This window comes from Cheilinus undulatus, linkage group 4, assembly GCF_018320785.1.
Source record: "Cheilinus undulatus linkage group 4, ASM1832078v1, whole genome shotgun sequence".
Lineage (NCBI taxonomy): Eukaryota > Metazoa > Chordata > Actinopteri > Labriformes > Labridae > Cheilinus > Cheilinus undulatus.
The window spans coordinates 223707-512064 of NC_054868.1; the positions used below are offsets into that span (position 1 = coordinate 223707).

The 288358-nt window shown below is 42.3% G+C and overlaps 12 protein-coding genes across 17 annotated transcripts; 8 read left to right on the forward strand and 4 right to left on the reverse strand.

Annotated features, from left to right (window-relative positions):
• The first annotated feature begins 369 nt into the window (after positions 1-369).
• tomm20b (translocase of outer mitochondrial membrane 20b) lies at positions 370-5636 on the forward strand. The gene is made up of 5 exons (XM_041784064.1): positions 370-621; positions 4350-4396; positions 4540-4621; positions 4785-4927; positions 5085-5636. Exons 1-5 carry the CDS (start codon positions 498-500, stop codon positions 5127-5129), a joined length of 441 nt encoding a protein of 146 aa, XP_041639998.1. The 5' UTR covers positions 370-497; the 3' UTR covers positions 5130-5636.
• A 3223-nt stretch (positions 5637-8859) lies between these two features.
• On the reverse strand, positions 8860-24040 carry rbm34 (RNA binding motif protein 34). The gene is made up of 11 exons (XM_041784258.1): positions 23864-24040; positions 21443-21602; positions 21155-21291; positions 20858-21074; positions 20620-20679; positions 18883-18926; positions 14970-15053; positions 14827-14890; positions 11041-11083; positions 10839-10957; positions 8860-9599 (listed from the first exon to the last, which is right to left on the reverse strand). The coding sequence occupies exons 1-11, from the start codon at positions 23884-23886 to the stop codon at positions 9237-9239; spliced, it is 1314 nt and encodes a 437-aa protein (XP_041640192.1). The 5' UTR covers positions 23887-24040; the 3' UTR covers positions 8860-9236.
• A 208-nt stretch (positions 24041-24248) lies between these two features.
• Positions 24249-37742, forward strand: tbce (tubulin folding cofactor E). Of its 2 annotated transcripts, none has more exons than XM_041786094.1 (17): positions 24249-24373; positions 24780-24903; positions 26611-26695; positions 26775-26912; positions 28013-28098; positions 28226-28325; positions 28404-28506; positions 28616-28692; positions 28775-28867; positions 30143-30207; positions 30283-30347; positions 30436-30588; positions 30668-30806; positions 30883-30951; positions 33312-33371; positions 33463-33554; positions 37238-37742. In XM_041786094.1, exons 2-17 carry the CDS (start codon positions 24789-24791, stop codon positions 37331-37333), a joined length of 1536 nt encoding a protein of 511 aa, XP_041642028.1. In that variant the 5' UTR covers positions 24249-24373; positions 24780-24788; the 3' UTR covers positions 37334-37742. The 2 variants fall into 2 exon arrangements, with proteins under 2 accessions (XP_041642028.1, XP_041642029.1); XM_041786095.1 differs by lacking the exon at positions 24249-24373 and adding an exon at positions 25769-25913 and having other exon boundaries at positions 24790-24903.
• Positions 37743-43594: 5852 nt separating this feature from the next.
• On the reverse strand, positions 43595-113768 carry LOC121508520 (nidogen-1-like). The gene is made up of 20 exons (XM_041785441.1): positions 113460-113768; positions 89249-89551; positions 83896-84125; positions 81043-81599; positions 80804-80944; positions 78188-78439; positions 77735-77935; positions 77326-77559; positions 74360-74497; positions 74140-74268; positions 72378-72521; positions 68328-68456; positions 59348-59587; positions 59094-59266; positions 53993-54119; positions 53362-53533; positions 50912-51069; positions 49534-49657; positions 49119-49231; positions 43595-46845 (listed from the first exon to the last, which is right to left on the reverse strand). The coding sequence occupies exons 1-20, from the start codon at positions 113661-113663 to the stop codon at positions 46727-46729; spliced, it is 3888 nt and encodes a 1295-aa protein (XP_041641375.1). The 5' UTR covers positions 113664-113768; the 3' UTR covers positions 43595-46726.
• Positions 113769-121017: 7249 nt separating this feature from the next.
• Positions 121018-127322, forward strand: gpr137bb (G protein-coupled receptor 137Bb). Of its 2 annotated transcripts, XM_041785907.1 has the most exons (7): positions 121018-121527; positions 125548-125597; positions 125751-125973; positions 126089-126238; positions 126317-126445; positions 126521-126642; positions 126719-127322. In XM_041785907.1, the coding sequence occupies exons 1-7, from the start codon at positions 121120-121122 to the stop codon at positions 126837-126839; spliced, it is 1203 nt and encodes a 400-aa protein (XP_041641841.1). In that variant the 5' UTR covers positions 121018-121119; the 3' UTR covers positions 126840-127322. The 2 variants fall into 2 exon arrangements, with proteins under 2 accessions (XP_041641841.1, XP_041641840.1); XM_041785906.1 differs by having other exon boundaries at positions 126317-126642.
• On the forward strand, positions 127018-128738 carry LOC121508349 (circumsporozoite protein). Its single transcript, XM_041785140.1, has 3 exons — positions 127018-127215; positions 127427-127593; positions 128108-128738. Exons 1-3 carry the CDS (start codon positions 127018-127020, stop codon positions 128736-128738), a joined length of 996 nt encoding a protein of 331 aa, XP_041641074.1.
• Positions 128739-140321: 11583 nt separating this feature from the next.
• On the reverse strand, positions 140322-178924 carry ero1b (endoplasmic reticulum oxidoreductase 1 beta). Of its 2 annotated transcripts, XM_041784776.1 has the most exons (17): positions 178826-178924; positions 174228-174676; positions 168390-168509; positions 162268-162351; positions 161980-162021; positions 160693-160775; positions 158091-158164; positions 156717-156837; positions 156281-156327; positions 145204-145215; positions 145096-145122; positions 144894-144986; positions 143224-143470; positions 143078-143147; positions 142556-142642; positions 142310-142443; positions 140322-142224 (listed from the first exon to the last, which is right to left on the reverse strand). In XM_041784776.1, the coding sequence occupies exons 2-17, from the start codon at positions 174417-174419 to the stop codon at positions 142164-142166; spliced, it is 1494 nt and encodes a 497-aa protein (XP_041640710.1). In that variant the 5' UTR covers positions 174420-174676; positions 178826-178924; the 3' UTR covers positions 140322-142163. The 2 variants fall into 2 exon arrangements, with proteins under 2 accessions (XP_041640710.1, XP_041640711.1); XM_041784777.1 differs by lacking the exon at positions 178826-178924 and having other exon boundaries at positions 172625-174366.
• On the forward strand, positions 178882-193206 carry LOC121508169 (E3 ubiquitin-protein ligase TRIM21-like). Its single transcript, XM_041784775.1, has 2 exons — positions 178882-178984; positions 190400-193206. Exons 1-2 carry the CDS (start codon positions 178979-178981, stop codon positions 192005-192007), a joined length of 1614 nt encoding a protein of 537 aa, XP_041640709.1. The 5' UTR covers positions 178882-178978; the 3' UTR covers positions 192008-193206.
• A 10020-nt stretch (positions 193207-203226) lies between these two features.
• On the forward strand, positions 203227-205545 carry LOC121508168 (E3 ubiquitin-protein ligase TRIM39-like). The gene is made up of 2 exons (XM_041784774.1): positions 203227-203241; positions 203417-205545. The coding sequence occupies exon 2, from the start codon at positions 203419-203421 to the stop codon at positions 205078-205080; it is 1662 nt and encodes a 553-aa protein (XP_041640708.1). The 5' UTR covers positions 203227-203241; positions 203417-203418; the 3' UTR covers positions 205081-205545.
• A 1963-nt stretch (positions 205546-207508) lies between these two features.
• Positions 207509-224196, forward strand: gtpbp2b (GTP binding protein 2b). Of its 2 annotated transcripts, none has more exons than XM_041784440.1 (12): positions 207509-207872; positions 213602-213628; positions 213830-214014; positions 214096-214207; positions 214546-214743; positions 216008-216182; positions 219784-220003; positions 220843-220978; positions 221600-221658; positions 221997-222168; positions 222546-222710; positions 222796-224196. In XM_041784440.1, exons 1-12 carry the CDS (start codon positions 207687-207689, stop codon positions 222994-222996), a joined length of 1836 nt encoding a protein of 611 aa, XP_041640374.1. In that variant the 5' UTR covers positions 207509-207686; the 3' UTR covers positions 222997-224196. The 2 variants fall into 2 exon arrangements, with proteins under 2 accessions (XP_041640374.1, XP_041640375.1); XM_041784441.1 differs by having other exon boundaries at positions 220870-220978.
• A 1735-nt stretch (positions 224197-225931) lies between these two features.
• Positions 225932-267145, reverse strand: LOC121508697 (apoptosis-stimulating of p53 protein 2-like). 2 transcript variants are annotated; one of them, XM_041785714.1, is made up of 18 exons: positions 266764-267145; positions 248284-248431; positions 248091-248204; positions 245555-245631; positions 243351-243452; positions 242772-242949; positions 238703-238905; positions 238389-238553; positions 238086-238305; positions 236068-236181; positions 235685-235791; positions 235193-235583; positions 232115-232842; positions 231793-231930; positions 231426-231559; positions 228615-228781; positions 228267-228466; positions 225932-227886 (listed from the first exon to the last, which is right to left on the reverse strand). In XM_041785714.1, exons 1-18 carry the CDS (start codon positions 266770-266772, stop codon positions 227845-227847), a joined length of 3237 nt encoding a protein of 1078 aa, XP_041641648.1. In that variant the 5' UTR covers positions 266773-267145; the 3' UTR covers positions 225932-227844. The 2 variants fall into 2 exon arrangements, with proteins under 2 accessions (XP_041641648.1, XP_041641647.1); XM_041785713.1 differs by having other exon boundaries at positions 248091-248219.
• A 2579-nt stretch (positions 267146-269724) lies between these two features.
• rrp36 (ribosomal RNA processing 36) lies at positions 269725-277283 on the forward strand. The gene is made up of 8 exons (XM_041785524.1): positions 269725-269827; positions 271611-271987; positions 272225-272357; positions 272607-272673; positions 272756-272860; positions 274223-274300; positions 276324-276441; positions 276534-277283. The coding sequence occupies exons 2-8, from the start codon at positions 271636-271638 to the stop codon at positions 276677-276679; spliced, it is 999 nt and encodes a 332-aa protein (XP_041641458.1). The 5' UTR covers positions 269725-269827; positions 271611-271635; the 3' UTR covers positions 276680-277283.
• The last annotated feature ends 11075 nt before the right edge of the window (positions 277284-288358 follow it).

Genomic DNA, 288358 nt, shown 5'->3' on the forward strand with positions numbered 1-288358 from the left:
GCGGATCCTCTCTTCAGGTGTTTGTTTGCTTTTGTCATTCATTATTTATTTATTTATTTATTTATTTTATTTTTGCAGTTTCTCTTGTCGGCCACCGTAGAAACACATATAGGTGTAGGTGTTTTGTGTTTGTTTGATTTTTAAAAAGAAATGAATATTTGACATTTATGTAGTGAACTAAATAAAGGTGAATGAACTTTTATTTTGAAATGAGTAAATCTGATGGTATTATTATCAGAGCTGCAGCATTAGCAGATATAAGGCCAGGATTATTCAGAGTCTGTAGAAAATGCCGGCTTGTTTTTCTGTTTGATGATTATTTTTAGGATTTTTAGTCAGGCACTCCGCGGGCGCCCCCTAGCTGTCGGACTCCGGGGTCCTGGCGGGTCCTTCAGCCCTGAGCTGCTCCGTCAGTCTCCTTCCGCTAGCCGATCATCGGTCCAATAATCGATCGATTCGCCGTAAATCCTGATCTCACGGACCGGGTCCCGGGAGTTATGATGGGCGGAAGGACCAGCGCGTTGGCCGCGGGAGTCTGCGGGGCTCTGTTCGTCGGTTACTGCATTTATTTCGACCGGAAGAGACGGAGTGACCCCAACTTCAAGAACAGACTGCGGGAACGTGAGTGCTCTCCTCTTCCTCCTCCTCCTCCTCCTCCTCCTCAGGCCTCAGACCGGGACCGGGACCGGGACAGTCCGGCGCGGTTCGGTTCCGTTTGATGATTAACGCCGTGGTTCTGTTGAATGTTTGAACCGCCCTGTGGTTCCGGCAAAAACCCGGACGTCCCGGTAAAGGAGGTCCAATGACAGGATCCCTGTGGACCTCAGGCTCAGACTCTGAGTCCTGAAGGAGTCCTTTAGCTCTAGACCACAACATAAAGCCCGGGGCCTTCAGGTTAGTCTGGTTTAAGGTAAACCGGATAAAAAACGACAAACTTTGTTTGACTTTTTATTTTATTCTTTAGTTTTTATTGAGAGTGGCTGCTGTCTGATGGGGGCCTGTAGGGGGGGGTGGGGGGGCCTTTAGGGGGGTCCCTACTGTCACTGCATATTTTGCACACGAGCACTGCTGTGGTCTTACAGGTCCTGAGTCGTCTCTTTACACTGAAATGTGCCCAGTAAATGAAAATGCCCACACGCCTGTTAGATCAGACCCAGTCCTGCCGTCACTCAGACATTAACCACAGTTTCCTCGGCCGGAGGAATCCTTGGTTTTCAGGGCGGTAACAGGACGGAACGGCACCAGACTGCGGACGCCGGACGTCTGTGAGCACGTCAGCGTGGATTTCTGTTGAATCATCTTAACCATCGCCTCTGGAAGAGGAACGACGGCCAGAGTGAGAGAATCGTTAATAAAAGACTCAGACGTGAGCAGAGCGTAGCCTTAACTCTTCCGTATCTGATAACCCAGACATTCCCTGGAACACTGCAGGGATGAGCGGGAATTCTAAATAGAACTCAGATCAACCTGGAAATGACCATTTTATCAGATTTGTAGTTTTTTGGTTTAAATCTCCAAATAAATGTATTCTATCCAAAAACCTCTGAACTCTTAGAACGTGTGGAACAGACGCTGAGGAGAACCTTCAGTTTACGATCAGCTGACATCTAAACAGGCGTGTGCTTATCCACACGTCATCTACACACACACGTACCGACGCCTGCAGCCAGGCTCTCATGACGGGAGGAGGTCGTCCTCCGTAGACACGGCTTTATCACGCCAAAGACTGCTACACAGGAAGCTGCCGCTCTGTTGCTGTACCTCTTTCCTGTTTGTGCTGCTGATGGTGAAGGACCACCGTTGGTTTGGGTTGCCGGTCCTTGGAGGGGCCCCCATCTGGCCTGGGGCTAGAACAGTTACCTGCCTAGCCTGTTGACCAGCAGCCCCTCTGGTAGTCCAGCCGGTTTTCGATGAAGCTCTCCTCAGCTTCGGACCAGTTTGACTGCGGGCCGTGTAACATACATGTAACATACATGTAACTAGCATGGGCTCGTGGATGTCCTTCAGAAGGTTCAACCATTCAGCTCCTTTCAGCTCGTGTAAAAATGCCGTCATTTGGCTGATTTATTGAGCTTATTTATACGTATTTAAATGTGCGTGCAGGCCCTCTCTCTGCCCCGTCTTCTATCAGGAGCATTTAAGTGTTGATTGGAAGAGTGGCTCATCACCAGAGGTCAGAGGTCAGACGGCTACAGCTGATCTGTGCTGGATATCTAACGATGCTCCTCTCTCTCTGATCAGCTGCAGATTCACACTGGAGACTGACGCCTCCTCCAGGACAGGTTTCTGTGGTGTATCAGCCACAGACGGGACTACAGATCAGCCCAGAGTTACTCCACCCCGCTCACAGCCGAACTGTTGAAAAACACCTTTACAAGAGCCACAGTCTAAGAGGTGAAAGGTGACAAAACAGCTAGAACAAGCAATAAGAATGAGTTTAAAAATGAGTTACAGGTGGCAAAAAATGCTCCAAAAGTGGCAAAAATGTGGCAAAAAATGAGTGAAAGGTGACTAGAATGGGCAAAAACAGCCAAGAGTCACAAAAATGGGCAGAAATGAGTGGTATGAAATGTAAAAGGTAGCCTAAATGTGGCAGAAAATTGTGAAAAAGGGAAACATCGGCAAAAAGAAGAGGCAAAAATTTTGGGAAAAAGTTTCACAAGTGGTATTGAAAAGCAAAAGGAAGCTTATTTGGAGGAAAAGTGGCCAAAAATGGTAAAAAAAAAAAAAAAAAGTGGGAAAAAATGAGTGAAAAGTGAATAAAATGGGCCAAAAATAGGAAACAAGTGGTATTTAGTGGCAAAAGGTAGCTTATATGGGCAAAATGTGGCAAAAATTGTGAAATAGGGCAAAACTGGGTAAAAAAGTGGCAAAAAGAAAAGGAAAATATTTGGGGGAAAAGGACTCAAGTGGTATTGAATAGCAAAAGGAAGCTTATTTAGATGACAAGTGGCAAAAATGGTGAAAAGTGACTAAAGAAGTTGCAAAAAAAAGGACAAAAATGTATATTTAGTGGCAAAGGGTAGCTTAAATGGGTGAAAAGCAAAAAAAAATGTGAAAATGGGCAAAAAGTGGCAAAAAGAAGAGGCAAAAATTTGGGAAAAAAGGACACAAGTGGTATTGAATAGCAAAAGGAAGCTTATTAGGACAAAAAGTGACAAAAAATGGTTAAAAAAAAAAAAAAGAAAGAAAGAAAGACAGAAAGGGGCAAAAATGGGATAATACAACTTTATTAATCCCCAAAGGGAAATTCATGTGTTTATGGTAGAATTATGTAGTCACAGGGGTAAAAAGAAGAGGGTGTTTAATGGCAACAGGCAGCTCAAATTCTCGTCGCTGCAGGACAGAAAGATATAGAAGATCTTTGATACCGTCAGCAATAAGACTTTATAATTCTGCTCTAAACAGAAGAGGCTCCAGACAGAGGAATTTCCCTTCAGGGAGAAATAAAGTTATTATCATTATTATTATTATTAAATAGGTGAAAAGTGGCAAGAATTGTAAAATTGGCCAAAAGTTTTTCTTTCTAAGGTTTTCTGAGGGAATAATATTTCAGAGGAATAATGAGCCACACGCTGAGTTTCCCTGGATTAGAGAGGAAAACTGTCTAGGAAGGAAACGCCACCTGCAGACACGATGGGCACAACGGTGAATTTTTTAATGACTTTTAGAAACAAAAGCTGACGGTGCGTTTTCATGTTCCATGTTCTCCTGCACATGTGAGAACATTCCAGACCTCGCTGACGTCAGGGCTAACTCATGAAGGATCAGCGGTCCCAGGGTCTCCTGTCCTGTGGTGTTTTTTAAACGCTGGCACTCTTCAGTTTTGATGATCTTTAAATGATGGCTATCAGATCTACAGACACACAAACTTCCTGTTCCTTTAACCTGCAGGTGAACCCAAAGACTCCAGAGAAACCAGCAGCCCTGGGGGGTCCACCTTTTTAGGTCCAGGGTTTGGGGAGGACTGAACCTTGGAGGGTGATTGGATGAATGCTCTGATCTTTTCGTTACGGCCAGTCAGAGCGAGCAAACGTGGCGCCGTGAGAAGAGCAGGCACGTCTAACAGCTGGGATCCGGTCTAACTGCTGCTTCAGCTGCAACCACGCTGATGTTGTTCAACTAAACCACACCCGTAGCTCCGCCTCTTTATCCTCAAATGACTCTGATTGGCCCGTATGTCCTCTGACCAGAAACAAGCCAATCATCTCGAAGCGCTGTGAGCCTGATAACAGCCGTGAAACCTGGACGATTCAGACTCAGATCTAAACCGTGTTTGTGATTCTAAATCAGCGTTTAGCTTCAGTGGCGTGTTTCTGAGATTGAGCGTGTTTGTGTTTGTGTTGCAGGGAGGAGAAAGCAGAAGGCCGCCAAGGAGAGGGCGGGCCTGGCGAAGGTGAGTGCTCTGATGGTGCTGCAGTTCCATATGCACCAGTTAAATCTGTGTGGAGCTACTGGAGTCCACTGACCTGACATCAGACTTTAAACAGGGAGTGGCTGTAGGATCCTGATCTTGGTGTCTGAATGATGTTTCTGCAGCTCCCAGACCTGAAGGACGCTGAGGCGGTGCAGAAGTTCTTCCTGGAGGAGATCCAGCTGGGGGAGGAGCTTCTGGCTCAGGGTAACTCCTCCTCCATGATTTCATTTAGGCTGCATCATAAATGAAACCTGTACCTGCGTGCTTATTGGCTGGCAGTATTTCAGAGTGACTACAGAACCACCAGCTAATAATTTCCTGGTCTGAATCACAACCTAAAACAACCACCCTGTTCTGAAATCCACAGGAGACTATGAGAAAGGCGTGGACCACCTGACCAACGCCATCGCGGTGTGCGGTCAGCCTCAGCAGCTGCTGCAGGTTCTTCAGCAGACTCTGCCGCCGCCCGTCTTCCAGATGCTGCTCACCAAACTGCCCACCATCAGCCAGGTGAGTCAGGACTCCTCAGTCCTGGTGCTTCATGGGTAATTTGGAGCTTCAGCACCTCACTCAGAAGTCCTGGGCCAGACGTGTTTAGAGGCCACGCCCCTTTTTATCTGAATGAAACCACAGATCCCTGATTGGCTGTTTCTGCTTGTTTCCTCAGCGTATCGTGAGTGCACAGAGTCTGAGTGAGGACGATATAGAATAAGGAGAGGATCAAACCCCTTCCGTTCGCCCTCCTCTTCCTCACGTGGACTCCTCCTCTCATTCTGACCTGCCAACGCCTCGGTCGCCATCACTCCGGCCGACGTCTCCCACTCCCTGTCAAGGCGTCCTTAAGGAAATTCATTTTTTTATTCCTGGTAACTCCGCGACGCTAGAGTTTGTTTTTTTACTTCAGTGACCCGTTTTTGGGGTATTTCAGGGTCATCCTCCATCTTTAGTAGAACCAACAGGACCGGGTGGTGTTGAAGTCATTGGTCAGCTTCTTCCTTCAGGTGATGTAGCTCACATCCCTACAGCGCCATGTACCGGGTTTACAGCTCTGGTTCTAATATCACAGGTACACCAACAGGAATCTTCAGCGTATTTATTCTTTTGTTATCAGTCTTTCTGTTTGTTTAGAAACACTTTTTAAAAAGTGATGAAATGTTTCGTTCATCGTAAGAGGAAAATCCTCTTTGGGGAAAAAACAAATAAAAAGTGAACAACTACAGCTGTCGTGTGTTCTTTCAGCTGTTTTCATGTTGTAGCAGGTGTTTCAGAGCTGTTAGAAAAAAAAGAAAACTTTATTAACACCAGAAAAACCGACGCCTTCTGGAAGATTCCACGCTGCTCACAAGAAAGTTTCAGTCCTGTGGGAACTTTTCTACATCAGAGGATGACGGCCGCTCAGTTTCTATTTCTAAACTTAAACTTTTTATCATTCTGAGATCAAAGTCAGGATTCTGAGATCAAAGTCAGGATTCTGTGATCAAAGTCAGGATTCTGAGATCAAAGTCAGGATTCTGTGATCAAAGTCAGGATTCTGAGATCGAAGTCAGGATTCTGAGATCGAAGTCAGGATTCTGAGATCGAAGTCAGGATTCTGAGATCAAAGTCAGGATTCTGAGATCGAAGTCAGGATTCTGTGATCGAAGTCAGGATTCTGAGATCGAAGTCAGGATTCTGAGATCGAAGTCAGGATTCTGAGATCAAAGTCAGGATTCTGAGATCAAAGTCAGGATTCTGAGATCAAAGTCAGGATTCTGTGATCGAAGTCAGGATTCTGTGATCGAAGTCAGGATTCTGAGATCAAAGTCAGGATTCTGAGATCAAAGTCAGGATTCTGAGATCAAAGTCAGGATTCTGTGATCAAAGTCAGGATTCTGAGATCAAAGTCAGGATTCTGAGATCAAAGTCAGGATTCTGAGATCAAAGTCAGGATTCTGAGATCGAAGTCAGGATTCTGAGATCGAAGTCAGGATTCTGAGATCGAAGTCAGGATTCTGAGATCAAAGTCAGGATTCTGAGATCGAAGTCAGGATTCTGAGATCAAAGTCAGGATTCTGTGATCGAAGTCAGGATTCTGAGATCGAAGTCAGGATTCTGAGATCGAAGTCAGGATTCTGAGATCAAAGTCAGGATTCTGTGCTCAAAGTCAGGATTCTGAGATCAAAGTCAGGATTCTGTGCTCAAAGTCAGGATTCTGAGATCAAAGTCAGGATTCTGAGATCAAAGTCAGGATTCTGTGATCAAAGTCAGGATTCTGAGATCAAAGTCAGGATTCTGTGATCAAAGTCAGGATTCTGAGATCGAAGTCAGGATTCTGAGATCGAAGTCAGGATTCTGAGATCGAAGTCAGGATTCTGAGATCAAAGTCAGGATTCTGAGATCGAAGTCAGGATTCTGTGATCGAAGTCAGGATTCTGAGATCAAAGTCAGGATTCTGAGATCAAAGTCAGGATTCTGAGATCAAAGTCAGGATTCTGAGATCAAAGTCAGGATTCTGTGATCGAAGTCAGGATTCTGTGATCGAAGTCAGGATTCTGAGATCAAAGTCAGGATTCTGAGATCAAAGTCAGGATTCTGAGATCAAAGTCAGGATTCTGTGATCAAAGTCATGATTCTGAGATCAAAGTCAGGATTCTGAGATCAAAGTCAGGATTCTGAGATCAAAGTCAGGATTCTGAGATCGAAGTCAGGATTCTGAGATCGAAGTCAGGATTCTGAGATCAAAGTCAGGATTCTGAGATCAAAGTCAGGATTCTGAGATCGAAGTCAGGATTCTGAGATCAAAGTCAGGATTCTGTGCTCAAAGTCAGGATTCTGAGATCAAAGTCAGGATTCTGAGATCGAAGTCAGGATTCTGAGATCAAAGTCAGGATTCTGTGATCAAAGTCAGGATTCTGAGATCAAAGTCAGGATTCTGAGATCGAAGTCAGGATTCTGAGATCGAAGTCAGGATTCTGAGATCGAAGTCAGGATTCTGAGATCGAAGTCAGGATTCTGAGATCAAAGTCAGGATTCTGTGATCAAAGTCAGGATTCTGTGATCAAAGTCAGGATTCTGTGATCAAAGTCATGATTCTGAGATCAAAGTCAGGATTCTGAGATCAAAGTCAGGATTCTGTGCTCAAAGTCAGGATTCTGAGATCAAAGTCAGGATTCTGTGATCAAAGTCAGGATTCGGAGATCAAAGTCAGGATTCTGTGATCAAAGTCAGGATTCTGTGATCAAAGTCAGGATTCTGAGATCGAAGTCAGGATTCTGTGATCGAAGTTAGGATTCTGAGATCAAAGTCAGGATTCTGAGATCGAAGTCAGGATTCTGAGATCGAAGTCAGGATTCTGTGATCGAAGTCAGGATTCTGAGATCGAAGTCAGGATTCTGAGATCAAAGTCAGGATTCTGTGATCAAAGTCAGGATTCTGAGATCAAAGTCAGGATTCTGAGATCAAAGTCAGGATTCTGTGATCAAAGTCAGGATTCTGAGATCAAAGTCAGGATTCTGAGATCAAAGTCAGGATTCTGAGATCGAAGTCAGGATTCTGAGATCGAAGTCAGGATTCTGAGATCGAAGTCAGGATTCTGAGATCAAAGTCAGGATTCTGTGATCAAAGTCAGGATTCTGTGATCAAAGTCAGGATTCTGAGATCAAAGTCAGGATTCTGAGATCAAAGTCAGGATTCTGTGATCAAAGTCATGATTCTGAGATCAAAGTCAGGATTCTGAGATCAAAGTCAGGATTCTGTGCTCAAAGTCAGGATTCTGAGATCAAAGTCAGGATTCTGTGATCAAAGTCAGGATTCTGAGATCAAAGTCAGGATTCTGTGATCAAAGTCAGGATTCTGTGATCAAAGTCAGGATTCTGAGATCGAAGTCAGGATTCTGAGATCAAAGTCAGGATTCTGTGATCGAAGTCAGGATTCTGAGATCGAAGTCAGGATTCTGAGATCGAAGTCAGGATTCTGAGATCAAAGTCAGGATTCTGAGATCAAAGTCAGGATTCTCTGATCAGTCAGAATTCTTTCTTTTTTCTAAGACTTTCAAAAAAATCTGTATCATGGCAAAAAAGTGCTCCCAATTCTTTTCTCCACATTTCACATGCTGGATATATTACAATGTTCCCTCTGAGCTATATGTACTCATTAGAAAGTTGTTTGAGATCACAGTACCAGAATTCTGAACCTTTATGATTCTAGAAAATATGAAATAGGACCAGGACCTCTTTCATACCAAGACATGGAGAAAGAATTCCTAGAAGATCAGTTTACAGAAATTTAAATCAAACTAAAAGGAATTTGAAGCTTCAATGATCCGGGGACTGGGTGAGCTGTTAAAGGACTACTTTGTGTTTATCTGCTGCTGCCCCCTGCTGGACATTAGAGAGAACACAGGCTCACTGTCAGACATTTAGCTTCCACCCTCAGATTAGAGCCCTGGAGATATTTTACATGTCATTGCTGTATGTGAGGTTTTATTTGATTCATTATCTACTTCAATAAAAACAGAATTACACGTTTTGCAGGTTGAATTTTATTTTTTAGTACAAAACTACAGACAAACATGAATGAAGACATCAGGAGCAGCAGATGAAAAATCCTTTTAGGACTGCATGAATCCTGTTAGAGAGGAGCACGCTCTAAGTGTTGAGCTTTTTTATTAAATGAAAAGTTAAAACCTTCTTAGAAACAAATAAAGGACATCTGAAAGTCTCTGAACCTCCTCAGAACAGAGAGGATGGCCCGACACTTCTTTAAACAGTCCGGGTCTGTTCTTCTGTTGGGTTTTCAGAGTAAATCCAGCCTCACCAGTCCTCCACACGTTTCTCTCCTCTCAGATGTGAACGGCCTTATTACTCTTCTTCTGTCCTTTCTTCTTAACCTTTCTGTTCGGATCCGTCATCTCTCCCTTGAAGGAGCCCGAGCTTTTGGTCGATTTCTGTTTGTTTCCAGAGAATTTCTTTGGAGACTTGATTCCTCCTCGTCCGCCTCCTCTCTCCCTGCCCGGGCCCCTAAAAGAACCTTTCTGTGGGCCCTTTGTGGGACCCTTGGAGGGGCCCCTGCCAGCCTTCCCCTTGGGTTCTTTACTGTCACTTTTCTTCAGCTTCTCCTTCTTCACTGACCTCTTCACCCGGATAGACCTGCCCTCCAGTTTGGAGCCGTCCAGCTCCAACGCCAGCTGCACTGAGTCAGCGCTCTGTGGGGGGAAATACACGACCAGAAATGTGCAATCAGAAATATGAAATCAGAAATATGAAATCAGAAACATGAAATCAGAAATATGAAATCAGAAACATGAAATCAGAAACATGAAATCAGAAACATGAAATCAGAAACATGAAATCAGAAATATGAAATCAGAAACATGAAATCAGAAACATGAAATCAGAAACATGAAATCAGAAATATGAAATCAGAAACATGAAATCAGAAACATGAAATCAGAAACATGAAATCAGAAATATGAAATCAGAAACATGAAATCAGAAACATGAAATCAGAAACATGAAATCAGAAATATGAAATCAGAAACATGAAATCAGAAATATGAAATCAGAAACATGAAATCAGAAATATGAAATCAGAAACATGAAATCAGAAACATGAAATCAGAAACATGAAATCAGAAACATGAAATCAGAAACATGCATATGTGGATGTTACATCCTGAAACTCTCTATATGACCTTTCTCGGGTGTCTCCTTTACTTTAGACCAAAGTGTTGAAAAATACCTTTGCAAGAGCCACAATCTAAGCAGTGAAAACAAGAACAATAACAGCTAGAAGGAGCAATAAAAATAAGTAAATCTGGCAAAAAATGGCCCAAAAGCAGCAAAAATGAATGACAGGGGGCGACAATGAGGATAAAAAGTGGAAAAAAAGACCAAAAGTAGCAAAAATGAGTGAGAAGTTACAAAAACTGAATTACAGATAGCAAAAAAAAAAATGAAAAGTGATTAAAATGGGCAAAAAACAGTCAAGATTGGCAAAAATGGGCAAAAAATAGATAACAAGTGGTATTAAATGGCAAAATGTATCTTAATTGGGCGAAAAATGGTGAAAAAGGGGCAAAAACTGGGAAAAAAAGTAGCAAAAAAAGTTTCAAAAGTGGGCAAAATATTTGAAAAAATGTTTTTTTAATAGCAATAGGTAACTTAATTGTGTGAAAAATAGCAACAAATGTGGAAAAAGGGCAAAAATGGTGAGAAAAAATTGGTATTTAAAAACAAAAGGAAGCTTAAATGGGTGAAAAGTGGCCAAAAATGTTGGAAAGGGGCAAAAGTTTCCTTTTTTAAGGCTTTCTGGGGAATATTTAAAATGAAGACATAGAAGAGTTACAAGTTGAGTATCACTGCTTTAGATTATAAACACTTAGGATCTGAAATGTTTAAATGAAGACCTCCAGAAGAGGAGCCCAGGACTGGAGCAGTCCTACCTCAAAGAGGACGTAGCCAAATCCTTTCCCCAGTCCAGAGGTCGGGTCTCGTACCAACCGCACAGCCTCCACTGAACCGCACTCCTCGAAGTGACGGCGAAAAGCAGACTCATTTATCTCTGCAGAAACATTCACAGGAAGTAAGTTCACTTCAAAATAGAAGACCCACATTCAATCTGAATCACTCAGTCTGCAGACTCACCGAACGACAGATTCCCCACGAACACGGAGCGTTTGTGGTCGTGCTGCGGGGACAGAGAGAACCAGAAACAGGTTTATTATCTAGAAATGGTTTATTATTTAGAGCAGGTTTTATCATTAAAGCAGGTTTTTAATATAATAAAGTAGGGCTGGGCGATATATCCAGTATACTCCATATATCCCAGCTTTTGCCTCCATGATATACAGTATAAAATGACTATACTGCGAATATCGGAGTATAAATTATGTGGAAGTTTTGAGCCGTCAGCGTTCATTTCTTGCTGGAGTTTCACTTCTCCCATTGTCCCTGAATGCAACTCTCACAGCAGAGAGCGCACTCTCTCTCCTCCACCAATCCAGAAAACTCCTCTGCACATGTGCACCAGCGGCGAGAAGCAAGGGAGAGGAAGGTAAACACAGCAGCGTGGCTAGTTAGCGGGGAGTGAGCTGACTTTAGAGACAGAAACAGCGCTGGATCTGCAGCGGCGAGCAGCCGTTCAACTTTGAAAAGGAAGAGGTCGAACTCACGCGGTATTCGATGTAATACGCCGCAAGATGACTCCGAGATAACGGCGGCAGTGACACAGCACGTCACTAACGACATGAGCCCAGCGTTGTTGAAAAGACACTTAACCCAGAATAGGAGAGTTACCTGGCTGCCAGCATTTTGCTGTCCCATTGTTGCTGTGGTTTTTTTTGTTTGTTCTGTAAAGCGTCTTTGAGTTTCCTAGAAAAGCGCTACATGAGTCTGATGAATTATTATTGTTATTATTCAAACTCCCTGCCAGAGTGCTACATGTCAGAGAAGACGGCCCAGCAGCAGACAAATGTGATCCACATCTACAGAGCCTTATCTCAGCCTTCCCGTTCAAAACACGACAACAAGGAGAGGAAATGTTCCCGCCTCCAGACGAGCTTCCCCCTGATCCCACAGGACAGTTTACTGAAAAAGGACTAAAGACGCTGTCCTGTTATGAACCCGCCAGAAACTGGTCCAGCATTCAACCGCACAGGTACCGGACTAATAGAATCACAGCTATGAGCCTGAACGGTGGACTAGACTGCAGGGTTCTGGTCTGAATGGAGGACTAGACTGCAGAGTTCTGGTCTGAATGGAGGACTAGACTGCAGAGTTCTGGTCTGAATGGAGGACTAGACTGCAGGGTTCTGGTCTGAATGGAGGACTAGACTGCAGGGTTCTGGTCTGAATGGAGGACTAGACTGCAGGGTTCTGGTCTGAATGGAGGACTAGACTGCAGGGTTCTGGTCTGAATGGAGGACTAGACTGCAGGGTTCTGGTCTGAATGGAGGACTAGACTGCAGGGTTCTGGTCTGAATGGAGGACTAGACTGCAGGGTTCTGGTCTGAATGGAGGACTAGACTGCAGGGTTCTGGTCTGAATGGAGGACTAGACTGCAGGGTTCTGGTCTGAATGGAGGACTAGACTGCAGGGTTCTGGTCTGAATGGAGGACTAGACTGCAGGGTTCTGGTCTGAATGGAGGACTAGACTGCAGAGTTCTGGTCTGAATGGAGGACTAGACTGCAGGGTTCTGGTCTGAATGGAGGACTAGACTGCAGGGTTCTGGTCTGAATGGAGGACTAGACTGCAGGGTTCTGGTCTGAATGGAGGACTAGACTGCAGGGTTCTGGTCTGAATGGAGGACTAGACTGCAGGGTTCTGGTCTGAATGGAGGACTAGACTGCAGGGTTCTGGTCTGAATGGAGGACTAGACTGCAGGGTTCTGGTCTGAATGGAGGACTAGACTGCAGGGTTCTGGTCTGAATGGAGGACTAGACTGCAGGGTTCTGGTCTGAATGGAGGACTAGACTGCAGGGTTCTGGTCTGAATGGAGGACTAGACTGCAGGGTTCTGGTCTGAATGGAGGACTAGACTGCAGGGTTCTGGTCTGAATGGAGGACTAGACTGCAGGGTTCTGGTCTGAATGGAGGACTAGACTGCAGGGTTCTGGTCTGAATGGAGGACTAGACTGCAGGGTTCTGGTCTGAATGGAGGACTAGACTGCAGGGTTCTGGTCTGAATGGAGGACTAGACTGCAGGGTTCTGGTCTGAATGGAGGACTAGACTGCAGGGTTCTGGTCTGAATGGAGGACTAGACTGCAGGGTTCTGGTCTGAATGGAGGACTAGACTGCAGAGTTCTGGTCTGAATGGAGGACTAGACTGCAGGGTTCTGGTCTGAATGGAGGACTAGACTGCAGGGTTCTGGTCTGAATGGAGGACTAGACTGCAGAGTTCTGGTCTGAATGGAGGACTAGACTGCAGGGTTCTGGTCTGAATGGAGGACTAGACTGCAGGGTTCTGGTCTGAATGGAGGACTAGACTGCAGGGTTCTGGTCTGAATGGAGGACTAGACTGCAGGGTTCTGGTCTGAATGGAGGACTAGACTGCAGGGTTCTGGTCTGAATGGAGGACTAGACTGCAGGGTTCTGGTCTGAATGGAGGACTAGACTGCAGGGTTCTGGTCTGAATGGAGGACTAGACTGCAGGGTTCTGGTCTGAATGGAGGACTAGACTGCAGGGTTCTGGTCTGAATGGAGGACTAGACTGCAGGGTTCTGGTCTGAATGGAGGACTAGACTGCTGAGTTCTGGTCTGAATGGAGGACTAGACTGCAGGGTTCTGGTCTGAATGGAGGACTAGACTGCAGGGTTCTGGTCTGAATGGAGGACTAGACTGCAGGGTTCTGGTCTGAATGGAGGACTAGACTGCAGGGTTCTGGTCTGAATGGAGGACTAGACTGCAGGGTTCTGGTCTGAATGGAGGACTAGACTGCAGAGTTCTGGTCTGAATGGAGGACTAGACTGCAGGGTTCTGGTCTGAATGGAGGACTAGACTGCAGGGTTCTGGTCTGAATGGAGGACTAGACTGCAGGGTTCTGGTCTGAATGGAGGACTAGACTGCAGGGTTCTGGTCTGAATGGTGGACTAGACTGCAGGGTTCTGGTCTGAATGGAGGACTAGACTGCAGGGTTCTGGTCTGAATGGAGGACTAGACTGCAGGGTTCTGGTCTGAATGGAGGACTAGACTGCAGAGTTCTGGTCTGAATGGAGGACTAGACTGCAGGGTCTGGTCTGAATGGTGGACTAGACTGCAGGGTTCTGGTCTGAATGGAGGACTAGACTGCAGGGTTCTGGTCTGAATGGAGGACTAGACTGCAGGGTTCTGGTCTGAATGGAGGACTAGACTGCAGGGTTCTGGTCTGAATGGAGGACTAGACTGCAGGGTTCTGGTCTGAATGGAGGACTAGACTGCAGGGTTCTGGTCTGAATGGAGGACTAGACTGCAGGGTTCTGGTCTGAATGGAGGACTAGACTGCAGGGTTCTGGTCTTCATGCAGGACTGGTGAGTTTTGTAGGTTTTCTTCCTCCTTCGTTCTATAATCAGCAATAATAAACGTAACAGAGAAAAATTTCAGGACTTTCCATCGGGGCTAAAAACGAGTATTTCATGGTTTATGAATTTTTGATTTATTAGTAAAATTGACTGAAGTCGTTTTCACACTAAAACTGCTAAATTTGACTTTATATTGATTTTTACTTTCTCCAAACAACGTTATTAAAAACCCAATAGGACAGTCTATTTTATCACCAAACTCGTGTCATTTGGGGCTGAATTAAAAACAGCTGCTGAGAGGACATTTCAGTATATCGTGATATATATCGTGTATCAGGATATAGCAAAAATAAATGGGGACATCAATTTTAGGCCGTATCGCCCAGCCCTAAAGCAAAGGTTTTAACGTTGTAAAATGAACCCTGCAGACTCACGGAGGAGTTGTCGGCCACTCGGTCCACTCGGATGTGAAAGTCTTTCTGGATCTCCATGCCGTTCCTGTCAGAGAGGAGAATCGTGTTCATTCAAACGTTGACGGCGTTTCTGTGTGTCTGTCATCGCTGAGTCAGCGTCTCACCTCTCCAACGCCTTCATCACTCCTTCTTCATCTTTAAAAACCACGTAGGCGTTCATGCTCTGCTTCTTAGGATGAACTTTACGTCTGAAGGAAAAAAGAAGCTTTTACTACTTTTAACCCTTTATTGAATCGTGATTGTCCCGCTAAGACCAGGAGACCTGGTTAGGACGTCCCAGACCAGAGACACTCAGTCTCCTGCTTGTTCAGCTCCGCCCACCTCTGTTGCTTCCTAGTTTTTTCTGATTGAGGAGTTTCTTCACTAAAATTTACTGAACAGTCAATCATGATCATTTCATGGATAACATGAGGGAGAAAAGCGGCTAAAAAGTGGCAACACCATCCAGTTTCTCATCACTAGCTACTCCCAAAGCATTCTGGGAACGCCTGCAGCCCAAAGCCTGAAGGCGTCACCACTTTAACAGCTTTTCTCCCTCAGCCTACATGTGGATCACACTGTTCTTCCTCTGTAACAGAGCTCAAACTGATGTTGACGCACATTCAGCCCTAAACTAACCTGAGATGGCTGAACATCAGTCTCTCTGTCTAGTTTAGTTTCACTTCTCTCCTGCTGCAAAGCTGCTGCTGACACATTTCCTGATGTGGGCCTTCACAATAAAAGCACTTTAAAAAGACCACTTTTATTCTGAAGACCTTGGAAAGAGCATGTTTGTCATTGATGTAGCCTAGCAGAGACTGTGGTGAGTGCCTGAGCTACTGTAGCTACTGTAGCTGCTGCTCTGACCGCGTTTAAGGCCACGGCTCGCTTCTTAAATCCCCACGGACTAAAAACAAGAGTGGTGAGTTAAAACATCTTTAAACACGTTTAAGAGCATCAGCTGGAATAAAGACAAACCCAGCTGATCCGTTGTGTCTGCTCTGCAGAGAGGGCACACTCTGCTGAAGGTGTGCTTACACCGACGTCTCACCTGTGGCTGTATTCAGGTTCACAGGGGCTAACGTCTATAACAGCAGGTCTACCTGCTGAAGGTGTGCTTACACCGACGTCTCACCTGTGGCTGTATTCAGGTTCACAGGGGCTAACGTCTATAACAGCAGGTCTACCTGCTGAAGGTGTGCTTACACCGACGTCTCACCTGTGGCTGTATTCAGGTTCACAGGGGCTAACGTCTATAACAGCAGGTCTACCTGCTGAAGGTGTGCTTACACCGTCGTCTCACCCAGAGCAGTTGAGAGAGTTACGTCAACTCCATAGACGCCAGTGGGCCAATAATTTTACAGCAGTGGTGGATCATGGGAGCCCCCGATAGTTCCAAACAATGCGACCGGTTCAACAGGATTCCTATGGCGAAGGCGTGTTTCTCGCATTTATGGAAGGTGAATTTACAGGTGGGAAGCTACAGTTGACATTTTAATGATGACTATTTAACAAACACATTTGAATCAACTTAACGATGTAATTTAAAGCGTGATAGCTCATCAATTTTAAATAATATTAGTTTGAATGTTACGGTAGCAAAGACTCGTGGCTAACGCAGACAGTTAACTAGCTTACCTTTGCTATCGGTGAACTGTGATTGAAATTATCCTCAGTAGCTTAGCTAGGAGGACACTGCAGGACGTTAACTATGGACATTAGCTAATGTAATGATTTTCTAACAGTGGGTGCTAATATGCTAACACTAATGTTAGTGTTTGTTTTGTCTGAAGCGAAGTGTTAGCTTCTTAGTTTGATGGGTGTTCGTGGTTATTCAGCAGTTTTAACCACCAAATATGAAGCCCACTCTGATGATGTTGATAGTAATTGCCTTGATAATTGCCATAATAATAGTCATAGTTTGCTGCAGTTCAAGCTGATTTAAATGTTAGGTATGAGGTTGTGTAAGATGATGTCATACCTTGTTTAGCTATTATTATCAGGTGCAGCAGTAGTCTAACGTTACCTTAAAGGTGTCGTCTTTTGCAGCTTCTCAGTGTTCATCCAGAAGCTTCAGCCTGCACACAGGAGATACTGCCCCGGAGGACCTACACAATATTCAAAATACTGCTTTTTCCAGTTACTGTTAAACTGCCAACGCTGGATTTCTGTTGATATTTTACTGACTAGACTTCTTCTGACTTTGCAAGATCCAAAGCAGTTAGCCAGCCTTTACTTCTCTCCTGCTCTTGGAAGACTGGAAGCAACTAGAGGCTCCACAGCAGCTGTGAAGATAGTCTGCTCTGAGTGGAACACATCGCTTTGTTATTGATAGGTCCACATTTTAATGGTTTTTGTTTTTCCTTTTTAAATCAGAGGGTGCCATGTTAAATTCCCACTGTGACGTCCTGGGTGCCTACGCAGGTGTTGAACACGGGTCTGCTTCTTGTTACAGCTCACATCTCTGATGAACACTCTTTAGCATTAGGCCTGTGTGGTTAATCTGGAAACAACGGGACTGAATAAAATGTTTTTAGGAAATCGTGTAAGCCATTGTTTTACTGCTAGAACATTTAATTTTTGTTGAATATCATGGATAACTAGTAACACAACACTGTGGGTTGGTTTCAGTCACGAGCTGTCACTTTCATATTTTTATATACAGCGCTTAACAAATTAATCTTCTTTTTAGACCCAAATGTGAGCCGGCTCACTGGGCTTCTCTGAGAAGTCAGAAATGAATCAAGCATAACATTCAACCACTAAAACTCATTTTTCTCTTCAGGAATGACAGTAAATAACTATAATCTGACATATTAATCAGAAATATTCATGTGCTTTACTATTTTTTCAGTTTTTTGTAAATCAGTACATTTGAAAATTCATGGGTAACAATAATAATTCTATTTTAGTGTTAAAAATATCATTTGGGTTAGAGAGCTTCGACATATTGGTGTATTAACCATTGCAGAAACATGAAAAATGACGTTGGTAATTACCAATGTTGTTAATTTAGGGCAGCTGTGGCAGAAACCTGACTTTGGGTGGTGGTCTCATAAATTTGTTAAGCACTGTATACATACAGTAGATGGATACGATTCTGAGTTTCTTCCCCTCCACCACAGCATATTGCAGCTTGGAGTATCTTACAACAGCCATTGTGTATGGACTACAGATTGATCACTTAGATATTTTATACTTCACAGAGCTTCCTACATGCTTTAAGTTAATGAAGCTAAGTTACAACATAGACATCGTCCTTGAAACATCTGAACATGTTTTCCTGCTCAGGAGTATCACACAGGCTTCTTTCTTTGTCTGAAATGTTAAAACAAAACAAGTCAGTAATTTTCAAAATCACCAACGTTGATGTTTTGAACAAGGTAATTTAGTAACGTTACTGTGTCAAGCAATGTTTGCTCGTCAAGAACGTAAGTGAAGCCAGCTAGTTTACTGTCTACATTCTTCCTTTTCAGAGGAAATTTCGTCGATTTTAAAAGCATTATCACAATAATAATGTTCCTACACATGCGCATGGACTATGTGTCACGCTGGAATATATCTATATCTATATATGAATGTAAAAAAATGAAAATATTGGTAAGTAGTTACCAGAAATCACAGCTAAGCAGTTCATTTAAATGGCCCGCCAAGCTTTGTTTGGAACTATTTGGCTGCTACATGAACCACGTGACCCTCTAACTTCCAGACCTCTCAATGACGCAACTCTCTCTCTCAGTGGCTCTGGTCTCACCTGTCTAAAGTCTGTGATGATTAAAGCAGAGAGCTGTGGCTGTATTCAGGTTTACAGGGGCTAACGTCTCTATAACAGCAGGTCTACCTGCTGAAGCTGTGCTTAAACCGACGTCCCACCTGTCTAAGGCAGAGAGCTGTGGCTGAGAATGGTGGTCGAAGAAGCAGCTGTAAATACCGTCATCCTCTACTGACTGGTAGAAAATCACCTGCTGAGGCTAACTCAGAGATTTTCACAATAAAAGCACCCAGTTCATACGTGGTGTGGACTAAATATGGACTTACTTTATGACTGCAACTTTACGGGACATGGACGGATCCTCTCTGACCTGCAGGGAAAAACACGTGACTGATTCAGGAGAGGATTCCACGCCACAGCGGCTTTCCTAGCCGTCTGAATCCTGAACAGGCGGTTTAAATGACGGACATGATGTGCAATTTTTTTCTGAACCTCCTGATTTGTGTTTTTGTAAATTGGATATGAAATGTTGTATTAAAGGGAGTCAGAATTTTATGTCATTCTCATATTTAGGAAGAAAACTGTACAAAAAAGTAGGATTTTTGTCAACTATTCTAGAAAAACTGCCACTTGGATGACTGCATGATAAGTAATTTATAACATCTCTGCAGCAAATAAAGTTTTAAAATGTGGATTTTGACACAAATATATAAATGTATCTTGATGTTGCTAGATCAGTATGTGTTTTATGTGTTTTTGTGGGTCATTTATTGTGCTTTTACTGTTATGTCAAACCCTGTAAAGCACTTGGGTCAACTGTTTTTAATGTTCCATTGATTGCCCCGCCCTTCTCTGCAGTACCATTTATTATTTTCTATGATTTTATTTATTTCTGTTGGTTTTGTGGTCGATGAGTGTATTTGACTTTTTACTGCCTCAGACAAATAAAACGGATTGAAATGAGGGCTTGAAATAAATAAATATTATAATAAATACAATTGTATAATATACATTCTATAATTTTCTTTCTTATCAATAAATATAAATAATAAAATTATATTAATAATAATAAAACGGATTGAAATGAGAGCTTGAAATAAAAATAAATATTATAATAAATACAATTGTATAATATACATTCTATAATTTTATTAATATCAATAAATATAAATAATAAAATTATATTTATAATAATAAAACGGATTGAAATGAGCTTAAAATAAATAAATAAAATAATAAATAAATAATACATTAATATAATAAGAAAAACATTAGATGTATATATTTATATTCATATTAATTAATCTAAATATTAATAATATCAGTGTAATAATAAATAAAACTGATTTAAATGAGAGCTTAAAAAAAATAAATAATTAACAAATAAATAATAAATATAAAATAATTCAAATTTTATGTAATATTTATTATATTTACCTGTTCACCAATGCATACGACTCCTAACATTCATATTTTTCTCCTGTCCCATTGTTGCTGTGTTTTTTGTTTTTGTTTGTTCTGTAAAGCGTCTCTGAGTTTTCCTAGAAAAACGCTATATAAGTCTGATGAATTATTATTATTATTGTTATTATTAATACATATAAATATTATATATAATAATATTATTAATATATAATAATATATAAAACTAATTGAAATGAGAGCCTAAAATAAATAAATCAATAAAGAAATAATTAATAAAATAATAAAGAAATAATAAATATTATAATAAACTTTTATAATATGTATATATATTAATATTAATAAATATAATATTAATAATATAGTTATATTAATAATAATTAAAACTGATTGAAATGAGAGCTTAAAATGAATAAATAAAATAAAACGATAAATATAACAAATATTTTTTATTATTTATATATATTAATATTAATAAATATTAATATAAACATTTATATTTATTTCTAATAATAACAAATGAAACTGACTGAAGTGAGAGCCTTTGGCGGCTGTCTTGTTTTTCCCGTTTTAACAGAAGTGATGAGACAGTCTGCCTTTAAACCAAAGAAGAAGAACCAAACTGTGTCTGTGTTATTTACCACAGAGCGAAACCGGATGGACTCGATGGCTCCTTTCTCCCTGAAGAGAGTCTGCAGAGTCTGAAAGAGACAAACACACCAAAATAAAGTTCTCCTTCTCTGCTGACCAGGAACACGCCTGCAGAAACCTCATCTCTAGAAACGACATCAACGTGAAGCAGTCCAGATCAACACACGCCAAGATCTGCAGCAGACGGAGAAATAAGAACTAAAGAACAGGAGCAGAGTTCCTCTCTACCTTCTTGGTGCAGCCAATGGGAAGGTTTCCCACAAACACCGTCCTCTTGCTCTTCATCGCCTCCTCCTGCTTCCTGGCTCTCACTTTCTGCCTCTTCATCACCATCTGCTCCACATCGATCTCCCCGCCCGGCTCCGGAGCTTTCCTCTTCTTACTCTTCCTCACTGACGTCTGCTGCTCTCGCTCGTCCTCGTCTGCGTTCTGTAGACCGCTCTCTCTGAAACACAGTATGAAAATGAGCGGGATGGAGAACTGGCTCCAGGATATGACAGAGAGGAAGCTCTGTGGCGTCCTGACCTGTGCTCCAGCGTCTCCTCTGCCTCTGATTTCTCCTTCTTCTTCTTCTTCTTCTTGTTCTGCTCCTGCTGACCTGGACGTTTCCCTTCTGGAGCTTCTTTCTGCTGCTCTTTTTCCTCTGAGCTCTTTCTGACAGGCTGCCACAAAACAACAAAACATTCTCACCAATCATCAAACAGTTATCCATCCGCCGCTGTAAATAGTCCCTAGTAAGGCCCCTTCAGCTGGTAGTGACAGATCTGTGCTGGAATAAAGCGTTGGGCTGTGTTTTCATGGATGCTCATTCACCTGAGGGGCAGCTGCGAACAGCACGGGTGCAGCTGGTGCAGCGCTGCTGAATAAAGCCGACAGCGACGATCCCGAGTCTGCAGGGTTCTTCTGGAACAAACTTCCCGAAACCTGGCCGACCACGTAGTCGGACGACCGTTGATCTGCCGCCGCCGCTTCGCTGTGGACGGAGACGGTGAGGTTAAAACGATACAGCAAACTCAGACCTCCTAAAATACACTGACCAGAACGTTTCTCCACAGAACCACGGGCTCTTGACCTTTTTAGTCTCCTACACCACATGGACAAAAGTATTCGGCCACACCTGTTAATTGTTGAACTCAGGTGTTCCAGTCAGACCCACAGGTGTATAAATGGCACGGCAACAGCTGCATCACCAAGGCCAGCATCGACCCTGGACTGTGGAGTGACCAATCATCTTCTCTGTTTACAGTCAGATGGTGAGCCTGGGTGTGGAGGATGCTGGGAGAACGTTACCTGTCTGACTGAGGAGGGGTAATGGTCTGGTTTTCAGGGTCTGGTCCAGACCCCTTATCTCCAGTGAAGGACCATCTTAAAGGGGACATATTATGCAAAAAACACTTTTTCAGGCTTTTCTGGGAGGGTTGATGGTTCGAATCCCAGTCTAAACTTTGGAAAAAAGTTTTGGTAATTTCACGAGTGCTGCATCCGTTTCCTGAGAGGGGTGTGGTCAGGGGCGGAGTCAGACAGCTCATTAACATTTAAAGCCACAGACACAGAAACAGCTGGTTCTGATCAGGGCTGAAACAGAGGAGGGTTTTAGAGCTGCAGAGAGTTTTTACAGAAATAAGCTTCACAGGACCTCTGAGACGATATAAACTGGTCTTAAAGGGGTAAAATCTGTGACCTTTAATGCCTCAGCTGACCAGGACATTCTGGACAATGCTGTGCCAATACAGTCCCTGCTGGTGGCTGAATACTTTTGTCCATATAGTGTACGTTTTATGACACCGAAATTCAGACTGGAACGTCTGTGTGAGAACATCTCAGCATCACAAATGTTAATCCCAATAAAATCAGATAAACTCTGAGTCTCAGTCCTTCCAGGATGATAAAGAATATTTAACCATGTGGCGGTACGTGTATCTGAGTCCTGAATTAGACCAGCGCCACTCAACCAAACAGCCAAACTGATGAAAAATACATTTACAAGAGCCACAGTCTAAGAGGGGAAAAGCTGCAAAAACAGCTTGAGGAAGCAAAAACACCAAGTTAAAGGTGGCAAAAACGGTCAAAAAAGCTGTAAAAAGGTGGGAAAATGGGGAAAAGCTGGCATTTAATGGCAAAAGGCAGCTGGAGTGGGTGAAATATTGCAAAGAAGCAGGATAAAAGTGGCTAAAACTGACGAAAAACAGGCTACAAGGGAAAAATGTAGCAAAATGGTCAAAAAGTGGCTAAAAGAAGCAGAAAAATGGAGTAAAAGCAGCAGAAATGTATAAAAAGTGGCAAAAAAAAGGGGGGGGGGGCAAAATGGGCATGCAATGGAGAAAACTGGGTGAAAAGCTGCAAAAACAGCTTGAAGAAGCAACAACAATAATTATTAAAGGTGGCAAAAATGGTCAAAAAAGCAGCAAAACGGGGTTAAGAGCTGGAGAGAAAACGTGGAACAGGGTCAGAAGGTAGCAAAAAAATGGGGGAGTAGGGACAGAAATGAGTTGCAGGCGACAAAGAATGGTCGAAAATGGTCAAAACTGGTCAAAACTGGTTGAAAATGGTCAAAACTGGTCAAAACTGGTCGAAAATGGTCAAAACTGGTCAAAAATGGTCAAAACTGGTCAAAAATGGTCAAAAATGGTCAAAAATTGGCAAAAAATGGTCAAAAATGGTCAAAAATTGGCAAGAAATGGTCAAAAATGGTCAAAACTGGTCACAAATGGTCAAAACTGGTCAAAACTGGTTGAAAATGGTCAAAACTGGTCAAAAATGGTCAAAAATGGTCGAAAATGGTCAAAACTGGTCAAAAATGGTCAAAACTGGTCAAAAATGGTCAAAAATGGTCAAAAATGGTCAAAAATTGGCAAAAAATGGTCAAAACTGGTCGAAAATGGTCAAAAATGGTCAAAAATGGTCAAAACTGGTCACAAATGGTCAAAACTGGTCAAAACTGGTCAAATATGTGGCAAAAAATGGTCAAAAATGGTCAAAAATTGTCAAAACTGGTCAAAAATGGTCAAAAATGGGCAAAAAATGAGCGAAAAGTGACTAAAACAGGCAAAAGCAGTCGAGAGTGGCTACAGTCACTGCCACACTTTGAAAAGCCCTGACGTAGAGTGTGTGCTGCAGTTAAATGCTTCCCCGCCATGTCTAGCTGTAAAAGGATAATACATGTTGAAGTCCCGGTAAAGACCCGGCTCTGGTGCTGTTATATGGATGAATGTGAACCTGAGAGTGTAAACAAACCTCTGTTTAAGTTTCTTCTTCATGGTTTCTTCTAGAAGATTCCGGAAGTCAGACTCCGTCCCTCCCTAATAACAAACCAAAACAAATGTCTGGTAAACGGCGGCGTTTATTTTATTTTTCTATACTCTATTAACATGATCGATACAGCACAGACACGCGTTTTTAACAGCAGCACAGCTGTACTACTGTGGACTAAATCCTACGGGAACACGGTCACAGCATCACAAAGGTTCCTCTTAATGTTTTCTCATACACATTAATTTAACGACATAACATCCGGTTAAGCCTACGCCATTAAAATAGCTCAGACATGGTCACCGTGGGTTTAAGTTAACTATAATTATAAATAATGTGTTTTAAGCATTATGTATATTACTGTAAAATATCTCTGACATGGAGGTCCTACATCTAAATGTGTCCGTTCCGGTGGTGTAAAGGTGTGTAGTGTTTTGGAGTGGACGCTAACGTTAGCTGAGCCCTGAACCAAGATTTAAAATCGACAGATTAGCGGTAAATATGGACATTTATTTCATCACATATTATATTTATCTACTTGAACACACCCTATACATATTTAGAAAACAGCAGCTAAACGTCTGGAGTTTTAATTTTTCATAATTAACTTCTATAAGAGGAGTTTAGTTTCCAGCCGGTGTACTGGTTTCTAGAGTTACCGTGTTATCTGAGGACTTTCAGCTGAATGCCTCCGTGATTACTAGTTAGTTAGGAGAGATGTTTAAAAGGAAAAGGCCCCTTAGCTTTTCATTTTAGTTTAATTTATTATGATGTTGACGTGTTTAAAAAACCTCCATGAAGAACCACACAGGAGGATGTTCAACGACAGACACCAGTTAGCACGGAGGCTAATTTAACCGCTACACCGATGACTCTTCATGTCTACCGGTGTCTTCGGCAGGAGGCCCTGATGGGAGTGGACCACACGGAGCCGGAGGTCCCGGCTGACACGGTGGGAAGGCGGGTGTCCTGCGACGGGGAGCGGGCCACGGTGCGGTACGTGGGCTCGGTGCCTCCGACATCAGGTAAACACACCTGAGATTATCTCTGCTCCTCACATCAGGTAAACACACCTGAGATTATCTCTGCTCCTCACATCAGGTAAACACACCTGAGATTATCTCTGCTCCTCACATCAGGTAAACACACCTGAGATTATCTCTGCTCCTCACATCAGGTAAACACACCTGAGATTATCTCTGCTCCTCACATCAGGTAAACACACCTGAGATTATCTCTGCTCCTCACATCAGGTAAACACACCTGAGATTATCTCTGCTCCTGAGTTATCTTACTTTATGATGATTATGCAGGTAAACACAGCAGCCATAAATCAACAGTTCTTCATTCTCATCATGAACTGTTTCGACAGGACTCTTCTGGTCTACAGCTGCAGACCTCTCTGGTCACATGTTTGACCTTTAGATTAGTTTTTGTTGTTCTCAGAGGTCCTTAAACATGCCTGTGAAGTTTGTAGCTGTAAAAACACTCCAGTATTGATTTCTGTGTGTCACTGTTACACTGGTTATATTTTATATCAGGGTTATCCAAACAACGGCTCCTGGGCCAACGGTGGCCCTTTTTCCAAAGCATTTAGGGTAATTTCTATTTAATTAGTGAACATTTGATTCATTTACATAAACAGCACGCTCTTTTTTTCTAGTAAAATTAGTGGAAAGGTTAAAAAACTGAATTCCAAAAAACATTAAAATGGAAAAAAACAGATTTTGGCAAAAACAAAACAAAAAAAAAAAAACAGATTTCATAGGGCCCTACATCTGCTTTGCAAGTAATTCTGAGCCTCCGATTTCCCCTCGTCTGTTTTACCTTTTTGCCAGTATGGATGTGAAATGGTATTTATTATTAAATTTGACTTGTTGAAACGTGCAGAGACCCTGACCTGTTCCAATGCTGCCACAGAACCACTGCATATAGCCACTCTGCTCAGCCCAGCCTACGGCCACAGCAAACAGCTCAGCAGCAAACACACTAATGTGGTCGGATGTCCTCCTCCTGCACCCAGAATTAACAGCAGGTACTGCACCTGTGAGGGGCTCCTTTGACCCGTCAGTAAGAACTTGGACCCAGTCCTTATATCTGTGATGATAAAATTGGAGACTAAATCTGTGTTTTTATTGCTTTGCTGAACTTGCAGTAGCTCAAAGTCTACTGTTGGCTTCAGCCACAGAGGTCTTTCAGGCCGTAGTGAAGTCTCTGGAAACTCTCACACACCTTCTTCTTCCTTCTCCCAACACGCCTGCAGCACACTCATCACCTCAGAGCCAGCTGTTTCTGTGGCTTTAAATGTTACTGAGCTGTCTGACTCCACCCCTGCCAGGAAATGGATGTGGCTCTCCTGATCCTCCTCTCAGCTGCATAAAGATATTTTTATATTAAGATCCTGTTATTTTCAGATATTTATTTAGTTGTGTTGTTCTATTTTTTATATTGTGTTTAATTTTTTTAGATTTATTTTGGACTTTTCGCCTTCGTTCTGATTTTAACAGGACAGTTGACGGTGTAGGGAATCATGAGGAGAAAGTCAGGAATACTGGGAGTATGAACCACTATTACTGAGTCTAACAGGGATGGCTGTCTTAGATCTGGGTCTTCTGTCTGTGGTTTTACTGCAGTCCTGTGTATCCTGGTACCAGGACAGTCCCAGCAGACTGACTCAAGCTGATTCTAATGTCGTGATCTCAAACACTAACCACGTGTGTGATGTGGTCCAGGGCTGTGGCTCGGTGTGGAGTGGGATAACCCAGAGAGAGGGAAACACGACGGCAGCCATGATGGAGTCCAGTTCTTCACATGCAGGTAGATGTGAGTGAGATCCGGCTTCTTCTGCTCCGTGAACGCTAAAAAAGTCTGACCGAGTTTCTGACCAATGTTTCAGACACCCTAAGGGAGGCTCCTTTGTGCGTCCAGGTAAGGTGAGCTTCGGCGTGGATTACCTGACGGCGGTGGAGCAGAAGTACGTCTACGACACGGAGAAGAACTACATCGAGTGGGAGGGGTGGAGCTCGAAGCTCAGGTAGGACCGTGGTACCTCAGCGTGGTTTGATAATGACCGAGGACGCCGTGGATCATATTTTAATCATCCTCATTTCAGAATAAAAGTCCTGGATGTGGGGAACAAGCGTTGAATATCTGACTCATGCGTGCTCTCAGACTCATGAGACTGAGATTATCAGTGGGTCGGTGCTGCAGATTAAACACTTCTATATTTCCTGTCTCCAGGGCTGAACCATTTGGGAAAATAATCGAATTGCGATTTTTTTCACCCAACATTGCGATTACAATTTAACGTATGATTATTCTTCAGGTTCCTCATCTGATAAACCATTCTATGTTATCACACACAAAGCTATTCCCCCCAGAAATTTATATCCAGTCTCCCAAAATCTACGAATAAATGTTTCTAAAAAAATAACTAAGAATTATGAAAGTGCCAAATAAACTTCTGAAAAATTTACATTTCTCAAATTTTCATGAAATTACTTAAAAGTCTCAAAGTTATTTCCCCCAGAAATTTGAATCAAACTCCCCAAAACTTACAAATAAAAATGTTCAAAATTTACCAGAAATTTTCTGAACAAATTTCTGAAGAAATTCAAATCAGATTCCCCAAATTTTACAAATGTATAAAATTTTCAAGAAGATACTGTAATTTTCTAAGCAACCCCCCCACCCCAATTCAAATCAAATTCCTTAAAATGTCAAAATACATTTCTCACATTTCCACAAAAATATTTTCAAATTTCATGAGCAAATTTCCCCCCAAATTCAAATCGCTCAAACAAAAATCTCTTACTGCCATTATTTTGTCCTGTGGTATGAATTTTGATGCAAGGAGTGATGATTTTATGGATTTTTTATTTTGAAGAAGACAAAAATATACAAAAACAAGTAAAGTAGGAACTTTTGTCAATTACTCTAGAAAATACTGGCCCTTGAATGTTTGCTTTATGTGTAGAGCAAAACTCCTCTGCCTACAAAAATGTAGTAAACTGCTATTTAAAACACGTCAGGTCAAAGAAGTATTGCAGCCTGAGCGGTTTGAAAATTGCAGTAGGTCACATTGTGATTTCATCTACATGTTGATGAGCTGCCCAGCCCTACCTGTCTCCACAGTATTCAGATGCTGACGTCAGTGCTGCTGGGGGGCTGTGAAGTCCATGGACCTGGACTGGATGGACAAATCCGGAAAACTACACCCCGTATCTTTTTATGAAGGCGTCCCAGCTTTTCTGAGTGTAATAAGCGGCTGTTTTTGGTTTTAGTGGTTGTTAGAGACGTGTTGAGGCTGATGACGGTGTAGTGTGACTCCTTAACAGCGGAGGTCAGAGGTGAAGTGGTTGGATCTGTCTAAGACTCTGATGTCTCGCTGGGAGGACGTGGCGTCCGTCACCAGACAGCTGGATCACCTGGAAGGACTCCAGCTCAGGTGTGCTCTCCTGATCACCTGGACGTTTGTGTAGTCCTCTCCTTCCTTCGTTTCCTCTAAACTTCCTGTTATTTTCAGCTCAAACAGGCTGCGGTTGTCCTCAGAGCCGAGCGCTCACGGCGAGGCGTTTCTCCGACTGAAGACCCTCGCCCTCAACAGCTGTGACCTCACCTGGCCTCAGGTACGCCTCTCATTGCTGTGACCCCCTGACTCTTCTGCTGGTGAAGGAGAGCTGCTCAGATAAGTCCATCAGTCATGATGGTGCCTCGTCTTTGTCTCTGTCCACTCAGATCCTGGAGTGCGCCCCCATGTGGCCACAGCTGGAGGTCCTGAGTGTGGAGGGGAACAACATCACAGAGCTGCAGAGGTGGCGCTGCTGTTTGTCCACATGTCTGTGATGTTTTCAGAGCGTGTCGACTTTATTTAACCGTGTGTGTGATGTTTTAAAGGCCGGAGGGAGTCCTGCAGACCCTGAAGACCCTCAGTCTGTGTGAGAACCCTTTAAACCAGGACACGCTGCTCCAGATCGCTGCTCTGCCCAGGTACAGATCTAACTAACACTCTAACAGGAGCCTGTCATCACTCTGCAGTCTGCTCTCAGCACCATCACCACAGAGTCAAACCTGAATTTAGACATTTTTACTGCTTTATTAGAATAAATAAAACCCTCAGGCTGACAGCAGAGTTCAGATCCTCTCCTCAGGTCTTAGTTGAAGCTCTGTAGTTCAGATCCTCTCCTCAGGTCTTAGTTGAAGCTCTGTAGTTCAGATCCTCTCCTCAGGTCTTAGTTGAAGCTCTGTAGTTCAGATCCTCTCCTCAGGTCTTAGTTGAAGCTCTGTAGTTCAGATCCTCTCCTCAGGTCTTAGTTGAAGCTCTGTAGTTCAGATCCTCTCCTCAGGTCTTAGTTGAAGCTCTGTAGTTCAGATCCTCTCCTCAGGTCTTAGTTGAAGCTCTGTAGTTCAGATCCTCTCCTCAGGTCTTAGCTGAAGCTCTGTAGTTCAGATCCTCTCCTCAGGTCTTAGTTGAAGCTCTGTAGTTCAGATCCTCTCCTCAGGTCTTAGTTGAAGCTCTGTAGTTCAGATCCTCTCAGTAAAAATTCTCCAGCTCAGTCAGGGTGGATGGGGACCGTGGACAGGTGGACAGACGTTTTCAGGTCTCTCCAGAGATGTTGAGAGGGTTCAGGTCAGGGTTCTGGTCCCTCTAGGACATTCAGAGTCTCTTATCCACTTCTGTGGGGTCCTGGCTGTGGTCTTTGGGTCACTGTCTTGGTGGAAGGAGACCCTTTGGTCCAGTCTGAGGTCCTGAGCCTGTGGATCAGGTTTTAATTGAGGATATCTCTCAGAGACCCTGACCAGCCTCCCAGTCCCTGCTGCTGAGAAACACCCCCACAGCATGATGCTGCCACCACCATGCTTCACTGTTGGGATGGTGATCAGAGTCCTGGTTGGTCCAGACTTCATCATGTGAGGATTCTGGAGGCCACTGTTCTCTCTGGAACCTTCAGAGCAGCAGAAATGTTTCTGTAGTCTTCTCCAGATCTGTTTCTGCAGCTCCTCTGACCTTTGACCCTTGGTTTCAGCTCTGATGTCATTGTAAGCTGTGAGGTCTTCTATAGAGAGGGGCGTGGCTTTGTAATCATGTCCAGTCAGGTTCATTTAGCACAGGTGGACTCCAGTCAGGTGTAGAAACATCTCAGCAGAGACATGGAGGAACCTGAGCTAGGGTTCCTGAAGACTCTGAATCAGCTGTTTATAGGTGGATAGAAGTCTCATTCACACAGACTGGAGCTGCTTTAATAATCTGTCCTGTTCTTTCAGATTAGAAGAGTTAAATCTGTCGAAGACCGGGCTGACTGAGCTTCGGTTTGAAGATGCTGCTCCTGGTAAAAACCTCTAAAGAACAGACCTGTCCGTTAGGTGTTCACATCCAGGTGTATCTAAATGATTTCCCTCTCTAGGATCTGTGACAGCCATGTTCCCCGCCCTGAGGAATCTGTACCTGGACCACAACAGCATCAGTGAGGTCTGTGTTCCTAAGCTCAAGTCTGGTCTGCTGGTTCTGGTCTCAGTATCTCTCCGTAGCGAGGTTAAATCTCCTCCTCTGTCCTCAGTGGTCCGTGGTGGACGAGCTGGCCAAGCTGCCCAGTTTGTTGAAGTTGTCGTGTCTGAGTAACCGCCTGGCGAGCAAAGACGGAAACCCGCAGACAGCAACGCAGCTGCTCATCGCCAAAATGGGACGGCTGGTCGTCCTCAACCGCTGCGAGGTAGGCGGAGCCTCTCTGAGTGTGTTTATGTGGCTGTGATTGCGTGTTTATGCTGATCTGTTGCCGTGGTTTCCGTCAGATCCACCCTGATGAGAGGAGGGGGGCGGAGCTTGATTACCTGAAGATGTTTGGGGAGGAGTGGCTTAAAGCCGGAGGGGGCCGTCAGCCAGACAGCCAGTTCACCCATCAGCATCCTCGCTACCTGACCCTCATCGACAGTAAGTCTTCCTGTTTCATTCTCCTAAGCAGGACTGTTGGACTGAAGACCCTGACCCGGTCTGCTCGGTTTTTCAGAGTATGGCGCTCCAGAAGAAGGCGAGCTGAAGAAGCCGGAGGAATTTGCTCTGAAAAACGAGCTGTTAAGTAAGTCCCGCCTCCTTTTCTCATTGGCCGATCACTGGGGGTCATCATTTAGACCCTGGTAGTTCTAAAGGGGGTCATCATTTAGATCCTGGTAGTTCTAAAGGGGGTCATCATTTAGACCCTGGTAGTTCTAAAGGGGGTCATCATTTAGATCCTGGTAGTTCTAAAGGGGGTCATCATTTAGACCCTGGTAGTTCTAAAGGGGGTCATCATTTAGACCCTGGTAGTTCTAAAGGGGGTCATCATTTAGACCCTGGTAGTTCTAAAGGGGGTCATCATTTAGACCCTGGTAGTTCTAAAGGGGGTCATCATTTAGACCCTGGTAGTTCTAAAGGTGGTCATCATTTAGATCCTGGTAGTTCTAAAGGGGGTCATCATTTAGACCCTGGTAGTTCTAAAGGGGGTCATCATTTAGACCCTGGTAGTTCTAAAGGGGGTCATCATTTAGACCCTGGTAGTTCTAAAGGGGGTCATCATTTAGACCCTGGGAATTCTAAAGGGGGTCATCATTTAGACCCTGGGAGTTCGAAAGGGGTCTGTATTTAGACCCTGGTAGTTCTAAATGGGGTCATCATTTAGCTCCGGGAAGTTCTAAAGGGGGTCTACATTAAGACCCTGGTAGTTCTAAAGGGAGTCATCATTTAGACCCTGTAAGTTCTAAAGGGGGTCATCATTTAGGCCCTGGTAGTTCTAAAAGGGGTCATCATTTAGACAGTGGTAGGTCTAAAAGGGGGTCATCATTTAGACCCTAGTAGTCCTAAAGGGGGTCATCATTTAGATCCTGGTAGTTCTAAAGGGGGTCATCATTTAGACCCTGGTAGTTCTAAAGGGGGTCATCATTTAGACCCTGGTAGTCCTAAAGGGGGTCATCATTTAGACCCTGGTAGTTCGAAGGGGGTCATCATTTAGACCCTGGTAGTTTTAAAGGGGGTCATCATTTAGACCCTGGTAGTTCTAAAGGGGGTCATCATTTAGACCCTGGTAGTTTTAAAGGGGGTCATCATTTAGACCCTGGTAGTTCTAAAGGGGGTCATCATTTAGACCCTGGTAGTTCTGAAGGGGGTCATCATTTAGACCCTAGTAGTTCTAAAGGGGGGTCATCATTTAGACCCTGGTAGTTCTAAAAGGGGTCATCATTTAGACCCTGGTAGTTCTAAAAGGGGGTCATCATTTAGACCCTAGTAGTCCTAAAGGGGGTCATCTTTTAGACCCTGGTAGTTCTAAAGGGGGTCATCATTTAGACCCTGGTAGTTCTAAAGGGGGTCATCATTTAGACCCTGGTAGTCCTAAAGGGGGTCATCATTTAGACCCTGGTAGTTCGAAGGGGGTCATCATTTAGACCCTGGTAGTTTTAAAGGGGGTCATCATTTAGACCCTGGTAGTTCTAAAGGGGGTCATCATTTAGACCCTGGTAGTTTTAAAGGGGGTCATCATTTAGACCCTGGTAGTTCTAAAGGGGGTCATCATTTAGACCCTGGTAGTTCTGAAGGGGGTCATCATTTAGACCCTAGTAGTTCTAAAGGGGGGTCATCATTTAGACCCTGGTAGTTCTAAAAGGGGTCATCATTTAGACCCTGGTAGTTCTAAAAGGGTGTCATCATTTAGACCCTGGTAGTTCTAAAAGGGGTCATCATTTAGACCCTGGTAGTTCTAAAAGGGGGTCATCATTTAGACCCTGGTAGTTCTGAAGGGGGTCATCATTTAGACCCTAGTAGTTCTAAAGGGGGGTCATCATTTAGACCCTGGTAGTTCTAAAGGGGGTCTTCATTTAGACCCTGGTAGTTCTAAAGGGGGTCATCATTTAGACCCTAGTAGTTCTAAAGGGGGTCATCATTTAGACCCTGGTAGTTCTAAAGGAGGTCATCTGTTAGACCCTGGTAGTTCTGAAGGGGGTCATCATTTAGACCCTGGTAGTCCTAAAGGGGGTCATCATTTAGACCCTGGTAGTTCTAAAGGGGGTCATCATTTAGACCCTGGTAGTTCTAAAGGGGTCATCATTTAGACCCTGGTAGTTCTAAAGGGGGGTCATTATTTAGACCCTGGTAGTTCTAAAGGGGGTCATCATTTAGACCCTAGTAGTTCTAAAGGGGGTCATCATTTAGACCCTAGTTCTAAAGGGGGTCATTTTTTAGACCTGGGGATCAGCTGTGACCCGGAGAAAGAAGAGAAAACTTTATTTATCTTCTGGTCTTAGAGAGTCTGGCTTTACCAGAGGACAGTCCAGATCCACAGTCCAGATTCTTCAGTGGGGCTGTGGTCTTAGTGGGACTGTTCCAAAGTCTAGTCCTTTATCTGCATCAGTGGTGTTCAGAGTTAGACCAGATGAATGTGATCTGATCAGATCTCTTCCTTTCCACCAGAGATCCTGTTCGTGTTCCCTGAAGATGCTGACAGGAAGTCGATAGAGAAGAAACTTCCAGGTAAAACAGAAGAGACCTGACAGGATCAGACATGTGATGTTTAATGTAGACCACATAGGAGAGAACTAACCCTACCTCTGTTGTGGTCCAGCCTCCATGGTGATCCAGAAGGTGAAGGGCCTCCTCTACAGGCTGCTGAAGATCCCTGCAGTAGAACTGAAGCTCACCTACACCAGTCCAAAGGTAGTCCAGATCTGCTTTAGTCACCAGTCCAAAGGTAGTCCAGATCTGCTTCAGTCACCAGTCCAAAGGTAGTCCAGATCTGCTTTAGTCACCAGTCCAAAGGTAGTCCTGATCTGCTGTAGTCACCAGTCCAAAGGTAGTCCAGATCTGCTTCAGTCACCAGTCCAAAGGTAGTCCAGATCTGCTGTAGTCACCAGTCCAAAGGTAGTCCAGATCTGCTTCAGTCACCAGTCCAAAGGTAGTCCAGATCTGCTTCAGTCACCAGTCCAAAGGTAGTCCAGATCTGCTGTAGTCACCAGTCCAAAGGTAGTCCAGATCTGCTTTAGTCACCAGTCCAAAGGTAGTCCAGATCTGCTTCAGTCACCATTCCAAAGGTAGTCCACATCTGCTGTAGACACCAGTCCAAAAGTAGTCCAGATCTGCTTCAGTCACCAGTCCAAAGGTAGTCCAGATCTGCTTCAGTCACCAGTCCAAAGGTAGTCCAGATCTGCTGTAGTCACCAGTCCAAAGGTAGTCCAGATCTGCTTCAGTCACCATTCCAAAGGTAGTCCAGATCTGCTGTAGTCACCAGTCCAAAGGTAGTCTAGATCTGCTGTAGTCACCAGTCCAAAGGTAGTCCAGATCTGCTGTAGTCACCAGTCCAAAGGTAGTCCAGATCTGCTGTAGTCACCAGTCCAAAGGTAGTCCAGATCTGCTGTAGTCACCAGTCCAAAGGTAGTCCAGATCTGCTGTAGTCACCAGTCCAAAGGTAGTCCAGATCTGCTGTAGTCACCAGTCCAAAGGTAGTCTAGATCTGCTGTAGTCACCAGTCCAAAGGTAGTCCAGATCTGCTTCAGTCACCAGTCCAAAGGTAGTCCAGATCTGCTGTAGTCACCAGTCCAAAGGTCGTTCTAATGCCTGTTAGACTTTAAAGGATGACATCATCAAAGACAGGATATAGAAGGTTGGAGAAGCTGGGGATGTTGGGAACCTGAACCCTCAGAGGATCCTTTAGAATCCAACTCCATCTGAAATCAGCCACATCCTCAAAACTGCTGTAAAAATGATACTTTAATATTATTTCCACCTTAAAGAGTCAGTCTTGTCAAACTACTTCAGCCTGAAATATGTGAATCAAATAATAATGATATGTAGAAATTTAAACCCTTGAAGGGCCAGTTTGGTTCCATAACCCCACTGTTTTTTTAATGAAAACACTTAAACTGCTGTAACTTGATTTTATTATTAGATACACACAGAGTGTGTGTGAAGCTGGACATTAAAGAGACACACACACCCACACACACCCCATTATCCATCACCTACAGTGGCACACACTAACATTTCAGCTGCAGGATTCCTTTAAGAAAACTGTAGAAAGTGAGATTTTGTTGCACGCTTAGAGCGGGGAAAAGTAGCAGCATGTGGTTGACCAATATAAAAATTAAAAACTGAAGGCCAGTAGTACAAAATTACATCCTGACATCAAGGAATGCATTAGTTTAAGTTCAGATAAATGTGGGATCAAAAATGGCATTTTCAGTGGTTTTTAATGGGGCCGTTTCTGTCTGAAGGAGCAAATGTGTCATTCTTTTCATAGTTTAGCCATTTTAGGCTAATTTAACCAACTGATACAACTGTCCAAAAATGTGTTCAAGATGAATATCCTCTGGTATATTTGAGCTTCATTCATTCTACACAGCCAACATGGCATGAAAATAAAACAGAATGTACAGAAAAAGGTCCCAGGATCCTCTGAGGGTAAAAATTGCTGTGCAGCCTGAGCAGTTATCATCTATTGTGGGAAACAAATGTATGATAGAACTTTTTTCTAGGGATGCGTGGTTAAACTTGTTGATCAAATAAGCTGGTGTGAGATTTACAGGTCAGTTAAAACGATCACCAATCATTTTTATAAACTGCTCTTTGATACTGAACCTCCTTCCACTAGAGGCCGCTGTAGCTTCAGTCAATGGCTGCTGCCCCCCCCCCGTCTGAGCTTTCCCATGGCGGGGGTTGCCAGGTCCACGGTTTTCCTGTGTGCTAAGCAGACACTGACGTGTATTTAATATCCAGAGTAGGGCTGAACGATGTAGATAAACAATCTAACTGCTGTTATTTTTCCAATTTATTTTTCCACAAGCAATAAATCAGTTTTTATTAACAAGAGTACCATATTAGATAAAACTAGGAATACATAACTTTAAAAAAGAAAAGACATTTTCTTTCATATCTTTTCTTGTTATTCTTGTTTTGAATAAGAAACGCACACACACGAGGGAGGAAAATAAGATTTTTGTAAAAAAAAAAAAAAAAATCCACAACAGAAACTCTGTTTGCATAGAGTGTAGAGCAGTGATACTCAACATGTGGCTCTTTAATGTCTTAATCTGAAATATTATTCCCCCAGAAAACCTTTAAAAAAACTTTTTTTTTAATTTGCCATGTTCACCATTTTTGCCACTTTTTCCCCATTTATTCCACTGTAATCCAATTTTCTTACCCTTTTTCACCATTTTTGGCCCATTTAAGCAACATTTGCCGTTAAATATCACTTTTCAAATTTTTCCCTAAATTTTTCCTTCTTCTTTTTTTGCCACTTTTCCCCTTTTTTTTGCCTCTTTTCGTCTAAATAAGCTTCCTTTTGCCACTACATACCACTTGGTTCATATTGTCTTGCTCATTTTTGCTACTCATGACTGCTTTTTGCCCATTTTAGTCACTTTTTACTCTTTTTTTTGCCACTTCTGAACCATTGTTGCTACTTTCTGACTTTTTTCCACATTTTCTCCCAATGTTCGCCCCCCTTTCATCCATTTTTGCCACCTTTAACTTATTTTGATTGTACTTATGCCGTTTTTGTCACTTTACACCTCTCAGATTGTGGCTCTTGTAAAGGTATTTTTCTGCAGGTTGAGTAACTCTGCTGTAGAGCATAAAACATCTACTCTAAAAACTCTATCTGGTATTCTGACACATTTCAGGTTGCAGAAATATTACACTGTCTGTGATTAGAATATTACAGCAGGCCAGATTCTGATTTAATCCAGAGTGGAATAAACGGCCTCATTTACCCCAGATAGAACCAAATCAACCAGCAGAGAACAGAGATCTGCGGTGCCACACTGGCACATAGACACACACACGCCACACACAGAAGCAGCACACCTGCACACACACACGTGAAAAACACGAGGTGTGGCAGAGGTTTGACTGGCGTGTGTTAAATTTCAGCGTTGGGCTGGTTTTTATCGGCCGCTGGGGTGGATTTGTCACCCAGACCTGGCAACCCTGAAGTATGAGGAGCTCAGCGCTAGCTTAGCGGTTAGCGTGTAGCAGGAACAGCACGGTCTGACAGGTTTTTAACTAGTAAATGGAATAAAGTGGTATGCAGGCTAACTACTACCCAGAGTGAAAAGAGGAAACACAGCTGATAGTGAGATTGATCTACAGAGGAACGAAGGCTGGGGGAGCTAGCTGCTAACGTTAGCCTCGCTGTAGAGAGGATACCAGGCTCACACGGCCGCTGACACAGGGACTGTTTCTGAGGATTTTCTCCTCTTTAGACCCGTCAGGTAAACACAGTTTGACTCTGAACGGAGAAACAGGCGTTTAGGAACACCCCTACCTGCCTCCCTTTATTTATTTATCTCTAAGTAGGCTGAAAAGAGCCAGCCGTACTAACGTCAGCCTTCTTATTCCAGATGGAGGGGACAGAGTTTGAGATCGACAACGACCTGAAGTCTCTGCGGTTTTACTCCATCGAGGACGGGGACCGTGTCCTGGTCCGCTGGTCCTGATCCAGATTCAGGAGGTGAAAAACAAGGACTTATCGGACTAAACGCTCTCTGCTTTGGGGTCAGACCCAGATGCAGGAGCAGACTGGATGCTTTCTATGTGTGGCACTGAGACGTGGATTTACTTTATGAGGACTCAGTCAGGATCTTTCATGGTAATCTGTTGGCTCCACCTCCTTCAGGACAGCTTTAGAGCTTTGCAGCAATCACAGCAGCCTTCACTAACACCTGAGTACAATAAACAAGCAGCAGAGCTGTCAGCAGATCCTCTCTGAATTATTCTGTTTATTATTGAACTACTAGCTCTGTGAATGAGCGAGAGGTTTATGAGGCAGGACAGCCTCCTGAACGAGGAGGGACAAACTAAACCAGGAGGCCAACATCTGAAAATAAAGGAAAAAATTACACTGTTGCCACTTTTCACCAATTTTACCAAATTTGAATCACTTTTCATCACTTTATGACACAAATTTTAGCACATTTTAGCACATTTTTGCCACTTAAAACCCATTTGTGTCAATTTTATACCCTTTCCACCACTTTTACGCCTGTTTTTGTCACTTCTTAACCAGTTCATGCCATTTTTTGCCCATTGTTGCCTCACTATTGCCACTATTAACCCCTTTTTACGTCCCTTTATGCCATAGTTATCCCAATTTTACCAGTTTATATCAATTTCTCATCCCAATCCACCTAATTTTCCCCGAATTTTTGCACTTTAAAGCCATTTCAGCTACTTCTTAATCCCCTTTTACCACTTGTTGTGCCTGTTTTGCCAATTTAATGCATTGTTGCTTATTTTTTGCCACTTTTAACCCATTTATGTTCTTTAAAATTCCAATTTCATCACCTTTTCTACCATTTTTTGCCATTATAAACTATTAACTAAGCAATTTTTTCGTCCATTTTAAAAATGTTTTTAACAAAATTTCTTTTCATTTTAAGAAGGCTATTTACTACACATGAACAGATAGAGGTATTAGTTTTTCCTTGATAAGAGTGGTCATTATGTAGGTCAAATATGAAATATGGTTTCCACAGCTTAGCTTCACAATTAATCATGATTTTCCTGACCTCCATCGGCCCCCAGTTTGGCTGGGTCCCAGAAACCTTCCTCTTTATCCCTCCTCATAGACGGCCTTGTCTCCACACTAAGAATGTTCCTGGCTGTTCAACCAGCTTCAGGTACAGTGGGGGTCCCCAGTCTCTGGCACCTTTATTCTGGGGGTCCCCGGTCTCTGGCACCTTTATTCTGGGGGTCCCTGGTCTCTGGCACCTTTATTCTGGGGGTCCCTGGTCTCTGGCACCTTTATTCTGGGGGTCCCCGGTCTCTGGCACCTTTATTCTGGGGGTCCCCGGTCTCTGGCACCTTTATTCTGGGGGTCCCCGGTCTCTGGCACCTTTATTCTGGGGGTCCCCGGTCTCTGGCACCTTTATTCTGGGGGTCCCCGGTCTCTGGCACCTTTATTCTGGGGGTCCCCGGTCTCTGGCACCTTTATTCTGGGGTACCCCGGTCTCTGGCACCTTTATTATGGGGGTCCCCGGTCTCTGGCACCTTTATTCTGGGGGTCCCCGGTCTCTGGCACCTTTATTCTGGGGGTTCCTGGTCTCTGGCACCTTTATTCTGGGGGTCCCTGGTCTCTGGCACCTTTATTCTGGGGGTCCCTGGTCTCTGGCACCTTTATTCTGGGGGTCCCCGGTCTCTGGCACCTTTATTCTGGGGGTCCCGGTATCTGGCACCTTTATTCTGGGGGTCCCCGGTCTCTGGGACCTTTATTCTGGGGGTCCCCGGTCTCTGGGACCTTTATTCTGGGGTCCCCGGTCTCTGGTACCTTTATTCTGGGGGTCCCCGGTCTCTGGGACCTTTATTCTGGGGGTCCCTGGTCTCTGGCACCTTTATTCTGGGGGTCCCCGGTCTCTGGCACCTTTATTCTGGGGGTCCCCGGTATCTGGCACCTTTATTCTGGGGGTCCCCCGTCTCTGGTACCTTTATTCTGGGGGTCCCGGTCTCTGGTACCTTTATTTTGGGGGTCCCCGGTCTCTGGCACCTTTATTCTGGGGGTCCCGGTATCTGGCACCTTTATTTTGGGGGTCCCCGGTCTCTGGCACCTTTATTTTTGGGGTCCCTGGTCTCTGGCACCTTTATTATGGGGTTGCGGGCTGAAAAGGTTGAGAACCCCAGCTCTAATGTGCTGACCTGGGGTCATCAGGTGTTTTCTTCAGACACCCAGGTGAACCAGCCTGGGTAGACCAGGCCCCTCTCTGCCTCCCAGCAGAGATCTCCCACAGGTCTGCCCTCTCTGGCTTTCTCTGAGGCTGGTTCAGGGATCAGCTCTCTTCTCTGCTGCACCTGAGATGTCCAGGTGGTCCAGGAATAAAGAAATCAAAGAGGCTGGAGACCCCAGACAACAAAAGATTAATGCTATAGAAAAGTATGTCCTCCTTCCTGATGTTTGTCACACTTCAGTGTTTCAGATCAAACTACTGTTAAATCATGAATCAACTATCCACACCCAGACCTGATCCCTGCCAGACCTGATGGATCCAGAACCCCTTAACTAGAACCGGTCTGACAGTGAAGTAGAAGATCTCCAACACATCGTGGAACCATCTAGAGAAGAACAGATGAGGAACTAAGTCACTAAGACATTTCTAAGGCTTTGGGACTCTGAGAGCCATTACCCACAAATGGAGAAAACTGTGAACAGTGGTGGACCTTCCCAGGAGTGGCTGGCCTACCAACATGACTCCAAGAGAACATGGACGACTCATCCAGGAGGTCCCAGAAGAACCCAGAACCACATCTAAAGACCTGCAGGCCTCACTGACTCAGCTAAGGTCAGAGGTCATGATTCAACCATCAGAGACTGGACAACAACGGCATCATGGGAGAGTTCCAAGACCAGAACCACTGCTGAGCAAGAAGACTGAAGTTCTGGAAGGTGTGCGTCCCGTTCCATCTGGTCTAGAGCTGACCCAGCATTTCATCAGGAGAACATCAGACCAGCAGTCAGACGTGGTGGTGGTAGTGTGATGGTCTAGACCAGGACCTGGACCACTAGAACCATGAACTCTGCTCTCTAGCAGGAGAATGTCATTGAAGTTTGACAAATAAAAAAGGGAGAAATCAGGAAGGGGGTAATTCCTTTTCACAGCCTTGTAAATACAGTTTAAAGAAGAGTCTGAGAGAAGCAGGTCAGATGTTTCCTCCTAGGACTGAACCACAGGCGTGATGAGATGAAGGAGAACGCTCCTCAGTCTTCCTAGCATTCCTAGCATTCACCACTAGAGGGCAGCAGACAGAGCTCTGTGACTGCACATGCCCAGACTCATTCAATGACTTACACTGTGATAGTGGATCAGTTTTTAAGAGGACCTGTTTGAGGTCTTAAACCTTCAGAGCAGAGACCTTCTAACAGCACCAGGACACTCTGGCTCCTGTTTCCCTCAGCTCAGTTAAGCCCTCATGTTGGTCTAGAGCAGGGGTTCTCAACACTGGGGGGTCCTGAGACACTGATAGGAGGTCTGTTATTTTAGGAGGTCAGATGCTTTAAAAAAAATAACATTTTCAAATTACACTTTACACCCATTTAGCCTAATTTTAACACTTTTTTATTACCTTTTCCCACAAATTTTGCCAATTTAAACACATTTGGCCACTGAAAACCCATTTTTGTCCATTTTAAACCCTTTCCACCACTTTTTCTGCCTGTTTTTGCCACTTCTAAACCAAATCTGGCCACTCTCTGCCTATTGTTGGCTCTGCTGACACATTATTGACACTATTAACCTCTTTTGCAATTTCATATGCCCATTTGTGCCAGTTTCTGACTATTTCTGCCTCAGCTGTCCCTTTTTTGCCAGTTTGTATCAATTTTCATCCTTTTCACCAAATTTAAAACCATTTCAGCCACTTTAGAATCCTCTTTTACTACTTAATATGCACATTTTTGTCACTTAAACCCATTTTTGCCATTTCTTTGGTTAATTTTTGCCACTTCTATTTAATCTCTGGCACTTCTAACCCATTTCTGCTCCTTTTAAAATCTAATTTCACCACCTCTCCCACCATTTTTGCCATTACTAACCCATTTAAGTTATTTTTGACGTATTTTAATTCTGTTTTTAACAAAAGGATTTACTTTTAAAGAGGTGTACTTACTGCACAAATGAATTAAAATGTGTTTCTCTATTAAGAGTGGTTATTATTCAGGTTAAATATAAAATACCACAGCTTGACTTTACAGTGGACCAGGATTTTGCTGGCCTCCAGTTTGGCTGGGCCCCAGAAAGCTCCCCCCTTTATCCCCCCTCATAGACAGCCTTGTCTCCACGTGACTATTCTAGAATAATCCTGGCTGTGTTTAACCTCCTTCAGGTACAGTGGGGGTGCTGGGTCTCTCTGTATTTTGGGGGCTGAAAAGGTTGAGAACCCCAGACCTAAAGGAGCCTGAGGGTTTAGACCAGGGATGGGGGCTGAGGGGGGCCAGACTGTGACTTATTCTCAATAACACATTTAGAATTACTTTGAATTAAAAAACAATTAAAAGCTGAAAGCAGCATTGGACGGGTCCTCGGTATGTCGCACGTCCCTCATGCCCGTTTGACCTCCACTTTGAGGGTTTCATCACTCTTTGACCCTTTGACCTGCTCAAAGTTAGTCTGAGGTGTGTCCCTGCAGCTCTGTCAGGAGCCTCAGACATTATAATGGGTGTGTATTACACATTCCATTTTCCCGCCTTCAGTGAGTCACATGACCAGCTGCACGGTAAGCTTATTGTAATGTTCAAAAAACCTGCATCTGTAAGACACACAAACACACACTCATGCTCACTTCGCGCGCTAACACACACACAAATGCACCATCTCTCCCATTCACTTCATATGGGTTATATGTGTGGCTGTCTTTGGCGGCTGACGTTGCCAAAGACTTTATGGGGGACTGTATGTGGATGAGAAGCCACCCACAGTCCCACCATCCTGTTACAGCATTGTTTAAATGGGCTGCTTTATTGGAACAGCTCCATGTGTGTGCGTGATCAGAGCTCATTAAGGGGCTTCCCCTGGTTGCTATGGTAACTAATGCCTGCATTCCAGGTGCTTTCATCTGTCAATCAGTGGATGACATCATCCCTAACTGCTCTCTTGATCAGGAGTGAAATTAACTGAAATCTTTTTGAATCTCACCTCACAGATGCCACAATTTTAACCAAATCTCTGTAAAAATAAGATATTTTTGTAGTAAATTTTGTCAGGAATCCATCCATGTAATTGTTAAAGCTGTAGGACCTTTGGTTTTTTGTGTAGAAGCCCAGCTGCCACAGCTGATGCGTATCAGAATTTCCACCACTCCATTCATTTGAATGGGAGCAGCAGGGAGGGCTTCTTTGGGGTTGACCAATTTTGAGGGCTTGTAATTCGGAAACTGTTTGAGAAACAACAAATTCCTTCAGAGCTTTTGATCAGCATGGCCTAGTGTGTCTTCTCTGTGAGGTTCAAGCTGATACGATTTACGGCCTATGAGCCTTTACATTTTGTTCGGAGCCCTTTTTTCCTGGAAAATTTTATTTTGAAAGGCAAATTGCCGGCTTCCTGTTTGAGATAGGTTAGGGGTGTCAGCACGTGATTTGTGGGTCTCGATGAGACGAATGTTTCAAAGTTGGTTTGATCTCTCTACGACATTCCTTCTGGCCGTGAGGGCCGTTTTAGTGTGCCTAGGTGGCGCTAGAGAGCACATTTTGGCATTTTTGGGGTTAATTTTTTCATTTGATCAAATTTTTCGCCGAATCTGAGGTGTGTGCCAATTTTGGTGAGTTTTTGAGTGTGTTTAGGGGGTCAAATTAAGGTTCAAAGAGGCGTGGGAATAATAATAAGAAGAAAGAGACAGACCAGATACAATAGGGTCCTTGCCCGAACAGAAGGGGTCCTCGGACCCTAAATACAGTGCTGCCAGGATGCTAATGTAATGCTAACTTCCTTCAGTTTGGCCCAGAATTCAAACCAGGATAGTGTTTTTAAACTGCAATGACACGATAGTTTAGGGTTATTTTAGTGTTTCACTGCCATCTAAGCTTTTACACAAATGCATTTCATGTATACAGTTGTTTTACAGACAGTTAAGGCTGATTATATCTGTGATTAAACGTACTAGTAACCAAAAGTGTCATCATCATCATCGTCATCATCGTTGATGATCCAGTGGAGTCTGGAAGGTTAGAGAGAGGACACCAGACAGTCTGTTTTTATAAAATGTTTTATTGAGGCTGTACAGGTGGTTAATGTTCCTCTGTGGTCGCTACAGTTTTCCATGTTCACACAACAGTTCCTCTATCCTCAGAGCCTCTGCAGGACCCCCCGCTCTAGTCTAGGACCTTCATAGGAAACCAGAATCACTGATCTATTTCACAGTCGCTGATGAGTTACAGCCCTGCTGGACTGATCCGTGTCCTCCCTGAGGAGGTTTTATTTAAACCTGAGCTGGGTCTGCCAATGCCACACCCACCTACCTGTTCTCTACCTGCACACCTGAGCCCCGTCATGCCCCCGTCATGTAAACGCCTCCCTCATACATCAGCGTCATAGTCCACCAGACACCTGAGCCCCGTCATGTAAACGCCTCCCTCATACATGAGCGTCATAGTCCACCAGACACCTGAGCCCCGTCATGTCCCCGTCATGTAAACGCCTCCCTCATACATGAGTGCCTCCTTAGTTATTTGGCTAAACTTGAAGGAAATAGCCCCCAACATCCCCAGCTTCACAAATATTCCATCCTTGCCTCTCACATACATTCCAGTCTAACCAGTACTCCACCAGTTAGTGAGCTAGTGTATCAGCGTGTCCTTTAAAAGCATGTTTGTGACAACATGAAGGTGAAAAGCTGTTAAAAAGGCTCCGCTAGCCTCTAAACTGGAGGCCAACATTCATTCCCATCTCATACTTGCAGGCTGTACCGCAGACGTTTTGACCCTTGAACTCTAACCTTTCAGGCCCTCATAACCATTTCTGTTCAGGTGAAGCTGAAATGCTACCGAGGTCGTGGTCTCAGGCCCGGTCCAACCCTGGACCTTGACCACGTAGCCGACCTCTACATTTAGCACCTTCACATCCACGTCCCGGTACTTGTTAGAATAGAGGGGTAGGGTGAAGTCCTGGGACTATGTGGTCTAAAGACTTTCCAGAGGTACCCTTCGAATAGAGTGTGGTGGGAAATCTCCCAGAAAGCCTTGCAAACATCAGCAAGACTTGAACATTCGGACAACAATCTAATAACAAAGCTTCCTGGTCCCTTAGATGTCAAACAGGCCCTTTAGAAAACCCCCTGTAGTAGAAAGGTCCGGAATCATCGTCACATCCGCTAACATCAACGGCTAGCAGGAACAGGAAGGATCGTTCCATTTCACAGCTACAGAGGACAAGGGGGCGCCAAAAACAAGCAGTTAGAAATGGGACGGAGCCGCTGTCTTTGACATTTGTTCTGTTTTCTTTGCATTTAGTCGACGTTTACAACCAGGGTCCTAAATCTGGTTCTAGTTCTAGATGATTTACATGAAAGGTCATGGAGGGGCTTCATCACCTTTACCTCTAGAATACCACCACCTTCATCATCAGGTAGGTCTCAGGCTAACATTAGCAACTTTAAGACATCAGAACATCGTCTGCATAGAAGGAGATTATTTACACATTCATATAAAATACACTGAGTCAGAAACAACTGAATAAATCTCATTTAGCCCTTATTAAAACCAGGACGGCTGGTTCTGTTAGTGGTCCGACTAAAAACGTGAGGAAGAACACGCACCAGAGTCAAATCATCCAACACTATGGTATAAGATCACTAGAACCACAAATCAGATTAAAACTTCATTTATAAGATGAAAACATGAACACCAGCCTCATTCATCTTTGGTTTCAACGTTAGTCACATCATAAAAAACTCATACACATGAAGATCCCTGTATTTCACACAGAACCCAACAAGACTGAGCTATCGCTAAGCCCCGCCCTCCAAAACATCAGGCCAATCACATCTCTCACAGCTCAACACTCAGCCGGGCTGGAGACGGCAATAATCCTGAAAATGGTCGAACCGCGGTCGTTTCTGACACACATAAACTCTAAACTCTCCCCCAAAAGAAAACCACTAACATGAGCTTAGACAGCGTGCAGGCAGTCAGAGCTAAGGGGGCGGGGCTTAGCTGTAGATCAGTTCTACTAAAACTAACAGAATGTTTAAAGCACCGTCACAATGCCAGAATCTTAAACTTAGAAATTATTCTAGAGAAAATCAAACCATACTGGTTCCTGTTTGATACCACAGCCAGATAATGTCATTTCCTTTTTTAAACCTAGCTCCGCCCCCTCTGCTCTTTACTGCTGGTCGTTTTTCAAAAAAGGACCCCTAATTACCAAACAGAGAACCAACGTTTAGTTTTCATTTGGAACTTCTTAGAATGATGGAGAAATGCAACAAAAAGGCACCACAGGGTTCCCGCCTCCAGCCTGAATGTGGAAGTGCCCTTTTAGCAGCTTTTCTCCATCACGAGAAACCTATGAAAACTCAATGTTGGTTTTCTGTTTAGTAAATTTGCCTTATGAGAGGAAGGGGGCCGTCCTCAGCTCAAGACTAGGAGGAGTTTTAAGGAGGAGGCCATGGAGGTGGGCGGAGCTATATATATATATATATATATATATATATATATATTCATATATATATCTATCTATCTGAATCAGTATCGTATCGGCACATGTTTATTGGAATCAGATCAGAACTGAAAAGAAGTGGATCGGTGCATCCCTACTTTACCGCCAATGCTGTTATATCAAACAGGTTTTTTCTATGGTTATATTTTCACAGGATCAAATCAAAGTTTAAACCCGACACTGCTGATCTCAGGAATAGTGGTCCCTTATTCTAAACCTTGGCCAGGTTTAAAATCACCTGAATTTCCACCTTAAAGCATAAAAACGTTTAAACTTCTTTGTTCCCAGAGTGAGCCGACCATCAGAGTCGAGGGTTTCTGTCGCTGAATCTAAGACTCGGATTGTTTTCGCAGAAATCTGTCAGAGCAGAGCGGTAAAAACACTAAAAACAGTCAAAACTAACATAACGTTCATCATTTGGTACCTTTAAACCCTCAGCTGTCAGAAACACGACATCATCTATAAATGTGGCGTGAACAGGACGGCGTCCCTGTGTTTGTGCTGTAATGTGGCGTCGTAGACGAGGCGAGGTCTGAACAGCTTTTTAGGGCCAAAAATAAAAACATAAAACTCTAAAATGACCGTAGAAATGTTCAGTTCAAGTAAGAAAAGTAGAAAACACGTGGATTCAGTTAAGTGTGTTTCGTTTCTCTCGGCAGCAGCGGTGGCGGCGTTCTCGTCGCTCTGCAGACCTCACAGGTTTCTCTCCTCACAGCTGCCGGCGGCGGCGTCCGGGCAGCGACACGTGAAGCCGCCGAGCCGCGGCAGACAGAGGTGAGAGCAGCCGCCGTTGTTGGAGCAGTAGTTGTAGGCTGGAAGGAGAGAAAGACTGAGTCAGGAGGATTTTAGCGCCATCAGAGCGTTCAGAGACACGGAGACGGCTGGGGGCCGTACCAACATTTATGGAGGGTTAAATAATAAAATAATAATGCTTTGATGCTAACATGCTAAACAGGAACAAACCGCTAAGTCTGAGCGTGAAACAAACCAGAAGTAAAGAAAAGAGCTTTATTCTGTTAGAAATGTTCAAGAAACACTGAAATAACTGTTCCAGATTTCAAAACTGAAGTTTTTTATGTCTCTTCATCCCGGATTAAAAACAGCAGGTCTGGAGGTGAACGCTGGGACTGGGCTGTGTCCAGTTTTTATTCCCATTAAACCCTCCCAGTATACCCAGTATACAGGATTACAGGGCTCTAATAACCTTCAGTTGTTGTAGTAATCATGTGTGATAATTCCCACGACACCTAAATACACCATCTGATAAACAGTCTGACAGCGTGATGTCATACAAGAGGAAGGTCAGACCAAGCACCCCTTCCATAACTGAGGCGTGGCGTCCACATGGTACCGCCCACGTGTCTAACACGCACATGCTAACCCCGCCCACATCAACCATAATGGCAGACTACAGGCTGGTCTCTTTATAGACACGGACCATTTCTGCTCTCATTCCTGTCCTGATTGGTTGATCATTTCCAAACATTTCTTCAGTTTGTTGAGTGTTTCCAGAAGTTTTTGACGGTCACGGCCGCCATGGCGTTATCGGTGAAACGACGTCGTGTTTACAGACGACTTTTAAAAAAGGTAGAATAAATCAATCATTTTTGTCTCATGTGGACGAGGTCTTAGTTTAGGGGGTCTAAGGGGAGTCTAGGGGTCTTACCACAGCTGTGGGGGGTATGATTTAATCATGTGACTTTATCAGGCTCTAACTCTCCATAACTGAGCCTGCAGGCCTCCGTAGCTGTTTTCAACGACCTTAATTGTTTTTGATTGTTGGGTTTAGAAAATGCAGAAATGCAGTGGTTCTCAACTGGTGGGTCAGGACCCAAAAGGGGGTCATGGATCTGTATTAGCTGGGTGGTGATATTTATCCAAGTATCCTTTTAGTGTTTTAATTCCTTAAAGACAGAAATCAAATAAAACAGCTTTGCAGAATTCTTCAGTGAGTTTATCCAAACTCACAGATTTAACCCAAGATTTAAAAAATAATGAGGGCAATTTTCCCAGAAAGGGTAGGGATTATTCTAGATTTAAGAGTTTTTCTGGGGCCTTTCTTCAGAAACCTTTGGTACGCTTCTCTTTGGAAGAAAATTTCCCTAGGAATGAGGGACCTTCAGGACTTAATCCAGAACCCTGTCTTGGTTAATATTTTAGAAAGAGTTTGGATTTTATCTGCTATTTTTCCCAGAAACCTTCAGCCATCTTTGCTGGGAATGTTCTTCATATTCTGTCTCTGTGTCAAAGCTGTCCCATCTTTTATGGAATAAATCTGATGTCCTGAAAATAGATCAGAGATTTGCCATGATGGAACCTGTGGTTAGTCCCAAACCTAGACCACTTAAAACCAGTGCCCTAAGAGACTGGTTTTGACCCCCATATAAGGCCTGTCCCTTAAGTGGACTCTGTTAAAGAACTTTCACGTGTTCAGTTCCATCTTGAAGCATTTAAACTATCACACCCAGACCTGAGAGTCCTCTGGACCCAGATCCAGATTTAAACAGCAGCACTTTAACTTCTAAAGACCCTAGACCAGATTTACTCACAGATAGGACCCCCCCCCCCCCATACCATCTGCTGTAATGAGTCTGTTATCAGATCTTGAACGTTCACAAACTCTGAGTCGGTTTTTAAACGTGCTGCCAAGTCAAACAGAAACCCTGGACCAGGGCTGCAGGGCCGGAGCGGACCGTCCATCATCAGGAAGCAGCAGGTGGACTTCTGCTGTTCCGTTCAGGGCTCAGAGCCAGATGTGAGCCTCGTTATCCACAGCTGGCTCCCCCGAGCTCGCTCTGCCTGCAGTTCCCACGCTTATATCCAGCCATGAGCTATACGTGCCTGGAACCAATTACTGCGGTCAGCGAGTGCACAGAGGTGGTCCTGGTCCTGGTTTCTGCAGCCCTAAATCAGACTCAGTTTGGCTTTGTCAGTTTGACAAAAAGAAAGAAACAAAATTCCTCCAGACCTTGACCGTCCCTGCGGGGGATTTAGCCCTGAAGCAGCATCAAAATTACAAAACCTGCAAACGAGCCCAAACCCCGGCCCGGCCCGGTCCGTGATGTGAACTCAGGCTGAAGCGTACCTTGTGGACACTGCGTGGGCGTGGTGGTGATGCCGTACAGCCGGGAGCGTCTCTGCGGCAGGAACTCTTCTGTCTCTGTATCCGTCTGACTGTCCACGGCGATCACCGCCTCCCTGAAACCAAAGAGAGACGTTGAACCATCAGATCAACACGCCGTTAAACTTTGATGAGAGCGTTTCAGTCAAACAGCGAGCTCAGAGACCCAGGAGGCTGCTTCTTTAAAATCATGTTTTATTTTAGTTCTAGGATGAAGGGGGCGGGGCTTCACTGGGACTTTAAACACCTAAAACTAGCCCCGGTCTTACACACGGACCTTTAATCTAAACTATCTCTTTACATTTTTCACTGGAGCCACCTGAAACTGGCCCAAAGGCTGATGAGGATGATGATGATGAAGATGATGTGTGTGTGTTACCTCCTCCAGTCCGTGTAGTAAAGGTTCCTTCCAAAGGAGACGAGAGAGAATGGATACTGGATCCCTTCAACCACCTGCCTCCTCAGCCGGCGGTGAGGATCCATACACTCCACCTTACGGGTACCTGAGGACCAATCAAACGATAGATCAATAAACCAATCACACAATCAACCAAATCAGCCGACCAACCAATCTGTCAGTTAACAAACCAGACAATCAATCAATAAACCATCCAGCTGACCTTCCTACCGATCAACCATCCAACCACTGAACCATTAAAAATGACCTACAAATCAATAAACCATCCAACCATCGAACACACAATAAATGAATCAACCAACCACCCAGTCAACATCCATCCAATCAATCCATCAGTCAATTAATAAATCCACGTCAACCAACCAACCTGCCTATCATTTCACCAATCAACTATCTGTCCATCCAACCAACCCATCAACCAACCAACCAACCAGTCCACCAACCAACCAACAAACTAAACATCCAACCAGCCAACCCATCAACCAACCATTCCACCAATCCATCAACCAACCAACCATTCCACTAGTCCACCAACCAACCAACCAAACATCCAACCAGCCAACCCATCAACCAACCATTCCACCAATCCATCAACCAACCAACCATTCCACTAGTCCACCAACCAACCAACCAAACATCCAACCAGCCAACCCATCAACCAACCATTCCACCAATCCATCAACCAACCAACCATTCCACTAGTCCACCAACCAACCAACCAAACATCCAACCAGCCAACCCATCAACCAACCATTCCACCAATCCATCAACCAACCAACCATTCCACTAGTCCACCAACCAACCAACCAAACATCCAACCAGCCAACCCATCAACCAACCATTCCACCAATCCATCAACCAACCAACCATTCCACTAGTCCACCAACCAACCAACCAAACATCCAACCAGCCAACCCATCAACCAACCATTCCACCAATCCATCAACCAACCAACCATTCCACTAGTCCACCAACCAACCAACCAAACATCCAACCAGCCAACCCATCAACCAACCAACCAAACATCCAACCAGCCAACCAACCAACCAAACATCCAACCAGCCAACCCATCAACCAACCATTCCACCAATCCATCAACCAACCAACCATTCCACTAGTCCACCAACCAACCAACCAACCAACCAACCAGCCAATCCATCAACCAACCAACCAACCAACCAACCAACCAACCATTCCACTAGTCCACCAGCCATCCAACCAACCAGCTGTTCACCATCAGTGAGACACAAATAAACACGAGGACCAACAGCATCATGATGGTCTCTGGGTAGAGGATCTAACTGATTCTGTGGTGGGGGTTTGGGTCAAGGTGTCTCACCTGCATCTGCCCAGCACAGCTGCTGATTGTCAGGGTCAAAGGTCAGACCATTTGGAAGCCCCAGCTCATCCTTTACCAGCACGGTCCTGTCTGTCCCATCCATGTTGGACATCTCAATCTTTGGTCCGTCTCTGTTCCAGTCCGCCCAGAAGATCCGTCTGCAGCGCCATAACAAAACCAGTTAGACCAGCCTGAGACCATTATCACCAGTGAGACCAGTCTGAGACCATTATCACCAGTGAGACCAGTCTGAGACCATTATCACCAGTGAGACCAGTCTGAGACCATTATCACCAGTGAGACCAGTCTGAGACCATTATCACCAGTTAGACCAGCCTGAGACCATTATCACCAGTGAGACCAGTCTGAGACCATTATCACCAGTGAGACTAGTCTGAGACCATTATCACCAGTGAGACCAGTCTGAGACCATTATCACCAGTGAGACCAGTCTGAGACCATTATCACCAGTTAGACCAGCCTGAGACCATTATCACCAGTGAGACCAGTCTGAGACCATTATCACCAGTGAGACCAGTCTGAGACCATTATCACCAGTTAGACCAGCCTGAGACCATTATCACCAGTGAGACTAGTCTGAGACCATTATCACCAGTGAGACCAGTCTGAGACCATTATCACCAGTTAGACCAGCCTGAGACCATTATCACCAGTGAGACCAGTCTGAGACCATTATCACCAGTGAGACCAGTCTGAGACCATTATCACCAGTGAGACTAGTCTGAGACCATTATCACCAGTGAGACCAGTCTGAGACCATTATCACCAGTGAGACCAGTCTGAGACCATTATCACCAGTGAGACTAGTCTGAGACCATTATCACCAGTGAGACCAGTCTGAGACCATTATCACCAGTGAGACCAGTCTGAGACCATTATCACCAGTGAGACCAGTCTGAGACCATTATCACCAGTTAGACCAGCCTGAGACCATTATCACCAGTGAGACTAGTCTGAGACCATTATCACCAGTGAGACCAGTCTGAGACCATTATCACCAGTTAGACCAGCCTGAGACCATTATCACCAGTGAGACCAGTCTGAGACCATTATCACCAGTGAGACCAGTCTGAGACCATTATCACCAGTGAGACCAGTCTGAGACCATTATCACCAGTGAGACCAGTCTGAGACCATTATCACCAGTTAGACCAGCCTGAGACCATTATCACCAGTGAGACTAGTCTGAGACCATTATCACCAGTGAGACCAGTCTGAGACCATTATCACCAGTTAGACCAGCCTGAGACCATTATCACCAGTGAGACCAGTCTGAGACAATTATCACCAGTTAGACCAGCCTGAGACCATTATCACCAGTGAGACCAGTCTGAGACCATTATCACCAGTGAGACCAGTCTGAGACCATTATCACCAGTTAGACCAGCCTGAGACCATTATCACCAGTGAGACTAGTCTGAGACCATTATCACCAGTGAGACCAGTCTGAGACCATTATCACCAGTGAGACCAGTCTGAGACCATTATCACCAGTTAGACCAGCCTGAGACCATTATCACCAGTGAGACTAGTCTGAGACCATTATCACCAGTGAGACCAGTCTGAGACCATTATCACCAGTTAGACCAGCCTGAGACCATTATCACCAGTGAGACCAGTCTGAGACCATTATCACCAGTGAGACCAGTCTGAGACCATTATCACCAGTGAGACCAGTCTGAGACCATTATCACCAGTGAGACCAGTCTGAGACCATTATCACCAGTGAGACTAGTCTGAGACCATTATCACCAGTGAGACCAGTCTGAGACCATTATCACCAGTGAGACCAGTCTGAGACAATTATCACCAGTTAGACCAGCCTGAGACCATTATCACCAGTGAGACCAGTCTGAGACCATTATCACCAGTGAGACCAGTCTGAGACCATTATCACCAGTTAGACCAGCCTGAGACCATTATCACCAGTGAGACTAGTCTGAGACCATTATCACCAGTGAGACCAGTCTGAGACCATTATCACCAGTTAGACCAGCCTGAGACCATTATCACCAGTGAGACTAGTCTGAGACCATTATCACCAGTGAGACTAGCCTGAGACCATTATCACCAGTGAGACTAGTCTGAGACCATTATCACCAGTGAGACCAGTCTGAGACCATTATCACCAGTTAGACCAGCCTGAGACCATTATCACCAGTGAGACCAGTCTGAGACCATTATCACCAGTGAGACCAGTCTGAGACCATTATCACCAGTGAGACCAGTCTGAGACCATTATCACCAGTGAGACCAGTCTGAGACCATTATCACCAGTTAGACCAGTCTGAGACCATTATCACCAGTGAGACCAGTCTGAGACCATTATCACCAGTGAGACCAGTCTGAGACCATTATCACCAGTGAGACTAGTCTGAGACCATTATCACCAGTGACGCTGCTAGTGTGGTTTTTCAGGATTCACTCACCCGTACGCCGGGTTGGTAACGATGGGTCGAGGGTTGACCAGGTCGGTGTTGAACAGGACTCGTCGATCGCTGCCGTCCAGTTTGGAGACCTCCACGGTGTCTCGCATGGAGTCAGTCCAGAAGAGGAGGCGGGACACGTGGTCTATGGCGATGCCCTCAGGACTCTGGAGCTCTGAGGACCAACAGGAGAGACACAGTTCAGAAGAAAAGACAGGGTTTTTGGCCCAGCAGGATTTTATGAGACACCAGAACAGCCAAACTAAATTCTACATGGTGCTGGAGTTTCTGTGTCACTCTGAGTTCTTATCCCAAACTCTAGAGGGATTTTTATTCTAGTCAACGTTCCTGCTGCCATGTTCTCAGGAGACCCTGGAGACCAGAGCTAAGGGTTTTCTGTTGGAGTTCAGGAGACCCTGGAGACCAGAGCTAAGGGTTTTCTGTTGGAGTTCAGGAGACCCTGGAGACCAGAACTAAGGGTTTTCTGTTGGAGCTGATGATGACTGATCATAGATTCTGGACAGAATAAAAGGAGGAGACTTCAGAGGAGATAGAGGTTCAGAAAACTAGATTCATCCTGACCTTTTTTTGTCCTCTACCCCCTGCCGTAGTGCCTTCATGTCCCTGATGTTACCTGTAGTGATGACGGGGATGATGTCGCCCCCGCTCAGCCTGGCCCTGCTGATGGCCGGTCCGGTGATGTCGGTCCAGTAAACCATCTTGTCCACGCAGTCGTAAGCCAGGGCGATCACCACGCGGTCCTAGAGGGGAAACACAGGAGACAGACGCGCTCATTCACCAGAGCGCCGTTTCTAAGAGGCTTTTGTTCGAAGCCCACGAAGACGCCGACGCCATGGAGAACTTTGTGTGAACGCTGAGCTCCATGACAGAGATGAAAAGCTGCTTCCGATGCTGAAATGTGGTGGACAACAATCAGAGGATTGTTCAGGGCGACCAGAGACGCTCAGAAGTGATTTAGCTACAGTCATGACGAACACTGGAGGGCCAGGGAGAGTCCAGCAGAGTCCACATGTCAGAGCAACAACGCTGTAGATTCACATAAGGCAGAGGTTTACTGAAGTAACTCATGGGTCAGACAGTTGGCTCTAAGGTGCATGCTGTCCCTCAGCTCATAGCGGGTTTAAAGACATTTCTGCGAGACATTCCTCTTAAAGCCAGCATGGAGGCTTTTGAGCATGCTCAGAAAAGCCAGGGTCAGTCTGGGTCTGAGTAAAGCCCCATTATCCAGGAGAGTTTGGCTTTGAGGAGTCTGATCTGGTCTGGTTTCAGTGACTAACATGTCTACAGTAGTTGATCTGGTCTGGTTTCAGTGACTAACAGGTCCAGGTAGTCGATCTGGTCTGGTTTCAGTGACTAACATGTCTACAGTAGTTGATCTGGTCTGGTTTCAGTGACTAACAGGTCTAGGTAGTCGATCTGGTCTGGTTTCAGTGACTAACATGTCTACAGTAGTTGATCTGGTCTGGTTTCAGTGACTAACAGGTCTAGGTAGTTGATCTGGTCTGGTTTCAGTGACTAACATGTCTAGGTAGTTGATCTGGTCTGGTTTCAGTGACTAACATGTCTACAGTAGTTGATCTGGTCTGGTTTCAGTGACTAACAGGTCCAGGTAGTTGATCTGGTCTGGTTTCAGTGACTAACAGGTCTAGGTAGTTGATCTGGTCTGGTTTCAGTGACTAACATGTCTAGGTAGTTGATCTGGTCTGGTTTCAGTGACTAACATGTCTACAGTAGTTGATCTGGTCTGGTTTCAGTGACTAACAGGTCTAGGTAGTTGATCTGGTCTGGTTTCAGTGACTAACATGTCTAGGTAGTTGATCTGGTCTGGTTTCAGTGACTAACAGGTCTAGGTAGTTGATCTGGTCTGGTTTCAGTGACTAACATGTCTACAGTAGTTGATCTGGTCTGGTTTCAGTGACTAACAGGTCTACAGTAGTTGATCTGGTCTGGTTTCAGTGACTGACAGGTCTAGGTAGTTGATCTGGTCTGGTTTCAGTGACTGACAGGTCTAGGTAGTCGATCTGGTCTGGTTTCAGTGACTGACAGGTCTAGGTAGTCGATCTGGTCTGGTTTCAGTGACTGACAGGTCTAGGTAGTCGATCTGGTCCGGTTTCAGTGACTAACATGTCTAGGTAGTCGATCTGGTCCGGTTTCAGTGACTAACAGGTCTAGGTAGTCGATCTGGTCTGGTTTCAGTGACTAACATGTCTAGGTAGTCGATCTGGTCTGGTTTCAGTGACTAACAGGTCTAGGTAGTCGATCTGGTCCGGTTTCAGTGACTAACAGGTCTAGGTAGTCGATCTGGTCCGGTTTCAGTGACTAACAGGTCTAGGTAGTCGATCTGGTCCGGTTTCAGTGACTAACAGGTCTAGGTAGTCGATCTGGTCCGGTTTCAGTGACTAACAGGTCTAGGTAGTCGATCTGGTCCGGTTTCAGTGACTAACAGGTCTAGGTAGTCGATCTGGTCCGGTTTCAGTGACTAACAGGTCTAGGTAGTCGATCTGGTCTGGTTTCAGTGACTAACAGGTCTAGGTAGTCGATCTGGTCTGGTTTCAGTGACTAACAGGTCTAGGTAGTCGATCTGGTCTGGTTTCAGTGACTAACAGGTCTAGGTAGTCGATCTGGTCTGGTTTCAGTGACTAACAGGTCTAGGTAGTCGATCTGGTCCGGTTTCAGTGACTAACATGTCTAGGTAGTCGATCTGGTCCGGTTTCAGTGACTAACAGGTCTAGGTAGTCGATCTGGTCCGGTTTCAGTGACTAACAGGTCTAGGTAGTCGATCTGGTCCGGTTTCAGTGACTAACAGGTCTAGGTAGTCGATCTGGTCTGGTTTCAGTGACTAACAGGTCTAGGTAGTCGATCTGGTCTGGTTTCAGTGACTAACAGGTCTAGGTAGTTGATCTGGTCTGGTTTCAGTGACTAACAGGTCTAGGTAGTTGATCTGGTCTGGTTTCAGTGACTAACAGGTCTAGGTAGTTGATCTGGTCTGGTTTCAGTGACTAACATGTCTAGGTAGTTGATCTGGTCTGGTTTCAGTGACTAACAGGTCTAGGTAGTTGATCTGGTCTGGTTTCAGTGACTAACAGGTCTAGGTAGTTGATCTGGTCTGGTTTCAGTGACTAACAGGTCTAGGTAGTTGATCTGGTCTGGTTTCAGTGACTAACAGGTCTAGGTAGTTGATCTGGTCTGGTTTCAGTGACTAACAGGTCTAGGTAGTTGATCTGGTCTGGTTTCAGTGACTAACAGGTCTAGGTAGTTGATCTGGTCTGGTTTCAGTGACTAACAGGTCTAGGTAGTCGATCTGGTCTGGTTTCAGTGACTAACAGGTCTAGGTAGTCGATCTGGTCTGGTTTCAGTGACTAACATGTCTAGGTAGTTGATCTGGTCTGGTTTCAGTGACTAACAGGTCTAGGTAGTCGATCTGGTCTGGTTTCAGTGACTAACAGGTCTAGGTAGTCGATCTGGTCTGGTTTCAGTGACTAACAGGTCTAGGTAGTTGATCTGGTCCGGTTTCAGTGACTAACAGGTCTAGGTAGTTGATCTGGTCTGGTTTCAGTGACTAACAGGTCTACAGTAGTTGATCTGGTCTGGTTTCAGTGACTAACAGGTCTAGGTAGTTGATCTGGTCTGGTTTCAGTGACTAACAGGTCTAGGTAGTTGATCTGGTCTGGTTTCAGTGACTAACAGGTCTAGGTAGTTGATCTGGTCTGGTTTCAGTGACTAACAGGTCTAGGTAGTTGATCTGGTGTGGTTTCAGTGACTAACAGGTCTAGGTAGTTGATCTGGTGTGGTTTCAGTGACTAACAGGTCTAGGTAGTCGATCTGGTCTGGTTTCAGTGACTAACAGGTCTAGGTAGTTGATCTGGTCCGGTTTCAGTGACTAACAGGTCTAGGTAGTTGATCTGGTCTGGTTTCAGTGACTAACAGGTCTAGGTAGTTGATCTGGTCTGGTTTCAGTGACTAACAGGTCTAGGTAGTTGATCTGGTCTGGTTTCAGTGACTAACAGGTCTACAGTAGTTGATCTGGTCTGGTTTCAGTGACTAACATGTCTAGGTAGTTGATCTGGTCTGGTTTCAGTGACTAACAGGTCTAGGTAGTTGATCTGGTCCGGTTTCAGTGACTAACAGGTCTAGGTAGTCGATCTGGTCTGGTTTCAGTGACTAACAGGTCTAGGTAGTTGATCTGGTCTGGTTTCAGTGACTAACAGGTCTACAGTAGTTGATCTGGTCTGGTTTCAGTGACTAACAGGTCTAGGTAGTTGATCTGGTCTGGTTTCAGTGACTAACAGGTCTAGGTAGTTGATCTGGTCTGGTTTCAGTGACTAACAGGTCTAGGTAGTTGATCTGGTCTGGTTTCAGTGACTAACAGGTCTAGGTAGTCGATCTGGTCTGGTTTCAGTGACTAACAGGTCTAGGTAGTTGATCTGGTCTGGTTTCAGTGACTAACAGGTCTAGGTAGTTGATCTGGTCTGGTTTCAGTGACTAACAGGTCTAGGTAGTTGATCTGGTCTGGTTTCAGTGACTAACAGGTCTAGGTAGTTGATCTGGTCTGGTTTCAGTGACTAACAGGTCTAGGTAGTTGATCTGGTCTGGTTTCAGTGACTAACAGGTCTAGGTAGTTGATCTGGTCTGGTTTCAGTGACTAACAGGTCTAGGTAGTTGATCTGGTCTGGTTTCAGTGACTAACAGGTCTAGGTAGTTGATCTGGTCTGGTTTCAGTGACTAACAGGTCTAGGTAGTTGATCTGGTCTGGTTTCAGTGACTAACAGGTCTAGGTAGTTGATCTGGTCTGGTTTCAGTGACTAACAGGTCTAGGTAGTTGATCTGGTCTGGTTTCAGTGACTAACAGGTCTAGGTAGTCGATCTGGTCTGGTTTCAGTGACTAACAGGTCTAGGTAGTTGATCTGGTCTGGTTTCAGTGACTAACAGGTCTAGGTAGTTGATCTGGTCTGGTTTCAGTGACTAACGGGTCTAGGTAGTCGATCTGGTCTGGTTTCAGTGACTAACGGGTCTAGGTAGTCGATCTGGTCTGGTTTCAGTGACTAACGGGTCTAGGTAGTCGATCTGGTCTGGTTTCAGTGACTAACGGGTCTAGGTAGTCGATCTGGTCTGGTTTCAGTGACTAACGGGTCAAGGTAGTGGATCTGGTCTGGTTTCAGTGACTAACGGTCTAGGTAGTCGATCTGGTCTGGTTTCAGTGACTAACGGGTCTAGGTAGTCGATCTGGTCTGGTTTCAGTGACTAACGGGTCTAGGTAGTTGATCTGGTCTGGTTTCAGTGACTAACAGGTCTAGGTAGTTGATCTGGTCTGGTTTCAGTGACTAACAGGTCTAGGTAGTCGATCTGGTCTGGTTTCAGTGACTAACAGGTCTAGGTAGTCGATCTGGTCTGGTTTCAGTGACTAACAGGTCTAGGTAGTCGATCTGGTCTGGTTTCAGTGACTAACAGGTCTAGGTAGTCGATCTGGTCTGGTTTCAGTGACTAACAGGTCTAGGTAGTCGATCTGGTCTGGTTTCAGTGACTAACAGGTCTAGGTAGTTGATCTGGTCTGGTTTCAGTGACTAACAGGTCTAGGTAGTTGATCTGGTCTGGTTTCAGTGACTAACAGGTCTAGGTAGTTGATCTGGTCTGGTTTCAGTGACTAACAGGTCTAGGTATTGAGACTAACTCAGTGATTTGCTGAAGTTGAGCTTAAATAGCGAGTCTGTTCTTACGGGGACGTGCAGCAGAGGTTTGGCGTCGTCTTTTCTGAACCTGTATCCGTCCAGAGGAATGTGCTCGATCCTCCCGCTCTGAGCGAACAGCAGGTGTGTTCCTGGGGCGACGGGGTGAACGTCGGGGCGAGGAGTCGGACCGACTGGAGCGGGAGTCACCACCTGATCGATACCTGTGCAGGAGAGGAAGTTAGACGAGAGCAGTAACCCACCATAAAACCTTCAGAGTAATCACTCCAGTCGCGGTTACTCACACAGGGGGACGCTGCCGGGACCCGTGCGGGTGTTGGGGATCTCCTGACCGTTGGCGTCCACGCACCAGCACTGCTGGATGCTGCTGTGACACTGTGTGGGCTCGTAGGCGCCGTGTTGGTCGCACTGAGGGACGTACTGACCGACGGCGGGACGGGGACGGAAGAAAGAGAAGATCCCTGAGCCGGAGGTGGCGGCCTGAGCGCTCTCTCTGTGACGCTCACACCGTGTCTTCTCGCGCTCTGTGGAAACAGAAAAACAGACAGAGTGAGATGTCTGATCTTACTCTTAGAGGCATTCGAAATATCTAAGAGTATGTTAATCAGACCAAAAGTCACTTAATTTAAGTTTATGTGAAAGTCCAGCCCCCAAAGCGTCCATCTAGGAATGAGTTGATGACCTCTTTCCTAAACCTTTACTGACGTCACAGAGCCTTCCTCTAACCCTGGTACGTTCCTCCTCTGCAGCTCCAGCCCCGTCAGCTGTAGTTACAGTCCTCGTCCTGGGAACGTTTGTGTTTTAGGACGTGGCAGCAGCAGAGGAGCCGTGAAAGAGGAGCAGCAGGCTCTTCATCTCTGCGGTCACATCCAGGGGCCACACTGACATCTGGAGCATCCTCCTCTCACTCTTATCCTCAAGGGTACCGGCGAGACGAACCACAGGGCAGCCATAACACTCAGACAGCGTCCTCACAGCGCCACGTCTGCTCCCACCAATCAGAGCCAGGGAAACCACAAACAGCACACAGACCCCTCAGAGACAAACCAGGGCGAGGATCAAAGAGACAAAAGGAAGCAGAGCGGCTTACAGTCGGAGACGCTGCGACAAGTTATGACAGGCGACATCAAGATTAGAGCTCTGAGGGCCAACGGGTCGTAAAATGGGACAAAAATATGAGAAAACTTTGGTTTGGAGCAGCGAGCTGTAATTAACGCTCCGCTCTGACACCTGGAAGTCCTGAAGGAGTCTGCCGGTTTGGGCCCACGCCAAACCTCCAACATAACAACAACAACAACAAACCATGGGGGAGCAGATGCCGGCTGTCAGCCAATCAGGAGAGAGAAGGAGACACAAAACCAGCCAGAGCAGGAGGGAGACATCCTTTAGTCATAAATCACATTTTAATCTAATATGAATAAAAACAAAGTCCAGATGTTTCTACAGAAGTAGACATCAGTACTTATAAATGTTTGTTATTAATGATCAAACACTACCACAGCTCTAACATCCTTCATCCTTAAACCTTCATACGGAGCAGCTCCATCTATGAACCTTCATACAGAGCAGCTCCATCCATGAACCTTCATACAGAACAGCTCCATCTATGAACCTTCATACGGAGAAGCAGCTCCATCTATGAACCTTCATACGGAGAAGCAGCTCCATCTATGAACCTTCATACGGAGAAGCAGCTCCATCTATGAACCTTCATATGGAGAAGCAGTTCCATCTATGAACCTTCATATGGAGAAGCAGCTCCATCTATGAACCTTCATACGGAGAAGCAGCTCCATCTATGAACCTTCATATGGAGCAGCAGCTCCATTTATGAACCTTCATACGGAGCAGCTCCATCTATGAACCTTCATACGGAGAAGCAGCTCCATCTATGAACCTTCATACGGAGAAGCAGCTCCATCTATGAACCTTCATACGGAGAAGCAGCTCCATCTATGAACCTTCATATGGAGCAGCAGCTCCATCTATGAACCTTCATACGGAGAAGCAGCTCCATCTATGAACCTTCATATGGAGCAGCAGCTCCATCTATGAACCTTCATATGGAGAAGCAGCTCCATCTATGAACCTTCATATGGAGAAGCAGCTCCATCTATGAACCTTCATACGGAGCAGCAGCTCCATTTATGAACCTTCATACGGAGCAGCAGCTCCATTTATGAACCTTCATACGGAGAAGCAGCTCCATCTATGAACCTTCATATGGAGCAGCAGCTCCATCTATGAACCTTCATACGGAGCAGCAGCTCCATTTATGAACCTTCATACGGAGCAGCAGCTCCATTTATGAACCTTCATACGGAGAAGCAGCTCCATTTATGAACCTTCATACGGAGCAGCAGCTCCATTTATGAACCTTCATACGGAGCAGCAGCTCCATCTATGAACCTTCATACGGAGCAGCAGCTCCATCTATGAACCTTCATACGGAGCAGCAGCTCCATCTATGAACCTTCATACGGAGCAGCAGCTCCATCTATGAACCTTCATATGGAGAAGCAGCTCCATCTATGAACCTTCATATGGAGAAGCAGCTCCATCTATGAACCTTCATACGGAGCAGCAGCTCCATTTATGAACCTTCATACGGAGCAGCAGCTCCATCTATGAACCTTCATACGGAGCAGCAGCTCCATTTATGAACCTTCATACGGAGAAGCAGCTCCATCTATGAACCTTCATACGGAGCAGCAGCTCCATTTATGAACCTTCATACGGAGCAGCAGCTCCATTTATGAACCTTCATACGGAGAAGCAGCTCCATCTATGAACCTTCATATGGAGAAGCAGCTCCATCTATGAACCTTCATACGGAGCAGCAGCTCCATTTATGAACCTTCATACGGAGAAGCAGCTCCATCTATGAACCTTCATACGGAGCAGCAGCTCCATCTATGAACCTTCATACGGAGCAGCAGCTCCATTTATGAACCTTCATACGGAGCAGCAGCTCCATTTATGAACCTTCATATGGAGAAGCAGCTCCATCTATGAAGCTTCATACGGAGAAGCAGCTCCATCTATGAACCTTCATATGGAGCAGCAGCTTCATCAATGGCTAAAAAATAAGTCCAAGGGGTCAAATAATGGTCAAACAGCAGCAAAAAATGGCAAGTAGGCATAAAATGACAAAAAGTGGGTGAAAAGTGGAAAAACAGGGAGAAATAGTGGCAGAATAGGGCAGTGAGTGGCAAAAATAGGTGAGAAGTTACCAAAAAATGAGTTAAAGCTGGCAAAAACTGGCCAAAAAGCAGCAAAGGCATGGCAAGAATGGTGAAAACGTGCCTTTCATGGCAAAAGCAGCTTAAATGGGCGAAAAGTGGCAAAAAATTGCCAATAGCAAAAGCAGGATAAAAGAGGCAAAAAAGAGGTGGCAAAAATGGGACAGAAGTAGTGAAAATGGATCAAAAGTAACAAAAATGTGAATAAAAGCAAAAAATGGCAAATAAGGGCAATGGAATTTTACAGAGAAAAATAAAGGCTGAAAATTAAAGCCAGCTGTATTCATGTGGGGATTCAACCTGATTAATGTGTCTTACAATTGATCATTTCTGAGGTCAGAGTTTCCTTTTTTAAGGTTTTCTGGGGGAATAATATTTCAAATTAAGACATACAAGAGCCACAAACCATCACTAAGAGCCACAAACCATCACTAAAGAGCCACAAACCATCACTAAGAGCCTCAAACCATCACTAAAGAGCCTCAAACCATCACTAAGAGCCTCAAACCATCACTAAAGAGCCTCAAACCATCACTAAGAGCCTCAAACCATCACTAAGAGCCTCAAACCATCACTTGAGAGCCACAAAACATCACTAAGAGCCTCAAACCATCACTAAAGAGCCTCAAACCATCACTAAAGAGCCTCAAACCATCACTAAAGAGCCTCAAAGCATCACTAAAGAGCCTCAAAACATCACTAAAGAGCCACAAACCATCACTAAGAGCCTCAAACCATCACTAAAGAGCCTCAAACCATCACTAAGAGCCTCAAACCATCACTAAAGAGCCTCAAACCATCACTAAAGAGCCTCAAAGCATCACTTAAGAGCCTCAAACCATCACTAAGAGCCTCAAACCATCACTTGAGAGCCACAAAACATCACTAAGAGCCTCAAACCATCACTAAAGAGCCTCAAACCATCACTAAAGAGCCTCAAACCATCACTAAAGAGCTTCAAACCATCAGTAAGAGCCACAAACCATCACTAAAGAGCCACAAAACATCACTAAAGAGCCACAAACCATCACTAAGAGCCTCAAACCATCACTAAAGAGCCTCAAACCATCACTAAAGAGCCTCAAACCATCACTAAAGAGCCTCAAACCATCACTAAGAGCCTCAAACCATCACTAAGAGCCTCAAACCATCACTAAAGAGCCTCAAAGCATCACTAAAGAGCCTCAAAGCATCACTAAAGAGCCTCAAAGCATCACTTAAGAGCCTCAAACCATCACTAAGAGCCTCAAACCATCACTAAAGAGCCACAAACCATCACTAAAGAGCCTCAAACCATCACTAAAGAGCCTCAAACCATCACTAAAGAGCCTCAAACCATCACTAAGAGCCTCAAACCATCACTAAAGAGCCTCAAACCATCACTAAAGAGCCTCAAAGCATCACTAAAGAGCCTCAAAGCATCACTTAAGAGCCTCAAACCATCACTAAGAGCCTCAAACCATCACTAAAGAGCCACAAACCATCACTAAAGAGCCTCAAACCATCACTAAAGAGCCTCAGAGCATCACTAAAGAGCCTCAAACCATCACGAAAGAAACTTAAACCATCACTTAAGAGCCACAAAACATCACTAAGAGCCTCAAACCATCACTAAAGAGCCACAAACCATCACTAAAGAGCCTCAAAGCATCACTAAAGAGCCTCAAACCATCACGAAAGGAACTTAAACCATCACTTAAGAGCCACAAAACATCACTAAGAGCCTCAAACCATCACTAAAGAGCCACAAAACATCACTAAGAGCCTCAAACCATCACTAAAGAGCCTCAAACCATCACTAAAGAGCCTCAAACCATCACTAAGAGCCTCAAACCATCACTAAAGAGCCTCAAAGCATCACTAAAGAGCCTCAAACCATCACTAAAGAGCCACAAAACATCACTAAGAGCCTCAAACCATCACTAAAGAGCCTCAAACCATCACTAAAGAGCCTCAAACCATCACTAAGAGCCTCAAACCATCACTAAAGAGCCTCAAAGCATCACTAAAGAGCCTCAAACCATCACTTAAGAGCCACAAAACATCACTAAGAGCCTCAAAGCATCACTAAAGAGCCTCAAAACATCACTAAGAGCCTCAAACCATCACTAAAGAGCCTCAAACCATCACTTAAGAGCCACAAAACATCACTAAGAGCCTCAAAGCATCACTAAAGAGCCTCAAAACATCACTAAGAGCCTCAAAACATCACTAAAGAGCCTCAAACCATCACCAAAGAGCCTCAAAGCATCACTAAAGAGCTTCAAACCATCACTAAAGAGCCTCAAACCACCACTAAAGAGCCTCAAACCATCACTAAAGAGCCACAAACCATCACTTAAGAGCCACAAAACATCACTAAGAGCCTCAAACCATCACTAAAGAGCCTCAAACCATCACTTAAGAGCCACAAAACATCACTAAGAGCCTCAAAGCATCACTAAAGAGCCTCAAAACATCACTAAGAGCCTCAAAACATCACTAAAGAGCCTCAAACCATCACCAAAGAGCCTCAAAGCATCACTAAAGAGCCTCAAACCATCACTAAGAGCCTCAAACCATCACTAAAGAGCCACAAACCATCACTAAGAGCCTCAAACCATCACTAAAGAGCCTCAAAGCATCACTAAAGAGCCTCAAACCATCACTAAAGAGCCTCAAACCATCACTAAAGAGCCTCAAAGCATCACTAAAGAGCCACAAAACATCACTAAGAGCCTCAAAGCATCACTAAAGAGCCTCAAAACATCACTAAGAGCCTCAAACCATCACTAAAGAGCCTCAAACCATCACTAAAGAGCCTCAAAGCATCACTAAAGAGCCTCAAAGCATCACTAAAGAGCCACAAAACATCACTAAGAGCCTCAAAGCATCACTAAAGAGCCTCAAAACATCACTAAGAGCCTCAAAACATCACTAAAGAGCCTCAAACCATCACCAAAGAGCCTCAAAGCATCACTAAAGAGCTTCAAACCATCACTAAAGAGCCTCAAACCACCACTAAAGAGCCTCAAACCATCACTAAAGAGCCTCAAACCATCACTAAGAGCCTCAAACCATCACTAAAGAGCCACAAACCATCACTAAGAGCCTCAAACCATCACTAAAGAGCCTCAAAGCATCACTAAAGAGCCTCAAACCATCACTTAAGAGCCTCAAACCATCACTAAAGAGCCTCAAACCGTCACTAAAGAGCCTCAAACCATCACTAAAGAGCCACAAACCATCACTAAAGAGCCTCAAACCATCACTAAAGAGCCTCAAAGCATCACTAAAGAGCCTCAAAGCATCACTAAAGAGCCACAAAACATCACTAAGAGCCTCAAACCATCACTAAGAGCCTCAAACCATCACTTAAGAGCCTCAAAGCATCACTAAAGAGCCTCAAACCATCACTAAAGAGCCTCAAACCATCACTAAAGAGCCATAAACCATCACTAAAGAGCCTCAAACCATCACTAAAGAGCCTCAAAGCATCACTAAAGAGCCACAAAACATCACTAAGAGCCTCAAACCATCACTAAAGAGCCACAAACCATCACTAAAGAGCCATAAACCATCACTAAAGAGCCTCAAACCATCACTAAAGAGCCTCAAAGCATCACTAAAGAGCCACAAAACATCACTAAGAGCCTCAAACCATCACTAAAGAGCCACAAACCATCACTAAAGAGCCATAAACCATCACTAAAGAGCCACAAACCATCACTAAAGAGCCATAAACCATCACTAAAGAGCCTCAAACCATCACTAAAGAGCCTCAAAGCATCACTAAAGAGCCACAAAACATCACTAAGAGCCTCAAACCATCACTAAAGAGCCTCAAACCATCACTTAAGAGCCACAAAACATCACTAAGAGCCTCAAAGCATCACTAAAGAGCCTCAAACCATCACTAAAGAGCCTCAAAGCATCACTAAAGAGCCTCAAAGCATCACTAAAGAGCCACAAACCATCACTTAAGAGCCACAAACCATCACTAAGAGCCTCAAACCATCACTAAAGAGCCTCAAAGCATCACTAAAGAGCCACAAACCATCACTAAAGAGCCTCAAAGCATCACTAAGAGCCTCAAACCATCACTAAAGAGCCTCAAAGCATCACTAAAGAGCCACAAAACATCACTAAGAGCCTCAAACCATCACTAAAGAGCCTCAAACCATCACTTAAGAGCCACAAAACATCACTAAGAGCCTCAAACCATCACTAAAGAGCCTCAAAGCATCACTAAAGAGCCTCAAACCATCACTAAAGAGCCTCAAAGCATCACTAAAGAGCCTCAAAGCATCACTAAAGAGCCACAAACCATCACTTAAGAGCCACAAACCATCACTAAGAGCCTCAAACCATCACTAAAGAGCCTCAAAGCATCACTAAAGAGCCACAAACCATCACTTAAGAGCCACAAAACATCACTAAGAGCCTCAAACCATCACTAAAGAGCCTCAAAGCATCACTAAAGAGCCTCAAACCATCACTAAAGAGCCTCAAAGCATCACTAAGAGCCTCAAAACATCACTAAGAGCCTCAAACCATCACTAAAGAGCCTCAAAGCATCACTAAAGAGCCTCAAACCATCACTAAAGAGCCTCAAAGCATCACTAAGAGCCTCAAAACATCACTAAGAGCCACAAAACATCACTAAGAGCCTCAAACCATCACTAAAGAGCCTCATGTGACTCTAGAGCCATGTGTTGAGTATGACTGGACTAGACTCTTTCAAAGCTATTTTCCAACAGTTTGGCTCTTTTGTTGAGCAGAGTTGAGTAACGCTGCCATAACCATAGCGGATGTACAAAACTTTCTCTGAGCGCGCTCAGAACGTTCATATTTCTGCCCCTGATTTTTATGGTGAACAGACCAATCGGAATCAAGGAGAGGATGGACCAATTGTTGTTGCTGTGCTCATTCTGTCTCATACACACTCATGGTAAAAGTCTGAGAGTTTAAAATCATCAGACTTTGACAGGAATGATTGAAACCGTGTCAGAGAGAGCAGCAAAGAGAACCCAGCATGAATATCTGAATAATGAGTCCACTTTACAGCCAGAATGAAGTCTGGAGGAGGAGCTGGGGTGGAGTTAGAGGGCTGGGATGATATACGTGTGGCACACAGGAGCCATGAAGAGCAGAGCGTGCAGGTGAGACATGAGGAGGAACGAGACGCCATGACCACGCCAGAGGAGGCGGGAGGAGAGAGGAAGCACGCCAGCGTCAGCCTGCAGGTAAAGTCCAGGGAGTCATGATGCACGCTGCAGGTTTGATTCTGGTGTCTGCTGAACAAAACAAAGGCGGCGTTTCCGTGTCCTTATGGCGAGTCACGTGTCCGGAGCGGCCAGGACGAATGACATAAGGCCGGCCGTTCCTCGCCATTTTGAACTGAGATGAGCAACTCTGGTAGTCCCATGGCTCCTGGCCCTCACCTGGCCCACTATTTTTTACTATTTCATTCAACATGGGGGGGCTCGTCTGGTCAGGAAGAGGTTTATGCCGACCTCGCCGTGCACGGCGGCTGCAGATTATTTCAGGATGTCATCAGTAAAACAAACTCAAGGCTGCTGGAATAAAACAACGATAACCAGGGTGGAGAGGCGTCCTCTGCAGACTCTTTATCTAGACGTTATTATGTTAACCTTGAAGCGACCAAAGGCTGCAGGGCGGACGCTGAGAATCGTCTGTGCGTCATGAAGCGTCTGTTGAGTCTAACGGGGCGTCTGTTTACCCCTATCCTCGTCCTTCAGCTGGTTTATTAGACTCAGAATAACATTTAGACGTCCCAGAGTTTACACAGCTCCCATTTATCTCGGAAATGTCTGACAACCAACCAAAACAGCCCCCATGTTTTCCTTTTAAAGATCTCTGCATGTGACGAGGCTTTTAGCAGGACCACACGGCTGCTTCCACGTCTGATTGAAGGTTCTGCACAAATGTTTATAGTCTGCTCTCCTTCACTGTTTTAAAATGTTCAAATAAAAACAAACAGGAAGGCAGATTTAAGGGTCTCATCCTCTGAGTCTCCTACCTGTGGATGTGGGGCTGCACTGGAAGCCGTCTCCATGGAAACCAGGCTTACACTGGCAGGAGAAGGAGCCCTCTGTGTTGGAGCAGGACGCGTCCCGGTGGCATCGATCGTGTTCACACTCATCGACGTCTGAAGAAAGAAAAGAAGGCAAATCAACGCCTCATAACAGGAAGTGACCATAAACAACAGTCTTTAAGGACTAAATCAATGCCTCATAACAGGAAGTGACCATAAACAACAGTCTTTACAGACAAAATCAACGCCTCGTAACAGGAAGTGACCATAAACAACAGTCTTTGAGGACTAAATCAACGCCTCGTAACAGGAAGTGACCATAAACAACAGTCTTTAGAGACAAAATCAACACCTCATAACAGGAAGTGACCATAAACAACAGTCTTTGAGGACTAAATCAACGCCTCGTAACAGGAAGTGACCATAAACAACAGTCTTTACAGACAAAATCAACACCTCATAACAGGAAGTGACCATAAACAACAGTCTTTAGAGACTAAATCAACGCCTCATAACAGGAAGTGACCATAAACAATGATCTTTAGAGACTAAATCAACGCCTTATAACAGGAAAGGACCATAAACAACAGTCTTTAGAGACTAAATTAACGCCTAATAACAGGAAGTGACCATAAACAAAGATCTTTAAGGACAAAATCAACGCCTCATAACAGGAAGTGACCATAAACAACAGTCTTTAGAGACTAAATTAACGCCTAATAACAGGAAGTGACCATAAACAATGATCTTTACAGACAAAATCAACACCTCATAACAGGAAGTGACCATAAACAACAGTCGTTGAGGACTAAATCAACGCCTCGTAACAGGAAGTGACCATAAACCACAGTCTTTAGAGACTAAATCAACACCTCATACCAGGAAGTGACCATAAACAATGATCTTTACGGACAAAATCAACGCCTCATAACAGGAAGTGACCATTAACAACAGTCTTTACAGACAAAATCAACACCTCATAACAGGAAGTGACCATAAACAACAGTCTTTACAGACAAAATCAACACCTCATAACAGGAAGTGACCATAAACAACAGTCTTTAGAGACTAAATCAACGCCTCATAACAGGAAGTGACCATAAACAACAGTCTTTACAGACAAAATCAACACCTCATAACAGGAAGTGACCATAAACAACAGTCTTTAGAGACTAAATCAACGCCTAATAACAGGAAGTGACCATAAACAGCAGTCTTTAGAGACGAAATTAACGCCTAATAACAGGAAGTGACCATAAACAAAGATCTTTAGAGACAAAATCAACGCCTCATAAAAGGAAGTGACCATAAACAACAGTTTTTAGAGACTAAATCAACACCTAATAACAGGAAGTGACCATAAACAACAGTCTTTAGAGACTAAATCAATGCCTCATAACAGGAAGTGACCATAAACAACAGTCTTTAGAGACTAAATTAACGCCTAATAACAGGAAGTGACCATAAACAAAGATCTTTAAGGACAAAATCAACGCCTCATAACAGGAAGTGACCATAAACAACAGTCTTTAGAGACTAAATTAACGCCTAATAACAGGAAGTGACCATAAACAAAGATCTTTACGGACAAAATCAACGCCTCATAACAGGAAGTGACCATAAACAACAGTCTTTGAGGACTAAATCAACGCCTCGTAACAGGAAGTGACCATAAACAACAGTCTTTACAGACAAAATCAACACCTCATAACAGGAAGTGACCATAAACAAGATCTTTAAGGACAAAATCAACGCCTCATAACAGGAAGTGACCATAAACAACAGTCTTTAGAGACTAAATCAACACCTAATAACAGGAAGTGACCATAAACAAAGACCTTTAGAGACAAAATCAACGCCTCATAACAGGAAGTGACCATAAACAAAGATCTTTAGAGACTAAATCAACGCCTCATAACAGGAAGTGACCATAAACAACAGTCTTTAGAGACTAAATCAACACCTAATAACAGGAAGTGACCATAAACAACAGTTTTTAGAGACTAAATCAACACCTCATAACAGGAAGTGAACATAAACAACAGTCTTTAGAGACAAAATCAACGCCTCATAACAGGAAGTGACCATAAACAACAGTCTTTGAGGACTAAATCAACGCCTCATAACAGGAAGTGACCATAAACAACAGTCTTTGAGGACTAAATCAACGTCTCATAACAGGAAGTGACCATAAACAACAGTCTTTAGAGACAAAATTTAGACCTCATAACAGGAAGTGACCATGGAAAACAATCTTTAGAGACAAAATTTAGCACTATATAACAGGAAGTAACTGTGGACAACCATCTTTAGATACAAAATCAATGCCTTGTAACAGGAAGTGACCCTAAAGAACAGTCTTTAGAGACAAATCAGCACCCTGTAACAGGAAGTGACTGTAAACTACAATCTTTAGATACAAAATCAATGCCTCGTAACAGGAAGTGACCGTAAACAACAATCTTCAGATGTTTCTAAAGGGCATTTTAAAAATCTGGGTCCTGTTTCACATACGGCCAAGACTTTAACTTTATAAATATGGTTAAGGGTTTGGACAGGACAGGATGGAGCGGGACAAGAGATGGGATGAAATGGGACCAGACATGATGGGATGGGATAGTAAAGAAGGGACAAGAAGAGCCAGACAGGATGGGACGAGACAGGGATGAGACAGTATGGGGACAAGACAGGACAGGACAAGAAGGGACAGGATGGGCAAGAAGAGATGATGTAAGGAAAAATGCAACATAGCATTAAAAAGTGGGACTGGATGGAACGGGACAAGACAAGAAAGGAAAAGACAGAGGACAGGATGGACAAGAAGAGATGAGAAAAGAATGGAGATGAGACAGGATGATACAAGACGGATGGGGTGTGGACAGGGGGACAGGACAGTCTGGGACAGGATGGGGGGGGGGGGGGGGAGACTGGTCTAGACAGGACTGGACTGGACAAGATGAGGCAGGACAGGATGGCACAGAGAGATGGTTTGGGACAGGACTGGATGGGATAGGACAATGAGATGAGATGAGACATCAGGGGATTGGGTGAAAGGACCAGTCGAGGTGGGAAGGGAAGACATTAGACAGGATGGGACAGGACTGACAGGATGGGATGGTACGGGTCAGAGTGTTTAGGAGGAGAAGAAACAGTTTGTTCCTGCCCCCGTATAGATCCAGTTTCAGGAACATTTTTCTCTCAGCGTCTCCACGGTGCAGAGGGGGGGGGGTATGAAGAGATGAGCTGCACAGCTGTAAGGCAGGGTCTGTATTTCCTGACCAGGTGGGAACATTTCCTGTCCCTGAGGCCCGCTGTGCTCTCTGACTGTTTAAAGAAAGTTAAAGTCTGCTTCTATATCGCTGCTGCTGCTGCTGCTGCTGATTTATGTCGTCACATGTGGTCTGGTCTCGGTCCAGCTTTAAGACAAACTACCCCGATGGTTGGCTCTGCAGCAGACCAGCAAACATTGGAGAAACTCAGCAGAACCAACGAGTTCATTCAGCTTCTCAGTTAACTCTAAAAACCACAGGCCAATACTCTAAGAGTTTACCCAGAATGCTTTTAACCACCACACTTTTAACAGCTTTTCTCTCTCACTGTGGGAAATGGACCCACAAAGCCAAACTCTTGTTTCTGGTTCCTGCCTAAAGGGATGGTCTCCTTCCATTAACAGGGCAGAACTTTTTTTTTACCATTTAAATGTGTTCAAGAGTTTCCCTTCAGTTATGATGATTAAACATTTAAAATGCCCAATTTTGATTTGTAGCAGAATAATACCACCATCCATATCAGCAGCCCTTCAGAGGCTCCAGTCAGCTGTCAGAGAGTTCACATGCTCTTAGTTTCTGAGCAGCAGATAAAGGAAAAGCCTTAAAGCTGGTAGAAAAACAGACCAACAGTTTCCTCTCTCGCTGCTCCAAACAGACAGAAACAAACACAGCGACCTTTAAACAACAGTGTGGAGATTATTCTTCATCCTCAGACCAGCTGGATCAGAAACCAGTCTGAACACAGATTTGCAGCTGATGAACTCACCCCGACACACCCGGCCATCGCCCACAAACCCCGGCAGGCAGGAGCAGATGTAGGCGGAGCCTCCGGTGTAGCTGCACATGGCTCGTCTGGGATCGTCGCAGTCGTGACTTCCTCTCCGACAATGATCGATGGGACCGCTGTGCTCTGAGGGACGACAGAGTTAGAGACGAGGGTCAGAGGACTGATCACAGTTAATTCCAAAAAAGTTGGGTCGCTGTGTATAATGTAAATAAAAACAGAAGTTAACCCCTCAGGGCCCCTCAGGGGCCACGTCATTAAAAACAGCCATGATTCTGTAGTGAAATCCCTGCATGGGCTCAGGAACATTCCAGAAATCATCGTCTGTCAACACAGTTGGCCGTGCCATCCACCAATGACAGTTAAAGCTGATCATGGAGAGAAGAAGCCAGATGTGAACAGGATCCAGAAACACCGTGGTCCGTCTCCTCTGGACCAAAGCTCATTTAACATGGACTGAGGAAACATGGAAAACTGTTCTGTGGTCAGAGGAAAACTGTTCTGTGGTCAGAGGAAACATGGAAAACTGTTCTGTGGTCAGAGGAAAACTGTTCTGTGGTCAGAGGAAACATGGAAAACTGTTCTGTGGTCAGAGGAAACATGGAAAACTGTTCTGTGGTCAGAGGAAACATGGAAAACTGTTCTGTGGTCAGAGGAAACATGGAAAACTGTTCTGTGGTCAGAGGAAAACTGTTCTGTGGTCAGAGGAAACATGGAAAACTGTTCTGTGGTCAGAGGAAACATGGAAAACTGTTCTGTGGTCAGAGGAAACATGGAAAACTGTTCTGTGGTCAGAGGAAAACTGTTCTGTAGTCAGAGGAAACATGGAAAACTGTTCTGTGGTCAGAGGAAACATGGAAAACTGTTCTGTGGTCAGAGGAAAACTGTTCTGTAGTCAGAGGAAACATGGAAAACTGTTCTGTGGTCAGAGGAAACATGGAAAACTGTTCTGTGGTCAGAGGAAAACTGTTCTGTAGTCAGAGGAAACATGGAAAACTGTTCTGTGGTCAGAGGAAAACTGTTCTGTAGTCAGAGGAAACATGGAAAACTGTTCTGTGGTCAGAGGAAAACTGTTCTGTGGTCAGAGGAAACATGGAAAACTGTTCTGTGGTCAGAGGAAAACTGTTCTGTGGTCAGATGAAATCACAGAGGCTGTCCCTGTGGACGTAAGAGCTTTTCCTTGGTATAGTTTACATTTTACCAAGTGTCCCAACTTTTGTGGTATCGGGGTTCCATAAGGAAAGCTTTCTGTTTGCTGTTTGTGAGGACTAGTAATGTTGAAAAAGGTCTACATGAATGAGTAAAACTGTTCTTTTTGTGTTATTTCCTGTGTTTTAAAGGTGTTCAAACATAATAACTGTATTTCTGGTTTTATCTTTAGAGATAACAGAGTTTGTGATCTCTCTCAGAGGTTTGGAGTCCTGGCATTTCTACTGATAAATGAAAGGTATAATTGGTCTGCATTTAAACCAAATAACCTAAATACTGCCTGGAGGACATTTTTAAACTGTACCAGAGTTTATATTCTTGCGAACTTCTCAGTCATCAGGTCTAAAACCGTAGATTTATCACTCTAAAGATCAGTGTGGGTCTGAACCTTTAAATCCTGTGGAATCGTTCGTTCACATTCACACTAAAATGTCTTTTTTGTCTTTTGTCTGATTTTAGAGAATCTGGAGGATCAATAAGAGTCTGACAGGAACGCTAACTCCGCCCACACATCTAAACTTCAACATCAGCGTACCGATGCAGGTCCGTCCGTCGCTGGCGAACACATAGCCGGTCACGCACTCACAGCGGAACGTTCCGGGCTGATTGGCACAGACGGCGTTGTTCCCACAGACGTTAAACGTCTCTCTGCACTCGTCGATATCTGACAGGAGAACACAAACATGGAGGTCAGCGGTCACAGAGAAGTCTGCAGCAGTGAAACAGTACCGCTATGACTGCAGAGGGGGCGTTACCGTTGCAATAGCGTCCGTCTCCAGTGAATCCAGCGGTGCACTCACAGCTGAACTGGAGGCCTTCGCCTGCTCTGCACACGGCGTTGATGTCACAGCCGTGTCTGCCAGTGAAACAGGGGTTCTGCTCTGGAAGACCGCCTGTCAGAAACATTAGAGACTCCTCAGATCAGACTCAGCGCGGTGAAACATCCTGTTATCACAGAAACTCTTCACCCATTTTTTACCCATTTTAAACCTTTAAAGCCTGAATACACAAATCACAGCCAGAAAATTCTCTTTTTTTGGAACTGAAATGTTTATTTCACTTTCTACTTAAATCCAAAAAATCCAAACTTCCATAAAATTTAACATATATATTTTGCATCTTATTTGATACATTTAGGTGTTTTTGGTAACTGATAATCCACTTGAGGGCATTTTTATAATTTATCAGATTGTATTCAGAAGTTTTTTTTAGTAATTTATGAACATATTGATTAGATAGAGGTATCATAAAGGTATGTATCAAATATGATACAACAGGCTTTAAAGGGTTAATTGTGTTTTTAACAAAAATTATTTCATTTAAAGAAGGCTAAAAGAATAAATAAAGATATTTGTTTCTTTGATAAGAGTGGAGGAGGTGGAGATTTAGTCTATAAAGGAGGAGGCTGGGGTGGAGGAGGGGAAGCTTTAGTCTAAAGGAGGAGGCTGGGGTGGAGGAGGGGAAGCTTTAGTCTAAAGGAGGAGGCTGGGGTGGAGGAGGGGAAGCTTTAGTCTAAAGGAGGAGGCTTGGGTGGAGGAGGGGAAGCTTTAGTCTAAAGGAGGAGGCTGGGGTGGAGGAGGGGAAGCTTTAGTCTAAAGGAGGAGGCTTGGGTGGAGGAGGGGAAGCTTTAGTCTAAAGGAGGAGGCTGGGGTGGAGGAGGGGAAGCTTTAGTCTAAAGGAGGAGGCTGGGGTGGAGGAGGGGAAGCTTTAGTCTAAAGGAGGAGGCTGGGGTGGAGGAGGGTAAGCTTTAGTCTAAAGGAGGAGGCTGGGGTGGAGGAGGGGAAGCTTTAGTCTAAAGGAGGAGGCTGGGGTGGAGGAGGGGAAGCTTTACTCTAAAGGAGGAGGCTGGGGTGGAGGAGGGGAAGCTTTGGTCCCTTTTCCCAGGAGTACTTGAACTTGACTTTTCAACATCTGGTTAATGATTATTGCACATTATATGGAATTGTCAGCAGTTTAGAAGAAGAAAAACACAAAAACAGATTTGTTATTTGTGGCTATTATGAGTAGAAATGTTGTTATTGCTCATGAAGTTTTGATTTGACATTTGAAATGTGAACCTACACATGTTTAGAACAATCAGCAGTCATTTTTGGAGTCTAGGACTCTGGGTGTGCAAAAGAGCACTATACTAAACCTCAGTTCAGAAGATGCATCCTCCTAATCCCTGTCCTCCTCTATGAACCGTAGCGGCTGTTTTACCGTTCTTGATTATCTCCCCGACATTATAAATGTGTGTAATAAAACACAGACACGCACTAATGCCACTATCTAACGCTATTTTTAGAAAACAAGACCCCACTCTCGCTTGCTCTCCTTTTACTATCCTCCTTCACTCTCCTTTCTCACTAGTCTTCTGCAAAGCTGACCTTGTCGCGGTGCTGTTTGACATTACTGTAATATATATACCACACATCATATATTGCCAGAAAGCACAGATTCTCAGCTCTCTGTCAGCGTTGGAATTCTTTAAATTGAGCAAACTTTTGAGTAGTTATGGTGCTTAGAATCTGTGTAGTTGTCTCTCCAAACTTCTGGTGTTTTGTTATGAATGCCCACATTCATAGTTGTGAGTACCGTAATGAACCATATATGTGTGCATGCCCACAATTCTCAGCTTTCCAACACCGTTGGAATTTTTTCAAATGGGACAAACTTTATACAAACAGAGTTATGGTAATAAAACTCCAGACATATAGAACAGATCACCGGCGCTCCCTCAGTAGGTAAAGGGATAACTACTGAGTCAAACTCGGGTGTCAGTACTGGACTGAACGTGGAAATTTCCCGGGCGAAGGCATGTCCAGCCAATCAGGGACATCACCTTGGCACTATAGGATTGTGGGTAATGTAGTACTGTTGGCTGAGATCATGAATAAACCATGTTTGTGTCTCCTCCGTGCCCATATATCCTGGTTTCTCTGACATTATGTCTAAATATCAGATCTACAGCAGCTCCTTCACACTGAGGGGTGGCTGATGAGGGACAGTAGGAAGGGAGCGTGTCTAATTCCCTCATTCCTGGGGGGGCATGAACATCTACGTACACGACCCACACCTTTCGTCTGGCCGTGATCGAGTCTCTCACTAGAGACACCATCGTCGTCCTTTCCCATCATGCAGCCGGGTGTCTGAGGTCCCTCCTCACAGGAAACTGGACCCAGATGTTGGTCCCTCTGCAGCTGAGTCCTGTTTGTTTGTGTAACTCTGAAACCCCCATCATCCCATCACCAGCCCCCACCTGCCCTTTTACCTTTAACCCCTCTGTATAGAAAAAAAGCTCTTCCTGATGCCCCTCCCCCGCTGTGGACTGGATGATGGTATCTGGCTGACCTTCACCCCCCGCCATGGCGCTCTCCGCCTCTCTGATTGCAGCTGAGGAAATACGGCCTGGCTCGGATTACTGTTTATCTTCCTCTGATGTTCCACGCCAAACACGGCCGGCCACCGCACTTAACTGTCGGAGGCGTGTTTCAGCGCATTCCTCTGGTTAATAACACACATCTTAGAGTCGGAGTGACCCTGACAGACAACCAGGAGACCCGGTCGTCTCTTTGAGGACCACGTGGGACCTGTTCTCAGACACCGCTGTCCTACTGAAGCAGCACACACTCCCGTCTGTTTAAAGGGGCTCAGAAAAATGTGCAGCCACATAAATCTGTCTGGTCTTAAAAAAAACGTATTTTCAGAAAAAGCTTCAGGATCATGAGAGGTCAGAACTCACTGTGGACCGATCCGATCTTGTTGCTCATGGCGTAGCGTATCAGGTCGTTGTCAGAATCAAACATCACAAAGATCTGGTCCACGCTGAGCTGCTGGGTCGACGGCGCCGCCCTGCTGGCCTCGTCGTGCTGGCAGCTCTGGAAGGTGATCGTCTGACGCCACTGGTAGCTTCTGGTCTGGGCCGAGCCGTCCGGAGAGGTGATGGTGTAGTCGCGGTTTGAGGAGGAAGTGATCACTGAGAAGAAAAACAACAGAAATCATGTTCAGGCATGGCCGCACTAACAGGCTAGCGGGGCCTCTTTAGCAGCTTTTCCCCCTCATGTTATCATAAACGTGCTAAATCTGATCTTAACACCAGTGAACCCCCAGATCTGTGCTGAGTTCTGGTTCCGGTTCTGTCTTGTTCTTACAGTTTCTGTCGTACTGGTAGATCTCTTTGTACGGGTTGATCTGGATCGAGGATCCCAGCGGGATAGCGGGCAGGCGTCCCTCTAGCTCGGTGCTCACCACCAGGTGGTCGTGTTCGTCGATGCCTTTAAACTGCTGCTTGATGCTCAGACGTTCATTACCGGGGTAGAAGATCACCTCGGCCTGGCGGGAGAACACGCCACCTGCAGGAGAAGTTAGGAAGCGTGTCTGAAAGAAGTCCTGTCAAGCTAAACTCATCGTCCCAGCTTTTACCGACTGACTGGAGCAGATGGTTGCCAACGTCAGCAGTTTAAAGCCTGGATCACAGCAGCAGTACAGTTAACTTTAAATCCTGTGAATTTGGTTCGTTTCAATACATTTTTACTACAAACGGACTTAAAGCATCCCAAACCCGGCGTGACTTTGACCAAGAGGAAACACAAACGTCCTCTTACCGACGAGGCTGAAGCCGTTCTGGTACCCGGGCTGCTCCAGAGCAAACGCCCAGCCGATGACTCCACCCAGCGAGGACAGCAGCTGCAGGGAGGGGCCCAGGCTCTTGGGGATGTTGCTGATGGCCACGTAGGCTCGACCATCGTTGGCGACCACGTATGAGTGCAGGTCGTTGTTTTGGAGCTCGATAGGAGACGGGGAGTTCCCAACGAACACTCGCCCGTTCACTTTCCCGTTCATTCTCTGAGGTTTTCCTGAAAAACGAGGATTATATTTGAGGCAGTTAGACCCTAAAAGAGTTCAGAGCAGAGCTTTTATTTTCCTCCAGATAGAAGCTGTAGTGTCACATGACTAACCTCCTGAGACCTGAGCTTTTGTTTGGAATGCATTCTTATTTTTCCCACTAATTTGGGATTATTTGGACCTCATACATTAAAAAAAGCTCAGCCTTTGACTATTTTTGTAAAGTTTCCCATAAAAAACACCAATAAATTGCTTTAAATAATCCTCTAACTTTTCAGTGAAATTTTATCATAAAGCCTAAATTTTAATAAAGATGCCCCCTAAATTCTATTTACAGTCCTGAAAAACTCTCAAAGTAAATTCCCCCAAATGTACAAATAAATTCCCCAATATTCCATGAAAAATGGTGGAAAATTCCCCCAAATATGACAAAAATTCCCTAAAATGTCAAAGGATACCCTGCTTCTCAATTCACAAACAAATTCCCAAAATTAAATAAGACATGTTTCAAGTTTCCACGAGCATACCGTAATATTTCAAAGGAAAGTTTCCCCAAATAAGTTAGATAAAATTTTCCAAAAAATACAAATAGATTTCCTAAATTAACAGAAAATGACTGAGAATTCAAAAAACAATCCCCCAACACTGAAAAAAACAATCCCATATTTTTCATGCAAATATTCAACAATTTCAACACAAAAACATTTCCAATGAAGCTCTCAAAAATATGCAAAAATCTCCCAAATTTTCAACTTTTCAAGATATATTCCCAACATTATCCATGCAAATTCCTCAAAACTTGATGGTAAATTCTCCCAGTACTTCAATTGAATAACTTAAACTTCAATGACATTACAGACATGTCCTAAAAATTTCTAATAGTAGAAATTACTTCTATGTTGTTGGAAAGCCAGGATGTAATGTCTTCATATGTGCATGCAGGGTCTTAGGAGGTTAATGTTGTTAAAATCTGCTGTTCTTTCTATATTTTAACAAACTTTTCAACACTGTTAGTTTTAAAATGAGCCATTCTCTGTGATTTTTATGACCAAAACTATGAAAAAGTGCCAGAAGACGAGGCGGGGGTCAGATCTGACAGTAGACGTAGTTCTTCTTTAGACAGTAGGGGAGAATGAATTCATCAGAGTCTATAAGAACCTTCTACCCGTCGTCTAAACTGCAAAAAAGAGCCGGATTATTTGTGCATTTTTAACAGAATTACATTTCTGATAACTGAAAGTCTGAACTCGCCCAGTGTTCAGTGCATTGTTGTTACCCGGTATCAATGCTTTTTGATTTTGTACCAGTATCATATCAAACTTTCTAGTATCACCACAACCCCACACGTATTTGCCAGTTCAACTCTGGGATGACTGGGATGCTACACCAGTGGCAGCCTTTTATATCAGCTTCCAGTACAACTAAACTCTGCCCAAAGGCACCGCCTCCCACTCCTCAAACAATGCCGATTGGTCCGTTCTGTTTTCAGACCTGGCCCAGTCGTCTCTGATTGGAGCTTTGCAGGATGGATCTGCCTGATGTCAGACTATCGTCTGAACAGTCTATCTGCATTACAAGCTTAGAGAACAACGAAGGCACTGAATTTTATTTATGTATTTATTCATTTTATCATTTATTTATTATTTTTATGTATCTATTTATTTTATTTATTTATTTATCTATCTTTTTATTTATTTATTATTTATTTATTATTTTTAATTTATTTATTGTATTTTTTATTTCAATTATTTTTTAGTCTTATTGTTTTATCTAATTAATCAGATTGATTTAATTACACATGGATTATTTGTGGAATTATTTAATATGAAAAATTATATTTTGTGTAAATATTAAAACCTTTTTATTTTTTACACTGCTTGGTCAGTAACTGATCTGTTCATGCCAATAAAGGAAATTGAAATTGAAATTGAATGACCAGGCCAGTCAGCATCATCTGAGGAGAAAGAGGCGGAGCTACAGGTGTGGTTTAGTTGAAGTGACTGCAAGCCTGTGGACGATGGCGGCCGGTGAAGAGATGGGCGTGGATGCAGCTACAGCAGCAGATTTATCAGACATTTCAAAGAAGCCCAGAAAGATTTCAGTGGTGTTGGAGATGTTTCCGAGTTTGAGCTCCACTGATAGTGAACAGTCCTGCACTGACTGATGAGCTCCCGTTGTGTAGTTTAGTCCTTCTACATCCTGTGTTTGCTGCTCTAATTAGCCCGTAATAAGTGTGATGGACAGAACGTCTATTCAATCACCCTCTGAGTTTTATTTTGAAAGGTTCAGTCCTTCCCTAACACCGTCTGTTACCCACACAGCTTTATCTCAGCTGATCTCTTCTTTTCAGAAACCAACACCAGAACTGTACTCACCCTCAGCCACACAGTCATGCCCGTTTCCATAGAAACCGGGACGACAGTGGCAGCAGTAGCCGTTGCTGTAGTCCCGACAGTCAGCAAAAGCCGAACACTTGTGCCTGTTGTGAGCGCACGTCTCCAGGTTGTACGCAAAGACTGCAAGAAAACAAGTGAAGAGAGAGAGAGCCAATCAGCTGTAGGTTTGAGACCATACAACTTTGAAACTAAAGCCAGACTGCTGAACCTGGATTTACCGTTTACATCCAGGTCCTCGTCTTCGTCTACCACCACGATCTGGGGCTGGTGGGGTCGGGCATAAGGCGGTCCTGGTTGGACTGGATCAGGGTTGGTGTATCTTGGTTCAGCTGGGACAGGGTCGGGGTACCTTGGCTGGACAGGGGTGTATCTGTGATCGGGGTACCCGGTCTTGGTTTCATCAGGGTACCTTGGCTCGTGCTGTCCTGGGTGCCTCGGTCCAGCCCTCTCAGGATGGGTGTACGCTGATGTGACAGATTCAGGCTCAAACTGGTCCGGGTCTCCGTAATCCTCCGTCTCTAGTTCGGGGTAACCAGGTGTGGTCGTACCGGCTCCTGGGTAACCGGGTTGGTACCGGGCAGGAGCGTCAGTGGGGGACTCAGGTACCTCGTTGGGTCTGTCGGTAGAGGAATGCCGGGGCAGCGTAGGCACAGGAGGCGTGGTGGGTTCCTCCTCTTGAGGCGGGCCAGAGACCATCCCGGGTGTGATGGATAAAAAGATGGGAGAGGAGCCGACCTCGTACACCCAGACTCCGTACTGGCCTGAGGTGGTTTTCCTGGGCAGGAATGAAACATGTCAGACTCAGTAGTCTACATTCTCACCATGGATTTAAAAATAATAACTTTATCTGAGTAGCGCCCCTGAAAATGTCTGAAACAAAGACAGGAACTCTGGGAATGACTGCATTCATCACACCATTGTTCAATATTTACTGTTTTTCAAAACCTCAACCATGCTGGAGGTTATGTGGAGACCAAGAAAGCAACCATACACACGTGTTCTGGAGCTGTTCTGTTTTAAAACCTTTCTGGAATTCTGTAAATACTACTGTGAATGCTATAATGGGCTATGATATTCCAAATAGTTGTGTTGTCATGTACCTTGGAAACATTGAAGAAACTGTAGGAAAAAATGATCGATACTTGTTCAAAATCCTAATGGTGGCTTGTAAAAAAGCTATAACTAGAAACTGGTACAAAGCTGAATCTCCAAAGAAAGAACACTGGATGGAAATTATGCAGGATATATATGCAATGGAAAAGTTGACACACCAACTAAAATTCAAAGGAAATGATCCTGAGCAGATCTGGAGGAAATGGACTATGTACACTGAAAGTGATGCCAAAGACTGATTTGTCTAAGTAGGATTGAGAAGATCACCTGTATTGTCCCTGAAAACTTTTGTGTTTATGTTGATATTTCTGGTGTTGTTTATAAAACGAGGAAAAAAATAAAGTTTAATATATATATATATATATATATATATATATATATGAAAATAAAATATTTACTGTTTTTCATTATGGAGGAGGACAGAGGTGGAGCGGGGGGAGAGAGCAGGGAGGGACATGTGGGATAGGTTATCAACGATTTAGACATTTAAAAGTTAAAAAGATCAGTTTAAAGGCTCACAACCTGAGAAAAGAACATTTATTAGTAAATAATGTTTTTAAAGGCAAATATGTTAGAAAGAAAGTGAAAATCACGAGTTTAAAAGGTCAAAATATGAAATAAAATTTATAATCATGGAATTAAAAGTGAAAATATCATTCAAAATTTAAATTATGAGCCTAAAAGGCCAAACTATGGGATTATAAAGTCAAAGTTTGGAGTTGAAAATATGAGATAAAATAATTGGTTAAAAAGGTCAAAATATTACTTAAAAATTAGAATTATGAACCTTAAAGCTCAAAATATTATATAAGAAGTCAAAATTATGAGTTAAAATGATCAAAGTATGAAATTAAAATTCAAAATCCTGAGTTTGAGTCCTGATTGTGAGATGCAAAATTGAAAATGTGAAATAAAACACAAATTAATTTATTTTCCCACATTCCTGACTCCTTATCTAAATATTTTTACTCCTTGCTTTTTCAGATTTTGTGACTTAACAGGGAAATCTTAAATCATCAGGATAAGTTCACATTTTTAAACTTGAGGAAATCTGCAGACCTCAGACTGATGGGACAGTTAGAGCAGAAATATCAGATCATCCTGTGGGCCGGATTTAACTGTTCCATGGGCCAGATTTGGCCCCTGGGCCTTGAGTTTGACACCCCTGCAGTATACAGTCTGAGGTCTCAAGCTGGGGTTTTTGGAGTATATACATATAATAAATATATATAGGTTTCTATGAGACAGGAAGTAGTCCTCAACTAGGCTCTATATACTTGAGTTGCTATGAATATTGGTAGAGTTTGACCAGGAGGAGGACTGATAGTGTCAGTGGGATTTTGTTGGTGGGCGGAGTCAAATGATTCAATAACACCATCAGCAAAATAAGTTTACAGGACCAGGTCCCAGGACCAGATTGTTTACAGAATTGTTGTTTACATCCCAAATTTGTCCCCATGCTACCTTGAGAAGCTCAGAGATCTGCAAATGAAGATATTGCCTTGATAAGCAATTATTCGCCATGAGACAGGAAGTAGTCATTCATGGGGTTAAATGCCTAGGGTGTCATGGATGTAGGTAGACTCTGACCAGGTGGAGGGATTGTTGTATGGCATCAGCCCCTAGAGCTTTACACCAACACTGGTGGATGTTGGCATGAATTTGCATCACGCCAAACCTAAAAAACCCATTCTATCTATAACCCCGCCCACTTTTACTAGCTGGATTAAAAAAGAGAAGCATTTTTAATACTAAGGTTTCCCATCTGAATTCTCTGAAAGGTGAATTTATTCACTTTAAATTTAAACAACATGGTTCAAACTTTAAAGCTGAAATGCATCCTGCCCTACACCTCATTAGAAAATAAATCAGTAAAATGGTTTATCTTTGGCCCAGCCTGACTCTGACATCACTCTAAACCACAGCTGCCATCCCCGTGGTTAAAGATAGATCCATACTCTGTTAGATCGCTGATGGAGCCTTCGTCCTCAGAGGGAATCTGGAAGTACGTTCCCTGTGTGGTTTTCCAGAACCATCCAGGCACCAGGCCTTCATTGAAGCCAGCCTCCAGGGGCTCACTCTCGCCCTCTACCAGGGTGGAGAGGAACTGCAGGTGGTCTCTGGGGTACAGGAGGATGGCGCAGGAGGACGACTCCATGGACGCCACAACCAGCTGGAAGGTGTTTCTCTGAAAGAAAGAAGAAAAGTTCATGAGCCAATAACGAGACCTCCATGATGAAAGTGTGTGATTGTTGGAGGAAGCTCCACTTTACGTTCTCCTGATTCTCCTAGGAACCTAACACAGGTCTTCAAGATGAGCTGCAGAAGACCGTTACCAGCTAGCAGAGTTCATAAACTCCCTGTTCTGTTCTCAGTAAGAGCTCCATCCAGTCACCAAGGCTAATGATAAACCAGACTTTTATGGTCACTAAATACCTCCACAGGCTGGGAGCTCGTACCTGAGGTCTAAGTTAGGGTCACTGAGAGGTCAGAAGAGGTTATTTTCTCACCTAAAGCAGCGCGTGATCTGGAAATAAATAGTCAACTCCTCTAACTGAGGTCAGTGGTGGGAACAGAGGATCAAGTAGTTGGCAAGTGAGTGACTTCCCTTCATTAATATCTAGTTCCTGAAATGTTAACGTGTCTCAGTTTAACTCTGACCTGTTGTTTTTGTTCTACTGTGAATCAAATACCAGATCTGACAGTCTGGTTTTATCTACATTTCACACAGCGTACCAGCTTTTTTGGCACTGAGGTTGTGAAACTGATGGTTCTCTAAAAGGCTGTAAACATGATTCCACAGGAACGTTATGTAAAGCAGAGGAACAGCTGCAGAGTGTGTACATTAAGATGAAGAACGAGCCGTCATCATCATCACGGTTCTGTACCACCGTGTTCTCTCATCGTTGCATAACTCTCAGAATGTTCAGCTGAAGAAAGCAAGAATGAACATCCATCCCACAGTCCTCGGCTTTATTTATGTTAGAGCAGCAGGCAGGGGCGTCTGTGACGGATGAGACGGAGTGATCTCAGAGAATCCCACATTTCTAACATCCTGTTCAGCTGCAGCTCCCCTCAGAAGCAGGATGGTCTGTTCCTCTCTGCTCTCTCTATCTATTCTATATCTATCTATTCTATATCTATAGCTGTGTCTCTCTCTATTCTATCTCTATCTATTCTATATCTATAGCTGTGTCTCTCTCTATTCTATCTCTATCTATTCTATATCTATATCTGTGTCTCTCTCTTCTATCTCTATCTATTCTATATCTATATCTGTGTCTCTCTCTATTCTATCTCTATCTATTCTATATCTATATCTGTGTCTCTCTCTTCTATCTCTATCTATTCTATATCTATATCTGTGTCTATCTCTATTCTATATCTATCTATTCTATATCTATATCTGTGTCTCTCTCTTCTATCTCTATCTATTCTATATCTATATCTGTGTCTGTCTCTATTCTATATCTATCTATTCTATATCTATATCTGTGTCTATCTCTATTCTATATCTATCTATTCTATATCTATAGCTGTGTCTCTCTCTATTCTATATCTATCTATTCTATATCTATAGCTGTGTCTCTCTCTATTCTATATCTATCTATTCTATATCTATAGCTGTGTCTCTCTCTAGTCTATATCTATAGCTGTGTCTCTCTCTATTCTATATCTATCTATTCTATATCTATAGCTGTGTCTCTCTCTATTCTATATCTATCTATTCTATATCTATAGCTGTGTCTCTCTCTATTCTATATCTATCTATTCTATATCTATAGCTGTGTCTCTCTCTAGTCTATATCTATAGCTGTGTCTCTCTCTATTCTATATCTATCTATTCTATATCTATAGCTGTGTCTCTCTCTAGTCTATATCTATAGCTGTGTCTCTCTCTATTCTATATCTATCTATTCTATATCTATAGCTGTGTCTCTCTCTAGTCTATATCTATAGCTGTGTCTCTCTCTATTCTATATCTATCTATTCTATATCTATAGCTGTGTCTCTCTCTATTCTATATCTATCTATTCTATATCTATAGCTGTGTCTCTCTCTATTCTATCTCTATCTATTCTATATCTATATCTGTGTCTCTCTCTATTCTATCTCTATCTATTCTATATCTATATCTGTGTCTCTCTCTCTTCTATCTCTATCTATTCTATATCTATATCTGTGTCTCTCTCTCTTCTATCTCTATCTATTCTATATCTATAGCTGTGTCTCTCTCTATTCTATATCTATAGCTGTGTCTCTCTCTATTCTATATCTATCTATTCTATATCTATATCTGTGTCTCTCTCTCTTCTATCTCTATCTATTCTATATCTATAGCTGTGTCTCTCTCTATTCTATCTCTATCTATTCTATATCTATAGCTGTGTCTCTCTCTCTTCTATCTCTATCTATTCTATATCTATAGCTGTGTCTCTCTCTCTTCTATCTCTATCTATTCTATATCTATAGCTGTGTCTCTCTCTATTCTATATCTATCTATTCTATATCTATATCTGTGTCTCTCTCTATTCTATCTCTATCTATTCTATATCTATATCTGTGTCTCTCTCTATTCTATCTCTATCTATTCTATATCTATAGCTGTGTCTCTCTCTATTCTATATCTATAGCTGTGTCTCTCTCTATTCTATATCTATCTATTCTATATCTATATCTGTGTCTCTCTCTCTTCTATCTCTATCTATTCTATATCTATAGCTGTGTCTCTCTCTATTCTATATCTATAGCTGTGTCTCTCTCTATTCTATATCTATCTATTCTATATCTATAGCTGTGTCTCTCTCTCTTCTATCTCTATCTATTCTATATCTATAGCTGTGTCTCTCTCTCTTCTATCTCTATCTATTCTATATCTATAGCTGTGTCTCTCTCTATTCTATATCTATAGCTGTGTCTCTCTCTATTCTATATCTATCTATTCTATATCTATATCTGTGTCTCTCTCTCTTCTATCTCTCTTATTATTACACATACTCATCACACAGAGTGAAATATTTCAGCCTTCATTTATTTTAATGTTGATGATCATGGCTGACAGATCAGAAAACCCAAAATTCAGCGTCTCAGAAAATGAAAAGATTGTTAAAAAGCTCAATATTGTAAAGTCATGGAGTCACAGCCTAACCAGCTGATGATAAAATCCCCATGGTCTTTTCCCTCCTGGACTCTGGAGGCTTTAATTCAGACCTTCAGGTTTTAGACAGTCTGAATTCAGACCTTCAGGTTTTAGACAGTCCTAATTCAGACCTTCAGGTTTTAGAGAGTCTGAATTCAGACCTTCAGGTTTTAGACAGTCTGAATTCGGACATTCAGGTTTTAGAGAGTCTGAATTCGGACCTTCAGGTCTTAGAGAGTCTGAATTCAGACCTTCAGGTTTTAGACAGTCTGAATCCGGGCCGTCAGGTTTTAGAGAGTCTGAATTCGGATCTTCAGGTTTTAGACAGTCTGAATTCAGACCTTCAGGTTTTAGACAGTCTGAATTCAGACCTTCAGGTTTTAGACAGTCCTAATTCAGACCTTCAGGTTTTAGAGAGTCTGAATTCAGACCTTCAGGTTTTAGACAGTCTGAATTCAGACCTTCAGGTTTTAGACAGTCCTAATTCAGACCTTCAGGTTTTAGAGAGTCTGAATTCAGACCTTCAGGTTTTAGACAGTCTGAATTCAGACCTTCAGGTTTTAGAGAGTCTGAATTCGGACCTTCAGGTTTTAGAGAGTCTGAATTCGGACCTTCAGGTTTTAGAGAGTCTGAATTCGGACCTTCAGGTTTTAGACAGTCTGAATTCGGACCTTCAGGTTTTAGACAGTCTGAATTCAGACCTTCAGGTTTTAGAGAGTCTGAATTCGGACCTTCAGGTTTTAGACAGTCTGAATTCAGACCTTCAGGTTTTAGACAGTCTGAATTCGGACATTCAGGTTTTAGAGAGTCTGAATTCGGACCTTCAGGTCTTAGAGAGTCTGAATTCAGACCTTCAGGTTTTAGACAGTCTGAATCCGGGCCGTCAGGTTTTAGAGAGTCTGAATTCGGATCTTCAGGCTTTAGACAGTCTGAATTCGGACCTTCAGGTTTTAGAGAGTCTGAAATCCGACCTTCAGGTTTTAGAGAGTCTGAATTCGGCCGTCAGGTTTTAGACAGTCTGAATTTGGACCCTCAGGTTTTAGAGAGTCTGAATTCAGACCTTCAGGTTTTAGACAGTCTGAATTCGGACCTTCAGGTTTTAGACAGTCTGAATTCGGACTTTCAGGTTTTAGAGAGTCTGAATTCAGACCTTCAGGTTTTAGAGAGTCTGAATTCGGACCTTCAGGTTTTAGACAGTCTGAATTCGGACCTTCAGGTTTTAGAGAGTCTGAATTCAGACCTTCAGGTTTTAGACAGTCTGAATTCGGACCTTCAGGTTTTAGACAGTCTGAATTCGGACTTTCAGGTTTTAGAGAGTCTGAATTCAGACCTTCAGGTTTTAGAGAGTCTGAATTCAGACCTTCAGGTTTTAGTCTGATCTGAACTCAGGTTTTAGAGAGTCTGAATTCGATCTTCAGGTTTTAGACAGTCTGAATTCGACCTTCAGGTTTTAGAGAGTCTGAAAACTTTTTTAGAGAGTCTGAATTCGTTTAGACAGTCTGACAGTCTGAATTGGACCTTCAGGTTTTAGACAGTCTGAATTCGGACCTTCAGGTTTTAGACAGTCTGAATTCGGACTTTCAGGTTTTAGAGAGTCTGAATTCAGACCTTCAGGTTTTAGAGAGTCTGAATTCAGACCTTCAGGTTTTAGACAGTCTGAATTCAGACCTTCAGGTTTTAGAGAGTCTGAATTCGGACCTTCAGGTTTTAGAGAGTCTGAATTCGGGGCCTTCAGGTTTTAGACAGTCTGAATTCAGACCTTCAGGTTTTAGAGAGTCTGAATTCGGACCTTCAGGTTTTAGAGAGTCTGAATTCGGACCTTCAGGTTTTAGAGAGTCTGAATTCAGGCCTTCAGGTTTTAGACAGTCTGAATTCGGACCGGCAGGTTTTAGACAGTCTGGTCTCTCAGCTCCTCAGTTTCTCTCTAACACCTCGGCCTCTCTGAGTCTGATCCGCTGACAGTGACAGATCCTCTGACTACAGTCTGACATTAATCATAAACCAGACGAGGGTCTTGATCGGCCTGTAGCGGTCCTCCAGCCTAGCTATGGGGGCACAGGAAGTCCTGCTGGATGGAGCTGGCTCATGTCTAGAGAGCTACGCTGTGAGGGGGGATGTTGGTGTTGGTAGGAAATATTCACTGATCCTCTGAACCCTGAGCCGTCTCTTACCTTCGCGTCCAGCCCGTCTCCTCGTCCTGACGTCCCCCTGGCGGCCATGTTCTCCCAGGTGACGATGAAGGTGCTGCTGGGGTTCACGCCGTCGTCTCTGGGGAAAGCCTGTCTGACGTGTTCGGCGGCTCGGCTCAGAACCTCCGGGCTGCTGTCGGTCCTGTAGTAGACCCTGCCCTGCCCGTCGCTGTTGTCCAGGTCTCCCAGCAGGGCCGCCATCATTTTAAAACTGGCGGGCATCTTCCCGAGGTACTGGTCCTCAGGCGGAGGGTCGACCATCGACACGAATCCGTTGGTGTTGATCTGGAGAGGAGGGTAGAGACATTTATGTGTTACAACAGCGGTCCAGTTAGGTCCTTAAAACGCTGAAATATCAACGTGAAAACTGCTGAAAACCTTAAAAACAGAAACTCTAACATCAGAAAGTTTCCCGCTCTTATACAGCTGGCTTTAATGTTGTTCTTTGTCTGTGTATTTCCATTCCCCTTGTTTGAATTTTTTTGCCCCTTTTTCCAGTTTTTGCCACTTTGAATCCATTTTTGCTGCTTTTAACCCCTTTTTCCACTTTTTGCTACTCTTCCCATTTTTGCCACGTATACTCTGCTTTTAACAATTTTATTTTCCCTTTTTTGCCAATTTTGCCCATTTAAGTTGCCTTTTGCCCATTTTCCCACCTTTTTGCTGCTATTTTCTGCTTTTTCCCAATTTTCATTCATTATCTGTTATATATTTGACGCTTTTTGACCATATTGCCACCTGTGACTAATGTTTTTGTCACATCTCACCCATTTTTGCTATTTTTTTTCCACTTTTGCCCATTTTTGCCACCTCTTACTTATTTTTATTGCCACTTTAACCCTTTATTGCCATTTTTACCACTTGGATTCTCAAAGATATATTTTTTAACAGCCGGCACCAGAAGTCTCAGGGGGGTTTGGAGTAACGTGGAGACAAGCTTCGGTTTATCTTTGAGTTTGTCTGTAGCTTCACATTCAGCAGATCCCTGCTGCTGTTAAAGAGCAGAATATTTACTGAGACATCCTGATAATCTCACTATAAATCCAACATAATGAAAGACAGCAGCTGCAGAGAACAAACAACTCTGTTATTACAGTTTATATCTGAGATCAGTTAAACCAGGATTATCGCCTTCAACCTAAAGGGCTGTGGGATAATCCGCCGCCAGCATCAGCGGATGTTTTCAGTCCTCCTGGGGTCCATTTAATAAAAGATTAGTGTGGAAGCTCACTGACATTATTTCTAACAACCCTGATAGGAAATAGACTCCAGATCTGGTGGAGGGTTTCTGTTGGCCCCTGTGAGCTTCTGTAGATCTGGATTATGAGGGAGAGCAGACAGAGAGGACGATGGCTGAAAGAGCAGAGCAGCTCCAGTTAAACCAGTCAAAGATTCTCCAGTCTTCTGTGTGGCTCTGCTCGCTTTGTCAGCCCACAGGAATTCTTCACAATAACTCCCCATTCAGTCTGAAGAAAAGGATCCTTTACCCTCATTAACTCAGACGCTCACAGTGAAGAGGAGCGAATGCCACAGTGACGTCTGAGCCCAGAACCAGGAGACCACAATGTTCTAGTTTAGGTGTTCATTTGGTGGTTTTTGAGAGATAACTGATGTTTAGGAGACGCCTCAGAGCCAGAGGAACAACCAGCAGCTAACTGATGAAGGTTGACGCCACGCCAAACTGGTTAAAGACGGGGAATACTGGGCGCCGACTGAATCTGAGGTCGACACGTGGAGCTCCTCAGGGTTCTATCCTCAGACCCCTATTCTTTGGATGTTTTCAGAACACCAACATCTACCCTGTTCCTCCATCCACCGCCAGTTCAGAGGATGTAGCGCTGCCATGCTCAGATACCAGGGTTTAGACTCTGCAGCTCTACTGTAGCTCAGAGGATGTAGCGCTGCCATGCTCAGATACCAGGGTTTAGACTCTACAGCTCTACTGTAGCTCAGAGGATGTAGCGCTGCCATGCTCAGATACCAGGGTTTAGACTCTACAGCTCTACTGTAGCTCAGAGGATGTAGCGCTGCCATGCTCAGATACCAGGGTTTAGACTCTACAGCTCTACTGTAGCTCAGAGGATGTAGCGCTGCCATGCTCAGATACCAGGATTTAGACTCTACAGCTCTACTGTAGCTCAGAGGATGTAGCGCTGCCATGCTCAGATACCAGGGTTTAGACTCTACAGCTCTACTGTAGCTCAGAGGATGTAGCGCTGCCATGCTCAGATACCAGGATTTAGACTCTACAGTTCTACTGTAGCTCAGAGGATGTAGCGCTGCCATGCTCAGATACCAGGGTTTAGACTCTACAGCTCTACTGTAGCTCAGAGGATGTAGCGCTGCCATGCTCAGATACCAGGGTTTAGACTCTACAGCTCTACTGTAGCTCAGAGGATGTAGCGCTGCCATGCTCAGATACCAGGGTTTAGACTCTACAGCTCTACTGTAGCTCAGAGGATGTAGCGCTGCCATGCTCAGATACCAGGGTTTAGACTCTACAGCTCTACTGTAGCTCAGAGGATGTAGCGCTGCCATGCTCAGATACCAGGGTTTAGACTCTACAGCTCTACTGTAGCTCAGAGGATGTAGCGCTGCCATGCTCAGATACCAGGGTTTAGACTCTACAGCTCTACTGTAGCTCAGAGGATGTAGCGCTGCCATGCTCAGATACCAGGGTTTAGACTCTACAGCTCTACTGTAGCTCAGAGGATGTAGCGCTGCCATGCTCAGATACCAGGGTTTAGACCTACTCAGCTCTACTGTAGCTCAGAGGATGTAGCGCTGCCATGCTCAGATACTAGGGTTTAGACGCTACAGCTCTACTGTAGCTCAGAGGATGTAGCGCTGCCATGCTCAGATACCAGGGTTTAGACTCTACAGCTCTACTGTAGCTCAGAGGATGTAGCGCTGCCATGCTCAGATACCAGGGTTTAGACCTACTCAGCTCTACTGTAGCTCAGAGGATGTAGCGCTGCCATGCTCAGATACCAGGGTTTAGACTCTACAGCTCTACTGTAGCTCAGAGGATGTAGCGCTGCCATGCTCAGATACCAGGGTTTAGACCTACTCAGCTCTACTGGCTGAGGAGTTCCCCTTACTCAGGTACTGGTGCACTCACAGCTTCCAGGTCTGAGTCCACATGAATCCTGTCTGAGACCACATTCAGTTTGGGATCCAGGGTGCTCAGATTTGGTCCCTTATGTGAGTTAAATTGTTGGATTACATAAAATCTCAAACACTGCTTATGCAGATGACACTCTACTCTTTGTTATGGTCCCACTGTGTGACTACAGCCCTTTATAATGTCCCGGTCTCTAAATATGAAACCACGATCAGATCCAGTCACCAACAAGACTGCTTACACGAGCCATGAGTGTCTCATTCAGACCTTAGAGGGGTCCACATTCTACATGGAGTCCCCTTTAACAGGACCACTCATTACACAACAGAGACGCCTCCCGGTCTGGTCTTCACCTTTATCTTTAAACTCCCTGTTATCGTTGGGAAACACAGAAGGAACAGAACAGAAGTTTGGCCTGGAGCCTGGAGCACATCAGCATCCTCAGACATGAACGCTGTTTCAGTTTCAGAGGGGAGGGCAGAGAGAGAGAGAGATGGGGGGGGGAGAGAGAGAAAGGGAGAGAGAGAGAGAGAGAGAGGGGGAAGACAGAGAGAGAGAGAGAGAGAGAGAGAGAGAGAGGAAGAAAATAGAGAGAGAAAGGGAGAGACAGAGATAGAGAGAGAGGGAGAGAGAGAGAGAGAGAGAGAGAGTGGGGTAAGAGAGAGAGAGAGAGAGAGAGAGAGAGAGAGGAAGAAAATAGAGAGAGAAAGGGAGAGACAGAGATAGAGAGAGAGGGAGAGAGAGAGAGAGAGAGAGAGAGGGGGGTGACAGAGAGAGAGAGAGAGAGAGAGAGAGAAAGGGAGAGACAGAGATAGAGAGAGAGGGAGAGAGAGAGAGAGAGAGAGAGAGAGGAAGAAAATAGAGAGAGAAAGGGAGAGACAGAGATAGAGAGAGAGGGAGAGAGAGAGAGGGGGGGAAGACAGAGAGAGAGAGAGAGAGGAAGAAAATAGAGAGAGAAAGGGAGAAACAGAGTGACAGAGAGGGGGGAAGACAGGAAGGGAGAGAGAGAGAGAGAGAGAGAGAGAAAGAGAGAGAGAGCAGACATCCTCCTGTCTTCACCTCATGATGGAGAAGGATGGACATTAATGTCTTTAATGTTGGAAAGAGGACTGTCAGTCACTACGCTGAAGGATTTAAAGGGCTATTCCAGAAAAGTTTGTTTTCACGTTTTCTGACCGTGGGAATGATGCTGTCTGGGAAAAACGGCACTCTTGGACTCAGGGTCTTTACTTGATCTGATTTGTCTAGTCCCACTCACTGATGGGCCTTTTCATCCGACCTGATCCTGTACAAACCAAACCATTACTAATCCTTAATATTCATAAATTTCAGCATGCATAAAAGAGTATAGTTGAGGAAAACCTCAGCATTTCTGGAACAAGTGTCTATTTTTCCTCACATTCTGCAGCTTTGACAGTTTCTAAAGATGCAAATCCTCCTGAGATTTAACTACATCATGCCAAAAAACCTCTGCTTCTTTGTTAAAAAGTCACAGCTATAAGAAGGTCGTGGTCTTATACTGAAGCAGAGACATCAACTACAACTCCCATGATGCTCTGGAGTAGGGTTGTTCCAATGCCGATACCAGCATCAGAAATACGTTTGGTTGGTATTGGCATCATGAGTACACGAGTTTATGCACCGATCAGATACTGTTTGGTTTAGCTTTATATTTAGCTTTGTTTAGCCATGCTAACTGTTAGCATCATAATCCGGATATCACCTTGGTATCGAGGACTAACTATGGACTAACAAAGAGCCAGTCACAGACTCAGATTTAGTTAAAAGCACTGCTGATGAAAATAGTCACTGATGATGTCAGTCCTTAGTGGTGATTCTAGAGCATGCTGGGTAGAATTTTACGGGGGCCCTCATGACTAATCTTTATCACCATATGTTCTAAAAATCTTACACCAACATGGTAAACGTGTTTGTTTGTTTTCTCAGTTCCACTTCAGGATGATGTGAACATGAAATTCACTTTAGAGAGAGAGTGCTGTCAGACAGGGCCCTTTAGGGGGGTCTCCTACTGTCATTTTCATCTAATGCTGTGGTCTTGAGTTTCTCAACCCTCGGGGCTCCAGTTGTCATTTTTTCTTCTAAATGGTTTAAAGTCGTCCCTTCAAACACGTCCAACAGAAATGTTGACGTCCTAACTTAAAGTAAATCTTAATCTAGCATGGAGGTTAAGAATGCCGATGCTCGGTGTGATCAAACTTCCACTTATCTCCACCCAACATTCAATGATCTGGTTGATCCTTTAGTGTATTTTTGAGACAGTCCTCTTTATTTCTCTTAAACCCCAGCAGTCCTTTGTCGATCGTCCTGTTATTGATCCAGGCTTGATTGATTTATCAGTTCAGTGCTCCTTTATAAAGACTTCAGATTCAATCACGCTGTCTTCTTTGTTACACCTGATTAGGTTTTCCTCTCAGTATCTATGCTAACACGTCACAAACTCAGGAATTAAAGCCCTAAGAGAATGTGTCTGTAAACACAATCAGACATTCTAGAAATGTCGTCCTAAACAAGTTTGTTCATGGTGATCATTATTCTGATACGGTGTCACTGAGCATGTCTGCAGGGCGTCCAGAAGATTGTAACTGTGCCCATGTTTGGCGATTTGTACCCCGAGCTTTAGGTTGATGTAGACGATCAGCAGAAAAGGATTGATTTATTTTTGAATAAAGAAAAAAACTCCAGAGGTTTGCGTCGACAGCGATGGGCCGGAGTTTTTGTGTAGAGCTGTGCAGAGATGAGCTTACCGAGCTCAGACAATAGCCGTCCTGTGAGCTCGGTGGCGGCGCTCCAGTGTCCCGCTCTCTGCAGGCGTCTCCTCTTAAGTCAGAAACCTGCTGGGAGCGTCCGGCCTCTCGCCCTCATGCTGCTGCTGTCATTCACGCGTCTCTCTGGAGGAAGTCTCTGCAGACTTTTCAGGGTCAGTCGAGCAGGACGCCGCTCCTCTTATTTCATCTCCTCTCTCATCTCGCTCACATGTTTACGTCTTTCCTGTTTGCACACGCTCTCTGAGATCTGCTGCTTTAAGAGCTCTGATACTCATCTGCTGGAGCTGACGGAGCTCTTCCTTTAAGACAGAATGACACGTTTGTTTTAAATTCACCTGTCTGAAGGTAATCTGATCAGAGCCAGCAGGTTGGATCAGGATGGATTATGGGAAAATGAAGGAAACTTATAAGAAACAAAACATTTCTGCAATGATGTTGAAAACTTAAAACTTCTTTTACATTTCCTCTGACCTGACCAGCTCAAACCTGGGCCGTTTTGGCATAAATGGAGGGAAAAGCCCCCAACATCCCCAGCTTCACCAGCATTCCGTCCTCTGATCTTTAAGGTGATGCGTATAAAACATTCCAGGCTGTCCTTTCACATCAGGGCCAGTCTAGATCTCCACTTGTAGTTCCAGTCTTACCAGGAGCCCAAAAGATTTATCAGCATAACAGGGAGGGAGAAAAGCTGTTAAAGAGGCACTGCCGGCCTCTTAGCTGCAAAAGTCAGCCCAGCTCATCTCTCTACCGTTACTAGGATACCTACATACCCACAATCTTCCCCTCATGTTGGCCGCGGTGTGGGAAAGTGGAACCAGAGAGGAGTAAGGGTTTCCCTCACTGCTCACCAGGACGGCATCTTCATGAAGCTGTGGGTGCCTTTTTCCCTCCATTTTGACAAAAAGTAGGCAATAGTTGGAAAAATGGGAATTTTTATAAGCGCTAAAGGATGGAATGAGGTTCTCCAGGCTGTCCTTTAAATCATGTCTATGACCACATGAGGGAGAAAAGCTGCTAAATAGGCCCGGGGCGTCTAAGCTTGTCTCTAACCAACCATTGGAAAAGTGGGTGGAGCTGGCGAGGAGCGAGGCTTTCCCTCCATCTTCTCCAGTTCCACACACTTTTCCAAAAGTTGCCATCGATGGCGAACTGTTTGGCAAAAATGGAGGGAAAAAGCTCCCACCAGGCTCATGAACATTCCAACCTCTGCTGTTGATGATGTCATCCTGGGAAGCCTTTGATAGGCTTGATAAAGATGATGTCATCAAAGCGTACAAACATTCCATCCTTGCCTTTAAAGAGGTTTACATTCATTATTTATGCTGACTCAGTGAACCTCACTACAGAGTTAAATCAGACTTTAGATCAGTGTTACTCAACCAAAGAGCCGAAGTGTTGAAAAACACCTTTGCAAGAGCCACAATCTAAGAGGGAACAAGTGGCAAAAACAGCTAGAAGTAGCAGAAAAACAAGTTAAAGGTGGCAAAAATGGTCAAAGAGCAACAAAAACAGGTGTAAAGTGAGAAAAAAATGAGTAACAAATGGCAAAAATGTGGCAAAAAAGGAGTGAAAAGTGACAAAAATGGGCAAAAAGCAGTCAAGGGTGGCAAAAAAGGGCAAAAAATAGGAAACAATTGGTATTCAATGGCAAAAGGTAGCTTAAATGGGTGAAAATGGGGACGAAAAATTGCGAAAACTGGATAAAAGCGGAAAAAAGTGTAAAAAGTTGGAAAAACAAGTGTCAAAAATGGGCAAAAAAGTAGGGAAAAACATGGAATTTAATGGCAAAATATAGATTAAATGGGCAAAAGTGGGATCAAAGTGGCAAAAATTAGAAAAAAGGGGCAAAAAATTGGGTAAAAAGTAGAAAAAAGTGGTATTTAATGGCAAAAGGTAGCTTAAATGGATGAAAAGTGGATAAAAATGGTGAAAAAGGGCATTTCCTTTTTTAAGTTTTTCTGGGGAATTATATTTCAAATGAAGACCTACAGGAGCCCCCTGTTGAGTATCACTGGTTTGGAGTTGTGATTGTGCGAGTGTGAGCTGAATGGACGCTGCGTGTGCGTCTGTAGGAGAACAGAGGCTGCTCTGTGAGGTCTGCATGTTCCCGCTGCATACTTGTGTAATAATACATGTTCTGTTCTCTTACATCACACATGTCGGACCCCTGAGATCATCGTTATCAGTGTGAGAACCTTCAGGGAGGAAACGTGCAGAGAGCCGCCATCTGGTTTAGGAGGACAGATGTCTCAAATCTATACGTTCCAGATGTGCCGACTCTGGGAGGACGCTCCGTTTCCGCAGACGGAGATCTCCACGGCGGCAGCTGGAGCCGAGCCAGAAGACGTGATTTTACGGTCCAAAGACAACGTCACTGAGTACAGGAGAGAGGAGGGCTTCTGGTAATTACTGAGCACGCTCACACCAACAGGATGCCACTTATTCTGGGGGGGGGGGTTGGAGACACTTTAAAGAGGGGGGCGGGTCCTTTACCAAAGCGACCAATTAGAGCTTCACACTGTGGGAAAATCCCTGAGAGGAGAGCGGACGGTGACAGCTGTTAGTGTGAAACAGCTGATGTTAGAGCAGCTCTAAACAGGCAGATCCTTCAGAAAGATCCAGAAGGTGAGAAAGACCAGAGCGCCTGCCTCCATATCTGTCCTGAAGGCTGGCGGGCTTTTCTAGAACCTCTGCCATGGAAAAGGCCAAACACCACCTCCAATCACTGCGGTCCTTTTCTGAGATTTCTAGAAAGTCTGCACTAATATGGGCAACACTATCAAAGAAAAACACATTTGAACAGACATTCAGGCGTTAAATCCTAAAACTGACCTCTGACGGCAGACTGAGCTCCGGGTTCGGAGGCCTCAGTCTCTCTAACTGCTCCTGGAGTTTGAGTTTCATTTCTCTCCTGCTGAGGTCTGTCAAGCTGCTGCTCACAACAACACAGTTCCTGCTGTGGGCCTTCACAATAAAAGCACTCAAACAACATAAAAACACACTTTTACTGTGAAGAACAGCTCATTTATCCTTCATTTAAACGAGCGTGTAGCCTCAGCTCGGCCACAGAGACAACCACTGCCGTTTAACTAAGATCAGCTGATAGCTAGCTGATTCACGCTATTGGCTAATCCAGTGGTTTTCAAATTTTTTCGCCCAAGGTCAAGCCAAAATATCAAGGCACACCATATTTAAATCAAAACAGACTTTTTAAACAATGTTACAGTCAAGGTGGCCTATAAGGGGGGATAAAGGGGAGAGCTTTCTGGGGCCCAGACAACTGGGGGATCATGGAGACGGCAAAAGGTGGCAAAAGTGGGTGAAAGGTGACAAAAAGTTCAAAAAAAGTTGCAAAAATGGGTCAAAAGTAGTGATAAGAAGTGGCAAAAAGCAGTCAGAAGAAGTGGCAGAAATGGGCAGAAAAACTGTTTAACTTGGTTGAAAATAGCATAAATTCATCACTTTAACACCAGTTTCAACCCAATAATGGCTGCCATGCTTTTCAGCTCTTAATGAGGAAACCGTTAGTCAGGGTGCTAGCACCAACGCTACTAATCCAACACACACACACTGATATCATCAATAAATCCCAACTGGGGAGGTCCCAGTCTCTGGGGTTTTTCAGGGGCCCAGATCTGTGGGCAGGCCTGGCTGCAGTACTCACCATAAAGTTGTAGAAATAACGTATGGGACACATTCCCACGGCACACCTGGACTTGCCCTAAGGCACACTAGTGAGCCTTGCCCCACCATTTGAGAACCACTGGGCTAATAGCACTCATGCTGCCATATTTAAACTGCTCCAGCCTGGCTCAGTGTTGCTGTTCCCTCTGCTAGCTGCTTCTTGCAACCCTCCCCCACCCCAGCTCCTCTTTCATGCTGTATCTGACCTCGTCAGTGTCATCCTGTTGTCATGACGCTGCGTCTCTCCCCGTCTCAGGCTTTCCTAGTCAGCACAGGAAAGGCAGGAACATGTGCTGTTCCTGCTCGATGCTTTTCAGACAGAAAAGGGAGGGAGGGGTGGGGGTGGGGGGGTCCCAGAACAGCCACACCACCAAATATAAAAAACAGCAATGCTAAGAAATAACGGCTAACAGAGAAAATGATTTCTAACCACAAACCATGTGTGTTTCTTCACAAAGTGGTCCTGACTGGATTTAGCTTTAGCTTTCCCACAGTTGTGGAGTTTCCAGCTGCTTCTCTGACCTCTGTTAACCCCACCGCCTCTTTGGCGGACTCAAACGAGTCATCGGTTAAAACATCTTGAAAGAACTGTTTAAGCCGTTATAGATGACGCTCTTCAGCGTTGGGCTAAAGATGAACCGTGTTGATCCGCTGCAGCTCACGGCTTGTGTGAAGACTCCAGACAGGGTTCTTAGAGACGTCTCACCTCTCCTCCAAAAGGTGTCTACAGTTCCAGGTCCAGTCGTCTACTTTAGACCAAGACCTGGAGCAGCCAGATAACGTAGCGCTCAGGTCAATGTGAAGACCATGAAGCAGGGGAATCATCTAGAACAGTGTTACTCAACCAAAGAGCCAAATGGTTGAAAAATACCTTCAAAAGAGCCACAAGCTAAGTGGTGAAAAGTGGCACAAAATAGGTTAAAGGTGGCAAAAATGGTGAGAAAAATGACAAAAAAGTGGCAAAAACTGGTAGAAAAGTAAATAAAATAGGGAAAGAAAGTGGCAAAATGAGTGAGAAGTTACAAAAAATAATGAGTTACAGGTGGCACGAACAAACAAAAAGCAGCAAAAACATGGCAGGAAAATAAGTGAAAAGTCACTAAAATGAGCTAAAAGTAGCAAAAGGTGGAAAAAGTGGGTAAAAGCAGCAGAGAGTGGCAAAAAATGGTCCAAAAACACAGCAAAAAGGTGGGAAATTGGTCGAAAATGGTAAAAAATAGTGGCATTAACAGGCAAATTAGGCTCAAAGCAGTAAAATGGATTAAAAGTGGCAAAAAAATTAAAATAAAGTACAAAAAAATGCAAATAAGGGCAATGGAAATACACTGACAAAAAATCACATCAACAAATAAAACAAACTGTAAGTGTGGGAAACAAACTGATCAATGTGACTTACAATGGATCATTTCAGAGGTCAAAATTTCCCTTTTTTAAGGTTTTCTGGGGGAATAATATTTCAAATGAAGACATAAAAGAGTCACATGTGGCTCCAGAGCCATGCATTGAGTATCACTGATCTAGAACGAGTTCTCCCGTCTCCCAGTCTGATGTCTGTAATAACAGCAACATGCAGCAAGTGTCCCCACTCTGCAGAGCGTCTCTGTCGGCCTGTCTGGAGCTTTAACACAAACGGATCAACTCGGTTTATCTTTAGCCTTTGGCTGCAGTGGTTCGTTATATGACGGCCTAAATGACTGTTTAAAGGCGTATTCTCAGTCATGACTCGCTCGTTTTAGTCCATGATGAGTCCAAGATGGGTTAGGGGTTAGGGTTAGGGTTGGGCATTAAACGAGGTCAGAGGAGCAAACACTCACCAGTACCTGCTAAAGCTAACTTACATAGACATGCCTTTTCTAGCAAACCCTTCACAATAAAAGTCTAGAGATGGCCTTTTATCAGGGACTTTTATTGTGAAGGCTCCCATCAGGAAATGTGCTGTAGTCAGAAGAAGCAGGAGAGAAATGAAACTTAGAACTACAGGAGCAGTTACAAAGAAGAGAGACCGATAAACTGGGGATCTTCTACAGGTTGAACTTTTAATACTGTTACATAATAATAATAATAACAATAATAATAATAAAAATAATAATAATAAAAATAATAATAATAATAATAACAATAATAATAATAATAACAATAATAATAATAATAATAATAACAATAATAACAATAATAATAATAATAATAATAATAATATCACAAACAGTCAAACAAAAATTGTGATTTAAATAACTATTGCCCGGCCCTATGAGTCTACTTCTCCTGTTAAACTCTGATTTCAGAAACTCTCAGGCTGCTGTACTGAGAGCATGCTATCAGGATTCTGGACCGGCACAGAGACCAGCAGCCTGTGGGGTAAAACCAACAGGACGGCGAGTCTCCATACAGTTCCTGTTCTGTAAATGACCATAACCCGGGGCTAACGGCGTTTAACTGATTTATCCTCCAACAACAGACTTCATGTACATGTAGCCTGCAGCGGCTCAGGGGTGACCGGAGCAGGACGTTCATCAGGTCCCAACAGCTTCCTGTAGAGAGCCTCAGAGCCCTGTGTGGTCTGCAGCCCTGTTGTTTAGGGGGGGGGGGGGGGGGGCAAATGGTGAAGGCGAGGCGAGGACAAAGGAAACACTCGAGGCGTGGATGTTTCACCGAGTCGCTGAGGTTCAGCAGTTTAAGCCAATTATTCAGGAGCTAGGAGGAGGGAGGAGAACCAATCACAGCGGACCATTTATTAAAGTCAAGGAGAGTAGCTCATTATTCTACCTGTTCTCTACTGTAGCTCATTATTCTACCTGTTCTCTACTGTAGCTCATTATTCTACCTGTTCTCTGCTGTAGATCATTATTCTACCTGTTCTCTACTGTAGCTCATTATTCTACCTGTTCTCTACTGTAGCTCATTATTCTACCTGTTCTCTACTGTAGCTCATTATTCTACCTGTTCTCTACTGTAGCTCATTATTCTACCTGTTCTCTGCTGTAGATCATTATTCTACCTGTTCTCTGCCGTAGCTCATTATTCTACCTGTTCTCTACTGTAGCTCATTATTCTACCTGTTCTCTGCCGTAGCTCATTATTCTACCTGTTCTCTACTGTAGCTCATTATTCTACCTGTTCTCTACTGTAGCTCATTATTCTACCTGTTCTCTGCCGTAGCTCATTATTCTACCTGTTCTCTACTGTAGATCATTATTCTACCTGTTCTCTGCCATAACTCATTATTCTACCTGTTCTCTACTGTAGATCATTATTCTACCTGTTCTCTGCCATAACTCATTATTCTACCTGTTCTCTACTGTAGCTCATTATTCTACCTGTTCTCAACTGTAGCTCATTATTCTACCTGTTCTCTACTGTAGCTCATTATTCTACCTGTTCTCTACTGTAGATCATTATTCTACCTGTTCTCTACTGTAGCTCATTATTCTACCTGTTCTCTGCTGTAGCTCATTATTCTACCTGTTCTCTGCTGTAGCTCATTATTCTACCTGTTCTCTGCTGTAGCTCATTATTCTACCTGTTCTCTGCTGTAGATCATTATTCTACCTGTTCTCTACTGTAGCTCATTATTCTACCTGTTCTCTACTGTAGCTCATTATTCTACCTATTCTCTGCTGTAGATCATTATTCTACCTGTTCTCTACTGTAGCTCATTATTCTACCTGTTCTCTACTGTAGCTCATTATTCTACCTGTTCTCTGCCGTAACTCATTATTCTACCTGTTCTCTACTGTAGCTCATTATTCTACCTGTTCTCTGCCGTAGCTCATTATTCTACCTGTTCTCTACTGTAGCTCATTATTCTACCTGTTCTCTACTGTAGCTCATTATTCTACCTGTTCTCTACTGTAGCTCATTATTCTACCTGTTCTCTGCCGTAGCTCATTATTCTACCTGTTCTCTACTGTAGATCATTATTCTACCTGTTCTCTACTGTAGATCATTATTCTACCTGTTCTCTGCTGTAGCTCATTATTCTACCTGTTCTCTACTGTAGACCATTATTCTACCTGTTCTCTACTGTAGACCATTATTCTACCTGTTCTCTACTGTAGCTCATTATTCTACCTGTTCTCTACTGTAGCTCATTATTCTACCTGGTCTCTACTGTAGCTCATTATTCTACCTGTTCTCTGCTGTAGCTCATTATTCTACCTGTTCTCTACTGTAGATCATTATTCTACCTGTTCTCTACTGTAGACCATTATTCTACCTGTTCTCAACTGTAGCTCATTATTCTACCTGTTCTCTACTGTAGCTCATTATTCTACCTGTTCTCTGCCATAACTCATTATTCTACCTGTTCTCTACTGTAGACCATTATTCTACCTGTTCTCTGCTGTAGCTCATTATTCTACCTGTTCTCTACTGTAGCTCATTATTCTACCTGTTCTCTACTGTAGGCCATTATTCTACCTGTTCTCTACTGTAGCTCATTATTCTACCTGTTCTCTACTGTAGATCATTATTCTACCTGTTCTCTACTGTAGACCATTATTCTACCTGTTCTCTGCTGTAGCTCATTATTCTACCTGTTCTCTACTGTAGCTCATTATTCTACCTGTTCTCTACTGTAGGCCATTATTCTACCTGTTCTCTACTGTAGATCATTATTCTACCTGTTCTCTACTGTAGCTCATTATTCTACCTGTTCTCTACTGTAGCTCATTATTCTACCTGTTCTCTACTGTAGACCATTATTCTACCTGTTCTCTACTGTAGCTCATTATTCTACCTGTTCTCTACTGTAGCTCATTATTCTACCTGTTCTCTACTGTAGCTCATTATTCTACCTGTTCTCTACTGTAGCTCATTATTCTACCTGTTCTCTACTGTAGATCATTATTCTACCTGTTCTCTACTGTAGCTCATTATTCTACCTGTTCTCTACTGTAGATCATTATTCTACCTGTTCTCTACTGTAGATCATTATTCTACCTGTTCTCTACTGTAGCTCATTATTCTACCTGTTCTCTACTGTAGAGCATTATTATTCTACCTGTTCTCTACTGTAGCTCATTATTCTACCTGTTCTCTACTGTAGCTCATTATTCTACCTGTTCTCTACTGTAGCTCATTATTCTACCTGGTCTCTACTGTAGCTCATTATTCTACCTGTTCTCTGCTGTAGCTCATTATTCTACCTGTTCTCTACTGTAGATCATTATTCTACCTGTTCTCTACTGTAGACCATTATTCTACCTGTTCTCAACTGTAGCTCATTATTCTACCTGTTCTCTACTGTAGCTCATTATTCTACCTGTTCTCTGCCATAACTCATTATTCTACCTGTTCTCTACTGTAGACCATTATTCTACCTGTTCTCTACTGTAGCTCATTATTCTACCTGTTCTCTACTGTAGCTCATTATTCTACCTGTTCTCTACTGTAGCTCATTATTCTACCTGTTCTCTACTGTAGCTCATTATTCTACCTGTTCTCTACTGTAGATCATTATTCTACCTGTTCTCTACTGTAGCTCATTATTCTACCTGTTCTCTACTGTAGCTCATTATTCTACCTGTTCTCTACTGTAGCTCATTATTCTACCTGTTCTCTACTGTAGATCATTATTCTACCTGTTCTCTACTGTAGCTCATTATTCTACCTGTTCTCTACTGTAGCTCATTATTCTACCTGTTCTCTACTGTAGCTCATTATTCTACCTGTTCTCTACTGTAGATCATTATTCTACCTGTTCTCTACTGTAGCTCATTATTCTACCTGTTCTCTACTGTAGACCATTATTCTACCTGTTCTCTACTGTAGCTCATTATTCTACCTGTTCTCTACTGTAGCTCATTATTCTACCTGTTCTCTACTGTAGATCATTATTCTACCTGTTCTCTACTGTAGCTCATTATTCTACCTGTTCTCTACTGTAGACCATTATTCTACCTGTTCTCTACTGTAGCTCATTATTCTACCTGTTCTCTACTGTAGCTCATTATTCTACCTGGTCTCTACTGTAGCTCATTATTCTACCTGTTCTCTGCTGTAGCTCATTATTCTACCTGTTCTCTACTGTAGATCATTATTCTACCTGTTCTCTACTGTAGACCATTATTCTACCTGTTCTCTGCTGTAGCTCATTATTCTACCTGTTCTCTACTGTAGCTCATTATTCTACCTGTTCTCTGCCATAACTCATTATTCTACCTGTTCTCTACTGTAGACCATTATTCTACCTGTTCTCTGCTGTAGCTCATTATTCTACCTGTTCTCTACTGTAGCTCATTATTCTACCTGTTCTCTACTGTAGGCCATTATTCTACCTGTTCTCTACTGTAGATCATTATTCTACCTGTTTTTTTACTGTAGCTCATTATTCTACCTGTTCTCTACTGTAGCTCATTATTCTACCTGTTCTCTACTGTAGCTCATTATTCTACCTGTTCTCTACTGTAGATCATTATTCTACCTGTTCTCTACTGTAGCTCATTATTCTACCTGTTCTCTACTGTAGCTCATTATTCTACCTGTTCTCTACTGTAGATCATTATTTTACCTGTTCTCTACTGTAGCTCATTATTCTACCTGTTCTCTACTGTAGCTCATTATTCTACCTGTTCTCTACTGTAGACCATTATTCTACCTGTTCTCTACTGTAGCTCATTATTCTACCTGTTCTCTACTGTAGCTCATTATTCTACCTGTTCTCTACTGTAGCTCATTATTCTACCTGTTCTCTACTGTAGATCATTATTCTACCTGTTCTCTACTGTAGCTCATTATTCTACCTGTTCTCTACTGTAGCTCATTATTCTACCTGTTCTCTACTGTAGCTCATTATTCTACCTGTTCTCTACTGTAGATTTTTAGTGTGTAGGTTCTTTTCATGTTTCAGTTTTTAGTTTTTAAAGCGTGGTTCTGGTCCTCCTTAAGAGTCTGTTGGTGTTTTATAAAATGAAAATGCGGTCTCTCCAGGTCTGGGCTCCTCACAGCCGTCCTCAGGTCCACTAAAGCGTGACTCTGTGTCAGAGCTGTTTGTTCAGAGGTGTTTGAGTCTGTGAACACTGGAGGAATGTGAGTCAATTAAAAGCCATTCATCAGGTCGGCACACACGCTGAATGCATTCCTCAGGTCATGTGATGCCTAATCCTGATTGGAGGGTCCAGGTCCGGGTCTAATCTGTGATAACTCAGATCTGATCCGTCTCTTAAAGGTGTGGAATAAAGCTTTATTCAGAGGGTTTAATCGCCTTTACGATCTAGATTTGTTGAGTAACTTTAGTTTACAAAACAGGCCATCAGGAGCCCCCTCCCTCAGGCTTCAGGGGCCCTCCAGGACCCCCGGGGTAGATTATCTCCTCAGGCAGCTCCTGCAGTATTACTGCACGTTTCTGAGGCTGTCTCTGCATCCAGATCCACGTTTATTCTTCTGTTTTATAAATGCATTGTTACTTTTAACCCGTACTGACCGACGCGCTCAGACGCCTCGTGGTCGGGGTGATAATTTAACGCTGACGCCCACTTTGTGCCTGCGTGACCTGGAGGAGGGCGGGGGGCTCGTGTAGACAGATTTAAGGGGTTGTAACGTGGGCAGACAATGGAGGCCCTTCAGATTCTGCCCTGTGGCCTCTTAAAGAATCCGACCAGAGCGTCGGGGTCCTTCAGACCTCACATTAACCTCCGTTTAGGCTCCGGCCTTTCTCCCGCCTTCACAGACACGGATCATCATCAGCCGGCGGCGTTGGTGACGGATCTCTGGAACCAACATTTATTCATAGTAAAACACGTTCTTAGTTTCAGTTCTTTAAACACATTAACTCTGACTAACCACGGGTTTATAAAGATGAGTTCAGTCTGACTATCCACACCCAGACCTGATCCCTGACAGACCTGCTGGATCCAGAACCCCTTAACTAGAACCGGTCTGACAGTGAAGTAGAAGATCTCCAACACATCATGGAACCATCTAGAGAAGAACAGATGAGGAACAAAGTCTCTGACATCTATCAGGATTTGGGACTCTGAGAGCCATTACCCACAAATGGAGAAAACTGTGAACAGTGGTGGACCTTCCCAGGAGGGTCCGGCCTACCAACATGACTCCAAGAGAACATGGACGACTCATCCAGGAGGTCCCAGAAGAACCCAGAACCACATCTAAAGACCTGCAGGCCTCACTGACTCAGTTAAGGTCAGAGGTCATGATTCACCAATCAGAAAGAGACTGGGCAACAACGGCATCATGGGAGAGTTCCAAGACCAGAACCACTGCTGAGCAACAAGAACACAAAGGCTCGTCTCACATTGGACTGAAAACATCCTGATGATCCCAAAGACTTCTGGGAAATATTCTGAGGACTGAGCAGACAGAAGGTAAAACAACAACCACAGACATTTTCTCTGCTTTAGTCCAGAGGACTTTTATCTTGTAGAGTATTTCTACGTCATGATTGTTCCTTTGACTGCAGGTCAACGATCGGTGTGGATCTTTAAAGCTGCGGGGTAAACACACTCTGTGGTCAGCGTGTGAAGTGATTAGAGCCAATAGGAAGGCTTATCAGCTGTGAACAAACGCCAGCAGACGGAGAGCTGATCCAATCATCAAACTATAAATCAGGACACACCTACTGCTGACAGCGAGGAAACAGTGAGAAATTAAACTTTATCTCCAGCATCCTCACAGCTGAGACGTTCCCTTAGGGCTGGGAAACTTGGTCTGACGATAAAATGTCTTCATGATTTCACAAGTTTGTCTGACGCAGCAGCAGCAGGGATGTATGTGAGGAAACACTGATGATGAGTGCATGGACCACAGCAGAGACGTGGATGGGGGCAGATACACGATCCAACGCCGTGTTTCAGACTAGCCTGTCTGTACTCAACCTAGTAGAGATGAGAGGAGCACAGGAGGAAGCTCAGGAGAAAATCTGGATCCAGACAGTCCTGAGGGGCCCCATGACGTGATGCTCACAGCAGGACGGGATGTAAATGTGCAGCTTTGTTCTGTGGCGCTAAACCTAACGCTACAGCTCCAGAAGTTTCTGTAAATACTCCTTCAACTGAAATAGATCATAAAAACATCTGAACATCAGCAGGTCCAGACCAGGTGACGAGTTCAGAGTCTGTTACCTGGTGATCCTGGTAAAAACGGGCCGCCTCCTGACAGAAACTCTGACTAAAGACTCAACAGACCAGGCTTAAGCTTGAATCCTGCTTCACGGCTGACTCTCAGGGTAGGTAGAAAACTGTTGGGTGTCTTGAGCCAATGAGAGATCAGCGAGGGACCAGCGAAGGACCAGTGAGGGACCAGCGAGGGACCAGTGAGGGACCAGCGAGGGACCAGCGAGGGACCAGTGAGGGACCAGTGAGGGACCAGTGAGGGACCAGCGAGGCACCAGTGAGGGACCAGTGAGGGACCAGCAAGGCACCAGTGAGGGACCAGTGAGGGACCAGCAAGGGACCAGTGAGGGACCAGCAAGGCACCAGTGAGGGACCAGTGAGGGACCAGCGAGGCACCAGTGAGGGACCAGTGAGGGACCAGCAAGGCACCAGTGACAGACCAGCGAGGGACCAGTGAGGGACCAGCAAGGCACCAGTGACAGACCAGCGAGGGACCAGTGAGGGACCAGCGAGGGACCAGTGAGGGACCAGTGAGGGACCAGCGACAACAGTTAGAACCACAGCTGCGGTTCAAATGTGTAAAATCTGCAATGACAGTGGGAAACCCCCCTAAAGGGCCCCCATCTCTAACACTCATAAAAGGAATCAGATTTTAAAAATAAAAGTAATGTGACCGTTTACATTATGCCTGGTTTAATAGTATCTATCTATTTATTTATTTATTTATTTATATGGCAGGGATGAATGTAGTCTAGAAAACTGAGAAACGTTTCCTAGCGTGCCACGCCCCAGCTTTTGTAGGTGATGCTCATTTCTGATGCGTTTCCCTGGGAGGACCCTGACCACTGAGAGCTGGTCTGAGTTTAACATCTGGTTGGCATCTTTAGGTTTCTGATCTTTAATCTTCATACTCAGACGCCTACTCCATATGAGCGTAGCTTCATAAATATGTCACCCCATGGATAAACATCCCTCCTACACCACGACATGATCCAGTCATCCTACAGAATTCCTTCAGTTCGGCTTTCTCAGTTTTGGCCATTCTGGTTTGTTTGAAGGTTGAGGGAAATTCCCTCCATATGTTCGCTCGCTTTAAAGGAGGAACTCTGGGATGGAACGTTCCAGTTCCAGTTCCAGCGGTTTTCCCAGTTAAACATCCAGCAGCCTGTGAGGGTTCCCCGTGTCCCAGAGAACCTGAGGAACCCGCTCATGTAAACAAACCTGGATGAGACCTAATGGTGATGAACGCTGGGGGGAGGGGCCACCTGTGAAATTTTACCTCTGGTCCCGGCAGACGGCCGCCATTGGCTAAGAGAAACCAGAACATGAGGAGAAGTTTTTATGGAAGCTTAGAGCTGAAGCTCTGCAGTACCGGAGCGTGTTCCTGAACCTGTGGACAACAAAGACCAGAACTCTCCTGCACCTTCACCGAGGTTTTATAAACTTCCTGTTACAAGAAGAGGGGTCGCTTTCACCAGGCGAGGCAGGCAACTACGGGGTGTCCCGGGCCAACAGGGGGCGCCCAAGAGCTGACAAAGATAGAACCGCAGCAGTGACTAAAAATCTGCAGTGACAGTAGGAACCCCCCCTAAGGGGCCCCAGACAGACCAGAAAACACTCATCTTTAGAGATGCTGCCATACCTTCTGGAAGAAAACCTTTAAATTTGCTGTTTTCTCTAGAGTCAGGTCATTTCTAACAAACAGACGATGGTTGAAGGAGCCCCTGGAGTGCTGACGGTGCATTTTTACTGAGAGTCAAAGTCTTGTGTATTTTAACCCGAGTTTATATTTAAATGGTGGGATGAGCATTTTTCATCAGTTTGGTTATTTAGCGGCTGTTTGGCCAAAGAAGACCCCCATAATCCTCCACCCACCCACACACACACACACACACACCCCCACACACCCACACGGACTAGAGCAGTGGTTCTCAGATGGTGTGGCGAGGTACAGTGGTGAGCCTTAAGGCTAGCCTTTAACCAAGTTAACTAGTTTTTCCACTATTTTTGTCAACTTAAACAATTTCTAGAATTTTGCAACTTTTAAAAATACTTTTGACCCATTTTTTGCAATTTTTTTGGAACTTTTTGCCACATTTAACCCAACTTTGCAACCTTTTGATGGTTTTGTCCTAGTTTGGTATTATTTGGACATTTTTTGCCAAATTTTCATCACTTTTTACCACGTTTTAGCAACTTTAACCCTATTTTGCCACTTTTCTGCCACTTGTAACCTATTTTGTCCCTTTCTGACACATTCCACCCATTTTTGCCACTTTTTAGCTAATTTTCACTCATTTTTTGTTTGGCCACTTTTTATGCCTAATTTTGTCCATTTTTTAATAACTTTCAAACCATTTTTAACTCTTTTGGCCACTTGTAACCCATTGTTGCCACCTTTTTGACACTTTCAACATGTTTTGCCAATATTGATCTTTTTTTTGGCCCCCTATGCCAACTGTTAACCATTTTTGACTTTGTCTTGCCAATTTTTATCACTTTTGCCATGTTTTATCATCACTTTAACTGTTTTTGCCATGTTTTATCATCACTTTAACTGTTTTTGCCATGTTTTATCATCACTTTAACCACTTTTGCCATGTTTTATCATCACTTTAACCACTTTTGCCATGTTTTATCATCACTTTAACTACTTTTGCCATGTTTTATCATCACTTTAACCACTTTTGCCATGTTTTATCATCACTTTAACTGTTTTTGCCATGTTTTATCATCACTTTAACTGTTTTTGCCATGTTTTATCATCACTTTAACTGTTTTTGCCATGTTTTATCATCCCTTTAACTACTTTTGCCATGTTTTATCATCACTTTAACTGTTTTTGCCATGTTTTATCATCACTTTAACTGTTTTTGCCATGTTTTATCATCACTTTAACTGTTTTTGCCATGTTTTATCATCACTTTAACTGTTTTTGCCATGTTTTATCATCCCTTTAACTACTTTTGCCATGTTTTATCATCACTTTAACTGTTTTTGCCATGTTTTATCATCACTTTAACTGTTTTTGCCATGTTTTATCATCACTTTAACTGTTTTTGCCATGTTTTATCATCCCTTTAACTACTTTTGCCATGTTTTATCATCACTTTAACTGTTTTTGCCATGTTTTATCATCACTTTAACTGTTTTTGCCATGTTTTATCATCCCTTTAACTACTTTTGCCATGTTTTATCATCACTTTAACTGTTTTTGCCATGTTTTATCATCACTTTAACTGTTTTTGCCATGTTTTATCATCACTTTAACTACTTTTGCCATGTTTTATCATCACTTTAACTGTTTTTGCCATGTTTTATCATCACTTTAACTGTTTTTGCCATGTTTTATCATCCCTTTAACTACTTTTGCCATGTTTTATCATCACTTTAACTGTTTTTGCCATGTTTTATCATCACTTTAACTGTTTTTGCCATGTTTTATCATCACTTTAACTGTTTTTGCCATGTTTTATCATCACTTTAACTACTTTTGCCATGTTTTATCATCACTTTAACTGTTTTTGCCATGTTTTATCATCACTTTAACTGTTTTTGCCATGTTTTATCATCACTTTAACTAGCTTTGCCATGTTTTATCATCACTTTAACTGTTTTTGCCATGTTTTATCATCACTTTAACTGTTTTTGCCATGTTTTATCATCACTTTAACTGTTTTTGCCATGTTTTATCATCCCTTTAACTACTTTTGCCATGTTTTATCATCACTTTAACTGTTTTTGCCATGTTTTATCATCCCTTTAACTACTTTTGCCATGTTTTATCATCACTTTAACTGTTTTTGCCATGTTTTATCATCACTTTAACTAGCTTTGCCATGTTTTATCATCACTTTAACTGTTTTTGCCATGTTTTATCATCCCTTTAACTACTTTTGCCATGTTTTATCATCACTTTAACTGTTTTTGCCATGTTTTATCATCACTTTAACTGTTTTTGCCATGTTTTATCATCACTTTAACTGTTTTTGCCATGTTTTATCATCACTTTAACTGTTTTTGCCATGTTTTATCATCACTTTAACGGCGTTTGCCATGTTTTATCATCACTTTAACTTTTGCCATGTTTTATCATCACTTTAACCCCTTTTGCCATGTTTTATCATCACTTTAACTGTTTTTGCCATGTTTTATCATCACTTTAACTGTTTTTGCCATGTTTTATCATCACTTTAACTGTTTTTGCCATGTTTTATCATCACTTTAACTGTTTTTGCCATGTTTTATCATCACTTTAACTGTTTTTGCCATGTTTTATCATCACTTTAACTGTTTTTGCCATGTTTTATCATCACTTTAACTGTTTTTGCCATGTTTTATCATCACTTTAACCCCTTTTGCCATGTTTTATCATCACTTTAACCCCTTTTGCCATGTTTTATCATCACTTTAACTGTTTTTGCCATGTTTTATCATCACTTTAACTGTTTTTGCCATGTTTTATCATCACTTTAACTGTTTTTGCCATGTTTTATCATCACTTTAACCACTTTTGCCATGTTTTATCATCACTTTAACTGTTTTTGCCATGTTTTATCATCACTTTAACTGTTTTTGCCATGTTTTATCATCACTTTAACTGTTTTTGCCATGTTTTATCATCACTTTAACCACTTTTGCCATGTTTTATCATCACTTTAACTGTTTTTGCCATGTTTTATCATCACTTTAACTAGCTTTGCCATGTTTTATCATCACTTTAACTGTTTTTGCCATGTTTTATCATCACTTTAACTGTTTTTGCCATGTTTTATCATCACTTTAACTGTTTTTGCCATGTTTTATCATCACTTTAACTGTTTTTGCCATGTTTTATCATCACTTTAACCCCTTTTGCCATGTTTTATCATCACTTTAACCCCTTTTGCCATGTTTTATCATCACTTTAACCCCTTTTGCCATGTTTTATCATCACTTTAACCGTTTTTGCCATGTTTTATCATCACTTTAACTGTTTTTGCCATGTTTTATCATCACTTTAACTGTTTTTGCCATGTTTTATCATCACTTTAACTGTTTTTGCCATGTTTTATCATCACTTTAACTGTTTTTGCCATGTTTTATCATCACTTTAACTGTTTTTGCCATGTTTTATCATCACTTTAACTACTTTTGCCATGTTTTATCATCACTTTAACTACTTTTGCCACCCCCAGGTGTCTGGGCCCCAGAGACCTCTCCCTCTTATCCCCCTTATGTTCCACCGTGACTGTTCTATTATTTAAAAGTCTATTTTGTATTGATATGAACATGGTGTGCCTTGGGTGAATAAAGTCTGAAACCCACTGTTCCAGAGACATCTACTAGAGTGTTTTAGTTTTTTGTGCTAATTCACTTTGACTGTGGGCCAGACTCTTGGTTTCCCAGACTTTAAACGGGTTAGTCTCATTAATAAAGAACTTTTAGTTTGTCTTCCATGGATTTGTTCCTAACTCTGATGAATGAACATCGCGGTTATTTCAGCCGTTCTCCCGGGTAAAGGCCGTAACGTAAAGCTGTAAACTCACGTAGACTTTGTCGAAGGTCTCGCTGAAGAAGAACAGGGTCCCGTTGAGAGCCAGCTCCGCGGTGGAGTCCGATCCGGGAGGCAGCTGCTGGTCTCCGGCTTCTTCTCCGAACTCGAACAGCTCCTCCAGCTCCAGAGCCCGGGTCAGAGCACCGAGGCTCAGCAGGCACCAGACCTGCAGCCAGCTCCGGGACCGAGGGCTCATCTTGTCCGTGAGGGTCCGCGCACAGTCCGACCAACAGCGGGGATCTCCAGTGAAGCACGCCGGTGAGGAGGTGAGGGCAGCGGGGACGCGAGCGGCCGACGCAGCGGTGAGCAGCGGCGGACTGATGGAGGGAGAGGAGGGGGGAGGATGAAAGGATGGAGGGCGCGAGGGGGGGTCATGGCACTTCCGGTGAGACGTTTCAAAATAAAGCCTCGACCTGGTAGAAAAGGTGACATTATGTGGAAGTGTGTTTCCCGCCACTCCGCTGAGTAAAGAGAAGGTGAGGTTGGCATGTTAGTGGTAGAAAGTGGATTTCTCTGACTTTTCTTTCAAACTTTTCCCTCATTGTTTCATTCTCACCGACTTTAGCTCAGATTTTTACTCACTATCGCTGACATTTTGACATTTTATCTCCTAATTAAACCTTATTTTGTTATCTTTCATGAAGTTTGACTCTTTCTCATCATTTCAGCATTTTCACATAAGTTTGACTTTTTATAAATCTAGTTTTGTTCTTTCCCCATAATTATGACTTTATTTCTACAGTATGATTTTATCTTACAGTTTTCATTTTCGGTCATATTTTTATCCTATCATTTCCACTTTCTGTCCTGTCAGTGAAACTTTACATCTCATATTTAGCTTTTTCCTCTGATAATACTGAGTAGTTTAACTCTTAAAGCTCCCGAAAGTCTTGAATCTGCTTTAGTTTGGCTGATCTCTGTCAGCGTTCATGGATCTGCTGAGAACAGCCTGACCTTTCACCTTTGACCTTTGAGGCTTACCCTGCTCATGGAGGATGTCAGTGATGCTCCTCTGGACCGTCGTCTAGTCAGCAGTCTTCCTCATGATCCCGGTCGTGTGCAGGGGCGTGGGGGGGTCCTGATTACCCGGGCACACAGTAGGGAGGGGCCTGCATGAAAACTGTGTTTATTTGTTTTCTTAGTAATCAGGGTCATCATTGAATCCAAGCCACTGAATGGATCAGTCAACAGACTGAAGTTTATATCAGATAGAGTCAGATATGATGCTGCTCCTCCATTAACCCTCAGGCATCTCTTTATTTACTCCCTTTAAAGCCTTTAAGGACAAAAATGGCCACTTCCAAAAAACTGGTGTAAAAACTTCACAGATTCAAAGTTTTTTCTGCTTTTTTTTGCAGAAATCTCTCAAACAACTTCAGCTGTGCTCAAAACTACCAAACATTCAATCATTTTGAGGATTTTAACCCTTTAAATGCCAGTTTGGTTACTTACAGTCAGTGTTGATTTTTATTAAAAAGAAAAAAAAAGTGAAAAAAATGTGAAATCTTCCTTTAACCAAATGTTGGATGGCTGGGGGATTATTTCTAAATCCAGCTTGGACATGCCCATGATTAGCCCAAATATTGACTTTGATGCATTTTTAGTTTTTGTGTAGCGTCTGATCTAAAATTTACTACCCTTTAGAGTCTTCAAGGACAAAAACGTCCCATTGACTCCCATTCAAACCACATTTTTGATCTTTCAGGAGTCAAACTGGCATTTAAAGGGTTAAAATCCTCAAAATGATTGAATGTTTGGTAGTTTTGAGCACAGCCCAGAATGACTCAAAATCCCTGAAACGTCTCTGGCAACGCATTTCAGTCAGTTTGTCCGAGTAGGGCTACCGTAGATCACGCCGCCGCGCATACGCCGTTGATCCGATGGTGACCAACCGACTCGATATGGAGGACGCTAATCAGCACGCCGGCCCTCTCCATGAGAAACTTGAGTACAAAAAAAGGACAGAACAGTCGACCGACATAAAGTATTCTGCACGTTCTGCAGGAAGTTTTCTTCTCACCGAAGCGCTTCCTGCTGAAAATACCACCTTAACGCCAAGCATACGTTCATGGGATTCTGCTAGCACTTTGGCTAACGCGTCGCCAAGCTTGCAAAATGAAACGCGATTAATATAGATTAAAAATGATTAATCAAAATTAATCCACAGCAAACCTGTGATTAATCTGGCAGCCATTTTTACCTGATTTTCAAACTAAAGGGATTTTCAGGCTTCTGTTTGAACAAACTCTTCTTAGTGGTTCCATCCAGGAAACTCCAGATTTGGTCAACTTCCTGAAAACACCTTAAGGAATAAAAGTTATCAAAAGATTTTTTGGATATCCAAGGGCGTGGCCATAGTGGGGGTCAAAGTTTGAAGGCTTTTCTTTCCTCAGACGTTTTGAATAATTGTTCCAAAGATGACATTTTTCAGGCTTCTGCTCAAACAAAGTCGTCCGCGGGGCTTTGTCCTGCTGAACTGAGTTATTGTTGATTTAAAATTTCAGTTTTAAAGGGGAAATTATAATTGAAAAATACATTCAGATGTAGAGATATCTGTAAAAATGACAACATTAGCTGGCTGGCTAGCCGGAGGCCTGTGTAATGGTCTTTCTAATATCTCTAGCTCCGCCCCCGGCTGTGTGACTGAACCAGAGAGAGAGAATGGCCGCAATCATTAAAACAAAAACATCCAGAAATAGAATTTATGAAAGTTCAACTTTCTGAGGTAAATCACTAAATGAACTTTCTCATGATATTCTGTTTTCCTGTATGTGACTGTAGTTTTTATAAGGCTGTTTTTTCTCTCTGTATAAACAGAAGCAGCTCCTACGTTCCTCTAGTCTGATGATTCAGGGCGCTAGCACCACCTAGTGGACAGAGAGGGAAACTACACCATCAGGTCCTCTGCTTGCCCTAAAACAGTGTTAAATAACCAAACAGTGCCTCTGTCATTGAACTTCAGTCCATCTTTATTCTCCTTATTCTATGATTAAGATCTGGATGTTTGATTGGTCCACACGTGTGGCTGTGTTTCTTATCTGGATGTTTGATTGGTCCACACGTGTGGCTGTGTTTCTTATCTGGATGTTTGATTGGTCCACACGTGTGGCTGTGTTTAGTGTTTGTAGAAATGTTGGAGAGGTATGAGGTTCAAATCCTCTTCGTCTCTGCAGGGATGTTTGTCAGTGTGTGGAGCCGAGCTCAGCAGCATCCTCTATTATCTAACACTCTGCAGGTTATGTAACAGCCGAGAAGAGGAGGAGAGGGATGAGGAGAAAGAGGAGGAGGAGGAGTGGAAGGAGGAAAAAGAGGAGGAGGAAGAGGAGGAGAAAGAGGAGAGGGACAAGAGGAGGAGTGGGAGGAGGAGAAAGAGAAGGAGGAAAAGGAGGAAAAGGAGACAGAGGAGGAGAAGGAGGAGGAGGAAGAGGAGGAGTAGAAAGTGGAGTAGGAGAAAGAGGAGGAGGAGGGGGAGGAGGAGGAAAAAGAGGAGGAGAAAGAGGAGAGGGACAAGAGGAGGAGTGGGAGGAGGAGAAAGAGGAGAAGGAGGAAAAGGAGACAGAGGAGGAGAAGGAGGAGGAGGAAGAGGAGGAGTAGAAAGAGGAGTAGGAGAAGGAGGAGGAGGAGGAGTAGAAAGAGGAGTAGGAGAAAGAGGAGGAGGAGGGGGAGGAGGAGGAAAAAGAGGAGGAGGAAGAGGAGGAGAAAGAGGAGAGGGACAAGAGGAGGAGTGGGAGGAGGAAAAAGAGGAGGAGGAAGAGGAGGAGAAAGAGGAGAGGGACAAGAGGAGGAGTGGGAGGAGGAGAAAGAGGAGAAGGAGGAAAAGGAGACAGAGGAGGAGAAGGAGGGCGGAGAGGAGGAGAGGAGTCTGGCGGAGGAGGAGGAGGTCTCGTCAGTCTGGCGGCTGGGTGAGGGAGGAGGAGGCTGGGTGAGGGAGGACGGCTGGGTGAGGTCTCGTCAGTCTGGCGGCTGGGTGAGGGTCAGTCTGACGGCTGAGGAGGAGACGTCAGTCTGGCGGCTGGAGGAGGTCGTCAGTCTGGCGAGCTAGGTTGAGGTCGTCAGGAGGAGGAGCGGCTGGGTGAGGGTCAGTCTGGAGGGATGGGAGGAGAAGTCAGTCTGAGAGGAGGAGGAGGAGACGTCAGTCTGACAGCTGGGTGAGGTCTACGTCAGTCTGACGGCTGGGTGAGGTCTACGTCAGTCTGACGGCTGGGTGAGGTCTACGTCAGTCTGACGGCTGGGTGAGGTCTACGTCAGTCTGACAGCTGGGTGAGGTCTACGTCAGTCTGACGGCTGGGTGAGGTCTACGTCAGTCTGACGGCTGGGTGAGGTCTACGTCAGTCTGACGGCTGGTTGAGGTCTACGTCAGTCTGACGGCTGGGTGAGGTCTACGTCAGTCTGACGGCTGGTTGAGGTCTACGTCAGTCTGACGGCTGGGTGAGGTCTACGTCAGTCTGACGGATGGGTGAGGTCTACGTAAATCTGACGGCTGGGTGAGGTCTACGTCAGTCTGACGGATGGGTGAGGTCTACGTCAGTCTGACGGCTGGGTGAGGTCTACGTAAATCTGACGGCTGGGTGAGGTCTACGTCAGTCTGACAGCTGGGTGAGGTCTACGTCAGTCTGACGGCTGGGTGAGGTCTACGTCAGTCTGACGGCTGGGTGAGGTCTACGTCAGTCTGACAGCTGGGTGAGGTCTACGTCAGTCTGACGGCTGGGTGAGGTCTACGTCAGTCTGACGGCTGGTTGAGGTCTACGTCAGTCTGACGGCTGGGTGAGGTCTACGTCAGTCTGACGGATGGGTGAGGTCTACGTCAGTCTGACGGATGTGTGAGGTCTACGTCAGTCTGACAGCTGGGTGAGGTCTACGTCAGTCTGACGGCTGGGTGAGGTCTACGTCAGTCTGACGGCTGGGTGAGGTCTACGTCAGTCTGACGGATGGGTGAGGTCTACGTCAGTCTGACGGCTGGGTGAGGTCTACGTCAGTCTGACGGCTGGTTGAGGTCTACGTCAGTCTGACGGCTGGGTGAGGTCTACGTCAGTCTGACGGATGGGTGAGGTCTACGTCAGTCTGACGGCTGGGTGAGGTCTACGTCAGTCTGACGGATGGGTGAGGTCTACGTCAGTCTGACGGCTGGGTGAGGTCTACGTCAGTCTGACGGATGTGTGAGGTCTACGTCAGTCTGACGGCTGGGTGAGGTCTACGTCAGTCTGACGGATGGGTGAGGTCTACGTCAGTCTGACGGCTGGGTGAGGTCTACGTCAGTCTGACGGCTGGTTGAGGTCTACGTCAGTCTGACGGCTGGGTGAGGTCTACGTCAGTCTGACGGATGGGTGAGGTCTACGTCAGTCTGACGGCTGGGTGAGGTCTACGTCAGTCTGACGGATGGGTGAGGTCTACGTCAGTCTGACGGCTGGGTGAGGTCTACGTCAGTCTGACGGCTGGTTGAGGTCTACGTCAGTCTGACGGCTGGGTGAGGTCTACGTCAGTCTGACGGATGTGTGAGGTCTACGTAAATCTGACGGCTGGGTGAGGTCTACGTAAATCTGACGGCTGGGTGAGGTCTACGTAAATCTGACGGCTGGGTGAGGTCTACGTCAGTCTGATGGCTGGGTGAGGTCTACGTCAGAGTTCTAGAATCAGGAGGTTTAGCGTCTCTGAGGACAAACGTTAGCACTCATAAAAATAAAATCACTGACATAATAAATTACATTAAGCTCAAACCACAATAAAGAAAATGAAACATGGATATGAGCTCAGAATAACAACTACAGCGCTGTACTGTTTACTCTAAAGGATAGGGGGCGCTATCTGTTAAAAATATCAGCTCTATGGAGGAACGTCAGGATGTTCAGTTTAACAAACACATCATGTTAGATGATGTTTATTAGAAATTCTAAAATCATAAATGTGGTCACCATGAGCTGAGAGGTTCAAACTTTCTAATAAAAAACACGTTCATTTCTATATTCCTATAAATGTTTTATATTATGTTATATTTTGATATATTCCATCAGTGGTGTAGAACGACAGTGTTGTTGATGTTAGAGAACAATAGTTCCAACAGTTAAAATGTAAAGTTGTAGGATTAAAGTATAAATTTAGCAGAATAAAGCCCTACATTTTAAACGTGTTTGACTTTATTTGGTAACATTACGTCTCTCTTTTGTTAACAGTGGGATCTTTTTCTCTTACTACTTTAGTCTCATAACTTTACAGCTTTATAACAGCTTTACTCTGATCAGTCTTTTATTCATAGGGCTTTCCTTTATAAACTCCTCTCATGTAAATGATCTTATTTTAATGTATTCAGACTTTGTCTACACACTGACTCTTCTCTTACTGTCGGCTATGGTGAAAAATGTCCGTAATGATTTTTAGGGTTCTATTTCAACAATCTCGACCTTGGAGTTTTATCCAATCATCTCCATATTTGGTCATTTTATTGAAGACACCCTGAGAAATAAAAGTTATTTAAAGATATAGCTGATGTCAAAAGGTGTGGCCACAGCGGAGGGTCAAAGTTTGTGGATTTGGCAGCCATTTTTACCTGATTTTCAAACTAAAGGGATTTTCAGGCCTCAGGTCCTTGAGGCTTCATCTGATCCACTCCAGATTTGGTCAACTTTCTGCAGACTCCTGGAAGATTCCAGGTCATAAAAAGGTTTTGTTGATGTAAAAGGGCGTGGCTGTAGTGGAGGGTCAAAGTTTGAAAGCTTTTCTTTTCTCATACATTTTGAATAATTGTTTCAAAGATGACATTTTTCAGGCTTCTGCTCAAACAAACTCGTCCGCGGGGCTTTGTCCTGTTGAACTGAGTTGTGCTCGAGTTATTGTAGAAACCTCGAAGATTCAAAGTTGTTTAAAGATTTTGTGGATGTCTGACGGTGTGGCCACAGCGAAGAGTCAGAGTTTGATGTTTTTTAGGCCAACTGCCAGCTCTGCTTGCAGCTCTGACTGTAGTTATTATTTCTATGTAATCATATTTTAAAGGTTATTTTCATGTTTTTATTGAGATGCAGAGGAGAGAGAGGGATAGGAGGGTAACACTGAGCCTGACAACAGCGTCTCTACACGGCTGTGAAAGCTCGCCATGCAGCCCCGGTTAATGAAGATAAAAACTGAAGGCTGGTTTTAGTGTTTTTCTCTTGATTTATTTGTTCATTCATCCTGTACATGAGTAAATAAAAACCATAAAGCATTTAAATCTATTCATTGCTAAATTAGTGAAATGGTCCCCGTCGTTCTGAACCCACCAGGATCAGCCAGAGCCCCCCGCTGTGATGCTGCTCTGACACCATGTATGAGGGGCTGTACATCCCGTTTTCACCTCTCTCTCCTTCTAGATCCATCTCTCCTCCTTCCTCTCCTCTCTGCAGCATCCTCCTCCTGCTCAGCCAATCAGCTGCTTAGGATCGGATCATGTGACCTGCAGGCACCAATCTCTCTCCATCAGGCACCGGCAGAAAGAGGGGAGTAGTCTCTCCTCCCTGGTCTGGTCTCCGTGCGTCAGACGGTGCGTCTGGAGGAGCCTGGATGGATGAGAGGGATCCGTGTGAGCGGCTCAAACACGTTTCTTCTTCTTCTTCTGCTCTCCTAGATCTGCAGCTCCATCTCTAGCCCCCTCCTCCCTCCTCCCTCTCTAAGGGAACGCTCAGGGGATGAATGGGGAGGCGATGGAGGGGAGCCCGGCTCAGCAGCAGCAGCAGCAGCATGCCGGTAATGGCTCCCACCTCCCTCCCCCTCCCACCATCACGCCGGCTATCCCCCCCTACGTGAAGCTGGGTCTGACCATCGCCTACACCATCTTCTACTCTCTGCTCTTCGCCTTCGTCTACGCCCAGCTCTGGTTGGTGCTGAGGTACCGGCACAAGCGCTTCAGCTACCAGACGGCCTTCCTCTTCCTCTGTCTGCTGTGGGCCGCCCTGCGAGCCCTCCTCTTCTCCTTCTACTTCAGGGACTGTGTCACCGCCAACGCGCTCGGACCCTTCGCCTTCTGGCTGCTCTACTGCTTCCCCGTCTGCCTGCAGTTCTTCACGCTCAGCCTCATGAACCTCTACTGTGCACAGGTGAGCCTGGGGGGGTCATAGACCGTGATGAAGGGGTGCTCTAAGGGGTGTGTCCATACACTGTGACATCGCTGATGGGTGTGTCTACAAAGCATCAGTGTAACCACGCCCACAAGTTATGCAACAATCAACCAGAGAAGGAATAAAACGAAGTCTACGTTTACACGCTCAGGGGCTTAAACCAGAATAAACTCAGTCTCTTCTCCAGGTTTAAACCAGAATAAACTCAGTCTCTTCTCCAGGTTTAAACCAGAATAAACTCAGTCTCTACTCCAGGTTTAAACCAGAATAAACTCAGTCTCTACTCCAGGTTTAAACCAGAATAAACTCAGTCTCTTCTCCAGGTTTAAACCAGAATAAACTCAGTCTCTTCTCCAGGTTTAAACCAGAATAAACTCAGTCTCTTCTCCAGGTTTAAACCAGAATAAACTCAGTCTCTACTCCAGGTTTAAACCAGAATAAACTCAGTCTCTACTCCAGGTTTAAACCAGAATAAACTCAGTCTCTACTCCAGGTTTAAACCAGAATAAACTCAGTCTCTTCTCCAGGTTTAAACCAGAATAAACTCAGTCTCTTCTCCAGGTTTAAACCAGAATAAACTCAGTCTCTACTCCAGGTTTAAACCAGAATAAACTCAGTCTCTACTCCAGGTTTAAACCAGAATAAACTCAGTCTCTTCTCCAGGTTTAAACCAGAATAAACTCAGTCTCTACTCCAGCTTTAAACCACAATAAACTCAGTCTCTACTCCAGGTTTAAACCAGAATAAACTCAGTCTCTTCTCCAGGTTTAAACCAGAATAAACTCAGTCTCTACTCCAGGTTTAAACCAGAATAAACTCAGTCTCTTCTCCAGGTTTAAACCAGAATAAACTCAGTCTCTACTCCAGGTTTAAACCAGAATAAACTCAGTCTCTACTCCAGGTTAAACCAGAATAAACTCAGTCTCTACTCCAGGTTAAACCAGAATAAACTCAGTCTCTTCTCCAGGTTTAAACCAGAATAAACTCAGTCTCTACTCCAGGTTTAAACCAGAATAAACTCAGTCTCTACTCCAGGTTAAACCAGAATAAACTCAGTCTCTTCTCCAGGTTTAAACCAGAATAAACTCAGTCTCTACTCCAGGTTTAAACCAGAATAAACTCAGTCTCTACTCCAGGTTTAAACCAGAATAAACTCAGTCTCTTCTCCAGGTTTAAACCAGAATAAACTCAGTCTCTACTCCAGGTTAAACCAGAATAAACTCAGTCTCTTCTCCAGGTTTAAACCAGAATAAACTCAGTCTCTACTCCAGGTTTAAACCAGAATAAACTCAGTCTCTACTCCAGGTTTAAACCAGAATAAACTCAGTCTCTTCTCCAGGTTTAAACCAGAATAAACTCAGTCTCTTCTCCAGGTTTAAACCAGAATAAACTCAGTCTCTTCTCCAGGTTTAAACCAGAATAAACTCAGTCTCTACTCCAGGTTTAAACCAGAATAAACTCAGTCTCTTCTCCAGGTTTAAACCAGAATAAACTCAGTCTCTTCTCCAGGTTTAAACCAGAATAAACTCAGTCTCTACTCCAGGTTTAAACCAGAATAAACTCAGTCTCTACTCCAGGTTTAAACCAGAATAAACTCAGTCTCTTCTCCAGGTTTAAAACAGAATAAACTCAGTCTCTACTCCAGCTTTAAACCACAATAAACTCAGTCTCTACTCCAGGTTTAAACCAGAATAAACTCAGTCTCTACTCCAGGTTTAAACCAGAATAAACTCAGTCTCTTCTCCAGGTTTAAACCAGAATAAACTCAGTCTCTACTCCAGGTTTAAACCAGAATAAACTCAGTCTCTACTCCGGGTTTAAACCAGAATAAACTCAGTCTCTTCTCCAGGTTTAAACCAGAATAAACTCAGTCTCTTCTCCAGGTTTAAACCAGAATAAACTCAGTCTCTACTCCAGGTTTAAACCAGAATAAACTCAGTCTCTTCTCCAGGTTTAAACCAGAATAAACTCAGTCTCTACTCCAGGTTAAACCAGAATAAACTCAGTCTCTACTCCAGGTTAAACCAGAATAAACTCAGTCTCTACTCCAGGTTAAACCAGAATAAACTCAGTCTCTACTCCAGGTTAAACCAGAATAAACTCAGTCTCTTCTCCAGGTTTAAACCAGAATAAACTCAGTCTCTACTCCAGGTTTAAACCAGAATAAACTCAGTCTCTACTCCGGGTTAAACCAGAATAAACTCAGTCTCTTCTCCAGGTTTAAACCAGAATAAACTCAGTCTCTACTCCAGGTTTAAACCAGAATAAACTCAGTCTCTACTCCAGGTTTAAACCAGAATAAACTCAGTCTCTACTCCAGGTTTAAACCAGAATAAACTCAGTCTCTTCTCCAGGTTTAAACCAGAATAAACTCAGTCTCTACTCCAGGTTTAAACCAGAATAAACTCAGTCTCTACTCCAGGTTTAAACCAGAATAAACTCAGTCTCTTCTCCAGGTTTAAACCAGAATAAACTCAGTCTCTACTCCAGGTTAAACCAGAATAAACTCAGTCTCTTCTCCAGGTTTAAACCAGAATAAACTCAGTCTCTACTCCAGGTTTAAACCAGAATAAACTCAGTCTCTTCTCCAGGTTTAAACCAGAATAAACTCAGTCTCTACTCCAGGTTTAAACCAGAATAAACTCAGTCTCTACTCCAGGTTTAAACCAGAATAAACTCAGTCTCTACTCCAGGTTTAAACCAGAATAAACTCAGTCTCTTCTTCAGGTTTAAACCAGAATAAACTCAGTCTCTACTCCAGGTTTAAACCAGAATAAACTCAGTCTCTTCTCTGGGTTTAAACCAGAATAAACTCAGTCTCTTCTCTGGGTTTAAACCAGAATAAACTCAGTCTCTTCTCCAGGTTTAAACCAGAATAAACTCAGTCTCTACTCCAGGTTTAAACCAGAATAAACTCAGTCTGTTCTCCGGGTTTATGGAACTGATATAGTAAGACATACAGCCCGTTTTACTGTCATTAAGCGTGAGGCAGGATTCTGAGAGCCAATCAGAAATCTTGGTTATAGCTTATTTTTGTAGCCACTTCCTGCCATTCTTTTCAATGTGCATAAATGATGGTGTCATCTGCACATTTGAGTTTCAACTTCTGGGCAGACGAGTGGTCACTCATTAACATATAGGCTAAATAAGAGAGGTCCTAAGACCGATCCTTGTGGGACACCAACACCACAGTTAATAAATGATGATGTCCCATTTCCAGCACGTGTACACTGTCTCCTCGTTGTTAGATAGGACTCCATTTAATGGCATTTTCAGAGAAGTTAAGATTTGACAACCTTGAGAGCAGAACATTGTAATTGACCGTATCAAAAGCTTTTCTCAAGTCCAAAAGTACCGCCCCCACTGCATTCCCGCTATCAAGTTTTAAATTAATTTTTTCAGCAGCCATTTCAGTTGAACTTTTTTTTTTTCTGGAACCAAACTGCATGGGATGAAGTGATGTTTCAGCTGAGTTTAGAAAGTCAGTTAGTTGTTCAGCGGCTGCTTTGTTAAGCAATTTTGGATACTAATGATTGGTCTGTAGTTATTTATAACAGCTGGATCTCCTGTCTTAAAGATGGGGACAACAGCTGCAGACTTCCATGCATTTGGAGATAGTGACCAGGTGTGTTATAGGAGTGCTGAACAGGGCTTTTTTAAAATAAGTTGAGTCCCAGTGACACACATCTTTAGCTCTTGAGGTCTTCGGGGATCTTGACACTTTTCTATTTTTTTCCTCTTGGACTTCCCTGATATTAAAAATCATTGTTTCTGGGATGGAGTTGATATTTTTGTAATTCTTGTGCCGAATGTAGATGCCAGATTCTGCACCGAATCACTGGTTAAAACTTCTATCCTATTCCCTGATTCTGTTTTTCAGTCTTTGTTCATTTATTGATATTATTCCATATAGTTTTTCTATTTCCTCTTTAATGATATCCATAAAGAAACTGGCCTTCGCCTTTCTCATTTGTAATTCATCTTTTTCCCTCCCTTCAGGTCTACTTCAAGGCCAAGTTCAAGTACTCACCTGCCCTGCTCAGGTACAGGTAAGTCCATCCAGCATCCTCATACAAGGTCCCTGATTCCTCATAAAACTGGGCGTATGACTGAAGTCTAGATATTTCTGTAGAGATCAGCAGTGTGGATGCTTCTTAAAGATCTAGTCTAAACCAGGTTTCTCCTGGTCCCCCTCTCTGCAGACTCCCTCTGTATCTGGTCTTCCTGGTCGTCAGTCTCCTCTTCCTCGTGGTTAATCTGGTCTGCGCCCTGCTGGTCAAAATGACCGTTGCTGACGTGAAAACCATCGTCCTGGTGAGGGTCACCATCAACGACAGTCTGTTTGTCCTCTGCGCCGTCTCGCTGTCCGTCTGCCTCTACAAGGTGGCCAAGATGTCTCTGGCCAACATCTACCTGGAGTCCAAGGTAGGGGACGGGGTTTTCCCGAGGAGCTAAAGCCTTTCTGAGATTAACAGTGACCGTTTAGCCTCATAGTCCAGGTTTTAACAGACTAACTGTAACACCCTACCTTTGTCTCTAGGGGACGTCGGTCTGCCAGGTGACCCTGATCGGCATCACGGTGGTGTTGCTGTACTCGTCCCGAGCGTGTTATAACCTCGTGGTGCTCGCCCTCACCGACATCGAGACCATCAACTCGTTCGACTACGACTGGTACAACGTCTCAGACCAGGTGACGTGGTTTACCTTAGGGCCAGCTCATAGGAGGGCGTGGCCGTTGCCTGACCTTTGATTTGACCTCTTCCTCCAGGCGGACTTGCGGTCGTCGCTGGGAGACGCCGGTTACATCGTGTTTGGGGTGATTCTGTTCGTCTGGGAGCTCCTGCCCACCTCGCTGGTCGTCTTCTTCTTCAGGGTCAGACGGCCGCCACAGGAAAGGGTGAGTCACGTCACGCCAGTCCAGGCTTCGCCCTGCCGTCTTCAGTCGTTCCTGATAAGTCTTCTCTCTCCACAGAGCACCGTCGGGATACCGAACCACGTCCTCTCCTCCAGAGGTTATTTCTTTGACAACCCTCGCCGGTACGACAGCGACGACGACCTGGCGTGGAGCATCCCTCCCCAGAATGCCTCAGCAAGGTACCAGGAAAACACGCCAGTTTTTACTAAAACCCCAAGGTAGCGATGTCTCTAAACCTGTACCGTCTCTCTGCAGTCTCTCGTCTGATTGCTACGACTGGGGCAGCCGCCACAGCAGCTTCACCGTTCACACCAACGGGGACGAGCAGCGCCTCACCACCACCGCCACCGCCGGGGAGCTCCACCCTTACCCATAATCCCCCTCTCTTTCTTCACTGTACAGCACCACTCAGCACTTTGACCACTTCTTATTTATGGTGTTTTTCTCAGCCATGATGTTAGTAGAGAAAACAGAAGAACGTCCAGCAGAGCTCCTGCACACGGCCGAGAACGTTCTGGTTTTATAAAGACCACTAAAGTAATCACCGATCATCAATGATAGGACCAGGTCTGCAGACTAATCTCCTTCCTCCCTTTGATCACTCTAACCCCTTACCCTTTGGCCTCCCTCACAAACTTCCCTTAGTCCAGAATTCTGCCGCCTGTATCATCTCCAGAACCCGGTCCAGTACTCCCATCAGTCCTGTTCTCCAGCAGCTCCACTGGCTCCTGGTCTACTACTTCATTAAGACTGTGCTCCCAAGTCTCCCCTTAACCCTCAGTCTAACCCTCAGTCTAACCCTCAGTCTAACCCTCAGTCTTACCCTCAGTCTAACCCTCAGTCTAACCCTCAGTCTTACCCTCAGTCTCAACCCTCAGTCTAACCCTCAGTCTAACCCTCCGTCTTACCCTCAGTCTAACCCTCAGTCTAACCCTCAGTCTTACCCTCAGTCTCAACCCTCAGTCTAACCCTCAGTCTAACCCTCAGTCTAACCCTCAGTCTTACCCTCAGTCTTACCCTCAGTCTAACCCTCAGTCTAACCCTCAGTCTGACCCTCAGTCTAACCCTCAGTCTGACCCTCAGTCTAACCCTCAGTCTAACCCTCAGTCTAACCCTCAGTCTTACCCTCAGTCTCAACCCTCAGTCTAACCCTCAGTCTAACCCTCAGTCTAACCCTCAGTCTTACCCTCAGTCTCAACCCTCAGTCTAACCCTCAGTCTAACCCTCAGTCTAACCCTCAGTCTTACCCTCAGTCTCAACCCTCAGTCTAACCCTCAGTCTAACCCTCAGTCTTACCCTCAGTCTAACCCTCAGTCTAACCCTCAGTCTTACCCTCAGTCTCAACCCTCAGTCTAACCCTCAGTCTAACCCTCAGTCTAACCCTCAGTCTTACCCTCAGTCTTACCCTCAGTCTCAACCCTCAGTCTAACCCTCAGTCTAACCCTCAGTCTTACCCTCAGTCTCAACCCTCAGTCTAACCCTCAGTCTAACCCTCAGTCTAACCCTCAGTCTAACCCTCAGTCTTACCCTCAGTCTCAACCCTCAGTCTAACCCTCAGTCTAACCCTCAGTCTAACCCTCAGTCTTACCCTCAGTCTTACCCTCAGTCTCAACCCTCAGTCTGACCCTCAGTCTCAACCCTCAGTCTAACCCTCAGTCTAACCCTCAGTCTAACCCTCAGTCTAACCCTCAGTCTTACCCTCAGTCTCAACCCTCAGTCTTACCCTCAGTCTTACCCTCAGTCTTACCCTCAGTCTTACCCTCAGTCTGACCCTCAGTCTGACCCTCAGTCTGACCCTCAGTCTAACCCTCAGTCTAACTCTCAGTCTAACCCTCAGTCTTACCCTCAGTCTAACCCTCAGTCTAACCCTCAGTCTAACCCTCAGTCTAACCCTCAGTCTAACCCTCAGTCTAACCCTCAGTCTAACCCTCAGTCTAACCCTCAGTCTAACCCTCAGTCTTACCCTCAGTCTAACCCTCAGTCTAACCCTCAGTCTTACCCTCAGTCTAACCCTCAGTCTTACCCTCAGTCTTACCCTCAGTCTAACCCTCAGTCTTACCCTCAGTCTAACCCTCAGTCTTACCCTCAGTCTAACCCTCAGTCTTACCCTCAGTCTAACCCTCAGTCTAACCCTCAGTCTAATCCTCAGTCTAACCCTCAGTCTAACCCTCAGTCTAACCCTCAGTCTAATCCTCAGTCTAACCCTCAGTCTTACCCTCAGTCTTACCCTCAGTCTAACCCTCAGTCTAACCCTCAGTCTCAACCCTCAGTCTAACCCTCAGTCTAACCCTCAGTCTAACCCTCAGTCTTACCCTCAGTCTTACCCTCAGTCTAACCCTCAGTCTAACCCTCAGTCTTACCCTCAGTCTGACCCTCAGTCTGACCCTCAGTCTAACCCTCAGTCTAACCCTCAGTCTAACCCTCAGTCTAACCCTCAGTCTAACCCTCAGTCTAATCCTCAGTCTAACCCTCAGTCTTACCCTCAGTCTTACCCTCAGTCTTAACTTGCCCCTCTAAACAGAGAGTAAGGACCATCTGGTGACTCAGAAGTGGGACATCCCTTTATAACAGTTAGTATTTCAGACTGTAGAGGGCAGTAATGTGCCAAAATGGCATAGTCTGTTGATTCAGAGGAAGAAGAAGAACATGTTAATATTCAACCAGATAACATGTATAAACACCACAACCACGGACATGTTCAGCTGAAAGTCACCGTATAACACGACCATTAGCTAACGCCAAACACCAGCTGTAACTCGTAGACTTGTCCGTGACGGAACGGTTACCGGCTTAAAAAAGGCAAATAATCCCCTTTTATCTCATATTTTGTCTTATTTAAACTCATTAAATGTTTTTTTAGTACTTTAACTGTTAAAGATCATGATTTTAACTCGTTTAATCTCAGACTCAATATCATCAATGTTACGTTTTTCTTCGCTGTGATTCGTTAGCGGTGAAGATGAGGTTGACAGTCTATCTTTTACCCTTAGGTCCTCAGTCCGATACCCCCAGTCTAATACCGTCTGTGCAGGAGTTCTGCTTCTCTGACGTTTGTAGACGATGTAGTGATGAATGTTTGAGGAGATTTTCAGACTCAGCGGTGGAATATCTGATGTGAATGTCCTCCTTTCTAGATTCTTCTGCAGTTAAATGGGACCCTTAGTTTCCATCCTAGCATGAATCTGGAGCTTCTAGACTCATCCGTGTTTAAATTATGTCAGCTGAGATTCTCCTCTGAGTCTGAATCTCCTGGGTTATTGAATGAAACTGAAGTGAATCCCTCAGACTGGTGCACGTTTGCTGATTCAGCATCATTCATTCTGGTGTAAATATGAAGGCAGACAGATGAAAACCTCTGTGTTGTTTTGATGTTTGATTTAAAATATCAGAAAACACTAAATGCCAGTTTAAATTACTGCTAACTCTGTGAATGATGGGTTTCTGGATGATTCCGTCTTTTCCAGAGCTGTAGAAAAACATCACATTAGTTCAATCAGGCTTTTCTGACTTTACCCATCATGTTCACATGAGATCTGTACGGTGGCTGACAAGGGTCAAAAACCTGCATCAGATGTTACTGACGTGGAGGCAGGAGAGGAATCGTGCTCAGGTGTGATTCTAACCACACGGCTCACCTGTTCGCTCTCTCTCTCTGAAATCCTGACTTTTTCATTTGAGTGTTTTCCATGCCGGTTATTTTGGCGTTGGCCGAGTGTTGGCCCTCGCTGGTCGCCGTAGATTTGTCACATCTGGGTAAAAGTGGAGAGAACAACATTTAAAGTCTATATTTGTAACAGACGCAGGTTTTGTAAGATATTTGTACAGCTGTAGTCTCACTCATGGTGGATTTATTGATTGATTTTGTGTTTGTGACGTGTCCACACACAAAGTAACGCCTTGATTAAAACCATTGACCAATCAGATGTGGTTGTCTCTTTGACTCTTTACTAGAGACTCGCCCCCCGCTCAGAGGGGGAATCGAGAGAACCCAGACCTCAGACTCGTACCAAAGGCTTCGCACTTGGCTGGAAACCCTGCCCCCATGTCTGCAGGAAGAGATAAACCCCGCCCCCCCGCCTGTAGGAACAGATAAACCCCGCCCCCATGTCTGCAGAAACTGAACCTCATCATCTGCAAAAAGCAGAGACCAAACTCTGACCCCCCAAACCAGCTGCTCCTGGAGACCCTGTCCCTGAAATTCTTCTTAAAACCAGGTCAGGTATGGGGGGGGCGCCTTGGACCTGGACTGTCCTCCAGGCCTGCTCCAGGTCCAGGTGCATCTCTCCAGGCTTCCTCCCAGCTGCTCAATCCACGGTCGCCCACCACGTCTGGACCAGGTCCAAGGCACCCAGAATGAAGTGAACTGGATCAAGCCCAGGAGGGTGAGCCAGGTACCTGTAGAAGAACAGCTGCTGTCCCCGTATTAGTCAGCTGACCCTCCCTATCTTCGCTCTCCTGATCCCGTCTGTGGTAGACACCCAGTCTAACAGGAAGTGAAGAAGTCGCCGCCTCTGACCAGCAACCAGGCCTCACAAGAGTCTAGTAAGACCAGGAGGACCAAGGACCCAAAGACTCTGACTTCGGTCTGCATGCTCAGATACCGGGAACGCCACTGTGTCAGCGAACCCATCGCCCCACACAGGTACTGAGGAGCGTAGCACAGTGTTACTCAACCAAAGAGCCAAAGAGTGGAAAATACCTTTGCTACAGCCACAATCTAAGAGGTGGAAAGTGGCAAAAACGGCTTAAAGTAGCATTAACAAGAAGTTAAAGGTGGCAAAAATGGTCAAAAAGCAACAAAAATGGGTGAAAATGGGGAGGAAGTGCCAGAAAGTAGCAAAAATGGGTGAGGAGTGACAAAAATGAGTTACAGGTGGCAAAAAATGGTCCAAAAATGGCAAAAAAACAAGTGAAAAGTGACTAAAATGGGCAAAAAAATAGGAAACAAGTGGAATTTAATGGCATATGGTAGTTTAAATCAGATAAAAGATGTAAAAAAATAGGTAAAAATTTGCAAAAGAAAGTGTCAAAAAGTGGTATTTAATGGAAAGAGGTAGCTTTAATGAGATGAACGTGTGCAAAAATGGTGAAAAGGGGCAGAAAAGTTTCCCTTTCTGAAGGTTTTCTGGGGAATAATATTTCAATGAAGACATAAAAGAGGAACAAGTGGCTCCAGAGCCACAGGTTGAGTATCACTGGCGTGGGGCAAAGACACGCCCTTCTCACCTCAGAATCCACGGGAAGGGGTCAGAGGTGGACCACCACAGCACTCTCTGGACCAGAACACAGGGCAGATATCAGCTGGATGATCCCATGGAGCTCCAGAGTCCTCCAGAAGGCATCTCTACCCACAGAGCCAGACGCCTTCTGGAGGTCCACAAACAACGGCCTACTGAGAAGCACTCAGGGAGGACCTGAAGTGCCCGGATGTGGTCTACCGTAGACCTCCTGTAAAGCCAGACTGTCCAGGGGTCCTGGTCTTTAGTGTCAGCAGCAGCAGTGGTGGGACCTTGGCTGTGAGAGAAGAGTGACTGTGTGGCAGGAAAAATGAAGCTAGACGATCAGAGATGTTCAGAAATATTTATTTCAATAAATAAAGCCGACAGGTTCACACATCAGCGAGGTGCAACGGTTCAGAAAGACCTGAAAACAAACGAGTGCTGCCTTCAACAAACTTTACAGATTTCAGTCCAACAAGGAGAGCGGAAACGTCTGAGGCTGACTCTTAGTCTTGTCTTTTTTTAACAAGGGTTTAGTTTTAAGGCTGGCGAGCAGACGGAGCATGGCGTCCGGCGGCTGGAGGGCATGCAAGGGCCAGAAGAAGCATGCACACATCACACACACACATCACACACACACTCTAAAAAACCTCTGAAAATAAACCTCTGAAAATAAACCCCTGTGTACGTCTCTGATTCATCTGGCTGTCCTAGTGGACCAGGTTTTAGCGTCTCTGCGAGGGTTTCTGGGGTGGTCTCCTCCTCCAGGATGATGGCGGCTGAATCTGGCTGTCCTAGTGGACCAGGTTTTAGCGTCTCTGCGAGGGTTTCTGGGGTGGTCTCTCCTCCAGGATGATGGCGGCTGAATCTGGCTGTCCTAGTGGACCAGGTTTTAGCGTCTCAGCGAGGGTTTCTGGGGTGGTCTCTCCTCCAGGATGATGGCGGCTGAATCTGGCTGTCCTAGTGGACCAGGTTTTAGCGTCTCAGCGAGGGTTTCTGGGGTGGTCTCTCCTCCAGGATGATGGCGGCTGAATCTGGCTGTCCTAGTGGACCAGGTTTTAGCGTCTCTGCGAGGGTTTCTGGGGTGGTCTCTCCTCCAGGATGATGGCGGCCGTGGCCAGAGGCTGCAGGTTTAGTGGTGAACCGTCTGAGAAATCTGGGAATGCAGAGTCTCAAGAACACTGAGAGGAATTCTTCAAATGCTACATAAAAATCTTAAAGATCAACTCATTAGAATTTCAGGCTTTAGGTCATGGGTGTCAAACTCAAGGCCCGGGGGCCAAATCTGGCCTGTGGAATGATTATATCCGGCCCGCAGGATCATTCCATATTTGTAGTCTAACTGGTCCACCAGTATGAGGTCTGCAGATTTACTCCAGTATTATAATGTAAACTTCAACTTGATGACTTCAAATATCCGTGTTTAGCCATCAAGAGACTGAAAAAGTAAAAAGTAAAGACTAAGAGAGATTTTATAAAAAGTCAAGACTGTGGGCAAAGACATTAATGTGGTTGATTTTATATTTTCAATTTTGCATCTCAATATTACAACTCAAACTTATGATTTTGACTTTTGATTTCATACTTTGACCTTTTCATTTTTATCTTTTAGATTCCCAATTTTTAATTTTAAGTCATGTTTTGAGCTTTTCAACTCTTTAATCTTTAATCCCATATTTGACTTTTAAAACATGATTTCATTTCTTTCTCATATTCTGACCTTTTAAATAACTATTTTTTACTTTTCATATCATATTTTGACCTTTTACTCTCCCAAATTTAAATTTAAGTCATATTTTTAACTTTTTAACTCATCATTTTGAATTCTAGCTCATATTTTGATATTTTTAACTCCTAATTTTTTACTTTTTCATCCCATAATTTGAACTATCAGACTCTTAATTCGAACTCATGATTTCAACAAGCTCCTCATATATTTGCTCTTTAAAAACATTTTTCTATTTTGAATATCGTGTTCTGATCTTTTGAACTAATAAGTTGGAATTTTTATCTCAGATTTGAGCCTTTAAACTTCTTATTTTAACTTCTTTGAATTTCTAAATGATGGTTCACCAGTGCTGTTTTTCATATTTTATTTCTGGTGAAAATGAGGTTGACAGTTTAAGGTTAAATGTTGACCCTGTTAGGACCTCAGGTTAGACCTAAATCCCAAATCAGGCCCCTTCTGTGACTGAGTTTGACACCCCTGCTTTAGGTCAAAGTTGAAGGTCATCGGGCCTCATGTTCATCATGAGATTCAGTGACTAATCGGAGGTTTTACTGATATGTTTGCAGAAACGTGCACTCCTAAATAACTGAGTTCTTTAGATTTTAGATGGAGTGGCTGTGGGTCATGGATGTCCATCTGTTGTTTGTTTAGAAGATATCGTATGAAGGGAAGTTCAACGAGCCTCATGTTCATCCCTCACTGGCCAACAGCTAGCTTTCAGAGTTTTTCTCCAAACTTTGCACAATTATCCTCTTTGACTCAAGGATGAACATCCATTCTGGAGGTTGAGGGTCAGAAGTCAAGGTCACCGAGCCTCATGTTGTTTTTCTCAAAAACACGTTCAGGGATTCCTCTCTAACGTCGGATAAACGTTTTCCCTGCTCAGGGATAATCTCTGATTTTAAAGGCCACAGATGAAGCTCATGGTCGCGCTCATCTCTGGTAGAAATGTCCGCTGAGACTGGAGGATGAACAGGTTAGACTTTGGAGGTAACTGGGCCTGATGTCTGGTCCTCCCTACCACAGAGACCAGCCCAGCCCTTCTTCTTCTGGACCCTCCTGTCCATCCACTGTCTGGTCCCTGAACGCCTCACAGAGGTGTAGACCTGTCAGCCAGGCGGGCCGCTTTAAAATAAAGTGGACTAAAAAGTAAAATATCAACTAATTTAACCTAAAAACAGATTCTCTGACTTCTTCATGTTTGACTTTTCCACATAAATATCAAAGTAAAGAGCCATAAATTCTGAAGGTTTTTATATTTGCAATAACAGAATTATTCAGGAGATTCTTTTAAATATTTGTCCTGGAATTCTTAAAGCAAAGCTCGAACAGACGTCTTAATAAAACACAAAAATCTCAGGTCAGTTTTAATATTAAACCACTAAAGTCAAACTTAAACTCTCCCTCTACATCAAACAAAAAACTCAAACTAGGCAACGGAAAAATCAAATCTTTGGTCCACACCAAACTTCAGCTGTAGAGGAAAACAAACAGGTCAGAATCCAACCGTCTGTCCTCCGCCGCCGTTTCTTCACCTTTATATACCAATAACTTTATTTAAACAGGTCAGAATCCAACCGTCTGTCCTCCGCCGCCGTTTCTTCACTTTTATATACCAATAACTTTATTTAAACAGGTCAGAATCCAACCGTCTGTCCTCCGCCGCCGTTTCTTCACCTTTATATACCAATAACTTTATTTAAACAGGTCAGAATCCAACCGTCTGTCCTCCGCCGCCGTTTCTTCACCTTTATATACCAATAACTTTATTTAAACAGGTCAGAATCCAACCATCTGTCCTCCGCCGCCGTTTCTTCAACTTTATATACCAATAACTTTATTTAAACAAACATTGGCAGCCAAAAACATGCCGGCCAATCAGGAGGGATTAATACCTCACATTAGAGAGACAGAACTCCCAGTCTGATAGCAGAACTCTCCTCTGATTCTAACAGCAGCTAAACCATCGCTCCCCTTACTTTCTGACCGGGGCTACCTACGTCCCTCCAACCTGCTGTAGCTCTCTGACCGGGGCTACCTACGTCCCTCCAGCCTGCTGTAGCTCTGTGATCGGGGCTACCTACGTCCCTCTAGCCTGCTGTAGCTCTCTGATCGGGGCTACCTACGTCCCTCCAGCCTGCTGTAGCTCTCTGATCGGGGCTACCTACGTCCCTCCAGCCTGCTGTAGCTCTCTGATCGGGGCTACCTACGTCCCTCCAGCCTGCTGTAGCTCTCTGATCGGGGCTATCTACGTCCCTCCAGCCTGCTGTAGCTCTGTGATCGGGGCTACCTACGTCCCTCCAGCCTGCTGTAGCTCTCTGATCGGGGCTATCTACGTCCCTCCAGCCTGCTGTAGCTCTCTGATCGGGGCTACCTACGTCCCTCCAGCCTGCTGTAGCTCTCTGATCGGGGCTATCTACGTCCCTCCAGCCTGCTGTAGCTCTCTGATCGGGGCTACCTACGTCCCTCCAGCCTGCTGTAGCTCTCTGATCGGGGCTACCTACGTCCCTCCAGCCTGCTGTAGCTCTCTGTTCGGGCTACCTCGTCCCCCTCCAGCCTGCTGTAGCTCTCTGATCGGGGCTACCTACGTCCCTCCAGCCTGCTGTAGCTCTCTGATCGGGGCTATCTACGTCCCTCCAGCGTGCTGTAGCTCTCTGATCGGGGCTATCTACGTCCCTCCAGCCTGCTGTAGCTCTCTGATCGGGGCTACCTACGTCCCTCCAGCGTGCTGTAGCTCTCTGATCGGGGCTATCTACGTCCCTCCAGCCTGCTGTAGCTCTCTGATCGGGGCTATCTACGTCCCTCCAGCGTGCTGTAGCTCTCTGATCGGGGCTATCTACGTCCCTCCAGCCTGCTGTAGCTCTCTGATCGGGGCTACCTACGTCCCTCCAGCCTGCTGTAGCTCTCTGATCGGGGCTATCTACGTCCCTCCAGCCTGCTGTAGCTCTCTGATCGGGGCTACCTACGTCCCTCCAACCTGCTGTAGCTCTCTGACCGGGGCTACCTACGTCCCTCCAGCCTGCTGTAGCTCTGTGATCGGGGCTACCTACGTCCCTCTAGCCTGCTGTAGCTCTCTGATCGGGGCTACCTACGTCCCTCCAGCCTGCTGTAGCTCTCTGATCGGGGCTACCTACGTCCCTCCAGCCTGCTGTAGCTCTCTGATCGGGGCAACCTACGTCCCTCCAGCCTGCTGTAGCTCTCTGATCGGGGCTATCTACGTCCCTCCAGCCTGCTGTAGCTCTCTGATCGGGGCTATCTACGTCCCTCCAGCCTGCTGTAGCTCTCTGATCGGGGCTATCTACCTGCTGATTCCAGCCACAGCCACACCAATGAACGGGGGCAGGCTAGCCCACATGGTCTCCCTGTTTAGCCTGATGGCTGAGGGCTGGTCCAGGCTCGTTGGGACCTCTTAGCTGTCTGAATAATCCTGAAGAGTCTGGAGTCAGAACGATGGTTTCACTGCTGAAAACCAGATTTATGAGTCCATGTTTGCAGGTCTATTCAGGCTTTAGAAACATCAAAATATCATAAACATCAGATTTTATTTATAACAGCCTCTGTGTTCTGCTTGTTCTTCGCTGCATTTTGCTTCAAGTGTTTTTAAAAAAAGCTTTTTCTGATCGTGGACCGTACTCGTTCTCCATGGGAGTCGCTGGTCTTCCTCGTCCAGTCTGTCTGATATAGAAGAACCATTAAAAACAGAAAAATCCCACATTAACACCAGTAAACCAGCAGTAGACCAGCTACTCCCACACTCTGGGGTCAGACCGGCAGTGAGAGTGACGAAACAGCTGCTGGAATAAAAATATTATCTAACCTCAACTCAGACTTGAGGATGAACTCATGGAGGTCAGAGGTCATTGGGCCTTGAGATTTCTACAAAGCCCGTCTGCTTGACCAGACTTTCACCGCCCCGTTATTCCTCCCGAAGGCCTGAAACCACCAGGAGGAGGTTCAGTTCAAATCTTCTCATCAGTTTAATCTATAAAACTTCCTCTTTTTAAGGGTTCCTCTCTCTCTAAGAAGATTTCTGTGTCTTTGGTCTCCTCCTTACATGGATGAACGTCTGTAAGTAAACCTCCTAGACCGTACTGATCCGTCAGCGCTCTCTTTAACCGTCCTCCTGGAGTCAGTCCTGAACATTCAGACGCCACCAGCCTGAACTCAAGAATCACAGATAAGAAGAGATCAAACTTCTGTTCTGTTCTCATGTTTAAATAAATCTACCTAAAGTCGAGCTTTAAGACAACATGGCTGAAGAAAACCTAGCAAATAAACACACATTCATCCGATCACACAAACACGACCGTCGGCTCAAACGGAAGAAAATCTGCAGCCGGAGTCGCGTTAGTTCAGGGGAATTCTGATTCTAGAACCAGGGAGCTTTACTTTGAAATTCTGGTGTCTATATGAAAGGAAACGTTTAACAGTGGCTCCAACAGCAGATAGGAGAGGCTGGAATGTGAGGAACAGAACCGTTCATGCACCACAGTCCTTCCACTAAAGGTGTCTGCTTTATCTGAGGCATGCTGGGACTCTTAGAGGTCTAGAGGAACCCTGGACCATCCAAACAATGGGAGGTGATGGTTCAGCCCAGGGCTTGACATTTACACCGGCCAACTAGCCAAATGCAGATGGATTTCAGCTGTGGCAGGTACCAGATTGACTTCAACTAGCCACTTTGGCCAGTGTAATTTTACGAGTGTCACAACCTCAGCATTCTCTGGAGGAGATCTGTCTGAGAATTAGATGAAACCAGCTGCATTTTAGATTTTTGAATGAAGTTTATTAAAAGTCAGTGTTTGAATATTTGTATAAACTTAGTATCCATTAAAGAAGGAGATGGAGCATGTGTTTCATCTCATACCAGACATACCCAATCTGGTATAAAACACAAGTTTCCCATCAACACATACTTCCTGCGTATAAACACAGGAGTTTCTGATCTACTTCCTGTGTGTAAACACAGGAGTTTCTGATCTACTTCCTGTGTATAAACATAGGAGTTTCTGATCTACTTCCTGTGTATAAACAAAGGAGTTTCTGATCTACTTCCTGCGTATAAACACAGGAGTTTCTGATCTACGTCCTGTGTGTAAACACAGGAGTTTATGATCTACTTCCTGTGTATAAACATAGGAGTTTCTGATCTACTTCCTGTGTATAAACACAGAAGTTTCTGATCTACTTCCTGTGTATAAACATAGGAGTTTCTGATCTACTTCCTGTGTATAAACACAGGAGTTTATGATCTACTTCCTGTGTGTAAACACAGGAGTTTATGATCTACTTCCTGTATATAAACATAGGAGTTTCTGATCTACTTCCTGCGTATAGACACAGGAGTTTCTGATCTACTTCCTGTGTATAAACATAGGAGTTTCTGATCTACTTCCTGTGTATAAACACAGGAGTTTATGATCTACTTCCTGTGTGTAAACACAGGAGTTTATGATCTACTTCCTGTATATAAACATAGGAGTTTCTGATCTACTTCCTGCGTATAGACACAGGAGTTTCTGATCTACTTCCTGTGTATAAATATAGGAGTTTCTGGTCTATTTCCTGTGTATAAACACAGAAGTTTCTGATCTACTTCCTGTGTATAAACATAGGAGTTTCTGATCTACTTCCTGCGTATAGACACAGGAGTTTCTGATCTACTTCCTGTGTATAAATATAGGAGTTTCTGGTCTATTTCCTGTGTATAAACACAGAAGTTTCTGATCTACTTCCTGTGTATAAACACAGAAGTTTCTGATCTACTTCCTGTGTGTAAACATAGGAGTTTCTGATCTACTTCCTGTGTATAAACATAGGAGTTTATGATCTACTTCCTGTGTATAAACACAGAAGTTTCTGATCTACTTCCTGTGTATAAACATAGGAGTTTATGATCTACTTCCTGTGTATAAACACAGGAGTTTCTGATCTACTTCCTGTGTATAAACATAGGAGTTTATGATCTACTTCCTGTGTATAAACACAGGAGTTTCTGATCTACTTCCTGTGTATAAACATAGGAGTTTATGATCTACTTCCTGTGTATAAACACAGAAGTTTCTGATCTACTTCCTGTGTATAAACATAGGAGTTTATGATCTACTTCCTGTGTATAAACACAGAAGTTTCTGATCTACTTCCTGTGTATAAACATAGGAGTTTATGATCTACTTCCTGTGTATAAACATAGGAGTTTATGATCTACTTCCTGTGTATAAACACAGGAGTTTCTGATCTACTTCCTGTGTATAAACACAGAAGTTTCTGATCTACTTCCTGTGTATAAACATAGGAGTTTATGATCTTCTTCCTGTGTATAGACATAGGAGTTTATGATCTACTTCCTGTGTGTAAACATAGGAGTTTATGATCTACTTCCTGTGTATAAACATAGGAGTTTATGATCTACTTCCTGTGTATAAACACAGAAGTTTCTGATCTACTTCCTGTGTATAAACATAGGAGTTTATGATCTACTTCCTGTGTATAAACACAGGAGTTTCTGATCTACTTCCTGTGTATAAACACAGAAGTTTCTGATCTACTTCCTGTGTATAAACATAGGAGTTTATGATCTACTTCCTGTGTATAAACACAGAAGTTTCTGATCTACTTCCTGTGTAATTCGCCCTGCTAACATGCTTATGTTGTGTCTAAGAGCATGAAAACTTTCAGGACAGAAGGACAACTGTGCAGACAGCTATGTTTTGACAGGTCTCTAATTGCGACCCCCCCTCCCCCAAATATATTGCGATTTGATTCCTGATTATTCCTTAACCTTCTTTTACTCCTAAACAAGGGCTGAACAATTCTTTAAAAATATCTCATTCTGATGATTTTGGCCCAAATTGCCAAGAATAAAGTACAAAAATGAAGGTAGGATTTTTTTGTAGACTATTCTAAGAAAAAATGGTGCTTGAATGATTGCATATGTCATGCATTACATCTCTGCTGCAAACAAAAGTTTTAAACTGCTATTTTAACACAAATTGTGGCTGAGATGTAATCCAATTTTTGATTAATTGCTCAGCCCTATCATGTATGTGAAGACTCCCACTAGAATGCCTCTCCTGTTAAAATGAAGCTTCATACGCCATGGTTCCAGCATTTCTCTGCAGTGTGTTGCTGCTAACGTGATCCTGTACTCCCTCACACACAAACATAAAGGCTCTGACAGGCTAACCCTCGCTGACTAAGCATCACTGATCCTAACAGTTCAGACGGATGTTAGAGTGTCGTTATAAAACACTCTGCTGAAGAATACCAACAAAGGAGCAGAAGCTAAAACATCAAATATAAGAGTGCAGCAGACCCTAAAGCCTCAGTCCTATTAAAACAGCTCTCATTTAAATTTAAGTGAGGAGCAGAGGGCTCTCATGTAGACCCTGGTTAAAACATCAGAATTCCCCTTCAGTTGTTGTGGCGTCATCGTCTGATCACACAAACATGATCAATAACGTCCACCCTTCTCATTAACGTAAACTCCTCCTTCTTTAGTCCCCTCAGAATCATCAGCAGCCTCTTCTTAAACCGCGGCCGTCTTTAAAGAGTTTCACTAGAACAGGGTAGACTCTTACAGGATTCAGCTCTGTTAAAATAAAGATGATCTAGAACCCGTGGGACTGAAACGCCTCTTCATTCATACTCAATCACACATCCCGACTAAAGAGCGGTCATAAATTAGGCCTACGATGGCGAACACGAGCGGGTTGGTCCTGATCCTCAAGCTTCGAGCGAGAAAACTCTAAAAAGAAGCCGAGAGCGAGGAGGAAACACAAAATAAGAAATTAGGCAGCAGCAAACAGTGTCAGTCCTCTCTGAGTCCTGATTTAGAGGCCAGGAGTCTCTGCATCCTCACAGAGGAGCCGCCAAAGTTCACCAGAGAGGAGAATCAGACAGGATGTGATGTCAGCAGGGAGAGAGCGGAGACGCTTCCTCCACTTTTCCAGTCAAACTCAAACTCAGAGATCAGAAATCAGTTCCAGCACCTTTGGGTTTCTCCAGCAATGGCCGACCGAAAGGTCACCACAGGTCACCAGGAGAAGCTTCCAGAGACTTTTCTGACGAAGGTGGGAGGAGGAGAAGGAACGCTGAAGATCTAAAGCCCAAATCAGACCAGAGATTGTGAAGCTCACAGCCAACGGATTCATGGAAACCAGGAATCCAAAACCCAGAAACAAAGAAAAAAAACAAACAGTTTTACAGTGGAATCAAAAATGAAAATCTTTATGTTTTATTTTCTGATCATAACATGAAAAAAACAGAACACGGTGGTGTAACATTCTTTTTCTCCTCTCTGTTTGACCACTGGAGAGGTTGTGAAGAAAGGATGTTACATCACCAGCGTTCTGCTCTGTGATCTTTCTTTCCTGACTGGAACAAAAAAACAAAAACATGAAAATAAAACTTTTTCTTTTTTTCCATTTCTTTTTAGAAAACAGTAAAATGTTTTTGTTTTCAGTTTTTTAGTCTCTGGGCTCTGAGACGCCTAACACGCTAAAGCCAGCTGGGATCCCTGGCATCGCTGTGAGCCAATCAGCTCTGAGCGGTGGCGCTCTAAGATGGTCGTGTAGCGTCGTGAATCTTTGGTCTGACCTGGGCAGAGGGGATTATGGGGACTAGAGAGAGTTTTGAGTATTTTGGGGTTCATTCTGATCCTTGTGTCCATGGAAAAGCCCTTCAGGATTACTCCGCTGCAGTTCTCTGTGGGCAGGCTCCGCCTACTGGCCAGGTGTGGCATCGCCTCGTGTTACCTATTCTCCTTCAGCAGCAGGCGGAAGTTGTGCAGCTGATGTATGCTGGTGGACAATCTGACAGAGAGAAGAGGGATCATCAGCATCATCAGTGACTATGGAAGGTCTTTCAGAAACCAGGTGACGTCCACGCCACGCGTACCTGCCGAAGCCGTTCAGTAAGGCCACGATCTCCTGGCGAGTCAGCTGGAAACCTTTGGAGGGGCTGTGCTCTGGAAGGTTCTGGATCTCTTTCTCAGAGAAGAGGATCTTCAAGGCCGTACCCAGACCCTGAGTCTGCACACGGGGAACACGGGAGAGCGTTAGACGTCTGTTCGCCACAGACACACGAATGTCAGAATTATAATTATCATAGGATCTAATTCTAAGTGTCTGATTGGTCTCTCACCTGCAGCTTTCCCCACAGACGACATTTACTACAGCCGACACAGTCCATGATCCTGGAGATGTTTTTAAAATGGAGACGGAACTCCTCCTGGAAAACACAGAAGGAACGACTCCTCTTCATCACAAAAACCTCCAAAATTAAACTTTCATCGAGCTGATTAAACAGGATTCAGGAGAAAAGAAGTCAGACTTCCTGAGTGAGGAGGAAGATGAAGATGACAGAAACGAAGAAGACGAAAGACAAGGACAATGAAGAACATGAACACGAAGAAGACCACCAGAAAGAAAATAAGAAAACAAAGAAAGGGAGAAAGAAAGACAAAAACACAGACACCCATGAAGAAGACGACGACCTAGAAGATGGTGAAGAGGAGGACGAAGAACAAATCAAAGAAGAAGAAAACGAAGACGACAAAAAGGAATAAGACAGAGAAAGCTAAAAACAGGCTACGCCATGAACAGGAAGTGGCTTTTCTTCCTCCGTGCTGGATGCTGAGATCCTGTCTGAGACTTCTGGGCTCACCTTTAACGTTTTGGCCTCCATCTTGTGTCCAGCAAACATGGACTTCTCATCAAAGTGCATGGGGAACGTTCTGGAAGACAGGAAGTAGTCATACACTGAAACCTGCGTGTGTAAGTATTTATGAATGCGGAGTAAAACCAGCGTACTTGATCTCGTTGAAGATCTGCAGCAGCAGCTCCTTGGTGGCGCCGTCCTCCTCAGAGTTTCCCGTGTACAGGTTGACGATGGCTCGTTCGAAGTACGGAGCGACCTTGTAGAGCGCTCGCAGCTCGATCAGGTACAGGAAGTAGAGGTTCTTTAGCCGCCGCGTGCCCTCACCTTTCGTCTCCGCCGTGTCGAAGCGCTGCCGGAACTCCTGAACGTTTGGACCCCAGACCGAGCGGCCCCAGCCCTCTGAGGAAAAACGCCAAAAACGCCAACGTGTGAGGGTTACTACAGGATACAGCATCCACCGGCTCGGTTCAGAGCAGGGGTGTCAAACTCAGTCACAGAGGGGGCCAGATTCTGGATCAAGGTCTGACCTGAGGACCTAACAGGGGCCATGTTTAACCAAACTGTTAACCTCATTTTCACCAGTAATAAACGATGGGGAAAAACCAGCACTGATGGTAAATGATTTTAAGATTTAAAAAGTCAAAATGATAAGTTAAAAGGATCAAAATCTGAGATTAAAAGTCAATCTTATACGTGCAAAAGGTCAAAACACAAAATTAGAAGTTAAAATAATGCTTTTAAAAGGCTAATATATAAAAATAGAAAGCCACAATCATGTTTTTAAGGCCAAAATATGACTTAAATTTAAAATTGTGAACCTAAAAGGTCAAAATATGAGTCAATTAACAGTCAATTATAAATAGAATATGCCAAAATATTAGAAAAAAATAAATATGAGATTAAAAAAAAATCTAAATAATCGATTGAAAAAGCCTAAATATTAGCTAAAAGTCAAAATAATAAATGTTTAAGATCAAAATATGGTATAAAAAGTAAAAATAATAAATTTTAAAGGTCAAATATGGTATAAAAGTCAAAATCATAAATGTAAAATGGCAAAATATGGTATAAAAAGTAAAAATAATAACTGTAAAAGGTGAAAACATAAAAGTCCAAATAATAGCTATAAGGCATAATTGTGCTATGCAAAATTGAAAATATAAAATTACACAAATGAATTTCCCACATTTCCTTTTATCTAATTATTTTTACCTTTTATATATATATATATATATATGTATATATTTTTTTTAATTTAAATTTTTCATTACTTAAGGATATTTGATATCATCAAGGTTAAGTTCATGTTTTTATCCCAGAGGAAATCTGCAGAGCTCAGATTTAGGCCTTAAGTTTGACATCCCTGGTTTACAGGCTTAAAATAAACTGCTGAACGCCAGAAACAAGAAGAAGATATCACTAAGGGTTTGTTAGTGAAGCTGGTTTCAGGCTGTAGTAGACAGAGGAAGTTCATCGCCTCTGCGTTTATTTTACTTTACTGTCAGAACTTCTAGTTTAAATGTAAATTCTTTCTTTTGGCATTTCAAACCTTTATAAACACATTTTTGGGCCTCAATGACCGCAGTAAGGATTCTGAATTGACTGCTGCAGCCTTCAGTAATGTTTGCAGTGTAATCCACTAGAATAGCATCTAATACAGCTACAGCTAACATTCTTTTCTGTGTAAATAACACCAGAACAGTCAGGAAACTATGGCCTGGCACGTTAGTGGATAAAAACAGATTATTCATTCAGGACTTCTGGAGATAAACACCAGACCAACAGCCTGGCTCATGCTTCACAGGCTCAGAGGGATTCGTACCGTCCAGCAGATACTCGGCACACAGATGGATGTTGATGCTGCTGTGGAGGCCGGAGATGAGTCTGTAGAAAACCCTCTTCTCCAAGCACAGACCTGCAGAGACAGTTCACCTGTTATTAACCTGGAGCTACCAGAACAATCCAGAGGACCGTCTCATCCCCGTGGAGCAGAGCTTATTTATGATGGTGGAGGACAGTCTCACCTTCCAGCCAGTTGTAGAAACCTTCTCCTGAAACCACAAAGACTGGATCAGCTGTTTGTAAAAACACACGGCAGAGAAAGACGATCATAAAAACCTGGGTTTACTCACCGTCGTCATCTCCTGAGAACAGAAGCAGAGAATAAATCTGTTAGGTCTGATTTATTTATCACAAACACACACAAACACACCCCAGCAACAGCACCAAGAAGACTGCTGAGCTCCAAAATACACAGGAAGAAGAATGTAGTGTCACTACCCAGAGTGCACTGCACACAAATATCAGCCTACATGTCAGTTTATTTCTCTGCAAACAGAAATGAAGACATGACCTGCAGGTACGAAACAAAGCAAGCAGACATGTGGACTTCCTCTAGCTAATATATGTGAGACTTCATTATCCTAGACAATATTAGACTGTCAGATCTCATGAATTTGTGTTTTTATTATCTAAAACTCTACTTTATCTCATGAATTTGTGTTTTTATTATCTAAAACTCTACTTTATCTCATGAATTTGTGTTTTTATTCTCTAAAACTCTACTTTATCTCATGAATTTGTGTTTTTATTATCTAAAACTCTACTTTATCTCATGAATTTGTGTTTTTATTCTCTAAAACTCTACTTTATCTCATGAATTTGTGTTTTTATTATCTAAAACTCTACTTTATCTCATGAATTTGTGTTTTTATTCTCTAAAACTCTACTTTATCTCATGAATTTGTGTTTTTATTATCTAAAACTCTACTTTATCTCATGAATTTGTGGTTTTATTATCTTAAATTCTACTTTATCTCATGAATTTGTGTTTTTATTCTCTAAAACTCTACTTTATCTCATGAATTTGTGTTTTTATTCTCTAAAACTCTACTTTATCTCATGAATTTGTGTTTTTATTCTCTAAAACTCTACTTTATCTCATGAATTTGTGTTTTTATTATCTTAAATTCTACTTTATCTCATGAATTTGTGGTTTTATTATCTTAAATTCTACTTTATCTCATGAATTTGTGTTTTTATTATCTTAAATTCTACTTTATCTCATGAATTTGTGATTTTATTATCTAAAACTCTACTTTATCTCATGAATTTGTGGTTTTATTATCTTAAATTCTACTTTTCTCATGAATTTGTGTTTTTATTATCTTAAATTCTACTTTATCTCATGAATTTGTGTTTTTATTCTCTAAAACTCTACTTTATCTCATGAATTTGTGTTTTTATTATCTAAAACTCTACTTTATCTCATGAATTTGTGTTTTTATTATCTAAAACTCTACTTTATCTCATGAATTTGTGTTTTTATTATCTAAAACTCTACTTTATCTCATGAATTTGTGTTTTTATTCTCTAAAACTCTACTTTATCTCATGAATTTGTGTTTTTATTCTCTAAAACTCTACTTTATCTCATGAATTTGTGTTTTTATTCTCTAAAACTCTACTTTATCTCATGAATTTGTGTTTTTATTATCTAAAACTCTACTTTATCTCATGAATTTGTGTTTTTATTCTCTAAAACTCTACTTTATCTCATGAATTTGTGGTTTTATTATCTTAAATTCTACTTTATCTCATGAATTTGTGGTTTTATTATCTTAAATTCTACTTTATCTCATGAATTTGTGTTTTTATTCTCTAAAACTCTACTTTATCTCATGAATTTGTGTTTTTATTCTCTAAAACTCTACTTTATCTCATGAATTTGTGGTTTTATTATCTAAAACTCTACTTTATCTCATGAATTTGTGGTTTTATTATCTAAAACTCTACTTTATCTCATGAATTTGTGTTTTTATTATCTAAAACTCTACTTTATCTCATGAATTTGTGTTTTTATTCTCTAAAACTCTACTTTATCTCATGAATTTGTGTTTTTATTATCTAAAACTCTACTTTATCTCATGAATTTGTGTTTTTATTATCTAAAACTCTACTTTATCTCATGAATTTGTGTTTTTATTATCTTAAATTCTACTTTATCTCATGAATTTGTGTTTTTATTCTCTAAAACTCTACTTTATCTCATGAATTTGTGTTTTTATTATCTAAAACTCTACTTTATCTCATGAATTTGTGTTTTTATTATCTTAAATTCTACTTTATCTCATGAATTTGTGTTTTTATTATCTAAAACTCTACTTTATCTCATGAATTTGTGTTTTTATTATCTTAAATTCTACTTTATCTCATGAATTTGTGTTTTTATTCTCTAAAACTCTACTTTATCTCATGAATTTGTGTTTTTATTATCTAAAACTCTACTTTATCTCATGAATTTGTGTTTTTATTATCTTAAATTCTACTTTATCTCATGAATTTGTGATTTTATTATCTAAAACTCTACTTTATCTCATGAATTTGTGTTTTTATTATCTTAAATTCTACTTTATCTCATGAATTTGTGTTTTTATTATCTAAAACTCTACTTTATCTCATGAATTTGTGGTTTTATTATCTAAAACTCTACTTTATCTCATGAATTTGTGGTTTTATTATCTAAAACTCTACTTTATCTCATGAATTTATGGTTTTATTATCTAAAACTCTACTTTATCTCATGAATTTGTGGTTTTATTATCTAAAACTCTACTTTATCTCATGAATTTGTGTTTTTATTATCTAAAACTCTACTTTATCTCATGAATTTGTGTTTTTATTATCTAAAACTCTACTTTATCTCATGAATTTGTGTTTTTATTATCTTAAATTCTACTTTATCTCATGAATTTGTGTTTTTATTATCTAAAACTCTACTTTATCTCATGAATTTGTGTTTTTATTCTCTAAAACTCTACTTTATCTCATGAATTTGTGGTTTTATTATCTTAAATTCTACTTTATCTCATGAATTTGTGGTTTTATTATCTTAAATTCTACTTTATCTCATGAATTTGTGTTTTTATTATCTAAAACTCTACTTTATCTCATGAATTTGTGGTTTTATTATCTTAAATTCTACTTTATCTCATGAATTTGTGGTTTTATTATCTTAAATTCTACTTTATCTCATGAATTTGTGGTTTTATTATCTTAAATTCTACTTTATCTCATGAATTTGTGTTTTTATTATCTAAAACTCTACTTTATCTCATGAATTTGTGTTTTTATTATCTTAAATTCTACTTTATCTCATGAATTTGTGGTTTTATTATCTTAAATTCTACTTTATCTCATGAATTTGTGTTTTTATTATCTTAAATTCTACTTTATCTCATGAATTTGTGGTTTTATTATCTTAAATTCTACTTTATCTCATGAATTTGTGTTTTTATTATCTAAAACTCTACTTTATCTCATGAATTTGTGTTTTTATTATCTAAAACTCTACTTTATCTCATGAATTTGTGTTTTTATTATCTTAAATTCTACTTTATCTCATGAATTTGTGTTTTTATTATCTAAAACTCTACTTTATCTCATGAATTTGTGGTTTTATTATCTAAAACTCTACTTTATCTCATGAATTTGTGTTTTTATTATCTAAAACTCTACTTTATCTCATGAATTTGTGTTTTTATTATCTTAAATTCTACTTTATCTCATGAATTTGTGTTTTTATTATCTAAAACTCTACTTTATCTCATGAATTTGTGTTTTTATTCTCTAAAACTCTACTTTATCTCATGAATTTGTGTTTTTATTATCTTAAATTCTACTTTATCTCATGAATTTGTGGTTTTATTATCTTAAATTCTACTTTATCTCATGAATTTGTGTTTTTATTATCTAAAACTCTACTTTATCTCATGAATTTGTGGTTTTATTATCTTAAATTCTACTTTTCTCATGAATTTGTGGTTTTATTATCTTAAATTCTACTTTTCTCATGAATTTGTGGTTTTATTATCTTAAATTCTACTTTATCTCATGAATTTGTGTTTTTATTATCTAAAACTCTACTTTATCTCATGAATTTGTGTTTTTATTATCTTAAATTCTACTTTTCTCATGAATTTGTGGTTTTATTATCTTAAATTCTACTTTATCTCATGAATTTGTGTTTTTATTATCTAAAACTCTACTTTATCTCATGAATTTGTGTTTTTATTATCTAAAACTCTACTTTATCTCATGAATTTGTGTTTTTATTCTCTAAAACTCTACTTTATCTCATGAATTTGTGTTTTTATTATCTTAAATTCTACTTTATCTCATGAATTTGTGTTTTTATTATCTAAAACTCTACTTTATCTCATGAATTTGTGGTTTTATTATCTAAAACTCTACTTTATCTCATGAATTTGTGTTTTTATTATCTAAAACTCTACTTTATCTCATGAATTTATGGTTTTATTATCTTAAATTCTACTTTATCTCATGAATTTGTGGTTTTATTCTCTAAAACTCTACTTTATCTCATGAATTTGTGGTTTTATTATCTTAAATTCTACTTTATCTCATGAATTTGTGTTTTTATTCTCTAAAACTCTACTTTATCTCATGAATTTGTGTTTTTATTATCTTAAATTCTACTTTATCTCATGAATTTGTGGTTTTATTCTCTAAAACTCTACTTTATCTCATGAATTTGTGGTTTTATTCTCTAAAACTCTACTTTATCTCATGAATTTGTGGTTTTATTATCTTAAATTCTACTTTATCTCATGAATTTGTGGTTTTATTATCTTAAATTCTACTTTATCTCATGAATTTGTGGTTTTATTATCTTAAATTCTACTTTATCTCATGAATTTATGGTTTTATTATCTTAAATTCTACTTTATCTCATGAATTTGTGTTTTTATTCTCTAAAACTCTACTTTATCTCATGAATTTGTGTTTTTATTCTCTAAAACTCTACTTTATCTCATGAATTTGTGGTTTTATTCTCTAAAACTCTACTTTATCTCATGAATTTGTGGTTTTATTATCTTAAATTCTACTTTATCTCATGAATTTGTGGTTTTATTCTCTAAAACTCTACTTTATCTCATGAATTTGTGGTTTTATTATCTTAAATTCTACTTTATCTCATGAATTTATGGTTTTATTATCTTAAATTCTACTTTATCTCATGAATTTGTGTTTTTATTATCTAAAACTCTACTTTATCTCATGAATTTGTGTTTTTATTATCTAAAACTCTACTTTATCTCATGAATTTGTGGTTTTATTATCTAAAACTCTACTTTATCTCATGAATTTGTGGTTTTATTATCTAAAACTCTACTTTATCTCATGAATTTGTGGTTTTATTATCTTAAATTCTACTTTATCTCATGAATTTGTGGTTTTATTATCTAAAACTCTACTTTATCTCATGAATTTGTGGTTTTATTATCTAAAACTCTACTTTATCTCATGAATTTGTGGTTTTATTATCTAAAACTCTACTTTATCTCATGAATTTGTGTTTTTATTATCTAAAACTCTACTTTATCTCATGAATTTGTGGTTTTATTATCTAAAACTCTACTTTATCTCATGAATTTGTGTTTTTATTATCTAAAACTCTACTTTATCTCATGAATTTATGGTTTTATTATCTTAAATTCTACTTTATCTCATGAATTTGTGGTTTTATTCTCTAAAACTCTACTTTATCTCATGAATTTGTGGTTTTATTATCTTAAATTCTACTTTATCTCATGAATTTGTGGTTTTATTCTCTAAAACTCTACTTTATCTCATGAATTTGTGGTTTTATTATCTTAAATTCTACTTTATCTCATGAATTTATGGTTTTATTATCTTAAATTCTACTTTATCTCATGAATTTGTGTTTTTATTATCTTAAATTCTACTTTATCTCATGAATTTGTGTTTTTATTATCTAAAACTCTACTTTATCTCATGAATTTGTGGTTTTATTATCTAAAACTCTACTTTATCTCATGAATTTGTGTTTTTATTATCTAAAACTCTACTTTATCTCATGAATTTGTGGTTTTATTATCTTAAATTCTACTTTATCTCATGAATTTGTGTTTTTATTCTCTAAAACTCTACTTTATCTCATGAATTTGTGGTTTTATTATCTTAAATTCTACTTTATCTCATGAATTTGTGGTTTTATTCTCTAAAACTCTACTTTATCTCATGAATTTGTGTTTTTATTATCTAAAACTCTACTTTATCTCATGAATTTGTGTTTTTATTATCTAAAACTCTACTTTATCTCATGAATTTGTGTTTTTATTATCTAAAACTCTACTTTATCTCATGAATTTATGGTTTTATTATCTTAAATTCTACTTTATCTCATGAATTTGTGGTTTTATTCTCTAAAACTCTACTTTATCTCATGAATTTATGGTTTTATTATCTTAAATTCTACTTTATCTCATGAATTTGTGTTTTTATTATCTAAAACTCTACTTTATCTCATGAATTTGTGTTTTTATTATCTTAAATTCTACTTTATCTCATGAATTTATGGTTTTATTATCTTAAATTCTACTTTATCTCATGAATTTATGGTTTTATTATCTTAAATTCTACTTTTCTCATGAATTTGTGGTTTTATTATCTTAAACTCTACTTTATCTCATGAATTTGTGGTTTTATTATCTTAAATTCTACTTTATCTCATGAATTTGTGATTTTATTATCTAAAAATCTACTTTATCTCATGAATTTGTGTTTTATTATCTCTAAAACTCTACTTTATCTCATGAATTTGTGTTTTATTATCTAAATTCTACTTTATCTCATGAATTTGTGGTTTTATTATCTTAAATTCTACTTTATCTCATGAATTTGTGGTTTTATTATCTAAAAATATACTTTATCTCATGAATTTGTGTTTTTATTATATTAAATTATAATTTATCTAATGAATTTGTGGTTTTATTATCTTAAAACTCTACTTTATCTCATGAATTTGTGTTTTTATTATCTTAAATTCTACTTTATCTCATGAATTTATGGTTTTATTATCTTAAATTCTACTTTATCTCATGAATTTGTGGTTTTATTATCTTAAATTCTACTTTTCTCATGAATTTGTGTTTTTATTATCTTAAATTCTACTTTATCTCATGAATTTGTGGTTTTATTATCTTAAATTCTACTTTATCTCATGAATTTATGGTTTTATTATCTTAAATTCTACTTTATCTCATGAATTTGTGTTTTTATTATCTAAAACTCTACTTTATCTCATGAATTTGTGGTTTTATTCTCTAAAACTCTACTTTATCTCATGAATTTGTGTTTTTATTATCTTAAATTCTACTTTATCTCATGAATTTGTGTTTTTATTATCTTAAATTCTACTTTATCTCATGAATTTGTGGTTTTATTATCTTAAATTCTACTTTATCTCATGAATTTGTGTTTTTATTATCTAAAACTCTACTTTATCTCATGAATTTGTGTTTTTATTATCTTAAATTCTACTTTATCTCATGAATTTATGGTTTTATTATCTTAAATTCTACTTTTCTCATGAATTTGTGTTTTTATTATCTAAAACTCTACTTTATCTCATGAATTTGTGTTTTTATTATCTTAAATTCTACTTTATCTCATGAATTTGTGGTTTTATTATCTTAAATTCTACTTTATCTCATGAATTTGTGTTTTTATTATCTTAAATTCTACTTTATCTCATGAATTTGTGTTTTTATTATCTAAAACTCTACTTTATCTCATGAATTTGTGTTTTTATTATCTAAAACTCTACTTTATCTCATGAATTTGTGGTTTTATTATCTTAAATTCTACTTTATCTCATGAATTTGTGTTTTTATTATCTTAAATTCTACTTTATCTCATGAATTTGTGGTTTTATTATCTTAAATTCTACTTTATCTCATGAATTTGTGTTTTTATTATCTTAAATTCTACTTTATCTCATGAATTTGTGGTTTTATTATCTAAAACTCTACTTTATCTCATGAATTTGTGGTTTTATTATCTTAAATTCTACTTTTCTCATGAATTTGTGTTTTTATTATCTTAAATTCTACTTTATCTCATGAATTTGTGGTTTTATTATCTTAAATTCTACTTTATCTCATGAATTTATGGTTTTATTATCTTAAATTCTACTTTATCTCATGAATTTGTGGTTTTATTATCTTAAATTCTACTTTTCTCATGAATTTGTGTTTTTATTATCTTAAATTCTACTTTATCTCATGAATTTGTGGTTTTATTATCTTAAATTCTACTTTATCTCATGAATTTGTGTTTTTATTATCTAAAACTCTACTTTATCTCATGAATTTGTGGTTTTATTATCTTAAATTCTACTTTTCTCATGAATTTGTGTTTTTATTATCTTAAATTCTACTTTATCTCATGAATTTGTGGTTTTATTATCTAAAACTCTACTTTATCTCATGAATTTGTGGTTTTATTATCTAAAACTCTACTTTATCTCATGAATTTGTGTTTTTATTATCTAAATATCTACTTTATCTCATGAATTTGTGTTTTATTATCTTAAAACTCTACTTTATCTCATGAATTTGTGGTTTTATTATCTTAAATTCTACTTTATCTCATGAATTTGTGTTTTATTATCTTAAAACTCTACTTTATCTCATGAATTTGTGGTTTTATTATCTTAAATTCTACTTTATCTCATGAATTTGTGGTTTTATTTATTCTCTAAATTCTACTTTATCTCATGAATTTATGGTTTTATTATCTTAAATTCTACTTTATCTCATGAATTTGTGGTTTTATTATCTTAAATTCTACTTTATCTCATGAATTTGTGTTTTTATTATCTTAAATTCTACTTTATCTCATGAATTTGTGTTTTTATTATCTAAAACTCTACTTTATCTCATGAATTTGTGGTTTTATTATCTAAAACTCTACTTTATCTCATGAATTTGTGGTTTTATTATCTTAAATTCTACTTTATCTCATGAATTTGTGGTTTTATTATCTTAAATTCTACTTTATCTCATGAATTTGTGGTTTTATTATCTTAAATTCTACTTTATCTCATGAATTTGTGGTTTTATTATCTTAAATTCTACTTTATCTCATGAATTTGTGGTTTTATTATCTTAAATTCTACTTTATCTCATGAATTTGTGTTTTTATTCTCTAAAACTCTACTTTATCTCATGAATTTGTGTTTTTATTATCTAAAACTCTACTTTATCTCATGAATTTGTGTTTTTATTCTCTAAAACTCTACTTTATCTCATGAATTTGTGGTTTTATTATCTAAAACTCTACTTTATCTCATGAATTTGTGTTTTTATTATCTTAAATTCTACTTTTCTCATGAATTTCTGGCTCCTTTGTAACTTTAGGAGAGTTCTTTGGACTGACCAACATGCCGTCACAGATATCAGCCCTACAGCTCTGAATAAAGTATTTGCCTCCTTCCTGATTTTTTTTTTTTTTTTGCGTGTTTGTCCCTGAAGGGTTTCAGGTCATCAGACTAACGTTAACATCAGGCAGAGACGAGTAAATAAAGTCAGAGTTTAAATGATGATAAATCCATCCAGACCTACCTGGTCCTCTGTGAAACAGTCTTTCTCTTAACCCTAATACCTGTCAGTGAGTCTTTACATCTCTGTGGAGGAATGTTGTCCCATTCTTCTCTTCAGAATAGCTGGATTTCAGCCTCATTGGAGGGTTGTTCAGCATGAACGCCTGTTTAAGGCCACAGCATCTCAGTCAGATCTAAGTCCAGACTCTGACTAGACCACTCCAGGACCTTCATGTGGTCTTTAGTCCATTCAGAGGTGGACTTGCTGGTGTGTTTGGGATCATGGTCCTGTTCCTAGTCGGTCATTGATGGTAACCTTCGGTAAAGTGGGTGGAACTGTAGAGGAGCGAGGGTTAGGGTTAGGGTCAGTCCTCAGAATATTTCCCAGAAGTCTTTGGGATCATCAGGATGTTTTCAGTCAAATGTGAGACGAGCCTTTGTGTTCTTGTTGCTCAGCCGTGGTTCTGGTCTTGGAACTCTCCCATGATGCCGTTGTTGCCCAGTCTCTTTCTGATTGTTGAGTCATGAACTCTGACCTTAGCTGAGTCAGTGAGGCCTACAGGTCTTTAGATGTGGTTCTGGGTTCTTCTGGGACCTCCTGGATGAGTCGTCCATGTTCTCTTGGAGTCATGTTGGTAGGCCGGCCTCTCCTGGGAAGGTCCACCATTGTTCACAGTTTTCTCCATTTGTGGGTAATGGCTCTCAGAGTCCATAAGCCTTGGAAATGTCTCTGTAACCCTTTCAGACTGATAGATGTCAGAGACTTTGTTCCTCATCTGTTCTCTAGATGGTTCCAAGATGTGTTGGAGATCTTTTACTTCACTGTCAGACCGGTGCTAGTTAAGGGATTCTGGATCCATCAGGTCTGGCAGGGATCGGGTCTGGGTGTGGATAGTCAGACTGAACTCATCTTTTAAAAGTGTAGTTAACCAGAGTTAATCAGAGTTAACTCATGTTTTAAGAAGGGGGGAATGACTGTTTCACAGAGGACCAGGTAGGTCTGGACCCTGAATACATGAAATCATCTTTTAAATCAGTGCTACTCAACCAGAGAGCCAAACTGTTGAAAAATACCTTTGCAAGAGCCACAATCTAAGAGGTGAAGAGTGGCAAAAACAGCTGGAAGTAGCAATAAACATAAGTTAAAAATGAAAAAAATGGTCAAAAAGGGGCAAAAATGGGGAGAAAAGGTGGAAATGGAGTCAGAAAGTTGCAAAAAATGGGTGAGAAGTTACAAAAATAGAGTTACAGGTGGCAAAAAATGGTCCTAAAGTGGCAAAAACAGGGCAAAAATGAGTGAAAATTCACTAAAATGGGAAAAAAACAGGAAACAAGTGGTATTTAATGGCAAAAAGATGTTTAAATGGGCAAAATATGGTGAAAAGGGGAAAATATGGGATAAAAATGGCTTAGAGAAGTGGCAAAAATGGACAAAAAAATAGGAAACTATTGGTACTTAATGGCAAAAGGATGCTTAAATGGGCAAAAAGTGGCAAAAAATGGTGAAAAGGGCTAAGAAGTTTCCCCTTTTAAAGGTTTTGTGGGGGAATATTTAAAATGAAGACATAAAAGAGCCACATGTTGAGTATCACTGCTCTAAACTCTGACTTTATGAACTCAGGTTATCTTTAGCTAGTGTTATAATCAGTCTGATGATCTGAAACACTGAAATGTGATGACTGTTAGAACAAAATCACATTCTGAGCAGAAAAGTTCCAGTAAGAGAACTCTGACTGTGTCGACACTGAAGACTGAATGGTTGTTGGTTTCTGTGGGACTCACCTCTGCTGGGAGCTAGAGGGTTCAGAGGTCGGTACACGGATCTGGGCCTGTGCACAAACAAACACTTTTAGTAGTGACTCACATCTAGCATCGGGCAGCAGGATTAACCATTAAACTGTGTTTAACTGGTTTAGCTGGGCCCAAAAATAAAAACACGTCTCTACTTTAACCCTTTATGAACATCTAAACTGGATTTTTCTAACTACAGAAGCCCTGATGGACCAAAACAGACTGCACTGATTTATTGCATTTCATAATGAAAGCTTCCCAGAACTACAAGCACAGACGTTCATATACAGTAAGAAAAACAGAAAAACAAGTCTCTAAGATGAACCTAGACCAGGACTAGAGCTGGAATAAAGGACCAGAGCTCTCCCTGTCAGTAATAAGAGGATATCAGAGACAGAGGTGGCGCACTGATCCACTAAAGCCTCACTTGAAGCAGTTCTCCTCGTAGATGCTGTTCCAGACCCTCCAGGCCGAAGGACCCTTGTACCCGGTGTAGCGCTCCGGGTTCAGCAGCAGATCCACGTACTCGGCATCTGGAGAGGTTTCATCTAACACAGACAAACACAGGCTCAGAGATCCACATCCTCAGGGTGGCGCTACCTAGACTACACTACCCCCCCCCCGTCAGGGTTCAGACCAGGTCAGGACTATCAGCCTCACTCTGATAACGGTCAGGAATGTGCTGCCATGTTCACAGGCTCTCTGGGATCTGGACCAGCCTGCAGCCCGGCCCTCTTTGGACCAGCACAGAAAGCAGCTCAGTATCCTTAACTCCGACCTGGACCACTTTAAAACCAGATCTCAGACCTGGACCATGTTAAAACCACATCTCAGACCTGGACCACTTTAAAACCGGATCTCAGACCTGGACCATGTTAAAACCACATCTCAGACCTGGACCACTTTAAAACCGGATCTCAGACCTGGACCATGTTAAAACCACATCTCAGACCTGGACCACTTTAAAACCGGATCTCAGACCTGGACCATGTTAAAACCACATCTCAGACCTGGACCACTTTAAAACCGGATCTCAGACCTGGACCATGTTAAAACCACATCTCAGACCTGGACCATGTTAAAACCACATCTCAGACCTGGACCATGTTAAAACCACATCTCAGACCTAGACCACTTTAAAACCAGATCTCAGACCTGAACCACTTTAAAACCGGATCTCAGACCTGGACCATGTTAAAACCACATCTCAGACCTGGACCACTTTAACCAGATCTCAGACCTGGACCACTTTCACCCAGGTTTAGGACTGGATGATCCAGGACTGTTAGTGGATCTGTGTTTTCTTCTTCTTCTGTATTTTATGGTGCTGCTGCTGCAGGGAACCCTGGAAAGAGCCCGTAACAAAATAAAGGATGAGTTAAAACTACATTAGCATTAGCAGCTGCTCTACTCCAGTTAGCATGCAGAGGCTTACAGGCTAGCGGTGCCTCTTTAACAGCTTTTCTCCCTCATGCTGTCATAAGCATGCTTCTAAAGGACACTCTGATGCAGCACTGAGAAATAAACGTCTCTGGTACCGCTCAGACTGACTCATCTCCAGAGACCAGTGAGGCTGTGCAGATGTAAACCTCTGTTAGCCTGAGATCCTGGAGACCATGCATGTTCACACCAGAGGAGCTCTGCAGGAAGTGCAGTCAGCTGTGTACCTGAATGTCTGGATGTTGGTGCAAACATCAGCAGGGTCTCAGATTAACACTGACATTCTGAACGTCCATGTTGGGTTTCTGTCTGAAACTTTTCCATCATGGCTGATCAGAGCGAGAGGATGTAAAAGTCTCACCATCCAGCTCACAGAAGTGATCCTGAGCATCGTCGTGTCTCGCCCAGTCAGCGAACGCCTCTTTGCTCTGGTTACTGAAACAAAAGAGAACAAAACTTTACTAAGAAAGGAGGAGAGAGGGAGACAGAGCAGCATGTTAGAATATACCACTCTAGCATGTTAAACTCCTGTCCATGTAAACCTTTAACAGTGTCTGAGTCTACAGTTCTCTCCTGCAGCTTTAAAGGGAAGTGTTGGCTAAAGCTGTGACTGACGGAGTTATTTCCTCTTTCTATCAGAGCAGTTGGGTGTTTGTGAGACGTAGCAGCTGTCTGTGGTTAGAAGGTCCTCTTCCTCTTCCTCAATCTCAGCCTTTCTGTGGGTTAGGCACACTGAGACCCCGGTAAACATCATAAAACATCTACAGCTCTATAACAGCCAGGATTTACCAAGGATTTAAGGGAACACTGTTACCTGTAGAGTTTTTATAACTGCCAGTCTAACGTCACAGTCTGGTGCAGAGAGGATGAAAACGTGTGAACATCGCTTCGAGGAAGTATTAGATAAACGACAGAAACAAGGCCCACCCGGCCAGATAACTCACAAACGCTGTTGGTTTAAAGCTGGGGCCAGATTTAGGACTATTTAGGCCAGGAGTGTGAAAGTCAATCCTGGACTCTGGATTTAGGCCTAATCTAAGAGTCTAACGAGGTAAACCTCATTTTCACCGTTAGTAAAACATGAAAAAATACAAACAACACTGGCCACGGTTACATGACTTTTTTAAATTTGGATTTAATTATTCAGAATTAAATAATCGGAATTAAAATATTCTCCTTCGTGTTTACATGGAAATAGTAATTCAGAATTGAGGTTTACATGGAAAACACGTTTAATCGCCTTTATTTGGTTCCCCCTCGGGTCTGGGGGTTGGGAAGGGTTCTGATTGGACAGGGGGCGGACATGACGTCTTTTTACCGGAAGAAAACAAACTTCGTCTGCTTCCGTCCATCCAGTCTTTTCATTTTATCCATATCTTCTAAGGCTCTTATTAAATAGTCTCGGCTCGAGTCCATCCTATTCCATCCTGGAATATGTGCATCATCGTGACAGGACACGGGAACGAGGGGCGGTAGAAGAAGAAGAAGAAGGCAAGGAAACGAGCATGTGCACAACGACCGGAATTAATCTAAAGCGGAATGAAGGTATTCCTGATAGAGGAATTATTCAATTCAGATTTAAAATCAGAATAAACCAGCCACCTACTTCGGATTTAAGTTTAATTCGGAATGGTCATTTTCATTTGGAATTAGGTGTTTACAAGGCCTTTTTAAAGAGGATTTAACTTTAGTTCTGAATTAAAGGGGAATTAAAGCTCTCATGTAAACGTGGCCACTGATAATAAATCATTCTGAGATGAGAAAAACTCAAAATGAGAAGTTTAAAGGCTCAAAGTCTGAGATAAAAAGTCAAACTTATCAGTTCAAAAGTTGAAAAAACAAAATTTAAAGGAAAAATAATGTTTTTTAGGGCTGGGCAATAAGTCATGAATGAGATTAAATTGCAATATGGCCTGCTGCAATTTACAAATTACAAAAGTTGCATTATTTCTTTAATACTTTCTTGCAGTAGAGATTTTATGCACATAATGCAAACACACATTTTCTTGGAATAAAAATCTCTGCTCTACTAAATGTATATTTTTTTTCTTATTTAAAATGTCAGACATTAAAATGATTATCTCCTTTAATATACCAATTTATATCAAATTTGCAACAGTGTCAAAATAATCACATTAGATATTTGTTTTAAATTATTTTACTGAGTACATCGTATCTAATACTGTGTACATTATAAGTTAGAATGATTTCTTTCTTGTATTTATGGAAAAATATATAAGATGAGGAACCTAAAAACAATAATAAAATAATCGCATATTAAATTACAATATTGGGGGAAAAAACCACAATGAGATTATTTTATTTTAGATTATTTTTGCAAATCGTTCAGCCCTAGTTTTTAAAAGGCAAATATATGAGATATAAATTCAAAATCACAAGTTTAAGTCAGAACTGTGAGAAATGAAAGACAACATTTATTTAACTTCCCATCTTCCTATATTTTTATGTAACTTCTTTCACTCTTAACTTTTTCAGACTTTTATAATTTAACAAGGATATTTTAAATCATCAGGGTCAAGTTTCCATGTTTATACTGGAGGAATCTGCAGACCTCATACTGGTGGGACAGTTAGAGTAGAAAGATCAGATGATCTTGTGGCTGAAAACAACTGTACCACGGGCCGGATTTGGCCCCCGGGCCTTGAGTTTGACACCTCTGGTTTGAAGAAAGAAGCCGTGAGGGGAGGCAGACATAACGTTAGTAAAAAGAAGCAAACACATGTATAGAAAGTGATGGAGGTTAAGGTGAATTATTGACCAGAATAATCAGCCTGCAGCTGAATACGCCTCTATCAGACGTAAACACTTGTCCCAGCTCGCTGCAGAGAAGGTCGCTCAGCTGAGCGCTGGGAAACCACCAGCAGCGTCTCAGATGTCTGTAGATGTTTGAGCGGGTTACTGTCAGGCTGATAAAAGAGGTGGGGAGAGGTCTGTGGAGTCACCTCAGGGTGCTGTTGATGGCGCCCAGCTCTTTGGCCTGTTCACACTCCGTCATGTCCGACATGGTGTTGGCGGCCTGGGAGTACTGCGGAGACAGAGACAGAGTTAGAGGGGGACATCTGCACTGGTTTATGACCATCTCTGGATGTGTTTCCACCATCTTTGTTCTGATGAAGCTCTGAAAGCCTCTGGCCCTCCTCACACTTCACTGAGGGGACGCACGCTCGCGCTTCCTGGCTGGCGGTCAGCCCGCACTGAGACGAGCGCAGATGTCCGAACATTCGGGGTCATTTAAAGCAAACAGCGGGCCATGGTCCAGGAGCAGCAAACACGCCGTGCTCGGCGTCTACGTGGAAACTATCAGGGCTGATAAGGCGAGCACGCCGACGGGTTACAGCGCGAGTGTTTACTGAATCAGCTGATGAGACGGAAAGTTCTGGAACAAAAGCAGCTGCTCACATTGGTCTGTGGACGTTCAGGTTGTATTCTTTATTTTTGACTCCAGTGGCTCTAATCCAGTGTTACTCAGCCTGTGGCTCTATGTCTTAATCTGAAACATTCTCCCCCCAGAAAACCTTAAAAAGGTCAACTTTGACCTCAGAAGTTAGTCACACTAACCCGTTTGTTTACCAGACTCACACAGAAGGCTTTCATTGTCAAACACAGTTGTCCCATTTTGCCCCTTTTTCACCATTTTGTGCTACTTTTCACCCAATTAAACTACCTTTGCCATTGTACCCATTTTTGCCCTTTGTCCCCATGTTTTCACCCATTTCAGCTACCTTTTGCCATTAAATTCCACTTGTTTCCTATTTTTTTGGCCTGTTTTGCCACTCTTGACTGCTTTTTGCCCTTTTTAGTCAGTTTTCTCTCATTTTTTTGCCACATTTTTTCCTCTTTGGACCATTTCTGCCCCCTTGAACAAATCTTTATTGCTATTTAAAGCTGTGTCTGCCAAGTTTCACCACTTAGTTTGTGGCTCATGTGAAGGTATTTTCAACTGTTAGGCTCTTTGGTTAAATAACGCTGATCTAATTCTTCTTATACAGCCAGATGTTAAAACATGGATTAAAATAAAGTCTTCTGGATTTAAACCCAGAAAGTCTGGGAGTTTGGATTTCTGTTAGAGGGGCAAATATTAAATATGAAGCCTAAAGAAGCCAGGAGTGTGTTAAAAAGTCACTTCTTCTGTCTAATAAACAGGTTTAGCGGTAGATGATAGCTGGCCTTCAGCTCTGATGGATCAGAGTCTTCCTCTATCAGACACAACTAAACATTTTCAGACTTACCTTGTTGTAGTTTCCAGACTTGATGCCCACGGGGATCTTACTCTGTAAACAACAAACAAACAAACAGTAAGAGAGATAGGGTCTCCATCACTGAAACCACTACAGCCTGGTTTTTAGCTGGTCTGGGCTCTAAATGAGGGTCAGCGTTTGTTAACTGGTGCATTCATGTCTCGTCTCCGTCTGGCTCTCTGGTTAAAAGGTTGTTGAACATTTTTAGAGGATGAAATTATCTCTGCTGTGGCCCATCAGCTCATTGTTTAGCAAGTGAAGGTGCGGTTGACCTCTGACCTCTGGACACGGCTCCACATGGCAGTCTTTGATGGCACAGTGTCCGTCATCAGGCCAGAAAGGACACGGCCGTTTCAGAATCACCTGAGGAGGACAGAAGAGCAGAGAGACGAGTTTGTTTAGTGAAAGCGTGTGGATGTGGAGGAGACGTTTAAACGCAGAGGCGGTTCTAGATGTCAGGAACAAATCCACGAGAGTTTACATCAACCAGCAGGTAAAGCAGCGTTAATATCATCACAGTAGAATGTCTGCACCATCAGCACTGCTTTAAAAGCATGCCCTGACTAACCCTGAACCCTGAGCCCTCATTGGCTAACTGCCTGCACCTGGAGGGTGATTGGGCTCAGAGTAAGATAAAAACCAGCGTTCCTCACCTACAGACCTGTTTATCAGTGGATGGAGGCTGTTTGATTTAATATACTTTCAGGAAAAATACTTCAGAGTCAGTGAGTGGTTGAGTGCGGACATTGGGCCCTAGTGTCCACAGGAGGCTAACTGATGCTACTGTTAGCGTAGCAGAGACATGTGACAGCTCAGCCCTCTCATCAGCATGTTAACCTCTGACCCCACAGAGCACACAGACAGCTAACCACCAGTGCAGCACTGTAAATAAGAAACACCCGTCCTCTCTAAACACGTCTGTAATAACAGCAACATACAGCCAGCACGCCTGCAGCATCTCTGCGGGCCTGTCTGACTCTGAAACACGCTGCATTACACCGTTTATCTCTAGAGTTCTGATCATAAAGCTGAAAACAACTGTTTAAATGTGTGTTTTAACTTTAAGTCCACCAGTGATAAGTCATATAGTATTTTAAATACTAGAGTAGCACCACTAGGGCTGAACGATATCGGAAAATAATCGAATGCCGCGGTTTTCAAAGTGTGAGGCGGGCCTCCCCTGGGGCCGCCACAGAACTTCAGGGGAGGCGTGGAACCATAACTTCAAGGCAGTGATACTCAGCCTGTGATTATTAGTGGCTCATTGATGTCTTCAATTTAAATATTATTCCCCCAGAAAACCTTAAAAAAGGGAAACTCTTTTGCTCTTTTACACCATTTTTGATACTTTTCATCCATTTAAGCTACCTTTGGTCATTAAATACCACTTTTCCCTACTTTCTGCCCTTTATTGCCATTATTTCCTGCTTTTAGCCCATTAAAGCATCCTTTTGTCATAAAATACAATTTTTTTCCCTTTTTTTTTGCCCATTTTTTGCCACTCGACCGCTTTCTACCCATTTTTTTACTCAATTTTTCGCCTTGTTTTTGCCACCTGTTACTAATTTTTTGTCACTTCTCACCCATCTTTTTTCACTTTTTATCCCAATTTTTGCCCATTTTTGCTGCTTCTTGTCCATTTTTGCCCTCTTTAACTTATTTTAATTGCTACTTTAAGCTGTTTTTTCCACTTTTCCCTCTTAGATCGTGGCTCTTGCAGAGGTATTTTTCATCAGTTTGGATCTTTGGTTGAGTAACGTTGCTTTAGGGATTATCAGAAAAGAATAATCAGGTAGTATTGGCAATAAATGCATTACTAACACCAAATAACTGATTACCTGGTTAAGATGGATGTTTGAGAACATTTGCAGACCAAAATATCAAAGATATAAAAATGTTGAAAATATTTCAAATTAGACATAAATGTTTGAAAATATGGTTATGTTTTTTGTCAGTCGGGATCTTTATGTGGGTGGGGGTCCAGGGAATAAATGATTGTCCTTTTAGGGGAGACTCACTCCCACACATTTTGAAAACCCCTGCTCTAATACATCATTCTACACTAAGACCAACACAACATTAGATTAAACTAGAGCTGGGTAAAAATATCGAATTCTGATCATTTCAGCTCATTTTGCAAACTGGATATGAACTGTTGTATTAAAGAGAACGATAATGTTAATATAATTCTCATATTTAACAAGAAAAACATACAAAAAATAAGAAAATATGATTTTTTGTACAATATTCTAAATATATGTCCCTAGAATGATGCATATGTAATGCATAATGCGTCTGCTGCAAAAAAAGTTTTAAACTGTTTTTGTCACAAATTTCAGGTTAAGGAAATACTGCACCTTCTGTGATTTGAAAATTGTGGCAGGCCATATTATGATTAACCTAATTATCACTGAACTGCCCAGCCCTGATACAGAATAATGCTGTAATGACAGTACAGGCTGAGGGTAGCCCTGAGGAAACACGTGGCTCTGAGACACTTCCTCCTCCAAACAGAGCGTCAGTGAGAGCTCCGACACCCAGAACCGTCTAACCCTTCAGGGTGTCGGAGCGTCAGTGAGAGCTCCGACACCCAGAACCGTCTAACCCTTCAGGGTGTCGGAGCGTCAGTGAGAGCTCCGACACCCTGAAGGGTTAGACGGTTCTGACAGATGTTGTTTAAACAGCACAGGAGCGCTCTGACAGGTGGACAGCTGTGAACATTACTGGATATTCACACACCCCTGTCACCAGCTTCCTCTCACTGCACATGTGCAGAGTTATTTCCTAATATTTCAGCCAGGTTTCCTGTTGTGTAACTCCTCAGTCTATAATGAGACTAAAGCATCAAACTGCTGCTTTTGTTCAGCGTGACGTCTGCTCTCTGCAGGTGGACGGAGGACACCGTCGGCATCTGCTCAGACTGGTTCTAGTTAAAATCACCATGAGCCGTAATATCAGGGAGTGTCCCTCTCTAAGAGCAGAGCAGAGCACATACAGGAAATGTGAAGCTCCTTCACTCATCACACTTTCATTCTTGCTTGTCTCTACACTGCTTTCCACATTATTATGCAAATGACATTTTTCTCTTATTTTCCTAAATATTAATGCAATGACAGAGGATTTTTCAAGTCATCAGCTGTTAGAGCAGAATTCAGATGTTTTTGAACAAACTTCATAATGATAACTATTATTTTTAAAAATAAACCCTCTAAAGTCACTGTTCCACATTATTAAGCAGGCCACAGGTTTCAGCAATCTGGGAAAGAAAAAGGATCTCTGCTGCTGAAGAGCCTCAGATAGTGTAATGCCTTGGACAAGGAATGAAAACATGAGATATTTCAGCAAAAATTAATCGTGATCATCGTACTGTGAAGACATTAGAGTCTGATTCAGAGCACAGACGGGTTCCTGCAGATAAAGACATAATGAGGAAGGTTTCTGATGGACAAATACATCAGATTCAGAGAGCAGACGCTAAAATGGCATTACAAAGCAGCAAACAGGTATTTGAAGCTGCTGGTGCCTCTGGAGTCCCACCAACCTCAAGGTGTAGGATCCTCCAGAGGCTTGCAGTCGTGTATAAACCTACTATTCAGCCCCCCCTAACCAATGCTCACAAGCAGAAACAGTTGCAGTGGGCCCAGAAATACATGAAGACTCATTTTCAAACAGTCTTGTTGACTGATGAGTGCCGTGCAACCCTGGATGGTCCAGATGGAGGAGTAGTGGATGGTTGGTGGATGGCCACCATGTCCCAATGAGGCTGTGACATCAGCAAGGAGGGGGCGGAGTCATGTTTGGGCCGGAATCATGAGGAGAGAGCTGATAGGCCCCTTTAGGGTCCCTGAAGGTGTGAAAATGACCTCGGCAAAGTATCTAGATGTTACGGCCACAGCCTCACCCCCCCCCCCCCCCCGGTGCAACTAATTTTATTTTATTTGTGAAGTGTTTGTGTGTGTGAGAGTGGTGCTGCTGATTGGACTCCTCCAGGTTGATTCCTGACACCTGTGCTGCTGCTAAGGTGATCAATGAACAGCTGCAGCAAAACCAATCAACCAATGAGAAGACAGCACCAATCAGCCCATCCCTGATAAAAGCCTGGCCATCCTCCAGTCCGGGCGCAGCTTCACCTTAGTTTTGAGCTCGCCACGGTGCCTCTTTATGTTTGATTTGTTTAGTGTTTTGAACTTCTGTTAAGATTCTGTTTGTTGAGGCACTAGTTTTGATGCACTGGGCCAGGTTGTAGTTTAGTTAGGCACACACTCATGTAGATTTTGTTATTTGTTTAGTCACACTAGGTTCTTTTGTTATTAGATTTGGTTAGTTAGTGTAGTTAGTTAGGAGTTATGTTCAGTTTGTTTCACCAATTAGTTCGTTTTAAAACACTAGTTAGACGCTGTTTTATTTGGTTATTAGTTGAGCAGCACTCGTCGGTCCTTTCATTTTGCCTCACTTTTGTTAAGCACAATTTTACTTTTGTAATAAATACCTTTAATTTACCAACTACATCTGGTTTTATGTTACTTCCTTTACCCACAACGAGCTGGTCGTAACACTAGAGTTTCTGACTGACCACTTTCTTCCATGGTACAAAAAGAAGAACCGTGCCTTCTGTAGCAAAATGATCTTCATGCATGACAATGCACCATCTCATGCTGCAGAGAATCCCTCTGTGTCATTGGCTGCTATGGGCATAAAAGGAGAGAAACTCATGGTGTGGCCCCCATCCTCCCCTGACCTTTAACCCTACTGAGAACCTTTGGAGCATCCTCAAGCTAAAGATCTATGAGGGTGGGAGGCAGTTCACATCAGAACAGCAGCTCTGGGAGGATATTCTGACATCCTGCAAAGAAATTCAAGCAGAAACTCTCCAAAAACTCACAAGTTCAATGGATGAAGAATAGTGAAGGTGATATCAGAGAAGGGCTCCTATGTTAACATGAACTTGTCCTGTTCAGATGTTTTTGATTGAAATAGCTTTGATTTCAGTAAATATGACCTCCTAATGCTGCAGATTCAACACATGACCATTTTCACCTCTTTACTACCTAGAAATGTTTTAAAACTCTGTCCTGATTAATAATGTGGAACAGTGACTTTAGAGGTTTTATTTTTAAATAATGGTTATCATTATGAAGTTTGTTCAGAAACATTTGAATTATGCTCTATCAGCTGTTGACTAGAAAAATACTCCGACATTTGCATTAATATTTAGGAAAATAAGAGAAAAATGTCATTTGCTTAATAATGTGGAAAGCGGTGTATAAACCAATCAGAGGTCTGTTGACTCTGAGAGAATCAGGAAGACGATCTGATTCGTCACAGCTGAAGTTCCTCAAAGTTGAAGACGGAACAAGATTTTTATCTACACTCAGTACCTCATCATGACAAAGGGAAAACAGAATCAGATATCAGAGCAGAAACTAAGGGTCAAAGGTCAGAGGAGCTGTAGAGACAGATCTGGAGAAGACTACAGAAACATTTCTGCTGCTCTGAAGGTTCCAGAGAGAACAGTGGCCTCCAGGAAACCTCACACGAAGAAGTCTGGACCAACCAGGACTCTTCTAGAGCTGGTCACCATCGGGGGAGAAGGACCTTAGAGACCAAGAACCTGATGGTCCCTCTGACTGAGCTCCAGAGATCCTGGAGGAGATGGGACAAAGTTCTAGAAGGAGAACCATCACTGCAGACCTCCACTGATCTGGACTTCATGGAGGAGAGGAGAGATGGAGACTCCTCAGAGAGGAACAGGAAAGACCTGGAGGACTCTGAGAGGAACCAGATCCTCTGGTCTGATCAAACTCTCTGCTCTCAGATCTAAATCTGGAGGAAACCAGGCTCCTTCATCATCATCCCAACAGTGAAGCATGGTGGTGGCAGCATCATGCTATGGGGGTGCTTCTCAGCAGCAGGAACAATAGAAATCTGCTCTTTAGGACCTCAGACTGGACCAAAGGTTCTCCTTCCACCATGACGGTGACCCAAAGACCATAGCCAGGACCCCACAGGAGTGGATTAGAGACCCTGAATGTCCTAGAGGGACCAGAACCCTGACCTGAACCCTCTCAACATCTCTGGAGAGACCTGAAAACGTCTGTCCCTTTGTGGTGACGGTACTGAGAGCAGATTAATGAGAATAAAAATGAATTTAAATGACTGTAGCTTCAGGATGAAACAGAACAAGACTGGACAAAGTGACGGGGTCTGAATACTTTCTGAATGAGCTGTTTTTAACTTAGCTATTTTAGTGAGAAAGTCTACGTACTGCACCTTTTTTAAGTCCTAAATATTTAAGAATATCCTTGAAATCACAGTAAGGTCAAGTGTGAGCCTACAGCCGTACTAAAGGAGCTGTCAGAAACCAGGTCTAGACTGTGGTGTGTCTGAAGAGCAGCTCTTACTCTGTAGTATCTGAAGTAGTCCCTCTCTGTCAGCTTCTTGATTCGAGGGTAGATCTTGAAGTTGTTGAAGACGTCGATGCTCTCCACGTCACAGAAGCAGTCGTCCAGAACTCCGGTCAGCTGCAGCAAAGACACAAAAACAGACGTGGTGACCATTCAAGCCTTTATTCATCCGCCAAACCTCGACCAATCAGAGACCTGGAGTCCTCTTACTGCAGTCCTGCTGAGTGAATAAAGCTCTAACCTCCACCTGTGCTGGAACATGAAACCACAGCTTTAGGAGACGCAGACGTCTGTGGGGTCATCACAGAGCTGCAGGCGCCGCTTAGATCAAACATGTAAATCTGAGAGCGTCGGTAAACACAGCGAGGCGTTAGAGGCGGAGCTGCTAACGCCGCCTGTTTGTAGAGACGAGGTTTAATTATCCAGATAATCACCAGCCTGACGTCTCCACCCTCTATTAGACCGTCAGAATGTCCAACAGGTTTCACTGTAATGCTTTAAAACTACACCGTCACAGTCAAACCATGATTCATAGCAGTAAAAGCTGAAAAAGCTGCATCTATAGAAGAAGAACGAGCCCATCCTTGCTGACCGTCTAACACTGCCTCCATTAAACTCAGTGACATTACACTCAGTTTCTCTGAGGTAGTGAAGTTCCTCCCGGTTCCTGGGTCAGAGTTCAGCCTTTAGGGATGATCCGGCTGGTGTCTGCCTGGATGTCTCAGTCTCAGCTGAATGCTAGCACTCAGACAGTGTGTGGGAGCTTCCCAGCGATAAATGAGCTAATGTTCGGTTCCTAGGTCTCCCTGTATGCACTCATGTGTTTATGTTGTTTACTGAGAATACAGAAGTTTAAAAACCTGGACAGAGAAACCGCCAGTCGTGGCTAATGTGCACTAAGTTGTCTAAGATTCTCTTTAATGCCAGGTTTTTAATTTCATGATTGATATTTAGGGTTGCAGCATCTTAAAGTGCACTTCTGTGTTCACTCTGGAAACATTACCCAGAATGCTCATGGGCACTGGAAGCAGCACCAGAGAGCATGCACCCTCATGGACCGCTTCCAGCGTGAATGTGGAAGTGCCCTTTTAAATGCTTTTCTCCCTGATAATACGACTTTTATGAAGGACAACAAAAAAGTGTCTTCTGTTTAGTAAAAACGCCTCATGAAGCTCTGATTTTATTGGACAGATCCCCAACTCTAAAACAGGAAGTAAACAGCGGCGATGGACAGAGCTGGTCTGCACTCATATTCTGTTATTGTTTTAGTTGAGAGCCCCCTGGTGGAGGAATTTTACACACTCTCAGACTGTAAGAAATAATGCATTAATTAATTAATTATCTTGAATCATAATTAATCAACTTTTTTTTAAATTTATTTCAGCCCACTTTGGTTAATCCACGTCAGCATCTCCCTGAAGCCACAGTCATGGAAATAAATCCACCACTGCTCCTTAATTATAATAACAATAAAAACAATAATAATAATAACAATAATAATATTATAATCATAATAACAATAATAATATTATAATCATAATAACAATAATAATATTATAATCATAATAACAATAATAACATTATAATAATAATAACAATAATATTATAATCATAATAACAATAATAACATTATAATCATAATAACAATAATAACATTATAATCATAATAACAATAATAACATTATAATCATAATAACAATAATAACATTATAATAATAATAACAATAATAATATTATAATCATAATAACAATAATAACATTATAATCATAATAACATCCCCTAAAAACTCACAGACAGCTCAGAGGCCAGGTCTAAAGTCAGCACACATTTACCTTTAACTGTTTATTTATCTCCTTTAAGATCCATCACAACTTCCTGTTGCCCTCATGCTAGAATCTTTGACCCACCAGGTCTGTCTCTAAACAGGAAGTTCATTACCCTTAGCTGAAGACAGGACAAAACTCAAGGATGAAACAAAAACAGTTAGAAATGAAAAAAATGGGATTTGAAAATGTGACCGAATGGAGATTAACTGCGATTAATTGAGACTGATTGTGATTAATAGTGATTTATAATGGTAGTCCCTCTGCTGCCTTTTATTAACCCTTAAAAACGTGTCTTTATAAAACGTTCCAGTATTTGTAGGGAACCGTCTGAGTTGCAGCAACATGTTGTGAACATATTTGTGCGATTCAGACGAGGTACAGAAGTTTTCCAGCGTTTTCTTCATTTGAAAACATAAATGATCTTTTGTTTGGGACAAGGGCTTCTATTATCATACTGTGATTTATGATTACAGTAAAATCCATCAGTGGTTTCTGTTTAGTTATCAATGAAAATACAGAGAATAATGATAGTAAAGATAAAACCCTGAAGAACTGCTTTAACAATAACTTTAAAAGTAAAATCATGAAAATAAAAGTACTTCTACAGCGGTCAGTAGTGTAAACTCACAGGCAGGCGTTTTTGTTAACCTTTACAGTAATACTGAATAATGAATATATACTAATAATAATACTGAATAATAATAATACTGAATAATAATACTGAATATATACTAATAATAATACTGAATAATAATAATACTGAATAATAATACTGAATATATACTAATAATAATACTGAATAATAATAATACTGAATATATATACTAATAATAATACTGAATAATAATAATACTGAATATATATACTAATAATAATACTGAATAATAATACTGAATAATAATAATTAATATATTATAATAATTATACTGAATAATAATAATAATAATAATAATAATACTGAATAATAATACTGAATATATACTAATAATAATACTGAATAATAATAATAATAATAATAATAATAATAATACTGAATAATAATACTGAATATATACTAATAATAATACTGAATAATAATAATAATAATAATAATACTGAATAATAATACTGAATATATACTAATAATAATACTGAATAACAATACTGAATATGTACTAATAATTATACTGAATAATAATAATAATAATAATAATAATAATACTGAATAATAATACTGAATATATACTAATAATAATACTGAATAATAATAATAATAATATAATAATAATAATAATACTGAATATATACTAATAATAATACTGAATAATAATAATAATAATAATAATAATAATAATAATACTGAATATATACTAATAATAATACTGAATAATAATAATAATAATAATAATAATAATAATAATAATAAGACTGAATAATAATACTGAATAATAATCATAATAATAATACTGAATAATAATACTGAATATATACTAATAATAATACTGAATAATAATAATAATAATAATAATAATAATAATAATACTGAATAATAATAATAATAATAATAATAATAATAATAATAATAATAATAATAATAATAATAATAATAATAATAATAATACTGAATAATAATAATAATAATACTGAATAATAATACTGAATATATACTAATAATAATACTGAATAATAATACTAATAATGATACTGAATAATAATACTAATAATAATACTGAATAATAATACTAATAATAATACTGAATAATAATACTAATAATACTGCTGTACCACTGAATACTGAAATAAATGCCTTTAAATTGCAGTTATGCTGGAGAACCAATCCCAAATCTTGTCTAAAATCCATCTAAATTAATACATAAGCAGCATTTACTATGTAGACAACGTTCTCTTTCTTCATGACAGTTTTTAGTTTGAAAGAATCTAGTTTATTCTTTCAGAGCTGGTGATTTTAACACTCCTGTACTTTATAATTCTATCAGTCATTAAAATAACAGACGTTTCAGAGTTCATGTTGAAGTATTTAGACTTTCTGACAGTCATGAGTTTTCATGATCACAAAAGTAAAACTGGTTTACAGTGAACAAAAGACGTAAAGTTTTTTTAGTTAGAATAACGTCAATAAGAGCCAACCTGTATAAAACATGGGTGATCATTTATTAGTGAGACATTTTTACACTAAATAAAGCACCAGTGTGTTTTTAAACATCAGATAAACAGATAAATAATTTAAGTCTAACATAACTAAACATATGGTAACAGCTGCTGATGCTGAATCTGCTTTAAAAGCTCAAACATGAAAAATACTCCCTGTTAGTTATCTCCTCATGACTAATTTTAACATTTTTATCATGTTTGCTGTTAATATTAACATTTAAAACCAGTTAGGAACAAACACAAACACAGCTGACCTCTGAGTGCAGCAGTCCCCGAAGAGCCAGGAAAGAAAGGAGGAAACAGATCCCTCTCAGCATGCTGCTACTTCCGGTTTATGTTTTAACGTTTTTATTTTATTTCAGATTAATTCACTCCCCCCTAAACAGTGTCCATGTATCCCAGCAGCAGCAGCTCTGTCTGCGGGCTGACCTGTCAGTGCACGCCTCCAGCCCCATGCCCGGCCCTGGCCCCGCCCCCAAACAACGAGCTGTCAAAATAAAAGCCCGCCCGCCCTGACGCTTTGTAGTCTCGAGCCCGGTCTGAGCGCACTGGGGGCTATGGCGCCAAAGACTACAACTCCCATGGAACGGCAGAAGGCGGGAACTTTGCCTTAGCCAATCAGAAAACACCACGCTTTTCTTCTCAGTGATGGGAACAACAGCGGCCAGGCGAGAGTGTTGGATCGTTAGTAGAGCCTAAAACGGGAACTCTGTTGTTGTTAGCTTGTTTTCATTTGGAGCCAACGCTGCAGCTGTTAGTTCAGCAAATACTCCACTGTTAAAGAATATTTATGTTTAAAACATGATACATATTTCTTCTGGTTTCCTGTTTTTGGTTGAACATAAAAAAGGGGGGGAAAAGACGTTTAATTTGATTTACCCAAATGAAATGAAGGAAATAAAGCCTTTAAATGCCAACATTATAATCAGTTCATTTTCAAATAAACAAAATTCAATGGCATTAATTTTACATAACAGTAACTACCAGAGCATCCATCATTAATAAACAACACATCAGTTATTACAGAAACATGTAATAATATTTCATTTTTAACTGATACTGAATTTAGTTGAAGTTAGAATTCGAATATGTGAAACAGGGAAAGATGTTCTTACAAATCAATAATGACAGTCTTACAAATGATAGTAAACCAGCACAGTCCGTATAATCAATTAAAACTGACTACATTTACTCACTATATATTTATATAAATAATCAGTACATTTATAATCACACTGTCTTAAAAATATCAACTTATTATTTACATTTTCTTCAGTTAAAAAAATATAGATTTCTGACTGAGTGATGTACCTTTATTTGATTTATTTTTTATTTATCTCAAACATAAAAAAAATAAAAAAAATACCATTTTTGCTTGATGACATCATAACATCTTGCCATACAAAACAAAAGAAAAATAAATAAATATATTTATGTAATACATATTTTGTGTTGTAATTCGCAAAATGTGGAGGAAGAATTAGAATACTAATGACAATAATCTAAATAAGTTTCAGTAGAAAACTAACGCATTTCTGATAACTAAATGCTAAGATTGAAACACTGATGGAATGATTAGTATTTTATTCTCCCATTCTACACACACTGGTATTTATTTTGTTGTCTCTTAAACTGAAATAAAATTATTAACGGGACAAAAACAGACCGGAGATGTTGTTGACGTCCCCTCACGTTCAGACACTCTGTGACGTCACACTGAGTAGACAGTAGAAAATGCTAGAAGCTCTGCACTTCCGCTGTAGTAGAGTCGCTGACAGCGTGATTAAATAAAATAAAGCCCGCATTAACCAGCGACAGTGGCTGAAATCAAACCGGCCCGGTTCTGGGGGGACTTACATGGCAGAAGCAGCTCTGGTCCGGGCTGTCCGTGCCTCTGCTCGGCTGCTCTCTCTGCTCCGTTCGGCTTTTTACGTTATTCTGTCGAAACCAGCCGAGGACAAAGTTCCCGAAGAACCAGGCCAACAGCAGAACAGATAACGCCTGTAGAGTTACCCTCCACATCCCTCTCTGGGCTGTGTTTTCACCCATGGGACGATAAAAAGCATCCAAGGTGCAGCAGCACCTCTGTCTCCGCGACGATGAAGCTACGGTAGCTTCAGGCTAGCTGGGGTTAGCATCCACAGGCTAACGACGGCTGTTAGAACAGAGCGGGTAAGCTCACGGAGTAGTCCGCTTTATAGAGACCTCCACCCGGACATTCAGGCATCTGTCTCCCCTTAAAGAGCCGGAGTCATCGTTTAAAGGTGGACATAACTGGAGAAGTTTGTGTCCACCCGCAGCTTCCTCTAGAATAAAGTTAGGACAACATAAATTAAGTCATTTCCGGATACGACTTTCAAAATAAAATACCGACCGCCACAAAACAACAAAAACTCATACTTTAAAAGCAAATATGTCGAAATAAAGCAGTGAAACTCAGCGTGTGGCTCTTTTCTGTCATAATTTATTTATTATTCCCCCCAGAAAATCTTAAAAAGGGAAACTTTTTTGACCTTTTCACTAATTTAAGCTGCCTTTTGCAATTAAATAACCCTGTTTTCCTGGGGTTTTTTTGCCCACTTCTTTTTGCCCATTGTTTCCATTTTTTTTTGGACACTTTCATACCATTTTTGCCCTTTACCCCATTTTTTTTTGCCACTTTAATCCCAGTTAAGCTACATTTTATCATTAAATAACGCTTTTACCTTCTCTTTTTGCCACTTTTATCCCATTTTCTTCATTTTTCACCATTTTTTGCCCATTAAAGCCATATTTTTCCATTAAGTATCACACTGTTTCCTATATTTTGCCCCTTGTCCTCCCTATTTTTGCCCATTTTAAGCTGCCTTTTCTCCATTAAATATCACACCATTTCCTACTTTTATGCTCATTTTTGCCATTTCTTTTTGCCACTTTTTCACCTTTTTCTTGCCACTTTTTTGCCCATTTAAGCTACATTTTACCATTAAATAACAATTGTTTCTTGTTTCTTGCCCTGTTTTGCCACCCGTTTTTGCCACTTTTATCCCATTTTCTCCATTTTCACCATTTTTTGCACCTTTAAGCTACCTGTTGCCATTAAGTACCACACTGTTTCCTACTTTTTTTTGCCACTTTTATTCTATTTTGCGCCTTTAATCTACTTTTGCCATTCACTACCACTTGTTTCATTTTTTTCCCCCATTTTTGCCACTCTTGTCACTCTTCTTTCATTTTTCTTTTGCCGCGTTTTTGCCACTTTTGGACCACATTTTTTTCACCTCTAACTTGTTTTTTTTTTTTTTTTTTTTGGTCCCTTCCCACCCATTTTTGCTACTTTCTGACCCTTTTCCACTTTTAATAATAATAATAATAATAATAATAATAATAATACATTTTATTTAAGGGTGCCTTTCCTGACACTCAAGGTCACCTTACAAAAAGTACAAAAAAGTGCATTAAAACTTTTTCTCTCCATATTTAGCCCTCGTCATCCATTTGTGCTGCTTTCTGACAATTTTTCCCACCTTTAACTTATTGTTATTGCTACTTCAAGCTGTTTTTGCCACTTTCCACCACTTAGATTGTGGCTCTTGTCAAGGTATTTTTCGATAATTTGGCTCTTTGGTTCAGTAACACTGAACTAAAGCGTACCTGATATAAAAAGGTAAAAATAAAAAAAAAATCCACCCCTAATCATCTAATCCTGATATTTCAGCGTTATAATTGGGTTTAGGATAGGCTATCAAATTAGGAGATAACTATGTCATGATTACAAAATAATCACATTCATTCATTTTATATGAATCTAAAAAAATGTCTGTCAAAGAAAACAATCTAAAATCCAAACCATTTTCAAATTATGAGCAAAAAAAGCCAGAAATCTGACGTTAATCTCTAAAATCTGACGTTAATCTCTAAAATCTGACGTTAATCTCTAAAATCTAAGGTCAATCTCTAAAATCTGAGATTTATCTCTAAAAATCTGACGTTAATCTCTAAAATCAGAGATCAATCTCTAAAATCTGATGTTAATCTCTAATATCCGAGATTGATCTCTAAAATCTGACGCTAATCTCTAGAATCAGACGTCAATCTCTAAAATCTGACGTTAATCTCTAAAATCCGAGATCAATCTCTAAAATCTGATGTTAATCTCTAATATCCGAGATTAATCTCTAATATCTGGCGCCAATCTCTGAGATTAATCTCTAAAATCTGACGGAAATCTCTAAAATCTGACATTAATCTCTAAAATCTGGCGTTAATCTCTAAAATCTGATTGATCTCTAAAATCCGATTTTAATCTCTGAAATCCAACATTAATCTCTAAAATCTGATGTTAATCTCTAATATCCGAGATTAATCTCTAATATCTGGCGCCAATCTCTGAGATTAATCTCTAAAATCTGACATTAATCTCTAAAATCTGGCGTTAATCTCTAAAATCTGAGATTGATCTCTAAAATCCGATTTTAATCTCTGAAATCCAACATTAATCTCTAAAATCTGACGTTAATCTCTAAAATCCGAGATCAATCTCTAAAATCTGACATTAATCTCTGAAATCAGACATTAATCTCTGAAATCTGACGTTAATCTCTGAAGTCTGAGATCAATCTCTAAAATCTGACTTTAATCTCTGAAATCAGACATTAATCTCTGAAATCTGACATTAATCTCTGAAATCTGACATTAATCTCTGAAATCTGACGTTAATCTCTGAAATCTGACATTAATCTCTGAAATCTGACATTAATCTCTGAAATCTGACATTAATCTCTGAAATCTGACATTAATCTTTGAAATCTGACATTAATCTCTAAAATCTGAGATCAATCTCTGAAATCTGACATTAATCTTTGAAATCTGACATTAATCTCTAAAATCTGACGTTAATCTCTAAAATCTGAGATCAATCTCTGAAATCTGACGTTAATCTCTGAAATCTGACATTAATCTCTAAAATCTGACGTTAATCTCTAAAATCTGAGATCAATCTCTAAAATCTGACTTTAATCTCTGAAATCTGACATCAATCTCTAAAAGCTGATGTTAATCTCTAAAATCTGATGTTAATCTCTAAAATCTGACGTTAATCTCTAAAATCTGAGATCAATCTCTAAAATCTGACGTTAATCTCTAAAATCTGATGTTAATCTCTAAAATCTGACGTTAATCTCTAAAATCTGAGATCAATCTCTGAAATCTGACGTTAATCTCTGAAATCTGACATTAATCTCTAAAATCTGACGTTAATCTCTAAAATCTGAGATCAATCTCTGAAATCTGACGTTAATCTCTAAAATCTGAGATCAATCTCTAAAATCTGACTTTAATCTCTAAAATCTGACGTTAATCTCTAAAATCTGAGATCAATCTCTGAAATCTGACGTTAATCTCTGAAATCTGACATTAATCTCTAAAATCTGACGTTAATCTCTGAAATCTGACATTAATCTCTAAAATCTGACGTTAATCTCTAAAATCTGAGATCAATCTCTAAAACCTGACTTTAATCTCTGAAATCTGACATCAATCTCTAAAATCTGATGTTAATCTCTAAAATCTGACGTTAATCTCTAAAATCTGAGATCAATCTCTAAAATCTGACATTATTCGCTGCCTGTCTTTCATGTAAAAATTCTGCCTGTAATGTCAGAATATTGACTTTAATCTTCAAACTCTGAATCTTCATTCTAATATTTTCAGATAAATCTTTGATTCTGTCTTTGATGTCGTTATTCTGCCTCTAATCTCAGAATTTTTACTTTCATCTTCAAACTTTGATTTTGTTCTAAAAATTCCAACATCAATCCTTAAACTTGGACAATAATCTAAGAACTCTGATATTTCTCCTCAGAATTTCGACTTTAATTTTAGATTCTGAAAAAAGTTTTAATAATCTTCCTTTAAACCGAACCATTCTGGTACTTGTTTGATCCCTCTGTGTCCAAAATAAAAGGCATCCAGATTTTTATTAGTAATTATTTATTATCATTATCATATCTAATATTATTCTCTCTTAATATCATTGCTGTTTCAGTCTCATTTTTAAAATATCAGACCAGCCTTTTCTGATCATTTTTACCCTAAAAAATAAATCCAACATAATTGTTGGAAGTGTTTTATTTTGAAATATGACTCCTCACCTCAGCTTAATAAATTATAACTCCTTCCTGTGACCACCAGAATGAACATGAGCACACCAGTGAGACAGGATGTGATTTAATTTAATTCAACAGCCACACAGAAACAAAATAAACTAAACCTGGGACAAGAAAAGGTCAGAAATGAAAAGTTAATTGAAGCTCACACTGACTGCTGGGGTTTGAGCTGTAGGAGGAGGATTCCTGCTGAGAAGGAGCTTTAATTCTTACCTGAGGAATCAACTTTATTCAAGCAAACACGTGTTTAATAGGTTTCAATTCAGTATATGGGATCACAAAGCCCGGAATACGCTGATCCACACTCACCAGTAGGTGGCGGTAATGCACCAGTTCTCTGTTTGTCAACCGTCAGTGCACGTCACCGAAGAAGAAGAAGAGAAGGTGTGACACTCCCGCCATGAGCAGCAGTCGGACCAGAGTCTAAAGAAATATCCACAGAGTCCGTTATCCAGGTTTTAGATGGAGGTGAGTACCGCGGAGGTTTCCTTTGTTTAGAGAACTTTAATTATCAGAGTCAAACTTTATTAACAACTGAGCAGAGCTCAGAGACAACAGACCTGCTCCACTCTCACCGAGTCTGCGCCATGTTGGTTTCAACGCACGTCACTAAAAGAGGACATGCGCAGTTTTTATAGTTAAAAAGACTCCGTTAAATCTACCCAGGTACACATTTTAGATAAAAGACTCAGTTAAATCTACCCAGGTACACATTTTAGATAAAAGACTCAGTTAAATCTACCCAGGTACACATTTTAGATAAAAGACTCAGTTAAATCTACCCAGGTACACATTTTAGATAAAAGACTCAGTTAAATCTACCCAGGTACACATTTTAGTTAAAAAGACTCAGTTAAATCTACCCAGGTACACATTTTAGATAAAAGACTCAGTTAAATCTACCCAGGTACACATTTTAGATAAAAGACTCAGTTAAATCTACCCAGGTACACATTTTAGTTAAAAAGACTCAGTTAAATCTACCCAGGTACACATTTTAGTTAAAAAGACTCAGTTAAATCTACCCAGGTACACATTTTAGATAAAAGACTCAGTTAAATCTACCCAGGTACACATTTTAGATAAAAGACTCAGTTAAATCTACCCAGGTACACATTTTAGTTAAAAAGACTCAGTTAAATCTACCCAGGTACACATTTTAGTTAAAAAGACTCAGTTAAATCTACCCAGGTACACATTTTAGATAAAAGACTCAGTTAAATCTACCCAGGTACACATTTTAGTTAAAAAGACTCAGTTAAATCTACCCAGGTACACATTTTAGATAAAAGACTCAGTTAAATCTACCCAGGTACACATTTTAGATAAAAGACTCAGTTAAATCTACCCAGGTACACATTTTAGATAAAAGACTCAGTTAAATCTACCCAGGTACACATTTTAGATAAAAGACTCAGTTAAATCTACACAGGTACACATTTTAGTTAAAAAGACTCAGTTAAATCTACACAGGTACACATTTTAGATAAAAAGACTCAGTTAAATCTACACAGGTACACATTTTAGTTAAAAAGACTCAGTTAAATCTACACAGGTACACATTTTAGTTAAAAAGACTCAGTTAAATTTACCCAGGTACACATTTTAGCTCCAGAAACACATTAACCAACATAAAAATGAAAGTCTAAAGGGTTTACCTCCATAGTTTGAAAGAGGATTAGAACACTTTCAGATTTTCCAGACAAGAAGTTCAAGAACAGTAGGAAATTTTAAGGGCCATAAAGTGACGTAGAGAAAAAACCCCAGTATTTCTCTAAAAGTGGTTTTACACTAAAATGTGAGGACTGTTATGGACTACAACTAGACTAAAATGTGAGGACTGTTATGGACTAAAACTAGACTAAAATGTGAGGACTGTTATGGACTAAAACTAGACTAAAATGTGAGGACTGTTATGGACTAAACTAGACTAAAATGTGAGGACTGTTATGGACTAAAACTAGACTAAAATGTGAGGACTGTTATGGACTAAAACTAGACTAAAATGTGAGGACTGTTATGGACTAAAACTAGACTAAAATGTGAGGACTGTTATGGACTAAAACTAGACTAAAATGTGAGGACTGTTATGGACTAAAACTAGACTAAAATGTGAGGACTGTTATGGACTAAAACTAGACTAAAATGTGAGGACTGTTATGGACTAAAACTAGACTAAAATGTGAGGACCGTTATGGACTAAAACTAGACTAAAATGTGAGGACTGTTATGGACTAAAACTAGACTAAAATGTGAGGACTGTTATGGACTAAAACTAGACTAAAATGTGAGGACTGTTATGGACTAAAACTAGACTAAAATGTGAGGACTGTTATGGACTAAAACTAGACTAAAATGTGAGGACTGTTATGGACTAAAACTAGACTAAAATATGAGGACTGTTATGGACTAAAACTAGACTAAAATGTGAGGACTGTTATGGACTTAAACTAGACTAAAATGTGAGGACTGTTATGGACTAAAACTAGACTAAAATGTGAGGACTGTTATGGACTAAAACTAGACTAAAATGTGAGGACTGTTATGGACTTAAACTAGACTAAAATGTGAGGACTGTTATGGACTAAAACTAGACTAAAATGTGAGGACTGTTATAGACTAAAACTAGACTAAAATGTGAGGACTGTTATGGACTAAAACTAGACTAAAATGTGAGGGCTGTTATGGACTAAAACTAGACTAAAATGTGAGGACTGTTATGGACTAAAATTAGACTAAAATGTGAGGACTGTTATGGACTAAAACTAGACTAAAATGTGAGGACCGTTATAGACTAAAACTAGACTAAAATGTGAGGACCGTTATGGACTAAAACTAGACTAAAATGTGAGGACAGTTAAAGACTAAAATGTGAGGACTGTTATGGACTAAAACTAGACTAAAATGTGAGGACTGTTATGGACTAAAACTAGACTAAAATGTGAGGACTGTTATGGACTAAAACTAGACTAAAATGTGAGGACTGTTATGGACTAAAACTAGACTAAAATGTGAGGACCGTTATGGACTAAAACTAGACTAAAATGTGAGGACTGTTATGGACTAAAACTAGACTAAAATGTGAGGACTGTTATGGACTAAAACTAGACTAAAATGTGAGGACTGTTATGGACTAAAACTAGACTAAAATGTGAGGACTGTTATGGACTAAAACTAGACTAAAATGTGAGGACTGTTATGGACTAAAACTAGACTAAAATGTGAGGACTGTTATGGACTAAAACTAGACTAAAATGTGAGGACTGTTATGGACTAAAACTAGACTAAAATGTGAGGACTGTTATGGACTAAAACTAGACTAAAATCTGAGGACTGTTATGGACTAAAACTAGACTAAAATGTGAGGACTGTTATGGACTAAAACTGGACTAAAATATGAGGACTGTTATGGACTAAAACTAGACTAAAATCTGAGGACTGTTATGGACTAAAACTAGACTAAAATGTGAGGACTGTTATGGACTAAAACTAGACTAAAATGTGAGGACTGTTATGGACTAAAACTGGACTAAAATGTGAGGACTGTTATGGACTAAAACTAGACTAAAATGTGAGGACTGTTATGGACTAAAACTAGACTAAAATGTGAGGACTGTTATGGACTAAAACTAGACTAAAATGTGAGGACTGTTATGGACTAAAACTAGACTAAAATGTGAGGACTGTTATGGACTAAAACTAGACTAAAATGTGAGGACTGTTATGGACTAAAACTAGACTAAAATGTGAGGACTGTTATGGACTAAAACTAGACTAAAATGTGAGGACTGTTATGGACTAAAACTAGACTAAAATATGAGGACTGTTATGGACTAAAACTAGACTAAAATGTGAGGACTGTTATGGACTAAAACTAGACTAAAATGTGAGGACCGTTATGGACTAAAACTAGACTAAAATGTGAGGACTGTTATGGACTAAAACTAGACTAAAATGTGAGGACTGTTATGGACTAAAACTAGACTAAAATGTGAGGACTGTTATGGACTAAAACTAGACTAAAATGTGAGGACTGTTATGGACTAAAACTAGACTAAAATGTGAGGACTGTTATGGACTAAAACTAGACTAAAATGTGAGGACCGTTATGGACTAAAACTAGACTAAAATGTGAGGACCGTTATGGACTAAAATGTGAGGACTGTTATGGACTAAAACTAGACTAAAATGTGAGGACCGTTATGGACTAAAACTAGACTAAAATGTGAGGACTGTTATGGACTAAAACTAGACTAAAATGTGAGGACTGTTATGGACTAAAACTAGACTAAAATGTGAGGACTGTTATGGACTAAAACTAGACTAAAATGTGAGGACTGTTATGGACTAAAACTAGACTAAAATGTGAGGACTGTTATGGACTAAAACTAGACTAAAATGTGAGGACTGTTATGGACTAAAACTAGACTAAAATATGAGGACTGTTATGGACTAAAACTAGACTAAAATGTGAGGACTGTTATGGACTAAAACTAGACTAAAATGTGAGGACTGTTATGGACTAAAACTAGACTAAAATGTGAGGACTGTTATGGACTAAAACTAGACTAAAATGTGAGGACTGTTATGGACTAAAACTAGACTAAAATGTGAGGACTGTTATGGACTAAAACTAGACTAAAATGTGAGGACTGTTATGGACTAAAACTAGACTAAAATGTGAGGACTGTTATGGTCTAAAACTAGACTAAAATGTGAGGACTGTTATGGACTAAAACTAGACTAAAATGTGAGGACTGTTATGGACTAAAACTAGACTAAAATGTGAGGACTGTTATGGACTAAAACTAGACTAAAATGTGAGGACTGTTATGGACTAAAACTAGACTAAAATGTGAGGACTGTTATGGACTAAAACTAGACTAAAATGTGAGGACTGTTATGGTCTAAAACTAGACTAAAATGTGAGGACTGTTATGGACTAAAACTAGACTAAAATGTGAGGACTGTTATGGACTAAAACTAGACTAAAATGTGAGGACTGTTATGGACTAAAACTAGACTAAAATGTGAGGACTGTTATGGACTAAAACTAGACTAAAATGTGAGGACTGTTATGGACTAAAACTAGACTAAAATGTGAGGACTGTTATGGACTAAAACTAGACTAAAATGTGAGGACTGTTATGGACTAAAACTAGACTAAAATGTGAGGACTGTTATGGACTAAAACTAGACTAAAATGTGAGGACTGTTATGGACTAAAACTAGACTAAAATGTGAGGACTGTTATGGACTAAAACTAGACTAAAATGTGAGGACTGTTATGGACTAAAACTAGACTAAAATGTGAGGACTGTTATGGACTAAAACTAGACTAAAATGTGAGGACTGTTATGGACTAAAACTAGACTAAAATGTGAGGACTGTTATGGACTAAAACTAGACTAAAATGTGAGGACTGTTATGGACTAAAACTAGACTAAAATGTGAGGACTGTTATGGACTAAAACTAGACTAAAATGTGAGGACTGTTATGGACTAAAACAAGACTAAAATGTGAGGACTGTTATGGACTAAAACTAGACTAAAATGTGAGGACTGTTATGGACTAAAACTAGACTAAAATGTGAGGACTGTTATGGACTAAAACTAGACTAAAATGTGAGGACTGTTATGGACTAAAACTAGACTAAAATGTGAGGACTGTTATGGTCTAAAACTAGACTAAAATGTGAGGACTGTTATGGACTAAAACTGGACTAAAATGTGAGGACTGTTATGGACTAAAACTAGACTAAAATATGAGGACTGTTATGGTCTAAAACTGGACTAAAATATGAGGACTGTTATGGTCTAAAACTAGATTAAAATGTGAGGACTGTTATGGACTAAAACTGGACTAAAATGTGAGGACTGTTATGGACTAAAACTAGACTAAAATGTGAGGACTGTTATGGACTAAAACTAGACTAAAATGTGAGGACTGTTATGGACTAAAACTAGACTTAAATGTGAGGACTGTTATGGACTAAAACTAGACTAAAATGTGAGGACTGTTATGGACTAAAACTAGACTAAAATGTGAGGACTGTTATGGACTAAAACTAGACTTAAATGTGAGGACTGTTATGGACTAAAACTAGACTTAAATGTGAGGACTGTTATGGACTAAAACTAGACTAAAATATGTGGACTGTTATGGACTAAAACTAGACTAAAATGTGAGGACTGTTATGGACTAAAACTAGACTAAAATATGAGGACTGTTATGGACTAAAACTAGACTAAAATATGAGGACTGTTATGGACTAAAACTAGACTAAAATGTGAGGACTGTTATGGACTAAAACTAGACTAAAATATGAGGACTGTTATGGACTAAAACTAGACTAAAATGTGAGGACTGTTATGGACTACAACTAGACTAAAATGTGAGGACTGTTATGGACTAAAACTAGACTAAAATGTGAGCACTGTTATGGACTAAAACTAGACAAAAATGTGAGGACTGTTATGGACTTAAACTAGACTAAAATGTGAGGACTGTTATGGACTAAAACTAGACTAAAATGTGAGGACTGTTATGGACTTAAACTAGACTAAAATGTGAGGACTGTTATGGTCTAAAACTAGACTTAAATGTGAGGACTGTTATGGACTAAAACTAGACTAAAATATGAGGACTGTTATGGACTAAAACTAGACTAAAATGTGAGGACTGTTATGGACTACAACTAGACTAAAATGTGAGGACTGTTTTGGACTAAAACTAGACTAAAATGTGAGGACTGTTATGGACTTAAACTAGACTAAAATGTGAGGACTGTTATGGTCTAAAACTAGACTAAAATGTGAGGACTGTTATGGACTAAAACTAGACTAAAATGTGAGGACTGTTATGGACTAAAACTAGACTAAAATATGAGGACTGTTATGGACTAAAACTAGACTAAAATGTGAGGACTGTTATGGACTAAAACTAGACTTAAATGTGAGGACTGTTATGGACTAAAACTAGACTAAATTGTGAGGACTGTTATGGACTTAAACTAGACTAAAATGTGAGGACTGTTATGGACTAAAACTAGACTTAAATGTGAGGACTGTTATGGACTAAAACTAGACTAAAATGTGAGGACTGTTATGGACTAAAACTAGACTAAAATGTGAGGACTGTTATGGACTAAAACTAGACTTAAATGTGAGGACTGTTATGGACTAAAACTAGACTAAATTGTGAGGACTGTTATGGACTAAAACTAGACTAAAATATGGGGACTGTTATGGACTAAAACCAGACTAAAATGTGAGGACTGTTATGGACTAAAACTAGACTAAAATGTGAGGACTGTTATGGACTAAAACTAGACTAAAATGTGAGGACTGTTATGGACTAAAACTAGACTAAAATGTGAGGACTGTTATGGTCTAAAACCAGACTAAAATGTGGGGACTGTTATGGACTAAAACTAGACTTAAATGTGAGGACTGTTATGGACTAAAACTAGACTAAAATGTGAGGACTGTTATGGACTAAAACTAGTCTAAAATGTGAGGACTGTTATGGTCTAAAACTAGACTAAAATGTGAGGACTGTTATGGACTAAAACTAGACTAAAATGTGAGGACTGTTATGGACTAAACTAGACTAAAATGTGAGGACTGTTATGGACTAAAACTAGACTAAAATATGAGGACTGTTATGGACTAAAACTAGACTAAAATATGAGGACTGTTATGGACTAAAACTAGACTAAAATGTGAGGACTGTTATGGACTAAAACTAGACTAAAATGTGAGGACTGTTATGGACTAAAACTAGACTAAATTGTGAGGACTGTTATGGACTTAAACTAGACTAAAATGTGAGGACTGTTATGGACTAAAACTAGACTTAAATGTGAGGACTGTTATGGACTAAAACTAGACTAAAATATGAGGACTGTTATGGACTAAAACTAGACTAAAATGTGAGGACTGTTATGGACTAAAACTAGACTAAAATGTGAGGACTGTTATGGACTAAAACTAGTCTAAAATGTGAGGACTGTTATGGTCTAAAACTAGACTAAAATGTGAGGACTGTTATGGACTAAAACTAGACTAAAATGTGAGGACTGTTATGGACTAAACTAGACTAAAATGTGAGGACTGTTATGGACTAAAACTAGACTAAAATATGAGGACTGTTATGGACTAAAACTAGACTAAAATATGAGGACTGTTATGGACTAAAACTAGACTAAAATGTGAGGACTGTTATGGACTAAAACTAGACTAAAAGTTTTAGTCTATGGTCTACTGTTATGGTCTAAAACTAGACTAAAATGTGAGGACTGTTATGGACTAAAACTAGACTAAAATGTGAGGACTGTTATGGACTAAAACTAGACTAAAATGTGAGGACTGTTATGGTCTAAAACTAGACTAAAATGTGAGGACTGTTATGGTCTAAAACTAGACTAAAATGTGAGGACTGTTATGGACTTAAACTAGACTAAAATGTGAGGACTGTTATGGTCTAAAACTAGACTAAAATGTGAGGACTGTTATGGACTAAAACTAGACTTAAATGTGAGGACTGTTATGGACTAAAACTAGACTAAAATATGAGGACTGTTATGGACTAAAACTAGACTAAAATGTGAGGACTGTTATGGACTTAAACTAGACTAAAATGTGAGGACTGTTATGGACTAAAACTAGACTAAAATATGTGGACTGTTATGGACTAAAACTAGACTTAAATGTGAGGACTGTTATGGACTAAAACTAGACTTAAATGTGAGGACTGTTATGGACTAAAACTAGACTAAAATATGAGGACTGTTATGGACTAAAACTAGACTTAAATGTGAGGACTGTTATGGACTAAAACTAGACTAAAATATGAGGACTGTTATGGACTAAAACTAGACTAAAATGTGAGGACTGTTATGGACTTAAACTAGACTAAAATGTGAGGACTGTTATGGACTAAAACTAGACTAAAATATGAGGACTGTTATGGACTAAAACTAGACTAAAATGTGAGGACTGTTATGGACTACAACTAGACTAAAATGTGAGGACTGTTATGGACTAAAACTAGACTAAAATGTGAGGACTGTTATGGACTAAAACTAGACAAAAATGTGAGGACTGTTATGGACTTAAACTAGACTAAAATGTGAGGACTGTTATGGACTAAAACTAGACTAAAATGTGAGGACTGTTATGGACTTAAACTAGACTAAAATGTGAGGACTGTTATGGTCTAAAACTAGACTTAAATGTGAGGACTGTTATGGACTAAAACTAGACTAAAATATGAGGACTGTTATGGACTAAAACTAGACTAAAATGTGAGGACTGTTATGGACTACAACTAGACTAAAATGTGAGGACTGTTATGGACTAAAACTAGACTAAAATGTGAGGACTGTTATGGACTTAAACTAGACTAAAATGTGAGGACTGTTATGGTCTAAAACTAGACTAAAATGTGAGGACTGTTATGGACTAAAACTAGACTTAAATGTGAGGACTGTTATGGACTAAAACTAGACTAAAATATGAGGACTGTTATGGACTAAAACTAGACTAAAATGTGAGGACTGTTATGGACTAAAACTAGACTTAAATGTGAGGACTGTTATGGACTAAAACTAGACTAAATTGTGAGGACTGTTATGGACTAAAACTAGACTAAAATATGGGGACTGTTATGGACTAAAACCAGACTAAAATGTGAGGACTGTTATGGACTAAAACTAGACTAAAATGTGAGGACTGTTATGGACTAAAACTAGACTAAAATGTGAGGACTGTTATGGACTAAAACTAGACTAAAATGTGAGGACTGTTATGGTCTAAAACCAGACTAAAATGTGGGGACTGTTATGGACTAAAACTAGACTAAAATGTGAGGACTGTTATGGACTAAAACTAGACTAAAATGTGAGGACTGTTATGGACTAAAACTAGACTAAAATGTGAGGACTGTTATGGTCTAAAACTAGACTAAAATGTGAGGACTGTTATGGACTAAAACTAGACTAAAATGTGAGGACTGTTATGGACTAAAACTAGACTAAAATGTGAGGACTGTTATGGACTACAACTAGACTGAAATGTGAGGACTGTTATGGTCTAAAACTAGACTAAAATGTGAGGACTGTTATGGACTAAAACTGGACTAAAATGTGAGGACTGTTATGGACTAAAACTAGACTAAAATGTGAGGACTGTTATGGTCTAAAACTAGACTAAAATGTGAGGACTGTTATGGACTAAAACTAGACTAAAATGTGAGGACTGTTATGGACTAAAACTAGACTGAAATGTGAGGACTGTTATGGACTAAAACTAGACTAAAATGTGAGGACTGTTATGGACTAAAACTAGACTAAAATGTGAGGACTGTTATGGTCTAAAACTAGACTAAAATGTGAGGACTGTTATGGACTAAAACTAGACTGAAATGTGAGGACTGTTATGGACTAAAACTAGACTAAAATGTGAGGACTGTTATGGACTAAAACTAGACTAAAATGTGAGGACTGTTATGGACTAAAACTAGACTGAAATGTGAGGACTGTTATGGTCTAAAACTAGACTAAAATATGAGGACTGTTATGGACTAAAACTAGACTAAAATGTGAGGACTGTTATGGACTAAAACTAGACTAAAATGTGAGGACTGTTATGGACTAAAACTAGACTAAAATGTGAGGACTGTTATGGACTAAAACTAGACTAAAATGTGAGGACTGTTATGGTCTAAAACTAGACTAAAATGTGGGGACTGTTATGGACTAAAACTTGACTAAAATGTGAGGACTGTTATGGACTAAAACTAGACTAAAATGTGAGGACTGTTATGGACTAAAACTAGACTAAAATGTGAGGACTGTTATGGTCTAAAACTAGACTAAAATGTGAGGACTGTTATGGACTAAAACTGGACTAAAATGTGAGGACTGTTATGGACTAAAACTAGACTAAAATGTGAGGACTGTTATGGACTAAAACTAGACTAAAATGTGAGGACTGTTATGGACTAAAACTGGACTAAAATGTGAGGACTGTTATGGACTAAAACTAGACTGAAATGTGAGGACTGTTATGGACTAAAACTAGACTAAAATGTGAGGACTGTTATGGACTAAAACTGGACTAAAATGTGAGGACTGTTATGGACTAAAACTAGACTAAAATGTGAGGACTGTTATGGTCTAAAACTAGACTAAAATGTGAGGACTGTTATGGTCTAAAACTAGACTAAAATGTGAGGACTGTTATGGACTAAAACTAGACTAAAATGTGAGGACTGTTATGGACTAAAACTAGACTAAAATGTGAGGACTGTTATGGACTAAAACTAGACTAAAATGTGAGGACTGTTATGGTCTAAAACTAGACTAAAATGTGAGGACTGTTATGGACTAAAACTAGACTTAAATGTGAGGACTGTTATGGACTAAAACCAGACTAAAATGTGAGGACTGTTATGGTCTAAAACTAGACTAAAATGTGAGGACTGTTATGGACTAAAACCAGACTAAAATGTGAGGACTGTTATGGACTAAAACTTAAAAATGATAGAAATTACTGAACTGTCACCAAAACTGAAATGCGTTTCACTTGAAGACTTAAAAACTAAAATAGAGATAGCTGCCAACCTCACAGTGATTTAACATTACAAACATTTGGTAATTATTGAAAACTGAAGAGATTTGCTGTTAAGACGGTGGTGTTGGGTTCTGAAGCCGTCCCAGTAGAGAACCACTGTTTTAACATGATTTTAACTTTAAATGTGGGTAGCAGGAGGACTTAAACTATTGTAAACCAGCCCGTTTTAGTACAGGACCTTTCCCTAACCCTTTAACCCTATAATGAATTAAAGACTTTCTGTAACGCTCTGTCTGCTGCTCTCAGATGTCTGCTGCCCGGAGTCTTCTGTCGGAAGATACCTTCCTGTGCCCCGTCTGTCTGGATACCTTCACTGATCCTGTCAGCACACCTTGTGGTCACAACTTTTGCAAAACCTGCATCAGTGAAAACTGGAACACTAAAGACCAGTACCTGTGTCCACTATGTAAAGAGGACTTTAGCAGAAAACCCAACCTAAAAGTCAACATGTTGCTCTCTGGGATGGTTGCAGCTCGACTGGAGTCCAGCAGCAGCTCAGAGCACCAAGAGTCTGAACCAGGAGAAGTTCTCTGTGATGCCTGTACTAGCCCCAAACTGACGGCCCTGAAGTCCTGCATGGACTGCCTGGTCTCCTACTGTGAGGCTCACCTGGAGCCTCACCTGACAGCTCCACGGCTGAAAAGACACCAGCTGATGGACCCCGTGGAGAACCTGGAGGACAGGATGTGTACGAAGCATGAGAAACCTCTGGAGCTGTTCTGTCAGACCGATCAGACCTGCGTCTGCATGCTCTGCTCCGTTCTGGACCACAAGAACCACGAGTTTGTTCCTCTGAAGGACGAATATCGAGAGAAGAAGGCAGAGCTGGAGGAGAAAGACGCTAAAATCCAGCAGATGATCGATCAAAGACGTCTGAAGATTCAGGAGATTGAGCACTCGGTCCACCTCAGTAAGGACGCTGCAGACAGGGAGATCGCAGAAGGTGTTCGAGTCTTCACCGCTCTGAAGGAGTCTGCTGAGAGAGGCCAGGCCGAGCTCATCAACACCATCCAGAAGAAACAGGAGACTACAGAGAAGCAGGCCGAAGCATTCATCCAGGAGCTGGAGCAGGAAATCTCAGAGCTGATGAAGAGAAGTGCTAAGGTGGAGCAGCTCTCTCGCTCCAAAGACCACCTCCATCTGATCAGGACCGCCGTATCTCTGAGCAGTACTGTGTCCTCCAGAGACTGGACCAAGGTCACTGTCCCCCCACCTCTTTATGACCGCACTGTGGTGAAAGCTGTGGCTCAGCTGGAGGAGACTCTCAGAGAGGAGATGAAGAAGTTGGATCAGATTGCATTAAGGAGACTCCAGCAGTACGCCGTGGATGTAACTCTGGACCCTGATTCTGCACATGCTCAGCTCCTCCTGTCGGATGATGGGAAACAAGTGCGCTATGGTGACCTTAGGAGGGATGTTCCCAGTAACCCCAAAAGGTTTTCCTCTTCTCCGAGTGTTTTAGGAAACCAGAGTTTCTCCTCAGGTCAGTTTTATTACGAGGTCCAGGTAACAGGAAAGACCGGCTGGGATTTAGGAGTGGCCCGAGATTTCAGTAAAAGGAAAGGAACGATCACTCTGAGTCCTCAGAGAGGTTTCTGGACTCTGGGCTTGAGAAATGGACATCATTATGAAGCTTCTGCTGACCCGATAAATCACCTCCCTCTGGAGTCTCGTCCTGAGAAGATCGGTGTGTTCGTGGACTACGATAAGGGTCTGGTCTCCTTTTATGACGTGAACGCTGCAGCCCTGATCCACAGCTATAGAGACTGCTCCTTCACGAGGAAGCTCTACCCGTACTTCAGTCCCTGTGGTGGCGGTTCTGATGAGAACTCTGCACCCATGATCATCTCTTAAGTCAGACTGAAATATTGTCCTGGTCGGTGTATTTTTGGATTTTAATTTGAAATGAGAAAAACAAAACCAAGAACAAAAACGTAAAATAAACCTGCAGATAACATTCTCTCCATCTTTCAAGGCAGAGCTTGTTAAAATTGGAATCTGATAAAAAACAAAAACAGTTTTAGTTTCTTTTACTGTTTTTACTTGTTTCTATTTTCCAAAAAGAGTTTAAATCAATGAGAAAAGTTCATTTTTCACCTTTATATGTTTTTATGTTCTGATCAGATCAGAAGGAGCAAAAAATGGAATAGGGATGCAGGATATTATCCGTCTGGTATCGGCAGGTATCAAAATTTCTGCCAGTATTTACATGATATTTTACCTGTGCATTTCAGTGTAGATCGACTGTAAATTTTATCCATATATCCTAATAAATCAGTGGAGTTTTAGTCTGAACCAACAGACCTGTGTCAGGTAAGGTCTTTTCTTTATTCATCCTCATTCTTTAAAGTATTTTTAAGGACTAAAGTTTGTTTCCTTGGTCATCCTTAAACCTTAGTGTCCTAAAGCACTGACATTTTTAAATATCCGTATCGGCTAAAATGAATCTGAATATCGGCATATTGAATATTGGCAGAAATCCAATATCATGCATCCCTAGAATGGAACACTGGTGATGTAACATTCCTTTCCTGTTGACCTGCTGCAGATGTTGTGAGAAAAAGAATGTTACATTACCAGTGCTCTGTTCTTTGACCTTCCTGTGTTGATCAGGACAGAAGACAGGAAGATGAAGGATGAACCGTTACTGTTTTTGGTTAAAATAAAGGAATTCTTTTCAGTTTCCTGATTCCCACTAATGTATAAACTTCCAGGCCAGGGGCGGGGTTTTCCATGTTTTGTGTTTTCCTATATTTGAACAGTACCTGGGAGACGGATCGATTCTTGATTCTGATTTTCTCATTTCAACCAGAAATCCACTGACCTGAAAAATCCACTGACCTTTCCCATTTCTGTTGTTTTTAAGGCTCATTAAGGCTTACCCTCAAATTCCACATACTCTGCATTCTCTGGTCAACCTGAAGTCTGCATCACATGTCCTGGTCTGTCAGGATTCAGAGATCAGAGTCAGGATTCAGAGATCAGAGTCAGGATTCAGAGACCAGAGTCAGGATTCAGAGATCAGAGTCAGGATTCAGAGACCAGAGTCAGGATTCAGAGATCAGAGTCAGGATTCAGAGATCAGAGTCAGGATTCAGAGATCAGAGTCAGGATTCAGAGACCAGAGTCAGGATTCAGAGACCAGAGTCAGGATTCAGAGATCAGAGTCAGGATTCAGAGACCAGAGTCAGGATTCAGAGATCAGAGTCAGGATTCAGAGATCAGAGTCAGGATTCAGAGATCAGAGATTCAGAGATCAGAGTCAGGATTCAGAGACCAGAGTCAGGATTCAGAGATCAGAGTCAGGATTCAGAGACCAGAGTCAGGATTCAGAGACCAGAGTCAGGATTCAGAGATCAGAGTCAGGATTCAGAGACCAGAGTCAGGATTCAGAGATCAGAGTCAGGATTCAGAGACCAGAGTCAGGATTCAGAGACCAGAGTCAGGATTCAGAGACCAGAGTCAGGATTCAGGGACCAGAGTCAGGATTCAGAGACCAGAGTCAGGATTCAGAGACCAGAGTCAGGATTCAGAGATCAGAGTCAGGATTCAGAGACCAGAGTCAGGATTCAGAGACCAGAGTCAGGATTCAGAGATCAGAGTCAGGATTCAGAGATCAGAGTCAGGATTCAGAGATCAGAGTCAGGATTCAGAGACCAGAGTCAGGATTCAGAGATCAGAGTCAGGATTCAGAGACCAGAGTCAGGATTCAGAGACCAGAGTCAGGATTCAGAGATCAGAGTCAGGATTCAGAGACCAGAGTCAGGATTCAGAGATCAGAGTCAGGATTCAGAGACCAGAGTCAGGATTCAGAGACCAGAGTCAGGATTCAGAGATCAGAGTCAGGATTCAGAGACCAGAGTCAGGATTCAGGGACCAGAGTCAGGATTCAGAGATCAGAGTCAGGATTCAGAGATCAGAGTCAGGATTCAGAGATCAGAGTCAGGATTCAGAGATCAGAGTCAGGATTCAGAGACCAGAGTCAGGATTCAGAGATCAGAGTCAGGATTCAGAGACCAGAGTCAGGATTCAGAGACCAGAGTCAGGATTCAGAGATCAGAGTCAGGATTCAGAGACCAGAGTCAGGATTCAGGGACCAGAGTCAGGATTCAGAGATCAGAGTCAGGATTCAGAGATCAGAGTCAGGATTCAGGGACCAGAGTCAGGATTCCGAGACCACAGTCAGGATTCTGAGATCAGAGTCAGGATTCAGGGACCAGAGTCAGGATTCAGGGACCAGAGTCAGGATTCCGAGATCAGAGTCAGGATTCAGGGACCAGAGTCAGGATTCCTAGATCAGAGTCAGGATTCCGAGTTCAGAGTCAGGATTCAGAGATCAGAGTCAGGATTCAGAGATCAGAGTCAGGATTCCGAGATCAGAGTCAGGATTCAGGGACCAGAGTCAGGATTCAGAGATCAGAGTCAGGATTCAGGGACCAGAGTCAGGATTCAGAGACCAGAGTCAGGATTCAGAGACCAGAGTCAGGATTCAGAGACCAGAGTCAGGATTCAGAGACCAGAGTCAGGATTCAGAGACCAGAGTCAGAGATCAGAGTCAGGATTCAGAGACCAGAGTCAGGATTCAGAGACCAGAGTCAGGATTCAGAGACCAGAGTCAGGATTCAGAGACCAGAGTCAGGATTCAGGGATTAATGCCGTTGTTTTCTGAAGCAGGATTGGTGAGAGAGCCGTTTGACAACGTTTGAACTTTGAACCACCGTTTGAACTTCCTGCTGCAGAGTCCTGACTAAAGTCAGAATTAGTTTCTATGTTCAGGTCTAACTCACGCTAGAGCGGGGCAGTTCATCCAAAAGAATGATCTAGAGTCTCTGACCGCCATAACTCTGTGGTGTCTATTATTTTGATTTTTCCCCCTTGTAAATCCCCCCCCCCCCCACACCAACTACTGGCTGTCTCATGATAGGTAGCCAAGTGAAGCAAGGCCTGTAGCCTGCTGGAAACCCAAGAGAAGAAGTTCTAGTTATGCACTTATTCCCATCCAGTCTGTAAGCAGCAAAGTTTTCTACTTTCTATACAACAGCAAAAAGATAATTTATTTTGTTAGCAAGAAAAAAAAGTTTATTTTCTACTTTTCTTGGAAAATTTGACTGAAACAGAGATTTTCATTTCAGCTGTTGTGTTTTGAGTTGAAATGTTTCAATAAATAACCATAAATAGTTAACCTGTGCCTGTTCCTGTCCTTTTTTGAGCTAAAAAGTTCAAATTGTGATTTGGATTTTTGCCATAATCGCCCAGCCCTAACCCACGGCACTAACCAAAGCGACTGTGGTGACCAGCACCACCTTACATGTAGTCGACTACCTACATCATAGTCGACTAATCGCTCCACTGCCCAGCTGCAAGCTGACTAATCGTTTCTGTGGCCGATGTCTGGTCAACTAAAGGTTTTCGGGGGGGGGGTGTCTAGGCAAGTAATTGTTTCTGGTGGGTGGGTGGTATAATCCTAATGGTTTCGGCAGCTGGGGTCTAGTTGACCATAAGAATGGTGGCATCCCTGCGGAGGTGGGTCGGAGGTGTCTAGTTGACTAGTTGTTTTAGTGTCTGTTGTCTGGTTGGCTAATGGTTTTGGTGGTCTGTGTCTAGTTGACTAATGGTTCCAGTGGTTGGGGTCTAGTTGACTAATGGTTTTAGTGGTCGGTGTCTAGTTGACTAATGGTTTTAGTGGTCTGTGTCTAGTCCACTAATGGTTTTAGTGGTCTGTGTCTAGTTGACTAATGGTTTCAGTGTTCGGTGTCTAGCTGACTAATGGTTTCAGTGGTTGGGGTCTAGTCCACTAATGGTTTTAGTGGTCGGTGTCTAGTTGACTAATGGTTTTAGTGGTCGGTGTCTAGTTGACTAATGGTTCCAGTGGTTGGGGTCTAGTCCACTAATGGTTTTAGTGGTCGGTGTCTAGTTGACTAATGGTTTCAGTGGTCGGTGTCTAGTTGACTAATGGTTTCAGTGGTCGGTGTCTAGTTGACTAATGGTTCCAGTGGTTGGGGTCTAGTCCACTAATGGTTTTAGTGGTCGGTGTCTAGTTGACTAATGGTTTCAGTGGTTGGTGTCTAGTTGACTAATGGTTTCAGTGGTCGGTGTCTAGTTGACTAATGGTTTTAGTGGTCGGTGTCTAGTCCACTAATGGTTTTAGTGGTCGGTGTCTAGTTGACTAATGGTTTCAGTGGTTGGGGTCTAGTCCACTAATGGTTTTAGTGGTCGGTGTCTAGTTGACTAATGGTTTCAGTGGTTGGTGTCTAGTCCACTAATGGTTTTAGTGGTCGGTGTCTAGTTGACTAATGGTTTTAGTGGTCGGTGTCTAGTTGACTAATGGTTTTAGTGGTCGGTGTCTAGTTGACTAATGGTTTTAGTGGTCGGTGTCTAGTTGACTAATGGTTTTAGTGGTCGGTGTCTAGTTGACTAATGGTTTTAGTGGTCGGTGTCTAGTTGACTAATGGTTTTAGTGGTCGGTGTCTAGTTGACTAATGGTTTTAGTGGTCGGTGTCTAGTTGACTAATGGTTTTAGTGGTCGGTGTCTAGTTGACTAATGGTTTCAGTGGTCGGTGTCTAGTTGACTAATGGTTTCAGTGGTCGGTGTCTAGTTGACTAATGGTTTCAGTGGTCGGTGTCTAGTTGACTAATGGTTTCAGTGGTTGGGGTCTAGTCTGACTAATGGTTTTAGTGGTCGGTGTCTAGCTGACTAATGGTTTCAGTGGTCGGTGTCTAGCTGACTAATGGTTTCAGTGGTCGGTGTCTAGTTGACTAATGGTTTCAGTGGTCGGTGTCTAGTTGACTAATGGTTTTAGTGGTCGGTGTCTAGTCCACTAATGGTTTTAGTGGTCGGTGTCTAGTTGACTAATGGTTTCAGTGGTTGGGGTCTAGTCCACTAATGGTTTTAGTGGTCGGTGTCTAGTTGACTAATGGTTTCAGTGGTTGGGGTCTAGTCCACTAATGGTTTTAGTGGTCGGTGTCTAGTTGACTAATGGTTTTAGTGGTCGGTGTCTAGTTGACTAATGGTTTCAGTGGTTGGTGTCTAGTCCACTAATGGTTTTAGTGGTCGGTGTCTAGCTGACTAATGGTTTCAGTGGTCGGTGTCTAGTCCACTAATGGTTTTAGTGGTCGGTGTCTAGCTGACTAATGGTTTCAGTGGTCGGTGTCTAGTCCACTAGTGGTTTTAGTGGTCTGTGTCTAGTTGACTAATGGTTTCAGTGGTTGGGGTCTAGTCCACTAATGGTTTTAGTGGTCGGTGTCTAGCTGACTAATGGTTTCAGTGGTCGGTGTCTAGTTGACTAATGGTTTCAGTGGTCGGTGTCTAGTCCACTAATGGTTTTAGTGGTCGGTGTCTAGCTGACTAATGGTTTCAGTGGTCGGTGTCTAGTCCACTAGTGGTTTTAGTGGTCTGTGTCTAGTTGACTAATGGTTTCAGTGGTCGGTGTCTAGTCCACTAGTGGTTTTAGTGGTCTGTGTCTAGTTGACTAATGGTTTTAGTGGTCGGTGTCTAGTCCACTAGTGGTTTTAGTGGTCTGTGTCTAGTTGACTAATGGTTTCAGTGGTCGGTGTCTAGTCCACTAGTGGTTTTAGTGGTCGGTGTCTAGTTGACTAATGGTTTTAGTGGTCGGTGTCTAGTCCACTAGTGGTTTTAGTGGTCGGTGTCTAGTTGACTAATGGTTTCAGTGGTCGGTGTCCAGTTGACTAATGGTTTTAGTGGTCTGTGTCTAGTTGACTAATGGTTTTAGTGGTCGGTGTCTAGTTGACTAATGGTTTTGGTGGTCGGTGTCTAGTTGACTAATGGTTTTGGTGGTCGGTGTCTAGTTGACTAATGGTTTTGGTGGTCGGTGTCTAGTTGACTAATGGTTTCAGTGGTCGGTGTCCAGTTGACTAATGGTTTTAGTGGTCTGTGTCCAGTTGACTAATGGTTTTAGTGCTCGGTGTCTAGTTGACTAATGGTTTTGGTGGTCGGTGTCTAGTTGACTAATGGTTTTGGTGGTCGGTGTCTAGTTGACTAATGGTTTCAGTGGTCGGTGTCCAGTTGACTAATGGTTTTAGTGGTCTGTGTCCAGTTGACTAATGGTTTCAGTGGTCGGTGTCCAGTTGACTAATGGTTTTAGTGGTCTGTGTCTAGTTGACTAATGGTTTTGGTGGTCTGTGTCTAGTTGACTAATGGTTTTGGTGCTCGGTGTCTAGTCGGCCATAGGAATAGTGGTCGGTGACATCCCTACTCACGGGGCCAAGCGCTGTTTCCCCGTCTGTGCTGTAGATGGAGTTAATCCTTAGTAGATGGTTGATCACCAAAATTAATTTTTTACTGCCTGATCAGTTTCAACAATCTTTGTCTTGATTACGGTGCGGTGGATATTTATCCAACAAATCAGTAAATATAGCTTATTATTTTAAAATGTGTAAATTTGTGGTTTTTAATTACAGTTGAAACCAGAAGTTTACATTCACTATATAAAAAGGCACATAATGTTTTTTTACTCTAACATTAAATGAAATTAAACTTTTCCTGTTTTTGGTCAATTAGAATTACCAAAATTATTTCTATTTGCTAAAAGCCAGAATAATGAGAGAGATCATTTTTTAGACATTTTTTTTTTTATTTTCATGAGAGTCAGAAGTTTACATACACTAAGATTACTCTGCCTTTAAACAATTTGGGAAAGCCCAGATGATGATGTCATGTCTTTGGAAGCCTCTGATAGGTTTATTGACAACATTTGAGTTAATTAGAGGCACACCTGTGGATGTCTTTTAAGGCACACCTGAAACACACTGCTTCTTTGTGTAACATCATGGGAAAATCAAAAGAAATCAGCCAAGATATCAGGAAGAGAATTGTGGACTTGCACAAGTCTGGTTCATCCTTGGGTGCAATTTCCAGATGCCTGAAGGTGCCACGTTCATCTGTTCAAACAATTATACGCAAGTATAAACACCATGGGAATGTCCAGCCATCATACCGCTCAGGAAGGAGACGGGTTCTGTGTCCCAGAGATGAACGTGCTTTGGTCCAAAAAGTGCATCTCAACCCAAGAACAAAAGCTAAAGACCTTGTGAAGATGCTGGCTGAAGCTGGTAAGAGTGTGTCATTATCAACAGTCAAACGAGTCCTGTACCCACATGGGCTGAAAGGCCACTCTCCCAGGAAGAAGCCATTACTCCAAAAGAAACATCAAAAAGCCAGATTACAGTTTGCAAATGCACACAGGAACAAAGACCTTTATTTTTGGAGACATGTTCTGTGGTCTGACCAAACTAAAATGGAACTTTTTGGCCATAATGACCATCGTTACATTTGGAGAAAAAAGGGGGAAGCTTGCAAGCCTGAGAACACCATCCCAACTGTGAAACATGGGGGTGGCAGCATCATGTTGTGGGGTTGTTTTGCTGCAGGAGGGACTGGTGCACTTCACAAAATAGATGGCATCATGAGGAAAGAACATTATGTGGAAATACTGAAGCAACATCTCAAGACATCAGCCAGGAAGTTAAAGCTTGGGCTCAAATGGGTTTTCCAAATGGACAATGACCCTAAGCATACTGCCAAACTGGTTACAAAGAGGCTTAAGGATAACAAAGTCAGTGTTTTGGAGTGGCCATCACAAAGCCCTGATCTCAATCCCACTGAAAATTTATGAGCAGAGCTGAAAAGGCATATGTGAGCAAGGCGGCCTACAAACTTGGCTCAGTTACACCAGTTCTGCCAGGAGGAATGGGACAAAATTCCTGCAAACTATTGTGAGAAGCTTGTGGAAGCATATCCAAAACGTTTGACCCAAGTCATACAGTTTAAAGGCAATGCTACCAAATACTAATGAAATGTATGTAAACTTCTGACTCTCAAGAAAATAATAATAACATGTCTAAAAAATTCTCTCTCTCTTTAATCTGGCATTTAGCAAATAGAAATAATTTTGGTAATCTAATTGACCAAAAACAGGAAAAGTTTAACCTGATTTAATGTTAGACGGTGAGAAAAAAAAGTTTATGTGCCTTTTAATGTAGTGTATGTAAACTTCTGGTTTCAGCTGTAAATCACTGTCAGATACAGTCATTGTTAAATATGAGCCTAACTCACTGACCAGCCAACAGATGACACCAAAACATGCAACTAAATCAACCAGCCATAAAAACTAGTGAACACAGCGGTACGAGCTGGAACTGAATACTCTGATAGGTCCGTTAATGTCCACTATAAATGATTTTAAGACTAGAGTGATCAGTTCTGTTAGAGTATTCTGATGTGAGAGGCTTTCATGAATGTATGAACGATTGTAAAAGGACTTTGGATTGTTGTAAACGCTGATCTGGTTTTACAGGTATGTCATCCTAAATCAGACCAATCACAGAGCTGCAGTTAGAGGCGGAGCAGTACGAGAGATTCAGCGTTTACTGTGAGGAAATGAAACTTAAAGTCAGTCGGGGTGTTGGCCACACAGCTGTTCATAGAAGTCTCTGTCTTTGAGTCAGATTAATCCATCAGATCTTTCTCAGCAGCATCTCTGTCAAAGCGGTGAGTGCAGATGAGCATTTTTAGATTTAAACTGTCAGGATTTAAACTAAACTCCACATGTTTGACTCTTCTATGGGGTTGTAAAACTAACTCCAACTGTTCTGATCATAGAGTTAGATGAACCAGAAACACCGTCTGCCCGCTCTCAGGACTAAGGTTAATGGCTGATGTAGAGATTAATGATGTGGGCAGGATGTCCTGTCTGTGGCGGTAGAGACTACTGAAGAGGGCAAACATGCAGGACAATAGGAGTTTACCTTTTATTGTTGATTATTATAGCGTTTCACAGATTAATCATCATCGTAAATGGAGCCGCTATATGAACTTTTAACTTTGTCTGCTGTCTCTGCTCCTGTCGCTCTGTGTTGTGTCTCCATGCTGAACTCAGCCCGAGTGCCTGTGTCCTCCGGAGGCCGAGCAGCAGCTCTCCCTCACTCAGTGGGAACTTCGCGACTTTGTCGCGATATTTAGCGAGTTTTCAGACCCCTCTGGCGACTCTTTAAAAAGAGCAACTAGAGACAAATCTAGCGACTTTTCTGGTGTTACTGGAGAGTTTTGGAGACTCTGACGTGAAAGCGCTGCTGCCGTGGGCCTCTCTCCGCCCCTAAGCACTCACAGGCAGCCTCGTCTGGCAGTTTGGCTGCAGAGTAGAGGACTAGCGCTGGTCTCAGACTGGGGCCGTGTTTTGCTGCTCGCGCGTGCCAGCTCAGGTTCCCGCCGGTGCGGCTTTCACACTGGGAGCTAGTTTTCTGTCAGCCTGGCCCTGCTCTCAGAGCCCTGTCCTTCATAAGTTTCACCTCAGTAAACACCGCTGAAAGCTACTTGATTTAGTGTACAGAGGAAGTGTGTCGGGAACCTTTCAAAATAAAAGCATTCTGTATAAGTGAACGGAGTTTCTCTATAGAAATGCTAAACCGGGCTTTTACTTTGAAAAACACAAAACAGAAAACTATTCATACGGTGTTTATCTTTCCTGTGACATATTCTACCAGTGTGGAGACAGAAAGCTTGACTAATAGTAGATCTTTAGAGGACAGATTTAAAAAACAGGCGCATTTAAGCTTGTGGCCTTCCTCAGGGTTATCAAGAAATACACTGTAAACATATTCTATGTGCATATTTGCCACAACCATGTAAATACGGCTCTCCATTTATCACTTTCCTGTCTAACATGGTCCACAGCCACAATATAAGACTATTATACAGCGTTTTAATGTTGTTTAAGTTGCATCTTTGTGAAACAAACAAAGATGAATGCAACTGGTTATTCACATGTCCACATTTGTGTTCATGTACAGTAAATATCCTGTTTATCAGTGTTCTCTTTCATATATCTGCCAAAATATCAGTTATCAGCCAATGTATCCGATCGGCCAATATATCAGATATCGGCTTTTCTTTAGCTCCCAATATCCATCCATCCATCCATCCATCCATCCATCCATCCACCCATCCATCCACCCACCCATCAATCCATCCATCCATCCATCATCCATCCATCCACCCACCCATCAATCCATCCATCCATCCATCCATCCATCCATCCATCCATCCACCCATCCATCCATCCATCCATCCACCCACCCATCAATCCATCCATCCATCCATCCATCCGTACATCCATCCATCCACCCATCCATCCATCCATCCATCCACCCATCCATCCATCCATCCATCCATCATCCATCCATCCGTACATCCACCCACCCATCAATCCATCCATCCATCCATCCATCCGTACATCCATCCATCCACCCATCCATCCATCCATCCATCCACCCATCCATCCACCCACCCATCCATCCATCCATCCATCCATCCATCCATCCATCCATCCATCCATCCACCCACCCATCCATCCATCCATCCATCCATCCATCCGTACATCCATCCATCCATCCATCCATCCATCCATCCATACACCCATCCATCCATCCATCCATCCATCCATCCATCCATCCATCATCCATCCATCCACCATCCATCCACCCACCCATCCATCCATCCATCCATCCATCCGTACATCCATCCATCCATCCATCCACCCATTCATCCATACACCCATCCATCCATCCATCCATCCATCCATCCGTACATCCATCCACCCATCCATCCACCCATCCATCCACCCACCCATCCATCCATCCATCCATCCATCCATCCGTACATCCATCCACCCATCCATCCACCCATCCATCCATCCACCCATCCATCCACCCACCCATCCATCCACCCACCCATCCATCCATCCACCCATCCATCCACCCACCCATCCATCCATCCATCCATCCATACATCCAGAGAGAGAGCCTGGACATCCTGTGGAGGAATCTCATTTCGGCAGCCTGTATCTCGTTCTTTCAGTCACCACCCACAGCTCATGGCCATAGGTGAGGATAGGAACGTAGATCAACTGGTAAATCGAGAGCTTCGCCTTTCGACTCAGCTTTCTCCACCCTGACAGACCGATGCAGAGACCGCATCACTGCCAACGCCGAGATACTTGAACTCCTCCACTTGGGGCAGGATCTCATTCCCAACCTGGAGAGGGAATTCCACCCTTTTCCGACCGAGGACCATGGTCTCAGATTTGGAAGTTTGATTATTTCCCAACAGAAAAAAGAGGTTTCCTACTAAGCAAACCAAAACCAGGGCTCTGTGGACCATTATATGTGACACTTAAACCTACCCATCTTTATGCCCAATGTGTTGCCTTTTTTAACCAAAATGTGTGTCTTCTGTCCTCCTCTGTGTAGATATGGCTGCTGCAAACCCTCATCAGTCTGAGGACCAGTTCCTGTGCTCCATCTGTCTAGATGTCTTCACTCATCCTGTCACCATACCATGTGGACACAACTTCTGCAAAACCTGCATCAGTGAACACTGGAACACTAAAGACCAGTACCTGTGTCCACTATGTAAGAAGGCCTTTAACACCAAACCTGAGCTGTACGTCAACACGTTCATCTCTGAGATAGTCAGTCAGTTCAGAGACAGAGCTCAGCAGGAGGCCAGCAGCAGCTCAGAGCAACCAGAGTCTGAACCAGAAGTTCTCTGTGACATCTGTACTGGAACCAAACTGACGGCCCTGAAGTCCTGCATGGACTGCCTGGTCTCCTACTGTGAGGCTCACCTGGAGCCTCACCTGACAGCTCCACGGCTGAAAAGACACCAGCTGATGGACCCCGTGGAGAACCTGGAGGACAGGATGTGTACGAAGCATGAGAAACCTCTGGAGCTGTTCTGTCAGACCGATCAGACCTGCGTCTGCATGCTCTGCTCCGTTCTGGACCACGTGACGCACAAGTTTGTTCCTCTGAAGGATGAATATGAAGGAAAGAAGGCAGAGCTGGAGGAGAAAGACGCTAAAATCCAGCAGATGATCAAGAAAAGACGACTGAAGATTCAGGAGATTGAACACTCGGTCCACCTCAGTAAGGACGCTGCAGACAGGGAGATCGCAGAAGGTGTTCGAGTCTTCACCGCTCTGAAGGAGTCTGCTGAGAGAGGCCAGGCCGAGCTCATCAACACCATCCAGAAGAAACAGGAGACTACAGAGAAGCAGGCCGAAGCATTCATCCAGGAGCTGGAGCAGGAAATCTCAGAGCTGATGAAGAGAAGTGCTAAGGTGGAGCAGCTCTCTCGCTCCAAAGACCACCTCCATCTGATCCAGAGAGTCCGGTCTCTCAGTTATACTCCTCTCGCCAAGGACTGGACCAGGGTTAATGTCCGCCAGCCCCTTTATGAGGGGACGGTGGTGGCTCAGCTGAAGGAGACTCTCAGAGCGGAGATGAAGAAGCTAAATGAAATAGAGCTGAAGAAAATCCAGCAGTATGAAGTGGATGTAACTCTGGACCCTGATACCGCTTATCCTCAGCTCATCCTGTCTAAGGATAGGAAACAAGTCCGCTATGGTGATGTTACGAGGAATGTTCCCAAAACCCCCAAAAGATTTTCTTATGTCCCCAGTGTTTTAGGAAAGCAGAGTTTCTCCTCAGGCAGATTTTATTATGAGGTCCAGGTTAAAGGGAGGACAGAGTGGACTTTAGGAGTGACCAGAGATCTGAGTAAAAGGAAGGGAGAGATCACTCTGAGTCCTCAGAAAGGTTTCTGGACTCTGGGTTTGACGAAGGGAAATAAGTACGAAGCTCTTGAGGAGGATTCGCTTCTTCTCTCTCTGGAGTCTCATCCTGAGAAGATCGGGGTGTTCGTGGACTACGATAAGGGTCTGGTCTCCTTTTATGATGTGGACTCTGCAGCCCTGATCTACAGCTTTAGAGACTGCTCCTTCATGAGGAAGCTCTACCCGTACTTCTGTTTCGTTGGTTGTGGTGATAGTGATGATGATGATGATAGTGATGATGATGATGATGGTGACTCTGTACCTCTGGTCATCTCTCCTGTCTATGTGAAGTTATAATTTGCAGAGATGTGATGTTTAAACGTTCCAGTGATCATTAAAACAGTTCTACTTCTGTATCAGTTATAGAGTACATACCGTCTGTAAATATGAGTTCGGTGTGACTGTAATTAACATAACCAGGGGTTAAATCAGCTGTCAGCAGCTCCACTCTTCATCCATGTGTGTGGAGGTTATCAGTCATGTTTGGTGACTAACCTAAGAGAGAATATTAGTTCATTGAATGTAGTTTTGTTTAGAAAGGTTTATGAAAATGGTCAGAATTTGTAGGAATGTTCTCAGCTGGGTGTATGAACTACCAAATACTCCATGAACTCACACTGAGCTTCATTTGTCCACCACTGAGAACAGCTGTGGGTCTTTGCTCATGTATTCACTGATACTCTGTGGATCTTTTTGTTATTGTGTTATTTTATATCTGTATTTTATAGATGTTGTAAAGTGAATGGTAATAATAAATTTGTATTGTGTCTTCTTTAATACACTTTTAATAACTACTACTACGAACTACTACTAATAATCACTCTTAATATTTTTTGTCATTAAGTTCTGCTGAAATGGACTGTATGTCAAACAAATCTGTAAATTACTATAAACCCCTCCATTTGAAACAGTGTGTAGAGAATAGATGTTCAAACGTATACAAAGTTACAAAGTTTACGAAAACGGGTTTACAGTTAAAAAATTCAATATTGTACTACAGCATAAATAAATTAGATTCATGTTTTTTTCTTTAATAATACTAAAAAGGTACTTTAACAGTACTACTGGGTACTTTAGTAATACTAAAAATGCACTTAAACAGTACTAATGGGTACTTTAATAGTACTGAAAGGTACTTAAACCATACTAATGGGTACTTTAATAGTACTGAAAGGTACTTTAATAGTACTAATGGGTACTTTAATAGTACTGAAAGGTACTTAAACAGTACTAACGGGTACTTTAATAGTACTGAAAGGTACTTTAATAGTACTAATGGGTACTTTACCAGAACTAAAAGGTACTTTAACACTTCTAATGGGTACTAAAAGGTACTTAAACAGTACTAATGGGTACTTTAATTGTACTGAAAGGTACTTAAACAGTACTGATGGGTACTTTAATAGTACTAATGGGTACTTTAATCATACTAATGGATTACTTTGACAATACTGAAAGGTGCTTTTATAACACTAATGGGTATTTTATTAATACTGAAAGGTGCTTTCACAATACCAATGGATACTTTAATAGTACTGATGGGTACTTAAATAGTACTAATGGGTACTTTAATAATACTAAGGGGTACTTTGATAGAACTAAAAGGTACTTTGAAAGAACCAGTGGGTACATTGATATAACTAAAATGTACTTTGATAGTACTAAAAGGTACTTCAATAGTACTGAAAGGTACTTTAGTAGAACTAATAGGTCCTTTGATAGTACTTTAAGATACTTTGATAGAACTAAAGGGCACTTTGATAATACTTAAAGGTACTTTAATAGAACTAATGGGTACCTTGATAGTACTAAAAGGAACTGTAATAGAACTAGTGGGTACTGTAATTGTTCCAATGGGTACTTTGATAGTACTAAAAAGTACTTTAATAGTACTGAAATGTACTTTAGTAGTACTAACGGGTGCTTTAATAGTACTAAAAGGTACTTTAATAGTGCTGAAAGGTACTTTAATAGTACTAATGAGTACTTTAATAGTACTGAAAGGTACTTTAATAGTACTAATGGGTACTTTACCAGAACTAAAAGGTACTTTAATACTTCTAATGGGTACTAAAAGGTACTTAAATACTACTAATTGGTACTTTAATAGTACTGAAAGGTATTTTAACAGTACTAATAGTTACTTTACCAGAACTTAAATGTACTTTAATACTACTAATGGGTACTTTACCAAAACTAAAAGGTACTTTAATAGTACTAATGGGTACTTTGATAGTACCAGTGGGCACTTTAATAGTACTGAAAGGTACCTTAATAGTACTAATCAGTACTTTAATAGTACTAAAAGGTACTTTAATAGTAGTAATGGGTACTTTAACAGTACTGAAAGGTACTGTAGTAGTACTAATGGGTCCTTTAATAGAACAAATGGGTATTTTAATAGAACTAATGGGTGCTTTAATAGAACTAATGGGTACTTTAATAAAACTAATGGGTACTTTAATAGTACTAATCGGTCCTTTTATAGAACCAAAAGGTACTTTAATAGTACTAATGGTAACTAAAAGGTACTTTAATTGTAGTAATGGGTTACTTTGATAGTACTGAAAGGTGCTTTAGTAGTACTAATGGGTACTTTCAGAGTGATGAATCTTGCTGTCTTACTTTGAAATATAAGCCGGTTTCTTATCTGGAAACTTATTTTGAAAGGATCACCAGGATGCAGTATGGCGCACAGTGACGCCCGCCTGACGGTCCCGATGATGCTGAGGAGAGAGCATCCTCCGCGGCAGGTTTCTCCTCACACAGGCCCCGTTTTCATGGATGTAATGTTAGAAATCAGAGAATTATTAATGCTAAATACCACATTACTACCGTGAGTTCACGCTGCTCCCGGTAATCTCCCGGTAATCTCGGGCTGCTGTAACTCTCCGAGCTCAGCCATGGTGGATTTATCCGGGAATGGTGCAGTGTCGCCGGGACACACCAGACACGGACAGAGCTCCGGAAATAACGGGAGGAAAACGTCGAAAAAGTCCCGAACGAGAAGAGGCAAACGGGGCCGGAGGAGACGGAACAAAAAGAACAACCGCAACAACAAAACCCCACCACCGTATTTCCCGCCGGAGGTAGCTTCCTTTAGCCTGGGGATTAACGGAACTTCAGCCCGCTAAAGCAGCCGGTGTTGTGTTTTAAAATGTGACCGTGTTAACCGGAGACTTCCAGCCGGATGTGTATGTAGATGTAGTGCTGCAAATCACGCCGAAGGCAAAAACTTTGCTTTTATTTATCAAATTTTAGTACGCAGACTAGAAATAAACATTAGTGCCTGTAGAAAGTTAAAGAAATAGGTAAAAGAAATGACGCTTTCAATCTTCAACTTCCGTCTTTAACTACCATGACCGCAGACGCATTTGGCTGGAGAACACCAGATACCATGGTCACGACTTTGTTCATTACACCGGCTAAGTTAGCTAGTGGAAATGTAGCACAGTGCATGATAGTTTCAGGCTAAAGATTGTTACTTTAACTTTAAATCGCACTAATAAACTCAATGTCTAAGATGGCGGGAAAAACGTTATTTATAGCTCGTCATTCAAACCCCCAACCCTACCCGCCGTCCTCTAGGCAAGAGAGTATGTCACACCAAAATACAGCAATTTATCATGTTTTTGGCTTAAATCTTACGGTTTAAAGGCTAAAACAGCAAACAGAAGACATTATCCGCGACAAGGAAAAACATTTACTGGTACGGCTGGTTTATCTTTAACAACAAACTTGTTCTATCATTATAACTGTCATCTTTACAAAGTTTTACTGCTGTATTCAGAGGCGGATTTGGCAAGTTTGGGGCCTTAGGGCAGTGTTTTCCTTTGCCCCCCCACACACCCCTGCCCACACACACCCACACCTACACACACACACACACACACACACACACACATTTGTATTTAAAGACAACTAACCCCTACCCCCAGGACTCAGTTAAATTAAACATAATTTTTAGGTGTTGTTATCCCAACATGATATGACTACAGACACTTGTTCTTGAGAGGGGATCTGTGTATAAACTATCTAATATTATGATCATTTATTAGGGTTACTGGAGGAAAAAAATAGAAAGGTCTGTTTTTGTTTTACCTCTTAGGCTGGCCCTGTATGTTTTATGATCATGATTGTTTTATTTATATATATTTTATTATATATTATATATATACACACACACTAAGAGTGGCCCAGGGTTATTTCAGAAATTTATGAAAAAGTAAAGAAGAGCAAAACTTGAATAAAAATATGTCATAACACATGAATATCAGAAGTTTTCCCATAATAATTAAAATTTCTGGTACATTTTGATTCACATGCAGTAAATTCAAATGGTAGTTGTTTTCGTAGAACTGTTTCATGAGGCAAAACTAAATGTATTAAAATGGAAATTCGAATACAATAGACACTCAAAGTGACAACAAAAACAGCTTGAAGTAGCAATAAAAATAAGTTAAAGGCAGAGGTGTCAGAAGTCTTCACCTTCATTCCTCAGGTAGAAGTATAGATACTAGGGTTTAAAAGACTTCTGTAGAAGTATAGATACTAGGGTTTAAAAGACTTCTGTAGAAGTATAGATACTAGGGTTTAAAAGACTTCTGTAGAAGTATAGATACTAGGGTTTAAAAGACTTCTGTAGAAGTACAAATTCTAGGGTTTAAAAAGACTTCTGTAGAAGTATAGATACTAGGGTTTAAAAGACTTCTGTAGAAGTATAGATACTAGGGTTTAAAAGACTTCTGTAGAAGTATAGATACTAGGGTTTAAAAGACTTCTGTAGAAGTATAGATACTAGGGTTTAAAAGACTTCAGTAGAAGTATAGATACTAGGGTTTAAAAGACTTCAGTAGAAGTACAGATACTAGAGTGTAAAAGACTTCAGTAGAAGTATAGATACTAGGGTTTAAAGACTTCTGTAGAAGTATAGATACTAGGATGTAAAAGACTTTTGTAGAAGTATAGATACTAGGGTTTAAAAGACTTTTGTAGAAGTATAGATACTAGGGTGTAAAAGACTTCTGTAGAAGTATAGATACTAGGGTTTAAAAAGACTTCTGTAGAAGTATAGATACTAGGGTTTAAAAGACTTCTGTAGAAGTATAGATACTAGGGTTTAAAAGACTTCTGTAGAAGTATAGATACTAGGGTTTAAAAGACTTCTACAGAAGTATAGATACTAGGGTTTAAAAGACTTCTGTAGAAGTATAGATACTAGGGTTTAAAAGACTTCTGTAGAAGTATAGATACTAGGGTTTAAAAGACTTCTGTAGAAGTATAGATACTAGGGTTTAAAAGACTTCTGTAGAAGTATAGATACTAGGGTTTAAAAGACTTCTGTAGAAGTATAGATACTAGGGTTTAAAAGACTTCTGCAGAAGTATAGATACTAGGGTTTAAAAGACTTCTGTAGAAGTATAGATTCTAGGGTTTAAAAGACTTCTGTTAAAGTATAAATTCTAGGGTTTAAGAAGACTTCTGTAGAAGTATAGATACTAGGGTTTAAAAGACTTCTGCAGAAGTACAAATTCTAGGGTTTAAAAGACTTCTGTAGAAGTACAAATTCTAGGGTTTAAAAAGACTTCTGTAGAAGTATAGATACTAGGGTTTAAAAGACTTCTGTAGAAGTATAGATACTAGGGTTTAAAAGACTTCTGTAGAAGTATAGATACTAGGGTTTAAAGACTTCAGTAGAAGTATAGATACTAGGGTTTAAAAGACTTCAGTAGAAGTATAAATACTAGGGTTTAAAAAGACTTGAAAAAGTATAGATACTAGGGTTTTAAAGACTTCTACAGAATTATAGATACTAGGGTTTAAAAAGACTTCTGTAGAAGTATAGATACTAGGGTTTAAAAAGACTTTTGTAGAAGTATAGATACTAGGGTTTAAAGACTTCTGTAGAAGTATAGATACAAGGGTTTTAAAGACTTCTACAGAAGTATAGATACTAGGGTTTAAAAGACTTCTGTAGAAGTATAGATACTAGGGTTTAAAGACTTCTGTAGAAGTATAGATACTAGGGTTTAAAAGACTTCTGTAGAAGTATAGATACTAGGGTTTAAAAGACTTCTGTAGAAGTATAGATACTAGGGTTTAAAAGACTTCTGTAGAAGTATAGATACTAGGGTTTAAAAGACTTCTGTAGAAGTATAGATACTAGGGTTTAAAGACTTCTGTAGAAGTATAGATACTAGGGTTTAAAGACTTCTGTAGAAGTATAGATACTAGGGTTTAAAGACTTCTGTAGAAGTATAGATACTAGGGTTTAAAGACTTCTGTAGAAGTATAGATACTAGGGTTTAAAAGACTTCTGTAGAAGTATAGATACTAGGGTTTAAAAGACTTCTGTAGAAGTATAGATACTAGGGTTTAAAAGACTTCTGTAGAAGTATAGATACTAGGGTTTAAAAGACTTCTGTAGAAGTATAGATACTAGGGTTTAAAAGACTTCTGTAGAAGTATAGATACTAGGGTTTAAAAGACTTCTGCAGAAGTATAGATACTAGGGTTTAAAAGACTTCTGCAGAAGTATAGATACTAGGGTTTAAAAGACTTCTGTAGAAGTATAGATACTAGGGTTTAAAAGACTTCTGCAGAAGTATGGATACTAGGGTTTAAAAGACTTCTGTAGAAGTACAAATTCTAGGGTTTAAAAGACTTCTGTTAAAGTATAAATTCTAGGGTTTAAGAAGACTTCTGTAGAAGTACAAATTCTAGGGTTTAAAAAGACTTCTGTAGAAGTATAGATACTAGGGTTTAAAAAGACTTCTGTAGAAGTATAGATACTAGGGTTTAAAAGACTTCTGCAGAAGTACAAATTCTAGGGTTTAAAAGACTTCTGTTAAAGTATAAATTCTAGGGTTTAAAAGACTTCTGTAGAAGTACAAATTCTAGGGTTTAAAAAGACTTCTGTAGAAGTATAGATACTAGGGTTTAAAAGACTTCTGCAGAAGTATAGATACTAGGGTTTAAAAGACTTCTGTAGAAGTACAAATTCTAGGGTTTAAAAGACTTCTGTTAAAGTATAAATTCTAGGGTTTAAGAAGACTTCTGTAGAAGTACAAATTCTAGGGTTTAAAAGACTTCTGTAGAAGTATAAATTCTAGGGTTTAAAAGACTTCTGTTAAAGTATAAATTCTAGGGTTTAAGAAGACTTCTGTAGAAGTACAAATTCTAGGGTTTAAAAGACTTCTGTAGAAGTATAAATTCTAGGGTTTAAAAGACTTCTGTTAAAGTATAAATTCTAGGGTTTAAGAAGACTTCTGTAGAAGTACAAATTCTAGGGTTTAAAAGACTTCTGTAGAAGTACAAATTCTAGGGTTTAAAAGACTTCTGTTAAAGTATAAATTCTAGGGTTTAAGAAGACTTCTGTAGAAGTATAGATACTAGGGTTTAAAAGACTTCTGTAGAAGTATAGATACTAGGGTTTAAACGATGACAAGCCGGAATTAAAACGAGCCATAATAAAACAGGAGCAATGAGGCTAATCATAAAATGTAAGGAGTAGAAGTAAAAAGACGGCTGAAAAATAATTACTCCAGTAAAGTATAGATACCCAAAATTTCTTCTGAAGTAAGGTAACAAAGTATTTGTCTGGTTAAAGGGGGGGATAATGGTCCAAAAGTGGCAAAAATGTGGTAAAAAAAAAAAAAAAAGAGAGAAAAGTGACTAAAATGGGATAGAAGCACTCAAGAGTGGCAAACATGAGCAAAAAACAGGAAACAAGTAGTATTTAAGGGCAAAAGTAGCTTAAATGGACAAAAATGGGATAAAAGTGGCTAAAGAAGTTGCAAAAAGAGAAAACAAGTGGCATTTAATGGCAAAAGGTAGCTTATATGGGTGAAAAGTGGTGAAAAACATGGTGAAAATGGGACAAAAGGGGTACTTAATGGCAAAAGTAGCTTAAATGGGCAAAAAGTGCCAAAAAATGTGAAAAAGGGTAAAAATGGGCAAGAAGTAGTGGCAAAAGTGGGCACAAAAGTAGGGAAAAAGTAGTATTTAATGGTAGAGGAAGCTTATTTGGGTGAAAAGTGGCAGAAAATGGCGAAATGGGATAGCCTAAATGTGGCAAAAATGAGAAAATTATGTCTGACATTTAAAGCCTTCTGTATCAGTCTGGGAAACAAACAGATTAATGTGGTTAACTTCTGAGGTCGAAGTTTCCCCTTTTAAGGTTTTCTGGGGGAATAATATTTAGAATTAAGACTAGAAAGAGCCACAGGTTGAGTATGACTGGTTTAAATCTTTGTATTTATAATTGCCTTATTTAGACAGTCCTATGGTGTTAATGCTTTGGCCGTGAGAATAAAATAAATATAACCCTCTTATAAACAAAGAGCCTATCTGTGCTCTGAATAAACATCTGGTGAAATCTGAGCTTTGTTAAACTAAGTTTAAAGGAGTATTTTAACAACAATGGACAATTTATTCAGAAAAAAAATCCATTTATGTTTTTTCTTTCTGGTCATGTTTCATCCAATATTTTTCTTTTACATTTTTGTCATTTAGAGCTGGATTTTATTCCACTACAACATGACGAAGTTTAGCTGATATTTCTCACTTGAATGAGTGTTTAAAATGTCAAACAGGCAGAATCCAGGCCAGTACAGGAGGAGGAGGTAACCTAGCAGTGCTGGGCTCCAGGTTTCTGCCCACCTTTGCCAGATGGTAAAGTCTAATTCTGTCCTGTACTTCAGACAAAAAGGCCTCAGGAAAAAAGGCATCAGGATTCAGTCTTCGGTGTTTTTATCAGCCACATTAGCCGCTGTTGTTTACTGTTAAATCTTCATCTCTTGTTTCTGTCTCCTTCCAGGCTGAAGAAGGAAACATCGAGTACAAGGTAGCTCACCCTCCATGCTCTGCTGGTTGTTGTTGGTCGCTGCACATGTAGTTAAGCAGAAAGTAAAAAGTCTATGTTTGTGGCTCTCTGCAGGTTTTTCCTGCTCAGCTTGTCTGCAGGAACTTCTCTGAAGCGCTGGCTTTAAACATTCTAGATTTAAACTGAGTTTGATCTCTTTTGTCCCCTCTGCTGTTGCCGTAGTTGAAGCTGGTTAATCCCACTCAGTATCGCTTCGAGCACCTGGCCACGCAGCTGAAATGGCGTCTGCAGGAGGGCCGCGGCGAGGCCGTCTACCAGATCGGAGTGGAGGACAACGGCCTGCTGGTGGGCCTGACCGAGGCGGACATGAGGGCGTCGCTGAAGACCTTGAAGAGGATGGCAGAGAAGTAGGTCACATGATCAGAACGTACCCCATCTGCTTTCTGAGCTCCGAAGGTCAGAAAAGTGATTTTTGTTCTGATCATCAGAGTCGGAGCCGACATCACGCTCCTCAGAGAGAGGGAGGTGGACTACGACTCGGACAGAAACACTCGCAAAATTGCTGAAGTCCTGGTCCGAAAAGTTCCTGATGACCAGCAGGTGAGAGGCCGGTTCGTCCTGATGACTTCCTGTTTCTCTACATCTAATTCTGTAGATGTAGAGAAACAGGAAGTCATCCCAGGACCCTCAGAGTCTAACTCTACTCTAGTCCACTCAAGTTAGCGTGACATTTCCACCTAAAACGGACCCAAACATTCATTTCACGCTCATCCTGCCACTTTCAGTGTCTTTGGTTTGATCGGATTCATTTCTGTAGGACCAAACACGTCTGACAATGGCGTGAGGTGTTCAAAACCACCACATTCTACATCATGTTGTCGTTCTCCTGGCTTGTCTAACACCGTATGTTAAAGACGTGTTTGTGTTGGCTTGGGCAGTTCCTGGATCTGCGGGTGGCGGTGCTGGGGAACGTGGACTCGGGGAAGTCGACCCTGCTGGGCGTGTTGACGCAGGGCGAGCTGGACAACGGCAGAGGACGAGCTCGACTCAACCTCTTCAGACACCTGCACGAGATCCAGACGGGACGGACGTCCAGCATCAGCTTCGAGATCCTCGGCTTCAACAGCAAAGGAGAGGTGAGAGGAAGTGGGAGGGGAAAAACGCCGCAGGAGTGCCAGAGCAGCGTTCCTCAACCCTGCTCAGACAAAGAGCCAAACCGTTGAAAATTACATTTGCAAGAGCCACAGTCTAAGAGGTGGACATTAGAGGTGGTCAATTAAAATAAGTTAAAGGTGGCGAGAAAGGGCAGAAAGCAGTAAACACTGGGGAAAAGTGGCAAAAATGAGTGAAAAGTGATTAAAATGGGCAACAATCAGAAAAAAAGGTGGCAAAAATGGGCAAAAAGTGGCATGTAGTTGCAAAAGGCAGCTCAAATGGGCGAGGAATGGCAAGTGACTAAAGGGAGTGGCAATAATGGGCTTAAAGTAGCAAAAACTGGGAAAAAAATGGGTGGAAAGTGGCAAATGGATGGGGAAGCAACCAAAAAAATTAGTTAAAGGTGGCACTAATGGTCCCCAAAGTGGCAAAAACATTGCAAAAATGAGTCAAAAGTAACTAAAATGAGCAAAAATCAGAAAAAAAGGGGAAAAATGGGCAAAAAAGGGAATTTAGTTGCAAAAGGCAGCTTAAATTGGCGAGAAGTGGCAAATAAATGCAAAAAGCAGGATAAAAGTGTCAAAAAGGGGAGAAAAGCGACTAAAGGGAGTGGCAAAAATGGGCTTAAAGTGTCAAACACTGGAGAAAAGTGGCAAAACAGGGCAGAAATTGGAAAATGGATGAGGAAGTGCCTAAAAAATTAGTTAAAGGTGGCAATATTGGTCCCAAAAGTGACAAAAATGTTGCAAAATTGAATGGAAAGGGACTAAAATGGGCAAAAATCAGAAACAAAGGTGGGAAAAATGGGTGAAAAGTGGGATTCAATACCAAAAGGCAGCTTACATGGGCGAGAACTGGCAAAGAAAATGAAAAATAGGGGCAAGAATTTGCAAAAAGCAGGATAAAAGTGTCAAAAATGGGCTGAAAGCAGTAATAAAATAAGTAGCAACAAAAATGCAAATAAGGGCGATGGAAATATGCAGACAACAAATAGAGGTGGACAGTTAAAGCTGCTGTAGACGTGTGGGAAACAAACTGGTTAATGTGGCTCATTTCTGAGGTCAAAGTTCCTTTTTTAGGGTTTTCTGGGGGAATGATATTTCAGATTTAGACATAAAAGAGCCACAGGTTGAGTATGACTGTACTAGAGTGATGATGAACGGGGGGCGGTCACATGATCTTAAAGCTTAAATAGAGTGGGGGCGTGGCCTCTTTGTTGACGGTTTGCTCTGGAACCTGCTGCAGGTGGTGAACTACAGCGAGTCTCGGACAGCGGAGGAGATCTGTGAGAGCTCGTCTAAGATGATCACCTTCATCGACCTGGCCGGACACCACAAGTACCTGAAAACGACCATCTTTGGCCTCACTAGCTACTGCCCCGACTTCGCCATGCTGGTGGTGAGCGCCAACACGGGCATCGGTGAGCTGCAGAGTCATTCATATGCTTTCAGAGGATAAACAGGTTCATATTTCTGTTTAAAGGTGTTGCATCCCTTCATAAGAAGATCTTTGTTTACAAGACCTGAGCATGAATGAAGCTCCTGAAGCTCCTGAAGCTCTTGAAGCTTTCTGATCTCCTAACCAGGGCTGATCAGCTGTAAAAAACAAACTAATGTTTGTCCTCAGATGTTGGAAAGGAATCTATTCTTAAAAAGGAGTATTCAGAAGTTTTCCTGCATCTTTTATTAACAAATCGAGGAATGAACCGCTCTCAGGTGTAGACTCGAACGTTCTCAGGTACAGAGGGTACGGTGTTAGAGAGCCTAAGACTTCACAGAGTTAATAATAATGATAATAATGATAATAATAATAATAATGATAATAAAATGATATAATAATAATACATTTTTATTTATAAACGCCTTCCTGAACACTCAGGGTCACTTTACAGATGAAAACAAGTTCAGTAGAAACAACAGATGAAAGATAACACAGCAGAGTTCTTCATTAGTTTCAGTAAAATCAGAGTTTGATTTTCTGTTTTTATGGCTGCTCTGGTTTCCTGATGTCTGTGATGATTAAAGGCTTCAGTTTAGAGCAGGGGTGGTACAGTGACACCATATTTTTGTTATAACTGACCCTAAAATCTGAGGTCTGCAGATTTCCTCCAGTATAAAAATGTAAACTAAATCTGGATAATTTAAGATATCCTTAAGTCATCAAAATGTGAAAAAAATTAAAGAGTAAAAATAATAAGACAAAAAGAAACATGAAAAAAGAAATTCATTTGTGTATTCATTTCATATTTTCAATTTTGCATTCCATAATAATGACTTTAATTGATTATTTGTGCTTTTATTTCACATTTTAAACTTTTACATTTATCATTTTTACTTTTTATCTCGTATTTGAACCTTTTAAACTTATAATTTTGACTTTATCTAATGATTTAAGCTTTTTCAATTTATAATTCAGAACTTTTATCTCATATTTTGACTTTGTGAATTTTTTTATTTTCAGTTTTATCTTTTCAATTTATTATTTTGTTTTTTATCTGATATTTTGACATTTTAGTCGACCCTTTTATCTTGTAAGTCATATCTTTGCCTTTTAAACATGATTGTGACTTTGTTTTTTATGTATTTTAAAGGCATTATTTTAACATCTAATTTTTGTGTTTTAACCTTTCAGACGTATAAGTTTGACTTTTAATCTCAGATTTTGAGCCTTTTTACTCATCATTTACCATCAGTGCTAGTTTTTTATTACTGGTGAAAATGAGGTTAACAGTTTGGTTGAATGTGGACCCTGTTAGGCCCTCAGGCTAGACCTGAATCCAGAATCCGGCCCCTGCTGTGTCTGAGTCTGACACCCCTGGTTTAGAGTTTAAATCCTGAGTAGAAATTCAGTAGAAGACACTGAAACGGCTTCTATAACCACCAGCAGAGGTCAGCAGTGAGCCGTGATCAGATTTAAGGTTTTCATGAATAGATTTACTGCTGCTTTATTTTTTATTGGTTCAGCTGCTGTTTGTTTTCTAGAAGTATTAAAAGATCATAATTATGCCCCAAAATATTCCCAAACAGCCGTCCCATCCTCTAGAATTCCAAAGACCTGGTTTAGATGTTTTATTCTGCAGCCAGTTTAATTTCAAACCTTAATATGCAAACACAGATAAAAGAGTTTGAATAAGAGAATCCATCTGTTTATATGAAGCATCCTTTAAGGCTGATCATCAACAGGTGGTCTGGGGGCCATATCAGGCCCCTTAAAGCTCCCCCTCGGCCACCAGAAGATGGAAATGTGCAGAGGATGGAAGATTTTGTAGTCTTTGGGGCGGGGGTCAACAAGTACAAGCACAAGGGCCAGATTTAGTCTGGACAGAGACTCTGGGGGCCGGACTTTCAAATAAACCCAAGTTAAATGAATATTTTGCTCTGATTAATGTTATTGTATGATTATTGTATTGTATTGTACACTATTGTAGTAGTATTTGTATTTCCTTTCAAACGCAGACATTTTTAGGCATTAGTGAGATCTAACCCTGCCCCTGGACCCCTGAAAATCCCAGAGAATGGGCCCTCCCCCTCTGGGATTAAGCACCAGTATTAACTCTTTTTTTAACCCTCCGTTCACGACTTAATCGTTACTTACAACCATTTCTGCAGCGTTTTTACCCTTCCTATTCCATTGTGGTCATTTTTGTCCCTTTTAAACCAACTAACAGTGTGTCGCTGTTAAACTCCTTTATGCAACTTTCCTGACGTTTATTGCCCGTGTGCCGCTCTTTAACCGCTTTTCACTACTTTGCCAGGATATTTTTACAGCTTTTAACCAATTGTTGATACTTTTTGCCTCTTTCACCTACATTTTTCCTTTTTTAACCCATTTTAAAACACTTTTCCTACATGTTTTATCCCTTTTGTGCCACTCTTGTACCCATATTTTCCACTTGTCATCTTTTTTTTATCATGTTTTAACCTCTTTGCATTCCTTTTTTTGCACCATTTTTGCCACTTTAACCCATTTTTGATACAATTTTCTGTCTTTAACCCTATTTTTTCCTTTTTAACCCCTTTTAAACCACTTTTCCTGCATGTTTTATCCCTTTTGTGCCACTCTTGTATCCATTTTTTCTACTTTTTAATCTATTTTTGTCCCGTTTTATCTCTTTTCATTACTTTTTTTGAACCGTTTTTGCCCCTTTAGCCTATTTTTGGTACTCTTTGCCCCTGTTTCCCCTTTTACCATTTTTTGCACACATTTTTCCCTCTTTTCACCACTTGTCCTGACAGTTTTTGTCCCTTTGTGCCACTTATTTTGCCACTCTCTAATCCCTTTTCATCACTTAATCTGTCATTTTTCCAACATTTCTGCCAGTCTTAGCCCGTTTTTAGAATATTTACTAACAATGGCTGACAGGTGAGTTTCAGTAAAGCAGATAAAAGTTACATCATTCTGAAACTATTTTAGCATTAACTGTTTTTGGGTTGATTTAACAGCTGCAGACATTCAGAGCCAAAAGATCCTCTTAACACCACAGCATCTTCTTTTTCTCCTTCTCTGAGTTCAGAGATCTTCTGGGAGCTTTGGGCGGCCTGAGATGGCCCTCGGGCCACCAGTTGATGATCTTTAGTCTTTTACTTCAAGCCTGATCCGTTTCATCAGGTACTTTATCAGGAAATCAGGAATCCAGCCCTGATTAAATCTGCAGTTTTCTGTGTCAGCTTTAAGCTTTAAAATGTTTTTTCCTGCCTGAGAATCCAAACAAAAGTCTGGTTTCCCGCTCCTGTTTTTAACCAATCACAACACAGTGTGCAGTATCAGACCCAGTGGTTTCATAAAATACCTTTGGACAAAAATACAGGTCCTATTAAAGTTAGACGTTAATTAGAACAGAATGATTTTAAAACCACCAATCAGATTTCTCTTATAAAATTTACTGTTTTTACCATAAAAACCAGGACCAATCAGAGAGACGGGACAAACAGGTATGCTATAATGTTCCCCTGCAGCGGGCCCAGTGGTTTCTGGGTAATGAAGTCCTTTATCCTGATGTCAGCTTCCTCTCTTCTGTCCAGCCGGAACGACCAGAGAACACCTGGGTCTGGCCATGGCGCTGAAAGTTCCCATCTTCATCGTGGTCAGTAAAGTGGACCTGTGCTCGCGCGGCACCGTGGACAGGACGGTCCGTCAGCTGGAGCGGGTCCTGAAGCAACCGGGCTGCAACAAGGTTCCCATGGTGATATCGAACCCCGACGACGCCGTGACGGCCGCGCAGCAGTTCGCACAGTCTGCATGGTACGCGTGAATACTGAAAATATTATAAATAAGACTGAAAATATTATAAATAAGAATTAAAAATATTGTAAATAATACTGAAAATATTATAAATAATACTGAAAATATTATAAATACTACTGAAAATATTATAAATAATACTGAAAATATTATAAATAATACTGAAAATATTATAAATACTACTGAAAATATTAGAAGTGAAACAGAAAATATTATAAATAATACTGAAAATATTATGAATAAGACTGAAAATATTATAAATAATACTGAAAATATTATGAATAAGACTGAAAATATTATAAATAATACTGAAAATATTATAAATAATATTGAAAATGTTATAAATAATACTGAAAATGTTATAAATAATACTGAAAATATTATAAATAATACTGAAAATGTTATAAATAATACTGAAAATATTAGAAGTGAAACAGAAAATATTATAAATAATACTGAAAATATTATGAATAAGACTGAAAATATTATAAATAATACTGAAAATATTATAAATAATACTGAAAATATTATAAATAATACTGAAAATATCATGAATAAGACTGAAAATATTATAAATAATACTGAAAATATTATAAATAATACTGAAAATATTATAAATAATACTGAAAATATTATAAATAATACTGAAAATATCATGAATAATACTGAAAATATTATAAATAATACTGAAAATATCATGAATAAGACTGAAAATATTATAAATAATACTGAAAATATTATAAATAATACTGAAAATGTTATAAATAATACTGAAAATATTATAAATACTACTGAAAATATTAGAAGTGAGAAGCATCCGGTCTTGTGTGTGTGTGCAGCATCACGCCCATCTTCACCTTGTCCAGTGTGTCTGGAGAGAGTCTGGACCTGCTGAAGGTTTTCCTGAACATCCTCCCTCCTCTGAGCAACAGTAAGGAGCAGGAGGAGCTGATGCAGCAGCTTACCGAGTTCCAGGTACAACGACGGCTACACACACACACACCCACACACACACACAGACACACACACACCCCTAAACACACACACACTAACAATGGAACAATGGAAATAAATAAATACTTCCTAAACTATCTAAATCTTAGAAGCTTGGAGCTGATTTCAGCCAGGACCCCTGGTAAAGAAACCCATGATTAGCAGTGATAAATAATTATTAATCAGCTCTTATTACCGGTATTCACGTTTGGCGGTGTGGCTGTTCCAGGACCCCCCTCCCTTCCATGAGCCTGTGTGGAAAGCATCAAGCAGCACACGTTCCTGCCTTTCCTGTCTTAGAAGGAACGCCTGAGGCAGCGAGCAGAGCAGGCATCACTGATGGAGTCAGAGGCAGAATAAAGGAGGAGCTGGGGAGGAGGAGGGTTGAAAAAAGTGGCTTTCAGAGGGAGCAGCGAGGCGTGGCCAGGCCGGAGCGGTTTAGATACGGCAGCATGAGTGTGATTAGCCAATAGCGTGCTTAGAGTGGATCAGCTGATCCCTGATGTCTGAACTATACTGTTGATTTGTCATACGTCTCAGAGACAACATGAACATTTAAACTGACAGATGAAGGACTCTGAGATTCTGATTGTGTGTTTGCAGGTGGATGAGATCTACTCTGTCCCTGATGTCGGCACCGTGGTGGGAGGAACTCTGTACAGGTGAGGAACCAATCACAGCGGCCAGAGACTAATATGAGAACCTTTATGACAACATTACTGAAACTGAAACGTGGCGCTCTAACTCTGGCCAAGTGACCTGAAGAGATGGCGGTCTCTGTCAGGATCTGAACCCGGAGGTTAGGGTGGAGTTGGACTTTTCGTTTTGAAGCAGTGAAACAGCCCCAGACTTGTCTTTACGGCTTTATCTTCTTCGTTATTGTCTGAGATCGTTAGCCTGCTTGTCTCTTTTGCTCGGGTTTAGCGGCTGCAGAGAACCTCGGTCTGGTGGAATCCGGGCCCTTTGGTCCTGGATTCTGAACTCTTTGTGTGTGTTTCAGCGGAGTGTGTCGGGAGGGCGAGCGGCTGGTGGTCGGCCCCACAGACGAGGGTCGGTTCCTGCGTCTGAAGGTGGGCAGCATCCAGAGGAACCGCTCGGCCTGCAGGGTGCTGAGGGCCGGACAGGCCGCCACGCTCGCTTTGGGGAACTTTGACCGCTCGCTGCTGCGTAAGGTAAGAGGACTTAAAACCCAGCCCCCAGGGCAAATGTAGGCGTGTTTAAGGTCACGATTATATGTCGTTACAGGCTGACTCTCTGTTGCAGTTTGACTGTTCTTCTTCAAGGTTCTTGGTGTATGGAGTCATTATTGTTGCAAATCTCAAGAATGTATTTTAGCATCTTGATGTTGGTCTCTTACCATTCAGAGCTGAGCAGAGCCCAGAATCACTGAGTCATGATCTCAGAATGTTAAAAGGAGCTCTGGAGTTTTGTGACAATAATGACCCCATAGACTGTACAAAGACCCCTGCTCCATCTGCAGCCTCAGAAACACAGCGCTGATGTCAGCGTGTTCTCTGTGATGATGCTGATGTGTGATTGGTTGCTGCAGGGCATGGTGATGGTCAGCCCTAAGATGAACCCGACCATCTGCTGTCAGTTTGAAGCCGCCATCGTGCTCCTCTTCCACGCCAAGACCTTCCGCCGGGGCTCACAGGTCACCGTCCACGTCGGCAACGTGCGGCAGACTGCCATTGTGGAGTGTCTCCACGGGAAGGTGGGTGTTGCCTCATTTTAGACACATAAAGATGGTGGTTAGGGCGCCACCCTGCTGCCATGGTAACCACGTGTCTGTCCTGCAGGAGGAGCTGCGTACGGGCGAGAGAGCCGTGGTCCGCTTCCGCTTCATCAAACACCCCGAGTACCTGCGACTGGGCGCCAAGCTGCTCTTCAGGGAGGGCGTCACCAAAGGCATCGGCCACGTTGCCCGTCTGCTGCCTCCCTCCCAGAACCATGACCAGAACCAGAACCAAAACCATGACCAGAACCTGCAGGAGCCCTGAAGACGTCCATCCTGCATCAAGAACTTTCAGGCGGGCTCCTCCCCTGCCACGTGTCGGCGTATGTCTCCGCCCCTCCTGGATCTTTCATTCTGTCCTTGTTCTGTCCCGCTGTGATGTCATCGGCGCCCTCTTCCTCTCTGCAGACTTTCGTGTCTTGACTCGGAGCTGGCTGACCTCGTGGACTTAAGCCTCGACCGTTAATCTGAGGCCGTGGCGTGAGAAGGCGGCGGGATTATTTTGGGGGGATTTGAGGAACGGATGGATGTAACTGTGCTCGGGGAGGATTGACCCCTCGGTCGGCCCCCTCCTCAACATCAAATCTGCACGCGCTCAGAGGGAACATGGCGCTCTGGAGAGGAGGATTATTCCCTCAAACATTCAGGACTGTGATGGTTTCACATTTTCAGCTCAAACTTCAAAAACAGAAGATTTAACGCCACATTTTTAAGAGTACGGTGGCTGACGAGGGTCATTTTTAGACATTTTATGTTGAAAAGATACACACATAAATCCACTCTGAGTGAAAATTGGAGAAGGAAAGACGGTTAAAGAAGTTTCTACTGGAATGTTTTTATTCATGTAACTGAAGAGTTCAAAGGGCATTCAGAAGACATAAAGACAGAAGTAGAAGCTAATCACAATAATTACCTTCAGATCAACATGTTTTTGTCCCTTCAGAGCCTCCGTATGTTTCAGATCAACTCTCTTTCAGACTGAACTTTGAATTTGTGCGTCTACAGACGACTGTGGCTGAAATGTTTGCATCCTGGTTTCCGGTTCGTTCTCTCTGTCCGTGTTTCGTGCTGATATTAAAGTTTGTAGGTTTGATGTAAACGGCAGCTTTCTGCAGCTAAAAACATAACCTGCATGCTCTCTGACCGGCGGTGGAAACTTTAACTCCTGTTTATGAGATGAAACGTGTATCCGCTGTTGAACCTGCTTCTGGTTTTTATTCCCAGGTTCTGTGTAAGCCTAAATATGGAATGTACTCTCCATGGATCCTGTGCAGCATCCTGAAATGCTCACTGTTCAGATGGAGTTAGTGTTGACTTTGCACTTTGCTTTCTGATTCTGCATGCGTGTCCACGGCGGCGTGGGCGGTCCCGCAGCTCGATGAGTGATGACGTGTGAGACTGAACCTTTACAGAGTGGATTTATCAGTTTGTTTTCCTGACTGTCACTCTAGCTAATAAACCTTAAAACAGCACAGGTTCAGTGTGTTTCTTTATTTCACTGGAAGAATTAAAGCTACCTGTTCTTCCTTCAGTCAGCGCGAGCCCGGTTTCAACCTTTGAAGGCATTCCTGAGATGTTGCGTCCGTAAACAGGTGATGAACATGAGGCCCGTTCAGGTCGAGTCATGTTGGACCCCCTCAGAGACGCGGAGGTGTTCAGATCAGACATTTTTACCTGCCTGCTAGAGAAAGAACGGACATGGAGCCTCTAAAAGAAGAACAGCACCCAGAGGAAGGTCATTAGAGTTTTATTTTCAAAAATCCATCTGTTCATGAGTCCATCAGCGGTAAAGCAGTCTCCTGTCTGCGGTTACAGTACAGAGATAAGGCTGGGATGTGTTAGCGTAGCTAGCACAAAGACTGGAAGCAGATGGAAACTGCTAGCCTAGCTCTAACGTGAAAAATAAACCGTAGTGACATTCTCTGATCGGTGAAGAGCTTTGGAGTCCGTATGAGCAGATCAGGCTTCATCTCTACCCAATAACAGAACAGAACCCCCATTTAAGCAGACCAAACCTATCAGGCTACACACCACGCCGTTTAACCCTCGCCTTAACGCCCGCTGGGTGGAGCGGCTCGAGTCAAGCTTGTTAACGACTTCCTGTCCAAATAATCCTCAAGGATGTGATGAAAATACGATTATTTTACTGCTCAGGATAAAACCGTCCTCACTATATACTCCTTTACCTCCGTTCATTTCCACGGGATGGTTGGACGAAGTCTGCACACATCTGAGAAATCACACCGTCAGATCCTCACTATTTTTTGCCATTTTATGCAACTTCTTTTTGCCAAATTTTTGCCACTTTTCATCCAAATAAGCTAAATTGTGCCATTAAATACCACTTGTTTCCTTTTTTCCAAATTTTTGCCTCTTCATTTTGCCACTTTTTTCCCCATTTTTGCCCTTTTTTTCCTGTTTGTAACCCATTTTTTCCCTTTTTCACAATTTTTATCCCATTTTTGTCCATTCAAGCTATCTTTTGCCATTAAATACCCATTTTTTGCCCATTTTTGCAACTTCTTTTTGCCACTTTTTGCCAATGTTTTGCCACTTTTCATCCAAATAAGCTACCTTGTGCCAGTAAATACCACTCATTCCCTTTTATTACAAATTTTTGCCTCTTCATTTTGCCACTTTTTTCTCATTTTTGCTACTTTTCCCATTTCCCCCCCACTTTTTGCCCATTTAAGCAACCTTTTACCATTAAATACCACTTGTTTCCTATTGTTCCACTCTTGACTGCTCCTTGCCCATTTCAGTCACGTTTCACTCATCTAACGTTGAAGCTGTCCTCAGCTCTCCTGGGTTTTTAAAACCAGCCTGGGTTTAAATGGTCTGATGTGTAGCCAGATGAAATCTCCATTAAAACAAACAGGTTAATGAAAAACAACAGAAAAGACTCCACAAACTCAAAAACAAGATCTTTTTTTAACACAGGAAGTGTTTGAATTCATGAAACACTGACGGCTCAAATACAGAACTACCATGAAGAAGACCTGGGTCAGTCTGAGGTCCATAAACGGGTCTGATGAAGTCCTAACAGGGCACCAGATTTCCTTCATCAAAGACAAAATAAATAACAGCATGGCCTCCACGTACTCTCAGCCCTGGCCGTCTTTAAACATTTATTAACAGATTATTTCAGGTTCTGAGTTTCCACATGAAACAGTTCTCCATAAACATTTCAGTGCCCACAATTCAAGCTTTTTATTTTTATTATCATAAAGATCACCTCCGTTTGGGTCCCTGATCCTCAGACCATGAGCTCAGGTCTAAGGTTTACCAGATCCTGTAGTTAGACCATGAGCTCAGGTCTCAGGTAAACCAGATCCTGTAGTTAGACCATGAGCTCAGGTCTCAGTTAAACCAGATCCTGTAGTTAGACCATGAGCTCAGGTCTAAGGTTTACCAGATCCTGTAGTTAGACCATGAGCTCAGGTCTCAGTTAAACCAGATCCTGTAGTTAGACCATGAGCTCAGGTCTCAGGTAAACCAGATCCTGTAGTTAGACCATGAGCTCAGGTCTAAGGTTTACCAGATCCTGTAGTTAGACCATGAGCTCAGGTCTAAGGTTTACCAGATCCTGTAGTTAGACCATGAGCTCAGGTCTAAGGTTTACCAGATCCTGTAGTTAGACCATGAGCTCAGGTCTAAGGTTTACCAGATCCTGTAGTTAGACCATGAGCTCAGGTCTCAGTTAAACCAGATCCTGTAGTTAGACCATGAGCTCAGGTCTCAGTTAAACCAGATCCTGTAGTTAGACCATGAGCTCAGGTCTCAGGTTAACCAGATCCTGTAGTTAGACCATGAGCTCAGGTCTCAGGTTAACCAGATCCTGTAGTTAGACCATGAGCTCAGGTCTAAGGTTTACCAGATCCTGTAGTTAGACCATGAGCTCAGGTCTCAGGAGGTTTACCAGATCCTGTAGTTAGACCATGAGCTCAGGTCTCAGGTAAACCAGATCCTGTAGTTAGACCATGAGCTCAGGTCTCAGGTTAACCAGATCCTGTAGGTAGACCATGAGCTCAGGTCTCAGGTAAACCAGATCCTGTAGTTAGACCATGAGCTCAGGTCTCAGGAGGTTTACCAGATCCTGTAGTTAGACCATGAGCTCAGGTCTCAGGTTAACCAGATCCTGTAGTTAGACCATGAGCTCAGGTCTCAGGAGGTTTACCAGATCCTGTAGGTAGACCATGAGCTCAGGTCTCAGGAGGTTTACCAGATCCTGTAGTTAGACCATGAGCTCAGGTCTCAGGTTAACCAGATCCTGTAGTTAGACCATGAGCTCAGGTCTCAGGAGGTTTACCAGATCCTGTAGTTAGACCATGAGCTCAGGTCTCAGGAGGTTTACCAGATCCTGTAGTTAGACCATGAGCTCAGGTCTCAGGTTAACCAGATCCTGTAGTTAGACCATGAGCTCAGGTCTCAGGAGGTTTACCAGATCCTGTAGGTAGACCATGAGCTCAGGTCTCAGGAGGTTTACCAGATCCTGTAGTTAGACCATGAGCTCAGGTCTCAGGTTAACCAGATCCTGTAGTTAGACCATGAGCTCAGGTCTCAGGTTAACCAGATCCTGTAGTTAGACCATGAGCTCAGGTCTCAGGTTAACCAGATCCTGTAGGTAGACCATGAGCTCAGGTCTCAGGAGGTTAAAAAGACATTGTGATGAGTTGGCAGCTATTTTTCAATAATTAGAGTTAAACTCAACAAAAACCTTGAAACCCAAAGAACAGCAGCTTTAGCTAACCACTTAGCATTTGCTGATCCCTCACATCCTCTCAGCGTCACCGTCTAATCTAAAAACGTCTCTTTATCAACAAAAACCAAGATGGAGGCCAACAGGCCGACCCCAAGGGTCAAAGCAGCGAGTGACAGCGCTGTCTTGTAAATCGATCTCTGGACTGGCGCTCAGACTGAAGCTGGTCAATGAAGTCCTGGTGTTGGGACAGGATGTAGATGAGTTGTCGTTTCTTCTTCTTTAGTCACAGTTCACATTCTTTGTCCTGATTGGCCGGTCATTTAACATGTCCGTCTGTGTTTTTGCGTCCCTCCTGACTCCATAGTTCCGTTCCTCCTCAGAGCGCCGGGTCCTGGATTTGTCAGCCGTGGGTTAAGCCAGGCTCCTCTGCCTGGGTCTGATCCTCAGATACAGCTGTGAAGGAGACGTCTCATTAAAACTCCATTGAGATAAATCCTCTCTTATGTAACTGTTGGGTAAACCTGATTAAAACAGACCACAGATTGACACCAGCAGGGTTTGAACTTTAGAGATTTATGAAGAGTGGAGGAAACTTTATTTAAAACATGCAGCAGTTACACTTTAACATCCAGTCTGACTGATTTTAATCCTTTAAAAATCTTTGTGCCTCTTCCACTAACACCTCCAGCTCCACGAGACTGGATCTACATTGCTGCTGTGGTCCAGTAAAACAAACTAATCCTGATTTAAAAACAACAGTTTTTACTGACTCTTGTTTTCAGAAGAGTTGTTTTTGTTGTGCTAACGTTTAAAGGACAAACTTCCTCTCTCACCCCCAGCAGGTTTCGGGGGATGTAGCCCTCCCGGTCTCCACATCTGGCCCACCACCACTCCGTCTCTTTGTCGTCGTCACGCTTCAACACCGTCATGCAGTCGCCCTCGCTGAAGCCCAGCTCGTCCTCATTCTGAGGCTCGTAGTCCCACAGAGCGTAGACCACGCCGCGGTTCATCACGCCCATCTTCTCCTGAACACCTGAGGTCACAAACAGGAAGCAGGGACCAATCAGAGCCTGAGCCTTCCTAGATTCATTTATTTTAGTATCAGATCCTCGTCTTCCTTTTAAATGCCCCTAAAGGACTCCAGAACCACTCTGGTGACCCTGTTATATGTTCTGTCTCACCATAGAGGAACTGGGAGCACTGGGCATAGCCGTCCTCCATCTCCTCACATTTGTCGGCGGCCGTCTGCTGGTCGCTGTACGTTGTGGCGAACACCGCCGCTCCTGACTCCACTAGGAACTTACAGACCTGGACGTTGTTACAGGAAGCAGCGCAGTGGAGCGGCGTCCTGAAAACAGAGGGGAATATTCCGACATTAGCCCGTTAAGGATGACTGGATCACTTCAACGTCTTCAGCCTCATCAGCTGACTGCTAAGCTTCCTATTGGCTAAACACACTCAAACTGCCACATCTAAGCAGCTCTGGCCTGCCGTCTCTTTGCTGCTCCCTCTGTCAGCTGCTCTTACCACCCTCCTCCACCCCAGCCCCTCCACTATAATAACCCTCCTCCACCCCAGCCCCTCCATTATAATATTCCTCCTCCATCCCAGCCCCTCCGTAAAAATACCCCTCCTCCACCCAAGCCCCTCTACTATAATAACCCTCCTCCACCCCAGCCCCTCCATTATAATATTCCTCCACATCCCCAGCCTCTCCATTATAATACCTCCCTGCCCTCCTCCATCCCAGCCCCTCCATTTTATACTACCCCTCCTCCACCCCCCAGCTCCTGCATTATAATACCCCTCCTCCACCCCAGCCCCTCCACTATAATAACCCTCCTCCACCCCAGCCCCTCCATTATAATATTCCTCCACATCCCCAGCCTCTCCATTATAATACCTCCCTGCCCTCCTCCATCCCAGCCCCTCCATTTTATACTACCCTCCTCCACCCCAGCTCCTGCATTATAATACCCCTCCTCCACCCCAGCCCTCCACTATAATAACCCTCCTCCACCCCACCCCCTCCATTATAATATTCCTCCTCCATCCCAGCCCCTCCGTAATAATACCCCTCCTCCACCCAAGCCCCTCTACTATAATAACCCTCCTCCACCCCAGCCCCTCCATTATAATATTCCTCCACATCCCCAGCCTCTCCATTATAATACCTCCCTGCCCTCCTCCATCCCAGCCCCTCCATTTTATACTACCCCTCCTCCACCCCCCAGCTCCTGCATTATAATACCCCTCCTCAAACCCCAGCCCCTCCAATATACTACCCCTCCTCCACCCCAGCTCCTCCATTATAATACCTCCCTGCCCTCCTCCACCCCAGCCCCTCCATTTTATACTACCCCTCCTCCGCCCCCCAGCTCCTGCATTATTATTCCCCTCCTCAAACCCCAGCCCCTCCAATATAATACCCCTCCTCCACCCAAGCTCCTCCATTATAATACCTACCAGCCCTCCTCCACCCCAGCTCCTCCATTAAAATACCCTCCTCCACCCCAGCCCCTCCATTAAACTACCCTCCTCCACCCCAGCTCCTCCATTATGATACCCTTCTTAACCCCAGCCCCTCCGTTAAAAATACCCTCCTCCACCCCAGCCCCTCCACTATAATACCCCTCCTCCACCCAAGCCCCTCTACTATAATAACCCTCCTCCACCCCAGCTCCTCCATTATAATATTCCTCCACACCCCCAGCCTCTCCATTATAATACCTCCCTGCCCTCCTCCACCCCAGCCCCTCCATTTTATACTACCCCTCCTCCGCCCCCCAGCTCCTGCATTATAATACCCCTCCTCAAACCCCAGCCCCTCCAATATACTACCCCTCCTCCACCCCAGCTCCTCCATTATAATACCTCCCTGCCCTCCTCCACCCCAGCCCCTCCATTAAAATACCCCTCCTCCACCCCAGCCTCTCCACTATAATACCCCTCCTCATCCCCAGCCCCTCCATTAAAATACCCCTCCTCCACCCCAGCCCCTCCATTAAACTACCCCTCCTCCACCCCAGCTCCTCCATTATGATACCCTCCTCCACCCCAGCCCCTCCGTTAAAATACCCTCCTCCACCCCAGCCCTCCACTATAATACCCCTCCTCCACTCCCCACTCCTCCACTATAATACCTCTCCTCCACCCCAGCCCCTCCGTTATAATACCCCTCCTCCACCCCAGCCCCTCCACTATAAAACCCCTCCTCCACTCCCCATCCCTCAGTTATAATACCCCTCCTCCACCCCAGCCGCTCCGTTATAATACCCCTCCTCCACCCCCACCCCTCCACTATAATACCCCTCCTCATCCCCAGCCCCTCCGTTATAATACCCCTCCTCCACTCCCCATCCCTCTATTATAATACCCCTCCTCCACCCCAGCCCCTCTGTTATAATACCCCCTTCCACCCCAGTGCCTCCGTTATAATACTCCTCCTCAACTCCAGCCCCTCCGTTATGATACCTCTCCTCCAACCCAGCCCCTCTGTTATGATACCCCTCCACCCCACCCTCCACTATAATACCCCTACTCATCCCCAGCCCCTCCATTATAATACCCCTCTTCCACCCCAGCCCCTCTGTTATAATACCCCTCTTCCACCCCAGCCCCTCTGTTATAATACCCCTCTTCCACCCCAGCCCCTCTGTTATAATACCCCTCTTCCACCCCAGTCCCTCCGTTATGATACCCTCCTCCACCCCCACCCTCCACTATAATACCCTCCTCATCCCCAGCCCCTCCGTTATAATACCTCCCTGCCTTCCACCACCCCAGCCCCTCTGATATAATACCCCTCTTCCACCCCAGTCCCTCCGTTATAATACCCCTCTTCCACCCCAGTCCCTCCGTTATAATACCCCTCCTCCACCCCAGCCCCTCCGTTATACTAGTGGGGCAGTTATCAGCGGGGATGCCCCTAGTGGGCCAGTTTTCAGCCAGGACCCTCAGTCACCCCCCCACCCCGCAGCTCTTTAACTCACCAGCCGTCACTGTCAGCGGCGTTGGCGTTGACTCCAAACTGAACCAGAAACTTCACAATCTCCGTGTGGCCAGCACAGACGGCGTTATGCAGCGCCGTGATTCCCTCGTCATTGGGCATGCTCGGGTCTTCAACCTGCAGGATGGACATGTGATTAAATACCTAAGAACAATTATGAACGTCACATCAGCCCCTTTAAACCCCCAGACTCCAGTGAAGGAAACAGTTTCCAGTCTGTCAGCTTCCAGACTGTTCCAGTACATGCTGAGGTGACCACCTACTACCTGACGTCTAACTACCTATCTAACTTCCTGTTGATGATCCGTCTATATGGCGTCTGTTAGACCTGATAACGTGACCAGACTCACATCGTAAATGACCCTCTGGACCAGGTCGTACTCGCCCTCCAGAGACGAGTCCAGCAGCAGGGCCAGAGGGTTGAACTTGACCCGGGTGCTGCGGTCGGTCCGCTCTGAGCCGGCCTTACGGAGGATGGACTTCTTCCCCTGCAGAGAGAAGATTCAGAGTTATTGATCGGTGGTCAAAGAGCTGATCAGAAACTGGGTTATGGAGGCATTACTGTCGCAAAACTCAAGAGTGCATTGTTTTTAAGGTTTTAAGATCAAAATGTTGACATGTGCTCTGGAGTTTGGCGACAACACTGACTCCATACAGTTCATCGTTTCTCACCGGGGGCAGGGTGACCAGTCCCGTGACCTCTGGTGGCTGCAGGTGCCCGTCATCCCCATGCTCAGCCTCTCCCCCGCTGGGGTAGGGTGGGGGCGGGTACGGGGGGAACTCCTCTAAATACGGTTCCTTTGTTACCTGGGCAGGTGGACGCACCTCCTCCTTTTCCTCCTTGTCCTCTGGAGGCGGGGCCAGGGGGCGTGAGGAGGCAGGGTCTGGGATGGGTGAGCGGGGTGGCAGAGGGGGCGGGGTGAGGCTTTCCTCTGGACTACTATCTGGAGGTTGACAGAAATCGTCCACCTTTGGCGTCTCTTCTTCTTGGACCCCAGGCTGGGTGAGCGCCCCTCCTGGAACGGCCGTCTCCATGGGGATGGTTTCCATGGCGGCGAGAGTGGTCTTCTGATAAAGCAGCTTCTGGATATTGGGCCCCGCCGGGCCCTCAGGCTCCGTGATAGAGCTGCGTTTCTTCAGGGGCCGGGGGGCGTGGTGCAGCCGGCGGCGTAGGGCCTCCAGGTCGGCGTCGCTGGGGTTCCGGTGAGAGTTGGAGATGAAGGGGAGGAGCTTGGTGGGGCTGAGAGGTCGAGGGGTGGAGCGTTCAGATGTCTCAGCTGTGACACCTTCACTGTTACCAAGGCAACTGTTGTCAGCCTCGCTCCCGTCAGAAACCGTGGACCCGGAGTTCACGGTGGCGCTGTCTGAGGAGACGCTGGACTTCTTTGGTTTCCCGTAAACTGAGACCAAGAAGAAAAGCTTCAGTCAAAGAAAGAACAAATCAACAGCTGGACTGCCCTCATTGGTCAGAGATCACAACTGTTGCTAGGCAGAGTTCAAGCTAAGGTTCAGCTACCCTGGGATTTCAGGAAATGCCTTTATGACATCATATAAGATGTAAGGATAAGACACGCCTACTTTCTCCTTCCTACTGTCCCTAATCAGCTACAACATCCTTCAGTCTGTGCCGCTTTTAGATTAAATATTTATAATATTTCAAAACATTTGATTCTGTGAAAACAACGGCAGTAAAAAACGGAGAAAAAAGCAGAAGAGAAAAAAGGAAGAAGACTGTTGACGTATTTCTTTAACCTCCTCAGACCCTGCGTCCACATATGAGGACATCACATTCTGGCTTTGCTACATTATAGCAATCATTTCTGGTATTAGAATTAATGTCATAATTCTCCAAAAAGTCCGTTCAAGTTTAAGTTATTTGCTTGAAATGTTGGGAAAATTTGGTGTTTGAATATTTTAGGGAATTTGCTCTGGCGTTTTAAGAATTTTTATGGAAATTAACAGGATACGTTTGTGTATTTTGAAAGGTTTGATTGCTTTGAATTTAATTCAATTTTTTATGCATTTTTATGGGAATATGGGGAAATTATTACGAAATCGTTGGATTGGGACTTCGGGGTTCAGGATTGTCCTGCAGGATTTTTCAAACAAAACTTTAGGACACAGGTGTCAAACTCAAGGCCCAGGGGCCAAATCCGGCCCATGGAACAGTTAAATCCGGCCCCCAAGATGATGTCATATTTCTGCTCTAACTGTCCCATCAGTCTGAGGTCTGCAGATTTCCTCAAGTATAAAAATGTGAACTTATCCTGATGGTTTAAGATTTCCTTGTTAAGTCACGAAATCTGAAAAATTAAGGAGTAAAAATATTTCGATAAGAAGTCAGGAATGTGGGAAAAGAAACTAATTTGTGTTTTATTTCACATTTTCAATTTTGCATCTCACAATTAGGACTCAAACTCAGGATTTTGAATTTTAATTTCAAACTTGAGCATTTAAACTCATAATTTTGACTTCTCATATAATATTTGAGCTTTAAGATGCATAATTTTATTTTTAAGTGATAGTTTGACCTTTTTAACCAAATTATTTTGTATTTTACTTCATATTTTCAACTCCAAACTTTGACTTCATAATCCCATAGTTTGACCTTTTAGACTCACAATTAAAAACTTTGAATCATATTTTGACTTTTAATTTCATTATTACAAATTTTATTTCATATTTTGACCTTTTTGAACTAATAAATTGACTTTTCTCAGATTGTGAGCCTTTAAATGGATCTCTTTAACTTTTTAAATATCAAAATTATTTATCATCAGTGCTAAGTTTTTTGTTTTTTCATATTTTATTAACGGTAAAATAAGGCTGACAGTTTCTGGTTTAAAAGGTGACCCTGTTAGGCCCTCAGGTTAGTCCTGAATCCAGAATCCGGCCCCTGCAGTGACTGAGTTTGACACCCCTGCTTTTCATGGAATTTTGGAGAATGTTTTCTAAAATGTCTAGAATTTGCCAAGAAATTTAAGGGGGAATTTACTTCAAAATTTGGAGAATTTATTTAAAATTTTTCAGGAATTTGCACGGAATTTTGGAGGAAGTTTTTAATGGAATTTTCAGGCTCTATGAGGAATTTTCACTGAAAGATTTGAGGACCACCTAAAGAAATATTTGGGAACTTTTCATGAGATATTTTATAAGAATTTCCAAATACTTTTTTTAATTATGGAATTTTGGGGTTTTGGAAAGGAAAATCTCCAAGAAATTCCCATTCAATGACAAGACTGATATTTGAACTTATCAGACCGTATTTATCCCAAATAAGTGGGAGAAAATCAAAATGCACTCCAAACAAAGGCGCAGGTCTCAGGAGGTTAAGATGATAAAAACTACGTATCCCAGAATCCACTGGGATTCATCTATTCATTGTTAATCATTGCTTTTCAAGCTTTCAAACCACATAGTAGTGATTTTATTTTAAATAATGTTATAATATCCTAGTTTGAGCATTGTGACATCATTGTGTCGTCATCAGTGATCAACAGGTGGTGATGGTAGACACTGTGACACTCTGGGATTGTGGGTAATGTAGTATTTTTGGCTTTTATGGTGTATAATCTTTGTTTTTCTGTGATATCTTTCAGCATAGACCAGCGTTCTACTCTCAGGTAGCTCGCTGTCAGTCTACGATATTCCTGATCCTATGGCTGACAGTCAGACCTGCTCTGGAGGACCTGAATGTGGTTTTACGTCCAGAACCAGACTGTGGAGCTCTAGAAAGTATCGGAGAATCACCTCTGCGGGTTAGTGTGCCCTGGCCGCCCGGCTGGTAGCCCTTCCCTGGCGTGGCCTGCTGGGTGTACATGGAGTAGATGAACGATGCCGTCAGAGTCTGCGGCTTCTGAAGCACGGGGGGCGGAGCCTCAGAGAGCTCGGGGGTGTAGGGGCGAACGGCGGCGGCCGGCGGGCTCTCCTGTTTGTGGGGGAGGGGGAGGGTGCTGCTGTGGGTGAAGAGGACGCCCGCCGATGCCCTGGAGAGGTGACCGCCGACTTGGCGAGCTTTACCGGGGAAGGTTCCGGTGCTGTAGGCGGGCTTTGAGAAGTTGGGAGGGCTGGAGGAGGAGAAAGGCTTGGGTTTGGAGGGAAGTGGGGGTGGAGCCGCCATCTTTGATTGACCTTTAGTCGCCTGAAGAGAAATACAGAGTGATTTCAGAGGTGAGAGGCAGTTCTTTGGGTTTAATAAGGATAAAGTTTGTTTGTGACTGAGCTGTGAGACTCCTGTGATACCTGGCTGTCTCTGAGCAGGTTATCAGTGCTGTGATTGGTCCGTGAGGGGACAGGAGGCGGGATGTCCGACCCAGAGAGGCCCTTCTGATCGGAGAGGTTTTTACCACCTACAGGAGAAGAAATGATCAGAATTAAACTTCCTTTTCTTCTCCATGGGGTTTCAGGAATAAAAGATCTACTCAGGATTATTAGTAACAGAATTTCAGATCATTTTCCCGCTTCTTTAGGTCGTTAAAACTCATTTATTTCATCAGAGGCTGTAAAATCAGTCAACAACACTCTAGGGAAAGTAATGTTGTTTCTATTTCTCTAACTGAACCAAAGACTGGTGGGCGGAGCGGCCATACTGTTTGCTAAGATAAGGTCACATGTTTCAGACTGACCTGAGCTGTGAGCGGACGTGCGAGGCAGCGTGGACGAGTGGCTGAAACCGCCGCCAGATTCAGACGATGAGCCGCTCCACTCTGACACTTTGGTGATTTTTGTCGTGGCAAAACCTGCAGAGAGTGAAAAAACAGGTCTAATAAAATAGTCAGGGTACAAGCTCCTGGGAGGAAAACCTAAAAACTCAGGTCCACTGTTGGCAAAATGGAGCCCAACATCCCCAGCTTCACCAACATCTGCCTGTAAGGCCTTTAGAACAGTGATCCTCAGTGTGTGGCTCTAAAGCCTTTTTGGAACTAAATGCCACTTTTTGCCAATTTTCCACCTTTTTTCTGATTTTTGCCCATTTTAGTCACTTTTCACTCATTTTTAGACACTAGAGGACCATCTTTGCCACCTGTAACTCTTTTTTTTTTACAACTTCTCACCCATTTTTGCCATTTTCTGCCCTTTTTTGCCACTTTTTCTCCCCATTTTTCCCCTTTTTTCCCAGTGTTTGCCCCTTTTTGCCTCTTCTTGCCCATGAAAGCTGCCTTTTGCAATTAAATGCCACTTTTTGCCATTTTCTGAAGCGTTGTTCAGATTTTTGCCACTTTTCCCTCAGTGTTTGCCACTTCCAGACCATTTAAGCTGCCTTTTGCAATTAAATGCCACTTTTTACCCATTTCTCCACATTTTTTCATATTTTTGTCAATTTCTCCAACTTTGTTCAGATTTTTGCCACTTTTCACAATTTTTTGCCACCTTTAACTTATTTTTTGGTCCCTCCCCCCCCATTCTTGACATATTCTGCCCTTTGTTGCTACTTTTCTCCCAGTGTTTGCTGCTTTTTGACCATCTTTCTCACCTGTAATTCTTTTTTTTGGTCACTTTTCATTATGCACCCATTTTTGCCACTTTCTGCACTTTTTTTCCACTTTTGCTCCCAAATTTTTTCCCTCAGTGTTTGACCCTTTTGCCTTTTTTTGCTTCCTCTTTCCCATTTAAGCTGTCTTTTGCAATTAACTGCCACTTTTTGCCCATTTTTCCCATATTTTTCTAGATTTTTGTCGATTTTCCCCACATTTTTTCAGAATTTTGCTGATTGTCCCCATATTTTTTCAGATTTTTGTCAATTTCTCCACATTTGTTCAGATTTTTGCCACTTTCTGCACTTTTTTTCCACTTTTGCTCCCAAATTTTTTCCCTCAGTGTTTGACCCTTTTGCCTTTTTTTGCTTCCTCTTTCCCATTTAAGCTGTCTTTTGCAATTAACTGCCACTTTTTGCCCATTTTTCCCACATTTCTTCAGATTTTTGTCGATTTTTCCTACATTTTTCCAGATTTTTGCCAATTTTCCCCACATTTTTCTAGATTTTTGTCGATTTTCCCTACATTTTTTCAGAATTTTGCCGATTGTCCCCACATTTTTTCAGATTTTTGCCAATTTTCCCCATATTTTTTCAGATTTTTGTCATATTTTCCTACATTTTTTCAGATTTTTCCCACATTTTGTCAGATTTTTCCCACAATTTTCAGATTTTTGTCTATTTCTCAAACTTTTTTTCAGATTTTTGCCACTTTTTCACAATTTTTTACCACCTATAACTCATTTTTGGTCCCTTCCCCCCCATTCTTGACATAGTTTGCCCCTTGTGGCTACTTTTCTCCCAGTGTTTGCTGCTTTTTGACCATCTTTGCCACCTGTAACTCATTTTTTTGTCACTTTCCACCCATTTTTGCCACTTTCTGCCCTAACTTTAACTGATTTTATTGCCACTTTTTACCACTTAGATTGTGGCTCTTGCAAATTTATTTTTTAACAATTTTGCTCTTCGGCTGAGTAACACTGCTTTAGAATCTAAAACATCTCTAACGGGGCTAGATCCTGCCTGTTTCCTCTGAAGGTTATCTACATGTAGCATAAACATGCTACCTGAATGTCAGAGGCAGACATGGACCTCTTACTGGTCTGCCTAAACTGGTCTATGAGCTGTGGAGTCTAGGGATAGAAATCCAGTCATTTCTTTGACCAGTACCTGCTGCTGGTTTTACTGGTCGCGGAGGCGGTTTCAGGGCCGAGTCTGGCATGGGGAGGGTGGCGGTGCCGTCTGGGTACGCCGGCTTCACCAGAGCTTCCTGTCGAGCCGGCACAGGAGGCCCCTGAGAGCTGGTAGTGGAGGACGACTGGATGTAGGGCCCCACCGCTGCCACTCTGGAGCCCCCGCAGTGCTGAGGGGCCACGCCGTCTGAACTCACCTGCAGGGACGGAAGTAAAGCTGAGTAAGGAGAAAAACCGGCTGATAGAAAGTTAGCTTTGCACCGACCGTCTCCATGCTTACCGGCACGTTCTCCTTCTGCTGCAGGGCCGCCTTCTTCTTCCAGAGCCGCTGTCGGAGCTCGGCCAGCCGTCGGTCCATGGCGGCCACTTCCAGGTTCCTCTTGTTCAGACTGTCTCTCTGCTGCTGCAGCCGGCCGCTCTGGTCCTGGTTCAGCTTGTTCCTTAGCTACGAGGTCAGAGATGGAGCTCAGTGAAAACAAGGAGGCTAGTACTGAAACGCTACAGTGACCTGCCGTGACTAGCTAGTCAGGCTTAGCTCGCTAATAAACCAGGCACCAGGAGGACCTGGCTCTGGTTTTATGTCTGAGCTCTCACCTGCAGCTCCTTATAAAGGCGCTCCAGCTCGGCGGTGGAGGAGGTGGTGTGGTGGTAAAGAGTTGAATTAGGGAAAGGAAGCTCAAATCTGTTGCTCCTCAGCGCCTCCAGCTGGTCGCTGAGCTCCTCCACCCTGGACACGGCCACCAGCAGCTCTCTCTGCTTCTGCTGGAACAGTCCGGTCATCTGCTCGATCTCCTCCACTGATCAATACACACCAGAGCAATAACATGACATCATATCTGATCACTGGTACTGATAACATCTGAGAAGTCTTCTATGATTACCACACAAACCAGAACACCTGAGAGGTAATCCCCTCTCTAGGCCCATCTGACCAAAGAGCCAGGATGCACCAGGTCTGAATTAGTGATGATAAAGACTCAGTAGCAGTCACTTCAGAAATATATTTCATTTTAATTGGCGGCGAGTATGTCTGTGTTGATTTGCTCGCCACACCATTGCTCCAATTGTTCTTGATTTCTCTCAGAAGACTTCCTGGGTGTACTGGTTCAAGAATGGGGCCATAAACCAATCATAAATATGTACAGATTTTCAATAAAATCCAAAAATGTTTAAATTCAGGGACTCCCCCAGCGTTATGCAGTGACGTTATGTTATTGCATCTTAGTGCCAACAGAGGGCAGCAGAGTAATGTGCAGTGTGGGTGATTATGTGGCAGACCTGAGAAAGCTGGTGCAGGACTGTGACTTTGGTGAGAGATCGTTTGGACTGGGGTTTAAATGAAGACCGGGAACAGCTGAGGCTGCTGTCGGAGGACGGACTGACTTTGGAAAAAGTTTACATAAAGAAAGGGAGGCGGCAAACAGAGACATTGAGGATTTACGTGGCATGAAAGAACCTGGTAAACGGGGTGGGGGGGTGGGGTCAGCGACACACGACCAAAGCCTCGGCATTAGAAAGTGCTACAGATGTGGCGGAGAAAGCAGCAAAGACTGCAGGTTTACAGATGAAAAATGTCAACACTGTAGAAAAGTGGAGCCCATAAAGAGTCACACTGAACTCTGAGTCTGTGGCGTTTTATTTCTACTCAGTTTATTTATTAATTCATAGAATGTGGAAATTTGTCTGGTACTGTGATCCTTAAAATCCTCCTGGATCCATCCTGACAGCTTCATACAGAGCAGGGTTAAGCTCAGAGCGTATGGTGGCCCTAGAGTGCCAGTATTAAGAGCAGCTTAATACACTGCCTGGCCAAAAAGAAAAAAAAAAAAAAAGTCACCACCTGGATTTAACTAAGCAAATAGGTACGAGCCTCCTATTGGATAATTACTGCATGGGTGATTAACTTTCAGCTGGCAACAAGTTATTTAACCCCAGCTGATGCAGTGAGTAACTTCTCATTTCTTAAACAACCATGTGGAAAGACACATCCTGTGGTCGTGGAAAAGATGTTAGTCTGTTTAAGAAGGGTCAAATCATTGGCATGCAAAAAAGGCTTCAGTTTGCTAGGGAGCATAAAGATTGGACTCTAGAGGAATGGAAGAAGGTCATGTGGTCTGATGAGTCCAGATTGACCCTGTTCCAGAGTAATGGGCGCATCAGGGTAAGAAGAGAGGCAGGTGAAGTGATGCTCCCATCATGCCTAGTGCCTACTGTACAAGCCTGTGGGGGCGGGGCTAAGATCTGGGGTTGCTGCAGTTGGTCAGGTCTAGGTTCAGCAACATTATGTGCCCAAAGAATGAGGTCAGCTGACTACCTGGATATACTGAATGACCAGGTTATTCCATCAATGGATTTTTTCTTCCCTAATGGCACGGGCATATTCCAAGATGACAATGCCAGGATTCATCGGGCTCAGACTGTGAAAGAGTGGTTCAGGGAGCATGAGACATCATTTTCACACATGGATTGGCCACCACAGAGTCCAGACCTTAACCCCACTGAGAATCTTTGGGATGTGCTGGAGAAGGCTTTGCGCAGTGGTCAGACTCTCCCATCATCAATATTAAAATTAATGCAGCACTGGATGGAAATAAATCCTGTGACATTGCAGAAGCTCATCGAAACAACGCCACAGCGAATGCGTGCTGTAATCAAAGCTAAAGGCGGTCCAACCTAATATTAGAGTGTGTGAACTTTTTTGGTGGCCACTTTTTTTTTTTTTGGCCAGGCAGTGTACGTCACCGTCATATCCCACAAAGGTTCAGGACCAGTCTGGTCCCTCAGTCATAGTGGCGTGAACCAACAGGCGTTCAGAACGCCACAGAACGGTCCGTTACCAGCAGGTATGAGCTTCAGCTCGCCTGGCTGACCAACAGTTCATATTTTCTACAACCAGGAACGTGTTGGACATCCCTATCATGAGGAGAAAGGTTTTAATCAGAGTTCATCCACTGAAAGTTGTTGTTTTTGTCGCTGACAGGCTCCCATAGTTACTCACACAGCGGGGCAGATGTGGACGGATTAAACCATCATAATAACATCTGAATGAACCAGCAGTTTATTGTAAATCCTCTAATTTCCATAATGATGACCTGGAGTTTGGTTCACGTCTCTCTGACCTTATTTAATCTAATCTGATCATTTCTGCGCCGTCTGACGGACCGATGTCACCGACCTGGGTCAGATTCCTGTCCATCTGCTCCGACAGCACAAACGTCTGCAGAATAAAGACAAAGACATCCTGTTCTCATTCATCCCACTCTACTGCAGCCGGAACACCAACTCTACCCGGGATTTTAAAAATGACGGGACACTTTAAAATGTTTGGTTGTCTTAACTTTTCTTCTTAAATGCTCAATAAGAGAAGTCTGCCCCCTGCAGGCTCCCAGACAGAACAGCAACAAACACTGAAAATAGAGACGTGCAGCTCAGCTCTGTTCTAGAAAAACCATAAAACCAACGATTATGGAGTTATTATTGTTACAAAACAAACATCTCAGTCCACCTTTACCTCCACCTCCTCTAATTATTCAGATATTTATGCTTTATTCACTTTTTTTGCTATCTCTGACAGATTTTTAATAATTCCTATTCAAGTTTGATGATTTTAAATTCTCAGACGTTTACCATGAGTGTGTGTGTGTGTGTGTGTGTGTGAGATAGAATGTTGTGACTCTCAGTCCCCCTTTCGTTTTCCGTTTTCATTTCCAAAAAGTTCCACGTTCAGATGGCAACATTTTCAAAACGACTGCAGGAAACTCCAAAAACGATGTAGTACACATGCCAGGCCAGTAGATGGCGGTGGGATTTTTGTGCCTGCACCAGATTCAGACTCGACCCGTACGCCCTTCGAGTCAGAATCTGGTGCAGGCATGGAATACGTCTCCGCTGATCCAAGTGATGGTGAGGTAAATCAACACTTTGTTGGAGAAGTACAGTTAAATCCAAAAGAGTGAGGAGGTTGAACAGTACACTGGCGACGGCCATCTTGTTTTGTTTTGGGCTACCCATCTGTGCGTGCGTTATAAGCCTACTCGCGCATGGATATTTACTGCAGCTGCAGTGCACATGTCCGTTTTCAGAGAGTGCCGTTTTCCCTGTTTACACAGAGACGGCGTTTTGAAAAACGTCCACTCTGGAGCCCGTTTCCAAAAAGTTCCGTTTTCAGGCACCAAAACGCCGTTGCCGTGTAAATGGACAGCCAAACGCTACAAAACTTTTGTAGCGTTTGGCTCACTCGAAAACATTGTTGTGTAAACGGGGCATCAGTGAGATCAAAGGAGAACAGCACAGCAACAAGAGGCAGAGCTAACCTGATTGGTCCATCCTCTTCCTGTCTCCTATTGGCTGGTTTAAAGGTCAGAGATCAAAGATTTAGAGCTCTAAGAACAGGAGGACGTTTAAAAAACCTGAGCTCTGAATCAATGAATCATGTTCTCAAAATGTGAAGGTCTTGAGTTTTGTGACAAAAATGACTCCATATTGTTTTGGCTTCATAGATGAATCTCTCATAATGAGGGAGAAAAGCTGTTAAAAGGAGGGCTTGATTTACCCTGGTCCTGGTCAGTGGTGGTGGAATACCCTGAGTGTGGCTTCACTACAGTCACAACCTCCAAACAGACGTGTAAACAGACATTCAGCGGCGTGGGCGGCGAACACTCACCCAGCTTGCTGTTGCTCAGGCGTTTCTGCTCCACCTGGCCCCTGAGGGCCCGGACCCGTCGTAGCTTGGCCTCCTGGTTCTGAGCGTTCTCTCTGAGCTGCTGCAGTCGCTCCTGCTCAGAGACGTCCTGCTGCTGCTGACGCTGATCCTGCAGCTTCAGGTAACGCAGCTGCTGCTCCTGCAACAGAACCAGCGTGGTCAGGGAAATCCAGTCTGACATTTATCAGTGCTTTTAAAGACCTTTTCAAGACCCTCTCCATCTAAGACCCCCTCACATCTTACATTTTTAACCCCTAACATCAGCCACTGATGCTTTTAGAGCATTTTAAAATTAGACTAAATAGATAAATAAAGACCTCAGACTGAAGTGACTGAAGGACTGATTCTAACACTCCTGGTCTAGAAGCTTCTACCTACACGTCTAGCTCTCAGGTCAAACTGACGTTTATGACCTTTCATGCTATTTTAAAGCCTTAGTCTGGGCTCCACTGATGATCTTTCTTTCACAGCTCTAAACCTGCAGACTTCCTGTTATAATGCAGGTACAGGAGAAAAGTGAGGCGCTCGTCTGGACCGGACCTTGGAGACCAGGAGCTGCTGCTGGGCGTTGATCTGCTGCTGCTGTCGGGTCGCCAGATCCTGCAGGTCGCTCAGCGTCAGGTCGAGACGAGAAGGAGAGATCTGCAGGTACAAACACGGAGTCAGAGGTCATCCAGCGTGTGCAAACTAGAAGCCAGACGATGGAGCAGACTCAGGGACTGGTCTGAGCCCACAGTCGCTGGTTTACAGGGCTGGCAGTGTTTATTTCCAGTACCAAACCAGGGAAGTCCAGTGTTTTTGTCTCACAGCGCCCCCTAGTGGCACTGGTTTAGCTCGGCTGGAAGAATAGGCGGTTATAAACACTGTAAATGCAGGCAGATGTGTTTATTTCTGCACATCCTACAACCGTGCTAACATTGCTGCTGATGCAAACATCAGCTAGTCACCACAGACAGGAAGTCAGCGTTTTCCTAACAGCTCCAGGAGAAGTAGAGCTTCCTCTGAAAGGTACCGGCCAGTAAAAATCAACACACAGCGTTAGGGTGGGTAGAAACATGATCATTATAATCCTCCTGTTTAGTGTTTCCTGCTTTTAAGATCCCGACTAAAGCTTGGTCTGAACCTGAGGAACAGAATTTAACAGTTCACTAGAGCACTGGTTCTCAACCATTTCAGCCCATGACCCCTGAAATAAAGGTGCCAGAGACCGGGGACCCCCACTGGACCTGATCTTAAAAGTAGCAGAAATGGATTAGAAGTGGCAAAAATAATATAAAACAGCAGAAAAAAGGCAACATTGTGGCTGAAAAGGCTTTAAATTAGCAAAAATGTGTGGAAATCTGGTGAAATGGGAAGAAATAAATGATATAAACTAGCAAAATAGTGCCAACTGAGAAAGAAAAAATAGGCAGATATTGGCAGAAACTGATCAAACTGGTAAAAATGGGCATATCAGATAGTTAAAATGGGAAAAATAAGTTTTAAAATTGAGGGAAAAAATGATGAAAATTGGTTAAAATTTGGCAAAATTGGTGTAACATGACAAGAGTGGAATTCAAGTAATGTTCTGAGTTTTTTAGGGTATCTGGAGACCCCCTAAGTGTCTCGCGACCCCAAAATTAAGAATACTTTTAAAATGATTTTCGCCAACCAGATTTGTCACTACTATTCGACACTTATAACTAATTTCTGCTAAACTTGGACCCATATCTGCCGCTGTTTTTACCCACTTTTGCCACTTTACAACAATTTTGCAAAATTCTCACACATTTTCATCACTTTCTCCACCAATTTTTCAAATTTTAACACAATTTTGCCAATCTAAACCCATTTTTGCCAATTTGAAACCCTTCCAACCGTGTTTTCTGCCTGTTTTCTACACTTCTAAACCAATTTTCACTACTTTCAGCTTATTGTTGCCTCTGTTAACCCATTATTGCAACAAGTAACCCTTTTCATGCCCCTTTTTTTCTCGTTTTAACCATGTTTCTCTATTTGTTATGCCCCTTTTTGTCAATTTAACCCATTTCTGCTGCCTTTAAACTCCAAATTCACCTTTTATTGACATTTTCTGTTTTTGAGAAAAAGGGTGTTTTTAAGATGTCTATACTACAGCACCAATAACTAAAAAAGATGTGTATTGCTTTGATGAGAGTGTTTATTATTCAGGTTAAATATTAATGATGTATATCACAGCTTAACTTTACAGTGGACCAGGATTTTGCTGACTCCATGGGCCCCAGTTTGACTGACCCCCCCCCCCAGCCCAAGCCCCTGCAGTAGAGGAAGGTCCAGCTGTCCCGTGGCTCATGCGGGTCGCCGTCCCGTGGCTCATACGGGTCGCCGTACCGTGGCTCATACGGGTCGCCGTCCCGTGGCTCATACGGGTCGCCGTACCGTGGCTCATGCGGGTCGCCGTACCGTGGCTCATACGGGTCGTCGTCCCGTGGCTCATACGGGTCGTCGTCCTGTGGCTCATACGGGTCGCCGTCCCGTGGCTCATACGGGTCGTCGTCCTGTGGCTCATACGGGTCGCCCTCCCGTGGCTCATACGGGTCGCCGTCCCGTGGCTCATACGGGTCGCCGTCCCGTGGCTCATACGGGTCGCCGTCCCGTGGCTCATACGGGTCGCCGTACCGTGGCTCATACGGGTCGCCGTCCCGTGGCTCATACGGGTCGCCGTACCGTGGCTCATACGTTCCTCTGAACTAAAATGAAAGTGTCCGAGTTTGAAGATATCTCACCCCGTTCTCCAGACATCTCTCCACAGACGCCTTCACCTGGTTCCTCTTCATCATCTGATCTGCAGCTCTGGACCCACCTGCACAGGAGGAGACACGCCATGGTGAGGCTGGTTTCAATGGTTTGGCATAAATTTAACAGTTCTCCTGTGTTCTCCTTTATTCCAGGTGTGACTTTACCTGAACTACCTGGTTGGATCCATTCTCTAAGGAAGGATCAGTTTAGACTGAACTCCTCAGTATCTACTCAGGACTTAAGGTCAACTTTAAACTCAGTAGTCTTTACTTTAACCAGAGCAGTAATTTAACTTTAGTCCATTTTAACCAGAGGAACTGGACTCTTACTTGAGGACTGTCGTTTTCCACCTCTGGTTTATGAGACCTGACAACCTCTGATTCTGTTTTTATTTACATTTTAGAGCGCCCCAGCTTTTTTGGAAATGAGGTTGTACATAACTGTGGTGGTAAGGTCCTCTGTTTTGATCCAAACTTGACATTTTTATCTTTATTGTTGAGGTAGAAGCTTTGATTTAGACCCGATGCTTGTATGAAAGTTCTGGTATCAACGTTACGCAGATGACACCACCGTGTCCCTCTGAGAGCTCCAAAAGTTCTAGACCAGTGGTACTCAACCTGGCTCTGGGGCCACATGTGGCTCTTCTGTGTCTGCATGTTAAATATCATTCCCCCAGAAACCTTAGAAACGGGAAACTTTTATGATACTTGCCACCCATTTAAGCTACCTTTTGCCATTAAATATCCCATTTTACTCTTTTTAGCCATTTTGCTGTTTCTTTTTGCCACTTATACACCATTTCTTCCTTCTTTATCCCATTTTTGCATTTCTTTAAACATTTTTTTTGCCAATTTTTGTCTAAATAAACTACCTTTTGCCATTAAATAACACTTGTTTCTTTTTTTCCCAAATTTTTGCCTCTTTTTTGTCACTTTTTTGCCCATTTTTGCCCTTTTTCATAATTTTTGTGACTTATTGCTCATTTAAGCTACCTTTTGCCATTGCATCCCACTTGTTTCCTATTTTTTTACCCATTTCTGCCACTCTTAACTGCCTTTCTCCCATTTTAGTCATTTTTCAGTCTTTTTTTTTGCCTCTTTTATCCCATTTTTGCCCTTTTTAAACATTTTTTTGGCCACTTTTGTCTAAATAAGCTACCTTTTGCCAGTAAATACAACTGTTTTCTTTTTTTCCCAAATTTTTGCCTCTTCTTTTTGCTACTTATACCCCATTTTTTCCACTTCTATCCCATTTTTGCCCTTTTTTAAACATTTTTTGCCACTTTTTTGCCCATTTCAACTACCTTGTCCCATTAAATACCACTTGTTTCATTTTTACCAAAATCTTTGCCTCTTTTTGGCCCTTTTCACAGTTTTTTTTGCCACTTTTTGCCCATTTAAGCTACATTTTACCATAACATCCCACTTGTTTCCTATTTTTTGTCCATTTCTGTCACTCTTGACTGCTTTTTTTCGATTTTAGTCACTTTTCACTCATTTTTGCCAAATTTCCCCCATATTTTGCCAGCTGTAACTCATTTTTTTGTCACTTCTCACCCTTTTTTGCTACTCCCTGACCATTTTTCCACTTTTTCTCTCCATTTTCACCCCTTTTATTGCTACTTTAAGATGTTTTGCCACTTTTCACCGCTTAGATTCTGGCTCTTGCAAAGGTATTTTTCAATAATTTGGCTCTTTGGTTGAGTAACTCTGGTCTAGACCCTCAAACAGGCGGAGAGAATTCTGGTGTCTTTCCAGAACCTTCTAAGAAAGTAAAAGAGAAACTAAACACATGTCAGAGCGTTGTTTAGTTTTCAATCAAGGGAGCCCACAAAATGTACCAAAATAAAAGCCTCCATACACAGAAGGTTATAATCACTGAAGTTCAAACTTCTTATTCACAGACATTATTCCTCTCTAAAAAGGAAGACCATGGCACTATTCTGTATTTCTCCTCTGAACTGATCAGTGTTCATGAAAATAAATGTAGAAAAGAATGTTTGAAACATCAGATAGGGATGAAACAGTGGTCAGTTTTAATGATGACTGCAGGAACACCAGTCTGATCCTGACAGGATTAAATCTGAATCAGACAAAAACAGGATACTCCAAACTGAACAAGCTGACAGAGGGGATAAAAGTCTGCTCTCATTTATCCGTTCTTTCCGAAGAAAACCACGCAGGTCAGAAATCTGACGTGGATTAATCCCTCACTGAGAACAGTCCCCAACAAAAGAGCGAGTGCTGCTGAGTTTTGGGACAATCCCTGGAAAAAGCCCTGAGAGTGCGACTCCCCCTCCCTCTAAGCTGATTACTGTTCGATATCTCCTCTGGTTCCAGAGGAAGTCTGACAGAAGGTCACATGACCATGAGTCTTTAGGACAGACACCAGTCCACCAGAATCATCAGACTTCTACCTGAGCCGCTCCTCTGGGGTGTAAATTCTTTCATCTCAGTACGCCCTCCTTCTGTCTGATTTAGTTGAATATGAAGCTGACAGGTGTCGAGTGAAGGTGGTTCTCACCTGTGTCCCGTCCTGGAGCTCTCTGGTGGCGTAGGAGGTATCGGACCTCCCCCCTCTGCTGCCCCCATCGCTGCAGCACCTCGAACATCCGCTCCCCTTCTCCAACAACGCGTTCTGATTGGTTGGAAACTAGAAAATTCAGATATTTTTCACAGCTGTCCTGAATTTAGATCCTAAAACGTCTGAAACTCACCTGAGCCTCTCCACATCTCAGCCAGGTAACACTCAGCCTCTCCGGGCTCCTTACAGAGCTCCACCACATCCCGGCACAGCGTCTCTGGCGTGATGGGAACCTCGCTGAAGTGCTGGTCGTTGTTGCTCAGATACACGGTGAGGAACATCTACGAACAGAGCAGATGCGGCGGGTTATAGTCGGTCTGTGATGAGGGTGAGCTGTTATAGGATCACAAACACCATGAAGAAACACTCCATCAGTATTTCACATACGTGAGCTGTTCAACTGCAGAAAAGCCCACACAGTTCAGAGTTTGTGGCCAGCTGGCCCTGTCCCAACTTTTTTGAAATCACAAATGTATGAAAATATTTTCTTGAAATATTAAAATGTCTCTGATATGTTGTTTCTGTTCTGTTGTGAATCAAATATGTGTTTGAGATTTGACAGTCACTGACTTCTGTTTATATCTCCATTTTACAGTGTCCCAACTTTTTTGGAATTGTGACTGTACTCCTAAAACAGATCCTCTGGCTGCAGGCAGAGCTCCTCAGGCTGATTTCCTGTCTTTGAACAGACTGTGCCGGCTGTTCAAACCTGACGTGACTCATCGAACCTGCAGCCCTTTTCACCTTAATCAGAGCTTCCTGTGCTATTTAAGACTAAAACAGATATTTGTGGACATCCTGGAACTCCCATGATGCACCGGGCCATCTGTTACTTCAGCAGGGTATCTGCTGTCAGGCCCTGAGCCAATCGCCTCCAGCTCCTCCCGCCAACCAGCAGGCAGCGTTTCCAGCCTGTATTTATCCTGATACTGAGCTATTCCTCTGTCCTCATTCTGTCTCCGGGACCAAAAAAAACTCTGCGCCGTCTTTGACCTTTAAGAGCAGGGCTGGAGATACCAGTGTTTGAACTGGACCTCAGCTCTGAGGATCTAGAGCTGAAGTAAACGTGAGAAAAGCTTCCTGTAGACTCTGAGGATCCCTGAGACGAAGAAACAAACTCAGGCTGCTTCTTTGTGGAGGAAACAGAAACAGGCTTCCCTGACATGAATATCAAACAGCACATGGTGTTCCCCAGGTCACTGAATTGTCCTCCAAAGTTTCTAAAGACAGCTCAGAGTGTTTGAGTCACATTCATACAGGACTGTAGAGCAGACCTGGAGTCACATTCATACAGGACTGTAGAGCAGACCTGGAGTCACATTCATACAGGACTGTAGAGCAGGACTGGAGTCACATTCATACAGGACTGTAGAGCAGACCTGGAGTCACATTCATACAGGACTGTAGAGCAGACCTGGAGTCACATTCATACAGGACTGTAGAGCAGACCTGGAGTCACATTCATACAGGACTGTAGAGCAGACCTGGAGTCACATTCATACAGGACTGTAGAGCAGACCTGGAGTCACATTCATACAGGACTGTAGAGCAGGACTGGAGTCACATTCATACAGGACTGTAGAGCAGGACTGGAGTCACATTCATACAGGACTGTAGAGCAGACCTGGAGTCACATTCATACAGGACTGTAAAGCAGACATGGAGTCACATTCATACAGGACTGTAGAGCAGGACTGGAGTCACATTCATACAGGACTGTAGAGCAGACCTGGAGTCACATTCATACAGGACTGTAGAGCAGGACTGGAGTCACATTCATACAGGACTGTAAAGCAGACATGGAGTCACATTCATACAGGACTGTAGAGCAGGACTGGAGTCACATTCATACAGGACTGTAGAGCAGGACTGGAGTCACATTCATACAGGACTGTAGAGCAGGACTGGAGTCACATTCATACAGGACTGTAAAGCAGACATGGAGTCACATTCATACAGGACTGTAGAGCAGACCTGGAGTCACATTCATACAGGACTGTAGAGCAGACCTGGAGTCACATTCATACAGGACTGTAGAGCAGACCTGGAGTCACATTCATACAGGACTGTAGAGCAGACCTGGAGTCACATTCATACAGGACTGTAGAGCAGACCTGGAGTCACATTCATACAGGACTGTAGAGCAGACCTGGAGTCACATTCATACAGGACTGTAGAGCAGACCTGGAGTCACATTCATACAGGACTGTAGAGCAGACCTGGAGTCACATTCATACAGGATTGAAGAGCAGACCTTGGGGGGTTTAGAACCACTGAAGAAGAAGACATAACCAAGTCTAAGTCTATCACTATCACTGATTTTTGCAGATAGATTGATTCATACACTTAAGAAACAGGACTACATTACCAACAATCCTAGAGTGCCACATGGACGTCTGATTGGTGGAGTGTGAATGTCAGCTGATGGCTGCTACTAGTGAAGTTAACAGTCATGGTGATGACAGTGAGAACAGATTTTATGCTGAGATTTGGACCCTCGGCGTTTAAAAGCACTACTGTAGCTCTGAGTATTCAGGTAGCTGGTTGGTCCCTCCAGGATTTAGAGCAGTGATGGAGGATTTTCTGAAATGTCAGTGGAGGATTTGAACAGAGAGATTTACAGCTGACAGGTGAACTCTGTTGTTGAGCTCTATCATGCCGTCAGATTCATAAATAATCAGGATGTTCTTCACATGTACGTCTCTCTCTGAGCCTGGCAGATAAACCTGATCCTCAGAGCGAAGCTTTAACAAAGAAGAAGTCAGTTCAGGCCTGATTTATACTCAGCTCTTCAGGAGCTGGTCAGCACAGGTGGCTCATGGGAAATATCTCACGTCAGCTTTAGTCAGAGGCAGTGTTAGAGGCAGTGTTTGGTCCCTCCTTCGTTTGAGATGACCCTGTAAACTCAGAGATAGATGAGTCCTCGGTGTCCTCGTGTCCTACATACGGCTCTGAGGGAAAACTGGAGCGCTGCTGTTTTCATTCAGGACCCTGCACAGGAAGTGGGTCACCGCCGTCAGTCACCACGCCGAGGTTGACCAGGAAACACCACAGCCAATCAGAGCGAGGAGAGGAGAGGCTGAGTGTCCCTCAGGACGACCAGGAGGATGGGGAGTGAGACCTCCTGTCATCGACAGAGCTCTTCACAAAGCCTCATAAGGGAAAGTAATGTTAGGATATCAGAATAATCCATTTAGATATCAGAAAGTAAAGATAGACTCATCCAGGACGTCCCAACAGAACCCAGAACAACATCTGAAGACCCCCAAGGGTGAGGACGGAATGTTCTATAAGATTAGATGACATCATCACAGAGGCAGAGGACAGAATGTTGGTGAAGCTGGGGATGTTGGAGCCTTTATCCCTCCATTTTTGGCTCAGAGTAGACCACAAAGAACCGTCAACACGACGGAAGGGTTGTTGGTGTACGCAAGACTGGTGAACCTTCCCAGGAACAGAGGTTTGGCCTTTGAACTCTCCCATGATGCCATCGTTGCCCAGTCTCTTTCTGATTGGTGAATCATGACCTCTGACCTTAACTGAGTCAGTGAGGTCTGCAGGTCTTTAGATGTGGTTCTGGGTTCTTCTGGGACCTCCTGGATGAGTCGTCCATGTTCTCTTGGAGTCATGCTGGTAGGCCTACCACTCCTGGGAAGGTTCATCACTGTTCACAGTTTTCTCCATTTGTGGGTAATGGCTCTCAGTCCCAAAGTCTTAGAAATGTCTCTGTAACCCAGCGTTACTCAACCCTGCTCAACCAAAGAGCAAAATTATTGAAAAATACCTTTGCAAGAGCCACAATCTAAGAGGTGAAAAGTGGAAAAAACGGCTAGAAGTAGCGATAAAAGGGGCGAAAAGCGAGAAGCGAAAAAAAATGAGTTACAGGTGGCAAAATATGGTCAAAAAGTGGCAAAATCGTGGCAAAAAATGAGCGAAAAGTGACCAAATGGGAGAAAAGCAGTCAAGAGTGGCAAAAATGGGCAAAAAATAGGAAACAAGTGGGATGTAATGGCAAAAGGTAGCTTAAATGGGCAATAAGTGGCCAAAAAAAACTGTGAAAAGGGGCAAAAATGGGGAAAAAGTGGCAAAATGGCAAAAAAAAAAAAAAAAAAAAAAGGGTAAAAAGGGCTATTTAATGGCAAAAGGTAGCTTAAATGGGTGAAAAGTGACTGTTAGACTAACATGTCAGCCAGCAGGGCTGAGTTTGGAAAACAGCCCACTAGAAATGAAGCTTTCATCAGTTTATAGCCAACAAACCCAGAACAGCAGACGAGCAGGTGTTTAGTACAGGAGCAGCTGATCCAGGATATTCTCTACATCACTGAGGTATCCTAAAACTCCACATACTACACAGCCCTACTCCAGAGGGCTTAGAGATGATGAAACTATGATTAGATTCCAGATAAAGCCTGCTCCAGAAGAACCGGCCTGATGAAGACGTTGGTCCTCGCTGAAGACTGTGGCTCTGTTACTGAACCGCTCATTCTGAGGTACAGCGGTTATTCTCTGACCGCTCAGTGGCAGATTAAGACTCCACTTCCTGTTGATGACTCGTCATTGTTTTGAAGAAGCCGTCCCGTCTTTCAGACAGTCGCCGCTTCGTTAATTTCCTCCCAGCAGCAGCGGGGGTTGTGGGTCTGTGGGTGGAATTAAGCGGCGTGATGCTGTGCTAATTCCTGACTGGATTAAGAGCTGCAGGACTTTAAGCAGGACTGGACCACAAACTCTCTGACCGACAGACGCAGACGCACGGTGGAGACCAGGGCGTCTCGACATAGTCCTGCTCTCTACATTTAACCCTTTATATACATCTGTATAGATTATATCTATATAGATGTGTATAAATAGATAAAAATATATATAAAGACATATATTTATATATAGAGAGATAAAATTTATATATAAAATTTTATCTCTCTTTCTATGTATATATATATATATAGAGATAATATATGTATTTATATATAGATAAAAATATATTTATAGACATTTAAGCTGCCTTTTCCCATTGTATGCCACCTTTTTTACCATTTTTTGCCACTTTTCTCCATTTTAGTCTCTTTACACTTCATTTTTGCCACATTTTTACAGATTTTTGATCAATTTTGCCAACTACAACTCACTTTTTGTTATGAATTTTTGCCATTTTTGACCAATTTTTGCCTCATTTATCTTGCTTTTTGCTGTTTTCTTTTTTTCCCCTATTTGCTTCTTCTTGCACATTTAAGCTGCCTTTAAATGCCACTTTTTCCCATTTTTGCCACTTTTAGTGACTAATTTTTTGCCACATTTTACCATTTTTGACCACCCGTAACTTATTTTTTAATCAATTTTGCCACTTTTTCTCCCCATTTTTGCCACTTCTTTGTCACTTTTGGACCATTTCATCACTTTAACTTATTGTGATCGCCACTTTAACCCAATCCCACCACTTTTCACCGCTACATTGTGGCTCTTGCAGAGGTATTTTTGACCAGTTTGGCTCTTTGGTTGAGCAGCACTGGGTTAAGTCCTCTTCAGTACAGATGCTGGTTTTAGAGATGGTTTTAAACTCAGACACACATCAGACACCACGGCAGCAAACACAGACGCTTCAGACACGACACAGATCAGACTAAACCACTGCTGACCACAAACATCCTGATGATCCCAAAGACTTCTGGGAAATAGTCTGACTGACCAGAAAAAAGAGGAACTTCCTGTTCCATCTGGAGTCAGACTGACCCAGCATTTCATCAGGAGAACATCAGACCAACAGTCAGACATGGTGGTGGTAGTGTGATGGCCTGGACCAGGACCTGGACCACTAGAACCATGAATTCTGCTCTCTGGCAGAAAAGGAGAATGTCCAGCCATCAGTTCATCACCTCAAGATCAAGACCACTTGGGTTCTGGAGCAGGACCATGATCCCAAACACACCAGCAAGTCCTCCTCTGAATGGACGAAAGACTAAATGAAGGTTCTGGAGTGGTCTAGTCAAAGTCTGGACTTAGATCTGACTGAGATGCTGTAATCTTAAACAGGAGGGAAAACTCTCCAATGAGGCTGAATGAAAGAATGGGACAACATTCCTCCACAGTGATGAGAAAGACTCACTGACAGTTTTCTCAAGGATGGAACATCCAGGTACTGGTTCTCAGGTGGGCAGATGTGGATCTGACTGATCAGCGGACTCTGATCCACGTCTGCAGCTGTTGGAGGAACCGCCTCACTGTTTCTACTTCCTGTTCTCGTACATGAGCAGCTGAACCAACCATGTCAGAGCAGAGTAAGAGCACCCAGACTCAGGGGTCAAAGGTGACCAGGTAGAGTATGGGTGAGCTTACTGACAGTGTCTACCTCCAGTTATTCAACTCTAGTTTTCAAAGGATTAGAATCATATTTATGCAGCTCACAGCGAACAGATGGAGCCCTCATGAGTGCAGGCGTCTGTTTTTATGAGTGGTCTGCTCTAGAGAGCGCCGCTGCAGCGCTGAGAGCGCCGCTGCTCTACAGAGCGCCGCTGCTCTACAGAGCGCCGCTGCAGTGCTCTGGGTTCAGATAAATCACTAAACTACAGGGGGAGCTTTGCTGGAGCAGAACTGATGCAGTGGTGTTGTTATCGACGTTTCCACTGAGTCTGTGTCTGTGAAACGTGCAGCAGCTGGCGGTCACGTCCCAAATGTGTTGTAGGCGGCGTGGACCGCAGCCATATGGTCGTCAGCCTCACGTGACGCTCCCATATTGGATTAAGCCCACACCAGCGCCTGCTGTTCAGGACCACAGACGCCAACAAAGACAGGAAGACTCCCCTGAACTGTTGTTGACACAGAGATCCCAAACAAAGGCTCTGATTGGCCGCCTGCTGCTCGTTAGTGAGATTAATATTAGCACATATTTCCTGCTCGTTCTTTGATGACACAGTCGCCTCCATCAGTGTGGAGTATTGATGAACTTTAGAGAGGTCGTTAGAAATCAATCCAGCATCAGTGGACATGAGACCAGACCTGCTGACTCCTCAGTAACAGATCCACCTTCTAGGAAGACCACAAACACCAATCACATGCATTCTAACGAGTCCTCTGTTCAGAAGAGGCGGAGGGGCGGAGTCAGACGATGCTCATTCTGGTTCATTCTGATAGGCTGAGATCTCCCTAAAACAACCACAATGGAGTAAAATAAACTAATGTTTGTCCTCTTTGGGCTTCCGTACATCATGGCACACATTTACAACCGTCCAGCTGAGAAGCTCTGATAGAATGAGTGAAAGCAGGGCTGTGTTTAAAACGCTCCTGTTCTGAGCTGTGGTAAAGGTTAAAGGATGAAGGAATGAGGAAGAGGAAGCAGAGGTAGATGAAACTTCCTCTGATACTCAGACACATCCTCTCTCTGACTGGTAAATAAAGGAGCTTTCCAGCTCGTCCTCTCCTGTTTGGAGCAGTTAAACCCTCCCTAAATGTTTCACACATCCCCGGTCTGAACAGCCCGGTCCTCTGCATCCTCATCCTCCTGCAGGCAGAGCTCCCAGCTCGCCCTGCTGCTTGGTAACCGTTGCCACAGTGACCAGAATCACACAAACACGTGCACGCTGCTGCTGAAGGTCGTATGGGAACAGAATTATTTCCTCTGCTGAGGAGGAACTGCAGCAGGGAAGTAGTAACCTTCACATTTTTAAATCAGACGCTTTGTTCCATTGTTAGTCATCTGAGCGGGGACTTCCTCCCACCACGGCGCCGCCCCGCCCCCGTGTTTACCACCAGGGATGAACCTGTGTGACATTTCTCCTGCTGTTTGGGCAAAGAACTAACTTTGCAAAGCAGACAGTTTCCTTTCCTTGTTTGTCACTGGTGAATCCATCTCGCAAAGCTCCTGTTCGGGCCCGGTTAGAAAGTGACAGGACCAATCAGAGACGAGGGGCCGTACTTTCAGGCGCAGCAGAGTCGTGACGTAAACAAGCAGTAGCAAGAGCTGGTGCAGTTATGGAGGAAGAGATTAGCGTGGATGCTGCTAAGTTTTATCAGAATTTGACGACATTTCTTTGTTAAAAGAAGAACAAAGAACAGCAGTGAGTTGTTTTCTTTTCAAAAACAACAAAAGTCGAGTTCTGACATGTCTGCAGTCGCCATGATTCGCGTTATTCCTCAGTAGCTGTGCTCATGCAGCTCGATAGCAGCTATGTCACGTGTTTTGTTGCTCTGATTGGCCCGTAGAGGTGTGACAGACAGTTCACCCAATCACCCTCTGAGTTTTTTTCAAAGCCTCTGCCTTTTCTCAAACGTTTCCTATTGAATCTTAGACGGATGTGTGAATCAAATCTACCTGGCGTGTCAGGTTAGCTGAGAACCAGTCTGACTCTGATACAAGGCTAAACCTACGCACCAGTGTAGGGAAGGGCAGACTCTTTCACAATCAGAGTCTGAGGGTTCAGCTCACACTGGGACTGACTGCATGACTACTGAACATCAGTCCTGTTCAGACTGCAGTCAGACGGTCGGCCCTGGCCTCAGGCTTCACCAGAGAGAAACTACACTATCACTGCACATCCGTACGGTTTCTCTTTCTGCACATCTGGACCTACTCTCTCTGATGTTTACAGTCAAACTGTTTTATTCTGATTCCACATTTGATCTGTAAAAATCTATTTCATCCCTACCTCTCATGCTTTTTCTTCTTCTCTGTTATCTGTTTTACACCAAACAGCGAGTCAAAAAAATGCTCTCAGAATAAAACCCAACAGGTTCTTTATAGATGACATCCCACAGCAGCGGAGAACTCCAGATGGGGGGCAGGCCGGGGTTTCTGCCCTGCTGTCCCCTACTTCCTGACCCCGACGGACATTCGGGATCACATGACTGCAAACAGCCAATTCTTCTGGTTCTCACAGTGTACGAGTGAAAGTCTCACAGACGGAGGTTAAAGATAGCTACAAACAGAGGAACCTCTCACATAAACCAGCAAACACAACTAGCAGCTAAATAAGAACAAATCTTTATGTGGAGGTCCACAGCTAGGCCTGTTCCCTGCTAGTTTATTTCCTTTCTAGGGGGAAGGCACATCGAACAGTCATTCCTGCTGTTTTCTCTGTCATTTAAAACACTGTTTACACAGGAAAAATACCCCAAAGTTGAGGATTCTGCTCATGGCTCTGCTCTCTCTGTGGGAGCGCGTGCAGTCGATCAAATATCCAACATGTCAGAGATCTGAGGAGCAGCTGGTCGGGTCGTCGTATCTCTCGGTACATCGCACCACAACAACGTACAGTTAGACAGAAAGAGGGCACCACCAGGGGAGGCGTGTCTCAAAATCTGTCTTTACTGGTGGAAGTTTCCCCGTGTACGGTTGTCAGGAGAGTCCGACCGCCAGTCTGTGATCAGTGTTGGTAGCGTTACTTTTGAAACTAACTTGTCAGATTACTGCGTTACGTACTGAGAAAAGTAGTTTGTTACGTTACTGCGTTACCTACTTCTAAAACTAACGCGTTAAGAGTGTTTAAACGTTACTAAATATTTAAACCCTTTAGCCTCCCGTTCCACTCGGCGGTTGTAAAAACAACAGATAACGACCGCACGTCTGCATTTGAACGTGCAGACTCTAATGTGATGTATAGCCTCATTTACAGCCATAATCTGCAGCTGTGCAGCCTGAGAACGCCGCCAACAGGAAAACCTTCACAGCTCACAGTCTGACAACAAGCCGAGCAGAGGCAGACAGAATCTCTCCAGCGCTGGGCGTAATAACAGCGCGTAACTGGAACGGCTGATTCAATGACAGCAAACGGAGCTTTTAAACTTCAGATTCACCAGGATGCTGCTCGTGTCCCTTTCATCCATCATAATAGGGAATATTTCCCAGCCATGCTGTCCTCTCCGTCCTCTCACTGCTTCAACAAGCTAACAATGAACGCGTACTGGCACAGAGCGTTTACAATCCGCTGACACGGCGCTACATGACTACAGGAAGAGAGAAGGACAAACAGCAGATGCTTCAAGGCGCTTTTTCTTTCTCTCTTTTTTGAAGCCATGGAAGACAGAGGACATTTGGGAGTTTTCTTTCAGTAGCAGATTACTTTCATGAAAATGTAACTAATAACAGGATTACTTGAATTGTAAAACTAATGCGTTACGTTACTCCAAAAAAGTAATCTGAGTACTCTAATGGATTACTTTGTAAGGCGTTACCCCCGACACTGTCTGTGAATAAAATATCTAAGTCACACTCTGAGGGAGTTTCTTCAAACTTTGCTCTAATGTCCACTCTAGGTAAAAAACTAGAGGTACGAGGTCAAATCCACCCAGACCGTCTCCTTGAACCAGCTCCACTTTCACTCCCTGATGAGTGAGCCAGGCAAAGGTCCTGTTCCTGGTCCTGGTCCTGAGTCTGAGTCCTCCAGGACCTCCCTGAATCTTTATTTAACCTTTATTTAACCAGATAAAACCCACTGAGACTGAGATTTCTTTCACAAGGGTGACCTGGCCAAGAGGTCAGCAACACATGTCATAATAAATAAAACATATTCAAGAGACAGATAATAAACAATAAGTTAAAACAACAATAATTAAGAGTTAGAGCTACATCACATTTAAAGTGCAGGAGTAGTGGTCACAATATCAATTTAGAAACAGAAGCACTGCTCCATGGACTCGCGTTGTTCATCATTTAAGACGGAGTGAAAGTTTTCTGGTGAGATGAGTTCAGGCAGTCTGGAGAGTATTCATGCAGAGGGAGCAGCAAATCTGAACGCTCTTGTCCCCTGTTCAGTCCTGACACGAGGAACAAGCAGGTGGAGAACATCACAGGAACGTAAACCATAGTGGCTTTTAGTTCTCTGCATAAGAGTGCATAAATAAGTGGGAACCAATCCGAGAAGCGCCTGTAGATCAGAGTCAGCCAGTGTACCTGCGAGCACTCAGAGAGGGCCGGCCAGATTTGACAGGTTACAGTGACGAGTGAAACCTCAGTGATAGACAGTGAAGACTGTAGACATTCAGCTGAAGCACTCATATACAGAACCCCGATCAAGCAACGGTAGAAAGGTTGCAGAAACAGGATATTTACGAGCTCTGGGTGAGAAGCAGGACTTGTTTCTGTAACAGAAACCTGGACACTCGAACTCTGAATCCAGCGAGACTCTCATACTGAGCTTTTAGGACGGTTAATCTCCTCGTTTAGATGTCATTACAGACTCTCTGAAGGTCAGACCACGTTCAAGAGACACGACTGAGACCCGGACCAGGACCAGGATGTCGCTGTGATCCACCAAGACCAGAATCCAAAATGTCAGTGTGCTCAGAAGCAGTAACAGGGAGGATTTATCAGCTCTGCAGAGAGGAGGAAAAGGTCAGAAGTCTGCCTTTAACCAAGAGAGGAGCTCCATTCTCAGTGAAGACAATGGGACCATGCAGCGTGCTATAATTAGGCCTGATATACGGGGCGCCTGCTGGAGACTTTGGTGGATGACGATGAGGTCTGCTGCTTCTCACTGCCTCGTCTCTCAGGGCTGAATGTTATGATGGGATATGACCGTTAGATCAGTGATGTCATCAGAGAAAAGTGTGACTATATTCTCCATTTACCAGTGCATTTATAAACCTCCTGACTGTTTCAGTACCATCTTTAAAATGCCACAGCTCTAGCAGACGACTGTGATTTAAGAGGTGGTGGCTGCATGTTTCACTCAGTTTTAAAACAGGAAATGGTTTTAACCCTTAGCTGCACCTCGGCACATTCAGAACCAGTTTGTGTTCTGTTGATGTGATTGGCTTGAAACTGCTCAAAGATATCTTTTTGCTCATTTTTAATTTTTTGAGCCAAATCATTAAATTGAGCTGTTTGGTATTGTGTATAGGAGAAATACTCACGTATATCCCTTGTGGACAAAACCGGCCCGTTTAAACCCTTTATAACTGATTTTTTTAAAAAGGTAAATTTACAATATCATGTCCCACTGTTACCGCCATTATCTGTGATGCAATTTTGAAGGGGAACCTTAGACTTGCAATTTTTACTCCTAACCACTAGATGGCGCCTTTACCCTTTTTGGGCCAACCGTGTATCCGTAGGGCACTTAAAAGACACACAGCGGGATTTTTACCACTCATTGAAATAAAGGCATAAAGGAATTAAATAAAAATATCTGTGGGTGTTGGCATGAATATAAAGTTGGGTTTTGCATGTTGAGAAATCACCAGAGGTGTCAAGTAACTAAGTACAAATACTTCATTTCTTTACTTAAGTAGACATTTTGTGTGTCTCTACTTTACTGGAGTCATTATTTTCAGCCTTCTTTTTACTTCTACTCCTTACATTTAAAAACAGCCTCATTGCTCCTGCTTCATTTCAGCTTGTTTTCATTCCCTCTGCCGAGGAGGTCATGTGATCAGCAGAGTTTGTTTGTTTGTTTGTTTGTTAGCAACATAACTCAAGAAGTTATGGATGGATTTTCATAAAATTTTCAGGAAATGTCAGAAATGGCATAAGGAAGAACTGATTAGATTTTGGGAGTGATCCGGATCACCGTGTGGATCCAGGAATTTTTTTTAATGATTCTTTACTATTGGGAGACAGAGCTGATGGTGGAGGTCTGCGCTCTCTGCTGAACTGAAAATTGAACAAACTGGTACTTAAAGGGTTAAAACACATAAAATCATTACCATGACCAAAGATTTGCTACATCATGGTCAGAGATGGAGGTGATAACAGAAAAAACCCTAAAAACTGTTTTTAAAAATAATCTAAATCATGAATTTGAGCTTTTAAAGAAGGTGCAGAAAACGTCCTCTAGGGGTGTGAGTGTGTAGAGGGAGGCCTAAGGGTTCGGGGAGTTCTGACGGGCTGGTTTTCAGCCCGGACCCTCCTGTAGACCACACAGACCACCCTGATGTGGTTCCTGAAGAGTTCCAGACTAAAACTAGCTCAGTGTTAACAAAGACTCCTGTAGACCACACAGACCATCCTGATATCAACCATGTTTGAAAGAAAAAACTAGGGCTGAACGGTTTACAAAAATAATGAAATTGCGATTTTTTTTTTCCAAATATTGGGATTTAATCTGCGATTATTCATTAATAATCACTGACATATCCCAGACTGATAATCCCTGCACAAAAAAATCTGCTTTGCATTTTTTTTCAAATAGAAAATAATTCATTTTTGTGTCAGAAAATGTGGTATTATGTAAATAAACTGGCATTTATAGGGTTAAAATTAAAAAACATAATTCACATATATGCTAAACATGAGGAGGACTGGAGTTGAGGAGCAAAAAAAAAGTTTTCTCATTCATTTTTAATACTTTTAAATATATCCACTGTCCTAAAAGGGCCTTAAGAGGGAGAGTGTGGTTTTTTTAAAGGAGGGATGAAAAACCAAACTTGAACCAGATGAAGAAGGTTGGGGAGCAGAAAGACCGGCTCTTACTCCTGAACTGATCTAAACGATCCAGATCTCCATCAACCCTCAGATCCTACTATGTCCATTTTGAGGACATTCATCATTTTTATCATCATTATTTTGAGTTGATAGTCACATTTTTATAGACTGAGGCATCAAATTTGGCCAAAGTTTTTTTTCTACATATCAACAAAAAAAGAAGTGTTGCCCACAGAACTCTACTGACCCCAGATATCTCCATCCATCCTTGTTTGTCCAGAATCTGGACAACAGACTTCCATTAAAAACAGGTTTTTTTACTGTGTGTCTATGGCACCAAAACAACATACAGCAACCTTTTCTACGCAGTCAGTCGATCACCAGGGCTCTAAATTTCACCATTCCACGGTGATCCAGCAGACAGTGCCAGCGCACCATTTTAACCCCTTCAGCAACGCACATGCAGGACTTCTTCCATGGACTCAGAGTGTTTGAAGCGCTATTTCACCCACTAAACATCATCAGGATTAAATGAAATGATTGGTGCCACTAGATATGGATGTCTGAGAGTGGGCTACATGTGTGAGGAAAAGTGTGTGTGCTCCTACGTGTGTGCTCAGGTGTGAATCTGCATCTATGTTAACAGCCGGACATGTAAGTGGAGTGTTTACAGTCGAAAATGCTACTTCTGAGTTCTGCAGTCTGGGACTAAGAAAGGGGAACATTTGGACAATTTCAACCTTGCCCTCACTTCATAGCAAGTGGATGGACATGCATGAGGATGCACGGGTCCTTTCCATCAATAGGAGAGAATATATCATATCTCAAACATGCAGTAAATTTATATATGCGTGTAATGAGTGTAATCGTGGTCACATTTTGGTTAGAGGTGGAAATGTGTGTGTTCGTGATTCATATCCTACATATTTCCTCTGATTTTTTATGCCTGTACATAAAATAAACCTAACATGAACAAATGCATTCACTGTCATATGATTTGGTAGAGGAGGAGGCTGAGAAAAGGAGGATAAAACTGGCGTGTTTTTGCCTCTGATAGACTCATCTGTTTAGAATGACAGAGTATTAGGGCCACATGAAGAGAAAAAATATTAAAGACACATTTTTTTCTTTTTAGGCATTACGGGAATAAATTCATAATATTACGAGAGTAAAGTGGCAATATTATGAGAATTAAGTTGTAATATTACGAGAATAAAGTAAAAGAATTGTGAGAATAAAGGCGTAATATTACCAGAATAAAGTCATAATATTATGAGAAAAAAATTCATAATATTACAAGAATAAAGGCGTAATATTACCAGAATAAAGTCATAATATTATGAGAAAAAAAATTCATAATATTACAAGAATAAAGGCGTAATATTATGAGAAAAAGTTGCAGAATTACAAGAATAAAATATTACAAGAAAGAAAGTCTGCCGGGCCGCCTCTGTTAAAATGAGCAATGTTGAGCATGTTGTGAAGCTATACTTTAGTATCAGTTTCACAAAGAAGGAAATACTTCATCTTTTGGCACATCAGCATCAAATTATTATCAGAATCAGGACAATACTCCATCATAGATCCACAGCGCCATGGCAGACTGTCTTTCTTGTAATATTTTATTCTCATAATATTTTGACTTTATTCTCATAATATTTAGACGTTTTTCACATAATATTACAACTTTTTTCATGTAATATTACAAAGTTTTTCTCGTAATATTATGACTTTATTCTCGTTAAATCAAAAAAAATAATTTTCATTTTTTTATTTTTTTTCTCTTCGTGTGGCCCTGATACTCACATGCTATCTCACTGAATCCAAGTCATAGGCATAGTGGACAATAACTGGCATAAAGAGGGTGTAAATTTGAATTTTTATTTTTTTTAGTGGTGAGGGTTGAAGTTGTTGAAGAGATTTGAGTAGGTGAAAGTTTAAAAAAATTTTGAAAAAAAGAGTGTTTTGTAAACAGTTTTCTGTATGTCTAGAATATGGACAACAAAGAACAGATGGAGCTAAGGATGACAAGAGACTGAGGGTTAAGGGAGCGAGGGTTAAGGGAGCGAGGGTAAAGGGAGCGAGGGTTAAGAGAGCGAGGGTTAAGGGAGCGAGGGTAAAGGGAGCGAGGGTTAAGAGAGCGAGGGTAAAGGGAGCAAGGGTAAAGGGAGCAAGGGTTAAGAGAGCGAGGGTTAAGGGAGCGAGGGTTAAGAGAGCGAGGGTAAAGGGAGCGAGGGTTAAGGGAGCGAGGGTTAAGGGAGCGAGGGTAAAGGGAGCGAGGGTAAAGGGAGCGAGGGTTAAGAGAGCGAGGGTTAAGGGAGCGAGGGTAAAGGGAGCGAGGGTAAAGGGAGCGAGGGTTAAGGGAGCGAGGGTAAAGGGAGCGAGGGTTAAGGGAGCGAGGGTAAAGGGAGCGAGGGTTAAGGGAGCGAGGGTTAAGAGAGCGAGGGTAAAGGGAGCGAGGGTTAAGAGAGCGAGGGTTATTGGAGCGAGGGTAAAGGGAGCGAGGGTTAAGAGAGCGAGGGTAAAGGGAGCGAGGGTTAAGGGAGCGAGGGTAAAGGGAGCAAGGGTAAAGGGAGCGAGAGTTAAGAGAGCGAGGGTTAATGGAGCGAGAGTTAAGGGAGCGAGGGTAAAGGGAGCGAGGGTTAAGAGAGCGAGGGTTAAGAGAGCGAGGGTAAAGGGAGCGAGGGTAAAAGGAGCGAGGGTTAAGGGAGCGAGGGTAAAGGGAGCGAGGGTTAAGGGAGCGAGGGTTAAAGGAGCGAGGGTTAAGGGAGGGAAGGTTAAGGGAGCGAGGGTTAAGGGAGCGAGGATAAAGCGAGCGAGGGTTAAGGGAGCAAGGGTTAAGGGAGCGAGGGTTAAGGGAGCGAGGATAAAGGAAGCGAGGGTTAAGGGAGCGAGGATAAAAGGAGCGAGGGTAAAGGGAGCGAGGGTTAAGAGAGTGAGGGTAAAGGGAGCGAGGGTTAAGGGAGCGAGGGTAAAGGGAGGGAGGGTAAAGGGAGCGAGAGTTACGAGAGCGAGGGTTCATGGAGCGAGAGTTAAGGGAGCGAGGGTAAAGGGAGCGAGGGTAAAGGGAGCGAGGGTTAAGAGAGCGAGGGTTAAGGGAGCGAGGGTAAAGGAGGCGAGTAAAGGAGCGAGGTTAAGAGAGCGAGGTAAAGGAGCGAGGTTAAGGAGCGAGGTTAAGAGAGCGAGGGTAAAGAGCGAGGTTAAGGGCGAGGTTAAGGGAGCGAGGTTAAAGGAGCGAGGTTAAGGAGCGAGGGTAAAGGAGGAGGAGGTAAAGGAGGCGAGATTACGAGAGCGAGGTTCATGGAGCGAGAGTTAAGGAGCGAGGTAAAGGAGCGAGGTAAAGGAGCGAGGTTAAGAGAGCGAGGTTAAGGAGCGAGGTAAAGGAGCGAGGTAAAGGAGCGAGGTTAAGAGAGCGAGGTAAAGGAGCGAGGTTAAGGAGCGAGGTTAAGAGAGCGAGGTAAAGGAGCGAGGTTAAGGAGCGAGGTTAAGGAGCGAGGTAAAGGAGCGAGGTTAAGGAGCGAGGTTAAAGGAGCGAGGTTAAGGAGGAAGGTTAAGGAGCGAGGTTAAGGAGCGAGGATAAAGCGAGCGAGGTTAAGGAGCGAGGTTGAGGAGCGAGGTTAAGGAGCGAGGATAAAAGGAGCGAGGCTAAGGAGCGAGGTTAAGGAGCGAGGTAAAGGAGCGAGGTTAAGGAGCGAGGTAAAGGCGAGGTAAAGGAGCGAGATTACGAGAGCGAGGTTCATGGAGCGAGAGTTAAGGAGCGAGGTAAAGGAGCGAGGTAAAGGAGCGAGGTTAAGAGAGCGAGGTTAAGGAGCGAGGTAAAGGAGCGAGGTAAAGGAGCGAGGTTAAGAGAGCGAGGTAAAGGAGCGAGGTTAAGGGAGCGAGGTTAAGAGAGCGAGGTTAAGGGAGCGAGGTTAAGAGAGCGAGGGTTAAGGGAGCGAGGGTAAAGGGAGCGAGGGTTAAGGGAGCGAGGGTTAAAGGAGCGAGGGTTAAGGGAGGGAAGGTTAAGGGAGCGAGGGTTAAGGGAGCGAGGATAAAGCGAGCGAGGGTTAAGGGAGCGAGGGTTGAGGGAGCGAGGGTTAAGGGAGCGAGGATAAAAGGAGCGAGGGCTAAGGGAGCGAGGGTTAAGGGAGCGAGGGTAAAGGGAGCGAGGGTTAAGGGAGCGAGGGTTAAGGGAGCGAGGGTTAAGGGAGTGAGGATAAAGCGAGCGAGGGTTAAGGGAGCGAGGGTAAAGGGAGCGAGAGTTAAGGGAGACAGGGTTAAGGGAGCGAGGGTTAAGGGAGCGAGAGTTAAGGGAGAGAGGGTTAAGGGAGTGAGGGTTAAGGGAGCGAGGATAAAGGGAGTGAGGGTTAAGGGAGCGAGGGTAAAGGGAGTGTAGCTTAAGGGAGCGAGGGTTAAAGGAGCAAGGATAAAGGGAGTGAGGGTAAAGGGAGCGAGGGTTAAGGGAGCAAGGATAAAGGGAGTGAGGACAAAGGGAGTGAGGGTTAAGGGAGCAAGGATAAAGGGAGTGAGGGTAAAGGGAGCGAGGGTAAAGAGCCGTGACTCCATCACTGTGAGCCAGCCTGGTAAATAAAGTAGGGCTGCTTCTTTCTGGCAGAAATCACATTCAGGATTAGTCTGACGCCATAAACTGCAGTTTTTGAGTTTAAGTATTAGAAAACTGCAGACCGGCTCCTACGGTGTCTGACCTGCTCAGAAACATTAAAAACATTTCTGTATACTGAGGTTATTCCACTGCTGAACTCTAAAAGAGCAGAATGATCCCCCAGAACAGAACCGGCCGTGTTAGTAAATGTAGACACGGTCTGTATAAGTTTAAAATGATCCATCAGAACAGAACCGGCCGTGTTAGTAAATGTAGACACGGTCTGTATAAGTTTAAAATGATCCACCAGAACAGAACCGGCCGTGTTAGTAAATGTAGACACGGTCTGTAGAAGTTTAAAATGATCCCCCAGAACAGAACCGGCCGTGTTAGTAAATGTAGACACGGTCCGTAGAAGTTTAAAATGATCCCCCAGAACAGAACCGGCCGTGTTAGTAAATGTAGACACGGTCTGTAGAAGTTTCTGGAAGTTTAAAGTGATCCACCAGCGTAGCTGCAGACTCAGACTTTAGGTTCCCACAGTATCAAACAGGCTTTTTATTAGAGTTATGTTAAAGTTTATATTTCTGTTACCATAGCAACCCTCGTTATTTCCTTACATAAATAAATATCGTGTATCGGCAGCTCGGTTTATCGCCCAGCCCTCTGTGGTTCTCACTCACCGGCATCATGTTGGCAGTCCTCCTCTCGGTCCGCCTCTCGGTCTCTCACGGCAGCTGAAAGCATCAAACCGGGCTCCTCCTGAATCCTCCTCTTCTCCTTCATCACATCATCATCATCATCATCATCATCATCATATTTTACTCCTCTGCTCCTCCGAGACCTGTTGATGAAGAGCTGCAGGCCTGAGGGAGAGAGAGAGGGTCTGCGCTAGAGTAGGAGCAGAGAGAAGCAGAGCTCAGGAGGACTCTGACTGCAGGAGCAGAAACAAAGAAAGAAAGAGAAGAAGAAATAAAGAGGAGGAGGAGGAGGGCCAGATCTCCCGCTGAGTGCTAATCCTGATCCACGTCCACACCGCGTCTGCCTCAACGACTGTTTGGATCACAACCGTTCAATCAACACGGCAACACTGCCCGGTGAGCAACCGGAGCTCCAGCAGAGTAATAACGCCACTTCCGGTCCGAGTTTCACAATAAAAGCCTCATCTAAAGGACTGCAGTAACCAGCCCGTCAAACTAGAATAGAAACGTAGAAATGACAGTGACCGGTGGATACAGAAATAAATTAAAAGCAGGAAAGTATAGCTAGTTATATTTATTTTGCCTTAAACTGGCGGGTTTTTTGTTCATTAAAAAAGTCCAGTAAATTCTAGAAAAAAGAAAACAACAATACTGAAAAAGCAGACTTCGTGATCTCAAAATACTCGATTATGTGAGGTTTTTTTGTAATCTGAGAATAATCTAAATATTAGAGTCCATATATATATATATAATGTTCGAGTTAAAGGACTCATTTTCTTATTCACACAGTTGAAAATTTCCCAGAAAAGGCTCAATATTTAGACTTCAAAACCCCCAAAATATCTGATTTTGGATTATCTTAAATTATAAGAAAACAAACAAAAATCTTATTTATAAAGTCTTAATTTAAGTTCATACAGTTTTGAATGTGTAAATATGAAATATTAGATAATATGGATGAAGATAGCTGAACGTTTTTGGTCTGTCCTGTTTTAACTTGCTGATTTTTTAATTATTTAAAAGTGAACATTAAAGCTGATTTAACCCATTAAAGCCTGAAACCACAAATGATTGCCAGAAAATTACACATTTTTGGAACTGAAATGTTTATTTCTCTTTCTACTGAAAAAATAAAATAAAAAAAAATCTATAAAATTTAACATATATATTTTTGTATCTAATGTATATATATATATATATATATATATATATATTATATGGTGTTTTTGGTAACTGATAATCCACTTGAGGGCATTTTTTATCATTTATCAGACCGTATAAAGAAGTTTTTGTAGTAATTTATTGATCTTATTGATTAGATAGAGGTATAAAAGTATGTATCAAATATGACACAGCAGGCTTGAAGGGGTTAAAGTAAGCTATCCCGTCATGTTTTATTTTGAAGGATGTTATCAGTTTCCGGTGTGATTGTGTCTAACTTGGTGAATCTCTTCACAGGAGTCTCCTGGCAACCGTAATAAACTCCTCCTCCTCCTCCTGTCAGTGTGAAAAAGAATTACAGCATTAATCCCCAAATTATCCTCTCTATATTCTTCCTCTGATCAATCCATCAAATCAGAGCTGCTAAAAAAGGATTCATGATAAATATTATCACAGACTGATGCAGATCTACAGCCGATTACAAACGACACACAATGTAAAACGGCCTCGATCTGATTTTTATTCACCACAGCGGTTGGTGTGAGGTGTTTATCTGTAGCTCCCCCTGCTGGTCCACATCTAGAACACTTTAGTATATCAGCATAGAAATATGGACGAAATAATTAAATAAATGAATATTTAATTTAAAAATAATGCTTTTAAAATGTATTAATGTTATTATATATATATATATATATATATATATATATATATATATATATATATATATATATATATAAATCACTGATGCTCAGCTTGTGGCTCTTTTGGGATTATTTCTGGCTTTTTAAATTTTTTTCTTTTTTTTTTAAAATATTATTCACCCCCCCCAAAAACCTAAAAAAAAAAAAAAAAGAGGAAACTTTGTTGCCCTTATCACCTTTTTTTTTTTTTTTTTTGCCAATATTCATTCATTTCAGCTACCTTTTGTCATTAAACACCACTTTTTTCCAACTTTTTTGTCCCTTTTGGCCACTTTTGTCCCATTTTTGCCACTTTTATCCCATTTTTGCCCATTTTAGCTGCCTTTTGCCATTAAATACCACTTGTTTTCTCTTTTTTGTCCATTTTTGTCACTCTAGACTGCTTCTTGCCCATTTGGGTCACTTTTCACCCATTTTTGCCACATTTTTGCTGCTTTTTCACCATTTTTCGCCACCTGTAACTCATTTTTTTGGTCACTTCTCACCCATTTTCACACATTTTTGTTGCTTTTTGACCATTTTTGCCACCTTTATCGTATTGTTATTGATATAAATATAGACGAAATAATAAAATAAACAAATATTACATTTAAAAATAATGCATTTTTAAAAATTTTTATTAGTTCAATTTGTTTTCCAGAGTTCATGTTTTTTCTCAAAATTTGAAAAAAGAAGACATTTGGACCTCATCTGTTCTTCTATTGGCTCTTCCCTCTTCCTAAAAAAACAGAGTTTATGAAAGAATTTCTAATTTAAAGAATCCTTTGAAATATTCCCGCCTTTTACTACTCTTTATTGCTGAGTTCAGATCTGACCGATAGGGGGCAGCATTGAGAGGCTAGAGATGCAGCCAAACCCGTCCGGTAGTTCACTGCCTTCAAAACAAGTGTAAAAATATACAACGTTCGTTATCAAGGCACATTATATCGTCAAAAGTCGTATGAATCAGCCTTAGACTGTCGACAGAATCAGCACACGTCACTGTTTTAAAATTGTAAGGCTAAAAAATGGAAAATTGTCTCGTTTACTCTTTGTAAAAACAAAAACCTTCTGGTGAGGTGTTTTATTTTGAAACAGCGGTGTCTCTTCCTGTTACCCACTGTAACGATCCTCAGAGACAACATGGACACACGTGGATGACAAGAGCTTAGAAAATCACGAATTTAACAACGAATTAACAGGTAAAGTAACGTTTATTTGTCCGTAGCATAAATACAGTGATACAGCAGAGTCCCTGGCGCGTATTAAACATGTTAGCTAACTTTCCAGTGCTGTTTCCGGAACCTTTTACGGATATTAGCTACAGAAGAGAGCCGTAGGCCGGACTTCATGTAAAACATTAGCGGTCTTCAAATGAGAGGCTGTTCTGAAATAAACGGTCGTAGTCCAGACAAGGCATGTGTGTCATTTCCTTCCCTTGCAATCTCGCTGATAATTCGGCACCGATATAAATCACATTAACCAGCAGTTGTCCATCAACAATACACATTTTTGACATGCTGGCAGTGCTGACCGCGGGTGAGCTCCGCTTGAGATTGTCCGTAAACACGGCAGCAAAACAACCGGTTATTTGCTTAAATAATTCGGATCACGATCAAATATCCCAGCCGAATTAAATTTTTAGGGCTTAAAATGAGTTTCACAAGGTTAAGATAAAGAATTGCATCTGTTAAGCTGACAAATAGCAAAACTATAAATTGCTGATTATTTTGAATGGGGTTTGGTGTACAGTCCTTGCTCGAGGACAGAGGTGTAGCTACTGAATTAGCTCCTGTCAGATAGTTAAACGGTAAATATCAGAGTATTCTGATACTGACAAGCTGTAATATACCGAACTCTGAATTACGAATGCATTCAGAGCTGATAGACTAGACCAGTGATACTCAACCTGTGGCTCTTTAATGTCTTCATGTTGAATATTATTACCGCAGAAAACCTTAGAAAAGAGAAACTTTTTTTGCCCTTTTTCACCATTCACTGCCGCTTTTGCCCAGTTAAACTAACTTTAGCCATTACACACCACTTGTTTACTTTTTCCCCATTTCTGCATCTTCTTTTTGTCACATTTATCCCCATTTTAGCCTCTTCATACCATTTGTTGCCCATTAAAGTTACCTTTGCCATTACATATCACTTGTTTCCAATTTTTTTTTTTTTTTTGCCAATTTTTGCCCCTCTTGACTGCTTTTTACCCATTTTAGTCACTTGTCACTCATGTTCGTGATCCTTTTTGCCACTTTTTTTTACCTTCTTTTTCTGCTAAAACTCTTTTTTTTGGGTCACTTCTCACCCATTTTTGCTGCTTTCTGACCATTTTAACCACCTTTAACTCATGTTTATTGCTTCTATGAGCCGTTTTTGCCACTCCTCACCTCTTAGATTGTGGCTCTTGCAAAGGTATTTTTCAACAGTTGGCTCTTTGGTTGAGCAGGGTTGAGTAACACTGAACTAGAATATCTATCCACATGTTTTTCAGTGTTGTCTGGTTTAAAGTAGTAGTTGTTGGTACGGAAGCCAAAAGTGGACCTACAGGTGTATTTTAAAACTTAGAATAACATGGAAAAGTTCTTATTTTGTGATTTCCACTGAAAACTGTAGTTTGCTTTCAGATGTGGAGTATTATACAATCTCAGTTACAAAAAAGTTAGTGTGCCGTTTAAAATGTAAATAAAACCAGAAGTCAGTGATTGTCAGATAAAAATGCTCCTTTTATACCCAGTCATGTGACTGACCGGTTGATAACTATCCTTATTAGTGTTAAAATGCTCCTCCAGCTGTTTTTCATTAGTATCTCTTACTTTTCCAGCCTTCTGTTTAGCCATCCCCACTTTTTTGAGATGTGTTGCAGCCCAAACATTTTTTGGAATTGTGGCAAAGTTAACGTCCACACAAATGAAGAAGTGCTGACCCCTCACACTCTGAGCTGAATTCGTGTTTCTAACCTTCATTCATTTTTATACTCAGCCTTCATCATCCTCCAGACGGGACCATGGCGAGACCAGAAAAGCTGGGACGAGGGCCAGCAGCCTCGAAGAACGCAACGATGGTCGCGAGCAGTAGTGATGAAGAAGACTCTGACGTGGAGAGGAACTTCACCCTGCTCACTGAGAGAGGAGGAGGAGGAGGAGAGGAAGAGATGAACCAAGAGGAAGAGCGCAGTGAGGCAGACGAGGAAGAGTCTGATGAGGAGGAGGAAGAGGAGGAGGGATCAGAAGGTGGTGAGGAAGACAGTGGAGACAGTGAAGCCTCTGAAGAAGAGGATGATGGTGACAAAGATAATGATGAAGAGCCAGACGACGCTGAAAGCAGTGAGGCCCAAACAAGAGAAGACATTAAGAACGGTGAGTTTCAGACTCAGTACCTCTGTTAGACAGGGAGGTTTATCATCTTCATCATCTTCATCATTACCATCTTTATCATCGGTACCATCATCATCATCCTTATCATCGATGCGGGGTGTTTTTGGTCCCACGTGTGGAAGTTAAACAAATAAAAAATCATAGTCATTAATAATTACTGCAGGCATGTTCCTTTAAAATGATGTACAGTAGCAGTGACCGAGTCTCTAATTCTTCCAGAACTTTCCAGCATGTCCTTCGAGGAGATCATGAAGCTGCAGAACAAAGTAGGAACTAAAGTTTACAACCAGGTGGCGTATGGCAGCAGCAAGCCAGTAGAGAGCAGCAAGAAGAAACGTCTGAACAAGAACAGGTGAGACTCTGGTCCACAGACCTGCTCCTCTGCTGTCTCTGGTCCACAGACCTGCTCCTCTGCTGTCTCTGGTCCACAGACCTGCTCCTCTGCTGTCTCTGGTCCACAGACCTGCTCCTCTGCTGTCTCTGGTCCACAGACCTGCTCCTCTGCTGTCTCTGGTCCACAGACCTGCTCCTCTGCTGTCTCTGGTCCACAGACCTGCTCCTCTGCTGTCTCTGGCTGTTTTTCACATGTTTGTGTTTTCAGACCCATGGAGATTTCTGCAAAGAAGCCAGCGCCGTTCCTTCGTCAGGTCGTCCCTGTTAAAAAACCCGTGAGTAAAGAGAACGTTCGGCTAAACCAGGCTGTTCTTTTCTCTTCTTTATAAAATTCTCCCTGATTCTGATTTTCTCCAGACGCTGAGAGATCCTCGGTTTGACGACCTGTCTGGAGAATACAAGCCTGAGATCTTTGAGAAGACGTATAAATTTATTAACGACATCAAGCAGCGAGAGAAAGAGGTGAGAAACATCAGTCTGAAGAATTCCTCTGATTTATGTCTCTGAATGTTTAGACCTGGCTAAAGGGACTCCACTGATGGAGTCAGTTCTACAAACTTCTCCATAAGTTTCCAACTATAGCCTACTGTGGCAAGAATGGAGGGTAAAGGCTTTATACGTTCATAGCTTCACCAACATACCATCCTTGCCCTTGATGATGTCATCCTTTCATGTCTTTAACAGTCTCTAGAAAGATGATATCATCCTTTATAGTTTATAAATCATTCCATCCTTGCCCCCAATTATGTCATCCTTGAAAGTTCCTAAAACATTCCATCTTTGCCCTCAATCATGTCATCCTATAATGTTTCTAAAACATTCCATCTTTGCCCTCAATCATGTCATCCTATAATGTTTCTAAAACATTCCATCCTTGCCCTCAATCATGTCATCCTATAATGTTTCTAAAACATTCCATCTTTGCCCTCAATCATGTCATCCTATAATGTTTCTAAAACATTCCATCCTTGCCCTCAATCATGTCATCCTATAATGTTTCTAAAACATTCCATCCTTGCCCTCAGTGATGTCATCCTTTAATGTTTCTAAAATATTACATTCTTGCCTATGATGATGTCATTCTTTAAAGTTCATAAAATATTCCATCCTTACCTGTGATCATGTCATCCTTTAATGTTTCTAAAACATTCCATCCTTGCTCTCAATGATGTCATTCTTTAAAGTTCATAAAACATTCCATTCTTGCCTGTTATGATGTCATCCTTTAAAGTTTCTGGTTCCTGGTCTTCTTAGTGCAGGCTGGTCTAGGCCCCTGTTGTCATTCCAGCCTAATTTGGTGTGTCCTTTTAAAGCCTGTTTATGACAGTGTGAGGGAGAAAAGCTGTTAAAGAGGCCCTGCTAGCCTCTCAGCTGGTGTCATTCTCATCAGCATGTAGAGACGCTGAGCCACGCTCAGACATGTCTGGGCTGTTTGTCAGAATCAGAGGAACAGAGAGTTGTGATGTATCAGCGCTGGTCGTTAATGCAGAGGATGAACACGCAGACTGAAGGGCCGTCTCTTAGTGTCTGAATGACCTATCTGAATCGTTACTTCCTGTCTAAACGACCTCTAAGGGTCGGCGTTCTTCATGAAAACATGTCTTCATCTGATGAAGGCTGGCGGTGGTAGGAAAGCAGCCTTGTAGAGTTAGAGAAAACCTCCTGGCATTTTCCTGGACTTTTCTACATGTAGCCCTGCTACAGTCAAAGATACAGACAGAAATACTGAACAGCATAAACACTGATCTTCTGGGCCATCCTGAACTCTTTTAGAAGCTTTTTTATTAGTTTGGCTGGGATTTAAATTTCTCTCTCTGTCCTCAGATCATCCAGAAAAAGCTGAAGAAGACGAAGAAGAGCAACCAGAGGAAGGAGAAGCTGCAGTTCCTCCTGAAGAGGATGGTGAGTCAGGGATGGAGGAAGAACACGACTGTTAAAACCCAGGGAAAGCCCAGTTACTCTGCTTAAAATGGACTTCAGTCAAAGTAGAGTTTTTAAGCTAAAGTTTACCGTAAGGACTGAGTAGATACTGAGGAGCTGTTCAGTAAACTAAACTTTATTATTAGGAAGAGAAGGAGAACAGATCTCCACCCAGGTGGTTCAGGTAAATCACACCTGTAGTAAAATAAACACAGCAGCTGTGTGAGGATGTGGAGTCATTCTCATGCTGCTAGGGATGCACAGTGTTGGATGTTTGTCCATACACTGAGTTAATCCGATGCTGATATTTACATTTAGTTTAGACTAAAACATCAGGGCTTCAGACGGACTTTAACTGTCAGGGAGGAATCAGGGAATCTGTAAAACCTGTGAGAATGGTCTAAACCAGAGTTACTCAGCCCCGCTCACCCAGAGAACCAAATGTGTATATTATACAAGAGCCACAATCTAAGTGGTGAAAAGTGGCCAAAACGGTTAAAGATGCAGTAAAAGTCAGTTAAAAGTGGCAAAAATGGCCATAAACGATTAAAGATGCAGTAACAGGCAAAAATGGGTGAGAAGTGACAAAAACTTAGTTACAGGTGGTAAAAAATGGTCAAAGGTGCCAAAAAATGCAGTGAAAATGACAAAAAAACAGGCAAAAAGAAGCATAGAGATGGCAAAAATGGGCAAAAAAGGTGTCCAAAAAATGTAGCACTTAATGGCAAAAGAAGGCTTATATGGGCGAAGAGTGGCAGAAAATGGCAAAAGAAAGAAAAAACTATCAATAGCAAAAAGCAGGAAAAAAGTGGCAAAAAGAAGTAGCAAAAATGGGCTAAAAGCAGAAAAAAAATAGCAAAAATGGGTGAAAAGATGCAAATATGGGGAGAAAAAGTAGGAAAAATGGGCAGAAACAGACTAAAATGGGTGAGAAGTGACAAAAAATGGTCAAAAGTAGCAAAAACATGCAACAAAAAATGAGTGGAAAGTTACTGAAACAGGCAAAAAGAAGCATAAAGATGGTAAAAATGGGGAAAATGGGGGCATTTAATGGCAAAAGGCACCTCATATGGGCTAGAAGAGATAGAAAATGGCAAAAAGGGGGAAAAAAGCAGGACAAAAGTGACAAAAATAGGAAAAAAGTGGCAAAGAGAATTGGCAAAAATGGGGTGAAAGCAGCAAAAATGGGTGAAAGGATACAAACATGGGGAGAAAAAGTAGGAAAATGGGCAGCAACAGGCAAAACTGGGTGAGAAGTGACAAAAAATGAGTTACGGGGGCAAAAATGGTCAAAAGTGGCAAAAAGGGGGCAAAAATGGGGAGGAAAAGCAGCAAAAAATGGGCAGAAACTGGCAAAATGGGTGAGAAGTGACAAAAACTTAGTTACAGGTGGCAAAAATGGTCAAAGCGGTAAAAATATAGCAAAAAATCAGTGAAAACTGAAAAAAAAAACAGACATAAAAGCAACATTAAGGTGGCAAAAAATGGGTAAAAAGCTGTAAAAAGGTGTCAAAACTTGGAAAAAGTAGCATTTAATGGTAAAATGCAGCTTATATGGGCGAAAAGTGGCAGAAAATGGCAAAAGAAGGAGAAAAAAAATAGCAAACAGCAGGACAGAAGTGGCAAAAATAGGCAAAAAGAAATGTCAAAATAGGCTAAAAACAGCAAAAGTTGATTAAAAGTGGCCAATTAAAGCTGACTGTACAAGCGGGGGAAACAAACTGATTTATGTGATTTTGAAACGGATCATTTCTGAGCTCAAAGTTTCCCTTTATTGAAGGTTTTCTGGGGGGTAGTATTTAGAGCCACACGGTGAGTATCACTGGTCCAGAGTGTTGAACCGTGTCAGAGGAACCAGATGAAACCACGTTTTCACCCCCATGCCCTGCAAAGACCCGGTCCACGTGAGGGTCTATGGTCTGTGTTACGCCATGTAAATAAATCCCTGCAGGGTCTGCTGGTTTATCATATGAAGACTTTAACATGTGACCTGTGACCTCTGCAGGAGAACCAGGAGCGAGCGAGGATGAGCCGCGAGCAGCAGAGAGAGAGAGAGCTGCAGTTTAAGAGGCAGCAGAGAGAACGAGCCAATCAGGGAGCTCGGCCGTTCTTCCTCAAGAAGTGTAAGGATCAACAAAGACATCTGTTTTTATATTTCCACTGATCCTCCGCTGCTTTAGAGAGGGTTTTACATTTAGATTTGTTCTTGTTTCAGCGGAGAAGAAGAAGCTGCAGCTGGCAGAGAAATACGAAGAGCTGAAGAAGAGCGGGAAACTGGACAACTTCCTGAGCAAGAAGAGGAAGAGGAACGCCGGGAAGGACCGCAGGAAGCTCCCCAAACAGCTGCAGAAGAAGAACTAGGATGAAGACCCGGCAGGGGGGCGGTCTGAGCTTCAGTCCTGTACTGACACGTCTCTGCCTGTAGGGGGAGCCATTGTCTCAAAGTAAAGACCTTATTTAGGAGCTGTGGTGCATTCAGGGACACTGGGAAAACCCAGCATCTGAGTATCAAAGGATCTTTAGAGTTTAACTTGAAGCTTCGTCCTTGAAGTGGAGGATGTTACTAGAATTTTCTTCTGGGACCTTTGACCTCATCTTTCTGCCTACATGTGAATAAAATCACAAACACACCGTCAGAGGATTTCAGAGACTCGAGCTTCAGCTGAAAGAGGAAATGAAGCCTGATGGATTTTATTGGTTTAATTTCCATCATAGTGAGCTGATCCAGCAGAGGAGAGTTTGGACTCCAGCACAGAGGTTCAGATATTTTCATGTGTGCTTTGAGATGGTTGACATTTTACTGATTCATCTTTTTCTGTGTAGAGTTAGTAAGCCGTCACAGCTGTGTGAAAACCTGAGCGTCAGCTCCACATCTCTGATTTAGGTTCAACTCTACATTTATTCTTCTTTACTGAATAAAACAGTTATAAATGTGCTGCTGCGGGACGTCCTTTAAAGGTGAATCAGGGTTCCCACGGTCCTTAAACAGCCTTAGACCAGTCATACTCAATGTGTGGCTCTTTTATGTCTTCATCTGAATTATTATTCCCCAAGAAAACCTTTTTTTGCCCCTTTATTCTATTTTTTTGCCACTTTTCACCCATTTAAGCGACCTTTTGTCTTTAAATACCACTTTCTGCCCATACTAGCCACTCTTGACTGTTTTTACTCATGTTTTTCACTCATTTTTTGGCCGTGTTTTTGCCACTTTTGGACCATTTTTTCACTACCTGTAACTCATGTTTTTTTTTTTAAGATATATTTATTACTCTTTTGGTTTTTACAAAATATATAGCACAAAAACATAAAGGCACCTTATTCTACAAAGAACACAGTGAACAAAGACTCCCACGGTGAATAACTAATAAATAAAAAATAAAATGTAAAAAAAAGCCATGAAATACAAAACAACACAGGAAAGACAGAAAACAATACCCACACACACACGCACGCACACGCACACACACACACACACACACGCACGCACAAAAATAACTCAAATTGACAGTTGGAGGGGTGCATCAGCAGATACCAGGCAGTAAGGTGTTGGGGTGATACCAGAGCTCAGGTGAGGTTCCTTCTGGGTTTGTCAGACCAAATAAGTCCATAGAGGCCGTTCTGCAAAGTCTGAGCACTCTCCACTCCAGTATAGTTCAGAAAAGGCTTCCAAGTTCAACAGAATAACAGAGGGTTGTCTTTAAGCCAGTAGGTCATTGCTTCCAGGTGAATAAGCTCCATTATGCCCTGTAACCGCTGTGGGAGCTGCGGAGGTTTGTCAGAGATCCACTGGAGTAGGAAACACCGTCTGGCACCAAACAAAAGGACATCTAGCAGCCTCAACATACAAGGATTAAGTTTCAGTGCAGGGTGTAAACCAAGGATACACGACAGCGGAGAAAGATCCAGTTCTTTACTGTAAATGTCAGAAATGTCTTTGCTAACCTTTCTCCAGAAGTTTTTAATCAAAAATACAAAGGCAGTGTGATTCCAGTGGGATCTTACATTATTGCAGTGTATTACTGTTTGACTGTGTAAGCTGGAGCCTGTGGGTCATTCTGTAGGGAAGTTCCTTAACTTTGTAGGTGGACAGATGGCCAGATGAGCTTAGCCATACATCGCCCCACTCCTCATCAGAAACCCCCAGGTCAGCCTCCCAGAGCAATTTCAGCTGACCAGTGGAGGGGGCAGAGCACTATAAAACCTGGTAGTCCGTTTTTGGGGTTCAGAGTCCTGCAGGATCTTTTCAATAGAAGAGCAAGAGAACCGGCCAGGGTGCTACGGATCTGCACACACCTAAAAAATGTCTGGAGGGGAGGTCATGTTGCTCTATCAGCTGGTTGAAGGATTTACAATGCCGTCAGCCAATAAGTCTCCTATCGTATGAGTACCCTTCTCAGACCACAGGAGAAATGCGCGGTCTTCCAGACCGGGGGAAACCCGGGTTTAAATGAATATCAGTGAGAGGGAATCCCCTGAGTCCCTATTTTATGAATAATTCTCCAAACCTTTCGTGTGTTTTGGAGGAGGTCATTGCCGCTTGCTTTTCCTGACGCATATTTTTTAGAAACACACAAAATATGACGAAGGGGAGTTGGATCCAAAGGGGCGGACTCTGCTAAGCCATGAACTCGTGTTTTTGTAACTCCTCACCCACGTTTTTCCACTTTTTCACCCATTTTTGTTGCTTTTTGACCATTTTTGCCATCTTGAACTCATTGTTATTGCTACTTTAAGCTGTTTTTGCCACTTTTCACCTCTTAGATTGTGGCTCAAAGGTATTTTTCAACAGTTTGGCTCTTTGGTTGAGTAACGCTGCCTGAGATTATGATTATTAACACCATAAATATGATTAAAGTCTGTTTTCCTCGTAGCGTTCTTAGACTTTACACAACTCCTGGACTGATCAGAGTGACCGTGTCTGCTCAGAGTTATTTAGTAAAACTCCAGTGATGTGTTTGAGGTGACAGTCATTAAAGGGATATTTCCCTGTTTCTCAGGTTGAGTAGAGTGAGGGATGTAGCTGTAGTAGTGATTTTAGAGAGCACTGCTCCTTTAACAAGGACTCCCAGGCTGCACAGGTGGGTCAGGTTTTGGTAAATATGGGGGTTTCATTTTTTACCCAGAAGGCCTCTGTGTTTTTGTCTCTAGTTTACAGTGCAGCTGCTGGTTTCGTGTAGTGACAGAAACACAGATGCATTCTGGGTAGCAGCTCCTGCTGTCGCAGGGTCCTGAGTGTAGATGAATAAAGATGACTTTAATGGACAGTGAAGGTCTGGGTGAGGGGAGAGTACTTCATAAACCCCACAGCAGACAGAGTCCACGGGTCTGTGGATCTGAGCCTCCCAGACCCCCAGAGACCCCTCAGGACCTACACATGGGAAACAGAAGACCTCAGAGCTTTGCTGCACAAATCTTGATGTTGCTGCAACAAGTTGGTTTGATTTGCATGTATGAGGTTGCATCAAGAGGCCCCCGCCCCCCCGTGGCCCCCCATGTCTCTAAAAGTCAATTAGCGGTGTGTAACGAGAACACAGAGAGAATTAATCCTGTTCTCTCTGCTCTCTGACAGGTGGCATTCAGCTCCCTCATACCCACCCCCACCCCCACCCCCCAACCCCCCCACCCCTCTGTGGGACAATGGGGGGGGGGGGTAAACAGGGTCTTAAATTCATGAGCTGATATAACCATTCACCCCCCGATCCTTCAGCCTCCACCTCCTCTTTGTGATGCTGTGGCTATAAAAGTTATCAAGGACTCTTTGGGGTCCAGGTCTCTTTGGGGTCCAGGTCTCTTTGGATCCTGGTGTCTTTGGGGTCCAGGTCTCTTTGAGGTTCAGGTCTCTATGGGGTCCACGTCTCTTTGGGATTCAGGTCTCTATGGGGTCCACGTCTCTGGGGTTCAGGTCTCTGTGCTGTCCACGTCTCTATGGGGTCCAGGTCTCTGTGGGGTCCAGGTCTCTATGGGGTTCGGGTCTCTATGGGGTCCACGTCTCTGGGGTTCAGGTCTCTGTGCTATCCACGTCTCTATGGGGTCCAGGTCTCTTTGGGGTCCAGGTCTCTTTGGATCCTGGTGTCTTTGGGGTCCAGGTCTCTTTGAGGTTCAGGTCTCTATGGGGTCCACGTCTCTTTGGGATTCAGGTCTCTATGGGGTCCACGTCTCTTTGGGGTTCAGGTCTCTATGGGGTCCATGTCTCTGGGGTTCAGGTCTCTGTGCTGTCCACGTCTCTATGGGGTCCAGGTCTCTGTGGGGTCCAGGTCTCTATGGGGTTCGGGTCTCTGTGGGGTCCAGGTCTCTATGGGTCCAGGTCTTCGGGGTAGAGGAGTCCAGCAGGAGCTCCTTTAATCCCAGACTCCAGATTTTGGCTCTCTGTCAGGAATCTAAGGTTTCATCAGGTTTATGTTTCTGTGATTTTCTGTTTTATGATTTTTTTCACTTTTATCTGAATATTTTTATTTGCTCTGATTTTCTAGATTTATGAGGAAAAAGAGTTGAAGGGGTAAAAACATTTTGGAGCGTCAGAGCCAGAAAACCAGAGGATGTACAGTCATGGGTGAAAGTATTGGCACCCCCAGAATTTTCCCAGAAAATTCACCATTTCTCCCAGAAAGTGTTGCAGTTCCAAATGTTTTTGGTATCCATGTGTTCATTTCCTTTATGTTCATTGGAACAACACAAAAAATCTGAAAAAAAAAGACAAAATTGACATAATTAAACACAAAACTCAAAAAATGGGCCGGACAGAATGATTGTCCTCTTAAATCTGTGGGTAAATCATTTATGTCAAACATGTGATGCTAATTTTAAACTCACCTGTGGCAGTAACAGGTAACTTGATTTTTTTAACTTAAAGATTGTGTTTTACTTGTAAATTTAAACTGTAAAGTTTAGTTTTAAAATGAGAAGATGGTCTTTATTCGGTTTCAGAGGCCCTCATAACAACCTTTAAAGTAAAAGTGAAAGTCTGTATTTCGTGTCCCTTATCAGGTAGATCTGACTCAGAAAGCTTTAATTTGATCTGAGAGCAGATCTGACCAATCAGTGTCATTTGAAGGAAATAGGGCGTAGCTGTGGGCGGGGTTTAGATGAACTGGAAGCCAGTCAACAATGGCTGCTGCTGGTGTAGCCATTAGCTTGGATGTAGCTATAATATGTAGCTATAATATCTTAAATCTTTTGTGAAACTCGAGCAGAGAACGACACTTAAAGTTTGACCTTCTGACCAGCTCCTCCGTTATAAACGGAGCCTTACTGTTGAGCTCGGTTACTAACTGCTCATGTCTACTACCTGACTTTGTCTCATCGCTCTGATTGGGCCGTCATAAATGTGACAGACAGAATGCTCCTCCAATCACCTTTCTTCTAAGTCCCGCCCCTCCTGAAGACTTTCTATGGGAGCTTTCCTAGGATGTGGAAAATCTCCGTGCTGTGGCTGAGGTGTGTGAGTTTAGACTCCTGCGGTCGGAGAATAAATCCGTCATCTCATTTTAAACCCACCCACTCTGAAAACCATCACGTTCAGGCTCTCTCACCTTTAAGAGGTTAGCTCAGTGATAACGCGTGGCTGCTTTATGTCTTCGTTTCAAATATTATTCCCCCAGAAAACCTTAGAAAAGGGAAACTTTTTTGCTGCTATATACAATTTTTTTTTGCCACTTTTCCCTCATTTAAGCTACTGTTTGTCATCAAATAACCCTTTTTCACTTTTTTTTTTGCCATTTTTGCCTCTTCTTTTTGCCACTTTTTTCCCGTTTTTGCCCTTTTTCACCATTTTTTGCCCGTTTAAGCACCCTTTAACCATTAAAAACTAATTTCCTATTTTCTTGCCTATTTTTGCCACTTCTTTTATCCCTTTTTCATCATTTTTGCCACTTTTCACCCATTTAAGCTACCCTTTGCCATTAATTACTATTAGTTTTCTAATTTTTTTTCTACTTTTGGAACATTTTTTGCCACCTGTAACTCATTTTTAACCCATTTCTGCTACTTTCTGACCATTTTTCCACTTCTTCTCCCCATATTTTCCTGTTTTGCTGCTTTTGGACCATTTTTACCCCCTTTAACTTGTTTTTTTTGTGCTACTTCTCGCTGTTTTCGCCACTCTTCACCACATAGATTGTTGCTCTTGCAAAGGTATGTTTCAATAATGTGGCTCTTTGGTTGAGTAACGCTGTGTTAGATAGTGTCAGGCTTCCCATGTTAGCATAGCGACGTTAGCTTTGACAACAGAAGGAAGACCAGCCTCCACCAGAACCAGACTGAGCCAAGTGGACCATTAGACCTGGACCTGGATAGGTAAAGAGCCCAGGTTTTTTCTTTTTAAAGCAGAATTGTCCTTTAAATGGATGAACTCTCTGCGTAACCTCACAACCTCAGGGTCTTCCTGGTGGGTTTCTGGAGGTCCTGCTCTCACAGGGTCCACGTTCCTGCCATGAAGTCCGCCATTGTTCTGGACCTAAAGTGGCCCTCAGCTCTGACTCCGCCCCCTCCCAGGTGAACCCACCGTTTGAGGTTGTCTCGCTCCTTTCTGGTCAGATTTAAGCATAACGGACGGCTCGCCGGGTTGGAACCCCACCGTGGCTCTGCGGCCGCCGCAGTCCGCCATTGTTCCTGCTGAGGCCGGGGTGGTCATGAATAGCCAATAAAAAGCCCATCGCTCCTGGAGAAAAGGTGCCCGCAGAGCGTGTGATGGCCTCCATAGAGCGCTCAGCGTGGAAACCATCTGTCCGCTGGCCGTGTGAATGGGATAATTGAGTGTTATAGAGAGCAGAGAAAAGATCTGATTGGTATTCTTTAGAAAGAGCCAGGGGTTTCACAGCACATCTGCCCCTCCGCATTCACCACCATTCACTGGGAGCTCAATTAGCACACTCAATTAAGCCCTCATAATCCTTTTAGCGCTCCTCCCAACGCCACGCCCGCCCGCCAAGGAGAAGTGTCACCAAACGAGACTTTAGTGACTGTTTTCTTTAGGAGGAAGGAGGAGACAAAGCAGTGTTGGTCCTCCAATACTCCACAGAAGAGCTGCAGCTGGCAGCGTCCGCGGCTCACCCTGACCGCCATTGTTCCCGCCTTTTCTCTCACACTAACAATCACTCAGAGGAGCTCTGAATAGAAGGGCGCATGCAGGAGATCCAGGAACACGGTCTGAATGCCCACAGTGTCAGCCACCGTGAAAAGAGGCTGATTTAATCCCCATTAGTGCTGCGTGAGCCAGAGCTCATGAATTTAACGGCCTTAATGTGAGACACCGGAGCGCTAACATCATAGCATCAGATAAACTCCAGAGCGCTAACATCATAGCATCAGATAAACATCAGAGCGCTAACATCATAGCATCAGAGAAACACCAGAGCGCTAACATCATAGCATCAGAGAAACACCAGAGCGCTAACATCATAGCATCAGATAAACATCAGAGCGCTAACATAGCATCAGAGAAACACCAGAGCGCTAACATCATAGCATCAGATAAACATCAGAGCGCTAACATCATAGCATCAGATAAACTCCAGAGCGCTAACATCATAGCATCAGAGAAACACCAGAGCGCTAACATCATAGCATCAGAGAAACACCAGAGCGCTAACATCATAGCATCAGATAAACACCAGAGCGCTAACATCATAGCATCAGATAAACTCCAGAGCGCTAACATCATAGCATCAGAGAAACACCAGAGCGCTAACATCATAGCATCAGAGAAACACCAGAGCGCTAACATCATAGCATCAGATAAACACCAGAGCGCTAACATCATAGCATCAGATAAACTCCAGAGCGCTAACATCATAGCATCAGAGAAACACCAGAGCGCTAACATGATAGCATCAGATAAACACCAGAGCGCTAACATCATAGCATCAGAGAAACACCAGAGTGCTAACATCATAGCATCAGATAAACATCAGAGCGCTAACATAGCATCAGAGAAACACCAGAGCGCTAACATCATAGCATCAGATAAACATCAGAGCGCTAACATCATAGCATCAGATAAACTCCAGAGCGCTAACATCATAGCATCAGATAAACATCAGAGCGCTAACATCATAGCATCAGAGAAACACCAGAGCGCTAACATCATAGCATCAGAGAAACACCAGAGCGCTAACATCATAGCATCAGATAAACTCCAGATCGCTAACATCATAGCATCAGATAAACTCCAGAGCGCTAACATCATAGCATCAGAGAAACATCAGAGCGCTAACATCATAGCATCAGAGAAACACCAGAGCGCTAACATCATAGCATCAGATAAACACCAGAGCGCTAACATCATAGCATCAGATAAACACCAGAGCGCTAACATGATAGCATCAGATAAACACCAGAGCGCTAACATCATAGCATCAGATAAACTCCAGAGCGCTAACATCATAGCATCAGAGAAACACCAGAGCGCTAACATAGCATCAGAGAAACACCAGAGCGCTAACATCATAGCATCAGATAAACTCCAGAGCGCTAACATCATAGCATCAGATAAACTCCAGAGCGCTAACATCATAGCATCAGATAAACATCAGAGCGCTAACATAGCATCAGAGAAACACCAGAGCGCTAACATCATAGCATCACAGAAACACCAGAGCGCTAACATCATAGCATCAGATAAACACCAGAGCGCTAACATCATAGCATCAGATAAACACCAGAGCGCTAACATCATAGCATCAGAGAAACACCAGAGCGCTAACATCATAGCATCAGAGAAACACCAGAGCGCTAACATCATAGCATCAGATAAACTCCAGAGCGCTAACATCATAGCATCAGATAAACACCAGAGCGCTAACATCATAGCATCAGATAAACACCAGAGCGCTAACATAGCATCAGAGAAACACCAGAGCGCTAACATCATAGCATCAGAGAAACACCAGAGCGCTAACATCATAGCATCAGAGAAACACCAGAGCGCTAACATCATAGCATCAGATAAACATCAGAGCGCTAACATAGCATCAGAGAAACACCAGAGAGCTAACATCATAGCATCAGATAAACATCAGAGCGCTAACATCATAGCATCAGATAAACTCCAGAGCGCTAACATCATAGCATCAGATAAACATCAGAGCGCTAACATCATAGCATCAGAGAAACACCAGAGCGCTAACATCATAGCATCAGAGAAACACCAGAGCGCTAACATCATAGCATCAGATAAACTCCAGAGCGCTAACATCATAGCATCAGAGAAACATCAGAGCGCTAACATCATAGCATCAGAGAAACACCAGAGCGCTAACATCATAGCATCAGATAAACACCAGAGCGCTAACATCATAGCATCAGATAAACACCAGAGCGCTAACATCATAGCATCAGATAAACACCAGAGCGCTAACATCATAGCATCAGATAAACTCCAGAGCGCTAACATCATAGCATCAGAGAAACACCAGAGCGCTAACATAGCATCAGAGAAACACCAGAGCGCTAACATCATAGCATCAGATAAACTCCAGAGCGCTAACATCATAGCATCAGATAAACTCCAGAGCGCTAACATCATAGCATCAGAGAAACACCAGAGCGCTAACATCATAGCATCAGATAAACACCAGAGCGCTAACATCATAGCATCAGATAAACACCAGAGCGCTAACATCATAGCATCAGAGAAACACCAGAGCGCTAACATCATAGCATCAGATAAACACCAGAGCGCTAACATCATAGCATCAGATAAACTCCAGAGCGCTAACATCATAGCATCAGATAAACTCCAGAGCGCTAACATCATAGCATCAGAGAAACACCAGAGCGCTAACATCATAGCATCAGATAAACACCAGAGCGCTAACATAGCATCAGAGAAACACCAGAGCGCTAACATCATAGCATCAGAGAAACACCAGAGCGCTAACATCATAGCATCAGAGAAACACCAGAGCGCTAACATCATAGCATCAGATAAACACCAGAGCGCTAACATAGCATCAGAGAAACACCAGAGCGCTAACATCATAGCATCAGATAAACACCAGAGCGCTAACATCATAGCATCAGATAAACACCAGAGCGCTAACATCATAGCATCAGAGAAACACCAGAGCGCTAACATCATAGCATCAGAGAAACACCAGAGCGCTAACATCATAGCATCAGAGAAACACCAGAGCGCTAACATAGCATCAGAGAAACACCAGAGCGCTAACATCATAGCATCAGAGAAACACCAGAGCGCTAACATCATAGCATCAGATAAACACCAGAGCGCTAACATCATAGCATCAGATAAACATCAGAGCGCTAACATAGCATCAGAGAAACACCAGAGCGCTAACATCATAGCATCAGATAAACATCAGAGAGCTAACATCATAGCATCAGAGAAACACCAGAGCGCTAACATCATAGCATCAGATAAACACCAGAGCGCTAACATCATAGCATCAGATAAACACCAGAGCGCTAACATCATAGCATCAGATAAACACCAGAGCGCTAACATCATAGCATCAGATAAACACCAGAGCGCTAACATCATAGCATCAGATAAACACCAGAGCGCTAACATCATAGCATCAGAGAAACACCAGAGCGCTAACATCATAGCATCAGATAAACACCAGAGCGCTAACATCATAGCATCAGAGAAACACCAGAGCGCTAACATCATAGCATCAGAGAAACACCAGAGCGCTAACATCATAGCATCAGAGAAACACCAGAGCGCTAACATAGCATCAGAGAAACACCAGAGCTCTAACATAGCATCAGAGAAACACCAGAGCGCTAACATCATAGCATCAGATAAACATCAGAGCGCTAACATAGCATCAGAGAAACACCAGAGCGCTAACATCATAGCATCAGATAAACACCAGAGCGCTAACATCATAGCATCAGATAAACACCAGAGCGCTAACATAGCATCAGATAAACACCAGAGCGCTAACATCATAGCATCAGAGAAACACCAGAGCGCTAACATCATAGCATCAGAGAAACACCAGAGCGCTAACATCATAGCATCAGATAAACACCAGAGCGCTAACATCATAGCATCAGAGAAACACCAGAGCGCTAACATCATAGCATCAGATAAACACCAGAGCGCTAACATAGCATCAGATAAACACCAGAGCGCTAACATCATAGCATCAGAGAAACACCAGAGCGCTAACATCATAGCATCAGAGAAACACCAGAGCGCTAACATCATAGCATCAGATAAACACCAGAGCGCTAACATCATAGCATCAGAGAAACACCAGAGCGCTAACATCATAGCATCAGAGAAACACCAGAGCGCTAACATCATAGCATCAGAGAAACACCAGAGCGCTAACATCATAGCATCAGAGAAACACCAGAGCGCTAACATCATAGCATCAGATAAACACCAGAGCGCTAACATCATAGCATCAGAGAAACACCAGAGCGCTAACATCATAGCATCAGAGAAACACCAGAGCGCTAACATCATAGCATCAGAGAAACACCAGAGCGCTAACATCATAGCATCAGAGAAACACCAGAGCGCTAACATCATAGCATCAGAGAAACACCAGAGCGCTAACATCATAGCATCAGAGAAACACCAGAGTGCTAACATCATAGCATCAGATAAACATCAGAGCGCTAACATAGCATCAGAGAAACACCAGAGCGCTAACATCATAGCATCAGATAAACATCAGAGCGCTAACATCATAGCATCAGATAAACTCCAGAGCGCTAACATCATAGCATCAGAGAAACACCAGAGCGCTAACATCATAGCATCAGATAAACACCAGAGCGCTAACATCATAGCATCAGAGAAACACCAGAGCGCTAACATCATAGCATCAGAGAAACACCAGAGCGCTAACATCATAGCATCAGAGAAACACCAGAGCGCTAACATCATAGCATCAGAGAAACACCAGAGTGCTAACATCATAGCATCAGATAAACATCAGAGCGCTAACATAGCATCAGAGAAACACCAGAGCGCTAACATCATAGCATCAGATAAACACCAGAGCGCTAACATCATAGCATCAGATAAACACCAGAGCGCTAACATCATAGCATCAGAGA

Coding starts and splice junctions, on each gene's coding strand:
- tbce (XM_041786094.1), top strand. CDS start 24,789: ATGGGAGTGGACCACACGGAGCCGGAGGTCCCGGCTGACACGGTGGGA. Junction 28,868..30,142: donor CAGATCGCTGCTCTGCCCAG/GTACAGATCTAA, acceptor CTGTTCTTTCAG/ATTAGAAGAGTTAAATCTGT. Junction 30,952..33,311: donor TCTGAAAAACGAGCTGTTAA/GTAAGTCCCGCC, acceptor CCTTTCCACCAG/AGATCCTGTTCGTGTTCCCT.
- gtpbp2b (XM_041784440.1), top strand. CDS start 207,687: ATGGTGGATTTATCCGGGAATGGTGCAGTGTCGCCGGGACACACCAGA. Junction 221,659..221,996: donor GTGGGAGGAACTCTGTACAG/GTGAGGAACCAA, acceptor TGTGTGTTTCAG/CGGAGTGTGTCGGGAGGGCG. Junction 222,169..222,545: donor ACCGCTCGCTGCTGCGTAAG/GTAAGAGGACTT, acceptor TGGTTGCTGCAG/GGCATGGTGATGGTCAGCCC.
- LOC121508349 (XM_041785140.1), top strand. CDS start 127,018: ATGATAGGACCAGGTCTGCAGACTAATCTCCTTCCTCCCTTTGATCAC. Junction 127,216..127,426: donor TCTACTACTTCATTAAGACT/GTGCTCCCAAGT, acceptor CTCAACCCTCAG/TCTAACCCTCAGTCTAACCC. Junction 127,594..128,107: donor AACCCTCAGTCTTACCCTCA/GTCTCAACCCTC, acceptor CTCAACCCTCAG/TCTAACCCTCAGTCTAACCC.
- ero1b (XM_041784776.1), bottom strand. CDS start 174,419: ATGGGTGAAAACACAGCCCAGAGAGGGATGTGGAGGGTAACTCTACAG. Junction 160,776..161,979: donor AGTCTGGAAACTACAACAAG/GTAAGTCTGAAA, acceptor CTGTCTCCGCAG/TACTCCCAGGCCGCCAACAC. Junction 156,838..158,090: donor TCACTTCTGTGAGCTGGATG/GTGAGACTTTTA, acceptor TGTCTGTGTTAG/ATGAAACCTCTCCAGATGCC.
- LOC121508697 (XM_041785713.1), bottom strand. Junction 236,182..238,085: donor ACCAGTAAAACCAGCAGCAG/GTACTGGTCAAA, acceptor CACTCTCTGCAG/GTTTTGCCACGACAAAAATC. Junction 231,931..232,114: donor GACTGGTCACCCTGCCCCCG/GTGAGAAACGAT, acceptor TTCTCTCTGCAG/GGGAAGAAGTCCATCCTCCG.
- rrp36 (XM_041785524.1), top strand. CDS start 271,636: ATGGCGAGACCAGAAAAGCTGGGACGAGGGCCAGCAGCCTCGAAGAAC. Junction 271,988..272,224: donor AAGAGAAGACATTAAGAACG/GTGAGTTTCAGA, acceptor TAATTCTTCCAG/AACTTTCCAGCATGTCCTTC. Junction 272,358..272,606: donor AAACGTCTGAACAAGAACAG/GTGAGACTCTGG, acceptor TTGTGTTTTCAG/ACCCATGGAGATTTCTGCAA.
- gpr137bb (XM_041785906.1), top strand. CDS start 121,120: ATGAATGGGGAGGCGATGGAGGGGAGCCCGGCTCAGCAGCAGCAGCAG. Junction 121,528..125,547: donor TGAACCTCTACTGTGCACAG/GTGAGCCTGGGG, acceptor CCCTCCCTTCAG/GTCTACTTCAAGGCCAAGTT. Junction 125,974..126,088: donor ACATCTACCTGGAGTCCAAG/GTAGGGGACGGG, acceptor CTTTGTCTCTAG/GGGACGTCGGTCTGCCAGGT.
- tomm20b (XM_041784064.1), top strand. CDS start 498: ATGATGGGCGGAAGGACCAGCGCGTTGGCCGCGGGAGTCTGCGGGGCT. Junction 622..4,349: donor CAAGAACAGACTGCGGGAAC/GTGAGTGCTCTC, acceptor TTTGTGTTGCAG/GGAGGAGAAAGCAGAAGGCC. Junction 4,397..4,539: donor AGAGGGCGGGCCTGGCGAAG/GTGAGTGCTCTG, acceptor ATGTTTCTGCAG/CTCCCAGACCTGAAGGACGC.
- LOC121508168 (XM_041784774.1), top strand. CDS start 203,419: ATGGCTGCTGCAAACCCTCATCAGTCTGAGGACCAGTTCCTGTGCTCC.
- rbm34 (XM_041784258.1), bottom strand. CDS start 23,886: ATGAAGAAGAAACTTAAACAGAG. Junction 21,603..23,863: donor AAGAAGAAACTTAAACAGAG/GTTTGTTTACAC, acceptor CTCCGTCCACAG/CGAAGCGGCGGCGGCAGATC. Junction 9,600..10,838: donor TTGGCTACGTCCTCTTTGAG/GTAGGACTGCTC, acceptor TTCCCCCCACAG/AGCGCTGACTCAGTGCAGCT.
- LOC121508520 (XM_041785441.1), bottom strand. CDS start 113,663: ATGAGCCCTCGGTCCCGGAGCTGGCTGCAGGTCTGGTGCCTGCTGAGC. Junction 49,658..50,911: donor GCTGTGCTGGGCAGATGCAG/GTGAGACACCTT, acceptor ATTGGTCCTCAG/GTACCCGTAAGGTGGAGTGT. Junction 49,232..49,533: donor TACTACACGGACTGGAGGAG/GTAACACACACA, acceptor CTTTGGTTTCAG/GGAGGCGGTGATCGCCGTGG.